General features: G+C 29.9%; 23 protein-coding genes and 1 long non-coding RNA gene across 47 annotated transcripts; 12 read left to right on the top strand and 12 right to left on the bottom strand.

Moving 5' to 3' along the window:
* Positions 1 to 16,757: 16,757 nt before the first annotated feature.
* On the top strand, positions 16,758 to 49,365 carry LOC134830022 (protein dead ringer). Its single transcript, XM_063843368.1, has 12 exons — positions 16,758 to 16,841; positions 16,973 to 17,146; positions 24,409 to 24,554; positions 24,688 to 24,977; positions 25,744 to 25,844; positions 38,385 to 38,457; positions 43,976 to 44,159; positions 47,896 to 48,049; positions 48,113 to 48,287; positions 48,342 to 48,483; positions 48,540 to 48,883; positions 48,945 to 49,365. The coding sequence occupies exons 2-12, from the start codon at positions 17,093 to 17,095 to the stop codon at positions 49,157 to 49,159; spliced, it is 1,878 nt and encodes a 625-aa protein (XP_063699438.1). The 5' UTR covers positions 16,758 to 16,841; positions 16,973 to 17,092; the 3' UTR covers positions 49,160 to 49,365.
* A 2,788-nt stretch (positions 49,366 to 52,153) lies between these two features.
* Positions 52,154 to 111,440, top strand: LOC134828377 (high affinity cAMP-specific and IBMX-insensitive 3',5'-cyclic phosphodiesterase 8). 7 transcript variants are annotated; one of them, XM_063841334.1, is made up of 19 exons: positions 52,154 to 52,610; positions 54,919 to 55,081; positions 76,495 to 77,049; positions 90,252 to 90,334; positions 98,256 to 98,312; positions 98,478 to 98,677; positions 98,738 to 98,797; positions 101,292 to 101,349; positions 101,420 to 101,518; positions 103,107 to 103,217; positions 103,284 to 103,456; positions 103,517 to 103,745; positions 103,800 to 104,172; positions 105,088 to 105,233; positions 108,518 to 108,740; positions 108,798 to 108,958; positions 110,672 to 110,787; positions 110,854 to 111,008; positions 111,077 to 111,440. In XM_063841334.1, exons 3-19 carry the CDS (start codon positions 76,692 to 76,694, stop codon positions 111,238 to 111,240), a joined length of 2,766 nt encoding a protein of 921 aa, XP_063697404.1. In that variant the 5' UTR covers positions 52,154 to 52,610; positions 54,919 to 55,081; positions 76,495 to 76,691; the 3' UTR covers positions 111,241 to 111,440. The 7 variants fall into 7 exon arrangements, with proteins under 7 accessions (XP_063697404.1, XP_063697402.1, XP_063697403.1 ...); XM_063841332.1 differs by having other exon boundaries at positions 52,154 to 52,621; XM_063841333.1 differs by lacking the exon at positions 52,154 to 52,610 and having other exon boundaries at positions 54,341 to 55,081.
* A 2,428-nt stretch (positions 111,441 to 113,868) lies between these two features.
* Positions 113,869 to 115,749, bottom strand: LOC134830741 (peptidyl-alpha-hydroxyglycine alpha-amidating lyase 2). 2 transcript variants are annotated; one of them, XR_010161973.1, is made up of 3 exons: positions 115,148 to 115,749; positions 114,212 to 115,093; positions 113,869 to 114,152 (listed from the first exon to the last, which is right to left on the bottom strand). XR_010161973.1 is itself a non-coding variant. In XM_063844311.1 (2 exons), exons 1-2 carry the CDS (start codon positions 115,468 to 115,470, stop codon positions 114,295 to 114,297), a joined length of 1,122 nt encoding a protein of 373 aa, XP_063700381.1. In that variant the 5' UTR covers positions 115,471 to 115,749; the 3' UTR covers positions 113,869 to 114,294. The 2 variants fall into 2 exon arrangements, 1 of the variants encoding a protein (XP_063700381.1); XM_063844311.1 differs by having other exon boundaries at positions 113,869 to 115,093.
* A 262-nt stretch (positions 115,750 to 116,011) lies between these two features.
* LOC134832057 (uncharacterized) lies at positions 116,012 to 117,307 on the top strand. The gene is made up of 4 exons (XM_063845947.1): positions 116,012 to 116,121; positions 116,188 to 116,337; positions 116,430 to 116,512; positions 117,095 to 117,307. Exons 1-4 carry the CDS (start codon positions 116,113 to 116,115, stop codon positions 117,186 to 117,188), a joined length of 336 nt encoding a protein of 111 aa, XP_063702017.1. The 5' UTR covers positions 116,012 to 116,112; the 3' UTR covers positions 117,189 to 117,307.
* Positions 117,308 to 131,938: 14,631 nt separating this feature from the next.
* Positions 131,939 to 133,858, top strand: LOC134829801 (ovarian-specific serine/threonine-protein kinase Lok-like). The gene is made up of 2 exons (XM_063843063.1): positions 131,939 to 132,317; positions 132,373 to 133,858. Exons 1-2 carry the CDS (start codon positions 132,113 to 132,115, stop codon positions 133,662 to 133,664), a joined length of 1,497 nt encoding a protein of 498 aa, XP_063699133.1. The 5' UTR covers positions 131,939 to 132,112; the 3' UTR covers positions 133,665 to 133,858.
* A 1,494-nt stretch (positions 133,859 to 135,352) lies between these two features.
* Positions 135,353 to 138,012, bottom strand: LOC134831738 (uncharacterized). The gene is made up of 7 exons (XM_063845545.1): positions 137,754 to 138,012; positions 136,584 to 137,553; positions 136,463 to 136,524; positions 136,273 to 136,402; positions 136,035 to 136,216; positions 135,769 to 135,969; positions 135,353 to 135,713 (listed from the first exon to the last, which is right to left on the bottom strand). Exons 1-7 carry the CDS (start codon positions 137,862 to 137,864, stop codon positions 135,414 to 135,416), a joined length of 1,956 nt encoding a protein of 651 aa, XP_063701615.1. The 5' UTR covers positions 137,865 to 138,012; the 3' UTR covers positions 135,353 to 135,413.
* A 1,087-nt stretch (positions 138,013 to 139,099) lies between these two features.
* LOC134831216 (cytoplasmic phosphatidylinositol transfer protein 1) lies at positions 139,100 to 140,298 on the top strand. The gene is made up of 4 exons (XM_063844889.1): positions 139,100 to 139,236; positions 139,291 to 139,348; positions 139,449 to 139,708; positions 139,768 to 140,298. The coding sequence occupies exons 1-4, from the start codon at positions 139,186 to 139,188 to the stop codon at positions 140,209 to 140,211; spliced, it is 813 nt and encodes a 270-aa protein (XP_063700959.1). The 5' UTR covers positions 139,100 to 139,185; the 3' UTR covers positions 140,212 to 140,298.
* Positions 140,299 to 141,291: 993 nt separating this feature from the next.
* Positions 141,292 to 143,039, bottom strand: LOC134831778 (uncharacterized). 2 transcript variants are annotated; one of them, XR_010162015.1, is made up of 4 exons: positions 142,586 to 143,039; positions 142,230 to 142,370; positions 141,934 to 142,172; positions 141,292 to 141,489 (listed from the first exon to the last, which is right to left on the bottom strand). It is a non-coding gene; the product is annotated as an uncharacterized LOC134831778 (long non-coding RNA). The 2 variants fall into 2 exon arrangements; XR_010162016.1 differs by having other exon boundaries at positions 142,641 to 143,037.
* Positions 143,040 to 145,446: 2,407 nt separating this feature from the next.
* On the bottom strand, positions 145,447 to 162,881 carry LOC134831486 (uncharacterized). The gene is made up of 7 exons (XM_063845221.1): positions 162,743 to 162,881; positions 151,903 to 151,981; positions 150,050 to 151,835; positions 148,181 to 149,945; positions 146,554 to 147,732; positions 146,052 to 146,485; positions 145,447 to 145,983 (listed from the first exon to the last, which is right to left on the bottom strand). Exons 1-7 carry the CDS (start codon positions 162,773 to 162,775, stop codon positions 145,683 to 145,685), a joined length of 5,577 nt encoding a protein of 1,858 aa, XP_063701291.1. The 5' UTR covers positions 162,776 to 162,881; the 3' UTR covers positions 145,447 to 145,682.
* A 120-nt stretch (positions 162,882 to 163,001) lies between these two features.
* LOC134832168 (H(+)/Cl(-) exchange transporter 5) lies at positions 163,002 to 172,379 on the top strand. Of its 4 annotated transcripts, XM_063846099.1 has the most exons (9): positions 163,002 to 163,332; positions 163,554 to 163,625; positions 163,712 to 163,880; positions 169,264 to 169,302; positions 169,732 to 169,898; positions 169,963 to 171,575; positions 171,636 to 171,799; positions 171,863 to 172,079; positions 172,140 to 172,379. In XM_063846099.1, the coding sequence occupies exons 2-9, from the start codon at positions 163,560 to 163,562 to the stop codon at positions 172,228 to 172,230; spliced, it is 2,526 nt and encodes an 841-aa protein (XP_063702169.1). In that variant the 5' UTR covers positions 163,002 to 163,332; positions 163,554 to 163,559; the 3' UTR covers positions 172,231 to 172,379. The 4 variants fall into 4 exon arrangements, with proteins under 4 accessions (XP_063702169.1, XP_063702168.1, XP_063702170.1 ...); XM_063846098.1 differs by lacking the exon at positions 163,554 to 163,625; XM_063846100.1 differs by lacking the exons at positions 163,554 to 163,625; positions 169,264 to 169,302.
* LOC134832170 (uncharacterized) lies at positions 164,886 to 167,623 on the bottom strand. The gene is made up of 5 exons (XM_063846107.1): positions 167,468 to 167,623; positions 166,648 to 167,403; positions 166,332 to 166,589; positions 165,871 to 166,272; positions 164,886 to 165,817 (listed from the first exon to the last, which is right to left on the bottom strand). Exons 1-5 carry the CDS (start codon positions 167,555 to 167,557, stop codon positions 165,461 to 165,463), a joined length of 1,863 nt encoding a protein of 620 aa, XP_063702177.1. The 5' UTR covers positions 167,558 to 167,623; the 3' UTR covers positions 164,886 to 165,460.
* Positions 172,380 to 177,356: 4,977 nt separating the features above from the next.
* LOC134832174 (histone chaperone asf1) lies at positions 177,357 to 178,558 on the bottom strand. The gene is made up of 2 exons (XM_063846115.1): positions 178,466 to 178,558; positions 177,357 to 178,409 (listed from the first exon to the last, which is right to left on the bottom strand). The coding sequence occupies exon 2, from the start codon at positions 178,351 to 178,353 to the stop codon at positions 177,625 to 177,627; it is 729 nt and encodes a 242-aa protein (XP_063702185.1). The 5' UTR covers positions 178,354 to 178,409; positions 178,466 to 178,558; the 3' UTR covers positions 177,357 to 177,624.
* Positions 178,559 to 178,724: 166 nt separating this feature from the next.
* Positions 178,725 to 187,082, top strand: LOC134832163 (titin). The gene is made up of 5 exons (XM_063846085.1): positions 178,725 to 179,093; positions 179,162 to 180,387; positions 180,450 to 184,906; positions 186,044 to 186,202; positions 186,262 to 187,082. Exons 1-5 carry the CDS (start codon positions 179,020 to 179,022, stop codon positions 186,691 to 186,693), a joined length of 6,348 nt encoding a protein of 2,115 aa, XP_063702155.1. The 5' UTR covers positions 178,725 to 179,019; the 3' UTR covers positions 186,694 to 187,082.
* Positions 187,083 to 197,521: 10,439 nt separating this feature from the next.
* LOC134832921 (plasma membrane ascorbate-dependent reductase CYBRD1) lies at positions 197,522 to 201,317 on the bottom strand. Of its 4 annotated transcripts, none has more exons than XM_063847144.1 (3): positions 201,057 to 201,317; positions 197,956 to 198,596; positions 197,522 to 197,898 (listed from the first exon to the last, which is right to left on the bottom strand). In XM_063847144.1, exons 2-3 carry the CDS (start codon positions 198,525 to 198,527, stop codon positions 197,733 to 197,735), a joined length of 738 nt encoding a protein of 245 aa, XP_063703214.1. In that variant the 5' UTR covers positions 198,528 to 198,596; positions 201,057 to 201,317; the 3' UTR covers positions 197,522 to 197,732. The 4 variants fall into 4 exon arrangements, with proteins under 4 accessions (XP_063703214.1, XP_063703216.1, XP_063703212.1 ...); XM_063847146.1 differs by lacking the exon at positions 201,057 to 201,317 and adding an exon at positions 200,794 to 200,864; XM_063847142.1 differs by lacking the exon at positions 201,057 to 201,317 and adding an exon at positions 200,725 to 200,824.
* Positions 201,318 to 201,403: 86 nt separating this feature from the next.
* Positions 201,404 to 210,965, bottom strand: LOC134832920 (WD repeat-containing protein 81). Its single transcript, XM_063847141.1, has 6 exons — positions 210,742 to 210,965; positions 209,297 to 210,642; positions 205,846 to 207,992; positions 203,329 to 205,012; positions 202,807 to 203,268; positions 201,404 to 201,722 (listed from the first exon to the last, which is right to left on the bottom strand). The coding sequence occupies exons 1-6, from the start codon at positions 210,910 to 210,912 to the stop codon at positions 201,494 to 201,496; spliced, it is 6,039 nt and encodes a 2,012-aa protein (XP_063703211.1). The 5' UTR covers positions 210,913 to 210,965; the 3' UTR covers positions 201,404 to 201,493.
* Positions 210,966 to 212,287: 1,322 nt separating this feature from the next.
* On the top strand, positions 212,288 to 214,811 carry LOC134832058 (histone H3.3A). Its single transcript, XM_063845948.1, has 3 exons — positions 212,288 to 212,379; positions 213,293 to 213,601; positions 214,048 to 214,811. Exons 2-3 carry the CDS (start codon positions 213,320 to 213,322, stop codon positions 214,174 to 214,176), a joined length of 411 nt encoding a protein of 136 aa, XP_063702018.1. The 5' UTR covers positions 212,288 to 212,379; positions 213,293 to 213,319; the 3' UTR covers positions 214,177 to 214,811.
* A 97-nt stretch (positions 214,812 to 214,908) lies between these two features.
* LOC134828899 (uncharacterized) lies at positions 214,909 to 215,444 on the bottom strand. The gene is made up of 2 exons (XM_063841889.1): positions 215,392 to 215,444; positions 214,909 to 215,326 (listed from the first exon to the last, which is right to left on the bottom strand). Exons 1-2 carry the CDS (start codon positions 215,442 to 215,444, stop codon positions 214,909 to 214,911), a joined length of 471 nt encoding a protein of 156 aa, XP_063697959.1.
* Positions 215,445 to 215,591: 147 nt separating this feature from the next.
* Positions 215,592 to 216,425, top strand: LOC134832175 (DNA polymerase epsilon subunit 4). The gene has a single exon (XM_063846116.1). It carries the CDS (start codon positions 215,648 to 215,650, stop codon positions 216,293 to 216,295), a length of 648 nt encoding a protein of 215 aa, XP_063702186.1. The 5' UTR covers positions 215,592 to 215,647; the 3' UTR covers positions 216,296 to 216,425.
* LOC134832173 (COP9 signalosome complex subunit 6) lies at positions 216,309 to 217,376 on the bottom strand. Its single transcript, XM_063846114.1, has one exon. The coding sequence runs from the start codon at positions 217,374 to 217,376 to the stop codon at positions 216,390 to 216,392; it is 987 nt and encodes a 328-aa protein (XP_063702184.1). The 3' UTR covers positions 216,309 to 216,389.
* Positions 217,377 to 217,550: 174 nt separating this feature from the next.
* On the top strand, positions 217,551 to 222,707 carry LOC134832171 (alpha-1,3-mannosyl-glycoprotein 2-beta-N-acetylglucosaminyltransferase). Of its 7 annotated transcripts, none has more exons than XM_063846111.1 (6): positions 217,551 to 218,558; positions 220,562 to 220,790; positions 220,848 to 220,952; positions 221,010 to 221,271; positions 221,336 to 221,495; positions 222,508 to 222,581. In XM_063846111.1, exons 1-5 carry the CDS (start codon positions 217,844 to 217,846, stop codon positions 221,447 to 221,449), a joined length of 1,425 nt encoding a protein of 474 aa, XP_063702181.1. In that variant the 5' UTR covers positions 217,551 to 217,843; the 3' UTR covers positions 221,450 to 221,495; positions 222,508 to 222,581. The 7 variants fall into 7 exon arrangements, 3 of the variants coding, with proteins under 3 accessions (XP_063702181.1, XP_063702179.1, XP_063702178.1); XM_063846109.1 differs by having other exon boundaries at positions 222,524 to 222,551; XR_010162050.1 differs by lacking the exon at positions 222,508 to 222,581 and adding an exon at positions 222,642 to 222,707 and having other exon boundaries at positions 217,552 to 218,558; positions 221,336 to 221,785.
* LOC134832166 (kinesin-like protein KIF23) lies at positions 222,704 to 226,482 on the bottom strand. 3 transcript variants are annotated; one of them, XM_063846097.1, is made up of 5 exons: positions 226,372 to 226,474; positions 225,034 to 226,315; positions 223,364 to 224,212; positions 223,031 to 223,300; positions 222,704 to 222,960 (listed from the first exon to the last, which is right to left on the bottom strand). In XM_063846097.1, the coding sequence occupies exons 1-5, from the start codon at positions 226,380 to 226,382 to the stop codon at positions 222,811 to 222,813; spliced, it is 2,562 nt and encodes an 853-aa protein (XP_063702167.1). In that variant the 5' UTR covers positions 226,383 to 226,474; the 3' UTR covers positions 222,704 to 222,810. The 3 variants fall into 3 exon arrangements, with proteins under 3 accessions (XP_063702167.1, XP_063702166.1, XP_063702165.1); XM_063846096.1 differs by having other exon boundaries at positions 222,704 to 223,300; positions 225,034 to 226,312; positions 226,372 to 226,482; XM_063846095.1 differs by having other exon boundaries at positions 222,704 to 223,300.
* Positions 226,483 to 226,553: 71 nt separating this feature from the next.
* LOC134832172 (RNA polymerase II-associated protein 3) lies at positions 226,554 to 229,607 on the top strand. 2 transcript variants are annotated; one of them, XM_063846112.1, is made up of 6 exons: positions 226,554 to 226,729; positions 226,933 to 227,434; positions 227,494 to 227,810; positions 228,631 to 228,732; positions 228,896 to 229,088; positions 229,154 to 229,607. In XM_063846112.1, the coding sequence occupies exons 1-6, from the start codon at positions 226,604 to 226,606 to the stop codon at positions 229,240 to 229,242; spliced, it is 1,329 nt and encodes a 442-aa protein (XP_063702182.1). In that variant the 5' UTR covers positions 226,554 to 226,603; the 3' UTR covers positions 229,243 to 229,607. The 2 variants fall into 2 exon arrangements, with proteins under 2 accessions (XP_063702182.1, XP_063702183.1); XM_063846113.1 differs by lacking the exon at positions 229,154 to 229,607 and having other exon boundaries at positions 228,846 to 229,057.
* A 3,251-nt stretch (positions 229,608 to 232,858) lies between these two features.
* Positions 232,859 to 233,904, bottom strand: LOC134830601 (uncharacterized). Its single transcript, XM_063844139.1, has 2 exons — positions 233,762 to 233,904; positions 232,859 to 233,702 (listed from the first exon to the last, which is right to left on the bottom strand). The coding sequence occupies exons 1-2, from the start codon at positions 233,807 to 233,809 to the stop codon at positions 232,983 to 232,985; spliced, it is 768 nt and encodes a 255-aa protein (XP_063700209.1). The 5' UTR covers positions 233,810 to 233,904; the 3' UTR covers positions 232,859 to 232,982.
* A 1,413-nt stretch (positions 233,905 to 235,317) lies between these two features.
* Positions 235,318 to 237,079, top strand: LOC134830816 (protein-tyrosine sulfotransferase). Its single transcript, XM_063844400.1, has one exon. It carries the CDS (start codon positions 235,843 to 235,845, stop codon positions 236,992 to 236,994), a length of 1,152 nt encoding a protein of 383 aa, XP_063700470.1. The 5' UTR covers positions 235,318 to 235,842; the 3' UTR covers positions 236,995 to 237,079.
* The last annotated feature ends 14,940 nt before the right edge of the window (positions 237,080 to 252,019 follow it).

Here is a 252,019-nt window from a genome sequence, read left to right as displayed (position 1 = left end):
ATAACTTCTCAAAAGGTGTCAATTAAAGTATTTTTGATAATGAGGTGTTTTTTACCTCACACACAAAAAAAATATAACACACAATTGATAAATTATTTTGTTCGGAAAAAAATTAAACGTGACAGTCATTTTTCTTTACACTATTGTGGCTCGATAGATAGAAAGACGTACTACTTTACGTTTCATGCAACACCAATCAATATAATTTGTACAACAATTGTTTACAGGATTACTTAAATACTTATACTGATTAACTAAAGTGCTTTGTACAGCAACTTTTTTTAATATTTATCAGTTATTAACTAAATAGCAACACACAATTGAATGGGTTTATCACAGTTTTTTGTTAGTTTGAAGATAATTAAATTAGCGTTTAATATTTTTTTTATTTTTTTCTCTTCAGTTGTTTATCGAGCTGTTAACATAGTTTAATAATAATTTTTTTGTCAATTTTTTCGTTAGACAATAGATTTGTCTCTGAGCCATCCACGGAGGAAAAAGACAAGCGAGCTTTGTTCTAAAAGAGTGATGAGAAAATTATTGCTCGAAAAGATGTTTGTTTAAGACACTTTCACTAATGAACAATGGTCGTCGTCGCGCAATGCATCGCTTCAGGTCGTGAGATTGTTCCTAATTTCAATTTACAACTCGTAAAAATTTGTTGATGGTCCACACACCTTGTTACGTTCTCATCGCCGCTTCGAATGTCTTCAACCTGCAAAAACGGAACAAAGGGATTCAGTCGTAAAAATGGATTTAATGAGATTATTTTCTGTTGATGATTGCTCGGAAATAATTAAATTTTTACTTTTACGACGAATAAAAAGGATCGGAATCGTAATCAAACCACAAAAAAAGTTACAATGTTTCACACGAAATTTCGCGTTTTTTTTGTTGATTGATTCAAGAATGAAAAGAAGATGCTCAAAACGTTTAGCTTCTGTTTAATCGTTTGGTTGCACGTGATCCAATTTATTACGTTTCTCTGCAGTTCTCAACGTTGTGCGGGACTCGAATTAAGCTTGGAAGCATTTTATTATGAATTTTATAACATTTTTTTTTGTTCAATACTGTTTTTCAGATAAAGTCAAATAATGAAGATAACGAACAAAAAATGAATAGATTGGGAATAAATATGATGATCACGCTATCGTTGTTCGAAAAAAAAGTAAAAAAGAGTTAAAAGGTGAAGGAACTATGTTGATGATGAGAAAATGTTGAATTAGTAAGTATTTAAAGTTTTCTATTAGTTTTAAAGAATTTTTTCACTTTTATTCGTTTTTTTATTTTATTATTTATTATTTTAAAATATTTAGCTTTAAAAAGGCTTACAAAAAATCATATTTAGCACATTTTCAAATAATTTTAATTTTTGAAAAAAAAAGATTGCATGCAATAATTATTTATTTTTTTTAAGAAATTTAATATTTAAGATATTTAATTATAAGAAAAATCTAATTTGATTAAAAATAACAAAAGTAATAATTTTTAAAAAATTTCATCAATATTTTAAAAAATTATTACATTTGTTTTTATTTTTGATCAAATTTTTTTTTCTTATAATTCAATATTTTTCAATTTTTTTTAATTAAAATTAAAATTAAATTCTTTTTTTTTCAAAAATTAGAATTATTTGAAAATTTTCTAAATATAATTTTTCGTAAGCCTTTTTTTAAAGATAAATATTTAAATATAAAATAAAAATAAAAGAATTTTTTAAAATTGAAAAGTTTGTTAAATCTAAAAATAATTTTGATTAATTAATCCCGCCTGAAATTTTCGTTAAAAAATTATAAAATATAAAATATTTTTTTAAAGAAAAGACACTTACCTTATTAAAAATAAAATAATATTTTAGTAAAAAAAAAAATAAATAAATTATAAAAATTACATGAGCAGCTGTTAAACATTAAAATATTCGTCAAAAAGTGCAATAATTCTGTCAGTCCATAAAAAATATATAATAATAATATAATTTTTCCGTCTTTTTCTTCATATATATTTCTTGTAATTTTTTTTCTTCTTATATTTTTTCGCAATCCAGCAATGTAATAATTCCAGAATTATGATTCTTTTTTTCTGCACAATCATACAACTTACTTTAATACGATATGCACATATGTATATTTATCATATATTATATATGTTACACACACATGCTCGCAAAATAATTTAATATAATTCAGATGCAAACAGGAAAAAATAATAATAATTTAAAATAAAAACGTGAATTAAGCAAAATGGCGAATGTAAATGGCTGACACAGAACGTCGTTCAATATAAAGAGGGAATGTTTTAATAAACATATATGATATATATAAGATGAATTGTGTACGCGAAATAAATATCATACAATTATTATTTATTATTATGATTATTATTGTACTTCATCTTCATCATATATGTATGACGTATATATGATTCTGTAGCAATTTCATATCAAACACGATTTTTTTTCCTTTAACATTTATATTTGAATATTTTACACAGGCATACAAAAAGCAAGCAATCGATGTTGTAAAATTTATAATTTCTTAGAATTTAGCCATGCATGCACCGCATCAACACTAAAAACAGCCGGTCAGTCAGTATGGAAGTCGGTAGCTTTAAAACGATTAAAATAATAATAATATTTTTTTTTACATATATAATCAAACATGCAATCAAAAATAATTAATTTAATTACACAAAAGTCAGAAACAAATGGTAAATATATATGATGATGGAGAAGTTTTTAGCAGTGCCAGCGTAAGTAAGATATAAAAATGAAAATTACGGCAAGAATCGTGTACAAGAGTGAGAACAAAAATTAGGTTGCTTGCATGACCATAAATGTTTACAAGAAACTAAACTTAACTTTTAACTATGATTTTGCGGCTTTTTTGTATATTAAAAAAATATATAACATATATGTTGTATTTTTTTTATTAAAAATTAAGTTTTTACATATTTATATTATTTAAATATTTCAAAAATTTTAAAATATTTAAAAATATATTAAATAATATTTATTAATATAATTAATTATTATAAAAAATATTTGTATATCATAAATGTTATAATTTTATTATTAAAAAAAAATATTTTTTTTAATATTATAAAAAAATTTAAAATATTAAATAATTTAATTAAATTTAATAATTATTTAATTAATTATTTATTTAATTTATTTAAATAATAAATATTAAACATATTTAAAAAATATTAATAAAATTATAAATATATATTTATAAAATATTATAAATGTTTTAAATATTATAAATTATTTTTATAAGTTTGTAACAAAATTTATTTATTTTTTTATTAAATGCTTTTTTTATTATTTATTATTATAAAAATAAATTGATTGCTTTAAGGAACACTTTTGCAAAAAAAAAAATAATAATAATAATCATGATAAAAAAAACACATTTTTATATATTTTATACATGTTACATATAAAAAAATAACATTGCGTGATAAATATAATTTTCGATATATTTTAAAAGACTGCAGAAGTTGCTAGCAGTGTAAAAGAAGAAAAAAACATTCTGAATCAAAAATATTACAAATATTAGACGCAGACGAGTTGAACACGGATAAGCAATAATTTGTGTGTGGATGGCGTGTCTTGGAAGAAGAGATGACTTGAATCTCGTTTCGGCGGAGATTTATTTCATTTTATAACGATTATCATAATTATTGTGTTCAGCTACTGGGTTACTCGGCGAGTATTTTTCAGTTTTTTTTTTTCATTATCATCATGTTATGCAAATGCAACAAGGCAAAGCAAGGAGACAGGTCGACTCACGACAAAATATAATTGCGATGCAATTACAATCATCCTCTTCTTGATTCTGTTGCAGGTGGATATCCGGTTAAAAGATATTTTTTATACACCTTGAGATTGTTGAATTACCGCTTTGATAGCAATTTTTCCTTTTATTATTAAGGTTATCGTTGTCATCGAATTGCTTTTGACAGCAAGGAACAAGCCTGGAAGCAGTGTCCCCTTTAATTTTTTGAGGAGTCGCAAAAAAAACAACAAAGTCAGGTCACACATTTAACAGTTATTGAACCGTTTAATCGTTTTTTATATGGAAGGTGGTAGATTTGCCGGCAGATGACTTGACTGGCTTTTATATTAATATTGTAGATACGAAAGTTCATTAATCACTCCAGAAGAGTGTGTGCCGGAGAAGTAATGAATTTTTCACTTGTTTTGCGTTTGTTCTGCGCTTTCATCATTTATTATACAAATATAAAGCAATTACAAATGGAAATGATGAAAAAAAATTAAAGAGTGGGTTATAAAAGCGTATTTTTTAAGTTCAAGAATGGTTTCAAGAGACCAAAATTTATAAAAAAAAATAAAATATATATTTTTTTAAATTTTTTTCTTAGAGAATTTTTTAAAAATTAAGCTTAAAGTGAAGTTTTTAGCTATTAAAAAATAATTTTAAGCAATAATTTTGACTAAACTTTAAAATTAATTTAAATATTCTTAAAAAATTAAAAATCTGGTAAAATTTTCTCTCCAAGGCCAATTTTGCGAAATTAAAAAAAAAATAATAAAAAATTCTGAATATTAAAAAATGATTCAAATTCTTATGGAAAAAAATTTTTAAAAATTCAAAAAATGCTAATAATTAATGGAACATCAATTTTGAAGTTAATAGAACAATATTTTTTTTAATTTTTTGAAAATTTTAGAAAAAAATTAAAATTAAATTAAAAAATAAAAAAATTATTAAAAAAATTTAATTGAAAAATTATAAAAATTAAGAATTTTAAAAATTAAGTTTAATGTAAAAATGTTAATAGAACGAATTATTTTTTTCCATAAGAATTATCTACATTACGGTAATCAAAAAAATTTAAATTTAATTGAAAAATTATAAAAATTTAGAATTTATTTCAAAAAATTGAAATAATTAATTAATTTTTTTTAAATAGTTATTTTCTAACCCTAAAAAATATATTTTTTAATGCCCTTCAAGAAAATCTCCACAATTTCTTCTTATTTTCGCAAAAAAAAAACACTTCCAATTAAATCCAACATATTGATTTTGTCGAAATGATTCGAATCTCCGACTTAATCTTCCTCTTAATAGATTTTGCTATCTCAAAGAAACACAAAATCCACTCAAAAGAAACATTTATTTGATCTGAATCGGTCAATAAAGATAAAGCGCTTATATAATAAGACACACGTTGCTTCACTCACACACAGTGAGAAAACCGAGTAATTGTAACTATTTAACACAGTTTACATCTGTTAATAACATCTACAACTTTGTCACGACGACAACAACGAGACCACAAAAGGGTAAATTGAATGTACAAGAGCGAGGCAAGTAATTCATTCGCTCGTTCGGTTTATGGCAAAAATTGAAGCGCAACAAACTAAATGCTTTTTTTTAAATAAATTGGAAGAATGATTAATGATGAATTTCAGTTTTTATATGAAGGAGTTTTATTGATTGTTTGTAACTCTCAACTGAACTCGTAACTTGTGCCTCGATAATGGCAATAAAGTAGATATTAACTAGATCTTGTCATGTCAATGTTGTTTTTTTTTTGGTAGTCAGTGATTAAGCACAATTATTTGAACTAGATGATGATGATGATGTGGGAATGAAAGACGATGAAAAAAAGGGACAGAAATTAGGGTTGAATATATATATTGGAATTCTATTAAAAACTTGTTTGGAAAGCAAAGAAAATTGGCATGTTTTTTATTTTAAAACATGATTCAGATGAAATCTAGTAAATTTTTTCTACGTCTTTTTCTTTTTTGGAACGTGAGTAGATTTTATTGAAATTTCTTGGCAATCTCGAGATGAAACTTAATACAGTAAAATATCTTTAAGTTTTTTTTATGTGTACTTCGTCATCAAATTGATGGAAATGCCTTTTTTCTAGATGTCGAGTGATCTAAATTTCTATTCTTTTTAATACGGAAAAATCATTAAGTGTGCTGTCTCCGTGTGTTGAAATGATTTGTTACATTCGAGACGTTTATTATTTCATTTTTTGCGTTCTTATTGGAATTTGAGAAAAAGAGCGCTAAAGTGGATGGAAGGTCTTTTGTTCGATATCAAATAAAATTTGTCGAAATATTTATACAAGAGTTATGGTCAAAAATGTCGAATTTTCAAAAATGCAAGAGTTGTTTATTTTTTTGTGTATAAAAGTGATTTTAAAAGGTTTTTTTAAACCCCTATAACTAAACTTATTCTTAATTTAAATTGGTACAAAAAAATAGAAAAAAACTACAAATAAAAAGCCCCTGCGAGCACCAGGCTCCTAGTGGGGAAGTTTCAGTTGGATCTCATATATTTCTCTTGAAATTTTTGCTGACATGAGTGTTATTTGTTTATAGTACGTGGCCTTGACTGGCAGAATTCCAAAAGTACTGATAAAGGTCTTGTACATTGCACCTTACTGAAAATTTCTCAGGAATTTAGAAGTATCAGATTTTACAAATGTTTGAATTGATTATATAGTACACATGTAAATTAGATGCAATTTTGGTACAAAAATAGTAGAAAAAGTAATTAAAGAACCACATTTTATATCTTCTGAGACCACTAGAAGAAAGAAAAATAATGGATAAAACAAGAAACATTTATTCATTAAGAGAGTTAAAGGAACAAACTTCTCTCAGAAGTTTATTGGAGTTTGATTAAAGTGTTGATAGCTTGAAATTTTCTGCATGCTTTGAAAACTTTGAATGTACCGCTTTGCTTGCTTGCTCTGAATAAAAACCCAGTGATTGTCCTTTTAATTCTATAAAGTCTTCATTTTTGGAGTGACAGTAATTTTTAATTTTAGAATTTCTTCTTTAAAACTTTGGATCTTTTTTCATAATTTTTATCGTGTTTCCATCCATTATTGGCATATCATAATTGATAGCAAAGAGCGAAGCATTAGGATTTATGGCTTTACCAATTGTTGTTAAAAGTTGATAGTTCAAGAATCTTAAAGTCAGTCTCATTGAATTTTGTCACTTTTATTTAAAACCTTACCTTTAATTTTTTGTTTAAGTGAGAAGTATCAGACTCTATTTAAAAGGAGAAGTATCAGACTCTATTTTAAACATATCATATGAAAATTTGATCTAGAATTAAAGTAAATTTTAGAAACTTAAGGAATTTTGCACAGTCAAACAGATACAAAATACTTACATATTTGGTCCTTGTGAATTTATTGAAAATAAGTTCTTTAAGAACAAAATGCGCTTTCATGTGATTTCCTTTAGCACAAAAGCTATGAATCAACATCGAACACTTTCCTCTCACAATAAATTATTAAAATTGTGTCTATAAATAAAACTCATAACATTTTCATTAGATGTCAATCAAAATCAAACTTTTTGTTTTTATGTGTAGGAATACTTACAATCGCTACAGATGTGTATATTTTAGATTTGTCTGGTGCTTCGTCAAATTTCAAAAAAAAACTTATTTCATCACGGGCGCAATGTTTCTCGATACATTTGATGTGTTAAAAGTAAATCATTCCCTGTCGAAAATTTCCCTACCATCCAAATTCACCGCAATACATCTTTAAAATCTCCAAAGGTCCCACATTATAAAAAGTGAGACAAAGAAAAAAAACGCGACGTAATTTAAGTAAATGATGAATTGAAAATGTATGAACGCGCCTGGCAACATTTCATTGTATTTCAATATATATATTTTAAATTTAAAGAGAAATAATAATTATAAATCTATAAATAATGATTTTCCATACATACCAACGAATGTCACTTTTTTCTTCGTTCATCATCAGGTTCGTAAATATGTTAGGTGGTTCGATGGCAGAGGCGTTACTTCCGTAAGTTTTCCGACTGATGACAATTGGAGGCTACGATCTACATTTCCCTTCTCTGTGCGACGATCAAAGAAATTGTAACATCTAACATTAGGAAGTCATCTTGTTGGTTTTTTGTAACAATGTCCCACAAAGTTTCACCTCCATTACTCATTTATTTTTCACTTTTTTCATCAACCACATCATCATCATCAGCAGCAGCGGAGACGAATATTCAATCACTTGATTTGAATTTGAGGAAAACATCTTGATGAATGTCAAGATTATGTATATTTATATTTAAATAAATGAAAACACACGCGTTTCGCCTAACAAACAAACAAACACATGTTTAATTTTTTGGCAGGAACGACCATTTTTCAGTAGGTATAAAACATTTAAATAATAATAATCATTAACGTAATTAAGTAAAAAAAAAAAGTAAAAACAAAATAAAATTATCATAATTATTACTAGAAAAATAAGACGAGTGACAAAATGTGGTATCGAGCCACCACAGGATGTTGTTACCCAACATTTAATTAAAAATATTTTACTTTTGTTTTTTTTTTCAGAAATTTGAAAGAAAATAACATTGATGACAAATAAATAAATTGAATTACAAAGACGAAAAAAAAGTGTCGGTGCTTTTTTTTAATGATAAAAATAGAGTAGATTCAATTTAAAAGTAAATATGTTTTTCTCTGCAAGAACAAAAAAAAAAGTAAAATAAAATGATGATGAATGATAGATATTGAAAATTAAGTCTGTATGATGTTTATATAGCGAAAAAATGACGAGCCAAGTCACATCACATTTTAGAACAAACGCATCATGTTACGCCATGCCATGCCATGCCACGCCACGTACATTAATTGATTTTCTATATTTAATATTTTTATTTGTCATTAAAAGACAACAACATTTGCCGCGTCTCAAAAAACTCTTAAATTCTCATCGTATGCATATTTGTAATAAATTATTTTAATTTTAATGCAGTGCGAATCAAATCTGCTTTTACGCGTCTCACAAGAGTCTCTGCGTTTGATCGAAACCGCAAACTCTTCAAAATAACGACAAACGACACTTAAAAATATTAAATTATAAATTATGATGTGTACACTGTTTTTTATATATTTTATATTTTTTCTTGTGTATTGTTGCCCATTATTAGTATATTAACACGGGAAAAAAGATTCGCAGCAACGACTCGACTCGAAAAGTTACAAAGTAAATTTTATTGTTTTTTTCTGTGTGTTTCATATGTAGTCGGGCAAGCAATGAAGATGATGGAAATACAAATATTATATATTCGGTGTAATTGAGTGCCTTTTTGACTGCGATGTGATGCGATGAGGAGGTGCTTGAATTAAATACATTCGCCACAAAGTTGATTATCACACATTTATTGTTCTTTGAGAAATACATTAAAAATAGCGAGCGCATCAAATAATATACATATTTTACGAGCGTTCATCCTTCTTTTTTTATACATATATTTAACATCAAGCATTTCCCGATAATGTAATAATACTCAACTAGAGTAAAGTAAAGAGTTACATGTGTGTGTCGCGGCGTATATCGCGTATATTATTAACGGTACTAAAAATTTCAAAAATTATTATCAAGAAAATATGTATATAATGAATCATATTTATACGAGTTTTAAGTCGACTACAAAGCAAACGCAAAGTGATGTGCATTGATCAAAGTTGAAATATAATAATATGTGAGTGATATGGAATGCATTTTTGCGATGCGATGAGATATTAAAACCTCCATATAGTAAGGACGCGTGCATTTTCTGTGGATCGTAAAAAAGCAATCAAAAAGTTATACATGTTAAAATGTTGCAAAAATTACAAGTTTTAATATGCATAGTCAGCGAATATCATAATAATAATAAATTGGAATAAAATAATGTGTCTGTTGTTTCGTTCGGTTTACGCGTCGTCTTGCTTGTAGCTGGGTGTTAATAATAATAAAAAATAATAAAATAATGTGAAAAGATAAAAAAATAATATATAATTAGTTATTGTGAATGACTGCTAGCTAGGCGCAATGTGATATATTGATAAACATAAAAAAAAATGTCATGGTTTATCGAAAAAGCGCTTCAAGTTATTTATTTTATTTTTGTATTTTTTTTTTTGCACACGTAAAATGGGTACACACGTCGATATAATTAATATGGAAAAATTAATGACTTTTTAGACGTTTTTCAAACATTGTTTTGAACATATTTTTCTCTCTTGCCTGTAACAAGTGAGCAACATAGTAAAAAGGTATACGAAAAATTTTACATTTTATGCAAATATAAAATGAGTAAACGATACAATGATTAATAGATTACAATCATTTTTAAAAGTCAAAATGTGTAGCGAGAACGTGCACATTGGATCATTATAAATTAGAAAAGAATAAATGATCTATTTTATTTTGTAAAGTATTTATTTGTATTTTTCGTGTACGAGTGGTTGTAAAAGTACTTTTCTGTAACATATTGGTTGATGGTTAACCGTTCGAGGGATGCTTGGGGAAATAATAACCCCCAACAAAATATCTATGAACAAAATTGTTTTTAGTTAAGATAATCAATTAAAAGTTGATTTGAGAGAAAATTGTCAAACATGTTCCATCATTTTCATTTATTTCTGAAAAATGTATTTTAAAATTTTTCTCATAAGGAGTTTTTTCTGATTTTGAACAAAAAATTCTTCTATATCATGAGCTTCTTCTACCTCAATTACCACAATAGGCCCATCTGGTTTGCCTCAGTTAAGGAAAATGCTAGATGTTTTTGAAATTCAATGACGGTATAATAAACAATGCTCTTTTGCAAATACATAAACCTTCATATTGGAGTTTCCTCTAGTTTTGTTAGAAAAGTTATGTTCAAACTGGACAATTATATTTTTTATACTAAAAATGTTTTCATCTTTTTCTGTAGTGATTGCTAGATTGCAGAAAATTTTATTACAGTTGAAAAGACAAACGGGAAATAAAACAATGATTACTTTGCCACTTCTCTATTTTTGTGTTGTGACTAAAGATTTTTTGTTAATTTTTTCACGTTTATCTAATTTCAGTTTCAATTAGCTCAATGTTTTTGAAATTTAATCATTTGGATTAATGTGAAATTTGATGACTCTTTTGCACATAATAAACCTAATTTTTGAATAATATGTAATAAATTTCGCTATTATTAAGGTTGATTTCCTTATTATGAAAATTATTGCATTCTTTTAAATTTTATAATTTTTTAAACTGGTATATTATCCTCAATAATGATTTTACATTTCTAATTATTTCAGTGCTCGGTAATTTTTATCAATTTTTGGAGGGAAAATTCTAGATGATGTTCATATCGATTTCGATGTATTGACGTCGTTCGATGTCGTTATTATTTGGTTTTAAACAACAGTATTAGCATTTTGAACAACATTTTTTTTTTATCATTATTTGGGTCGTCTTCATTAAAATATGTACTTCTAGGGTAAAATTTGTAAAGGTCTCCTGGAGTTCCTTTATTATGTGGATAACTTTGACTTACATTCAATACTTCCAATATTAACTAGTAGGTTCTGTCGAATTTAATATTTTAAATTACAATAAATGTTATATCATTCTGAAAGAGTTTGAGTTTTAGATTTAAATTTGATTTTTCTAAAAAAATAGCATAAATAATGATAAAAAATAGTTCTGTATGATAATTTAAGTAAAAACTGAAAGCAAAAAAAAATTATAACTTTACCTCTTACGATTACTCTACCCCTTGGCGATAAGTAGCCATCCTTTAACCTTACCTGAAATTTGAACTTTTATGCCAAAAATGCCCAAGCCATCTCCTGAAAGGTTAAATGAAGAATGATATAAGACCAAAGTGTTAAAACAGCAACATTTTGCGGGTAGAAACGTACCTTTTTCCCTTATGGGCTTTTGTGTGTGTGGAAATGCTTTCTCGTTCTTTCTCATTTATATCCTTAATACGAACATTCATTCATTCAATTTATATCCATGATTACTCTGTATTTTGTTATAAATGATCATCATCACAGTCATAGGGAACTCTCTTGACTAATCTTGCCTTTCTTTTGCCACTTTGTACGAGAAAAGTATCTTCCTCAATGCCAACATTACTCACGTTCATTTTGTTTCAATTCATTTACTGTAAACCAATAATGTTCTCGTTTAATATTCTAGTTCAATTTATTATTTTTATTTCATTTCTTTCTCATTACTTTCGTTTGCGTACTTGCGCTGTGTCGACTTGTAAAATTGATGATAATTTTTTATTTTTTCGGGAGTAATGTTTAAGCAATTTAACTGCCTGCCATTTTTATGTAATGTGCGTCGTCGTACGCTTTCTCTTCCTCCAAAAAATATAATCTATTGTTTATTAGTTATATTCATTTATTTTTAAACAGATACAACGTTAATTAATGGACTTGATAATTTTTGTCTGTGCAGAAAATTAGCATCAAAATGCTTTGTTCCATCATCATCATTACCAATTTTTTTTATGTAATCAATTATTAACATACACTTGGTTATTGAAATGTTAATCAATCTAACGACTTCGTTTCTTTTATATACATATTTTATTTTTTTTTCTTTCGCTTTTTTTTCAAGCTTTTGCATCGCACTACTACTAAATGATGCACGTGTAAATGACGCCTAGGCAGCAGCAGCGCGATAAACATGGAGAGAAAGAGGAAAAAAATGTTAAATGAATGGGAGGTGAATTTTCGTATCACGATTTGTGTACTCTCGATGTCTTGCCTTGTCTCGATGTTGATTGTTTTGTAAAGATATTGTTTTACTTCTTTCTAGCGTTTATACGTGTATGCGGCGCAATATCATCGCTTCTTTGACGTTAATGAGGTGTAATTCGTCTTGAAATTCATTAATCATTATCACATCTATAGAAGCAATTTCTTTGCTGCTTTCTGGGAATCTATTTTTATTATTATTACAACTATTACTTGTATTGTTTAGGCGTCTAAATATTCATTGTTATATGATGCGTTAAAAAAGGTAAAAAATATATATTAATAAAACAAAAAGTTTTTTTTTTTTCGTACTCGACCTAAATCCCTTATTATGTTAATTTTTTCTAGCACAAGAAATCTTTTACAGGATTACCATAACATACAAGGAAAACATATGTTGACCATATTTACATCAATTTCTTCAAGAACATTTTTTTCTATATCATAATAGTTATTGTTCATATATTTTTTTTTATATTAATATTTAATAACTTGAAAAATATTTATTTAAAAAAAAAACGATTTCCTCATCAACAGAAATCGCACGCAAAATAATAACCGACCCTGGTTCATTAAAAAATTGAACATAATTAAATCTTATTAGCCAATTTATATAACAATTATCATCGCATTCATTATTTATCATTATAATTGTAATGAAATATATAAAAATAATTACGTGTGAATCATTTCAATTTATTATTAAAGTTATTTTAAATTATTGTTCATTGAATGGAAAAAATATATATAATTAATAAACAATATAAATAAATGGAATTACATTATTTATTTCTCTTCTGATTTTATCATCGTTAACAATTGATTGCCGTTAGTTTGCTTTAACTCTAATAATAACGAGAAAAATAATTTACAGTGCGATAATATATTAATAAAAACATAAATTTCACATAAAAATTACTCAAATTATATCTAGACGCCACAACTTGTTTATTTATTGAATAAAAAATGAAGTGAAACTTTTTTTAAAAAGTTACATTTTTAACAGTGGTAAATTTGTCACATTTCAAACGAAGTTACGAGGTGACACGAAGACCGAAGATGGCGTCATGTATTTACATAATCACCGATAAATTGATCAAACAAATTAATTTACAATCATATAATTACCTTGTGTGTATTAACAGACAATTTTAAGGTAAATATTCGTTTTCTGTTTAATAATAACATGTATTATCATATATATTTTTTCTGTTATTTCCCGGATATGAATCATATTATATTAATAAATAATAATAATGGTTTTTATTGTGTGTTCTTGTCCATTTTGTCTTTTTCTCTCATTTGCTACAAGAATATTATCATCATTATTATTATTAAAAAAAAGTTATTATTTTGTATCAATCAATCTATTTATTTATTTCATACACATAGCTGCGAGAGACAAGTACTTGAGACGACAAGTTTTTTGTGTTAAAGTTATTTAGCGGAGCATGGATGAGTACAATAAACGAAATAAAATGGAAAAATCAACAAAAAAAATATTTTACGTGAAATTAATTGTTTAAATAGTGAATGAAGAATTTAAATGTTAATGTTGTTATATATTATGTTTTTAAAAATACAAACAATAAAAATGTTTATAATATTTATAATACAATGAAATGAATCATTTTCAAAAAAAAAAAAATAGTGGTTAAGAAACTTTTTTGGGTGTATTTAATTAAATATTTGCATAACATACAATACTTATGGAAAAAACAACATTAAACAAGTTTTTAATAATAATTGAAAACATTTTTTTTTTCGCGAGTTGAATACAATAAAAAATTGGTTCGCGACCAATCAATCAATGTTCATGCTCCGCCTTGATATCAAAAGTAAACAACTACAAACAAGCAATCAAAATTAAAAGATTCAACAAGATATACAAATGTGTACGCGATGCGGCGATGTGATATAAAAGAATAAAAAGAAGTGGGGATGAATATAAAAATATATATATTTTATACATGTATGCACACAATGAAACGATCAAAGTAGGCGTCGTTGATAGTGAGGTTGTGTTGGTAAATTGCCGACAGCATACGGTTGGAAATGTTGTACGAATTTGAATAATAATTAAATGCGGTGATTACTAGAGGAAGCTCCAAATTACTGTAAGTCATAAATTTGATGATAATTAGTATTTTTTTAAATTAAAAGCTTCAAATTAAGAGATATTATACAAAATAGAACGTAGGAAATAGCCGATTGAATGAATAAACACTTTTAAAACTTAACAAGAAAATTTAAAATTTTTATTACTTAATTTTTTCATAAAAAACAAAAAAATAACTTGAAAAATGACAATGATCAAAAGTTCAACCATAAAAAGTTTTTCTCATATTTGTCATAATTTTTTATTTATTAATTAAAATCTAACAGCTTCAAGTATTCTGTGTTCTGTTGATCGATGGCCTTTTAAATTTAAAAAGTTTAACCAACGCAGATGAAATTGAACTTACGGACCAAATCACAAAGAAGTTGAAATTACCTTAGCACAGTCTCCGTTCAAAAGCAAGGACAAGATGAGTTTTATGATAAGCCACTTAACGTTCTTCAACGTCAATTTCAACGGAGAAAAAGGAAATGCGAACTTATCAATGAAGCTTCATACCAAATATTCGTCGATACACGCAGATTTTGTTTTACTGACGAAAAACGTAGAGAATCAAACGTTAACGAGTTATTAGAAATTTAAATAAAAACTGATTCGGAGAATTAAAAATAAAAACTCGAACCACAGCATGAATGAGGTTAGAAGGAGGTCAAAACAACAAAAGGTCGCAAGAGAACCAAAATCTCCAAAAATGCTCTAAGCAAGAAAAATTAAATAAAATGACAACGAAGAAAAGGAAGATGAAATAAGAAGGGTGCAACTAATTAAAAGCACAACGTAACTAAAGCAAATGCAAAATCCGTGGTTGAAGTCCAAAATGAACTTGGCTTATCGTTTTATTTTGTTTCGTTTCATGTCTATCTGTCGTCAAACTCCACAAAATGTCAACTGCCTGTTGCGCCACACACGAATCGCCAAAAAAGACAAGAACCGTGAGCTGTGATATTAGTTTTTAAGTAGTTTTTAGTGTGTCCAATAACGAATTTAATGTCGTCAAATAAGAAAAATCTACTATTTATGTTATGATTAGTTAGTAATCAAGTCCCTTTAATTAATGTCATTTATTGTATAAATTTAAGTCCTGGTTAAATAAAATATTGTATTGTATTGAACCTGGCCCATCAAGTTATCCAAGTTTTCTGACAGGCTCCGTTCATTTCTCTACATACCCGAAAGACCAAAAAAGACCTAGTTGACGAAGTCAAATACAAGAAAAAAAGCAAATAGAGTATTATCACGACTAAATTATCTTTAATTTAATCAAGAATTATTTTTTTAAATTCGAATTGAGCCTTAGCAACACGAGACAATACTTCTCACCATCTCGTACATCTCTCGTTCGTCGATCGCAACATTTATATCCGATACAACACAAACACACTCGCAAGATTTCGTATTATACCAACACATCAACAACACTCGAACGTACACCGAAAGCTCATAATCAATTTAATTTTGTGTTTAGTACTTCCCCATCTTTTGTCTGATACGGTTGTCTTTATAAATATTGTTTATCGAAGTATTAAGAAAAAAATAAACGGCAAAAATAACTAGAAAAACTTGTAATTAAAAACTATATATTTTAATATAAAAACATCATCATTCGATCAAGTTTTTTTTCCGCATAATATTTTATTCGTAGTTGAAACGTGTGTGCGACAACAAGTCAATTTAATTGAATTTGACGTGAAATTTTAAAAATAATTAAACGAAATAATTAAAATTTATTTTACCACAAAAATTAATTAAAAACAAATTTCCTGTGAATTATTAAAAGGAATAAAATATTAAACAATAAAAAATAAAACGTGACTAAATCAAAGTGTGTGGCATAAATTATTACAAAAGACAAAAAACAAACAAATAAAACTGCATCTACCATACATCGAGAAACAAACAAATAAAGAATAGAAAAGAAAAACGTGAAATATTAATTAACTGTAAAATTTTTTGATTGAACCAGAAATCAAACAAACCAGTTAATTTCAATCAAGTTGTATCGCAATTAAAGAATATTTTTAATTATCAAAAAAATGTTGAGCACGATTTGTATTTATTAAAAAATAAACGTTGAAAGCTAAATTTAGAAAGTAAAATTTTTAATAATTTTAGTAATTTTTTTGATAAATTATACAACAATTTATCATTTAAAAGTAAGTTTTTATAATAAATATTAAAATTTAAAAAATATCAAAATAATTGTTAATAATTATTTTTTTGCACCGACGGTCATTTTAAAAAGTAATAAATTTTAACAACAATTTTTCATTTTTTTTTCTTATAGAAAAAATCTTCAATTTTTTTTTAAACTAAATTTTATAGTAAGTTATCAACTTACTTTCCCCCCAAATTTCCATAAAACGCAAAACTGGCAAAACTCGTGAACTCGGTGTCCACTTATGCCATGGACAGTGGTCGACACGATCGAGATTCAGATTTAGGAGACGATTCACCCATGGTAAGTTAATAATTACTATCGAAATTGTATTTGTTAGGAAATGTTAAAAAAAAATCTATTTGCTAAAAAAAATATTAAAATTTAAGTGCGATAAGGTGTGGTGGTATGACACGATGATGATGGTTTTTATTTAATAATTGTATATATGCGTAAAAATTACAAATATTTTTATGTGGCTTTTGTTTAAATATTTATTATCTCTGTTTTTTTTTTCTTCGTTTTTCTGTACAAATCGAAGCGCTTGTACAGTTAAGTTATCAAACAATTGATTAGGAAGAAAAAGCACGTGCCCTTTATACGATATCTATTGCTCTAATCTTTACCTGTCTTCTTTTATTGAATTGATATATTTAGCCCCTTAATTGAAGTTTCCAGCCTCTAAATCGAGAACAAATAAACAAACACCTTCAATCAAATCATAAAAGAAATAAACAGGTAAAAAAAAAGTTGTTGAAAAACCCCAATTTTGGTCATGTGCCACCGTTTAGAAATTTTGATTCGTATATAAAAGGACAATTGTGATGAAATTTACACAAAAAAAAGTGTAAAAAAGCGGATTCTTCGTCAGTGTTTGTACACAAGAGTCACTCAAACAAACAAAAACACGATAAAAACGTCCTCTCTGTGTAACGAGACGACAAGCTAGTAACATAACAACAACAACAACAACAGTAGTTGTCTCGAACAAACATATATACAAGAGAGAGAGAATAGAGGTGAAGATATACGATTTGGAAGATAGTGTTTTGACATGAAGCACGCGTTTTATGAAATTTATGTGTTCTGTGTGTGGAGAAATTTATTGGGGGAGTCGCGATCGGATTTTTTTTTCTTCGTAACATAGGTTAGTTTTTAACTTTCTTCAGAAAAAAAAAATATTAAGGCCGCTCCAATTTTTTTTCTATGTTTTTGTCCTATACTCCATTTCAAAAGTTGTAAATGGGGCCAAATAAAAAATTGTTTATCGAAATTCAAAGATTTTTTGTCTTTTTCCGTTTTTTTAAAAGGAATTTTAAAAAAATTTGAAAATATTTTTAATTTTTAAAATTTAACAATATTTTTTTTTATAAAAATAGATTCACAGCTTTTTTTTTAAAGAATTTAATCTTTAATATAAAATTTTCGTTTTGAAAAAAAAAGTTGAAAAATTTTTTGACACGTTATTTTTATGAAATGGTTTTTTTCAAGAAATTAAAAATAAATTTTTAAAATGTTTCAAATTTTCAAGAAATTTTAAAAAATTTTAGAATAATTTAAATTTTAAGGAAATTTTAAAAAATTTTGAAAATATTTTCAATTTTTAATCATTTTCGTATTCAAAAAAAATTAAATATAAATTTTTTCTCTTTAAAAAAATTTCCAAAAAAATTATTTTTTAAAAATTTTTGACTTCTATTTTCATGAAATGGTTTTGTTTAAATTTTTAGCTTGAAAAAACTCTCAGATTAATTTAAAATTATCAAATATTAACGTAGATATCTTAGCTAAAATTTTCATTGATGATTAAAAATTGTTTTTTCGCCTCCATATTTTGAAAAAATTCTTCGGATAAAAAATAAAAAAAAATATTTGGAATGTCCTAAAACATTAATAAAAAATTACAATTAATTACAAAAAATCAATGAAAAAAGTGCATGAGGGGCGCGGCTATGCTAATTTCTATCCATAAAAAAATTATAGATTCACACTTTGCTTTGCTAGCCATCGTTCGGGCGCAAAAAAATACCGCGCCATGTTATGACCACCTTGTATATTTATTACATTTGTTATTTTTACACACGTACACTGACGTACAGGAATGCAACTTGAAACAATTGTAATTGAAATTGATGCATGCATATGAATAATTAGTAATTTTATGATTTTGCAATTATTATTTATTACATTAAGGCGTGGTTTATTACTTGAAGCGAACGAAAAAATTTAATTTAATTTTTTATTTTATTTTTTTTATCCTGAATATAAATTAACATACAAATATATGTATAACATAAACTTAATAATATTAATAAAAATTATAATAATAACTTACAAAAAAACTGGGAGGGACTAACTTTTGAATAAATACACGATTTTTTGATAAATATCGTTTTTTGTATTATATTCGTTTTATTACATTTTTTGTACCTTTTTATATATTTTTTTTTATTATAATGTTATTTTTTTAGCCAATCAAAGCTTTTCTTCAACATTTATTACAAACAATAAAAAAATTACTATTATTATAAAGGATGATAAACATTTTTAACGTACATTATATATACGATGATGATGAGTATGCGCACAACTGAACCAAAAAATTAACATGATGATTATGATTCAGATTTCTCGTAGCTCTGTAACATACACAAAATGTATATTATAATATTAACAACAAAAAAGCTTGATTTGTGCGCCGTTGTTATACTTATTTTTGATCATCACAATTGATGCGAAGGGGAAATTCGTGCTTGGCAAATCCAATGAAAATTCACAATGAGATTACATGAGGCGAGGAAAAAGGGTGTGACCTAAAATCCTTTTTTGCTTTTGTCTCTATGAATATAATAAAATATATATGTTTAAATTATGTTTTGTTACTCAACTAAATAACTTTTTAAAATGAAATTTATAAACAAAGAAATTTTTCTTGTGAAATTTTGTCTCAAAAATGTTCCCATTTCTTCGTTTTTGGGTATAAGAAATTATTATTATTTAAAATTTTTAATAATGTTGTAAAATATGAAAATTTATGGTTTACATTTTTAGGGATTATTTAGATCCATAAAAATTCCACAACTTTGTACGAAACATACGGCATGCAATAAACTTTAAAAGAAACAACAACCATGATAATTTTTCGTCCCTTTTTTGGTAAAAATTTTTGTCTCCATAATAAATAAATAAAATCCTTGAATTTTTATGTTTCGTCGGTCCCATTTGAGATTCCAATCTTTCTTTAATTTATTTATCATTTAAGATAACTTTTAATTTCTACAAAAAAAAAAAATATTAATAAAATCACTTAAGACCCTCTTCCTGTGCAATATGCATAAAAATCAGATCTTTTTATCCTTTTCGACTTAATAACATGCCATGCGGGCGTGTTATTTGGCACCCGTAATAAACATATCACTTTTTGCCCGAATGACCGATGTTTATCTGATTAGTCAATCAAAGGCAAAAAAAAATTTTCACACCACATTAATAATGGATAAATTTAAATTTGCCTTGCCTTGTTAGTGATTGTTATTAAATAAATATATATTTTTGTGGTAATAGGAAAAAAAGGGTGGTCAATTGTTTATTATTTTATTTATATATATAATGTATATGTTTATTTAATAAAATAAAGTCATGAGAAAGTTTGACCCTCATGTGAAAAAAATTGCAAAAAATAATGTTTTAATTAATATTTATAAAATATTTATTGGATTTGGACATTGATACTATATACGGGATGTTATTGGCCCAATTATTATTCAAAAAAATCATAAAATAAAGTTATATTAAGAAAAGCTTTTAACATAATGTTTTTAAAAACTTGTTGATTCTTCATATATGTTTAATTTTTATACATCATATATAAAAAAAACATGATATACTCAATTTATTCAACTTGATGCACCTTACTCATTTTTTTCATGTAGATATTTCTTTGTTTGTTTGTCCATCCAATTTTGAAGGAGAGAAGTACATTTATTGACATTACATTAAAAATAAAAATATAAAAGAAATACCTCAAAAAAATATATATTAATATAATAATAGCACCAAGTTGATGATTAAAATCAAATATTAAACATTTTTTCTCTTTATTTTCTTCTCATTGTTGTTCAGATATTTCAGACTTGAATCAATATATAAATAAAATTTAAATGGAAAGGCACGTATTTTAATTTATTTAATATAAACTCTTGAACGTTTATATAAACTTACATTTTTCATGTACTTTTTTCGGTCAATAAATACAAGAAAAAAAAACTTACAGACATGTAAATTAATGATTAAATAAAAATAAAACGCATTTTTCTGATTATTATTAAAGAAATATAAAAAGAAATATTTTTAATGTTATTTTATTATTATAAATTTTGTGCCGCATCACGAACGGGATAGAGACAATGTTTACACTTGCTTAACACTTTTGTCGCTATCATAATATAACATGTAACATTAAGGGTGGTCGATCTACCTGATCCTAATTTAATATTTTTATAACTGTTTTTATTTGATTTATAATTAAATTAACTTTTTTTGTTTGTTTTGGAATTTTTTACTCTATTTTTGGCTAAAACAAACTAACTGAAAAATATTTTTTAATATTTAATATTAATATTTTTTTTAAATATTTAAATAAAAAAATATTTTTTTAAACTTATAAATATTTAACAAAATTAAGATAAATAATAAATTTAAATTTAATTTTAAAAAAAATATAATATTAAGAAAATTAATTAAAACTTTAAAAAAATATTAAAAAAATTATAAAAAATTCTTCAACTAAAAAATTTGTATTTTTTGGACTAAAAAATTTAAATTATATATTTTTTTAAATTATTTCTTTTTTATTACTTTATTAAAATAAGAAAATTATTTTAAATATAGGAAATTAAAAAAAAAAATTCTTTAAAATTTTTAAACAACAAAAACTTATATTTTTGAGACTAATAATTAAAAAAAAACTTAATTACACTAAAATAATATTTTTTTAAATTAATTGCTTGGTTTGAATTTTTTAAAATATTTTAATTATTAAATTAAATTATTATTATTTTAATTATTAAAGTTATTATAAAATAAAAAAAAATATTTAATAAACAAAAAATTCACAAAAATATATAAAATAAGTTTAAAAAAAAATAAAATAATAATAAACAAAGAAATTATACTTTTGCATACTTTCATACAATCCGAAGCTTCTGATTAATGTTCTTCAATTAAAAGTGTCGTGTCATGCCTGCTGTGACGCGACGATATCTCTTGCATATTATCAATTATTTATAAATAATAAATAAATTTTGTTCTTGTTTATTATTAACATTATTATTATAATAATCCAGTTTTTTATTTCCTGTTACTCCTCTATAATGGTAAACTTTAAATTGCTTATTATGTCTTTAGTATTACGCACGTACAGCTCAGCACACGATCAATTTATCACGAATCAAAATCAGAAATAAATCAAGAATGTCACATTTATTACCTTTTATAAAACACGTCTTTTGATACAATAAAATATAAATAATAATAAAAATGAAACAAATCAATCAAATGACGTGTAACTGTCAAAGTGTTTAATCGGAATTTTGAATCAAATAAAATTTTCAAACAAAATATCGAAACAAGTAGTTTCTATTTTTAATATTTAAAATAATAATAATACAAAAATCTAGTTAAAGTTAGTTAGTTAAAGAAAGAATCACAACAAAAATATTCATAAATATAATAATCCATTGGGTTTTGCGTGAATATTTGCCCTTTTGACACATGTCTACATTAATATTTCCAACATTAAATTTATGTTTTAATATTGTAATGTTGTTCGGTTTTGCAGCGCACTTAATACACGAAATAATATCATGTTTCTTACGTGCATTTTTTTCCTTTCTAAGTACCTTTATACCAAAGTTAATGTCTTGCAATGCGCCTTAGACAATGCCATTTTACCGATATCTGTAATAATATATTATAAATCACGCTTTCTTTTTTTCCTTTCCTCGTAAGGCATTCATCATTCAATTAGTGCCTAATACCTACAATGTTTCCTTTTAAAACACAAAATTCCATAATAATGATAAGAAACTCATATTATCGAACGAAAAATATTGAATGTCTTGAAATCATATAAATTAAAGGTAAATTTTTATAGAAAAATATGAATAAATTTTGAAGTCGCAAAAGTTGGGAAGCCAAATAATAATCATAAGACACGTTGACGTTACTTGCTTATTAAGTAGTAGAAAAAATGTTTAATATATTTTTTTTAATATTTAATATAATAAAAAATAATAATAATGCGGATAAAAAATATATAACATATATGTTTAGTTTATAAATAATATTAAAATATATTATACTAAAAAGTCTTTATTTTTTTTTTAAACCTCAAATTTTTTACGAAATAAAAATTAAAAAAATTCAAAATTAATTTTAAAAAATTAAAAAATAAAGACTATTTTGTGTAATTTAAAAAGATAAAAAAAATAAAATATAAAATATATATAAATATATTTTTATATATATAAATATATATAAATATATTTTTATATTATAAATATATAATAATATTTTATATATATATTATAAATTATTTTTATTATATATATATATTATATATATATATTATATTATATTTTATTAAAATATATTAAAAATATAAAAAATATAAAATAAAAAAAATAAATAATATTAATAAAAAAAATAGTTTATAATAACAATATAAAAATAATTGCCTGAGAAAGAACATAAATCATCATCATCATAATTTAGCCAAAAATTTCGTCAGTTTTTTAAAAAATGATTCGTGATAATATACAATTATGTTGTTAACTGGTAGCTGTAAATGTTTTGTTTTTCTTTAAATTTATCAATCATCATGTTCTTGCACAATCATTTATTTATAAAAAAAATATATATATTAAAACAGGGGCAAGGTGTTTGATTACTAAATTGATTTTAATTTATGAATATTCTAAATTTTTACAAATTTAAAAAAAAATGTTTAATAATTGTATATAATTTATGTGGGTCGAAAATGAATGAAAAGTAAAAAAAAAATAATAATACAAAAGTGTTAAAATTAAAATAATGATGAGTCTATTGTATATAAAATGTTGAAGAAAAAAATTAAATTATTTCAACTTTGATTAATTGATGACACAAAAATGAAAAACACGATGTCTTTATCATATTAATCATTTTTTCTCTATGTTATATTTTTTTTGTGTAACATTTTTTTCGTTTCTTTTCACTTATAAATATGAATCAAATTATTATTTTTATTATGTGCCAAAGATGTTTTTCGTGTTTTGTGTATTTATGAGCGTTTAACGCAAAGAAAAAAGAGATAAAAAGGTTGAAAGGCAGTATTTTTGTCTTTGAAATACGATGAAAAATTGTAAAAAAAATAAAATAATGATAAGTTGTGGTTAACGAATGTCTATTTAATAGAAACAAAGATTTAATTTTATGTTTTTTTTTTAGCTAAAAGAGCCTCAAACCTTGTTGAACCTTATGCGAAATTATTTTTTACTTACATTGTAATTTTTTTTCTTTTGCAGTCACACACAGACGAACACTCGGACCGCGAAGAAGAAGAAATCCGGGACTGCGACTCGAGTGACGAAGGCGTTAATGTAAATCCTAGCAATACATTGACAACGGGAATGGATTTTGGCAGAAGTCCAGAACATATTTCAGATATGAGGTAACACGAAGATCAATATAATAAAGTGCACTTTAATAAAATTTTTGATTTATTGCACATGTGTTAAAGATTGTTGTAAAGCAATTATTATTACTTTTGTCAAAAAAGTTTAATTTTTATCTTTTTTTTCTAGTCATCCATCACCGTTTGCACAAAATCACCCACTAAACTTGCTAAATAATTTGACAGCGCTCGGAATGAGTGCGCAACACTTGCAAAATTTGCCACACAGCGACGTCTTGGAGAAACTGAAGATGCAAGTGCGTGATATGAAAGTCGGTTTAATGGATCCGGACTTTTCGTCGTTGCATGCGGCAGCTGCTGCCAATTATGGGGCTATGAATGCCGCCAATTTCGCACAAAATATGGCACATACTCCGAATGGGTTTGCCTTCCAGTCGCCCACTTCCGGAAATAAAGATGGTGAGTTAATTATTTTGACAGTTTTTAGTTAAAATTTCGAGTAAAAAGCTTAGAAATTGATTTTGACCAAAAATTAAAAGTTTTTTAAATTAAAAAAAAAAATTAAAATTTTTTAAATTAAAAAAAAAACTAAAAATTTGTTTTAAAATTTTTTTTTTACAAAAATATAAATTTTAATTAAAATTAATTAGGTAAACTTAGTAAAAAATATTTAAAAAATTTATAATAATAATAAATTTTTTTATTTAAAATTAAAATTTAATTTTAATTATTATTATTAATTATTTATAATTTTAAATTAAAAATTAAAATTTAATTTTCAATGATAATATTTCCTTTTTATCTTACAAAATCCAAATTTAATTAATTTTAATTTTTTTTTAATTTTTAAATTTTTTTTAAACTGTTTTGTACAAAAAATTATTTAAAAATTTTAATAAATTCTGAAAATTCTACAATTTATAAAAAAAAATATTTCTCGATTTATTAAAGTTTTCACGTTAAATGAATAAAAATTATTCAAATAAAAAAAAATTAAAAACTATTTTTTTTACATTTTAAAATAAATCGAAATTCCATTCAAAAATATTTTAAAAACGCGCGAAATCCAATCTCCAAGCACAATTAATAGGTTAATTAGCTCCTCCGCGATAAAAATTCTTTCTTTCTTACCTTTCCTTTTAATTTTTTGTCCAATTCCCATTCTTCACTTATTAACATCAGCTTGCAAAAAAATTCTAATTCATAAATTTATGGAAAATTCCAGGCAATCCGGCATCAAATTCATCCGCATCGAGCGAAGGCTCTAATTCATCGCAACAGAACAACGGCTGGAGCTTTGAAGAGCAGTTCAAGCAAGTCCGACAAGTAAGTGTGATTTTATTATCTTTTTTTTTTGCGTGATTTTCCCAGACATTTCTTATAAAGTAAAAAATATTGCGGTATTTCGTACGTTGTCCCTAATTTAATTAGCAATCGATTTTATTTTAATATACATTTTTTTTTTATAAAAAAGAGTAGTTTTCTTCTTCTTTTATAAAGTTTTTTTTTTCAATTGAACTTTAACGGCTTCCTTGAAGTGTTTTTCAATGCGAAATATGTTCATGAATCGTTGAATTAAATACAATCAATACTCAATCTTGTTATTATATACTTCGTGCGACTTACGACCGTCTTACTAATTGCCAATTTATTAACATATACGAGTATAAATTATTATTTTTTATCAAAATTCTTTCCCATGAACGCTTTTGTGAGCGAATTTAAACAAAAACATGAATAAATTATATTATTTTATATTATTATATATGTTTAAACATATAGAAATATATATTTAAAAAACAGTAGAGGTGATCCAAGTCGTCAATTAAATAATTTTCAGTTCAAAATTTGTTCATCATCTGTTGTAATAAATTTTCTCGACTTGAATTACTAACTGTGAGTATCTAAATAATAATATATATAATGTTATGTTATTTATATTATTATTACAATTGTTCAATAATAATATATGGAAACATTATTTTGTGAATGAAAATGGATTGGAAATGAATCGGAGAGTAAATATTTTCTTATTGTAACGGGAAATAAAAATCAGTTTTTCACAACAATTTTACGGATTAACATATATAACATACGTTTTCACAACATATACATCTATAACACACATAATAATAATAATATTTTTCTTTAAATCAATTAAGAATTGAATTAACTTGTACAAGAAAATTATTTCCTCTGCTTGCCGTACATTCGACAAAAACGAGGGAAACTTTTTTTTTCTAACGAAAAATCGACGATTTTTAATTATGTTAGTAACATTAAAATAATATTGAATAATTATGTTCACAACACACTCCATCCATGGACTTTAAACTAGTTTTAGAGTTATTTTTATAAAATTTTTACATTAAATTTTCCCCTTACTTTATTTTATCGACACACGTGGTCTTTTCGAAATTTCATATATATACTTATGGATAAATGGATAGAAGGAACAACATATTTATATCAAATTACTAACATCACTCTACTTTTATATTGCATTTAATACTGTTCGAACGACGCGTTTGGATGTTTTTATATTTTTTTTCTTCATTAATTAAAATAATGCACATTTCCTTATTATTATTGATATTATTTTTCAGAAGTGAGGAAAAAATTTTTGACATTTGTCATTAATTTTTATTATAAATTATATATATTTTTTCAGTAATACAACTTTTTATTTTTTTGGATTTTTTTTTTAATTTTTAGAATTAAAAAAAATAATTTTAATTTTATTTAAAATAAATTTTAATATTTTTATTTAAAAAATTTAAAAATTAATTTTAAAAAATTAAATTAAAAATTAAATAAAAAAAATTAATAATTTTTTTTTATTAATATAAATTTAATTTAATTTAATATTTTTATTTAATAATTTTTTTAAATTTTATTAATTAAATTTTTTAATTTTAAAAAAATTAAATTTTAAAATAAAATAAAAATTAAATTTAAATTTTTTTTAAATAATAAATTTTATTTTTTATATTTTTATTTAATAAATTTTTAAATTTTTTTATAAAATTTTAAAATTAATTTTTTAAATTATATTTTTATTTTATTTTTTTTATAAAATTATTTTTTTTTTATTTTTTTATTTTTTATTTTTTTAAAATATAAAAATATTAATAATATGTTATTTTTTTTAAATAGCTCCTCATTTGTTACAAAAATTTTGTTTCAAATAATATTTTAAAAATTCAATTTTTTTAAATATTTAAAAAAAATCTGCTAATTCTTATCATCAAAAAAAAAGGAATTTCATGCAGAGACATGGTATATCAGATTTCTCATGATCATAATATTATCGCATCGACGTCTGGATTTATTTTTAACTTTACTGCCGAAAAAAAGCAGAGGACCAACGCTATCGCTTTCTTTCTATCATCGTTCCATGCATTAAGGCATAGACACAATTTTTGTTTTATTATTTTTATTTTATTTATGTCTAAGAACATATACATGCATTTTCAACGCATATGCATTTATTTTGGGTAACCTTGAAAATATACATATTTGGTATGCTCTTGAAAATGCATTTTGTGGAACATAGACGGACGGCATTTAATTTTATTTTTTTCGTAATTGGAGATTTTTTTAATTAAAATTTTATGTATAACTTAATATATTTACAACAATTGCTCTTAAGTCTGAAAAATAAATTATTATTATTATTATTTAAATATTAAAGCCACAAGATTATTTCTCACGTATCAAACATTAAAAATATAAAGTGTAAAATTATTTATAAATAAAAAAAAGAGTTTTTTTTTACAAAACAATTATGAATGAAGTGAACTATAAAAGCAAAAATAATATAATGCTAATCATTTTTCATCATTATACATGTTTTACATGTTGGTTTGCGCGAGAGATGTTTCATTCATGATTATTGATTTAAAGACTTTTATATAGAATTGTGAACGAATTTCATTCATTTCGTTCCATTTCGTGTTTCATGTTTAATAATAAATAATAATAATAAGAAATAATACAAAACTTAATAATATATATATTATTATTAATGTTTCAATGTAAGGCAAGATATTCACACGGACGACACGTCGTCGTCACAATTTTACAACAAACAATAAAATAAGTGTTAAATTTCATCGCGTCGCCTTAACGTAAATTTAACATCTTTCTTTGTTGTTGTTGTTGTAATATGAAATAAAACATTTTTCTATTCATCATTCATGTTTTATTTTATTCCGTTTTATTAATGAAGATCTCTCCGCTTTACAACTTTCCAAATAAAGACATCTGAAAATAGTCTCGTGAGTGATGACATGATGAAAAACGAGAGTGGACCATTAATATATATCTAAAATAATGTCTTAATCATTACAAAATTTTAGACAAAAACCGTTACAAATCTTAATTAAGTCCATCCCCCTAGCTTTTTTTCTATAAAATAAAATAAACGCAAAAATAATTTTAATTATCATCATATATATGATCATTATTTATTTGTTAATGTTGCGGTTAATTAAAATTTTGTGCACAATTTTACAGTAAATATATAAATTAAACTAAAATTGATGCGTGAGAACGGCACAATATGATGACGCGCTAAATAAATGGCAATTCAATTTAGTGAGAAAATTTTATTTTTGAAACATTTATATTTGAATTACAATTAAAAATAAATTTTCTATACTTTTTCAGTATAAATGAATATAAATTCATATATAATTATAATGTTAATAATAAAAAATGGACCACATTTAAATAAATTTGTAACATCCATCATATATATTTTAATTTTTATACATTTTTTATATTCAAATGTATAATAATGTTAAAAATGTGACTTATTATCAATAAGTCATCAACATCTCATCTCAATTGTCATTCATGAATGTTTTATTTACGTGACAATATCATTGCTGCTGCCATTCAAAATTTAAAAAAATTGTACAAAAGAAATATTTAAATTTAAATAAATCATTATAAGACGTCTTAAAATATATATTTTTATTATAGAGTGGCATTATATATATTATATACATTAACATGTTGTATACGATGTATAATCTTCAATTTTGTCATTTAATTTTATTTTTTTCAGAGAACTTTGTTTTAATGTTTATCATACCAAAAATTAAGGGATTCGGCCATTTTGTTTTTTTTTTAAATCTTCATTAATGGGATATCTATCATTTGCCACCCCATCATAAAAGAAGTTTATTTTTAATTTTATTTAGATTTATTCATATGCGATGCATTTTTCTGCCTGCTCCTGTATATAGGATCTATATGAATATAAAAACAAAAAAAAATAAATATTATAAAAAATTTTTTATACCTGCAAAAGTGGCCTAAGTTACCACCAATCGAAAAAATGAAAACAAATTATAATCTTTTAAAGTAGATTTCGTTTTCTTTTTGTTTTATTTTATTATTTTTTCTTTCTTTCTTTTTTTTAATTTATAAATGAATATTATAATGACCGTAGAATGGTATAACTTGTGTGAGTCATGTCCGTTCCCTGTACTTACACAAGTTTTTACTGCAATCGAGGGTAAAAATGCACATAATTATATTGCTATATGCATAAATATGTATACGGAGAGGAGTGTTAATTTTTATGACTGCAATGCAACTTTTAAACATAAAATTCTTGGAAGTTTGGAAAAAAAGTACAAACAAAACAAAAAACAGATACAGACCACATTGAATTTATATTGAAATTACCAATTTTTATTTTTTTCCTTTTTTGTTGTGTATTTTCGGTCGGTGATAGATTTGTGCTTTTTTTGGAATATTTTAATATATTAAGGATGATAGATTCAAGGAGATATTTAAGAATAATAAAAAGATTTACAACATATTTAAATTGTTTCAACAATGCGAAGGATATTTTGTTAATTTTTTTTTTGCTGCTGCAATAACAATGGGAAATTTTTAATTTTAAGAAGGAAGACTTTGCAGGTAATAAATTATTATTTTATTATTATTTCGTCATCTTGTACAACCAAAAATAATAATAAAAATAATTTTTAATTTTTCTTGTAAAAAAAGAGTTATTTTTTGAAAAATATTTTTTTTCTGGAAAATTTATTATAAAATATCAAAATTATGTTTGAAATGTATTTTATTAATATTTAATTAATTTAATTTAATATTTAATAATAATAAATATTAATTATTTTATAATAATTATAATAAATAATTTTTTAATAATAAATTTAATAATAAATATTTATTTATTATTAATAATTTTTTTATTTAAAAATATTTTCAATTTCAAAATATTTAATATATTATTATAATAATTTTATTTATTATTTTTCGAAAAAAAATATCTTGAAATTGATAAAATATCGAAATTAAGTTTAAACATGATTTTATGAAAATTTATATAAACATGCGTTTTCAATTATTAAATAATAAAGTAAAACTTGATGAAAAATATTAAAAATAAATTTTATTTTATTTTCTTTTTCGTAAATAAAAAAAGATTTATTTTTGAAAAAAAGATTTTTCTTCTTGCAAACTTATTAAATATTAAAATTTTGTTTAAACATGAAATTATAATAAATAATTATTTTAATAATAAATTTAATAATAAATATTTATTTATTATTAATAATTATTTTATTTATTAATATTTTCAATAATAAAATATTTGATATATTATTATACTAATTTTATATTTTTTTTATATGATAAAATAAAACTTTATAATAATGAAAAATAATAATAAAAATAATAAAGAAAAAAAAAATGAAAAAAATATATTTTTTAGCAAAAATAAGAATTTAAAAAAATATTTTTTTTATCAAAAATATTTTAAATATTAAAGTTTAATTCAATTTATTTTATTTTACTAAAACATGTATTTTTTAATATTATTAAATATTAAAATATAACTTATTAAAAAAAATTATTTATTTATTATTTACAATTTTTTTTTTATTAAATTTAATTTATTTTTAATTTATTTAATTTATTAAATATTAAAGTTTCATTGAAACATGTGTTTTTATTATTAAACTATAAAATATACTTTTATATAAAAATTAATCATAACATATATAAATATTTATATAAAAAAATCAAATAATTAAAATTTTAATCGGAAAAGTGCTCTCCTATAATTTCATCGAAAAATCAAAATTAAACAATAAAAGTACAATTTTAATTATATTTACACACTTTATCGTTTTTATCATATATAAAAATTTTATAAATATATACAAAAACACAAAAATCTCTCACAACTACAAAGATAAAAATTTTATTATTATTTTGCATCTACGCCTTCAGATAGTTGTTACTGTTAGAAAAGAACAGAGAAATAAAGATTAATAAACATTTTGTGTCATTTAGCTCTACACACACTCTCACACCCATTATCTACAAAACATTCCTCTGTCTACACAGCCTGCTATAGATAGTGGCTCTAAACAATATTTGTACAATATTTTATTATTTTACACATTTTCGAGAATATAATTTTTCGTTTCTCTGTCAGTTAATCAGTTGTCAGTACAAGAGTATCCTTCACACAGTGCATGTGGTGATAAATATTTTATTTATTTTTATATCAAAAAAAAAATGTTATAATAAAATTAACATTAAAAAAATTTAACGGAATGAATTAATCGTGTTCTAAGCGTGACAGCTAATAAACAATTTTCATATAAAAAAGATAAACATTGAGTAACAAGAACAAGTGTATTAAAAAATTCAAGCAGTGTTGAAATCTTTCGATTAAGTTTGTGTTTTATCAAAAACGAAAAAAAAAAAATAAAATATATATAAAAATGTTGCCAGTCGACAATCAACTGCATGAGGTAATTTTCTGTCATTTAAAATTAATTTTTTTCTTGAACAGCTGAAAAGTTTCGTTTCGTGATATATTGAACGACATTAAAAACAGATCAAGGCAAAGGATATTCGGCGCCGATTTTATTGCATGTTTACTTTATTTTTCCCAAAATATACATTTATATTAAATATAATATCTTAAGGACTATTTATGCAAAGTCGTTTTGAAATTTTCGATAGAAAGAAACCAGATGCCCAGTAAAAATATATTTAAAAAAAATATATTAAGGATTTGTCATAAAAGTTGTTATTTATCGATTTCTATTAAAATTTCAATATATATTGAAGCACATGTCCTTTTTATAAATCTTTTTTTTTTATTTTTTCCGACCTTCGTATTTAATATTAATTTTTTTTAAAGAGAAGTTTGTGTGTGTCATGTTTTTGTAACTTTTTTAATGAATGAAATTTTGAGAAAATATCATGTGGTCCATATATTTTGCCGGTTTCGGCCTTTTTTCTCTCTTCTTCATTCATCCATTCAAGAAATCTTGTTAAAACTCTTGGTGTCCAATTCTATCAACAACATTTTTTTGTTGTAAACGTTTCTCGTTAAAAAACAATGTTGCGGATTTTATTATTTAGCGCTACTAGTCAATGATATATAATTGCAATTATGACAGGAAAAAACAACTTTTTAATATTAAATGTTTACGAGATATCGTTCGGATGCATCTTTTTATGAATAATCTAGCGCGATGATCGTATAAAAGTCGTTATTTTATGATTATTTATTAATAAAATGTAAAAATATCAAAAAACTGGATTAATAATAAAATTTTTTTATACTTATATATATCATTAATATTGATTTTAATCGAAATTCGATCGTTAAAATTAAAATTTTATTAGCAAAGTTCTCGTCTAAAAAATTTTTTTTTTTTAAGTAATCCAGAAAATCAAGAAATTCCATTTTTGGAAATAATTATCCCAAATTTAATGTTTTTTCTTGTTAAAACTTGTTTTTAATCCTTTATTATTTTATGTTCGTATTCATTTTGTTAACCCAACTTCTTATTATTATTTTTTTTTTTGCAAGATTTTCTTTTTTTTTTCTTTGTTAAACAAATTTCTTTTCTCCTTGAAAAAAAATGTACAAATAATTTCACATATTTATCTCTAATTCCGAATAAAAAAAAATCCACTATTTTTATTTATTGTTACTGGGTGACGAAGCGTGTAAATGTTATAATTTTTCACACATTAAATATCATCATCATTTCACAATAATATTGCCAACAGTATCATTTTTTTTCGTGCGTTGTTACCACTATTCATGCGGTTATTGTTGATTATTGTGCCATTCTCATTTATTATTATTATTATATTTTTATTATGTTATATATGTTGAGTATATGTTTATAAGTTAAGTTTAAATGATTATGATGGGCACGCATTATTTATACCGGTAATTTTATAACAATAGGAAGATTAGGAAAAATATGTGTGACGACGACGAGTAACAAGGGGGATGAACTTTACAACTCTATGTGTGTTGTTTTCTATTGTGTCGCACGTTGTTGTTTGTTTTGTTATGTTTATTATATTATTATTAGGTTAGGTTAAGATTTTTTTTGTTTGAAAAATTTTTCAAGTGGTTCGGAAAAGGGCAAAGGTTATCGGATTTTTACCTTTGATTTTTTTTTCAATTGGAAATATATTTTTTAGGGCAGTTTTTTTAAAAAATATTAACAATGTGTTAAATATTTTATTATTTATTATAATATATTATGTATTATTTTTTTCCAGTCTTAATAATTCAAAAATCACAAAAAAATAATTTTAAAAAATTGTAAATAATTTTTTTAAATTAATAAAAGTATTTATAATTTAATTTTTATTAATTTAGGTTTATAATAAATTATTAAATATTTATTAATTATTATAAATGATAAATATTTATAATATTTATTATTTAAATTATTTTTATATAAATTATTTTATTTTATTTTATTATTTTATTAATTATTTTTAACATAATTTTTCAAAGGACTATAACTATTTAAATAAATTTGTGATAAATTTATTTTGAAATATATAATTATTTAATAAAGAAAAATTTAAAAAAAATAAAAATTAATAACAATAATATTTAAAAAAATAATTAATTTTATTATTTTATTTTTTTTTAAATTTAAAAAATTTTTAATATTATATAATATTATATTATTTTAGAAAAAAATTCAAAAAATTATTATGTTATTAACATTATTAAAAAAAATTAAATATCAAGATATCAATCAGAAAATAAGTAATTTTTCATGTGTTTTCAAATTATATATTTTTAAATATTTTTTTTTAAATTTATAAATATATTTTTTAAATAATTTAATAATGATTTTATTAATTTTTATATTTTTTTAAAAATAAAACATAAAATTTTAAATCTATAATTACTTCAGGAAAGTCAAAAAGTATAACTTTTTGTATTTTAGCAATTTTTTAAATTAATCATAAAATGTCGCCAAAAATTTCTTCTTTACAAATTTTCATTAAAAAAATCTTTTCAGTATAATTTTTTTAATAATTTTATTTTTTTTTAATATATAATGAAACATATATAAATGTTAATATACAAAAAAAAATAGCTAATTACCATCTTCAGTAAAAAAAAATCATAATAACCTATATTAAAAACAAAATAATAAATTTCGCCTTTCTAATTTCTCGAATCACGTAAGAGAGAGAGAAAAAAGTTCAAAAGTCACCAACATCTTTTGTGTTACTTCAGCCAACAAAATCCAGTAATGGCGCCATATTGCTCATGATGATCATGAATCAACGCTGATTTTACATACGTCTCGAGAGTAAAAAGCGCGTCAAATCCGACCAACACATCAAGAAATGAAAATTAATTGTATTTTTCGGAATTTTTTAGTATTTTAATTCGGCACGAATAAACAATTTTATGTCTGAATAGTTTAGTTATTATTATTTATTATTATTAAAATATATACAAAAATATTAATGATCTTAATTACGCCGTTGCTTTGATAGAAAACCCAAGATATACAAAAAAAAGTGTATAAACGCCTAAAAAGCATGAAGAATACACTCATTGAACATCAATTAATGATCATATATATAATTACGGTTGAAGAAAAGTTGAACCACTTAATTGGAGGTCAGTACTAGAAAATTGATGTGAGATGCAAATCTTGATGTTTAATCGTAAATATAAAAAACTGGGCACTCTACACATATATGAAAACTTGATTGATGATATTTCTCGTGTTGAGTTGATATGGTTTTGATTTTTATTTCATTTTTATATAAATCTTCGCTCATTTTTGATGAAGAAGGCTATTTTTCAGTTCATAAAAGTAATAAAATTAAATTATTAATTTGAACATAAAAAAATATATATAAATTAAAGAATTTTAATATCGTTTTCGTTTCGTTCGTTTCATGTCTTTACACATCATTCACACTCACTGTGCCGAGTGAGCTTAAATTATTAATTGCCATTATGATGTTTTTTTCAGATGATTGATTGTAACTTTTTTATCTTATTCTTTTTTTTTGTATTTTTATTTAACTCTTTGTTGTTGTTCAAGTGTTTAGCTATCCTCAAGGTAATTTTTTTTTTATCATGCGGTTGAATAAAAAATGTGGCGTGCGTTATGAAAAAACTTTATAAAACTAATAATTAATGATATTAATCAAAAAAATAAGTTTAAAGTTGAATTTGTTGAAAGTTTTTCCCATCAAAAGATGAGTTAAAGATGTTGAAAAAATGTCTGAAGAGGGATATCTTATCGCAAGCACTTGTTAAAGTAAATAAAATTCTTTCTCTTTATGCATTTTAATTAAAAAATGAAGTTTTTAATATTTGTATATTAATAATAATATTAATAAAATATTCATTTTTTCATCTCTCAGTCGTCGTCTTGTGAATGTTGACACACTGAAACTATCCTTCACTCAACATATACAAAAAAAAGCACTCAGATGTTTACTTTTTTCTACTTTTATACACATTTCTTCAATATTATAATATAATATAATATATAATAATCATCATCATCACACAAGGAGTTCAAAATAAACAGTAGCTCTCCTGCTTTGTATATTATCATCATCATAAAATGAAATAAAATAAAGTTAAAGCATTTCACATGTTAATATCAAATACAAATATATGATGAATTGCATGTAGCAAAGAAGAGTCAACAATTGAATTGAAAGAAATTCAAATTATATTAAACCACAATGACACATCAGCAGCAGCAATGACACAGCGTATCAAGCCGGGTAGGGCCACATGTCACTCCTTTGCATTTAATGTGACGAACATTGTACAAGGAATCAATAAACAGTAGCTTTGAATTATTATTGTAATATTATATATTAATATTAATAATAAATATAATAAAAAACTTTATTTATGTAAATTTAAACATTAAAAAGTTTTATTATATTTATTATTAATATAAATAACGCGACGACGACGACGACGGATGTTATTGACTTCTGAAGTGTTGTTAGCTTTTAACGTTTTTTTTATATTATACAAACTCATAAGTTATATATAATGTATAAAATATTATTAATTCATTATTATTATTATTTTTTACATGTTAATAATATTAAAAAATAATATTTAATCAACATGTAAATTAATGAACTTTATTACCACTCTCAGAACATTACTCATCTTTTTTTGAATTCATGGGAAGTACTTGAAAAGCTTCAATAACCAAACATATATATATGATGATTAGCTGCCCAAAAACGGTAACATCATCATTAAAAATTTAAATTAGTTACATTTTGTTTGTTTTTCAAGGACTCTTGTCTAATTGAAGTTTTTTTTACAAAATATTAAATATATATATAAAATTTTGTTCCCACCCGCAGAAATATATGTAGAATATGTTGAAACCACGATTGTGGTTTTGTTTTAAAATACATTATTATACATAAAATAAAATTTTTAAAACTTTACTGATAAAACTATCATATATAATTATCACCTAATAAAATAATTATCAAAGCAAAGGTCAAGTTATTAAATAAAATAAAAACATTTCGATAATAATTTTAATCATTTTGTATACAAACTACATTTTATTCGTAAAAATTGTTGGAAATCGTTACATTCATTCATTGAAACAATCAAGAAAACATAAAAGAAAAGAAAAAATCAAAGGAGATAATAAAAATGAAAGAAATTAATAGCAATTTCTTGGAATCCCTTGAATTCATATTAACATTAAAAACATTAATATATAATAATAATAATAATCTTTTACCAACAACAACGATTTTAACACATAAAATTAACAACAATGTTTACACACTCATTGATAATCTTGTATATTGAATATATATTTTTGTGACGAAAGAAAAGGCAAAAATTTGACGATAATTACTTTGAAATACAAATTAATCGTGTTATAAAAAGAATTTGTACCTAACATATATAAATATATAACATATATGATGTGTATGATAATAATACAAGAAAAAAGGGGATTATCGACTTATTTTATTATAATATTCACATAATTTAGTATTAATAATTTGATATCGATTTTCACGTCATTTTTTGTTTCTGACTGCCTTGTAATAAAATTGTCTGGAAGTTTTACGAGAAATGCAAATTTTATTTAAAAAAAAAAAAAATAATGTATGCTAAATATTTTTTTTTTGTACATCTTGATAATGATCTCAATTATTATCATATGTTTTTTTGTATTTTTTTTTTTGAATTTACATCGAATAATGATGCAGAGGCGTTCAACATCTTGTTCGGTTTAACACTCTTCGGAACTTTCTTTATAATTTTAAGTTTACAAGTTATTCATATTGTACAAGTTTTGTTAAAAAATAATTGTGCCGGAAAGTATAAAGTTACTTTTAAGGTGTTTATTATGTTATATTATCATCAAAAAGTTACGTTTTTAAATTATTTTTTTTTTATTCTTTATAAAAAAAAAACTTTTTTTTTCGCATTGTTGATATCAAGAAGTCTTTTGTAAAATTTAATCATTAAAAAAAATTTTTTTTCTTCTTTCTTTGCAGCTCTACGAGATAAATGACGATCCAAAACGAAAAGAATTCCTGGATGATTTATTCCAATTTATGCAAAAAAGAGGTAAGTACCGTCTCCTTTTATTATTTTTTATTATTATTATATATTTTAATGTTAATAATGGATAAATAATGATTATCGTTCATACGATTGTGATGCCTCAAAGTAACAAAAGTGTGTGTTTAACATAACCAACCGAGCATATGTTACATTTTTTTTTATTTTTATAAATAAATATATATAATCTTGCTGTGAAGTTAATGAGTTCTCAGTAGACTTTCTTCTTATATTCTTTTCCGATAATTATTATATATGTTATAACATATATAAATGATAGAAAAACCTTGCGCTAAATACAAAATTTAATTTTTTTCGTGTGGGCTGCTCCTAAAATGTCACTTTTTTGATACACAAAAATTTTCTCCGATTGATTTTTTTTTTGTTTTCAATAATTGACGAGTCGCTGTCTAGCAATTTTTAAAACAATAATTATGTGAATAAACATTAGAAACACTTTGCTTAGTTGGCTTGTGCTGATTGATTTGAAAATATTTTTTTGACTCGTAACGTCGGTCGATTTTAATTATAAATAAATATTTTTACTTTTTTTTTTGAAAAAATCTATCAACAAGGTAATTAATGTATAAACACACCACGCGGCACAATGTTATATAAACTTGCCTCAATATATATAATTTGTTTTAATAAATGTTTAATAATCATTTTTATATCGTGTATTCGGAATGATATAAATACGTGAAACATGAAGAAAAAAAAATCAGGAAAACCAATTTATAACTTAATGATTAATATACATTTTGTGTATATTTATCTATCTAGTTTTGTAGCTGACATGCAAGTACAACTTTATATAGGAAATTAAATGCTAATTATAATGATACGTACAGGTTTTGTTGCTGGATTTATGAAGAAATAACAGACATGAAATGATTTGATACGAAAAAAAAAAGAATTATAAAATGATTTGTATATAATAATAAATTGGAGGTGTGGAAATTTAATTGTATACAATCCGTCTCTTGCCTGGTTTAGATAAATTTTTCATAAATGGAATTGAATTTATTTAATTTTATGCGTTGTTTGAGTTTTTTTTAGATTTTTTATAATTAAATGTGATTTATTGTGGTAAATATATCAATCTAAACCACAGATAAATAAATTATTATAAAAAATATATGTTGATGAAATTATAAAAATTGTGAAAAAAACTAGACATAACATCATCAACTTTCTTTCTTTCTTCTCGTCAAATCATAAAAAATGAAATAAAATAAAGAGACGCGATTAATTTTTTTTTCTTGCAATGAAATGCAAATTGAGACTCATTTCTTAATGACATCATATATAAATATATGTATGTATGTATGATATTTATTATATTGAACATTGAAGCAATACAAATAAAAATCAATTAACGGACGACGAATACGACGACGACGACGCGTGATATTTTAACAAACAACAAGCAATTATTTATTCCAATAATATTTCACATATGTTAATATAAAGTTTATATCGATCAAGATGTTTTTTTAATATTTTTTTTTATTTTACGAGTAAATGTAAAAATTACAACAAAAACGCATCATCTCGCATATCGCGCGTCGTCGTCGTCAATGGCAAATGTGAGTCACCTCTTGTGTTTAGTTTGACATTTCAGGCATTAATGAATCATGTTTGTGATTTAAATGAGACTTTGTGACGGGGATTGGGTTAAAAAGTGTAAATAATTCATTTTTTTTAATAATTAAATTTATTAGTTGATAAATTATAATATATTGACAAAATAAATATTTTTAAATAAATAAAATTGAAATTTAAAAAATTATAATTCTAATTTTTTTTTAATGAAATTATTTAATTTTTTAAAATTTGTTAAATTTTAATTTTATTTATTTAAAAATATGTATTTTGTCAATTTATTATAATTTATGAATTTTGATTGATTTTAATTTTAATTTTTTTTTTCAATATTTTTACAACAATTCATTTTTTTTTTTATTAATTATTTTTTTTACAAAATTTATTTTTTTAAATGAAAATAAATATTTTTAAATTAAAATTTATTAATAATTTTATTAAATTTAATTAAATGAAATTATTTATTTAATTTTTTAAAATTTATTAAATTTCAATTTTATTTATTTATTTATAAATATTTATTTTGTCAATTTATTATAATTTATCAATTTTGATTTTAATTTTAATTTTTTTTTTAATATTAAAAAAAAAAATTAACAACAATTATTTACATTTTTTATTATTTAATAAATTAACAAATAAAACTAAAATAATAAATGTTAATAAAACATATATTTTAAAAATTAAAAATTTTATAATAAATTTATAAAAATACTCAATTTAAAGAAATTTAACTAAAAAATTATTTTAAAAATATATTAAAAAAATCCTTTAAAAATGTCATTTATTGTATAAATTTAAGTCCTATATTGTTCAAAAATATTTTTTTAAATTAAAAAAAAAAACAAATTTTTCACTGAAATACTTAATTTAATTAAACATTAATAATTTAGGATTTTTTATTAATTTAATTTTTAATTATTTTTTTTTTTTCATTGATAAAAAAAATATTTTAAAATTATTTATTTATTTTTTTTTTAATTTTTTATTTAATTATTTTTTTTTATTTTTTAATTAACTTTAAAAAAATTTTTAAAATAAAAAAAAATTAAATCATTAAAGGACTTTTTTTAAAAATAAAAAAAAAATATTGACACATTTTTTTCTTGTGTATCAAAAATATTTAAAAATGATTTTCATGTCAAATGCTAGACTAATTAATATTATTTTAAGACCAAACCATTTGTATAAAATGATCATTAAACTTTTTTTCTTCAATAATATTTATACTCAACATTAAAAACATTAACTTTTAATATTAAGTAGCACAAAAAATGACATGTGGTCTCATCTTCACTTTTTTTATATTTTTTTTAGAAATTAAAATTCATGACAAATTAATGATATTAGATTCCAGACAAGAAAAAAACACTTTTAACTAATAATTGATATTAAAACAAACTGTCGTGCTCTAATTAAAGTTAAAATTTACGATTGTTGCACATTAAATGTCACTTTTGTGCACTCACAGAGATGATCGAGAACAGGAAAGTGATCATCAAATCGCGCACGTTTCTAAGCTTGTTCATCAAATTCCTTTCATAATATACAAGAAAAATAAATTTTTTATTACACACGACAAAATGTGTGACAGACAATGCGAGTACAAAGAGTCGAATGTGCAATAAAGCCACCACTAGCGACTACTGTTTGTGCGACAACGACGACGACGACGATGACAACACACATTTCTTTAATATCAAACATTTCGTTTTATTGCCCCAATAAAATTTAATTTTAGAATTTTAAAAGACGGATATTTATACAAAATAAAGAAAAAAAAAACGCGTTTCATATTTTAATATTATTATTCTAAATAAATTCCACGGATTTTTAGAAAGATTCCCGTTTAATGTGGTCAAATAATAATAATTATTTATTTATTTCCGTCAATAGAATTTTTTTTATTTAAATTTACAACGAAAAAGTGGTTTCCCTTTAATTTTTACTCTTTTTCGTACAAAAATTTATTGCATTTCAAAGGTTGTCGAGCGAAACACGTTCTTACGATATTTATAATAAAAATAAAAACAGCAGACCACTTACCTTCACAAACAATATAAAAACATCAAAAACACGAATCGATTCAATTAATTTGAAATTTATTATTTTTCGATCATGTTTTTGCATAATCTTCGTAGTTCGAGTGTGGCACGTACGTAAAAAGTAAATAATATTCGAATCATTCGCGAAATGTGTATTAAATTATAAAATTGAAATATATATGATTTCAATTAGTAATAAATTTACAATGTAATTTGTGGTGTCAAAATTCATTTTTCTCCTTCTTGTGCTGCTAAACAATTCTTTCTCATTCATAAAGTGATATTTATATTTTTTTTTTATTTTTTTTTCTTCGATTTGGAGAACGCGTGTTTATAGCAGGAGAAATAAATTGATTATTAAGTGTACCACGAGGTGCGTGTGTGTTGTGACATGTGTTGATTAAAATAATAAAGGCGGAATTTTAATATTAATAATAAAAAAAACGTTGCTTCTGGTGTTGTTGGTTGTTGATTTTCAAACAAAATTTATTAATGCCACCAAGAAGTGTTCACACTTGTCTCGGTAATGGCATGATATGAGGAATGTTGAGTTGATTAATTTGATTTTTTTTTTCATCGAGGAGGTTTTGTTCGGGAAATATTTTTGAATTTTATATGAAAAAGTGGAAATTTAATGTTAAAAAATTATTTTTTATTAATAAAAATATTTTTAAATTAAATAATTTTGAATTAAATCAATTAATTTTTTTTATTTTTTTTAATAATTTTTTTATAAAAAATTATTTTAAATTAAAAAAAAATAAAAAATATTTAATAATTTAATTAATTTTAAATTATTTAATATTTATTTAAATAATGTTTATTTTTATTAATTTATTTCATTAATAATTTTTTATTTTAATTTAATTTTTTTTAATTTAAATTTTAATTAATATTTTTTTTAATTTTAATCATAAATTTCAATTAAAATTTCATATAAATTTAAAAATATTTTTAATAAATACTTAAATGTTATTGAAAAAGTACGAATATTTATAAATTTATTTTAATTTATTCTTCCATAATTTTATTAAAATAAAAAATAATTGAAAAATATTAAAACTTTTAAAATTACATTTATATTTAATTATAATAAATAATTAAAAATATATTTGAAAAAAAAAATAGTAAAATAAAAAAAATAAATTTTACCTAAAATTTTTAATAAATTACCTTATTTTTTTTTAAATTTAAATTAAATTTTTTAATTTCTTAATAATTTTAAAAAAATTTTAATCTTAAATAAATTAAAAATAAATGTTAATTGAAAAAATAATCGTTATTAAAATTTTCAATTTAAAAATTAAAATTAGCATATAAAATAAACCTTATATTGTATTAAAATTTTTTTAATTTTTTAATTTCTATAAAATTAAATTTTTTTTAATTAAAAACTTTTAATTAAATAAATTTTTATAAATTTTTTTTAATTGAAATTATTATACCTTGAATTAGCTATTTTTAATTTTTTTAATTAAAATATTATTACAAACAAAAAAATAATTTTTTTAATAAAAATTAGATTAGGTAATAAAATAAAAAAATAATTTTTTTTTTAATTAGATTAAAGCAGAAATATTGATAAAAAATTTCGTATTTTCCTTCAAAAAAAAAAAAAAAAAAAAATAATTAGTAAAAAAAAATTAAATCTAGTCAAATTTATTAATAATTTTCTTTTATTTTAATTCAATTATAAATTTTAAAAAATGTTTTTAATAAAAAAATAAATAAATTTTAATTATTTATTTATTTCAATTAAATTATAAATTTCGATTAAAATTTTATATTTTCCTTAAAAAACAATAATTTTAGTAAAAAAAATTGGAATCTAAAGCAAAATAATTAACTAATTTTTTTTTAATTTTTTTTTCCAGGATCCCCCATCAACCGCTTACCGATCATGGCAAAATCCGTGCTCGATCTCTACGAATTGTACAACCTCGTTATCGCACGTGGCGGTCTCGTCGACGTCATCAACAAAAAACTCTGGCAAGAAATCATCAAAGGACTCCATTTACCGAGCAGCATCACTAGCGCAGCATTCACCCTTCGAACGCAGTAAGTATCTGAAAAAATTTTTTTAACCTTTACTTTGCCTCTTCGCTCACGGCAGAACGAGAGAGATATTTAATTCATCATCTTCTTCGCTGCACTTTTTTATTACACACTTTGCTTTTGTGTTTGCTCGTGTTGTTGTTGTTGTTGTGTGTGGGTTGGAATGTAATAATAAACAGCCGCACACACAAACAAAAAAAAACATAAACATCAAACAAAACAATGCATTTTTAATATATAACAAATAAAAAATAATAAAATTAAGGCAATAAAAATATGAAAATCTAATTTCTTCGGATTGCATGAATTACAATAATAATCGCGAACAATAAGCACAAGAGGCGAAAAAAACGGGCAAAGCAATGAAGTTATACAACAAACGAATTTCCGACGATATATGTCGCCTTTTATTCGATTATAATTTGATACTTAACGGATTTAATCATTAAATGCGGTTAAAGGTGGAAAATTGAACATGAGCCTTTGTTGTAAGCCGCCTGCTTTCGGAATAATTCTTGCTGTGCCGCATTATTAATGAGAACACTTTTCCGAAATTCCTTGATGATAATTGCACGAGACGCGGCAAATGCGCGCGCAAAAGTGTTAAATGAAGATATGATACGCTATTTGTGTGTTCCAACGTTCAATTTTCGCTTAATAGCCGTTTTCTATCATTTTGCAACGAACGTAAAAAAATTTTTAATGATTTTATGTCTTTCTTGGTCTATCAGTGCAGTGCGATATTAAGCCGCAATCCCCCACTAGGAATGTAATTATTCATTTCTATCATAATTTTCTTGTGCACAACAAAGTCCGTGCTTGTCTTAATTATCGTTTAAACATTTTTTCATTTAATTTTTATTTATTTATCTAAACATTGTAAACATTTTTTTGCGCGTTTAACCGCAATTAATCCCATTGATGGCCAATTATGATGCGCTATTGTTTGATTGGCTGGATCGATGATTGGCTTTTATGATGAAAAATTAGACGCCATTCGAGCCAAAAAGAAGAATTTGAACTTTTGACGATGCGATGGCAACGTATTAAAACGTTAATTAAACAATTTATTAAACAAACTCCATTTTTCCGTTCGTATCGTTCAAGTACTCGGAATTGAATTAATACGAGGAATTTCTTAATTTCTTCCATTTTATTTTTCGTATGGCTTTTAAATAGTCATTCAATATTACATTAATAACGAAATGAATAGAATTCTATCAGAAAAAGTAATAAATGATAATGTTATGTACAAATAGTTTATACGTGGAAGTTACATACACTCCCAGTTCATTTCTTCTTTCTTTTCGTTTTGTTTGTATATGATGGAATGTGTTGTAAAAGAAATGGAATTGATAGAAATTGATCGAATAATCGTCGTGCGGTCAATTGTTGAGTAAGTTATGGAAGAATTTTGTGGTTTTTGTAAATAAAAAGTGGATAAATAACCAGAAAATTTGTTCTATGAGTTTTTTATGAAGTTTAAATATTTTAATTTTTAAATTTAAAATATTTCAAAAATTAATAATTTAAAAATATTTAAAAATAAAATAATAATAATTTTTAAATAAAAAGTTTAAAATAATTTTAATATAATTTTTAATTAAAAAAAATTTTAAATTAATAAAAATGTTTATGAAATCCAAAAATAATGAATTTATAAGCTTAAAAAGAAGCCCTTAAATAAAACCTATAAATTAATTCTTTTTGGATTTGATAAAAATTTTTTATTAATATAAATTTTTTTTAATTAAAAAATAATAAAAAAATTATTTTAAACTTTTTATTTAAAAATTATTATTTTTTTAATTTTTTTTTTTTTGAATTAAAATTCTTAAATTATTAATTTTTGAAATATTTTTAATTTAATTATCAAATATTATTAACATTAAATTAATTATTTAAAAAAATGTTTAAAAAACTTAAAAAATTTTAAATATGATTCAAAAGACATAAAATTTAATTTAATATTTTTTAGTAAAAATTGCAAAGTTCATTTAAAAAATTAAAAATCGTCGTTCCGATTTTTTTTCCCCTAAATTAAGTTTAATTTTAAATATTTTCAACAAGTTTAATTAAATTTAAGTCAAATTATATTTTTTGAACCTTTTTTAAATGATAAATAGACCCTCAAAAAATAATTAATTCGTTAAGTTTTTTGCTTGATTTGGATTAATTGGATAAAAAATTAAGCTTTAAGAAGCCTATTTTATTTTTTTTGTCTTCTACGTCCTTTTATTGTTGCTCTTGATGCAGTAAAAATTTCGAATTTTTCATGAAAAAAAAATAGAAAAAAAATTAAAAAAGTTGAAAAAATTATTTTCTGAAAATATTTCTACAAAAATCTATAAAAACTCACATGAAAAGAAGTAATTCCATCTCCATCCCTTCAGGCCTCCTGATTAATTGACCTTGTACCCACTGGCGATCATAAATCTAAACTGTATCTAACATCTTTACACTTTTCCCTCGCCATGCGAATCCACAAAACTATCAAAAAAAACTGAAACAATAACAATTTTTATGTCTTATAAATGCAATTATTATTGTTATAATAATAAAAAAGTATAAAATTCACCATATTCGAGCGCATAAAAGTTCATTAATAAACATATGAATAAAATTAAAGCACCACACATGGGCGGTATCGCTTGAGATTTGCAGCTATAAATCATTTTGATTGCCAATTTCTTTGCAGAGTGCGGTCATATTGCAACTCTCGAGCCCCAATATGCGCTGGAGATATGATATTTTTTTTTTTTTTTTTTTTTTGATTGAATGATGGCTGTTGTTCGATACAAAACGCCTTTTTCTGTATCAGAACGAAGCCTTTATTATTATTATTATTTTTATTTCTCTGTTTCTCCGTCTTTTTCGTCTAAATCATGTTATAACTCATGTCTGCTATCATTTTAATGACTGATGTTTTGCATCAAGTAATATGATTGCATGATATGATACGTTAAATGCTGCATTTATTTTTTACGATCATCATGATGAGAGCGAAGTATTTTTTTTTTTACATGTTTAATTTTTTTTTATTATTACACACATTATTATTATTAATATTTATTGTTCTTATGCGAAAGCCTTCTGGTTCAGCTGTCTTTCATAAAAAAAAAATATTTTTTTGATTTTTGGCATCAAAATTCAGTCACGAATTTGCTCCTAATCCAATTCTTTCATTCATAAAAAAATTAGATGTTGAATCGTTGGTGGCAGTAATTCACACATTTATAAAACCTGAGTGATTCATTTTTTTTTTATTTCTCGTAAAAGGCAATAAAAAAATTTTTCATTCAAAAAAATAATGAATTTCTTGTAAATACCCATAAGTTTAATTACACTCGAAGTGAAATCGTTGAATTTTTTAGTTTCGGGGTTTATTGTATTAATAAATGAAGTAATAAACCACACAACTCACTCGTCACCCACATTGCCACCACCAAATAAAATTATAATACAATAAATCGCTTCATTTTGAGTGAAATCTCATCATAAAAAAATATGTTTATTAACAATATTTGAACACGAGCCAGGCAGTGAGGCGTGTTAATAATAATGTGTGTCTCGGAAATTATGATAATTTTTTACAAATATCATTCGTTAATTATTATTAATTTTTTTGCTTAATTTTTTTTGTGGTGTAAATGATGATTTTGGTATCGAAAATTTTTTTATTTGCTTTTTAATTTACGATTTATTTGATTAATCATCGATTTTTTTTTATTTTTTTCAGATATATGAAGTATTTGTACCCATATGAGTGTGAAAAGAAGAATTTGAGTACGCCATCTGAGTTGCAAGCTGCCATCGATGGAAATCGTCGTGAAGGTCGTCGATCCAGTTATGGGGCTTTTGGGGATGGTTCCATGCCAACACAACTTCAAATGGTGAGTTTTTAATTTTTTTCGAGTAAAAATTTAGTTTTTAATTGAAATTTTTATGTTTTTTAGCAATCACAAATGCAACGAAGCCCAATCCCAAATCTCTCACAAATGTCACCGTTGTCGTTAGTTACTCACAATCAGCACACCGCTAACTTGATGGGAGCCCCGCATGTCCCACAAGACTTTGAGAAACGCATGATCGACTATATCAAGTTGTTCCAATCGCCAAAAGAGCCAAAACGTGAGTTTTTAATTTTTTTAAATTAAATTTTTTATTAATTTAATTTTTTTGTAGGTTCCCAAAGTCCCGATCCAATCAATAGAGAAGCAATTAATGCTCTTGAAATGTCACGTTTGGCATTATGGAACATGTACAACAATAATTTGCATCCAAGTCCACCGAATTCACAAAACTCTAGTCCGTTAGAGCATCAAAAGTAAGTTTTTTCATTGGAAATTTAAAGAATTTTACTAAAAAAATATTTTTTTATAGGCGTTCTTTGTACAACAGAGATCATTTATCGGATTCGCCACCCCCATCGCATCATCATCCGGCTATCAAGCGTGAACGTGATTCATTTACCGACTTTTCGGACAATCGTGAACGTGATTTCTCGTATCCGCCAGAGAAGAAGCAACGTGCGCCTTCGACACCGACTCGCGGAGGACAAAATCATCACTTGGATACGTCCGTGGAGGAACGTTCTGAGACTCCAGTTCACGAAAATGGAACAGATTTGACGAAACCCATGTCGAAATTGAGTTCGGAGGCGAAGAATGGACTCGACCAAGGGATGCCATTGTTGAATGGAATGCAGTTCAAAATCATTAGTAGAGGTAAGTTCTCTTTAAAAGCCAATTTTTAACAAATTTTATAAAATTTTCTTGAATTTTTTAGGAAACGCATCATCTGGCGAACAACAACTCGTTGTCACAATGGAAGTAAATGGCGTGCAGTACGAAGGCGTTCTCTTCGCCAACCAACAATCATCGCAGGAGCATCCCATGACAACGACAGCCAACAAAATGAACACGACACTTAACACGACAGTTAATTCAACCACGAGCAGCATCGATGAACGAAGCGTCGCTCGTCCCCTTATCTCATCATAAATCACAAAATTTTGAATCTCTAGTTAATTTCATTACAAAAAAATATGTTTCAAAGTTGGTCTCAAAATTTCACCCCAAAATTCACACAAACACACACTTAACTTTTAATAAAAAAAAATTCATTCAATAAGTTTAAAAAGTAATTAAAAAAAAATACAATAAAAATATTTATAAAAAAAAATAATTTAAATTTAATTGATATGTTTACCAAAAAGACTGTTTTGTTTTTAACTATAAATTAAAATTAATTAATTAACGAAAAAAAAAACATTTTATCACAAATTATAGAATTAATTAATTATTTTTTTTATTTTTGACAAAACGTCGATTTTAATCGAAAAAAATATTATTTTTGTACATAATTTATTGAAAAGTATAGTAGACTATTCCAAGAGTTTTAATGATAACCAGTAACGATTTAAGCAATTATTAAATAATAAAAAAAAAAAGTTTGTTGTAAATATTTAAAATTAAAAAAAAATCAAGAAAATAACTTAAAAAATATTAAATTTTAAAATGGTTGTTAAATAAGAAAAAAATTATTCTTTAGTAAATCATTGCTTCTTAATCATAAATTGATAAGGAGAAGCTAATAAAAAAATGACATCGAAGTTTTCCTAATAGTTTATAGGTCTCCTAGTTACAAATTAAAAAAAAATACAATACAATAAAAAGTATCGATAAAGAATTAAGTTTTAAGCAAAGAAATACATTGAGGTGTGTATGTAAAAGTCATTCATTAATTAATTATATTATGTGTTAAGCGAGAAGAAAAAAAAAACATGCAATTGAGCAAAAAAATGATAATATTAGAGAAATTTAATTAAAATAAAGAGTCATAATGTTTAAAAATATCAAATGAGTTTTAATTAATTTTGAACTTTAAAGAATTCAGAAAAATGATCTAAAGTTATTTCAAATGTCTAAAGTTTAGACTCAACTAATTAAGCAACTGATGTCAAAGGATAAAATATTTGAATTAATTTTTCGAATTTTTATCAATTTTATATTTTTTTTTTTTTTAATTGGAATGAGTGTGAAGTTTGCACTTATCTCCGTTTTACGATTAAGTGCAGATTTTGAATTTTTCAAACAATTTTCAAAGTTTTAAAAGTTTCTCGTGAAAAGTCTAAAAAAATGATAATTAAAAAGGTTTTTATTTTTTTTTATATATTTTTAGGTCTGATATCTTACAAATTACTAATTGTTGAATGTTAATGCACTGGATACAAATGTAGAGCTATTGTAGGTAAATGAAAGAAAACATCACTAAAAAAATATGAAATTGGTCTACCATTCTATTCAATAGAACAGTCTCATGCTTATGATATCGACATTGGCAAAATATCTGTGTTATAGAACAGCAAAAGGTAATTTTTCTAATGTCAAAATGGATGGTGATCTTGCCTTGCGTTGGTAGAGGCTTTTGAGGCCCCTACCTAACGCCAATCGATCATCGCATTCGGTTTCGTGGATCACCATGGCTTGATCCCGTGTATTGTGCTTGCGCTTAGCCTCGACTCGCTGACCACATTTTTTGCAGCACCTGCTGGAAGCCATGCTCTTCAAACTGCGCAACTTCGACAGATGTCTGCTTTGCAACGGCCTTCAAATGGCCTATAAAAAACAAAGAAAATTACTTACAAATATCGGTTAGCTAGCTTCTGGAAGGATATTTGAATACTATCATGCTATTTTATGAAATTGTCAGCTGCATATATACTTCCATGTCTAAAAAAAACAAGAGCTAAAGTAACGTTGATTTTTCGGGACTCGTTTTGTAACATTTTTGGAAATAGGAAAAATTAGTAGTAGTGTGTCCAATTATCTGTTAGTATGCGCTCTCATTCTTCATCAGCCTTCTAAGTGTCCTGTACTTAAATATGTTCATTCTTGTAACGATCGTAAAAGAAATCATCAATATCGCACTTTCAGCAAATTGTTATTGTTTAAATATTATACCAAATAATAACAACATATAGTTAAGAAATTAAAAATAAGGTCTTGAGATTTTGTCTAAATGCTTCTTGAAACTTTTTGAGTTTGGTTTAAAAAATTAAGTTTTTTATGCACAATAAGCTTATGTATCCATCGTACTTAAAACTAGGTTCAAAATTCACAATCATTCCAAATCAATTCTTTACTATTTTTGATTTTCGATTTTTTAATTTTTTTTTTCTGTAAATAAGGTATTCAAACGCGTGTTTAATTGATAAACCATGTCACAAATATTTTATTTAGGATTCTGATAAAAGATTTTTCTTACCTCAATACAATTATCTATAATATGTTGATGGAGTCGTCTGGTTATTTAATCCAAAACTACAACATTGCATTTAAATATTTGTCTTGCAACAACGTTGCATTCATTCAAATTGCCGTTAACTTGAATTAGCAGGTTTGGCGATTTTCGTTCTTCAACAAAAATCATACTTAAAAAAGATTTTCGTTAATTCCGTATCTCCATTCTCTGTAACTTCACTAATTTCTTAAAGAATTTTCTAAACTTACTTTTTTTTATCTTAGGACAAACTTATGGCCCACAATGTTGACAAATATAAACAAAAGTTCAGACAAGCCATAGACAGCATCAAAGTAACCGAATGAACATCATTTAAGTCCATTAACTATTCTAAACAAAACCTCTTCTCTGTCAACAATAGCAAAACAGAACAAACAAATTCTTACAAGTTGTTTTCATCCGTTCTTCATTCACATGTTCTTCAACTGATAACGCGTTCATTTCTGCATTTGCTGTACGCCAAAAGTGATACGCCTGCGCATTTCTCCTCTCGTCTCAGACACTTTCCAACTTTTCAGCGTTCGAATTTCACAAATGCCTGTCCCGTCACACACCTGTTGTGTCTCAGACGAGTAAAAGTTGGAACGTGCTGCGCGTTATCACTACATGCTCGTCGTATACACGAGCGAACATACCTTCACTTGGCACAACGACGCATCGTAGTCGAATCGTTAGTCGGTCGTTAGCTGTTCAACAAGTTAGACGTGCCACGACACTTACAACTAAAAAAAAAGTCTACACTCGGCGCGGCGCAAAGCGTGTAGAGTACAGAGAGAGGATATTAATGTTAGGGTACTTGCACCGAAGTGTTTCAGTTGACGTTGAGAATTCGAACTGAAGACGTGCAAAAAAATTGTTGCTTCTAGTTTTTTTCGTTAGTCACACACATTTATTATTATTATTAGTTGTTGCTTGCATTAACATGCCAAAACGTATACGTTCGAAATTATTTGCCGCGATTTGATGAATGTGTCTAATTTTCGGGACAATTATTTGATGTAGTAGTGAATGAAAGTCATACACTCACAACAAAAATATTGATAAGAAAAAAAAATTATTTTGTAACACAAAAAAAAAATAAATAAAAATAACTGCTACTCTTGTGTAACGATTACCACGAAACACATCGTCGTCGCGAGTGTACCGCGAGTATTGACAATGTCAGTGATTGACAAGATCAAATATTAAATCTATATTATATTTTTATTTCTCTATGCAAAAAAAAAAGTCTATTGAGCGTGTGATTTATTTATTGTACAAACGTGTTTACACACTGCGAACATCGCGACTATTTGCTCACAACAAATAAATTTTCAATAAATATTTTAATGCACCAGAAGTTAATCTGTAACTGTCATCACAGTGTCTTGAGCTCTTTGAATTTAAATTTTATTCACAAAAAAAAAAACGATTTGACGTCGAAAAGTTGTTGCCTACGTCATAATTATCTCTTGTGTATGATGGGAAAAAATTAATCTATTTTTTTTATTATTAACTTCTTATCTTGAGTTACTATCAAAAAAAGGAGATCAAATGATAAAAAAAAAACAATTTGTATAAGACAACGTTATTTGAGAGAGCTTCAATCAAATTACGCATCTCCATGGCTTATCACACAAACAGAAAAATTGTTCATTCATATTAAATTCGATTTGTTATCGTTGTTGATGGAGTTGGATGCGGACTGTAATGTTAAAATAAATAAATAAATATTAACAAAAATAGGGCATGAAGGTCTGTCTGTCCTATGTTTAAAATATTTTTTGATAGAAAAAATTATTTTTTTTATTAATTAAAGTAAAATTATAAAAAAAAAATAAAAATGAAATTTAAAATCTTTCAATAAATTAATAAATATTTTTTTCTGTTAAAAAATATTTTTAAATTTATATATAAAAAAATTAAAAATATTGTGAAAATTTTTATTTTTCAGGCTTTATATTTTTTTATAAAAATTATTTTTTAATTATTTTAATTTTTAAATACACATTTAACTTTTTTAACGAGAATTTAATGAGAATTTTTTTTAATAAAAACTTTAAATTACATTAAATATTAAATTTTAAACTGATTAAAATTTTTAAAGTTACCTCAAAATCCTATAAAATAATTTTCTCATGTTTTTTTTATTGTAAAACTTTTTTATTGACTTACTCAGAGACTTACTTGATAAGCTATTTAAAAATTTGTAAGTGTCAGAGTTCGTATAAATTTCTTCTCTTGACGTCATATTTTAATTTATTTTTATTTTAAAAAGTTTTTAAAGCTTTTTCTCGAGTAAAAAGGTCAAGAACTATTCTGACACATTTAATTTTTAGAATTTTGACCTAATTTAATTTTTTCTTAAAAATATTGCAAAAAGCGTTCGACATATGAAATTTTAAATAAAAATAAAATTAATCTCAAAAACCTTTAAAAAAATTTAATAAAAGAATAATAAAATCTTTTAAAGAGAACAAAAATATTTTTATTCATTAAAAATTAATTTAAAATATTTTTTTTAATTTAAAATAATTTTTTTTTAATTTAAAATAATTTTTTTAATTTAAAATATTTTTTTTTTAATTTAAAATAATTTTTTTTTAATTTAAAATATTTTTTTAAATTTAAAATATTTTTTTTTAATTTAAAATAATTTTTTTTAATTTAAAATATTTTTTTTATTTAAAATAAAAATTTTAGACCTAAATTTTTATTTAAAAAAAATATTTCGAATTTTATCTAAATCTATTTCGAAAAGAAAAATTTAAAAATTTTACTAAAACGAATTAAAAACTGTTTCAAGAGCAATAAATGCACTAAAATCCCTTGAATTTTCCCCTATAACGACGACTTTCCTCGATAAAACAACATTTAATACAATAACAATATTTGGAACGCGAACGATGTGTCAGTCTAATTTTAGCCCAAAAAATTTATAATAATAACAAATTTCGCTGTTTTATAAATTTATTATTATTATTTTTTTCTTTTTGGATATTTATTTTTAAAAACACACAAAAATATTTTCAACACACATCGCTCGCCATAAAATTTTGACGTCTGATCGTTAAAAATGTCTCGAGAAAAAGAATTTTTTTTTCTCTGCAATAAAACATTAAAAGTTCTCTCTTGTGATTAAAATGAGCAACTGTGGCGGAAATTTCCAGGTGATAAAAAAAACTAGTTCCAAAGCATTATTGCGGAAAAAAAATCTCTCAAGTATCACAAATATTTATCGCCAGCACGTAAAAATGTGTCTCTTCTGCGTCTCGCAAAGATATTTGTTATCAAAAGTGTCACATTACTACTATTTGACTTGTATTTAAAAAAATACAGCAAGACAAGACGTAAAATTTACTCTGCGCGATAAGAAACGCGAATAAATAATAAAAGGATCACACGCTCAAGAAATATTTTTTTTTGCTGTGTAAAAATTTCTGTAAAAATAAAAAACATGAAAGAATGTTTATTTTAGTGGTGGATAAAAAATAAAGATGAAAAAAATGTGGAAAAAAAATAAATATTAAGAAAAATTGATTGAATCAAGACAAAATCAGAGAAAAATCAAAGAAATTGACAGTTTAAGTGTTTTTTCCCTTTTGAAAAAAAAAGTTTTGAAACAACAAACATCATTCAAGGTAATTTTTTATAATCTATTTTGCGACGACGACAACGACGGACCTGTTGAATCTCGATTTCATTACATGATGGCACGAGGAACGCGAGCGCGAGAGAGAGAGAGGGCAAAAAAAGATTTGTCATCGAACGCCCATACGATTTTCGGGGTGAAAGGTGAAAATACTTGATGTTGTCTTGGCAGCGACTAAAAGCGAGATATTTTGTTTTGTTTACGTAAAAAAACGGCAAAAAACAATAAATATTTCGCATCAACACAAAGAACGAAAGCATTTCGTGTTTTCGGGGCAAAAACTCGTGTCTATCACAAAAGTTGCGGCAAATTGTCGGGACATCCCATGTCTTTATTGCTGAAATATAGCCAAGAGCTCTTCTCTACTATTTGTTATTAAATAGGCTTTAATGTGTGCTTGAACAACGAAACGAAGGTTCATTTATTATTAATGGCACAAAATGAATCGGGTTGTTATCATTCGTTACCTTTAAATATTTATGTAGAAGTGAAAATTGAAGCTAATGCGTGAAAAAAAAGGTTCATAAACGACATTATCGATTATCAATTATAAAGAATTTATTTTTTTAAAAACCGATGTCGTAAATTTTTTATAATGGCTTACCTGCCAAGACTTGAACCAAAAATTCACCGATTCCAAGGAAATGGGGTTAAACCATTTTTTCTCTTAACTGGTGATAACACAGGAAAAAATTGATAATAAATGACAATCAAGTAGGATGAAAAAAAATCATATCTCTTTGGGTTGCTAGGAAGCCGAAATTGATTGTTTTTCTCTCGTCTTTTTTGGAGATTTATGAGTTGGAAAGGTATTTGACGAATGAATTATTTCATCAAAAGGAAGCCTGGGAAAGGCTTCCAATGTTGTCACGGGCACGTCAGCATTTTTTTGTCACTAAAGAGAAAATGTCTTATTTTATTTTTCGTCGTAAAAAACGGAAAGCACATGTTTCTTAGATTAAAATCGGTCGAACATAAAATTTAGAGTAAATGAAAAAAGTAATGAGAAGCAATATCATTAAAAAGTATAGCTCAGCCATAATGTTGAAACGTCTTCTTATTAAGGCATTTTTGCTCAAAGTTTTTAGTTTTATTTCAAAAAATGTTTTTGAAGTTATTTTCTTTTAATTAGAAGACCAAACAATTAATTAGGGACTTTTTTTTCTGCACGCATTTTTTTTAAATTTTTCTTTGTCATGTTTCCGTTTCATATTTTCTGCAAGAGTACATGAATGGTAATTCATAACCTTCATTTGTGAAAGTCCTTGAAACGTTTGAAATGTTTTTCACGAGAATTATTTGTCATCTCGAGTCAAGGAGATCATTTTTCTCCATCAAATATATGTCCGGAAATGTACAATTTGAATGTATTTTCTCTTTAAAGGAAACAAATATGAACTTTTCGAGTCATATTTCCTTTTTACAATTTTTGTATTGTATTTTTTTTTCAAATCTTGTTATTTTTGTGTATAGAGAATTTCAAGCCGTTCATCATAACTTGAGTTATAGTAAGATGAATTTGTTACAAAAACTTTGTATACTCTTAAGTAATATCACTTATGATGATGATGATGATTCTAGTTTTAAATCTGCCTCAGTCATTAGTAGGATTTTGTTGTATTGTTAAAGGATTGTTAAGGAGAGTATTTCCTTTGAATTTTATGGTATATATCTTTCAATTTGTATTCTAGAAATTCAGTTGGATTAATTTTAACTCTTTGCTCTTCAACTCTTTTTAAAAATATTTCGTCTTCTATTCTCTAAACCTGGGCAAACATATAGATGATGTTCTAAAGATTCTACATCGTTAAAGCAAATTCTACAAGTGTCATGAGAACTAAAGTTCATTATTTTCTGACTTATCTTCACTCTAGCCTGACCAAATGGAAAATGTTGTTATTATCCTTTGAATGGCGCCTTGTAAGATGTTCATTGAAGATGTTAATTTTTTGTTGCGAAAAGTTTACTATTTTGGACATGAAGTCAAGTATTTTGGGGCAGACCTAGTCGATATTATTACTGCTCACATCACCCGGTATCAGCATTTCATAAAAAAAAAATGGCATGAGATTTTTTGATGGTTTTGTGTTAGTTAGGCCTCAAGTAGTCCAAAAAACCTAAATTTAAAATTCTAGAACGAACCAAAGTGTTTCTATGCATTTTTGGTGAGATCGGGTATGTCTGAGAGATACTTGAATATACCCAAATGTACTAAAAATGCCTAAAATCCGTTTGGTTCGTTATAGAATATCAACTTTAGGTTTTTTTTTGATTACTTTAAGCCTTACTAATACAAAAACATCAAAAAATCTCATGCCTTTTTTTTATGAAATGCCGATATCGTTTGATGTGTGCTGGCCTACCATTCTCTGATGGGATATCGTTCTAATACGAACCATACATCACTGGATAAATCCGATCGTAGTGACTTTAGTCTTAGCTATTTCAAAGTGCAATGTGTGAAAAAGCACGAAACTACTTATAAGTAGTTCATTCTACATTTTCCCTCTCCATGGGTTGGATTTGGCTTCGCTGCATCCGCTTCTGTTTGTCCATGTGATGCACTTCGACCCCAAATGGATCTTTGTACTATCACCGGGACCTTTGGAAGCCCCATATTCCTTTGTTGAATCATCGAAACTGTTAAAAAGCTCCTACTTCGTATTTTCAAGAGTATCGTCTTACTATTTCATTCTTCGAGTTATGACACAAAGTTACATGTTATGAAAATTTTAAAGCTTCCTAAAATTACTTACCTTTTACTTTCTTCAGATGATAACAAAATTCTCCATGTCCTCTTAAGCTCCAGAATATTGTGTTCATATTCTATTCTCTTCGATAAGCGTATTAATTCCTTCGTTCGAATTGGTCATAATCCTTCGATTAATCTTTGGGATATCAACTTCCTTTAACCTAACTTATTTACCAATTCAATTAGTAGTTCATCTTTTGACAAATTGACTTACAAAAATTCTTTCAGTAGTAAATTTTAATTCCAATTCTTGTAATTAATTATATTTACTCCATCTTTACTATCCCTTGTAATCCATTTACTCACCTTGGCAATTTGCTTGTTAACCTAAAATGGATCAAAAATTAACCTTAAAGCCACTTGAAAACTTGTTATCTCGTATCGAAAACCACAGTTTGCCCTTGAAATGCCATTTCACTACCGCAACTCGTATTTTCACCGCATTCCATCCATTTATCTTCATTTCCGTGTTCATTTCCTCACCTGCTTGTTATACCTGCCGAATACCTTTAAAAGCCTCAAAATTTCCAATTAAAACAACAATTTAACCTTAATTATCGTTTTCTACCTCATCTCACCACACATTTCTATGCCATCTTGTCCTCCATCCTCCTCCCTCTTACTTTTCCGTCTGTCTCTTAACGAAATTTGCGGTACGACACTTTTCCGGTCGTTTGTAGAGCTTCGAAAATTGATTTAGCATAATTGTTTATAAATACTTTTATTTTATACAGAATGCATTTTTACCTGACTTTATGAATTTGCAACACGATGATGCTGTATTGCTAAAAGCAATTATTACATTCGACTCGCCATCATATTGCATCGACGAGAAAAAAGGTATGATAAAATGGAGGAAACCCAAGTACAATGGATGGTATTGCATTCAGTTCATTTATAATGGATTTTTGCTATGGCAAAACATATTTTTCCTCCTGGGCCTTAATTGACCTTTAATCGATTGCGATGGACTCGACAACAGATTCCGGGAATCATTGCAAAAAAAAAAAACTTTTATGAACCTTTGTTCTGTAAAAAAAAATTGTGCTCGAACATTTTTCATTTATTTTCATTTTATTAATTGAAAAAATATTACGTGATTTTTGTAAAAATATTTATAAAAATATTTTTTTTTATTGAAGATGACTCATCGTAATTAATATTTGAGCAAAAATTTCTCTACATGAATTTTTATGAGGGTCAGATCAGCAACATTATCAAAACAATTTTTTGTTCCGTAAAATTAATTCAATCAAAAGTGTTTGTTTTGCGATCCTGTTCAAACACGAATAAAAAGTCGTCGGGTCTCGTCTTGTCTGTCATAAAAAATAATGATAGAAGACGATTAATTGACGTCTTATCAAAATCGACAAAAAGCGCTTTTAGTGTGTCAGATTTATCGCTCGTAAAATTTTAAAAAATAAAACAAGACAAAAGAAGTTCAATTCTGTCTAGCAACTACTGATAACGAAAGTCGGCATTTCGCTCTGAGAATAAATTTTTAACTTTCTATCGATTATCTGTAAAAAATAAATAAATAAAATAACGTAAATGAATCAGTTGAAAGGGTAGGATAAGTGTCAGATTCAATGAAGATAACAGAAAATTGTAGTAAATAAATGGAAATATAAAATGTTGAGGAAGTTTGTGTCAAGAGAGGATTAAAGCGCTTTAAGCTAAATGAAAATTAAATGAAAGGAATTTGAAATCTGGTCAAAGACGGAAAATTTTAAGGTGTTCATTTGAAGTAAAAACTTAAAAATTAATTGTGTAGAATTAAATATGAACTTCAGTCATTTAAAAATAATTTCTAAAATTTTACTTTCAAGAGATTAAATTTCAATTTAATTTTAAAAAACAAATATTGAAAAAATGATGTCACTTAATCATGTCACTTAAAAAATAATTTCTAGTACCAAAAATGAACTTCTAAGCCTTGAAATTAATTTTCACGAAAAAAATGAATTATTACCGTAATGTAGTAAATGCTAAGAGAATTTAAAAATTTGTTCTCTTAACGAAAATGGAAGTCAAAACTCGTTCTCTTAACATTTTTTTGTTTCAAATTCTAATTTTTGAAAATTTTTAACTAAAATATTTGAATTTTTAACTTTTATGTATTTTTATTTTAAAATTTTCGTTTTTGTGTTAAAAACATTTAAAAATACAACTAAAATTTGTTTAAAAAAATTTTTAAAAATGTTAAAAATTTAAGAGAAATTGTGTTCTCTTAACTTAAAAATTAGCCTTCTTTTAATTCATCTACATTTTTTCGTTTCATTTGAATTTTAACGGTTTTTTTTCTCTTAGCATTCTCTACATTACGGTAATGCCAAAAAATAATATTAAGTCTCAAAAAATTAAATTAAAAATTAAAAGAAAAACAATCTCAAAACTTTTAAATCAACTTGAAAATCCACTAAACTTTAAACTAGCATCGCATTCCTTATCAAAAATGCATTAAATTAATATTCCACGAAGCCATAAACGGTTCAAAACAACAACAACAGCAGAAAACATTTTCGGCAGTCACCTTCATATCAGCAGCAAAAATAAAATAATAATAAAGCAGCGGCATAAAACGTTCAAACAATCATAAAAGTAGTTCAAGTGGAATGCGTTTTTCGCCATAAAAAGCACATTGAATAGGACAACAACCTTTTTTGCTGCCGCCGCGCTACCATCCTCTGCTTAGTATTTATTTTTACCAGCGCAAAACCGTGTGCATTTCGCTGCTCGTTCTTTTTTCCGCTAATGGTTATTAATGTGTTTGCTGTGTTAATTAAGAACGGAAAAGTTTTTTGCTGAATACCAAAAAATACAAAAAAAAAGTTTAGATAAATAAACGCACGTGGCTCACAAAGAATTTCATAATTTTTGCAAACAGCAAAAAAAAAACGTTTGAAAGAAAAACGAGAAATCATCGCATCCCAAAATGTAAATTAAATTTATATTATGATCCCTTTTTGTGTCCGAAAAAAGTGTTTCTCATCTCCTCACAGTCGCATGTCGTACATTAATCTTGGTTGCTGCTGGAAATGGAGAAATGGTTTGAAATGAAAGACAAACACACTCGAGCGGATCCATTTTAAAGTTTTTCGTGTATTTTCCGATTTGAAAATATGAGGGACGACGAACATGTCGACATGACACCCGATATCTGCTAAAGCGCCTTTTTTGTCCCGTTATTTTTTTTCAGAGAGCATGCGAAATGCCTTGTGGTTGAGCTCCACTTTGTTTCACATAAAAACAAATTTAAAAGTTTTTACGTATGCAGATTGAATTAAATCAAATTAGTTAAAGAGAGTAGAAGTAGGCAGCAGCGACGACACACAGACAAAAGGAATCTGTACGGATGAAGGGTAATTTGCGTTAAAAAAAATAAATAAAACAGAAAATCACACACACGACAACGACGATGATGACGAGACTTTGCAAATGTAGTGAAATTGAATCAAACAAAGTTCGCTCTCTTCTTAGAACCGGGAGCACGACAAAAAATCTATCATCGTAATATGATTCATTTTTTGTAGACGACTCGAAGAAAGTACGACAAAGAAAGAGTGCACTTGTATAATTTATTACTTTCCGTCCGTTTAGACAAAGATTCCCAGAATATGAGAGAAAACTTTTTTTTTTCTTCTACTTAGTTATCAGTGTGATTGCCAGTTCATAAAGAAAAAAGTTTTAGCAAGTTTTTTTTCGAAAACAAAACAAAAAACTAGTAATTTGTGTCTGTAGGTCGACTTTGTTCGTGTACAATCCTGTGGAGTTGTACGAAAATCAGTCTTAACTGGAGTTAGTTATATTTTAATTATAGCATCAGATAAGCCGAGGCATAATAGACATTGCTCCATTATTTATAATGTAAATTATGAACGTGCGATGACGACGACGACGAAGGTAGTTAGAGAGAGAGAAAGAGAGACACATTTTAACGTTTTAAGTAAATAAGAAGCGTACTAATCTGTTATCAACGACGACTACGATGATGATACAAAAAATATGTTTTACTCACTCAATCTGGATTAAATACAAAATGTACGTGAAATGCACTCCAATCCACTCCAGTTCGCAATTTTTTTCGAGTGACCGATAAATGTTAATGAAAATGATTGATTTATTAATTATCGTAACGTTGAGCGTTATCATGATGATTGCGAAAAAACATGTACACAGAAGTGAGTAAGTAAGTTATTTTTGCCTAAAGATTTTTTGTCATTGCGTCAAATGTTGCCAAATATTTGGCTTCTTAGTTAGATGCGTATTAGCAACTTCAAACAATATGAGGTGAGAACTGACGAGTGCGTAAATGCTGCTCGCGGAGACATGTGAATGAAAGGCAAAGTGAAGAAGAGGTCAATGTGCATAGTTTGCTGGTGAAGAGTGTGGTACGAAAGGAAACGCCCGGTACTTTTCTCTCTTGTTCTTCTCTTTCTTCGTATACTTTTGCCCTATGGGCGACAAACGGGTCAGATTGATCCCTTAAGGGAATTTTTTGATCCCTTAAGGGATCAATTTGCTCCCTTAAGGGTTCAATCTGATCCCTTAAGGGATCAACCTGATCCCCTTTCGAGTTGGTCATCTGCAGACCCAAAAATTTGAATCATTCAAGAGATCATTTTGATTCCTTAAGAGATTAATATGAACCCTTAAGAGGTCAATTTGATCCCTTCAAGTGATCCTTTAGGAGATCAATTTGATCTCTTAAGGGATCATATTGACCTCTTAAGGGATCAAAATGATCTCTTGAATGATTCAAATTTTTGGGTCTGCAGATGACCAACTCGAAAGGGGATCAGGTTGATCTCTTAAGGGATCAGATTGAATCCATAAGGGAGCAAATTGATCCGTTAAGGAATCAAAAAATTCCTTTAAGAGATCAACCTGACCACTTAAGGGATCATTCTGACCCGTTTTTCGCCCATAGGGTGGAATCTATTTTCTTCTTTTCCACATGTCGATTGATTTCGAACTTGTTTTTCCATCTTTGTTTTCGTTTAACAATAATTTCACTTAATTAACCAAACAAATTTATTTTCACACTTAACATCTAATTTTCTTTGTTCTTCGTTGTCATGTTCGCTAAAAACAAAATGTTAATTGCCTTACCTTTTTTTGAGTCCTAAATTTTCAATATGGATCAATTAAAACCTTTAAGGAATAAGTAAGTGTTAACTTTACCTCTTTTCGATCCGTGATGTACTTTCCTTATCAATTTTATTCCAATTCCTGATGAATCGCAGAATTCGCCCACTTTTCAGTTGCACTTGTTGGATCGTTTTTATTACATTTGCAATTCAGTCTCTTTCATCTTTTGCGACAGACAACAATGAAAATATTCTGTCTCTTTGCCTTTTTGGCTTTAATTCCAATTTTTGTGACTTCTTTCTCCGTATTGGAAGTCGAGTGTCATCACAGTGAGAACCATGCAGCCTACATTTGTGACTCAGATACTACAAAGGCCGTTTGCATCCTTCTTGACATCAGGATATTACATTCTGTAACGAAAAATGGCATAAATGAGTATCAACAGGAAATTCTCATCACAAATTTGGAGGATTTTGATGATACTCGGTTAGAAATACAATACTCTAAAATTCAAGTTTTTCCAAAAGAATTATTGAAACAAATGCCAAATATGACAGAACTCGAAATTAACCAGGCCGACATGCAAAAAATTCCTGATTTTTCGTTTGCTAATGCCAGCTGTCTCATATATTTGGATTTAGATAGTAATAATTTTCAAGATTTAAATGCAAACACATTTGTTGGCTTAAAAAATCTGAAAACCTTAATTCTATATAATTGCAAGATCTCCAAAATAGAAAAGTCTATTTTTGAGCCGTTAGAAAAATTAAAAAATTTGCATTTGGATTGGAATAATTTGGAACAGATAAACGTAGATACTTTTCAGCCTCTAAGAAATCTTAGGAAACTTGGTCTTGATGGAAATAAAATCAAAATTCTTGATCCAAATATTATTAAAGAGAATGCGAACATGTATTGTTTGAGTTTGAAATACAACCAGTTTGAAAATTTAAAATTGAACTTACCTGAGGGCATAAAATTAATCTTCTTTAAACGGAGTGAACTGACAAAATTGGAATTAAATTGCGAAAAAAGAATAGTAGTGAATCATATAGAAGCTGCAGGAAATAAAATTTCCGACTTTAAAATCAACTTTGACGTCTTAAGGCTAAACTTGAGAACAAATAAACTAAAATCAATACATTCGCTGAAAGATCAAACCAAACTAAAAACTCTCAATGTCGGCAATAATCAGCTTACCGAACTAACGGATCTTCCAAGACTTTCCAGTTTGACAAAATTATTTCTCGATGACATGAATGTCACTTTCAAACGAACCGACTTCATGAGTTCAAAGCTCAAACTTCTTTCGGTGTCGGGAGCAGGACTCACAAAGTTCAACTTTCTTGATATCTGGGGAGCCAAAGATTTGGAAACCTTGATATTGAGCAGAAACAAACTAACGGAGATTGATTACACTATGTTCAGGTTCATGACAAAATTGAAAAAGTTTGGGATCAATGACAATAACTTCAATTGTTCGTATCTGAAAGAAATGATGGAATATCATAAAAAATTTACTGAAATTCAAATTGTTGATGCTTATGCGAGTGATGAGGAAGATAACGTTGAGAACATAAAGTGTCATCGCAATACAAAAGTCGTTGAAAAATCTCATATTTGGACATATTTCTTAGTAGTTGTTGGAGTGGGCTTAGTTTTGGGAGGAATTTTGTTTGTCGCTAAGAAACAAGAATGGGATATCCCAGAATTCATCACTTCTCATATGACAAGACGATCGAATTTGATAAGTGATGAAATAGAGTAAAAGAAGAGAATCGCAGTCAAGGGTGGATCCACCCCAATTGCAGCTTTAAAAGAACTAAAAACCACAAAAATGACACAAAATTTAACAAAAAAAGGTGATTTTATATAGATTTGCATCCCCCATCGTGGTCCGCTGATAGCCCTCTGGATCCACCCTTGATCTCAGTGTCTTCAATATTCTATGTTTAAACCGCATTGACTAACCAAAGTCATGTTTATAATAAATACAAAAATAAATTGTTGAATATTGAATTCAATCTTTAAGAAGTATTTAATTGATAAGACTTCAGATCAGATCTGGTGGGTGAGCAACTCATAACAAGCGCTCTGCACTTAGATTCAATAATCAGATCCATTGTGCAACAAAAGTACTTAAGACTTACTTTGATTTAATTTCTCGTTGTCCTTAATCCTTAAAAATTAATTAATTTCTCTCCAGTTTTATCGATTTGTCTACAAATTGCCAGCAATTTTTGATCTCCATGCTTCTCCTTAAAGTCTGTGAAGCTCTAAAAAAAAAATTTAAGTTTGATCAAAATCAGCGAAAAGAAAATTTTCTTTTAAATTTTGTCATTTTAAATTTAAACTTTTACCAGTATTTATTTATTGTCAAGACAAAATTTAAAGAAGAAAATCAAAATCAACAATCAAATCTCTAGTTATTCAAATTTTGATTCACTTAAGTTTTTTTCTTTACGTTTTCCTTCACAAAATTGTGTCAATACTGATTTTATGAACTGCATTATCAGCATCCCCAAAGTATAAAATAGAAAAAAAAATAACTTATAAATTATGCATTTCTCACTCTGGTTCTCCTTTTACTTTTTTTTTTTGTAAAATCCTTATGTTCCCTAATAAGCAAGTCAACATCAAAGCGCATAAGCAAACAATGGCAAATAATAAGATCCCACATTGTATGTCTGTGTCTCGTCTGTCGGGTAATCGTCGTATCTACGAGAACAAGAGAAGAACACGAAAAAAAAAATAAAATAAATGGATTGAAATTTGAGCTTACATTACGTGCATCAAATGAAATGAAATCCCTTTTAAAGTTATTAAATTTCTCGTTAACATCACTTTTTGATCCTAACTGTGGATTCCTCGGGGAGAGATGGAAAGAAAAGAAACGATACAAAGTAACGAGCTCCAAATTTTTTACAAGCAAAAAAAACGCTTGTGTTGCCTTTTTCCATTCCTTTTGTTTCGTTACTCGAGCATGAATAAGGGGTTTTTAATGTAATAATATAACACTAAAACTGTTTTCTCTCACCATTTATCCAAGTACAGCCACCCAACGACGACGACGACGACCCAAACGCTGTGGAGCATAATAATAATAATGTAAATGTAAATTAAGATTGATATTCATACAAGCTATATGTGCTAGTTGTGTATGTGAAAGAGAGAGGTTACCTGCGACGCAAGGCAAGAACATTCATTTAAATTATCGAGACACGGAAAGCGATTAATCTTATTTATTGGCATCATATTTTTCCGCTTTTGTTTTCTCTCGCGTGACATTCGAAATGCAAGTCGAGCCGAAAAATCGCTAATTTGTCACCGTACTCAATTGATTTCTGCTCGCTATGGCGCAACGAACAAAGGCAAAGTCGTGCTAATCTGGCACAAAATTTGTATGTTATTATCTCAAATCTTGTCAAAAAAGTTTGCTCAACTCGTGTGAGGTTGTGCGACTAATTGAAAGGCGTGTACATGATACGCAAAAATGCCGAAATAATAATGATATTACTCGAGTGCTGTTGTGAGATGAGAAAAGATTAACGTGAATTCCTTAACATGCTCCATTAACTCATTTTTGCGTTCAACTTGTTCATTTGTTGATGATGATGTTGTTACTCTTCAGAGAGAGGAGGAGAACAGATACTTGTCGAAGTATTTTTAAAACATTTATCTCTGAATGCGAAGACAAAGCAAGCAGAGTCATGTTACTCTTATGGTTTGGTTACTCAAGCTTAGAGACATTCAAGCCAGGTGAAAGTGTTTTCTGTGGTTTTGAATTGAACTGACATGCCTTACTTTTTAAAGGTCGGTCGACGACAAAAGTACTTTAAGTTCGAAAGTAGACTAAGATTCATCCTCAAAAAGGTGCGATTATCCGATTTGAATCTTGTTACTTTGTGTCTATTATTCAGAGAATGTCGTCGTTTTGATTCAATCTCATGTCCCGTGATAAGTAGTGAGCTGAAGAAAGCACGCGATGATGCACCAAAAGCGATTTTTCTTGTCTATTATATCAGTTTCTATCTCTTTAGTTAATAATAAATTTCTTCTTTTTTCACACAACAGAAAAAAGAACTCATGGTTGGACTTGTGTACGTAGTTTGGTGTCGTTATTGCCAGAGATTGAAAAAAAAATCAAACTTAATACCATCCATCGATATTTTCTTTTTCTTCTAATCTCCTTATGCCTTGTACAATTTTTGTACAAATTCTCTCCCCACGTAGTTGGTGGCTTTTTTTTCATTCATTCAATGAATCAACAAAAAATAAGATTTGAAAGTTATCGTAAAGTGAGTGACTTAAGCGCATTTTTGTCCAATAAAAAATGCCTTTGATTCTAAATTTAAAGCTTTATGCTACTATTCGAAACTCTTACTTTAATTGGATTTCTTGTATAAGATAACTTTGATCTAATTAAATGAGTATTAAAAGCAACTCTATCGCTTGTTAAAAAGTTCATTCGCTATAAATTGAAGTTTGAAGAGTGAAATGCTCATAATATCATTGTTTCTCAGCTTCTATTCTACGAAACAAAAAACTTCAGTTTTAATGAACGAAATTTGTCTTAAAATACAAACTTTTATCTTAAAATTCGAACCAACTTTTAATTTCGTGGTTTCTGTTTCTCGGAAAATGGTTTTAATAGATAATAATGCTCGAATGAAATGAAATTTTCAATAGATGCTCGAACTCTTAATATATAAGTTTGGTATTAAGTTTTTTTCAACAGTAACATTTCTCAAATTTTAATGTCAAGTTGATTGATGCTCGATTTGTGCAATTGTCCAATTCTTCATAACTCCCTTCAAAATATCTTTCTGGTCAAACTATAACAATATGGCAATCGTTTGCTCAGTTGCTCCAAAAATAATGAAGTTCCATTTAAAGAGATAGTAATTGCAATCGCTTTGATTTGGGCTAATATTGCTCAAGAACAGTTTGAACGGCGTAGATCATCGATTTTTATATCAACTTGGCTAACAATTTGAAGCTATTCATAAGCTCTGATATTTTATGTAAGACTTTGCTGTTAACATTTTGAATAAGTTAAAGGAAAAGTGATGAGGTTTCAAGATTCATCTTCCAAATTTTTGTTTCTAATATTTTGCAAGTTACCTCGAGGCATATTTTAGTTCTTGTTGAACGTTTAATATGAATAAGAGCCAAAAATTGTTAAATAACATATTCCCGGACAGACAACCAACTCGACGCAATTCCATATTTTTTCTGTAAAATAAAATCTGAGAAAAAAGAAATCTTTGTTCAAATATAGAAGAAAAATAAATACAACAAGAAAGTAAAAGAGAAGAAAAAAAGAAGAAATTACCCTCAGGCAAACAAAAAATCGCAACCTTTGTAACAAGTTCAAGTATATTTTAAGTCAACTTTATCGACTTTTTCTTGTTCAATTGCCCTTCATTGATAATTATTAACCTAATTTCGGATGACAGTTGAGATCTAAAAAAAAAATTGGAATAAAAAAAAGATGCGATTCGGATTAAGGATTTCTGGAATACTTACTCAAATTCAAATTAAATTCCTTTGTCTTGTCTGCTCATTTATCGGAATACGTGGATGGCGTAGATACCAGTCAGAACGGATGATGTTTGATTTAAAATGGCATGGATTGACGTATAAAATATTGCAAAGTAAGACAATTCCATTGTTTCACTGATGTGAAAAAGCAACTGAAAATGAATATCGATTCCCTTTTTTTGACGCATTTCCATTGAAAATTGTCAGTCTTCAACAGAAATTTTTCTTCAACAGGGAAAAATCACTATGAAGTAACGAAAAAGCGCTTTTGTCTCAGGAAAAGGTCCGATTTTTTAAAACAAAAGTTCAATAATCTTTTTTTTTCCTGTACCTAATAATAAAAATTAAACCAAGTGTAAAATCGAACATCTGTATCAGTCCCTCGTGCGACGTATCGACAAAATGGTGTGCCCGCTCATGTCTGAAAACTTTCCATTCAAACAAAAACTTTATCGAATTAAAATTCCCAAAGGTGGCATGAGCGATGACAGGCGAACCTTTATGAAAAGAGCAAAATTATTGACGCATTTATTCATCGCACAAAAGCCTCTTGATTGACAATTCCTTTCTTCGTTTTTTTTTATTTTCGCTCTGTTTTGACGGCAACTACCGGATTGGATCCTTGAACAAAATAAATAATAAAAAGGAAAAAAATGCGAGGAAAGTCAAGGAAAATATCTTCGTGAACAATGAACAAAACAACAAGGGAAGCAGAAGAACGCGATAAATGAGAAGAGAGATTGATTTGTGTGGCGGCGAAACGACGCGTGCATTCACTGCCAACCGGGGAAAATATAAATAGACGATTGCCTTCATCGTCGTTGTCGTTTTCGTTGTCAGTCAGGTGAATGCCTCTGACTCATTCAAACGAGAATCTTTTCTCATTATAAATCGATTATCACAGTTCCAATTGTGTGTTCGTGTAAGACATCAAAAGAAATTTCTCAAATTCATTCGAGAACAAAAAATTTTCGGATCATTAAAAGAAATTATTTTGGGAAACCGATACACCAAAAATTTTTTTCGAGTCATTTTCTCCAATTTTTTTATCATTTATGTTTATTTAAAAATAACATTTAAATCAATATCCTTGATATTGAGGCACGCCACGCATAACAACCAACCAACAAAAAAATGCTTTATCACTCGATGTTGTTGGTGAATTATTGAATATTTTAATTTTAAATTCCACAAAACTTTCGATACTTGGCGTTCCCGCCCCAGCTACTGCCAGTTAGCAGCAAAAAGAGGCACGAGTAGGAGCTCCTATTTAATTATTCAAATTTTCGATGTCGTCAAATAAGGCCGGAAAAAAGGGTATTTAAAAAATTTCGTGCATGTATCGAGGGGGATTTTGGTGAAATGGCTTAATTCCATTACATCGCGTATGACGACGATGAGTAACAGAAATATTATTTTGCTTTTGAATAAAATTATTGCTGTAACATATGTTATAATCCGATCATCGTGGAACAGCATGACGACGCGACAACGAAAAGGAGTGGAAACGCAATTGACAAAGAGGTTTTTCACCTTAGCATGAGTGACGAAATACTAATTTTGTTTTAATTTGAATGATAAATTTAAATTTACAAATTTTTAGGTGAAATTTACATATTTTTTTTTAAATTAAAATTTTCTTTAAGGAATTAAAAAATTTAATTTAAAAAAATACAAAAATTCCTAACAAAATTTAAGAAAAATTTAAAAAAAATATATAGCTTCAAAAAAATTTAAAAAAAATTAATTAAAAAAAATCAGAAACATTTTAAAAAAATAAATTATTTTGTAAAATTATACCTAATAAATAAATTTTTAATTAAAATTTTAATTTTAAAACTTAAATTAAAAAAATAAAGTTTAATTAAAAAATTATTAAAATAAATTAATTTATTTTTTTTTTCAATAAATTTAATGCTAATTTTTCTCATATTTCGTAAATTTTTATTTAATTTTTTTTTTAATTTTTTTATTTTTTTTTTTTTTAATTAAAATTTTAAAAAAAATTTTAAAAATTAATTAAAAAAACTATTTTTTTTAAATAAAAATAAAATCAAATAAAAAAAAATTTAATAAATTAAATTTATTTAAAAAAAATAATTTTTATTTAAATAAAAATAAAATTCAATTAAAAAAATATTAAAAGAAATTAATTTAATTTTTTTTCAATAAATTTAATTTTTTTAATTTAATTTTATTTAACTTTTTTAAAATTTTATTTAATTTTTTTAAAATTAAAATTTATTTTTTTTAAAATTAAAATTTTATTTTTTTTAAATAATTTTTTTTTAAATTTATTCCCATAATTTAAATAAATCCCCATCCCTGCCAAATCTCACCGAAAAATATTTCAATACAAATAGTTCAGATATAAATTTTGAATGAGCCGCACATGTGTGTACTTTTATGTGTGCAAATTGATGCGAACGAGTCGATAATGCCTCTTTGTGGTTTAAAAATTAAGATTCAAAATAATTGAAGTGAAATATTTTCAGTCAAGGTTTCCTTTTGTGAACCCTCGTGCTTTTTTCTTCAATATTTTGTTCAAAAGATCAAACATCCTTTTTTCCGGGAGCCCACATTCACACAGACTTTTAATTAGATTCTTTCGTTTCCTTTCACTTTTTTACACATGAAAACATGTTATAGGAAAATGCATGTTTTCAAGTGTTCAAGGATGAAAAATAAAAACATCAAACGATTTCCTTTTCACTTTTTTTGTACATTTACCAAAAAGAAAGGAATAAATAATTAGATTCAGTCAAGATTTGTGTGTTACACCTATAAAAGTAGTACAAATACAAAAGTAACGGAATGAATGAAGGAACAAAAGTTGATTTAATTCATTCAAAATTTAATTAATTAACTTGAGAAAGGCTTGAGTCTCATTCAAATGAATGGTCGTTGGCACATTTCTCTATTTGTATTTCTGCTGCTGCTGAATTTGTATATTTACAGAAATATTTAATTAAATTACACACAAATATTTTTGTAAAATAACAACAAATTAAAATGAGTATTATTTAATAAAGTGGAAAGATATTTAAATAAAATTCATGACTTGGCGTCAATTCCGCAGAAACATGTGAGAAATTTCTTTAAAGCTGATGATGATGAGAAAAAAGGTCATCGAATATTTTCTGTAGTTACGAATGATTGCACGTGTCGTCACCTGCCACGGTATTTCTCTCATTCTTTTATTCCTTTTTTTTTCAAATTTTTAAAGAGAGAGACATCTTTCGAACTTGACAGTTGTTACATGAGACAAATACGCTCTCGTGACAGTTTTTGCGTGAAACAGTATATGAAATGGTAACATGTCATCTCAATTTATGGAAAAGGAAGTGAAGAGTAACACGCGAGACATAAGTTAACACTTTATATAAATTTTGTTAGCTTTCCACTTATCGCTTTGTCGTATGGATGTGTGGCTCATATGGTAACGTACCGACGAATGGGATGTGGAAAAGCCGCAAGAGAAAATGTACTTTTTTGTAGTTGTTGTTGTTGATGCTTTGCAAAATTGTAAGCCGGGAATGAGGAAGACATAAAAAATGTGAAAAGTTTTAAAACTTACCTTTTATCGGGATTGGAATGTGTTGAAGAGCGTATTTTGAACTAAAATTATGGTTTATGAGGATTATTTTTATCTGAAAAAAAATATTTATAAACTAGAGCTTTAAAAAAAACCAAAATTTGCACTGGGTCAGTTTTTTGAAAATGTACACTGGGCTAAAATTTTAAAATGTGAACTGGGACAACAATTTTCAATATTTACTGGGCTCAAAATTAAAAATGAAGACGAAACTCAAAGATAAATATTTTCCTATAAAAATATACCTTAGGCTAAGAAAAGCCAAAACTGGATAAAAAAAAATAAATGTGCACTGGGAATAAAAGTAAAAATTAAAAAAAAAAAAAATTTAAATTTATTTTAAAAATTAAAATAAAAAATAAAATAACGGTTCGGTTCAAATTTTCCTACACAGAATGCGCAGTAGGACAAAAGTTTTAAAATAAAGAGTGTTTAACACTCTAATTTCTTACTCCAGAGTCAATTTTAAAACTTTTGTCCTACTGCACATTCTGTGTAGGAAAATTTTAACTAATAAATTTGAACCGTTATTTCATTTTTTATTTTAATTTTTAAAATAAATTTAAATTTTTTTTTTATTTATTTTTACTTTAATTCCCAGTGCACATTTTTTTTATCCAGTTTTGGCTTTTCTTAGCCTAAGGTATATTTTTTATAGGAAAATATTTATCTTTGAGTTTCGTCTTCATTTTGAATTTTTAACCCAGTTAATATTCTTAAGTGTTGACCCAGTTCACATTTTAAAATTTTCAGCCCAGTGTAAATTTTTTTTTAAATTGACCCAGTGCATATTTTAAAATTTTTTATTACCTCTTATTCACAAATTTTCTTTTTTAGTTAAAAAAAAAGAAAAATTTACATTAGGCGTACATTATTTTTTTCTAAAAAAAAAATTCAGATTTTACAAAAAAATAATTTTTTAAAGAATAAACTTTCAATACAGACTGAAATCAACAATTTTTCCTAAAAATCGTCTTTTTAAAACAAAAAAAAACTTTATTATCACATTGAAAAATCCTTTGGGGATTGTTAACAACCACAAAAAAAATATACAAAAAAAAGTGTGACAGCTAAGATATTACCTAACTCATAACAACACCAGTAACTCAAGTAAGTACGGCACGCAACGCGCCAGTCAATCAATAAAACAACTCAATTGATCATAATTACACACTACACACTTGCTAATATGTTAAAATAATAGTACAAATTCCCATGTCATGGATATCAAGATTATTACAAATTTATTATGAGTGTGTGTAAAAAATTAAAATAAAATAAAATCAACAAATTTTTTGGCACAACTCGCAAAACGTTCATTGCTAGAGATTATCGCAAATAAATGATTTTAATTTTTTGATAAATGCTGTAACGAGTACAAACGAACGGGATTGGTGAGAGACTAATTAACACGTACTTAAAAAAAAAAACAACGTATGAGATTTTTCGATGTTGAATCTCGCGTATTTGCGGTGTAGCGTCGTCATTTTATTACAGTAGATAAATAAATATTTGTTTGTAAGTGCAATAGACGAGTTGCGAGTTGTTGTAAAAGCTGTTGTCTAAAATTATGTAAATAGATAGAGAAGATCTCAAACTATTCTCAAAAGCACGACAACGCAAAATATTTTTGAGTGACATAGTTTATTGTTTGTTTGTGAAATTAATAAGGTTTACCACGACGACGACGGAGCTACGGAGAGAACTGAAACACTATCAAAACAGCGTGCGAATGATATGAAAGCGAGTTCGGTAGTTGTGGCAAGAGCCAGGAGGATGACGATGAATATTTCTGGCAAAATAATAATAATAACAAATAAATGAAAATGAATGAATATGAATGAGAAATAGTTGGTGATATATTTGTGAAAAAGTTGTGTTCGGGGCGTTCGTCGTTTGCTGTTTTTGTTGATGATGCTGGAGAGACAATAATAAATGTCGCAAATTAAAATGTGAATTCTCCCGTGAGTTTATAATTGACAAGGCGGGATTTTGGTCGTAATTTAATTAGGTTTTGCTTTGTTTGAAGAATTTGTTTGGACATTGATGAAGTGGATCGGAAGAAGCGAAATGAACATACGACGATTTCTGCGAAATTTGATGTTACAAAAATTAATGTTTGCTGCAATTAATTGATTTGTCAAAATTTTACGAATTTTATCAGCAAAAAATAAGGATTACTAGTGGTAATAATCGATTAATAAGGCATCTGAGCTTTGAAAGGTTTTTCGAAATCAGGCTTTGTACACATAAAATGACAAGATCTGAAATTTTCAATAGATGTGCTTTGTCTCGGCTTCGTCCTTCAGTCGTTTCAGTTAATTGTACTTAAATCGACTTAGATGAAATCGGTTTTCAAAAATCTTTTTTATAAAAATTAATAATTAAAGAAATTCAAAAAGATTTTTGGCGGGAAAAAGATTTTTGGCGGGAAAAAGATTTTTGGCGGGAAAAAGATTTTTGGCGGGAAAAAGATTTTTGGCGGGAAAAAGATTTTTGGCGGGAAAAAGATTTTTGGCGAGAAAAAGATTTTTTTATCCATAAGATAAGAAAGATGTGACTTAAGTGATCGAAATGAAGAAATTTTACAAGATACCCGATAGGACCTGACATGATAGCCTGACATGAACTTTGTGATGAAATAAATCCTGTAACGTTCAATTTTAGACATTTTTCTAATCTTCTAAGCTGGCCCTTCAAGCAAGGATTGAGCCATTTTGGGCCTATTTTAACAATTTTGGGGCCTATTTTAAAGAATTTTGTACTACAGATTGCAGTCTATTCATTGTGATATCCTTTATTGTTAAAATTGTGCCTTTGTAGAGTCCCTTTAAAAGTTTATAAAATTATGTATGTAACTTAAGTATAGCCATCTCATGTAAATTAAGTCGGAGGAATAAAACATTATTGTATTGTACAACAGATTGCTTGGGACTTCTTTGAGTCAGTAAACACGTTTAAATTCAAAAAAGTTTTTCATGATTTTGTGTATCGAGCCGACTATCTTCCGTTAACTACTGAAGATCTTATCCTTTGGACTTCATGTTACCTTGAACCTCAAGCTAACTTATCCAGATCCTTTTAAAGCACTAGTTTCAAACTCAATATTGAACAAATATTAAGCTCATTATAGTTAATGAAACTAATTCGGTTAGTTGAAACAACTCTTTCAGAATTACTGTGTTAATCTATCAAATTATCAGTAGATCAAGAAAAACCATTAGATTTGAATTAGATTCCATCACTGACACATTTCATTCAAAACATTCCTTTTAAACCTCTTTTCCTTTGTGACTTCAGACCAACTTCCGCTCTAGTCAATTTCTTAATTGCCTCTCTTGCACCGACTACCAAGAGTCTATCAAAACCACATTTACATCAAACACTTCATATAACGAAGCAAAATAAAAAAAATTACATTAGTACACACATTGCAACATTGAACGTGTTGATTGCCTTTAATTTCTATCGATTTTGACATCATCAACATGTCACTACTATTTTTTTTACATCGTTTCGTCACACAATTCACACAATCGCATCGTCAACATGTTGTGATAAGGAACGATATCATTAGGATAGACCTCAAAGTTTATCAACAACTATTACCGTCGACGAAGCACGACATTTATCAAACGCACGGGAAATAAATTCCTAAAAAAAAATAAAATAAATGTTACATTGAATTACGTCCATTTGAATACACTTTATTCGAATTCATCGAGCAGATATCGAGTGTGCTTTTCAAAACATTCAAGTTTCGGGTTTGAATTCGAGTTGAAAATCATGAATAGCTATTGATTTTCATTCATTTCCTGTAATTCAGTTGCAAAGTAACATGGGCTTTAAATCATGAACAGTTCAAAAAGAGGTATATTGAGACATCCTTGTTATTGTCGTCGTTGTCGTTGTTGTAGTTTGACAAATGCAGAGAGATAGAAATTTATTATTAAAGGGAAAAGATCAAATAAATCCATTGATAAATTTCATGTTCCTTTGAATTTCTACATAAAATAGAGTTTAATTGATTCAAGTTTTCATAGCAGCAAATTTCGTCTATTTCTGTTATTTTCAGCTTGATTCACCTCTTTTTGCATGCTATTCATATTGCATACTTTTGGGTGTTACGGAACATGTATGATCAATACTACTTGAAAATTGCTTTCAAGTACCTTCGTTAGAAAAGGATTATCATATTTGGTAGAGGACTCTTGATTAAGGAACACTCATGGCATGATTGTCTCTCATTAACACTTGCCGAATGTTTATTTTTAACTCTTCGCTCTCCCTCGAGTCTCGTCTCGTCTGCTTCTCGCACGCAACAAAATGCATAAATAAAACAATCCAACGATGTTTATTTACGTCAGAAATTTTTCTGACCACAAATTCGATATTTTATTAATAAATTTATCTCTTTCAGATGTTGCTGCTGCTGCACAAATATCGCAGTTCATGGGAATAAATAAAAATGCGTAGATGCATGATCGGAATGTTTTTGTGCCAAAATACTTTGTAAATAAATAAATTTAAAACACAAAAAAAAATGTAACGTGCCAAAGTAAAATTTCTCAAGAAAAACAAAAAAAAAATTAATTTTTTTAATTGTTCGAGTTATTAATGTTGATACGTTACTGCTTATGTTTCGGAATGGGTTGTACACCTAGTATGCTCTCCGAAAATAATCGCCGTAATCGGAAGAACAGTGATATCTATACGCAAAGTAATAACAGCACGAACAACGGAAAATCCGCAGAAATTAATGATTCGACAAATGTCAAGCACATTATCGTGAATCCGTATGAGAGCAAAGATCCGCAAGAAACCAAGCCGACGCAGCCAAACAATAACCCACGGGCATCGGAGCCTTGTGTGCAACCGCATATAAAAAAAGAATCAATTGTTTCGGTGACACCGTCGGGAAAATACCTTGGAAGTATCATACGAACCAACGACGTGCGACGTGCCACGATTGCGGGTAAGTAATTTTTATAGTTTTACAAATTAATTGAATGTGCGGGAAAAATTGAATTTTGCGTATCTCTGGCATGAGTGCGAGAAGAGTATTTACTACGAAACTATTTGTTTTTATTCCATGATGTTATGTTTATGTTTTGAATTTGTTTTATAAATACTTGCTCTGAAACATATACAACACAGATATTGTTGATTTTATAAAATCAACACACGTTTATAAATATTCTGTGCGCAAAAAAAAGTACCATTTATTTACCTTCTTGTTTAATAATAATAATAACTGGTGAGCTGGAGTGTCTTTTGTTTATTTAAGAGAACAATGTGTACAATGAGTCTTTTTTTTTGAGTGAATCCACCTACCATGTTGTTATTAAAAAGTAAGCTTTGGCTTCTGGTTTACTCAGCTGATTGAAACTTAATACAAATCGAAACTTTGAAGGGTTGTTCCAATTAAGAAAACATGTTTTGGATGATGCTTTCATAAAATTTGGCTATTAAAGTCTCTTGTTAAAATTTTCATAAATAATTTGATCTGCTTGCAAATATTTTGATCATGAGAAAATTCTTAATTGTCAGGTAAAAGTTTTTATTTTTGAATCATTCTAGGAAAAATCATTCACGAATGCTTTAATTGTTCATAAGTAATTGAACTTTTCATTAAAACAGCTTTTGCTGTTGATACAAATATTTGAATTAGCGTTAAAAGTAGTAAATTTATATTTTTTTTTCTAATGAGGGACTTTTTTGAAATTATTAAATATTGTTAAAAGCTACTTTTCAAATAACGAAATATACAAAACAGAAAAAGTTAAAATTATCAAAAATTAATCATATTCTTAACGAGACCTTTACTTCTTTTAGTATTTGCAATTAATAGTGAAATTTTGTCTCAATTTGTTTTTGTTGACAGAATAGTTCGCTCAGAAAAAAATCGACTTGATTTCGCTGGCGTGAATGTAGTTTTTAGTATAGTACAGCAAAATAAATTTGTTTAGTTGGTTCAGGTTTAGGCGGTAAGCCTTGTTGGTCCAGGGACTTGGTTTAACCTTGTAATCTTCTCCAAAGGTTTTCGGGAAAGGTCACGAACGAAACACGAGATTTTTCTAAATTTCACTGAATATAAACTTTATTGTCGACTTATAGTCACGACGGTTTGTTACAGACTGCTCAATTTTTCTTACTCTTCTACGCCTCGGCGCCGTTCACAAATCATCACAAAATCGGTCTTCCTTCGGGGAGGACAGAAGGGGGGGGGACAAGTGTCATCCATCGCTCGACCTCTATTGTTTCCGCCGAAGGAAGTCACGGCTTCTCTCAACCTCGTTCGTCCGCCGGAGGGAGTCACAGCTTCTCTCAACCTCGTTCTTCCGCCGGATGGAGTCACGGCTTCTCTCAACCTCAATTTTCTAGCCGGAGGGAGTCACGGCTTAGCAGGGGCTTTACTGCTGTTGAGCTGCGAGCCGTTGGCGGATTCGGGACCAAGAGGGTCCAGTTGACATTGGCATAAGAGTAAGAAAAATTGAGCAGTCTGTAACAAACCGTCGTGACTATAAGTCGACAATAAAGTTTATATTCAGTGAAATTTAGAAAAATCTCGTGTTTCGTTCGTGACCTTTCCCGAAAACCTTTGGAGAAGATTACAACCTTTCTGGAGCAATTTTTGAAAAGTTTCTTTGGTAAAATAATCTCGAACTCTGTTATTAAGAACTCACTTATTAGCTAAATATTTGATAATGTCATTCTTTTTGTCAAAATAGCTTTTTTAATATTGTAATTATCATCATGCTCATTGAATACTTACGCTTATTCAAATATTTATGTTGAATGCAAAGTGTGATTTTAATCTTTACGAACATTTTTTTTAATTATTCAAAATAATTGTTTTTTCTATATTTTTTTTTAAACTCAAATCAATGAAAGAAATATCAGAACAGAAAAAAATAAGTTATTTTTAAACATTTTCAACAAACCTTTACAATTTTGGACTTTCACACCTGTAACAAAAAAAAAATATTATTACCTTTCAAGGTTTCATATAAAAAGATAGAAGCAAAAAAAAATACTCACTTGATATACGTAAAAAAATGTAGCGAAATGATCATAATCTCCTATATATATTTTTATTTTATCATTTTCGATAACAAAACATTACAAAACGCACCGCACTGTCCCCGTACACATGAACATGATAAGCATTTGCCTCTTCATATCTCTCTTATGAGCACCTTCGTTCGTAGGTCTCCTATGTTTTTAATATAAATATTATTTATTTCTATTTACGTCATCGTTTCGGTCAATAAATTTATTTGACTTTTTTTTTATCATCAACACTACCAACACTTGTTAGCATCCCATCGGCTGATCCGTTTTTCACATGCGATTGGGCATGAATGTTCAACTGGTTGTCCAACCTGTGAAGTACTGTCCATCTCCACTTGTCGTGTATCCGAAAAATCTACTCTTTGTGATTTTGTTACAGAAACGTTCATCCTAACTGGTTTCTTTTTTTTTTTGTTCAATATTATATTATCTCACATGGTTCGTGTTGTTGTTGTTGTTGTCTACTTACTACTTGTTACATATATCGTGTATATGACGACGTACCTGTACCGGACCACCATATGATATGCCTACACTTGGTAGACTTGTTATACTCCATGCCGTCTAAAACGTTATATTATATTTAATAATAAAGCAACAACAACAACGACGAACAAAAAAAATCTAGTCTCTTTGCGTAGTAAATATATGAGTTTGTGGTTCAGTATTAAAAGAGACTTGCAAACGAGCGGGTTAAATTTAATATCGTTGTTCTCTCGTACGTCGCTACAAAAAGTAAATACAAAAAAAAAAGTTGCTGGTGAATTGGTTCACATATACAAGAGATAAAATAATAATAATTTTTTATAAAAACAATGTTTTAAAAATTTTAATACTGTAACAAAAAAAAAACGAAAATATTTTAACAACATTTTGAACCAACCAAATAATTGACTGTTTTTAAGACAACACTTTTAATGGTAAAAAAAACAACGACACATGTTTTCAAAAAGTCGCGTGTCTATCACATCAAGTCCAAGACCGACGGATTAATTAATGTTGAGTATCAAAGTGTGTTCCAGTTCCACGAGACAATTTTTTTTATCTTCTCACTGGCTGTTATTATTGTCATTTTGCATCGTGTGGATAATCTCAATAAATTATTTATTCACGATTTTCTAGCTCGTTTTGTGAGCGAGTGCCCGATATGGCGCCTCATTTTTTTTTATAATTTTTTCTCAATAAATAAACAATCAATAAGAAATTAATTATGTGAAAATAAAAAAATCGTTCGAATGATTAATTATTTATTCAAAAGTGAAGTGAGCTATATTGTTTTTCGAACTAATCGAGGCAGAATTAAAAAAAAGTTTTTTTTTGCACCTGAGACTTGGTTTAGCAGCAAAGCAAAGAATAAAGTAAATAAGAATCAAAGAAGAACTGCAAGTCATTATAAAAAGTGAATTTCTTATCAATTATTCAACTTGTGACGTCAAACGATCGTCAAAACGGTTTAAAAAGTGTTTATGGAAGTGTGACCTTATTTGGAGCAATTTATTTGGCAAAACAAAAAAAAATATTAGTGAAATTATATTTGAATAGCAAAATAATAATGTTAAAAGTGAAATTTGTCGTAAATGTTAAAAGGGAATGAACTTGAGTGGGTTTCAGCACGACTTGGAGACAGTAGGAGGTTGTCAATGCAATATCATTAGAAGGTCTCATAAACGCATAACGTGACAAAAATCATTATTTTTTGTTTTGATTTAATATTTAGTCGGCAGATAACACAAAAATCTATCAAATTATTATTTTTAGTGATTTTTTGTTATTTAATGGTATTAAAGTTCGTGTCAAAGTGTTAAATTAGGAAATTTGAATTCACTTCAAATTACTTTTTTTGTCTGTTGAACTTTAACTTACATTAAAATTAATTTTTTTTGTTACTTTTTTGTAGAATTTGAACTTTAAAATGTTATGAACTTTTTCAGTTAAAATATTGTCAAAGTTTTGTGAAAAAATTTAAAGTTTTTTAACAAATGTAAAGAGTTTTGAAAGTTCAAATGAAAAGTCAATAGGATAAATCTCACATATTCAATTTAAAAAAAAAATGATAAAAGTTGATTTAAAATTTTTTTGACTGGCTTTGAGCTGTTAAAAATCATGCCAAAAAAATTGAATTTTTAAATTTATCCAAAAACAGAATAAATCAGGTTATTAAAATAAAATATTTTTTCATTAAAATTTTTAAGAAAAATTTATTTAATTTTATAATAATTTAAATAATTAATTTAATTTAATTTAAATAATTTTTAACATTTATTTAATAATTTTTTTAAATAAAATAAATATAATTTAAAAAAAAAAATAAAAGAAATTGCAATTATTTTTTTTTTTACAATTTTTATTATAATAATAATTTTGAATTGCATAAAAACAATTTTAAATATTTTTATTAAAATTAATTTAAATTTAAAAATAATTATTTTTCTGAATTCAGGTCATTTAATTTTTTTTCTATTTTTTTTCAAATTTTTATCTACTTTTTAAGCATAAAAAATCATTTAAAAATCAAACAAAAATTTTTTGAAAATTAAATAAATTTTACCCCTCTGCGAATCATTCTATTGATACTTCAAAAAAGGTTTCAAGTTTGCAAAAAAATACTTACTTCACAAAATTTACTTTTCGAGTATCCTTTTTTCAAGATTTCACCAAAACTCCTTCACAAACATCACTTTGGGACACTTTAAATAAAATATCGATACAATTTCACCCAAAACTCACCTTATTCGCCCTCCATTGCCCTTCAAATTTGTCTCACTCCAACCTGTAGCGAAACACAAGAAATTATTTTTAGCGACACAAATTACCCATTCAAGTGTAAAAAATATAATAAAAAAAAGTTCATTCAATTAACTCAATAATAATCTCACACTTGACTTCAATTCTTTGCTTTTGCTGCACGCTGAGCTTGTACAAATTGTTAATAATCACCTTTTATTACCTTTTATAGCTGATTACTACAAGCGACGACAATTCCATCTTTCTCACTTTTAATTATTATTGTTGTACCTCCGTTGTGCGAGACACGATAACTGCGCGCTGATTACAAGTCTTTGAATTCTTTACACAAAAAAAAATATTAAATCACAAAATAAATAATCATTAAAACACGATCAAAAAATACTTTCAGAGTCAGGTTTCTGCTGCAATATCTCTCGCATTGCTCCATATGTTGCATGTGTGGGCAACATTCATTCATTCACAGTGCATTTCAGTAGCTAGCCTATGAATTTACATTCCTCCGTTTTATTACATTTTACTCATTTATTTTTTGTTTTGTTTTGTGAGATAAAGTACGACAAGTGCTTATAGTTACAGACAAGTGTCTCGTGTACCTGTGATAGTGAGGCGAACGCATATGGTAACATAATGATATTGTTGCATATAATGGTAATTAAATTTTTTTGAGGTTGAAGTTGGTTTCGGGTGTAAAATTGCGCTGCTGTGCCTTAGTTGTTGCTGCTGCTGCAAAAATAAATAAATAAAACGCAGCTCGTGCCATTTTGTGTCCATGGCCTGCTGTGTTCAATGCATGCGCCACAATAAAAGAGCCTTAAAAAGTTTGTTCCTGTGTGCGTGGTTGTTAAACAAGGAAACCACTCTGGGGTTTCCTAACTTTCATTTGCAATATGCCCAATGGATGAAAAATGGATGAGATTGATGCGAATGATGACTCAAGGGACCAGATGTGAGGCCTTGGTAGCCAAATTGACCCCTTAATTGAATTTTATGATCCCTTCAGATCTGATAGATTTCTTAAGGGATCATAAGTTCAATTAAGGGGTCAATTCGGCTCCTAATGAATCAATCAGATCCCTTTTAAGAGATCGAATTAATTTTCTTCGGAGCTCGTCATCCACAGACCAAACCAGTAATATGTTAAAGAAGTCAACTTGATCCCTTGAGACTTCAATTTGATCGTTTCTCGATGAATCAATTTGAAGTCTTAAGGGATCGAATTGACCTCTTGAAGGGATAATTTTTTTTTTGGTCTGTGGATGACGAACTCCAAAGAAGATAAATTTGATCTCTTAAAAGGGATCTGATTGATTCATCATTTGAATTTGGTCCCTCGAGGGATTAGATTGATTCCTTCTTAAGTTATTTGATGCCTTAAGTGAATTTTATGATCCCTTTAGGAATTAATCTGACCTAAAGGGATCATAAAATTATTTTAAGGCATCAAATAACTCAATAAGGAATCAATCTAATCTCTCGAGGGTCAAATTCAAACAAAAAGTCAAAGAGGTCAATTCGACTTCTAAGAGGTCAAACTGATCCTTCAGAGATGAATCTCACCCATTTTTCGTCCGTGAGGTATCAAACAAAAGCAAACGAAGCTACCCAGGATTCACACTTGGCTTAATATCTGGTTTTGTACACAGATCATGTTTAAATGTTTACTATTCTCTATCTCAATCTCGATTCTTCGTCTTACTTTATTTTTTTACAATTTTGTATGCAAATACGAATGTGGTGAGAATTCCCATGGTGTGATTTTACTCTCTCGCATTATAGAGACAAAAATATGTGCAGGACAACAATAACTTGGGGTTTTCTGCAATATTGTCTGTCTTTGCTCATTCCTCCGTTTTTTTTTTGCGAAAGTGATGATAGTCGTCTCTCCCTTGGTGGTACATAGTGAAAAATGTTTTTGCATGTGCTATGTGCAAACAAAACAAAACAAATACGCAGAAATAATGCAATCAGCAACGCTTACACCCACCGACAACAACGTCGAATGAATGAGATGACAATGAGATACTTTTCACGGAAGGATTATATGAGCGCTTTTTGTGGCTAATTGAAATTCTCGATAAAGGTATTAAGGCTTTGAGAAGAATTTTTCACAGTGCATTAAAAATTTTGAGGATTAAAATCTGAAATGAAATTTAAAATAATTTTAAAAAAATTCAAAAATTTTAAAGAAAGAATTTATTTAAAAAAAAAAATAAATAAATATTTTTTAAAAATATTTTTCATAATCATTCTGAATATTTTTCGAAAATAATTTTAAAAATTAAAAAAAAAATTCAACTATTTTTTCAACTAAATTTTGTTTTTATTTAAAAAAAAACATCAAAGTCTTAAGTAACTTTTAAATTTAAATATTTTTTTTAACTTAAGGAAACCAAAAATTTATTTCAAAAATAAATAAAAAATTGTTAAAATTTTTTTAAAAGACTAAAAATCGTTAAATTTTAATTTATTTGAGGCTTTTTAAATTTTGAACTCTAAAAAATTTTTAAAAATATTAAATAATTCCTAAAACGATAAAAAAAATTGAAAAAAAAACCGAAAAAAAACAATTCATTTAATCTTTTTTCTGAAATTTAATTTTTTTTTTTCAAATTTTTAATTTTATTGATTTTATTTTTGAAAACAAATTTTAGCTTTAAATAAACTAAAAATTTAATTTAAAAATAAAATAAGAAAAATTCTTTAAAATTTATAAAAAAAGACTAAAAATTAATAAATTTTAGTTTATTTGAGGCTTTTAAAATTTTAACCTTTGAAAATGTTTTTAAAAATATTTTCCAATTTTTTTAAAAATTTTAAAAAGATTTAAAAAAAAAAAATTTTCTTAAAAAATCTTAAAAAAAAATTAAAAATTTTAAGAACGACAACCTTTCACTAAACCATTCTCACAACTTTTTCCCATGCATCCAACGAATGAAAATGAATTCTTTCACGCTCCAACTGGCATCACGACGGACACGAAAGAAACACATGCGATGAATAATAAAATCATAAATTCTACCGAAGAAATGCATCTCAAGGATATCTTATCCCTGGATCGCTGACGCTATTTAAACACACGCAGTTTGAAAAGGAGATTCAAGTAAGTGAAAGAAGAAGAGAGAGAGGAAAAAAATCAGAAAAAAATGAAAACATAAAATAATATTTATTTACTTTTTACTTCACTTGCTGGAAGGCAGTTTCTTGCAAAAAAACATGATTGCTGCACTAATGTTGCACGAAGAAAAAAAGCAGTTTTTACATGGGGGGATATTTTATATTAAAATATTCATAATAATAAAATCCTAATCTCTTTTAGTAGTCATCGAGCATCGTCGAGTCCTCGTCGTCGCAAGAAAAACTTTTTCGCTCACAAAAATTATATTAAATTGGATGAGGAGAATAAAGCGCAAGTTTTTTTTTCACTCGTAAAGTATTTGGATTAAATATTTCTCATATTTTTTTCGTACGATTAGTTACAGTTACAACCACGACGACAAGGTTGGTTTCAATATATTACGGAATTTCGCCTACAACTGCAATTAACTTCAAAATTGCTCGTTTCAAACTTTATTATATTTAAATTTAGTGTGCGAAACTTTTCTCTCGAATTCATCTGCAAATATTCGTCTTTGACGATGTTGACATTGAAAAAAAAAACAATCGTCATTACCTTTAATTTGTTCTCTCGCGAAAAAAATTTTTTCCTCTCTCTCTCGCTCATTTAATCAAATTAAATCAAAGCAACCAGCGTGATGACGCGCACAACCGAGCAAGCCGCCAAACAATCAATTCAATTATGTCAATTTAAATATATGGCATTTGGCCGAAACCGCTGCCGACGGCATGAAAAATTGTGAACTTACATGGCAACAAATCAAAAAAAGTATCAAATAAATTAAGTATTTATCTCGATACTTATAATAATTTATTGTTTGGATGTAAATTAATTTTGCACTTAATATCGCGTGGTGCATCATCGTTCTCATTAGTTGTAGCGAAAATTGGGCGAGTGTTCTAATTGTTCGAATTTTTGATGTTAATTTTGGGTAATAATTGATTGATTGGTGTGCCAAGTTGAGTTAATTAACTCATGATATATGTGGAATTTTAGCAAATAATTTATATTGAAAAGTGTGGAGACGACTGGTTTTTTCAGTAAAATTATGAGAAATTTATTCAAAAGTGATTTATGAGAATTTTTAACGGAGCTGTAAAAATTTTTAACTTTAATTTAAGATTTCAAATTTTAAAGAATAAAGTTTGAACTGAAAAGAGTTTTTAAGTAAATTATGTGGTTTTTAAAATTTTACCCAAATTTCACAAAATTTTGTAAAAAAAAATTTATTTGTACTTAAACTTAATTCATGAATTTTAACTATTTAACTTATTAATTTTTAAAGCTATGATCTCTTGATTATTTTTAAAAAGAGACAAAAAATGTGGACCAAATAAAAAATTAATTAAATTAAATTAATTTTAATTTTATTTTATTAAATTAATAAAATTTTAATTTTTGCATATTTTTATTTTTAAAAATTAAAAAAAAAAATTTTTAAACGTTAAAAAGGTTAAAGGTAAATTATTAATTTTTTTTAAAGAAATTTTAAAACCTTTTTGCGACAACTTTTAGACATTTTTTATTTTAAAGTGTATTATTTTAAATTCTTAAAATAAAATAAATATAAATTAATTTCATTAAATTTTATTTCTAACTATAAATTAGAAAAAATTAATTAAAAAACAATATTTTATGCTTTGATTTTTTTTTAAACAGTAAATTAGTAATTTTTTTAAGATAAAAATTTAAATATTTTTATTTCAAAATTTGAATTGAATTTTTTACTACAAGTTTCTGTGGAAACGTAAAAAAATAAAATTATCATGCGATTTTAAAGTTTCTTCTTAACTTCAAAAATTTTCTCGCTTTTTTTTTAAAAAAATTATAATATTTTTAGATCTTAAGATATAAAAAAAAAATTTTTTTTTTGTTTTAATTTTTTTTTAAAAACTAAATTGAAAAACTCAAAAAATTTACAAACAAAAAAAAATTAAAATTATTTAAATTTTTATCTTAGTTTGTAAATTTTTTGAGTTTTTCAACATTTCTTTATAATTTAGTCAAATAATGACGAAAAAAAAATATTTTTTTTATAATATTTCTCAAGATCTAAAAATATTATAAAAATTTTTGAAGAAAAAAAACGAGAAAATTTTTGAAGAAAAGAAGAAACTTTAAAATTGCATGATAAATTTATTTTTTTACATTTCCACAGAAACTTGTAAAAAATTCAAATCTGGAAAAAAAATCTTAATTAGCAACCTGTCATTTATTCATTTTCCGTTTTAAAAAAATCTGCAAAGACAAAAAAAGCCTAAATGACATTTTTCATCCTCTATAATGAGCTTGTCGATCACTGTCCCCGCCGTTGTCGTTCTCGACGTCATCGTTGTTGTTGTTTACCTCCCATCATCATTATTTTTTGCTTCTGCATGAAAATTTTATAATTGAATTTCAAACAAACACAGAAATGTATCGTAAGTCATGAACTATTAACATCATCATCATCATCGTATCGCATCGCATCGCGTCGCATCAAAGGAAATGAAAGGGGTTGATATTTGAGCTGCAGTCACAAACAAAGAAAAAAAAATAATAATGACATATAATTACTAAATCGAGTGAGTGACAGCACAAAACTTACAAAGTTCTCATGTTATTATTTTGCTGGCAATTAAACGGCAAGGGAGCCCTTTCAATTACGATGTAAAAACATTTTAATTATAAATTGAATAAAATTCCGAGAGAGTGAGTGAGAGAGAGAGGAAAAATGCAACAGAGTTCAAAATAAATAACATTACACAAAATATAATAAAAAACTGGTTTGATATCTATTTTTTGTGGCTTTTCGTATGTCTAGATATTTTATTACATGGTTTGCGGTTTCGCTACACATTTGGCTCTTCAACGTTTTATTGGAATGAAAGATAATACAGATCGCGTATTTCGATAATGTAATACAATAATAATAGGTAATAATAATGGAAGTGACGTGCGTAACAAAATGATAGCAGCAAAAACAAAAAAAAAACAGACAAATGTTTGTTTGATGTTTCGCGGTGAGAGATTTTTTATCAAAAAAATAAAAAAAAAAACTCCTTATCGATGACACTTTATAGCTCTCTTATTGTCATGATGTTTATTGACAATTCGATGTCGGTCGATCATATTTTACACGCCACGAGATAAAAAAAAAAACGTTTCGAAACAGGTTTTAATTTTCATTCATGTCGATCGATCGATTGGTCCAGTCCACGTATCGCGGTGAATGCGCGAGCATTTGGTCAAAATATAAATTTATTACAAAGTGCACAGAAATTGATCATTATTATGAAAGAGTTTACTCAACTCAAACAATTTACTACCAAATATATTGACATTTAGCTGTGAGCAAGTGCCGTGCTGTGCGTTGATAGATGCGATTTTTGCATGAGCGCATTTTTCTTGAGTTTTAATGAGACGTCAAATGTGAAAAAATGCTCATGGGAGACAACGAAGATGACAGTCAAAAGAAATTTGCGTCAATATTTTGACAGTTAGATGTCAATTTAAAATGAAATTTGAACAAGAATGACAATTGTAATTGACAAATCACGATTTTGTTACGATATTTGTAGAAAAATTAGTTTTAAATGAGATTATTTTTCGTTTTTCGAACGATTGGAACAAAAAATTTCAGAATGTTGATCAAAATCAAATTTTAAGCTGATCTAACTTTTTAGTTCCTGATATTTTTCAAAAATGGCGCCAAAAATGTTTGAGGTTATGAGATCACTTGGTCAAGTTTCTAACAACTGATCAAATTGTACAAAATTGTTTTGAAATTCAACTTAAAATTTTTTATATTTTGTATAGATGGCGCTGAAAAGATTAAATTTTGAGTCACAATTTGAGGTTACCTTAAAATCTTTAGATCAAGTTATTGATCAATCTGCTATCAAAATACATAATGTCGAGGCAATAGTTTTTGATTCATGAAATTTTCAAATGGTTAAAATCTTTTCGCCTCAAAATAAGAAATAATTTAAATTTTTGACTATTTTTCCGTAACATGGCGTCTTTTTTGAGGTTATGAAATCTTTTGATCATCTGCCTTTCAAAATACTGCCAAACATCAATTAGATTTTTTATATCTTTCATGTTTTTGCTCTTAAATTTGAAATTTTAATGATCTTGAATTTTTACTTTTTGACATATTTCATAGATGGCGCTTTAAAATTATTTTGAGGCTATAAGATCACTTGATCACGCCTAAAATTTCATTTTTCGAATTTTTATAATTTCTAATATGAGTCTTTTTGCTTAATATTTCAAAACGATCTTTACTTTTAGTTTCTGACGCCTTTCCCAGATGGCGCCAAAATTAAAAATTTTTGAGGTTATCTGATCTTTTGATCATCAATCAAAATAAACAGACAGACAAACATTTAATACACAAAAAAATTTTACATCGAAAAAATGTAATTTGAAAAAATTATCAGACGGTGACACACATTTTTAACATGTTACAGATTTTATCATGAATCGAATCACACCATATTAAGGTTCTCCAAACAATTTTCCACAGTACATTTGAGAGTTCTGCATGAAATTGATAGCCTCTGAAATATTTTTTTTTTCATTAGTCGCGCATTTGACAAGTAAATTTTAAATTCAAATTTAGTCTGTAACGACAACTAGTCGCAGCAAGTAATTGAACAGGTGATTTCTCTTCGTCTTATCGCGTCGCCTGCGTCGTTTGGTAGTCAAGTCAGGTCAACGCTAGCCATATGCAGCACATTAGTAATCAAAAAATTCAAACATATCAATCAAAAATAAACGATTTTTCTGCCTCTTTTGGTAGCACATTAATAGATTCGACGTCTATAATTGGACATCAGAATTAACACCTGTAATTTTATGCGAGTGATCGTGTGAGATTTGGAACACAATTTGAATTCAATTTAATATTTTTTTTTGCGTCGTAAAAGGATGAAAAAGTTTTAACGGATTTCTAGTCAAAAAAAAGAAAGAAAAAAAATACAAAATTTGCAACAAAAAGTTTTAAATGAAAAAAGTTTGCATACAAATATGCCAATCACAAATGATACATCGCCGCATCACAAGCCAGTACACCCAATACCAGAAACAATATTAGAAGAGCCGGGCACGTCATCGACATCCTCAAGTAAGCTTAATTAATTTGTTTGACTCTTGAATGAAAATTTTGCTGAATGTGTCTGCAACTCAATTTCCTGCATTCAAAAAATATCCCACAATATCCTTTTTCAATGAATTTCTTTCATTTCTCAACCTAGGTGGCACATGCATTAATTCCGGGCGCCCAAGAACATCGATTCCCGTATTGACACCGGAGGACGAATCAACAGACGCTAGTTCCGTAAGTAGTTTTTTCTCTGTTTGTTTACTTTGCGTCAAGTTATCTGGAATAAATAAATTAAAATGTCTTCGTGATCTTTTCCGTGCTTTAAAATGAGACGTGAAATGCATGGATGACGTAGTAGAAAAAAAATCATAAGCGAGTCATAATAAAATGATAACACTACACACATTCGCGCGAATGTAGCGGGAATTAATAAAAATGAGTCACGTTTTTGTCATAAAAAAAATATAATAGCTTTTCATGGCTTTTCATCAGCGGATCATCAGTTGGATACTTAATAATATAAGTCCGTTACTTTAGATGACATTCGAGAGAGTGGCGTAAAAAGGTATTAAAAATTGTCGTTAAATTAACCAGACGTCTCCATTGTGAGATTTTGTATGAGGGATTGATAACGTTTACAAGTACAGAGCGTTTATTTAAAAAAAAAAATTAATTTAATTGAAATTAAATTTTTTTTATATTAAATTTTAATAATTTAAAAATTTAATTTTGTGTTGAAAATTTTAAATTAAAAAAAAATAAATTTAAATTAAATTAAATTTAATTTATTTTTAAATAATTAAAGAAATAAAAAAATAATTTTTTAAATAATTAATTAATTTTAAATTAAATAATTAATTAATTTTAAATTCATTTTAATTAAATAATAAATAATTAAATAAACAAATAATTAATTAATTACTAAGCTTTTAAATATTAATTTGATAGGAAAATTGGGTTAATTTTAAATATTAATTATAAATTAAATAATTAAATAGTTTTTTAAATTAAAATAATAATAAAAATTTAATAATTTAAAAATTTAATTTTGTGGTAAAAATTTTAAATTAAAAAAAAAATAAATTTAATTAATTTTTGAATAATTAAAATTGGCCGAATGCACATTCTAAAAAAAATAAAAAATTTTAATTTTAAAAAATAAAAATAATAATTTTAAATTAAAAAAATAAAAAAAATTTTTATACATTTTTCGTCTTCAACTTCGCTAAATTTTCCAAAATATTTTTATAATAATTTTTAATTTTTATACGAAATATTTTTGTAGCTCTTTTTTTTAAATTTAGATATTTCAGATTAGTATTATCTTTAAATATTTAAATAAATAAGTGGAGTATCATATAAAATATTTTTTTTAAATGCACTTGTTCAAATAATTTTTATTATATTATAAAAATTGAAAGATATTTTTTTTTATTTGGCATCAAATATTTTTTTTAATTTTAAATTTATTAAAATTAAATTAAATTTATCAAAAATAGACAAAATAAAAAATAAAATAAAAATAAAATTAAAAAAATAAATTTTTAAAAAAAATTAAAAAAAATTAAATTAAAATAAAAATTAATTTTAAATTAATAATTTTTTTTATAAAATATAAAAATAAAAAATTTTAAAATTAATTAAATTAAATTTATTAATTCATAAAATTAATTTTATTTATTTTTTTTTTAATTTATTAAAATTAATTTAATAATAAATTTAAATTATTTGGTAACAAAAATAATTTTTTATTAAAAAAAACTAAACTAAATTTTTTTCTTAATAAAAAAACCACTTGCCACACGAAAAAATTACGAAAAAAAAATCGCGACACCTGTTCACCGTGCATGTTCACTCCCACGGCGAATGCAAGAGACTCAGATCAGATTTCACGTCAATTTCGCGCGCGCATACTTCGTTAACATTCGACCTCAAATAGTTTCTACAAACGAACGATTGTTTCATACTTCAGCTTAAGTCGTTGTGGCAGCATCTGTACAAGTATAAATTTCAACAAAATCCGAAATAATAATAATAATAAAATAAAATATCATCCACGTGATAGAAAAGCAAAATTTGAATTTCATTTCGTTTCGTCTCAAGCGAAAAAGTAAATAACTGCGAGATGATCTGACGAAAAAAAAAACCATTAAATCAAACATTATTGCTTGAGAATTATTTACAGACACGTAAAAATGCGATACAAACAAAATTTTATCTGTTTCAATATTGTTTTTTTTTTCGTTCGAGCTACTGCTACAGAGCTTTCTGACTCAAAAATCCTGATAATATAAACATGTATTTTTCTATCGACACGATCAAATATGAATGGATTGAATATGAAATATTTATTGTATATTTATTAGTGTACAGTAGCAGCAGCAGTTACTCCGGCATGCACACACATGTTCCGTTGTTCGAATGATGATGATAAACAAGTGTTTTGTAGTAATTTACTGAAAAATTTCGTGAAATAATCGTGGTAGATAGGTTAGTACGTTAAATCGGTTCGATACAATCGGATGGCAATTCCCGCGAATGCCAAGATTTTTTTTTATCATTTTTTTTCGCTGAAAAGACATTGAAAGCTTCTTTTTTCTCCGATTTCACGGATTAAATTTTTTTTCGTGTCTTTTTTCACAAAGAAAAAGAAGAAAAATAAAATTAAAAACGAAAAAAAAGAGAAAATACGGAAGAAAAAATAAAAGATATTTAAAAGTACATAGAAACCACATGTAGAATTTTAATCTCTTTCAAGTATCATAAATAAATTCTCTAAGTAGCTTCAACGTCAAATCAAACACACAGACAAAGCAGCCGTATCACAGTCATATCTTCATTTAATAAATTGTGATAAGACAATTTTTCCTTGATGATGATAATAACAACAACAACAACAACAATAATAATAAATAATTTAGCGTTTGTCTGTGTGTCGTGCTCTCAGTGAAACAATATAATATAATTTATCTACTAAGTGGACGTTGAAAGCAGTATTTGAAGTCAGTGCAACTCACAAAAAAGATTGAATAACGAGAAAATTCGCCAAAAAAACGAATTCCAAGAAAAAACTACGTCAAAGTCTTTCAATGAATTTGTTTGGAATTTGTGAATCATATTATTAGTGAACTATTAATTGTAAAATCAAGCCGAAAATATTTTGTGTGAAAATTAGTGAGTTTTTTTTTCGGTCATCGAAATCACCTGTGTAGATGGTGAATGTGAATTAATAATGGGAACAACGCGACAATGAACGACATTGGTGACGAGATTAAAACGCAATAAGTGAAAATTTTCCCGAGAAAAAAATTTGATTTGTGAAATTTGTTTATTTTATGATGAAATGAGCAAGTTTCTTATGAAATTTTGCAAAAATTTATTTAATTAAATATTTTTATGGACTTGAAATTCTATAGAAAAAATTTCAACATAATGACTTAAATTTTGGTTCAAAAATTTCAATGGGATTTAAAAAACATTTCAAAGGGATTTTTCTTTAAATTTAGTCAAAAGAAGGTTTACAAGAAGAAATTCAGAATTTTGACAAATAAAAGTGAAAATTTAGTAAAAAAAATAATTTAGAAATGTTAAACAAATAGTTATGAGATCGAGTATTGTGTTAATTACAATAAAAATGGTTTTTTTTCATTAATTTCAAAATCAAAATTTGATTTGACCTTTATATGACCTTGAGCTTATTTTTTTTATAAAGAATTCAAAAATAATTTTTTAAATTTTTTAATAAAATTTTCTATATTTAATTAAATTCTAAAATATTTTTTTAAAACTTTTTACTGACCTTTATTTGACCTTTAGCTTAAAATTTTTTCGGATCAAGAATTCAAAAATATTTTTTTTTATTTTAAAAAATTCTAAAATATTTAAAAAAAAAAAAAATTACTTTTTAAAAATGATTACTGAAATTATAATTTTTTAATTAAATTATTTTTTTTAATTTTTACTGAAATTTTAATTAAAAAAAAAATTAAGGTTCAATTCTTAAAGTTTTAATTAATTTATTTTTTTAATGATATGCCTTTTTTCTCAATAAAATCATGGATTTTCAAAATTTATATTTGTAAGTCTAAAGTTTTTAACCAATGTTTGGCTGATTAACTTAGTTCATTGAGTGTTGAATGTCCTCCTGAAAGATTATTTAAGTTGTAATCAAATTTATTAATTAAATTAACATAAATTAGATTAAATTAAAATTTTCGACTTAAAAATTTTTTTTTTGTCAAAAGTATTGCAATGAAAAAATTTCTAAAATTATTTTTACACTAATTTTCGACTTTGCAGTTTAATCTCATCGATAAAATTAAATTTTGAGTTTTTTACAAAAAAAAAAAATAAATAAATAAGAAAATTAATTATTTTATTTAAATAATTTTAATTTTTGTAGATTTTTGAACATTTTTGTAGTATCTGAAAAATGTTCAAAAATCTACAAAAAATTGAAATTATTCAAATAAAATAATTAATTTATAAAATAATTAATTCTCATAAAGAAAATAAAATTTTTCCGTTACTGATCCAAAAGTTCAAAAATATATTCCTAAAATTAAAATTTTCTCCAAAAATGTCAATTTTGATGAATTTTTTGATAAATTTATTTTACTAAAAACTAAAAATCAATAAGAAAATTAAATATCCACGAACAAAAGTCTTTTGTGTAATTTTCAATTAAAAATCACTTGAACAACAAGATTTCAATCACAAATCACCTTGATTCTGCCAATTACCTGTCTCATTAATTAAACGCCGTGTATACTCCACTAAGCTTCGTACACTCGCAACAAAAAAGGTAAAAGAAAAACGGCTCGACACCTGATTCCTTTTCTTTTAATCAAAGAACAAATTTACACAATACGTCACACAATGAAATCAATTACTTCAAATTTACGCTACAATGAACCTCTCTTCGTCGCTCGTTCGCGGAGTTTTATCTCTCCTCCGTCGTTCGTCGTTTTAACAAGTACTGACTAATTGATTTCAAATCAAATTAATACATAACCGAGAGAGAGACGACGTTGAGCCGCGTTATGATTTCGTCGATTCATAGACCTAGATAGATAGCTACGACGTGCTAAATGAAATCATCATGGTTAAAAAGTTTTTTTTTATTGTTAGAAATTATTAATTATCGCGGGTTTTTATCTTGCGGTGACGAATTCCCATTTCGCGAGTCGTTTTAATCTCGTCAGCAGTGTCTTAAAAATGGAAAAAAATAAAGGAAAATTTTTTCTAAACAGAAAATGAATGTCGTTTATCATAATGACCGATAATGAAGTCTCATGTTTCACGACATTAAGAAAGGCGTTGATGAAATGGCACCGCACTAAAGTAACGACGTCGTTGGCAGCACCATCGTCAATCGCGGAACGAAGTGATACAAAAATCCAATTATTGTTGTATAACGACAATAACAACGCCGAACAGACGACAATCAAAGTGCCAATCTCATTTCATGCGGATATGGATTTGAGCCAAAGAAGTCAATTTGACGCGGAACAACCGTCGAACTCGTCGTCGACATCGACAATCGTTAATGCGCCCGCACATGCCAAGGATAAAGCGACAAAAAGACAGGAAATTGAATTTAAGGAACATAAGTCCGTTTCAATTGAAAGCGGATCGAAGCACGGATCATGCGACTCGATTGGCTCGAGGACTGTCATAATGGAGAAGCGGCAACGCACGAGCATGGAGGCAGAGCAAATTTCGTTGCAGAACAATGAACAGGTAATGAAACACTCACGCACGTCCCAAAAAAAGGGATAAAAAGGATATTTTTTCATGTTCAGAATACGCAACAAGAGCAACAACAACAACAACAAGAACACAAGGCGAAACCGAAGCCGAAACCTTTGTTCCATCTTGGCAGTGATGCATCGTCCATTAAAGACATGCGGTATTACGCGAGTGAGGAAGAGATGGAAACAGATGACATTTTATCGCCATTACCCCTGGATACGAGTCAATTTTTTGCGATGCCTGGACAAAGATCGGCTGGCACGAGTAATAATTGTAACAGTAAAAGTTCGCCTAAATTCAAGTTTCCGATGTCAGCGCCGGCGTTGGATCAGAATCGGTTGAACAAGTTGAGGTTTAATTTTGATTTTGATTGTTCGCATACCGTGGCAGATCATGAGGATGAGGTTTGTATGGATTTTTTAAACTGTAAATTGAGTTACTTTGACCATGAGGGTTAGTTGGATTAAATTTTGTTTAAAGAAAATGCTAGTTTTTAGGTTCGAAAAATAGGTTTGGTAAAACAAAAATTTTAAATTTTTGTAGAAAATTTGTTCTAAGTTGCCCAAAAAAGGATAAAAACGTAAAAAGCTCAAATATTTTAACATATCTGGTTAAGATTTATGTCGATAACCTTCAAATGACCTTGAACTTGTTAATATAATTCGGTTATTTTTTAAAAAGCGAAAAAATAATTGAATATACCTAAAATTAATTAATTTTTTACTTAAACTTAAGAAAAAGTAAACTTTATGTGAAAATAGAAAAAAAATGTTCACAAAAATATTGAAAAAAAAAATTAAAAGCTAAGAAGTTTAATTGACTTTCAAGTTCAACTCTCCCCAAAATTTCTAAAGCTTTTTAAGCCAAAATATTCTATTTTCTTCTATTGAAGTTCAAGTTTTAGTTTCAATTTTTTTTCATGCCATTTTTTTAACTTTAAGGTCAATTTGAGGTCAAATTGGCTGTTTTATTGATATGATTTAAAATTTGACAATAACACTGAAGAAACTGAAAGAAAAAAATTAAAGTAAAATAAGGCCGCTCTAAATGAAAATCAAAAAAAATGTCCGATGCCCCATTTTAAAAGTCAAAAAATCCAATAAGGCAAAAAAAGTTAAAAATTTCATCAAAAATGGCCGTGCACCTAGTATTTTCATAATTTTTCAAGATATTTTTAGAAATGTTTTTAAAAAGTTTTAAATTTTTAATAATTTTTGTTTAAAAAATCGTAATTTAACATAAATTTTCTTTTTTAATTTTTTTTTACAAAATTACTGAATTTATTTTTCAAATTTTTTTGGCAGTTATTTTTTATGATTTTTTTTTCAATTTTTTCGCCTAGAATTTTAAAGAAAATAATTTTGGACTTAATTTTTAAATTTTTTGGAAAAAAAAAATTTTTTGAAAAAAAAATAAAATTTAGATAAATTTTGTTAAATAATTTCCTGAAAATAAGTAAAATTTTCTCGAAATTAAGGAAAAAAAATTTTAATTAAAAAAAAAATAATGTTCGAATTTTTTTATGAGAAATAATCAAAAAGTCGACGAAAATACCAATTTTGAAAGTACACAAATTTGCAAATTTACAAAATTTCTGGGAAATTAAAATTTTTAAATAAAAATAAATAAAAGTAAATTTGAGGGTATATATTTTTTTGGAGAAAAATGATCTACTCGAGACAACAAATAATTTTTGTGAAAAAAATTTTCTCAAAAAATTTTGATTTTTAACCAAAAAATTTAAAATTGCTTGAAAATCGCCAAAAATCGAAGTTGAGGTGACATTTTTGACAAAATCATGCGAAATTTCACTCATTTTTCCAACATTTCTAATTTTTTGTACAAAAACATGGAAAAACTTATGAAAAATTTTTCCATCCAAATGTTCAAAAAAATTACGGCTGAAAATATATGTAAATTGAAAAAAAAAAGGCAAATTTCATATTTTTTCCCCTACCCGCCAAATATTTTGATTACGCCACTGTCACATTAAACAAACCGCAATAACTAAGCAACTGTCGCTTCTTCGGTCACTGCAATAAAAATAACAAATAATTAAGTAGGAAACGAGAAAAAAGATGTCATACCGTCCAATTTCACGCCGTCGAACACTGTTAAGACACCTCACACACCACAACCGACACCGCAGTAGTCAGAGCAACAGGCACTTTGGCGTTCCACGATTTTCCGCCTTAAACGTGACTCATTTTTGCGTGTACTCCAAACAGTCGAGCAAATCGTTGTCACTGCAAGATCACGACATGACACACTTGTATCGCATAAATAAAATATTGTCACAACATTATTATGACTCTGCCATCCGTGTAATCTACTTTTTTTGTGATTTTTTTTTTTTTTTTTAGGTAAACTTTTATTTATTTGATGTCGTTTCTCGTTTCAGAAACCATTAACGGATATTAAATTTCCTAGTCTTCTGCCACCCAATCCGCCGCTTAGAGTAAGTAAAAAAAAAAGTTTTTTTTTTAATGGAAATTGTTTGTTGTGTCCAATTTTATTCCGAAAAGTAATTTGCGAATTTTACTTTCGACCTGTCAACGGACGAGGAAGAACGAGATAAAAATAGATTCTTATCATTTTTTTTCGTTCGTTTATTTTTTTGCAGATTTTATGTGTCTTTCACAAAAATGACGCCGTAATTGAGGCATTTCTCAATGCTTGCCATCGTCTCGATATCGAACACACGATCGCCAAATCCACCGAATCTGCAATTGATGAATTTCAAAATGTAACCACCGGCGGGCATCACATAATTGCCGTTGACGGCAGATATCCCAAAATAATTGACGCCGAGTCATTCGGAAGGTATGTTGGCGTCGTCCTCATTATTTTAATGACCCAAATTGACACTCTCTCCATCTACAGGTCAATGCGAACGACAAAAGGCAGCCAGCACACAACGATGGTGGCTATTGTTAAAAAAGGGTATTTTTTTCATTTCTCTCCATTACGCTTTTTTTTCGCACATTTTTCTTTCCGTTCTTATTTTTTTTTTCTTTCTTCATTGTTTACGAGGAAACCCGAGCGCAAGATGATTGACATGCTTTGGCTTCGTCGTGTTTATTTAATGTTCACCCAATTATTATGAGATTCGGGCGCAGGACAACCGGAAGCGATAAAAGATTTGTTTTTTCCCCAAAATATTTCTTTTTTCTTTGTCAAGACATTTAATTAATGAAAAGTGACCATGAGGGATTTTTTACTGGCTTTAAGGTTGTTGTCGTCTTTGAAGGTTACAAAAAAAAAAAATTTTTTTTTCAAGGATTTTTGTCAAAAAAAAAATGTAAAAGAAATTACTTAAAAGCATTATCCGATGCTGCTTACAACGCAAGACAAACAAACAATTTTAACGTAAACGACCGATGATCCGCGTTCCTTTTTTAGTTTGTAAATATTTGAAAACAAAATGTTTCCGGGAAATTGTTTGTAAAAGATTTTATTTTTTTTTTTTTGAAAACGTGCGACAAGAAAGGGAGCAAAACATGCGAAAGAAATTGGGACATAGCGAAGAGTGTTTGAAGGAAATTTTGTCCTTTTATGAAGTTTTTGGGCTGTGAGTAATTAATGGTCATTAAGAAGGTCGAGAAAAAATATTTCTCTTTAATTTTTCGCTTAATTTTATTTTATTTGGGATTTTAAATGTTAGAAATTGTTTAAAAATTAAATTTTAAAGTTAATTTGAAATCTTTTTAAAAATAAGAGTTTTTTTTATCAAATATTTTATTATTTATTTTAAGTTTTTTAATTTTGTTATATTTATTTTTTTAAATTTATTTTTAAATTTAACAATTTCAACGTTTATTTTTTTTTAGATTTTTTTAATTTAATTTGATTTATTTTTTATTTATTTTATTTTATTATTTTGTTTTTTTTTTATTTAATAACATTACTTTATTTGTCGGAAATTTTTATACAATCAATACATAATTAAAATGAATATTGGACTAAAAAATAATAATTTTGGGAAGTTTACAGTTTTTTTTAAATTTAATTTATTTTACAAACAAAAAAATACATATTTTTAATTTAAAATTGAATTAATTGAATTAATGAAATTTATTAAAATTTCATCCTTAAATATTTTTTTTTAAATTTAAAAAAAAAATTAAATTAAATAAAATGTAAAAAAAACTAAACTTCCCAAAATTATTATTTTTTAGTCCAATATTTATTAAAAAAATCTTTATCAAAATTTTAAATTAATTTTTAATTTTTTTTACATATTGAATCAATAAATTTTAATAATTTTGAAAATAAATTAAAACCTAAAAAAAGTTAAAATAAAATATTTTTCAAAAGATTAAGAATAATTTTAATCAATTAATTTTTTTTTTTCAATTAGAGCAAATTTAATTTTTAAAAATAACAAATAATAGAAAATTTTATAAAAAAAAACATTAAAATTATTTGGCTCTATTTTTTTTTGGCACATAAAAAATGAATTTGGGCAAATCAAAAATACTTTTGGGCAAATAGAATTATTTCAAAACTTATTATAAAAAATACCTTTTTGGCAAATCAGAATTTTAAATTATTTTTTTTTTACAATTTTTTAATTATTGAAATAGGTACTAAAAAAATTAAAATCAAATTAATTAATATTTTTTTTTAACATTTTTATAAGATAAAAATTTTACTTACATCACTCAATATTTTATTTTTTCAAAAAAATTAATTTTTAATAAAAAAGCGCTTTCACATTTTCCTCCTTTTCTCACAAAAACCTTCATTTTTTCCACTACATCAACACAAAGATTTGCTAATTTGGCGCTCATTTCCTCTTTTTTGAGCAACGCAACAACAAGCACAAAAACATGTCTGCCCCTCATCTCATAAAAAATACAGCAAATTGATCTCCAGGCCAAAAAAACATTTTTAAACACTCTTCACGTAAAATTAATTAAATATACATTTGTTCCGCCATTCAAAGTGAATTTAAGATTATTTTTCTTCACCTTTAATATTATTACCTCGTCTTATTCAAAAAGACGAGCAAACGAAGAAGAAAAAAATATAAAAGAAGAAAAAAAGAAAAGAAAACGAAGCAGATTAAGTTTGTATATATAAAAATTTTTCCCTGTCATTAAATTTAAGTACATTATTCCAATTATTCTCATTCTTGCTTCTACATTTTTTTTTTACGACTGCTTAGTGGTCGTCTCGTCATTTGTTGTCATTTGTTGAATGGCACGACCAAAGACGTGTTTTTCCGATGTAATGACGCATGTATACGGAAAGTAGCTCTCAAAAGTGCATTTTGCCATCAAAAAAAATTTTCTTTTTTGTTATTTTTCAATTTTTTGTCGCTTCTGGCATCGTAAAATGCGAAAAATTATTTGAAATACGGAAAAATGTGCTCTCTAAAAGCATCATGTTTCATCATTTTTTATCGTAATTTTTTTTTAAATTTTTTCCTCAGTGCATTTGACAAGGATGACACATTGGCTCATTCATATTTGGAAGTGGGATACAATCGAGTAAGTAGAAAAAATATTTTTTCTGGCCTCATGCGAGTCGTAATTTCATAAAAAAAATTTTTTTTTTCAGTGCATGGTGGAGTCGCCGCATGTCTCACATTGCAGCTCGGAATTGAGACAAATAATGCATTCACTTGTACGTCCCCAGTACGTGATTTCAACGCAACAGGTACGTTAATAATGTCAAACTGCAATCAGCTTTATTGATGTGTCGCTAGTGGCTGAAAAATTGAATTTACTGCTAAACGACCAAAGTCCTTGTTGTTGTTGAAAGCTTTTATCGTCACATCACGAAGAAGAATGTGTAAGACGATAAAGTACGACAGCAATTGTTTGTAGATCGCCTCTGGATAAGAAAAAAAAAACAGACAAGGCTTTATTAAAACTCTCCTTCCTTCGTCGTCGTACGAATTTGGCCTAGACAACGAGTTGTGGCAAATAAACACATAAATCTTTGATAATTGTTTGAGTAAACATATGAAGGTTATGCGAAAAAGAAGAAAAAAAGGAAAAATGAGCAACAAACATTACGGAGTAATTGCAAGTTAACTCATTGTTTTCCACATTTTCGCTTAATTTTTACCGTTTAAATGAGAATTTAGTATCAAATAGAGTCCCTTGGGCGAGGTGAATTGGTTAAATAGACAAATAAACAGACAGATCTTTAGAGGATTAACATTTGCGGGGATATTCAAGAATTAATTTTTAAATTTTTTGGTCTGTCTGAGGCTCAAATTTAAAAAATACGTCGAAAAAAGTTTAAAAATTGCTCTCAGAAAAATTAAAAATGTTGCCCAGTGCAAATTTTTATTTTTTTTTTGGCCCAGTTGACATTTAAAAATTTTTTAACCCAATGCGAATTCTAATTTTTATCGATGCATTTTTTGAAAATTTTAATCCAATTTCAAAAATTTTTGGCAGGATTTTTTTTTCATATAAATAAAAAATGCACCGAAAAAAAAAAAGAATTTGCATAGGGTCGACAATTTTTAAATGTGATCTGGGATAAAAAATAAAATTTAAAATAAGAGACTTTTGACGATTCAGATCCTAATCAGAAGTCGATGAATAAAAAATTAAGTTAAAAAAAACTTTAAAGCTAAAAATAATTAAATTTTGACTTAAGATTTAAAGAATAAGTAAAAAAAATTTAATAGAAAATTCAGAAAAAGTCAAAAATGAAAACTAAATTTGGAAAAATATTTTAAAAATAAAAAATAGAAAATTATTAAAATAATTATCTTCCCAAAAATGGTTAAAAAATCAAAACCAAAAATCAATCAAATTTATTTTTTTAAAAAATCAGTTAAAGTCAACATATTTTTTTATAAATTTATTCAAAATTAAGCTTACAAGTAATATTTTATAAAATTCAAAATTCGGTTCTGAAAAAAAATAATTAAAAAATTCTCTAAATACCTAAAAATATTTTAAATTTTTTTAAAACAAAAATTTATTAATGATTTTTGTCCCAAATATTTATTTTCAGTTAAAAAAAATTATTTTTATAAAATATTGTTAAATAATTAAAAAATATTAAATATTTCTAAAAATAATATTTTAAAAATATTTTCTAAAAATTTCAGAAGGACAACTTTTTGACTTATTTTTAATCAAATTTTTGACAAATTAAATAAATTTTATGAATATTATCTTTTAATTTTTGGTCGTTAATGCGCTTTTTTCAATTTTTAAGCAACATTTTTCTCGTTTCTCGAACTTTCTAACTTTTTCCCTGTGCTTTTCATTCCAATTAGGCATTGTATATGGCGTTGCATCGTGCCAAAGAAGCTATTTTAATTACTGACGATACACTAAGGACACAATATGCGAATAAAGCAACGGAACGATTGCTCAATATGAAGTTGGTAAGTACTTAAAGGCCCCATTGGGCTCCATTTAATGATAAAATTAACGTGTTTATTGCATTTCAGGATGAGATTGTCAATCGAACGCTATCGGAGCTTACAACATCAGACGTCAAAGGACTTTTAGCACAAACAAATAGATTTAGGGAATACGATGGACTAATTACATTAAGTAGAAAATCTCAAACTGAATCAATCACCGTACACGTTAAGGCTGCTCCAATTACGTGTGTTGGCAGGTCTGCAAGAAAAAATTTTTTTTTTTTATTAAATTTTAGTTTAAAATATTTTTTTTACAGGACTCCAACACATTTAGTCATAGTTTTAGACTCACCGACATCGGCAGACGGCATCACCAACAAGGATACGTTACAGATGGTGCCGCAATCGAAGGAAGCACAACCCAGGGGATCGTTACATTCAATCAGACGAGGCAGTTTCGACATACGTTCCGTGGCGTCAGACGGCTTACGACGTACGAGTTTGGCAAAATTGTCTTCATTACCCTTGGAGGCACCAATTACGAAGGTAGAAAATTTAATTTTATCATTTTTCGTCCCATTAACTCTCGTTTTTTTTCAGGTCGTCAATATCCTCACTCAAGTACAGGAAAATTGCTCGCAGGAAGAGTCAAAGTTACTTGATCGCGCAATGGAGTTCCTAAAACGCGAAGGTCTCTACAGTCCGCAAATGAAGGAAATTTGCCCGCAAGACCCCGTGGCGACAGATTTGATTGGAGCGCTGCTCACGCAAGGTCCAACAAATGTTTTGTCCTCGCGGCGTAGCAGTAACGACTCCATAATTCGTAGCGGGCGACAATCGGCGTCGAGTGGCAGTGCGAGCAAGACAAAAGTTCCAACGCAGTTGTCCGAATTGATGGAAACCGCTCTCGAATGGGACTTTGAGATATTCAAGTTGGAGGATATGACGGAAAAACGACCGTTAGTCTATTTGGGTAAGCGAAAATTCATAATTTTTTTTAAGGGATAAAATTTAATTAATTGACTTTTGTTATTTTTTCCTTGTATTTTGCAATTTTCATGAAAAAAAAAATTAAAGAAAACTGTTTTAAGTGAAAATAATTTTTTGAAATTTTTCGATATTTTTTTAAAACATTTAAAAATTTCAGTTTACATTAAAATTATACAAAAATGAACCACAGTTGCTCAAAAAAAATTAAATAATTTTATTTTTTTTTATTATTTTTTTTTAAATTGAAAACTCGAATTTTCTTAAACTTTGAGTTAAAAATTTTTAAGTAACTTAAATTAAATCAATTAAATTAAATTTAATTAAATTAAATTAAACTTAAAAATTAAATTAGGTAAATTATTTAAAATAAAATTACCAAATTATTAATTTTTTTTTTTTAAATAAAAAACAATTATTTTTTTTTATAACAATATTTTTTTTTTGAATTGAACGGTATTTGAATTACTTTTTTTATAATTTTATTATTAATTGAAAATTGAAGAAAAATCCAAAATAAGGTTTTGATAAAAAAAAATTATTATTTTTTTTATTATTATTAAAATAATTATTTTGAAAAATACGAAATTGATTTTAAATTAAATAAAATAATAAATTAAATTAAATTAATTTTATATAAACATTAAAATTAATTTTTAAAAAAATAATTTAATTAAAATTTTTATAAAAATTTCAATAAATTTTTATATACCTAATTTTAATGCAAACTGGATTTTTTTAATTTAAAAATTTTTTAACATTTTTTTATTTTAATTGAAAATACAGAAAAATGTCAAAAAACAATTTTTTAATTATATTTTTTTTCGCAAAAATTTATAAAAAAAATTAAATATGTGAATTTTGTCACCTTATAAAATTATTTTTTTACATTTTTTCGCAGGAATGGAACTTTTGCGTCGCTTCGACGTCTTCAATACCTTCAATTGTGATGAAACAACGTTCAAATCGTGGCTAATCGTCATCGAGGCACACTACCACAGTGCGAACACGTACCACAACAGTACTCATGCAGCTGACGTTATGCAGGTAAAGAACCGAAATTCAATATATTAGCAACATTCCGATCCCTTAAGAGCATTCCTTCTCGGAGAAAAGTGCCTGCGGGATGCGAAAAATTTATTTTCTGCCATCTCATGTCTCTCGTGTAGTAAATAATATATTAAATTCTGCATGCCATGCAAGCGAAATGGAAAAACATGATATTGTTGATTTTATCCTTTTTTATTTTATGCCGACGACATTTATGGCATTTTAAGCGAAAAATTCGCTGGAGCACACATTTTGTTATTTTAAAACATTAAAAATCGCGTTTCGCGAAGATTCAGCGAATATTGATGATTCTCTCGTGTCTCTGCATCCCAATCTATGAAAATGTGTAAATTTGCCCGATACGAGGCATCGCCGTCTCGAGAATCTAGACGAGACATGAGAAAATTTAATTTTCTTTAGATAAAGTACATTTTTAACTCAATATGCTACCACACTCGCATAAATATATCAAGACTTCTTTTTTTCTGCTTCTTACGTGGGTTGGAGTCTCTGCTGCTGCTCTTCGTCTTTTTCTCGTTATGTTACGCTTCTTTATCATGTCAATAAGTGCTTGTAGTAAATAATACCGACATTTTACACATATTTTTAGTTTGAATGAACGGCAATGTGTTTGATCTTCGCAAGTGACTTTCTTTTTGTGCGGCAAAGCGAAGAAAAACTTAAATAATGGAGGCTAATATAAAAAAACAGAAAAACTTCTTCTAGTCACGCAACTTGACGTCTGCTAATATGATACTGTGAATGTGTTTTGTGTGCAATAAATAAAGTTGCAAAGTGTGACATAAATTGTCTTCTTGTATAAATAGCGAAATAAAGGGGTAGAATCATGCAGAGAAGGATTGAATTTTTGAAATTTGATGACTAAAAAGTTTTTTTCTTTGATTATTTTCAATAAATTTCTCATTTCTTAATTTTTGGTAAATTTTTTGATGAAATCTTATTTTTTTTACAATTAAAATAAAAAAAAAATAATATATTCTAATAAAAATCGATAGAAAATCGACAAAAAATATTATTTTAGACAAGTATAATAAAAAATTAAAAATTAAATTTTTCATTAAATTAATAAAAAAATAGTTAATTTAACTTAGTTAATTAAATTTTTAATTAATTAATTTTTATTAATAATTTAAATTATTAAGTAAGATCATTTAAACTTAAAATGATAGAAAAATAATTTTTTTAAATATTTTAAATTAAAATTGAAAAATAATATTTAATATAACTTAGATTATTATTTTTTCATAATTTTTTTTCTTAATTTTTAAGAAAGTTTATTGAGTTAATTTGTTTCTAAAAAAAAATCTTCTAAAATTTTAAAATTAATAATAAAATTATTAAAAATTAAATCATATAAATTAAATTTAAATTATTAAAAAAAATTTGAAATATTTTAACTTCGACGAAAAATTTTGATTATTTAGAAAAAATATTTTTGAATATTTTTAATTAAATATTTTTTTATGCATAATTATTGAATTTTTTGTGGAAAAAATTAAAAACATAAAAAATGGTATATTAGAATTTTTTTTCATTAGACCAAAAAAAAAATTTAAACCTAATATAAGTACATTTGAAGCTACTTTTTGTTAAAAATTTTATGTTTATTTATATTTCTTTTTTATAATTTAATATTTTGAAGATGATGAAATTTTTGTTATTGTTAAAAAATTATCATATGATAATTTTATTATACTTTATTTTTTTTTTTTCGAAAAATTATCAAAATTTTGTAGGTAATTTTGTAAATTTTTTTTTTATGAGATATTTATAAAACTGAACATTTTTTTAAATCTTTTTTCTTTTTCCTTGCCTTTATTATTTTAATTTTTTCTACAATTAAATAATAAAAATAATCCCAATATTGCCAAAAGGCTTAGGGGTTGGCGTTGTCTTCCTGTCGCTTCCTGGTATGTATACGTAACCTATAACGTCCTCTGTCGTGGATGATTTCGTCTCTGATGTTGTAATTTATTAATTTTGTCTCCATTTGTTTTTTCCAACTGTTTTTTGGGCGGCCTCTGGTTCTCGGTGCTGTATAATTCTCGCTTATTTTTGTTGCTTGTGTCACTACGTAATCATCATCGTTTTCCCTTCTTTTAACGTGCCCGAACCATTTTAGCTGTTTTTCTTCGAGTTTATCTGCGATGCTTTCTTTTATGTTCAGGCTTTTTCTGATTGATTCGGTGATAAAATTCGGTGAGTTATTGAATTTTTTTGGAAATTAAGGCCGGAAAATGCTAAACTGAACATTTTCATCTTGTCGAGTTTTGTGACACCTTTCGCGATTCTTAACATTTTCATCTCAGTGGATTCAAGCTTCTTGTTGAATTGAAAATTAATATGTTTCTGCCAAAATATTAATGGCAGGGCGAATGAAAGCTTTTAAAATTTTAAACAAAACAATTCAAATAAATCAATTCAAATTTTAAAATTTCTGAATAAAAATTTTCAGATTTTTGATATTTTTTCTCAAAAAAAAACCCCAAGCAATTTCGAATTCTAACGCCTTTTCCCTGTATTTTTCAATAAAAAACACCCCTTTTTCACAAATCCACTCACAATCTAAATTACCTCCGCAAGTTTCCTCCGTAAGATAACAACGCTTGACATGAACATGAAAAATGCATCATGCAGCCGATCGATGATTTTTATTAGCGCATCCCATTGAAAATGAAATTGTTGCTCATTTCTGCCACACAAGCATCGTCGTTGTCGCAGTTTTGTCCCACACAAAAACAAATTCAGCTCACGGACAATGAGATGATTTAATCCTGCATGCTACTAAGTGGCAGTCTATTACTTTCCGCTTATCCACGAGAGAGAGAGAGGAAAAACTCTTTTTTTTCCGTTTATTTATATGGCGAATCCGCTAATAATTAAAAAAGTTTTGCCATTACGACTCAATAATGTCACTCGAACTACTTTTCTGTTCAATCTCTCTTGCGTGCTCATTGAAGCGACGATATTGGAAAAGTAATTAAAAATTTTTCAAAGTTAAACATCCACAATCCAGTGGTGCGGCGAAGTAACTCAAAAGAACTGCTTAATGTTTGTTCAAAGTATTACTCTCATTAACAAGCCAAACAAGCGAGTTTTTCATCTCGTTGCCGCTTGTACGGCGATAAAACGAATGGGAAACAATAAAAACTTTTGATGCGTGATGTAAAAAGCAGACAATGTGCATCATGTTGTTTTTCATCTCTCTACTAAAATGACAATTTTTCGAACAAAAATAACCAGGCGTCTCCTTTTTTCAGGCAACTGCGTGTTATTTGCAGCAACTTTCGGTGCGCGAATCCAAAATCATGGACGAGATGGATGAGGCAACGGCTCTCATTGCCGCCGCAACGCACGACATCGACCATCCGGGCAGGTCATCGGCATTCCTGTGCAATTCCGGAAACCCCCTGTCCCTGTTGTACAATGACATTTGCGTTTTGGAGTCACATCATGCAGCAACAACCTTTAGACTGACACTCAGTAAGTCTCTCATGTCCCCCATTGATTCGAAATTAAATTGTTTTTTTTTACTTGCAGGCGATGAAAAAATCAACATTTTTAAGAATTTAGATAGAGAAACTTACAAATTGGCCCGACAAATTATCATTGACATGATTTTGGCAACTGAAATGACAAGACACTTTGAGCATTTGGCAAAATTCGTGAGCGTGTTCGGGACAGATGTTGAAACCAAAGAAGTAAGTATGAAATGTTGCACGGTTTAAATTGCGGAAAAAAGGCGAAAAAGTCTCAAGTGTTCGGTTAATTATCTAATAAAGTGCACGTTTATGGCTCGTTATGGTGTGAAATGGATTTTTCACGGGGATTTTCAAGCAGATTTGACTTTTATTTAGTTAATTTCGACACTTTTTGAAAAACTTCTAAGACATTTCAAAGAATTGAAATCTTTTTGATAAAAAAATTCAATAAAATTTACACAAGGAAAAATTTTACAATGCAAACTGGGGCTAAATTTTCAAATGTTCATTGGGCTAAAAATTTAAAATGCGCATTTAGTTCAAAATTTGAAATACGGTTAGGACTAAAAGCTTAAAAATTTGCGAAAAACAATTTTCTTAAAGTTTAGAATGTGCATTGGGGCAAATTTTTTATTGTAAACTGAAGTGAATTTTTTCAAATGTACATTGGGCCATAAATGTATAATACATATTTTGTATAAAATTTGCAATGTGGTTAGGAATAAAAGGTCAAAATTTTTCGAAAAACGATTTTTTATAGTTTAGAATGTGCATCGGGGCAATTATGGACTGAGGTGAAATTTTCAAAATCTATACTAGGTCAAAAACTTTTTTTTTCAACATTCCCTGTAGTTGTTTTGTTGCTAAACAAAATTGGAAATAATGTTTTTTTAAAGTAAAAATGTGCATTGGGCCGAAATTTGAAATTTAGGTAAAGTTTTCGAATGTACACTGGGTAAAAATTGATAATACAGACTGGGATTAAATTTTCAAATCTTTAATAGTTCAAAATTAACAATTGCACTTATGTAAAATTTTCCTGGAAATTTAAAAATTTACACTGGGTCAAAAATCATAATGCAGACTGGGTCGAAAATTAAAAATTCTGACGGTAAAATTTAAAATGTGCACTGGGTGAAAATTCGTAAAAATATAAAATTTAAAAAAAAAAGTTAAAAATTTTAAAAATATACAAGAATGAAACTATGAAATGTAAACTGGGCTTATTTCATAAAATGTATATTGGGTCAAAAATTTAGATTTCACACTGGGCCGAAATTTTCAAATATGCCTTTTGGACAAAAATTCAAAAAATTTCGAATATTCTTATGAAATTTTATAAAATTTTCTACAAATCCCAAATTTTCTAATGACAAAAAGTTGACAAAACCTGTTCTTTTCCAAGCAGATTCCTGCAATCCCATTAAAAAAAACTCATTTTCCATAAGCCACAAGTAAACTTAATAAAAGTGTTATCAACGACAAAGAGTCATTAGAATATGTTAGGCATTCAGTGGTTTCTTTTTTCACTTGTTTTTCATGTAAATGAGCGTCATCGCAACAATGAAACAAAAACCGACGTTGTCGTCTAGTGTCTAGAAATTCATAATAATTATCAAGTTTCTCTCTCTCTGCCTCGGTTCTTTCACTTACGGGCAATGTTGCGCCTTTTTCCACCACATTTCCGTTTTAAATGGCTTAATTACAATGATTCCCTCATGTAACGACGACGACTTTTGTGTTAATTTCTTTTATATTCTTTGTTTGTGATTCGCACATAAAAAAAGAACAAAACCATAAAAAATGGAAATTAAAAATATCACCGAATAAACACATTTTAACTCATTTTCGGGTTTTGCGTTTACGAGGTGCTGCAAAAATAACAACAAAAATGCCATAAAATGATGAAATTTTTTTCCGAAATTCTTTCAGTTCCAGCAGAATGACGTCGATGACAATCAGATTTTAGTGCGACGAATGATGATCAAGTGTGCTGACGTGAGTAATCCAACGCGCCCACTGAAATTCTGCGTTGAATGGTCTCGAAGGTAATTTTTTTATTGAAAAAAATCGAAAAAAAATTTAAAATCAAAATTTTTTTAATTAATTCTCAGAATTGCCGAGGAATATTTCATGCAAACGGACGAGGAAAAACGGCGTGGCTTGCCAATTGTCATGCCAATGTTCGATCGGACCACATGCAGCATCTCCAAAAGTCAAATTGGCTTTATCGAATATATCATACAGGACATGATGCATGCCTGGGACGGTAATTTTCCCTGAAATTAAATAAAATTTATTTATTTTTTTAACAAAAAAAAAAAAATTTTTTTTTAGGTTTCATTGAAATGCCCGAAATAATACAATACATGGAATTTAATTACACACAATGGAAATTGTACGAGGAACAAGGCATCAAAACGTTGTCGGACATCAAACGGAAACAAATGTCGATCACATCAAATTCTCTGTCGCAACAAATGCTCGAGGAAATGTTATAGTGCCCGTATTTTGGACAAAAATTAGATGACGTCTTGGAATAAAAAGTGTGCGACGGGGGCCTAAAAACTCTAAGAACAAAGAAGATCTTTTATTTCAATTCAAATTCTGCTTTTGTAAAATAATTGTTTTTGGAATTCAATAAAAAAAAAACAAAAAAAAAGTTAGAAAATTAATTAAAAATTAATTTAAAATTTTAAAATTAAAAAAAAAGAATTTAGCTCTTCCGTAAGATTTCTTTTCAATTTTCTACTAAATTATAAACTTTTTAATAAATATTATTAATGGTAACAATAAATGTCTAGACTGATGTAGTAGAGAAAAAAAATGTTTAAAAATTGGAAAGTTATTTATAGGTTTTAGTGACAAAAAAAATAATTACAAAAAAATACAAAAAATATGTTGAGCAGTGCTTTTAAGTTAGAATAATTTTATCAAAAAACTAAATAAATGTTAAAAAGTGTCATTTTAAGTATAATAAACGTTAAAAAAATAATTATATTACATAAAATGGTAAAAATTACTATAAGTTCATAGTCGTAGAAAATTCACTTGGCAGAGCTCATAAAACTTAATTAAAACTTTTTTCTGTTCAAAACTAATTAAATTTCACAAAGTTCCAATTTTATGAGCTCTCATGGCGATTTTCGACCATCACACATGAAAACGTAGAAAGAGAACAAACTAATACACCTACTAACTAACTTTGACTATAAATGTTTACAGAAAAAAAAAGAAAATTTTCTAAAAAGATATGCAGGACATATCGAGCTGTTAATATATATTATACACAAAAAAAAATCATATATAAAGAAATAATTGTAAGAACTTATATATTAAATGTTATACAAAATACGTTTTAAAATAAATGTTAAAATCTTGAGACTTATCAGTAAAAAAATTATCTAAAAATAGAAAGAAAGGAAAAGTGGTGACAGATAATTTCATGTAAACTTTGATTATTTTTTTCAAATAAAAAAATATATATAAAGTTAGAATCTCTTCAATTTAAAAAAAAAATAATAATTTTTCTATCTCTAGAGAATTTCGCCTTATTTCTGTCACTCACGTACGTCATTTAACTATTAAACTATTGAACTTTTTTTTAGAGAAAATTCAGGAAAAAACAATGTAAAGAAAAAAGTTTATCACTGCGATTGAAATTCTATTCAAATTTAAATTAATAAAATATATATTTATAAATGTCTACCAAAATGAAGGAAATACAATAAAATTAAATAAATTAATGATGTAAATGTATTTTTTTGTCTTTTTAATTTTTTGAATTGAAGTGTTTTTGATGCAAAATAATATTTTTGAACTTAAGTTGATAATTCATATTTTGTGAAAAAAAAATATTACAACTTTTTACAATTTATGACGGAATTTAAAACAAATTTTAATATTCTTGTTCAAATTTCTTAAAAAAAATTTAATTTTGTTTTAAAAAATTATTATTTTTATTTTATTTTTTTTATTTTTATTTCAAAATTAAATAAATATTAATTAATTAATTTAATTACTATGTTAAAATTTAATTAAATTTTTTAAAATAATTTTTTAAATTTTTTTTTTTTAGAAAAAAAAAAAATATTTTTTTTAAATATTTTGTGTAGAAATTCAAAAAAGAATATTTTAATTTGTAAAATATTAATCAACATGTTTTTTCAAATAATAAAAATTGATTAAGAAAAATTGTTTATTTTTTTTAAAATTTATTTAAAAATATATTAAATAAAATTTTTAAATTAAAATTTATTTAAATTAAAAATTCAATTAGATTTATTTAATAATAATTTTTTAAGAATTAAATTAAATTTTTATAACAATTTTTTTTTAATTATTTTTATTTTGTGTAGGAATTTGAACAAGAATATTAAAATTTGTAAAATAATAAATTTAATTTTTTTTCAAATCAATTCAAATAATTTTTTAATTTAGGTTTTTTTTAAATTTTATTTTAAATTAAATTAAAAGTAAATTCTAAAAGTTTTCTTAATTTAACGAAAATAATTTAAAATTAATTAAAATTGAAAAATATTTTTTTTAAATAATAATTTAATTTTTTTTAATAAAACCTTAAAAACACACAATAAAATTAAAACAACTCGAATTTCTAGATAAAGGTAAGTAATTTATTATACAGGTTAATTTTTATATTTTCTCTTATAATTTTTTTTTTCATTAGGTTAATTTTTTTGATTCATGGGATTCAGGAATATTTTACAATATTTATTTTTTTTTAATTTTTTAGGTATTTAGATGTCATTATTTAATTTTTTTTCTTTAAACGACGACAATTCTGATATTTTTTTATAAAGATAAATATTGATAATAATTTTTTTTTAATTTTTCGCTAAAATTTAAATTAAATTCAATAGAACTGCTCAAAAGTCTTTTAGTTATCATTATTTTTAAAAATTAATATTTTTTCGTTCTGATCTACAGAACGTATAAAAATTAAATTTTAATTATTTTACAATTCTAAAATTTTTTGAAAAGTTGAAAAAAAAAATATTATTTTAATTTTTGGATTTTGATGTTTTTTTTAATAATTTTTTTTTTATAAAAATTTACAGTTCTATTGAATTTAATTATAAAAATGTAGCGAAATAATTTTTTTTTTTTGAAGAACATATTTTTGTGACTCACATATTTTTTTTTTTGTTTTCTAGTAGTACATCACATTTATTTTTTTTTACTTTGTAATCCATTGAATATGTTTACGTTATTTTTTATAGGGTCCTCTAAGTTCATTTTTTATCAATAAATAATTTTTTATAATAATTTTTCATAACTTAATAAATCTCTCTACTCTTAAAAAACTTAACTTTAACAATAAATTATTTTTTTTAATTCAATAATTATTTTTTGGAATCTTTCTAAGCGTACTATTTAGAGAAATTCTAGCATCCTGTAATAATTTTTTATGAAAAAAGTCGAATAATTATTTTTTTGAGGTTACCTGTTTACCTTTTTCTCTACATAATATTGTGCTGCTGAATAAAAAATCAATAATTTCGTGCAAAAATTGTCTGTTTGCTGGAATTCCGTGCTTAAACGAGCTCAAATTTCCATATTTTATTTGGTCCAATTTCCGTGACGTACATCGCCGACCCATTGGGACAAAAAGCAATGCTATGCGGATTCTCGAATTTGCCCCAGTGATCGATGATTGTCTCGGCCTTTGGATGAATCGTGAAGCCTCGGATCGGAATCATCTGAGACGTTGGTCCATTAATCGCGTAAACGAGGTCTCCGTATGCCGCCACATCCAAAACGCGTCCCAAATCCGGTTCCTGAATCGTAACAGCTGGCTCACCTTCGTCCCGCGACGACTTTAAACCGGCTTTCGGACAAACAACTCGCATATTTTCGCGATCCGCAATGCACAAAAGGTCCAAATGCTCGAGCAACGTCAATCCGTGCGGAACTTGCAACGACAAAAATTCCGGGGGTTGCGGCATGATGCGAATTAGACGTCCCAATGCGTTATATTTCATCACGCGATTATTGCAATATCCATCGGCGACGAAAATTTCCCCTGTAGACGCAACAGCAACGCTCGTTGGCTTGCAGAGATGATACCGCGACACTCCCGGCTCGAAACGACGTCCCAGAGTAATGGAAGGATAATCATTGCCGGGCTTGAATTTGAAAACTTGGTGCAACGCGACATCCGTAAGCCACAAATTACCGCCGAGACGATCGATGGTCATGCCATGAGGCATGTAGAACAATCCTCTGCCACGTTCTTCGATGACGGAGCCATCACGAGCATCAAGAGTCAGAATTGTATTACCCTGAATCGGACCATCTGGCATCAGTTGGTAGTAATCGGTGTCGTTAAAAGTCCTAAAAACCAAAAAAAAAATTAAAAAATTAAAATTTTTGACAAAAAAAACTTACTCTGCATTCCAGACACGATCAGCTCGATGGAAAATGACAGGATTGCCATCAGGATTCACCGAAACAGCTGTTATCTGGCCGATATTTTTCAGCGGAACACTGGGCCATCCCTTGATTTCGCGCGGTTTCGGGGGACTATCGACATTCTGGTAGCGATATTGCTCGAATTGGCCTTCGTTACTGTCCTCTTGCTGTTGCAGCTGCTGCTTTTGCACTAACAGCTGTCGCACCTCGTCGAAAAATTCGTCGTTAATTCGCGACCCATGCACAATTATGGTCAACGTGAACACGCAAATGTACGAAAAAATCATCAGATTTGCCATTTTTGTGCTTTTTCACCTCTTTTTCCTTCTCGAAACAATTTTTTTCTTAGTTTTTCATGTCTTGCTGCTCTTGGGGGAAAGGGAAATCAACTACGTCATCAAGTGAAATTCACTCAAACTCCAAATTTTTTTGAATATTATCCAAAATTTTGATAAAATTTCGTTCTTTTGACGTTTTGGGGTCGAAAATTCAAAATAAATTACGCTAAAAATTCCTTTTTTAATGTTAAATTTTTAATTTTAGCTGGAAAAAAGTATTCCAGACGATTTCTTATCACTTTTATGTGGCAATTGTGAATGTATGACGTACGATCTGCGCAAACTCCAACTTTCCGGATGACTTTTCTGTTGGCACTCCGTTCACTAGTCCGAACATTTTCCTCAATTTTTGCGATTTTTCGTAATTTTCTTTAAAAAACTCGGCAAAAGCCTAAATTTCATGACGTCAATCCGCAATAGTTGAATGTAAATCTTTATCAATGTGCGTGTAGCGCCACAAAATTTATGTAAATAAACAGAAAAGCACTCGTCGTCGCACAGAGAAACGAGGAAAAGCAAATAAAAAACGCAACAATTTTGTCTCTTCCAAATTTTTTATTTGGATTATTTTGCTGTGTGTGTTTTTTCCATTAGCCCGCATCTATGAGTCAAGTGAGTAGAAGGAATTTTCATCAAATTAAATAATTTTTTTAAATTTCATTTTTTTTTCTTGCGTAGCAACATCGAAGTCACTTCCCGAACGAAAATGTGTCATTTGTGATTTTTGTGTGTTTTTTATTCCTGCAACTGCCTTTTCTCATGGTTAGTGCACGCAACATCGTGAAACGCTCCTATGCGGATCAAAGTATTCGCGGGTACATCAGTGAGGTAAGTTTTGCAAATTTTTGGTAATTTTCTCCGGGAAAATTATATCGATCAATTTTTCTTCGCATGTATTCTGTATCGATGCACGTACACAGCGCACATGTTGGGAAAATGAGATTTGCAAAGAGGAGTTTAAGAATACGTTCAGGTGCAAATGTCCGGATTTTGCGGTTTGTCGGTGAGTTTTATTTTTTTTTTAATTTTAATTTTAATTTTAATTTTAATTTTAATTTTAATTTTAATTTTAATTTTAATTTTAATTTTAATTTTAATTTTAATTTATTAATTTTTTTTAATTTTAATTTTAATTTTAATTTTAATTTTAATTTTAATTTTAATTTTAATTTTAATTTTAATTTTAATTTTAATTTTAATTTTAATTTTAATTTTAATTTTAATTTTAATTTTAATTTTAATTTTAATTTTAATTTTAATTTTAATTTTAATTTTAATTTTAATTTTAATTTTAATTTTAATTTTAATTTTAATTTTAATTTTTATTTTAATTTTAATTAATTTTAATTTAATTTTAATTGTTTTAATTAATTTTAATTTTAATTTTAATTTTAATTTTAATTTTAATTTTAATTTTAATTTTAATTTTAATTTTAATTTTAATTTTAATTTTAATTTTTTTAATTATTAATTTTAATTTTTTTTAATTTTAACTTTTTTTAATTTTAATTTTAATTTTAATTTTAATTTTAATTTTAATTTTAATTTTAATTAAACCTTACCACAATTTCTTTTAAAATTTCAGTTCGCCAGGTCGTTACTACAGCGCATATTGCAGCCTTACGGAAACCGGATACATTTTCGTTCAACCCAATTTCGGTAGTTGGGGTTCCAAATGACATCACGCCAAAGCTAGTCACAAGCATGAACTAGCGCATCGAATGAAGAGTGAGAGATATTACAATTTTAATTAAAAAAATTAATTTAAAGAGCTTTTCTTGACAAAAAAAAAACTTATGGACCGAAAAATTTCCTTTTATTTTGAAAATTCCTTCTGTGATCTTTTTCATTAAATAGAAGAAATTCTTTAAAAAAAATATCGAAAAAAGCTTAAATGAAAGTTTTTCTAGACTTCATATCTTTAAAATTTATTACAAAAAAAAATAATTGAGAAAGTTGAATAAACTACATAAGTACCAAAAACTAAAGAGTGAAAAAATGTTATAATAATAAATAGATAATCACCTTGATATAGTTACTAAAAAAAATAATGATAGACTAGAAAATTTTCCTTAAAAAATTTAAATAAAAGAAATGCAACATTATGTTCATTTCTTTAAAATAATAAATAAATAAATAAAAAATAATAAAAATGTTGTGAAATGATCAAAAAAATAAAAATCGAAAATTTGAAACGAATCAAAAATTCAGGCGATAATTATAATTTTACAAAATTAACTGCCTAAAGTTGTTATTTTACTCACTCTACTAATAGGAGTGCGAATATTATTATACAATATTATCATATTTATATACAATAAAAACAATAACATTTCAATAGTTTTAAGCATAATAATCTAAAACTTAATAAATAATAGTCTGAAGTAAAAAAGTTTCAAAAAAAATTAAATTTAACATTTTCATAAAGCACAGAAAATCTCATATCTTAGAATAGAAAAATAAAAGATTGATATTTGTCGTAAATTTCTCTATAATAAAATAAATATACTCAACTTAATATTAATGAAGAAAAAAAAACATAGTGATAGAATGAAACAATATAGTGGAACAAAATTTATAGTGCTTTTTAGTTATTTTTAGTCAGGCGGGGAATTAAAAAAAATATTCTTAATAAGACCTGGATATAGTTATAGATTAATATGTTGATATAAAATGATAAACATGAAATATTGGATATGAAATGAAATATTATATTGAAAAATAAAGCAAAAATTATTACAATAATTCTTGATTTTTTATATTTCAGGCCCCTTTTCTGGAATAAAATGATGAGAAAAATTAATATTAAAGTTAAATTTTCTTATTAGAATTTTGATCTACAAAAGTTGAAAAAATTTTGAAAAATCGGTATGTGAGCCCTCATAATAAGAGGATTTTTTAAAGTGAGCCCTCATAAAAAGAGGATTTTGACTTAAATTTTTTTTGCTAACATCTTTAAATGGCTCCTGTACATCGGAAACGCAAAATTTAGAAAAAGTCCAAAACAAAAGTTGTTTCTAATGCCAAAACCTTCAATTTGAGCTGGAGAACCGTGATCTACAAAAGTTGAAAAAATTTTGAAAAATCGGTATGTGAGCCCTCATAATAAGAGGATTTTGACTTAAATTTTTTTTCATCAATTTTTTTGCTAACATCTTTAAATGGCTCCTGTACATCGGAAACGCAAAATTTAGAAAAAGTCCAAAACAAAAGTTGTTTCTAATGCCAAAACCTTCAATTTGAGCTGGAGAACCGTGATCTACAAAAGTTGAAAAAATTTTGAAAAATCGGTATGTGAGCCCTCATAATAAGAGGATTTTGACTTAAATTTTTTTTCATCAATTTTTTTTGCTAACATCTTTAAATGGCTCCTGTACATCGGAAACGCAAAATTTAGAAAAAGTCCAAAACAAAAGTTGTTTCTAATGCCAAAACCTTCAATTTGAGCTGGAGAACCGTGATCTACAAAAGTTGAAAAAATTTTGAAAAATCGGTATGTGAGCCCTCATAATAAGAGGATTTTGACTTAAATTTTTTTTCATCAATTTTTTTGCTAACATCTTTAAATGGCTCCTGTACATCGGAAACGCAAAATTTAGAAAAAGTCCAAAACAAAAGTTGTTTCTAATGCCAAAACCTTCAATTTGAGCTGGAGAACCGGTAATATAGCTCAATTTTGAAAAATCGGTATGTGAGCCCTCATAATAAGAGGATTTTCTTAAATTTTTTTTCATCAATTTTTTTTGCTAACATCTTTTAATGGCTCCTGTACATCGGAAACGCAAAATTTAGAAAAAGTCCAAAACAAAAGTTGTTTCTAATGCCAAAACCTTCAATTTGAGCTGGAGAACCGTGATCTACAAAAGTTGAAAAAATTTTGAAAAATCGGTATGTGAGCCCTCATAATAAGAGGATTTTGACTTAAATTTTTTTTCATCAATTTTTTTGCTAACATCTTTAAATGGCTCCTGTACATCGGAAACGCAAAATTTAGAAAAAGTCCAAAACAAAAGTTGTTTCTAATGCCAAAACCTTCAATTTGAGCTGGAGAACCGTGATCTACAAAAGTTGAAAAAATTTTGAAAAATCGGTATGTGAGCCCTCATAATAAGAGGATTTTGACTTAAATTTTTTTTCATCAATTTTTTTTGCTAACATCTTTAAATGGCTCCTGTACATCGGAAACGCAAAATTTAGAAAAAGTCCAAAACAAAAGTTGTTTCTAATGCCAAAACCTTCAATTTGAGCTGGAGAACCGTGATCTACAAAAGTTGAAAAAATTTTGAAAAATCGGTATGTGAGCCCTCATAATAAGAGGATTTTGACTTAAATTTTTTTTCATCAATTTTTTTTGCTAACATCTTTAAATGGCTCCTGTACATCGGAAACGCAAAATTTAGAAAAAGTCCAAAACAAAAGTTGTTTCTAATGCCAAAACCTTCAATTTGAGCTGGAGAAATCTACAAAAGAAAAAATTTTGAAAAATCGGTATGTGAGCCCTCATTTAAGAGGAAGTTAAATTTTTTTTCATCATGCTAACATCTTTAAATGGCTCCTGTACATCGGAAACGCAAAATTTAGAAAAAGTCCAAAACAAAAGTTGTTTATAATGCCAAAACCTTCAATTTGAGCTGGAGAACCGTGATCTACAAAAGTTGAAAAAATTTTGAAAAATCGGTATGTGAGCCCTCATAATAAGAGGATTTTGACTTAAATTTTTTTTCATCAATTTTTTTTGCTAACATCTTTAAATGGCTCCTGTACATCGGAAACGCAAAATTTAGAAAAAGTCCAAAACAAAAGTTGTTTCTAATGCCAAAACCTTCAATTTGAGCTGGAGAACCGTGATCTAGCTTAATTTTGAAAAATCGGTATGTGAGCCCTCATAATAAGAGGATTTTGACTTAATTTTTTTTCATCAATTTTTTTCGCTAACATCTTTAAATGGCTCCTGTACATCGGAAACGCAAAATTTAGAAAAAGTCCAAAACAAAAGTTGTTTCTAATGCCAAAACCTTCAATTTGAGCTGGAGAACCGTGATCTACAAAAGTTGAAAAATCGGTATGTGAGCCCTCATATTAAGAGGATTTTGACTTAATTTTTTTTTCATCAATTTTTTTGCTAACATCTTTAAATGGCTCCTGTACATCGGAAACGCAAAATTTAGAAAAAGTCCAAAACAAAAGTTGTTTCTAATGCCAAAACCTTCAATTTGAGCTGGAGAACCGTGATCTACAAAAGTTGAAAAAATTTTGAAAAATCGGTATGTGAGCCCTCATAATAAGAGGATTTTGACTTAAATTTTTTTTCATCAATTTTTTTTGCTAACATCTTTAAATGGCTCCTGTACATCGGAAACGCAAAATTTAGAAAAAGTCCAAAACAAAAGTTGTTTCTAATGCTAAAACCTTCAATTTGAGCTGGAGAACCGTGATCTACAAAAGTTGAAAAAATTTTGAAAAATCGGTATGTGAGCCCTCATAATAAGAGGATTTTGACTTAAATTTTTTTTCATCAATTTTTTTTGCTAACATCTTTAAATGGCTCCTGTACATCGGAAACGCAAAATTTAGAAAAAGTCCAAAACAAAAGTTGTTTCTAATGCCAAAACCTTCAATTTGAGCTGGAGAACCGTGATCTACAAAAGTTGAAAAAATTTAAAAAAATCGGTATGTGAGCCCTCATATTAAGAGGATTTTGACTTAATTTTTTTTCATCAATTTTTTTGCTAACATCTTTAAATGGCTCCTGTACATCGGAAACGCAAAATTTAGAAAAAGTCCAAAACAAAAGTTGTTTCTAATGCCAAAACCTTCAATTTGAGCTGGAGAACCGTGATCTACAAAAGTTGAAAAAATTTTGAAAAATCGGTATGTGAGCCCTCATAATAAGAGGATTTTGACTTAAATTTTTTTTCATCAATTTTTTTTGCTAACATCTTTAAATGGCTCCTGTACATCGGAAACGCAAAATTTAGAAAAAGTCCAAAACAAAAGTTGTTTCTAATGCCAAAACCTTCAATTTGAGCTGGAGAACCGTGATCTACAAAAGTTGAAAAATTTTTGAAAAATCGGTATGTGAGCCCTCATAATAAGAGGATTTTGACTTAAATTTTTTTTCATCAATTTTTTTTGCTAACATCTTTAAATGGCTCCTGTACATCGAAAACGCAAAATTTAGAAAAAGTCCAAAACAAAAGTTGTTTCTAATGCCAAAACCTTCAATTTGAGCTGGAGAACCGTGATCTACAAAAGTTGAAAAAATTTTGAAAAATCGGTATGTGAGCCCTCATAATAAGAGGATTTTGACTTAATTTTTTTTCATCAATTTTTTTTGCTAACTCTTTAAATGGCTCCTGTACATCGGAAACGCAAAATTTAGAAAAAGTCCAAAACAAAAGTTGTTTCTAATGCCAAAACCTTCAATTTGAGCTGGAGAACCGTGATCTACAAAAGTTGAAAAAATTTTGAAAAATCGGTATGTGAGCCCTCATAATAAGAGGATTTTGACTTAAATTTTTTTTCATCAATTTTTTTTGCTAACATCTTTAAATGGCTCCTGTACATCGGAAACGCAAAATTTAGAAAAAGTCCAAAACAAAAGTTGTTTCTAATGCCAAAACCTTCAATTTGAGCTGGAGAACCGTGATCTACAAAAGTTGAAAAAATTTTGAAAAATCGGTATGTGAGCCCTCATAATAAGAGGATTTTGACTTAAATTTTTTTTCATCAATTTTTTTTGCTAACATCTTTAAATGGCTCCTGTACATCGGAAACGCAAAATTTAGAAAAAGTCCAAAACAAAAGTTGTTTCTAATGCCAAAACCTTCAATTTGAGCTGGAGAACCGTGATCTACAAAAGTTGAAAAATCGGTATGTGAGCCCTCATATTAAGAGGATTTTGAGTTAATTTTTTTTCATCAATTTTTTTGCTAACATCTTTAAATGGCTCCTGTACATCGGAAACGCAAAATTTAGAAAAAGTCCAAAACAAAAGTTGTTTCTAATGCCAAAACCTTCAATTTGAGCTGGAGAACCGTGATCTACAAAAGTTGAAAAAATTTTGAAAAATCGGTATGTGAGCCCTCATAATAAGAGGATTTTGACTTAAATTTTTTTTCATCAATTTTTTTTTGCTAACATCTTTAAATGGCTCCTGTACATCGGAAACGCAAAATTTAGAAAAAGTCCAAAACAAAAGTTGTTTCTAATGCCAAAACCTTCAATTTGAGCTGGAGAACCGTGATCTACAAAAGTTGAAAAAATTTTGAAAAATCGGTATGTGAGCCCTCATAATAAGAGGATTTTGACTTAAATTTTTTTTCATCAATTTTTTTTGCTAACATCTTTAAATGGCTCCTGTACATCGAAAACGCAAAATTTAGAAAAAGTCCAAAACAAAAGTTGTTTCTAATGCCAAAACCTTCAATTTGAGCTGGAGAACCGTGATCTACAAAAGTTGAAAAAATTTTGAAAAATCGGTATGTGAGCCCTCATAATAAGAGGATTTTGACTTAAATTTTTTTTCATCAATTTTTTTTGCTAACATCTTTAAATGGCTCCTGTACATCGGAAACGCAAAATTTAGAAAAAGTCCAAAACAAAAGTTGTTTCTAATGCCAAAACCTTCAATTTGAGCTGGAGAACCGTGATCTACAAAAGTTGAAAAATCGGTATGTGAGCCCTCATAATAAGAGGATTTTGACTTAAATTTTTTTTCATCAATTTTTTTTGCTAACATCTTTAAATGGCTCCTGTACATCGGAAACGCAAAATTTAGAAAAAGTCCAAAACAAAAGTTGTTTCTAATGCCAAAACCTTCAATTTGAGCTGGAGAACCGTGATCTACAAAAGTTGAAAAAATTTTGAAAAATCGGTATGTGAGCCCTCATAATAAGAGGATTTTGACTTAAATTTTTTTTCATCAATTTTTTTGCTAACATCTTTAAATGGCTCCTGTACATCGAAAACGCAAAATTTAGAAAAAGTCCAAAACAAAAGTTGTTTCTAATGCCAAAACCTTCAATTTGAGCTGGAGAACCGTGATCTACAAAAGTTGAAAAATTTTTGAAAAATCGGTATGTGAGCCCTCATAATAAGAGGATTTTGACTTAAATTTTTTTTCATCAATTTTTTTTGCTAACATCTTTAAATGGCTCCTGTACATCGAAAACGCAAAATTTAGAAAAAGTCCAAAACAAAAGTTGTTTCTAATGCCAAAACCTTCAATTTGAGCTGGAGAACCGTGATCTACAAAAGTTGAAAAATTTTTGAAAAATCGGTATGTGAGCCCTCATAATAAGAGGATTTTGACTTAAATTTTTTTTCATCAATTTTTTTTGCTAACATCTTTAAATGGCTCCTGTACATCGGAAACGCAAAATTTAGAAAAAGTCCAAAACAAAAGTTGTTTCTAATGCCAAAACCTTCAATTTGAGCTGGAGAACCGTGATCTACAAAAGTTGAAAAATTTTGAAAAATCGGTATGTGAGCCCTCATAATAAGAGGATTTTGACTTAAATTTTTTTTCATCAATTTTTTTTGCTAACATCTTTAAATGGCTCCTGTACATCGGAAACGCAAAATTTAGAAAAAGTCCAAAACAAAAGTTGTTTCTAATGCCAAAACCTTCAATTTGAGCTGGAGAACCGTGATCTACAAAAGTTGAAAAAATTTTGAAAAATCGGTATGTGAGCCCTCATAATAAGAGGATTTTGACTTAAATTTTTTTTCATCAATTTTTTTTGCTAACATCTTTAAATGGCTCCTGTACATCGGAAACGCAAAATTTAGAAAAAGTCCAAAACAAAAGTTGTTTCTAATGCCAAAACCTTCAATTTGAGCTGGAGAACCGTGATCTAGCTTAATTTTGAAAAATCGGTATGTGAGCCCTTATAATAAGAGGATTTTGACTTAAATTTTTTTTCATCAATTTTTTTTGCTAACATCTTTAAATGGCTCCTGTACATCGGAAACGCAAAATTTAGAAAAAGTCCAAAACAAAAGTTGTTTCTAATGCCAAAACCTTCAATTTGAGCTGGAGAACCGTGATCTACAAAAGTTGAAAAATTTTTGAAAAATCGGTATGTGAGCCCTCATAATAAGAGGATTTTGACTTAAATTTTTTTTCATCAATTTTTTTTGCTAACATCTTTAAATGGCTCCTGTACATCGAAAACGCAAAATTTAGAAAAAGTCCAAAACAAAAGTTGTTTCTAATGCCAAAACCTTCAATTTGAGCTGGAGAACCGTGATCTACAAAAGTTGAAAAAATTTTGAAAAATCGGTATGTGAGCCCTCATAATAAGAGGATTTTGACTTAAATTTTTTTTCATCAATTTTTTTTGCTAACATCTTTAAATGGCTCCTGTACATCGAAAACGCAAAATTTAGAAAAAGTCCAAAACAAAAGTTGTTTCTAATGCCAAAACCTTCAATTTGAGCTGGAGAACCGTGATCTACAAAAGTTGAAAAAATTTTGAAAAATCGGTATGTGAGCCCTCATAATAAGAGGATTTTGACTTAAATTTTTTTTCATCAATTTTTTTTGCTAACATCTTTAAATGGCTCCTGTACATCGGAAACGCAAAATTTAGAAAAAGTCCAAAACAAAAGTTGTTTCTAATGCCAAAACCTTCAATTTGAGCTGGAGAACCGTGATCTACAAAAGTTGAAAAAATTTTGAAAAATCGGTATGTGAGCCCTCATAATAAGAGGATTTTGACTTAAATTTTTTTTCATCAATTTTTTTTGCTAACATCTTTAAATGGCTCCTGTACATCGAAAACGCAAAATTTAGAAAAAGTCCAAAACAAAAGTTGTTTCTAATGCCAAAACCTTCAATTTGAGCTGGAGAACCGTGATCTACAAAAGTTGAAAAAATTTTGAAAAATCGGTATGTGAGCCCTCATAATAAGAGGATTTTGACTTAAATTTTTTTTCATCAATTTTTTTTGCTAACATCTTTAAATGGCTCCTGTACATCGGAAACGCAAAATTTAGAAAAAGTCCAAAACAAAAGTTGTTTCTAATGCCAAAACCTTCAATTTGAGCTGGAGAACCGTGATCTACAAAAGTTGAAAAAATTTTGAAAAATCGGTATGTGAGCCCTCATAATAAGAGGATTTTGACTTAAATTTTTTTTCATCAATTTTTTTTGCTAACATCTTTAAATGGCTCCTGTACATCGGAAACGCAAAATTTAGAAAAAGTCCAAAACAAAAGTTGTTTCTAATGCCAAAACCTTCAATTTGAGCTGGAGAACCGTGATCTACAAAAGTTGAAAAAATTTTGAAAAATCGGTATGTGAGCCCTCATAATAAGAGGATTTTGACTTAATTTTTTTTTCATCAATTTTTTTTGCTAACATCTTTAAATGGCTCCTGTACATCGGAAACGCAAAATTTAGAAAAAGTCCAAAACAAAAGTTGTTTCTAATGCCAAAACCTTCAATTTGAGCTGGAGAACCGTGATCTACAAAAGTTTAAAAAATTTTGAAAAATCGGTATGTGAGCCCTCATAATAAGAGGATTTTGACTTAAATTTTTTTTCATCAATTTTTTTTGCTAACATCTTTAAATGGCTCCTGTACATCGGAAACGCAAAATTTAGAAAAAGTCCAAAACAAAAGTTGTTTCTAATGCCAAAACCTTCAATTTGAGCTGGAGAACCGTGATCTACAAAAGTTGAAAAATGTTGAAAAATCGGTATGTGAACCCTCATAATAAGAGGATTTTGGCAGAATTTTTTTTCATCAATTTTTTTGCTAACATCTTTAAATGGCTCCTGTACATCGGAAACGCAAAATTTAGAAAAAGTCCAAAACAAAAGTTGTTTCTAATGCCAAAACCTTCAATTTGAGCTGGAGAACCGTGATCTACAAAAGTTGAAAAATTTTTGAAAAATCGGTATGTGAGCCCTCATAATAAGAGGATTTTGACTTAAATTTTTTTCATCAATTTTTTTTGCTAACATCTTTAAATGGCTCCTGTACATCGAAAACGCAAAATTTAGAAAAAGTCCAAAACAAAAGTTGTTTCTAATGCCAAAACCTTCAATTTGAGCTGGAGAACCGTGATCTACAAAAGTTGAAAAATTTTTGAAAAATCGGTATGTGAGCCCTCATAATAAGAGGATTTTGACTTAAATTTTTTTTCATCAATTTTTTTTGCTAACATCTTTAAATGGCTCCTGTACATCGGAAACGCAAAATTTAGAAAAAGTCCAAAACAAAAGTTGTTTCTAATGCCAAAACCTTCAATTTGAGCTGGAGAACCGTGATCTACAAAAGTTGAAAAAATTTTGAAAAATCGGTATGTGAGCCCTCATAATAAGAGGATTTTGACTTAAATTTTTTTTCATCAATTTTTTTTGCTAACATCTTTAAATGGCTCCTGTACATCGGAAACGCAAAATTTAGAAAAAGTCCAAAACAAAAGTTGTTTCTAATGCCAAAACCTTCAATTTGAGCTGGAGAACCGTGATCTACAAAAGTTGAAAAAATTTTGAAAAATCGGTATGTGAGCCCTCATAATAAGAGGATTTTGACTTAAATTTTTTTTCATCAATTTTTTTTGCTAACATCTTTAAATGGCTCCTGTACATCGAAAACGCAAAATTTAGAAAAAGTCCAAAACAAAAGTTGTTTCTAATGCCAAAACCTTCAATTTGAGCTGGAGAACCGTGATCTACAAAAGTTGAAAAAATTTTGAAAAATCGGTATGTGAGCCCTCATAATAAGAGGATTTTGACTTAAATTTTTTTTCATCAAATTTTTTTGCTAACATCTTTAAATGGCTCCTGTACATCGGAAACGCAAAATTTAGAAAAAGTCCAAAACAAAAGTTGTTTCTAATGCCAAAACCTTCAATTTGAGCTGGAGAACCGTGATCTACAAAAGTTGAAAAATCGGTATGTGAGCCCTCATATTTTAAGAGGATTTTGAGTTAACTGAAATTTTTTTTCATCAATTTTTTTTGCTAACATCTTTAAATGGCTCCTGTACATCGAAAACGCAAAATTTAGAAAAAGTCCAAAACAAAAGTTGTTTCTAATGCCAAAACCTTCAATTTGAGCTGGAGAACCGTGATCTACAAAAGTTGAAAAAATTTTGAAAAATCGGTATGTGAGCCCTCATAATAAGAGGATTTTGACTTAAATTTTTTTTCATCAATTTTTTTTGCTAACATCTTTAAATGGCTCCTGTACATCGGAAACGCAAAATTTAGAAAAAGTCCAAAACAAAAGTTGTTTCTAATGCCAAAACCTTCAATTTGAGCTGGAGAACCGTGATCTACAAAAGTTGAAAAATCGGTATGTGAGCCCTCATAATAAGAGGATTTTGGCAGAAAATTTTTTTTCATCAATTTTTTCGCTAACATCTTTAAATGGCTCCTGTACATCGGAAACGCAAAATTTAGAAAAAGTCCAAAACAAAAGTTGTTTCCAATGCCAAAACCTTCAATTTGAGCTGGAGAACCGTGATCTACAAAAGTTGAAAAAATTTTGAAAAATCGGTATGTGAGCCCTCATAATAAGAGGATTTTGAGTTAAATTTTTTTTCATCAATTTTTTCGCTAACATCTTTAAATGGCTCCTGTACATCGGAAACGCAAAATTTAGAAAAAGTCCAAAACAAAAGTTGTTTCTAATGCCAAAACCTTCAATTTGAGCTGGAGAACCGTGATCTACAAAAGTTGAAAAATCGGTATGTGAGCCCTCATATTAAGAGGATTTTGAGTTAATTTTTTTTTCATCAATTTTTTTCGCTAACATCTTTAAATGGCTCCTGTACATCGGAAACGCAAAATTTAGAAAAAGTCCAAAACAAAAGTTGTTTCTAATGCCAAAACCTTCAATTTGAGCTGGAGAACCGTGATCTACAAAAGTTGAAAAATTTTTGAAAAATCGGTATGTGAGCCCTCATAATAAGAGGATTTTGACTTAAATTTTTTTTCATCAATTTTTTTTGCTAACATCTTTAAATGGCTCCTGTACATCGAAAACGCAAAATTTAGAAAAAGTCCAAAACAAAAGTTGTTTCTAATGCCAAAACCTTCAATTTGAGCTGGAGAACCGTGATCTACAAAAGTTGAAAAATTTTTGAAAAATCGGTATGTGAGCCCTCATAATAAGAGGATTTTGACTTAAATTTTTTTTCATCAATTTTTTTGCTAACATCTTTAAATGGCTCCTGTACATCGAAAACGCAAAATTTAGAAAAAGTCCAAAACAAAAGTTGTTTCTAATGCCAAAACCTTCAATTTGAGCTGGAGAACCGTGATCTACAAAAGTTGAAAAAATTTTGAAAAATCGGTATGTGAGCCCTCATAATAAGAGGATTTTGACTTAAATTTTTTTTCATCAATTTTTTTTGCTAACATCTTTAAATGGCTCCTGTACATCGGAAACGCAAAATTTAGAAAAAGTCCAAAACAAAAGTTGTTTCTAATGCCAAAACCTTCAATTTGAGCTGGAGAACCGTGATCTACAAAAGTTGAAAAATCGGTATGTGAGCCCTCATATTAAGAGGATTTTGAGTTAATTTTTTTTTCATCAATTTTTTTCGCTAACATCTTTAAATGGCTCCTGTACATCGGAAACGCAAAATTTAGAAAAAGTCCAAAACAAAAGTTGTTTCTAATGCCAAAACCTTCAATTTGAGCTGGAGAACGGTGATCTACAAAAGTTGAAAAATTTTTGAAAAATCGGTATGTGAGCCCTCATAATAAGAGGATTTTGACTTAAATTTTTTTTCATCAATTTTTTTTGCTAACATCTTTAAATGGCTCCTGTACATCGGAAACGCAAAATTTAGAAAAAGTCCAAAACAAAAGTTGTTTCTAATGCCAAAACCTTCAATTTGAGCTGGAGAACCGTGATCTACAAAAGTTGAAAAATCGGTATGTGAGCCCTCATATTAAGAGGATTTTGAGTTAATTTTTTTTTCATCAATTTTTTTCGCTAACATCTTTAAATGGCTCCTGTACATCGGAAACGCAAAATTTAGAAAAAGTCCAAAACAAAAGTTGTTTCCAATGCCAAAACCTTCAATTTGAGCTGGAGAACCGTGATCTACAAAAGTTGAAAAATCGGTATGTGAGCCCTCATATTAAGAGGATTTTGAGTTAATTTTTTTTTCATCAATTTTTTTCGCTAACATCTTTAAATGGCTCCTGTACATCGGAAACGCAAAATTTAGAAAAAGTCCAAAACAAAAGTTGTTTCCAATGCCAAAACCTTCAATTTGAGCTGGAGAACCGTGATCTACAAAAGTTGAAAAATCGGTATGTGAGCCCTCATATTAAGAGGATTTTGAGTTAATTTTTTTTTTCATCAATTTTTTTCGCTAACATCTTTAAATGGCTCCTGTACATCGGAAACGCAAAATTTAGAAAAAGTCCAAAACAAAAGTTGTTTCTAATGCCAAAACCTTCAATTTGAGCTGGAGAACCGTGATCTACAAAAGTTGAAAAAATTTTGAAAAATCGGTATGTGAGCCCTCATATTAAGAGGATTTTGAGTTAATTTTTTTTTCATCAATTCTTTTCGCTAACATCTTTAAATGGCTCCTGTACATCGGAAACGCAAAATTTAGAAAAAGTCCAAAACAAAAGTTGTTTCCAATGCCAAAACCTTCAATTTGAGCTGGAGAACCGTGATCTACAAAAGTTGAAAAATCGGTATGTGAGCCCTCATATTAAGAGGATTTTGAGTTAATTTTTTTTTCATCAATTCTTTTCGCTAACATCTTTAAATGGCTCCTGTACATCGGAAACGCAAAATTTAGAAAAAGTCCAAAACAAAAGTTGTTTCCAATGCCAAAACCTTCAATTTGAAGCTGGAGAACCGATTTTGATCGCTACAAAAGAAAAAGTCCAAAACAAAAGTTGTTTTGAAAAATCGGTATGTGAGCCCTCATATTAAGAGGATTTTGAGTTAATTTTTTTTTCATCAATTTTTTTCGCTAACATCTTTAAATGGCTCCTGTACATCGGAAACGCAAAATTTAGAAAAAGTCCAAAACAAAAGTTGTTTCCAATGCCAAAACCTTCAATTTGAGCTGGAGAACCGTGATCTACAAAAGTTGAAAAATCGGTATGTGAGCCCTCATAATAAGAGGATTTTGACTTAAATTTTTTTTCATCAATTTTTTTGCTAACATCTTTAAATGGCTCCTGTACATCGGAAACGCAAAATTTAGAAAAAGTCCAAAACAAAAGTTGTTTCTAATGCCAAAACCTTCAATTTGAGCTGGAGAACCGTGATCTAGCTTAATTTTGAAAAATCGGTATGTGAGCCCTCATAATAAGAGGATTTTGACATAATTTTTTTTTCATCAATTTTTTTCGCTAACATCTTTAAATGGCTCCTGTACAGAAAAAGTCCAAAACAAAAGTTGTTTCTAATGCCAAAACCTTCAATTTGAGCTGGAGAACCGTGATCTACAAAAGTTGAATTTTGAAAAATCGGTATGTGAGCCCTTTTAATTTTTTTTCATAATTTTTTTTGCTAACATCTTTAAATGGCTCCTGTACATCGGAAACGCAAAATTTAGAAAAAGTCCAAAACAAAAGTTGTTTCCAATGCCAAAACCTTCAATTTGAGCTGGAGAACCGTGATCTACAAAAGTTGAAAAATCGGTATGTGAGCCCTCATAATAAGAGGATTTTGACTTAATTTTTTTTTTGCTAACATCTTTAAATGGCTCCTGTACATCGGAAACGCAAAATTTAGAAAAAGTCCAAAACAAAAGTTGTTTCTAATGCCAAAACCTTCAATTTGAGCTGGAGAACCGTGATCTAGCTCAATTTTCAAAAATTGGTACCTAATTCTTAGTTATTTGAGGACCCTGAAGGTCTGTGGGAAGCCTCTTGGGTTGTGAGGTGTATAGAACCGTGAAATGGTCATGAGGAGTACAAAAAATATCGAAATGCGGTATAGTATGTCGTTCTTTAGACGACTACTTTGTCCATTTTTTTATTTACGATTTGTTAAGTTTTATAGTTTTGCAAAATTAATTTCTTGCACATTTTTTTTTTCAAAAAATTTATATAAAAATCTCACATATTTGCACAACTTGTTTAAAAACCAAAAAATTTTTAAAATTTTATTTTAAAAAATATTTAAAAAAAAATTAAGAAAATTTAAAAAAATTGTAAAAATATTCTTTTTGAATGAATTTTTATTTTTAATATTTTTGCCCCAATGAATTTCGACTTTCAAAATGGGATAAAAAGATAAAAACTTCGAACAAAAAATTATAATTTCCTAAATAATTTTATTCAATCCCAACAGAATTCCTTCTTTATTTTCTCCTTAGTGAGTAAATAAATCACCGCCAGCAGTACCCCTCAATTTTCTCCTCCTTAAGTACTTAAAATATTTGAAAAAATGACACTTGTTTGACATCACTATTCCCTGAGCCATTTAAACACTGCAACAGAATTCAACTGAATTCTCGACGTTTTTCTCGAATTTACACGTGAAACTCCGCAAAAAAGCTGACGAAAATAGCATCTAGCTATTTCCGAACCAGTTACCTACAACATTCAAGCAATAAACCGAAATTTTTTTACGAAAAAACACAAAATTCTCTTAAAACATGATGGAGGCACTGGACGACATTGCCGATACGCAAGAAAATACCCAAAATCACACAGAAAATACGCAAGAACTCGTGGAGAGCCAGCCCGTTTTGGACAAAGATCCGTGGGGACGCTTATTCAAGAAACGCATTCTTCGCAAGAGACTCGGACAAACAGCAACAAAGACTGTCTTAGAAGCTGGCGGGTTGCTAGATTATTTTGGTAAGCAGTTTCTTTGTGTTGTGTTTTGAAACCGGCTTTGAATTTGTTGTTGTAGATATTCGCGGAAATCAATTCAATTTCGGGCGTGATCCGAAAACCTGTCAATACGTTTGCGGCAAAGATGAGGGTTTGGATTTGAAGTCGTGGAATCGCATCTCAAAGGTTCATTTTATGATGTATCGCGAAAGTTTGGATCCAACATCGCCAATTTTGCTTCGGGACCTCAGTCGAAACGGAACTTACATCAATGGCGAGTTGGTTGGGCAAAATCAGACGAGACTCGTGAAGAATGGCGACTTTATTGCGATCATCGAGCCACATTTGAAGATTTTTCAGTTCAAAGATATGATTGTGCGACCCAGTGTCGACTTGCCGCACGACATTCAGAGCAAATATTTTGTCGGCAAAAAGTTGGGATCGGGCGCCTTTGGACAAGTTTACAAAATTATGGACCGCAAGATGCGAATTTATGCCGTAAAGTACATCAAGGGCTGCAGCTTGGGCTCCAACTTGCAAAATTCCAACGTTACCGACAACGAAATCCGCATCATGAAGAAACTCAACCACTTGTGCATCATCAAAACGTACGACATCATGCGCGATCTCAACGGCGGCGCCAGTCTCGTGCTCGAATTCATGGAAGGCGGCGATTTGCTCAACCGCATCATCAACAGTCCCAATCGGCGGCTCTCCGAGGACCAAGGACGCTTCGTGCTGTATCAAGTTACCGCCGCCGTCAGCTATTTGCACAGCAAGGGCATCACGCATCGCGACATCAAGCCGGACAACGTGCTGCTGAAAGATCGCAGCGAATGGTCTGTCGTGAAACTCACGGATTTCGGCTTGTCCAAAATTGTCACGGAAACGTCGGTGATGAAGTCGCTAATCGGAACGCCGAATTATGTGGCGCCCGAAGTCCTGAATGCCGACCAATTCAACCGGTACACGAACAAAGTCGATGTCTGGTCGATGGGTGTCATGCTGTTTGCGATGATTAGCGGAACACTTCCGTTCTCCGAGGACTACGGCGACATCCGGAAGCAAATTACCGCTGGGAAATACACTTTTTTCCCGGATTCGTGGCGAGGAATTTCGCAGGATGCGGTCATGCTGGTGCGAAACATGCTGAAAGTGCAGCCCGAAGCACGGATTAATTTGCACGAAATTCTCGAGACGCCCTGGATGGAAAGCACGCACGAAGGAGTGCAACGAGCTCAGCTGATTTTGGATCAAGGAGGCTCCAATGTCTCACGTATCCGCAATACATTCCAAGATGTTCATTTGGGCAAAGAAAATGGGTTTGCGCGACCGTTGCCGCCATCAAAACGCCCGCGTTACAATTTGTAAAGATTTTTGACGCGAAATCGGAACCAACTGTGTTAATTAATGCCAATTTTTTGTACTTTCATGTATACCTGATCTCTTTTTTTATACCGTAGTTTGTAGAATGAAGTTAAAGTAGCGTGCCTTTGATAATGTAAATTTACTAGAAATATGAATGCGTGCCATAATATGTACAAATAAGCGATGAAAATAAACTTGACGAATATTTTTTTGTATGAAAATTTGTTTTTTTTTCCTCGAAATTGATCAAAAATTGCAAAAAATTCATTTGAATGTCTTTTGTCGTTTGAACCTCCAAACTCTGATTTTTTTGTAACATCAAATATCGACCCAATATGAACAGAAATCATCTTTAGAATGAATATTTTTGCAATTTTAGGTTTAAAACTGGTCAAAAAATGACTTATAAAAAAATCAGAGTTTGAACCACCAAACTCTGATTTTTTTGTTTCTTCAAATATCGACCCAATATGAACAGAAATCATCTTTAGAATGAATATTTATTCAATTTTAGGCTTAAAACTGGTCAAAAAATGACATGTAAAAAAAATCAGAGTTTGAACCTCCAAACTCTGATTTTTTTGTTTCTTTAAATATCGATCCAATATGATCAGAAATCATCTTTAGAATGAATATTTATTCAATTTTAGGCTTAAAACTGGTCAAAAAATGACACAGAAATCATCTTTAGAACCTCCAAAATGTAACATCAAAAATACCCGATTTAGAAATCATCTTTAGAATCAATATTTATTCAATTTTAGGCTTAAAACTGGTCAAAAAATGACATGTAAAAAAATCAGAGTTTGAACCTCCAAACTCTGATTTTTTTGTAACATCAAATATCGACCCAATATGAACAGAAATCATCTTTAGAATCAATATTTATTCAATTTTAGGCTTAAAACTGGTCAAAAAATGACATGTAAAAAAAATCAGAGTTTGAACCTCCAAACTCTGATTTTTTTGTAACATCAAATATCGACCCAATATGCACAGAAATCATCTTTAGAATGAATATTTATTCAATTTTAGGCTTAAAACTGGTCAAAAAATGACATGTAAAAAAATCAGAGTTTGAACCTCCAAACTCTGATTTTTTTGTAACATCAAATATCGACCCAATATGCACAGAAATCATCTTTAGAATGAATATTTATTCAATTTTAGGCTTAAAACTGGTCAAAAAACGACATGTAAAAAAAATCAGAGTTTGAACCTCCAAACTCTGATTTTTTTGTAACATCAAATATCGACCCAATATGCACAGAAATCATCTTTAGAATGAATATTTATTCAATTTTAGGCTTAAAACTGGTCAAAAAATGACTTGTAAAAAAATTATTAAAAGTTACATTAAGATTACAACCAGAATGAAATATTTTTTAAAATTGCACTCACAAATTTTCTCAGATAAATTTGACAACATTAAAAATTCTCTTGTTTATTATTTATCTTTATTCTTGTTCACTATTTGATTTTAAATATACCACATATTTATAGAATATTAATCATAATTGCCTTAATTTAATAAAAAAAAAAGTTGTTTGATGAGTTGTTGTTTGGAAATGTTTCTCGCTAAATAATAATAAAAAGGTGATCCTGCTAGCAATTAAAGTTTCGTTATAAATTATTAATCCTTATTATTTTTACGTGTATTTTGATGATGAATGAAGTATTATTATTTTATGTTTTTTTTTTATACAAATCATTTTAATCATTAAAAAAGAAGAAGTTGGTTTAGTTTCCAGTTCATGAAGACGTCGACGACGAAGTATCGATAATGGGCGCCTGATCCGCTGCCGTTGTCACACTATTACTGCTCGACAACTCACTTTCCTCGTCGACTTTTGCGCGTTTCGATGCACTCGGTGCCGTGGATGGCGAATCATCGGGGACGGCAACTTCATCGGCGGCACGTTTTGTCGTCGTTGTCGAGGCACCGCCACTTTCTACTGGAACGTTCTTGTTGAATTTGACAATAATTGCAGTCATGTTGTCGCATCCGGTGCCATCGCCCATTGTATTGGGCGCCAAGCAAAAGTCGAAAAGCTAAAAAATTGAAAATTTAAGAATTTTTGAACTTAAAAAAATGAAGTAAAAATACCTCTTCGCATATTTTTGTCAATTTAATCTGAGGATTTTCCGCAAGTTTAGTTCGGACGAACCGCACAACGTCTTCCGAAGTCATAAAGTTCCAAATTCCGTCGCAAGCTAAGACCATAAACTCATCTTGGGGTGTCAGTGTGAGTTTTCGCACGTCGGGAAGGGCTGAAATCATCTGTTCCTCGGGCGGTAAATCTTTGTTCTAATAAAAAAAAAATATTTTTTTATAAAATTCATCAATTTTCAACGAAAAAGAAAAAAACTTACTGTTTTGTATCCATGATCGCCAATAGCTCTCGATAAATTAAGTCCCCCATTTACACGACCGTCAACAGTTACTCGTCCTCCGGCTTTCTTGATGCGATCAAACTCAATTTGATCTTCTGGCTTGTGGTCCAAACTCATCTCGATCGTTTCCCCAGCACGGCAAATCACGCAACGAGAGTCACCTATGATTGAATTTTCATCATTTTTCATCTCAAATGATCAAAAAGTGAAAAATTACCTGCATTAGCTACGTATAAGTCATTTCCACGGATAAGGGCAACCACAGCTGTACATCCGCTATCCTTTCCTGGCTCATCAGCCATATTATTCATGAATTCCTCATCCTCTTCTGTTAACATATCTTCGTCCTGTGAGTGATAAAAATGATTAAATTACGTTTTTTATGAGAAAAAATTGCAATTTTTCACCTCTTCTGATTCAATTTCCTCCAAATCTGCTTCCTCATCTCCGTTTTCAGTGTCAGAATTTTCTGTAAAATTTTAAAAAAATATTTTTTTTTAAGAAAATTTAAAATTTTAGGTAACTGACCTTCTTCCAAAGCATCTTCATCGCTATCGTCTGTACTGGAATCGAGATTTTTCACCTCGTTGTTCGTGTTGCTGGATACTTCGCCGTTTTCGCAGGCACCTGAGCTGCTTGATGACACTCCCTCGGATTTTCCGGCAACTCCGCTGGACACTACCTCGCCATTTGTGACAGCATCTGTGGCGGAAACAACTTCTTTCGTTGCCTTTGCCGACGATGTCGATACGGATTCCGTGGATTTGGGCGCCGCAGTTGTCGCGTTGTTCGACGATGAGCTATCAGGAACGTTGGGATTCTCCGAGGCGAGATCTCGGGCAACTTCTTCGCATTTGCCGCTTGAGCTGCTGCTGACAGTGGCATCGTTATCGTCATTCACGACTTGTGCCGCCGACGACGACGAAGAAGATGACGACGAACCACCCGCTTGCGACGATGAACTGCCTCCATTGACGTTTTTGTGTCCCGAAGACGACGACGAGGAACTTCCACCGGCACTATTGCTGCTCGAAGGTCCGGCGCCGCCACTTCCCGATGATCGGGGACCCTTCAAGCATGGCGACAACGGCTTGGCAGCCTCATTTTGTTGCAAACGTGCAATGGCATCCGACATGCCGGGCTTGTCCTTGTACTTTTCCAAGACCTCGCGCAACGGCATTCGTGCCTCGCTGTACAAATCGGCGATATTTTCGTCTTCGTCTTCGCATTCGCTGTCTTCCGCTCCGACATCCGGATTTTTCTTTGCCAGTTGCTTCAGCTCTTCGATCACTGTTTGCTCCAAGAGCGTCAAATCGAAGCCGATAAAGGCATCCTTGAGCGCTTTCTCAAAATCTGCCGCCTTGTACGAATCCAATTTTTTCAGGAAGGCGGGGAGCTTTTGTGCACAATAAGCCGACACCTCGGCGCCCCCGTGTCCATCGTAAACCGCCCAAAACGACGTGTTCGTGTCGAAATCCAGAATCGCGTTGTGTGCATCCTGCAAAAAAAAAAAGCAAAAAAAAAATCAGCACGAGTTTTGACACAAACAAGAACCGGTGCAGAAAAAAATGGCAGAAAAATGCGGGGCACGAGCTAATTGTCAAAATTCGATAGAAATTTTGCAAAATCTCCCCGAAAATAAACTCGCGCGCGCAAATTAACGCGAAAAAGTAACTTTTTTATGTGACAAAAACTCACTTCTTGCGAAACGCGCCAGCCTTGCATGGAACTCGCTCCAAAAGAAAATTCCTCATTTTCACCTTCCGACGAGATTTTTTCCGTAATTGGTTCACTCAAATACGCGCCCATTTTATGGACTTTTGCGTCGTTTTGTCACTGGTAAAGGAATCAAAGTTTCGTTATTTTTGGTAAAAGGTCTCTTTAATTCATGGGAATTGTCGATAAATTAAGAATTTCTAACACGGCGTCCAATAATCTGCCGGGGAAGTTTTGCTAATTCAATTTCGTCCCAATGCGAATTTCAGTTGAGGCACTGGGATTGCGAGTTATCACTTTCATTCGTCTCGCGTAAAATAGGGTTGCCAAAATGTCCTAAAACGGGACAAATTTTATTTTTAAGGAAAAAAACTTAAATTTTGCTATTTTTCGTAAAAATCAATTATTTTTTTAGAAACTGAAGTTGAAAATACCATTTTGAATAAAAATTTTGTCTCTGATAATTAAATTTAATTTAAAAATATATAATTTATCAACTTAAAGCCCTCCCCCACAGAATGAACGAAAAAAAAAAAAAGAATTTAATGAAAATATAAATAAATAATCTGGACAAATTATTTTACTTTTTTTTTATTGAAGACTCAATCATATATTAAAGTTAAATAAAATAAAAATTAAAAAATAAATCAATAATAAAGGCGAAAAAATTAATTTTTTGAGTTTTTGGAACCCCCGCCCCTCTGATTTTTATAAAATTTTTGACATTTTCTGTAAATTTTCTTTTCGTAAAAAAAAACTAAAAAATAAAAAGGAAATAAAATCAATTAAGTCACGTGACCAAGATCCATTTAAACAATTTTAATCGATTTTTAATATTTTTAGATTAATTTTTCCTGCATTTTGAATTCAAATTTCTTAAAAATAATAAATATTTTTTTTTCATTTTAAAAAAATCTTAAATCAATATTTTAAAATTTTAAGCTATTTTAGTAGAATTTTTTAAAATGCATTTTAAGTTTGTAATGATACAAAAAAAAATTATAAAATTTAATCAAAAATTTTTTACGAATTAAATTTTTATTAAAATAATTAAATTATATTTCTTAAATTATTTATTAAAATTTAATTTAATTTAAAAATTGAAAATTTATTAATTATTAAATTTTTATAAATAAAAGTTTTATTTAAAGAATTAAAAAATTAATTTTATTATTAATGATGAATTAAATTAATAATAAAAATTAAATTTAAATATTTTTTCCTAAATTAAGAAAAAAAACTTAAAATTATTCATAACTCAAAAAAAAAGTTTTTCCTCTTTGGAAAATCAAACAAAATTTGGCAACCCTACAAAAAAGACAATTTTCATTTGAGATATGAATGTTTACTTTAACTACAATAAATAAATTAATTTAAGAAAAAATACTTAACTCAACGTGATCATAAGTTAAAAATGGTTCTCATTAAAGAATATCGTTGTTGCATGCCGATTTCAGTCGAGGAAGTAAGTTCCAATTAAAAACATTGCGAAAATTTTCATTAATCTGTCTGTTTACAGTACAAAGTTGGTCAATTATACATGATTGCACGACATTCCTTGGAACAAAGTGAAAAAGGTTAGAAAATCTGACTAACATATTTTACGAAAATTTTTATTTTTCACAATTTTTTTTTTTAAATTAAATTTTTTTGACTAAAAAAGAAATTTTTTTTTAGGAACTGGAGTGGAAGTTGTGAAAAACGAAGAATGCGAAGATGAGGTGCACGGAAAAGGACAGTACACAGAAAAACGGATTCATTTGTCAAGTAAACTTCCCTATTGGATGCAAGCGATTTGTCCCCAAGTCTTTTATGTCACGGAAAAGGCATGGAACTTTTATCCCTACACAAAAACCGAATACACCTGTTCCTTCGTACCTAAACTGAATATTTTGATTCACACAAAATATGAGGACAATCAAGGCGATACCGAAAATGTAAGATTTTTTTTTAATTTTTGATTTCAGTTTTTTTTTTATTTTTTTCTTAATTTTAGATTTTTGACCTTCCTTCGACCACCGAACATCAAATCGATAAGATTGACATCGCCTTTGACGAGATAAGTGCAAAGCACTACAAAGAAAGTGAAGATCCAAAGCTCTTCAAGTCAAAAGTCACAAATCGAGGTCCCCTAATTGAAATGTGGCAAACACATGAAAAGCCGATTATGTGTTCGTACAAATTAGTTCACGTTGCGTTTGAAGTTTGGGGACTTCAGACGAAGGTAGAGTCGTATATTCACAGTTGTATTCGGGAAATTCTGCTTTTGGGACATCGACAAGCCTTCACATGGATCGATGAATGGTACAACATGAGTTTAGAGGATGTGAGGGAGTACGAAAGTCGAATACAGAAAGAAACGAACGAGAAAGTTTTGACCGAAAATGCTGCGACAGGTGAAGAGGATGCACAAGAGGATCCTGAAAATGTTGCTTCGTAAAAGATGTTTTTTTTTTAGAACAATGATATTTGTAGAAGAAAAAATAAATAGAATTGAGCTAGAAACGCCATGGTTTTGTGATTTTTCTTTTTTTTTTGCATAAATTTTGAGAAGATAAAATAAATGAGATTTTGCAAGTGAATTTAAAGCTCATTTTGGTGGATTTTAAAGTGAAAATAATCCTTTGAATTTAATTTCATGAAAAGAGGTTCAGGTATTCTGCTTTTCTTTGAGTCAATTTTCGATGGATTTCAATCATTCTAAAGATAATTTCCACTCATATCTGGTTGATATTAAATAAACTTAAAAATAATAAAAAAAATCATCAATATTTTCATGATCATTATGAATTTCATTACCTACTCTCACCTTCTTTAATTTTTTAGGCTCAAAATAAGGCAAATGCAATTTCAAAAAATGTTTCACATGTCCAACCACCTAACTTTTTTCGAAAATCCAAGGAGGGAATAATGGAATAATGATAATGGTTTTGAAATATTTTTACCTTCAAAATATACGAAAAATGACAAAAAATCATCAAAAATTGGTTGAAATCTATAAATTTTGTTATTTTTTGCAATTTTTCAAAGGGTTAGACTAATTTTCACAGAATAAAATTGAAAATTTTATAATTTGGAATTTGCCAAAAAATTTTAAATTTCAAAAAAGTCGTTAAAAATTTTTTAAAAATTTTAAAAAAATTTTTTGTTTTGAAAATTGTTTAAATGTTAAAATAAAATATTTAAAATGTCTTTACAGCACGCATTTGAATAATAAAACTCTTTGAAAATAGTGAAAAAGATGGAAAAATCATTAAAATCATTGTTTTCCATTATCATTATTCATTACTCCCACCTCCTTACTTTTTGAGGTCCAAAATAATGTGAAACATTTTTTGAAATTGTACTTGCCTAATGTGAAATTTTTTTTTTAAATTTTACTTGCCTTAATCATTTCAGAGTATAGAGTATCTTAAAACCAAGAAATTGTTAAAATAGACCTCATAATATAAATTTTCTCTTTCAAAATTAATGAGTAAAAATTGAAAATTTTTAAAATTGAAAAATCCCATTTCTGATATCATGGGTAGTATTGACTTATTTTCTTTTATTCAGTCCTTCAGCTCTTTTATAACACAAACTTGAAGGAGAAACAGAAATTTTATTGAAAATCCTCCATTTTTAAGAATAAAATTGTTGTTTGGTTTAGAAATCAACTACCATGAAAGTGATGATTCCTTTGATGGCGAAAATTAACCCAAAATCGATGAATCTAAACCTATTGTTGGAATTCAAAAGTCAAACGTTACTTATACGAACGTTGTTAATACATCATTTTCATTTCTTTAATGAACTTCAGGCTTGTATGATTTAAATCAAAATCAAGAATAAAAAAAAATCAAAAAAATGAATTGATTTTTTTAAGAGACAGATCAAATCTTGATTTGATTTGCAAATCAATCAAAAAATTTTTCAAAACTGAAATTTTTTTGATTTGATTTGAATTAATTTTGATTTAAATCAATTTTCAAATCAAATCAAATAAAAAAAAATCAGTTTTGAAAATTTTTGCAAATCGAATCAAAAATCAAATCTTTCTTGATTTGATTTTGAAATCCAAAAAATTCAGATCAAGATTTGAGTTTTGATTTGATTTTCAAATCTTTGATTTAAATCATACAAGCTTAATGAACTTCCATTGCTTGATTATACTAAAGACTACCTTGGCTTTACGATGCCATTCCCGATCCGCGATTGTACGCAATTCAACGCCATTGAAGAACATATGACTAGAAAATTTTGCCAGTTTTGCCTTTAATTTTCTCGACTATTACAGACAGCTCAACGAACACGGTAGATTGGCGCTCTCCGTGTCAAGACTTATGAATAATATGTATAAAAATGTGTCTAAAAATATATTTAAAAATCGACACTTTCTTCTTCCCAAACGATTTTGAAGATCTACAAAAAGGAAAAAGTTAAAATTTTACCAAAAATTGCTTAAAAATTGAAATTTACCTCAAGCAATTGCGTTGCTATCAACTCTTGTCGCAAGTCATTGCTACATTTGGCGATCGCCGACAAGAGTTTCAATTTTGAAGATGTCCATGTCCAGGCGATGTTACTCGGATTCGATGCTTTTTTTTCGTCCCAAGGTTCCTAAAAGAGTAAAAAAAAAATATTTCTTGATTTTTCATCGTAAATTTTAAAAAAAATATTAGAACGAATGCTGATTTTTTGTCTTCATGTTGACAAAGACTAAACGAAAACTGTTTGTCTTTCGTACTGGCAAAACAATAAAGCAATTTGGCATGAATTCCAATCATAAATTTCAAATATTGGTTCCGTTTTCCGAAAATTTTCAGAAAACCAACCTCATTGCAATGCAACTTCATCGCTATCGTTTACGCTGCAGTTGATGTTTTTCACCTTGTTATTTGTGCTGCCTGATTTTAGCTGGATGATGATGAAAATGTTGACTTTTTGTTGTCGAAACTTTTGTAGTTTTTAGCTTTAGTTGTAAATGAAAAGCCATGTGGATGCACTTTCAATATTTTGCATTTTTGCAGTTTTTTCGCAATTTTTCATTGGTTTTTTATATCACACCAATGTCTCAATGTTTTTAGAGGATTTTCTTTAAACTTTAATAATTTTTCACTGAATTATTAGCACTAAATAAGTAAATTTGATTCTTTAAAACGTGCCGCAACAACACTAAAATTTGACACTTGCTTGACACAAAACAACACACGAGAAGAATTTAGCTGATAAGAAAGTTAACGGATCTCTTCCCTTTTGCGAGATTATTTCAAGCCTGAAAAATCGAGCGTTTACCTTCCATCTGAAAATGTCGAATCACGACCAACAACAACCCGCATCATCCAACTCTGCCGCTTCTGGCAATGTTCCTCCTGTCGCAGCGCATGAAGAACAGCAAGGTAAGCCTAGTTTAAGATAGAAAATTAAGAGTGAAAAATATTTTTATTCAAGTGTGTATCGTAGTGCATCAACTCTTTCGTTCATAAGAGTTGTAAATCTGTGACAATAGGTTTTGCATTCGGTACATACAAAAATTTGAATAAGCGTTAGGGAAGTGTTAAAAGTCTTAAAAGTGAATAAATTTTTTAAAAAATTTTGAAGCGAAAATGAATAGATTAATATGAAAATTATCTTAAATGAAATTTCGTGCATTTAAATTAGAAAAAATAAGAAAAAAATCATAAAATTTTGTTAAAAAAGTGCATTTCCATAAATAAATTCTGATGACCCATTTCAAAAGTCAAAAGTTCAATGAGGAAAAAAAAAGTTAAACATTTCGACAAAAATTTCCGTTTTTGTTGTATGTATTTTAAAATTTTTTTAAGAAATTTCAAAAAAACTCAAAACAATTTTTACTTATTTTTGTTTTGAAAATCATATTTTAATATAAATTTTCTTCTCTAAAAATATTTTTCATAAAATTATTGAACTTTTTTTCATATTTTTTGACAGTTATTTTTTGGTTTAATTTTTATTATAAAAGATTCTAGCCTGAAATCTATTTTAAATTAGCAAATCTCAAAGTAAATACTTTAAAAAACATCAAAAATAATATTTACAGTCAAAAAGTGTTTAAATATTGTCATTTTGTATGAAAGTAGTATTTTAAAACTTTTTTTTTATTTATTTTGCCTCCCACATTTTATTTTCAAAAATTTTGGACTTTAATTTTGATTTTCATTTGGAGCGGTCTTATTTTTCATAATTATTGTTTTTGCGAATATTTCAAAAAATCAAACTTATTTGTGGGATTAATAGTCTCGTTTTTAAAATTTAGGTGCCTTAAATATAATTTTGAGTTTTTTAAAATTGCATCGATTTGCGTAGGAATTAAAATAGAAAATTTTAATTTTTAGACATATTTTTATATAAAATACTCAAAAAATCACTCTTTGTTTCAGCTATACCTTTGCTTGTTCCGCTCGTTGCGCCGGAAGGTTTGTCTGCTTATGAGCAGTACATGGTTGGCAGCGTGCAGCAACTCACGCAGCATCTGAACCTTATAGGTCAGTGCGTCAACCATATTGGTCAGCGCGTCGATCAAATCGAGCTGAACCAAGGCCACATGCAGGAGCAATTGGCAAACATTAGCGGACAGCTGGCTACTGGGGGATTGGCAATCCCTCAGGACGCTCAGGTGCCTCCAGCTATTGTCGGGGACGAGGTAGATCCTTTGCTAGTGATGCAGCAAGATGCCCAGTCTCCCCCCGATGAAGCGGCTAATGTGGATCCGTTTGAGTATGACAATGGGGGTCATCCTGATGCAGATGAAGAACCTCCTTTGATTGATTACTCTCACGATGAGTCTGGTTTTCATATGGCGTTCCCGATACACACTATTGATGAGTTTAACACTCTCAATGAACATCTGGCCGATGAAACCAATGTTGCCGATTTTGCCGCTGGATTTCTGGAGCTTTATAGGACTCCTTCGGAAGAAGGAGACCTGGCCCGTTCCATTACCAAGCTCATGAATCGTCTATTACATACTTCTTTTCGGCAGAACGTTTGCTGGTCCCACTCAGTTATTGAGGAACAAACTATTAAGTTTAAAGGGACGAACCTGTACAAGGCAATAGAGGCGCAGTTCCTCAATGTCTGGTTCCCGAACATCACAAAGGAGTATTTGGCACAGAAATTCAGTAGAAACTCAAAAACTTACCATTATTATAGACGACAATAAAAAAATGGAAAATGGACAAGGGAGCGTCATCTGCTTCTGCTAACTTAACCAAATGCTTCCAAAGTATTTGCCAGTCCCAAGTCTGGATAAATAAGGAGGGGCAGAAGATTGAAATAAATGTAAACTTTTAAAAGTTTTTTTTTAAAAAATAAAGTTGAAAATAATAAAAAATAAAATTTTGAGTGAAAAAATGATAAAAAATTTGATTTTTCTAAATTTCATGGTAAGTTTAAGTCAAGTTTTTACTAATTTTTTTCGCTTATTTTTTACGAATTTTGAAAGAAATTATCCCAAAATAATTAAAAAATTGTTCCGAGCTTTATTATTTTTGAGTTTTGGCTATTTTTTTGAAGTTAAAAATGGTAAAGTAAAACTGTAAAGCTGTCCTGTATCTGATTGGAGCTCTTGAAATTCTCGATAGAAACAAAAATGACTAAAATTTCTAAAAAAAAACCATAATTTTATTCAAATTTTCTTTAAACAGATAACGAACATAATTTTTTTTCTCCACACATCCATCTTTTTTGACTAAAAAACCTTCAAATAAAAATTATTCACCTTGAAAATGTTCCAAAAATTTAACGATTGTTTGAGATCTTTAACAATAAGTATTTAATTTTGTTTTGACTTCATTTTATTTGCTAAACTAAACCTACTTAACGTCATAAATAAACTTTGTCTGTATAAAACTGGCTTTTTCTTCTTGGCTTTGTACGAAATAAAAAAAAAGTTTCCAACTTTCCGACTATTCACAACTTCCAATCGCGCACAAATCTCAAAATTTTGTTCAATTCCCTCAGCCAATCTTTGAGTTCTTGTTTGTTGTCCGTCACGAGAAAATAATATCCCGGTCTTGCATCCGTTGTCGTACTGGAATCGGCTTGCTCGATGACAATCGCTCTCGGACGAGGACAAATTGCTCGATCAGCCTGATAAATTACGTCGTTTTCGCACTTTGTGATGTCCAAAACTTCCACAGGTGGCTTTCCGTCAGCAGCTTCTTGCGGATAATTCCAAAAATTCAACTGAAGACCATCAACTTTGCACCATCTGAGAAAAAATTAAAGAATTTTTGTCAAAATTATCGAAAAAAATTCAAAAAAATTATAAAAATTTACCTTCGATTCCACGTAATTGTCCCGTTAATGGACTCGCCGACTGTGAGAAAGCCCTGAATTTGACTCCCATCGAAGACAACTTCACTTTTGATCGCCATCTCAATCTGCCCAGTCATGTGCGAGTTGTAAATCATCTGATTCATGCGGAAACTGCGATAATCCTCGATGCAATTTATGTGATGATCGCCGGATTTCTTCAAATATTGGTGAAAATTGCTCGACGAGTAGTAAGGCAAGTCGATGTTGGCATCCGGGATTTGACGTCGAATTAGCGACTCCGAGTACGAGACGAAACTCGAAGAAGTTATGAACAAAAAGCCTTGCGATGCAAATTGCGAGAATTCGAGAAACTCTGTTTGCTTCTTTTGGGGCGAAGACTTTTCCGACGACTTTTCCACTCCAAAGAATCGACGAGGCGACATCTTGATCGTACTCTAAAACGAAAAAAAAAAAGAAATATTTTAGCAAAAAATGCAGAAAAAAAATCATAAAAAATTCTTACTTTTGTCGAATTGAGACGATTTTCCGCTCCACGATTATTTTTCCGCAAACAAAGCACGAAAACTTCAATTTTTATCTGATAATCTGGCTCAACTTCCCAGAATTTGATGTCAAAACCGCGGAACGAGACTTTGTTGCCTTCGCGTTCCTTCGCGTAACTCGCTTTCACTTGATCCTTGTACGTCGCCACGCAAATGTAGAAGTAGTTGTAAAGTGTGTCGTACATCGCAGCATCTTTGAGCGGAAATTCAAAGTCACTGAGCGCAATCATGCCAATATTGTTGCTGCCCGTTTGCTTGACATTCGCATAAACGTTGTTTTCCATCTCCATAAGTTCCTTTTTCGCTGCTGCCTCCTTCAAATTCGACACCAGCAAGAGTCGTTCGGCTTCCACGAGCTCCGACGAACAATCAAACTCCTTCGAAACACGACAAATTTCGAGCGCGTGTCTCAGTTGCTTCTTAATTTGTCGCTGCGACGAAATTGTGTTAATTAATTCGAGCATTCGTTTCTCGTGCGGATCCGTTGAGTCGCTTTCCTGCAATTTTTCGCTCCAATTTCGGTAAATTTGCTCCGCATTTTGGTCGTTGTAGTATTTTTTGTACTCATCCAAGTTGACGAAGCTTCGTGCTGGCTTGGGAACTGCATTTTTGCCATCGATCACGGCATTTTTGTCGAACAAATGCACAAGTTTGTCCTGTTCCTGCTTGATAAAGTCGCGTCCGCGACGAAATGACGTGCGCAGACTCTTTTTGAAGCTGCTGTAGAGACTGTCGCGACGATTGGGCGCTTTTGCTGGCGACGCATTAACGCTCGAAATTTGCCCCGTGCTGCCGCTGGAAGCTGAGGGAGCTGTCGATTCCGTTGTCAGGGTGTCATCTAGCGATGTGACTTGGCGTTCTTTCTCGTCCGAATTGAAATACTGATCGAATTCCGCTTCGTCGCAAATTATTTCGTCGACGGCGTTCGTCTGCAAAAATTGATCTTTGTACCGTTGGAAGTCGACGGTATCGTAGCCAGCTTCGTTGTTGTGACTGTCGACGTCGCCACTGCTGTAGTTCAAGCTGAAGGACTGCTCGTGGAGATCGTCGGAGGTTGCGCGTTTCGCATCGGGACGCGGAAACCCAAAAGATTTGTATGTGCCTCCGGTTGAAAGATGATCCGCATCGACGTTGCACGTCTAAAAATGAGAAAAAAAAATTATTAAAAATTGCTTAAAAATATTTTTGACAAAAAAAATCAAAAAATTACCAAAAAATTTCTTAATCTCCAGGATAAATTATTCATTTTTTGTTTTTATTTTTAGCAGTTCGTGTCTTAACGTGTTAACGAACGTGAAAGAAATAAATTTGGGACAAAAACAAAAGAGTCAAGTACCTGAAAAGGGCTTCCAATGGTACACAAATGACCAATAACGTACACTACAGACATACATTGACGAGAGGAACAACTCCTCATAATGAATCACGTCAACAATGGACGTAAATTTGTACAAATTGTGATAAATAATGGAAAATTCGAGACAGGTAAGCTTTTTTACCGAGGATTAAGGATAATTTTTGGTCACTTTCACCCCCATTGTTCTCTGGAACGTGCTTCTAATTACAAACAACAACAACAAAACTTACCTTATCAACGTCTTTTTCAGCGCAAATCGTCTCGTCAGCGGCCCGTTGATGATTATCGACGTCAATTTCCTTCGAGAGAAAGTCTTCCGTGGCCTTTTTGATGTTTTTGTCGTCGACAATGAGCTTTTTGTTGAGAATCTTGTTCAACGAGTCGAGATATTGGTCCATGATGTTCGTGTCATACGCAATTTCCTTGATTTCCTGCTCATATTTGGCCGAGCGTTTTTGATATTTCTCGTGGACAAGGCGATAATTGCGCGGAAAACGTTCCCTGCGCAAACACTGGTCGCTGCCAAAGAGATTTTTCGAGATATTTTTGTCTGCCATCGAGTGTAGCGAGCTGCAACTGTTACTTTTTTGGTGTTTTTCGAGTGCACTGGAGCACGTACCTGCTGCATTTGATGCATTTTTCGGGAATGCACCCGTATTTGAGGCCGTAGCTTGGAACGTTATACGACGACGACTGTTCTTGGTACGCACGGGTTTGCATGGCGTGGACGATGCCGATGACGAATTTGCCGTACCTGCATTTGCTGTCCTTGTCTGCAGGTGAGACATCGACTTGCTGACATCTTTTTTTACGACAGTGGCGTAAATGGCGTTTGGATCGTGCGTTACGACGATGTATTCGTTGTTGTTGCGCTCGATGCGATACGTGGGCGGAGACTTTTTCGTGATTCGTTGATGCGTTTCGGGATTCGCGTGCACCTGAATTTGCATTTGTTGTGAAATTTCGGCGTAATCTGGCTCCGTGGTGGCTGTTGTCTGACTATTTTGCTGCTTGAGCGCGACGGCACCATCAACGACGTCAGTGTGCTTCGTTTTTTCAACATTTTCCTTCTCAGAATTTTTGTCTCCTTCGATGATGTTTCTCAATTGGGACAAAATTTCGCCCATTGTAGCTGCTAAATTCTGTTCTTGGTCTTCGAACGACTTGTAATCGCCTTGACGCGGCACAATTGGCGATGCGGGTGTCGAAGTTGCAGCATCCGAACGATTCATGCCGAACAGGCGCTTCGGGGAAAGTTTTATTTTCATGTGTAACGGACTGTTGCGTGGCGGCGTGACATCGAGCAACGGTCTCTGAGGCGATTGTGGCAACGGGGCGTTGTAGTTGAAGGTTTTCGTGTCGTTGCGATGCTTTGGCACGACCGGGAATTGACTTGCATGCCAGGAATGACGCGTTTCGGGCGGCTTTTGAGGCGTATTTCCACGTTCGGGCGTGCAATAAGGATCAGAATCGCTCAAAACTTCCTCAATTTTTGGCTTGGTACTTTTCGCATGATGACCAAAGGCGTTAATTTTACGTTTTGATGCCACAAACAGCGATTTTGTGCGACTAAATGCCTTTTGGTGGAATTTCTGCTCCTTCGGATTGACTTCACGGCAACATTTTTTGCAAATTTCGTTTGCACGACGCTCATTTTCGAGGAATGCTTCGACCGATGGCAGCGGATTTGATGATTTTGCTTCTGCCGTTGTCGCATTGGAGGACGTCCCGCGTTCCATTTCGAGAAATTTCTTACAAATTTCCTTAGTACGTTTAAATTTGAAATACGGTTCAAGCTTTTTCGCGAAACCGCCATCGGATTTGCGTTTCGGCGACGGATTTTTCGCGGGCGATGGTGGTTCTTTGCGACGCGGAGTGCTTCGGGCACGTGGATTGTTGGCAAAATCTTCGAAACGTTGATTGGATGACGAGCTGGGCGTGTGAACAGTTATCGCGTCAACTGTATCGATATCGAGTTTTGGTCCAAGTTGTTGCCTAAAAACACGAACGCGATTAATTTTAAACACGAAACTAACTAATTTTAACTAATTTCTACGAATCTACTTGAAAATTTTGTGAAAACGAACGAAATTACTCACTTTGGACTGTTACACGGATATTTTGGGTGCTGTCGTTGTGGCTCTGCGCGTGAATTTGACGACAAAATTCGCTGTTTCTTCGCTTCGTCGTCGGAATAATGCAACATATTGACAATTTCTTCGGGAATTGCTGGTTGTTGCGAATGAATCCAGCCCGGAGAGACTTTTTTCGGGGAATTTACGGGCGTTTTCCACCCGATTTCGTTGTTTTTCACGATTTTTGGCGGAGATTGAGGAGGCACTTCGGTGATTTTGGCACTTTGCGGAGACGAGACTTTCCATCCGGCAACGACGTAATTATTTTCCGTCACTTGCATTTGCGGCGGTTTATTCACAGATTTTCTGCTTTGATTGAATTTGAACAATTTCAGTTGCTTCATCTCCTCATACAGATACATGTCGAGCGATTCGAGGCTCATGCGGAGCTCCCGTGGCAATTTTGGCACTTTTTCGGCGTTATCTTGGCTTCGGCGATAGGCGAACGTTCGCGGAGGCTTTTGCGGACCCAAACTATGCGTCGATGTAGTTGACGTCTCCAGCGTCGTATCGAACGGCAATTTTTCATCGCATTCCGTGTCGTCATCGTCGTTCGATTGTCGCTGCGATTCCGGACTAGAATCCTGTTTTTTGCTGAAATTCCGCTGTTCAAGTCCCAACTGGTTCATTTTATCGAGAATTTCGTTGCAAAAATTGTCATCGATGATTTTATCGGGACTCCCGCGTGATTCTTTGCTTTGACGACGCTCTCGACTTTCGCGTTTTTCGTTCATGCGCTTCAACTTTTCCTTGTTTATCTCGAATTTGGAGGTCACAACCATCTGCGCCGACATTTCTTGCGTGATCGTGATCAAGGGAGCGTCTTTTTTCACGGGTTTTTCATCGCCTTGCGACGTCTCGAAGGAATCTGTGGTGTCTTCGTAGTCAGAAGTGGCGTCCGTTTCGGAGAAAATTGTTCGACAATCGTGAAATTCCTCGTCTTCGGCACTTTTGATGGATTGCGGGGTTGGCGCGCGATTCGTGGGGGTCTTTGATCGTCGTTGCCTGTCAGATTTTCGATTATTTTCGGATTTTCGCTTGTTTGAAACGTGCTCCGGAGACTTTTTTCGCGCTTCTGACAAACTTTCGAGATAATTAAGGACTTTAACTGCTGCCGGCGATCGTTTTAATTCGTTTTTCAGGTTTTTTCGGAACTCGTAGTCCGTTTCGACGCTCGATTCTACCTCCGAAGCCGTCGTTGTGGTCGATATCCTGCGACTACTTGTGATGCTATACGTTTCATTCAAGGCATATTCGTGGTTATTGTTCTCATTTTTCTTGCGGATGTCTCTTTCACGCGGCGAAATGCAAATTTTGATGCCATTTTCCGTCGATTCGCCATCCACGCTGCATTCCTTGCTGCTACTCGTCTTGATCCGAATCTTGATCATGCGTCGTTTCGTGCTGTAATTCCGCGTAACGACATTTTTCCGCGGCTTATGCGTCGAAATCGACGACGACATGTCGTCACTTTCGTGACAAAAGCAGTTTTCGTCAAAGTCGTTGCACGTCGTTCGATTAAAATCCAAATATTCCGTTTCCGGTTCACTCATTCTACGGACCACGGAGTACGGGCAGCAACAAAACTCTTTTGCCGGCGTCTGGTTTTCGTCTGTTTGCTCACAATTACCATTCACCGAACACGGGACAACATCTTCACAGACACGTGACTTGGTACATACCTCTTCGGCGAGTGCCGTGCTACCGGTTACATCGAATTTGCTGTCGAAACAGATGTTTTCGTCGTCGTCTGTTCGAAAATAAACAAAAAAACGGTAAAATTATGTAAATTTAATGGAAAAATAAATAAAAGTCACCTTTTGATCCCCGACTGGATTGTGTGACGTTGCTCTGGTCAATTTGTTGTGGCGTAAAGTACGTTGAATGATGACTTGACTGCAAAAAATACAAAAAAATAATTCGTCAGAATGATAACGATCGCATTTTTTGTCAATTTTTTCGTTTGTTTGTTTTGTAATTCAATCAGGGAGTGACATACTTGTGATTTTTACGACGAAAAAATGCGGGTGAATATAAAAATTAAGATTAATAACTTTACGTCGCAATTGCCGATTCAGTAATATTTTCAGTTAAAATCAGTTACGAGCGAGAGACACTTGCAAACACGTCCACCACGCGTTCTTCTATCCCACGTTCTACTCCTTCGGTTAATTTTTTCCACTTTTTTCTTATTATTTTTTTATTTATTAATCGTCGTTGTGTGTCGTATGTGTGATAACTCCCGTTCTAATCAACAACGACTGTTCGAACGATCGTGTATTTATTTCTCCTTCTCTCGTTCCATATGCGCGATATGTTTATGGGAAATACGAAGTTCTGTTTTTATTTGTCTTTTTTTCTACGATTCTGTTCTATTCTAACAATTGACGAACAATTGAGGAACAAACAAAAAAAGTCTGGAGATGTTCAAAAGTCGAAACATGACTCGTGAATAGGATTTAAATAAAAAAAAATGTAAAGACGAGCGTTTAATGTGTGGATAATTTGTATCACATTTTTTTTTGTTGAAAGTGCTGTGTATGAAAAAAAAATGTTCATAAAGTGGCACAAAAAAATTAATTTAGTATTCATGCGAATAGGAGCAGAGAAGAAGAGAAAAGGGGCCGATTATGACGTATTTTGATGTTTTGTGTGAATTTTTGGAGTTCAATGTTCATTTAAAGAGGTTCAAAGCAGTTCAATGGTTATTAGAAGGAGAAATATTGAACATTAGAAGTGATTTTTATGAGTTAACGGTCATTTTTTATTCGATGTTTTTTTTTGTTTGTTCAAGGGTTTTAAAATTGAATGGGTCTTCCAATAAGGGTATTATTCAAAAAATCCATGGGGGATGGGGATATAGAAATTTTATATAGATTTTCGTTTTTAGTACTATTTAGTATGGAAAAGTAATAAAATTGTTCAATTTTGAGTTATTTTCTATGATATTGTTATAAAATTAGCGTTTTGACTTAATTTTTCCTTTCCAAAAACTATTTTAAAAAATTTTTCAAAAAAAAATAATCTAATCTAAAAAAGTTTTCAAAATGGCTTTGACACAGTTTTTGACACAGTTTTTGATTTAGTTTTTCTCTTGATTTAGTTTTCAAAACAAAACTATGTCAAAGAAAAAAAAATTTTTCAGTTTCAATTTTTTGGCAGTTTTGAGTTATAAAATGATTAAAAATGATAAATTAGAGCCTTCTGACAGATTTTCATCTATTTGGAGCAAGATTTGACAAAAATGGCTTTGACACAGTTTTTGACACAGTTTTTGATTTAGTTTTGCTCTTGATTTGGTTTTCAAATCAAAACTATGTCAAAGAAAAAAATTTTTTTCAGTTTCAATTTTTCGGCAGTTTTGAGTTATAAAATGATTAAAAATGATAAATTAGAGCTTTCTGACAGATTTTCATCTATTTGGAGCAAGATTTGACAAAAATGGCTTTGACACAGTTTTTGATTTAGTTTTTCTCTTGATTTGGTTTTCAAAACAAAACTATATCAAAGAAAAAAATTTTTTTCAGTTTCAATTTTTTGGCAGTTTTGAGTTATAAAATGATTAAAAATGATAAATTAGAGCCCTCTGACAAATTTTTATCCATTTGGAGCAAGATTTGACAAAAATTGCTTTGACACAGTTTTTGACATAGTTTTGCTCTTGATTTGGTTTTCAAAACAAAACTATGTCAAAGAAAAAAATTTTTTTCAGTTTCAATTTTTTGGCAGTTTTAAGTTATAAAATGATTAAAAATGATAAATTAGAGCCTTCTGACAGATTTTCATCTATTTGGAGCAAGATTTGACAAAAATTGCTTTGACACAGTTTTTGACATAGTTTTGCTCTTGATTTGGTTTTCAAAACAAAACTGTGTCAAAGAAAAAAATTTTTTTCAGTTTCAATTTTTTGGCAGTTTTAAGTTATAAAATGATTAAAAATGATACATTAGAGCCCTTTGACAAATTTTTATCCATTTGGAGCAAGATTTGACAAAAATTGCTTTGACACAGTTTTTGACATAGTTTTGCTCTTGATTTGGTTTTCAAAACAAAACTATGTCAAAGAAAAAAATTTTTTTCAGTTTCAATTTTTTGGCAGTTTTAAGTTATAAAATGATTAAAAATGATAAATTAGAGCCCTCTGACAAATTTTTATCCATTTGGAGCAAAATTTGACAAAAATGGCTTTGACACAGTTTTTGACACAGTTTTTGATTTAGTTTTGCTCTTGATTTAGTTTTCAAAACAAAACTGTGTCAAAGAAAAAAATTTTTTTCAGTTTCAATTTTTTGGCAGTTTTAAGTTATAAAATGATTAAAAATGATAAATTAGAGCCCTCTGACAAATTTTTATCCATTTGGAGCAAAATTTGACAAAAATGGCTTTGACACAGTTTTTGACATAGTTTTGCTCTTGATTTGGTTTTCAAAACAAAACTATGTCAAAGAAAACATTTTTTTTCAGTTTCAATTTTTTGGCAGTTTTAAGTTATAAAATGATTAAAAATGATAAATTAGAGCCTTCTGACAAATTTTTATCCATTTGGAGCAAGATTTGACAAAAATTGCTTTGACACAGTTTTTGACATAGTTTTGCTCTTGATTTGGTTTTCAAAACAAAACTATGTCAAAGAAAAAAATTTTTTTCAGTTTCAATTTTTTGGCAGTTTTAAGTTATAAAATGATTAAAAATGATAAATTAGAGCCCTCTGACAAATTTTTATCCATTTGGAGCAAAATTTGACAAAAATGGCTTTGACACAGTTTTTGACACAGTTTTTGATTTAGTTTTGCTCTTGATTTAGTTTTCAAAACAAAACTGTGTCAAAGAAAAAAATTTTTTTCAGTTTCAATTTTTTGGCAGTTTTAAGTTATAAAATGATTAAAAATGATAAATTAGAGCCCTCTGACAAATTTTTATCCATTTGGAGCAAAATTTGACAAAAATGGCTTTGACACAGTTTTTGACATAGTTTTGCTCTTGATTTGGTTTTCAAAACAAAACTATGTCAAAGAAAACATTTTTTTTCAGTTTCAATTTTTTGGCAGTTTTAAGTTATAAAATGATTAAAAATGATAAATTAGAGCCTTCTGACAGATTTTCATCTATTTGGAGCAAGATTTGACAAAAATTGCTTTGACACAGTTTTTGACATAGTTTTGCTCTTGATTTGGTTTTCAAAACAAAACTATGTCAAAGAAAAAAATTTTTTTCAGTTTCAATTTTTTGGCAGTTTTAAGTTATAAAATGATTAAAAATGATAAATTAGAGCCCTCTGACAAATTTTTATCCATTTGGAGCAAAATTTGACAAAAATTGCTTTGACACAGTTTTTGACATAGTTTTGCTCTTGATTTGGTTTTCAAAACAAAACTGTGTCAAAGAAAAAAATTTTTTTCAGTTTCAATTTTTTGGCAGTTTTAAGTTATAAAATGATTAAAAATGATAAATTAGAGCCCTTTGACAAATTTTTATCCATTTGGAGCAAGATTTGACAAAAATTGCTTTGACACAGTTTTTGACATAGTTTTGCTCTTGATTTGGTTTTCAAAACAAAACTATGTCAAAGAAAAAAATTTTTTTCAGTTTCAATTTTTTGGCAGTTTTAAGTTATAAAATGATTAAAAATGATAAATTAGAGCCCTCTGACAAATTTTTATCCATTTGGAGCAAAATTTGACAAAAATGGCTTTGACACAGTTTTTGACACAGTTTTTGATTTAGTTTTGCTCTTGATTTAGTTTTCAAAACAAAACTGTGTCAAAGAAAAAAATTTTTTTCAGTTTCAATTTTTTGGCAGTTTTAAGTTATAAAATGATTAAAAATGATAAATTAGAGCCCTCTGACAAATTTTTATCCATTTGGAGCAAATTTGACAAAAATTGCTTTGACACAGTTTTTGACATAGTTTTGCTCTTGATTTGGTTTTCAAAACAAAACTATGTCAAAGAAAACATTTTTTTTCAGTTTCAATTTTTTGGCAGTTTTAAGTTATAAAATGATTAAAAATGATAAATTAGAGCCTTCTGACAGATTTTCATCTATTTGGAGCAAGATTTGACAAAAATTGCTTTGACACAGTTTTTGACATAGTTTTGCTCTTGATTTGGTTTTCAAAACAAAACTATGTCAAAGAAAAAAATTTTTTTCAGTTTCAATTTTTTGGCAGTTTTAAGTTATAAAATGATTAAAAATGATAAATTAGAGCCCTCTGACAAATTTTTATCCATTTGGAGCAAGATTTGACAAAAATTGCTTTGACACAGTTTTTGACATAGTTTTGCTCTTGATTTGGTTTTCAAAACAAAACTATGTCAAAGAAAAAAATTTTTTTCAGTTTCAATTTTTTGGCAGTTTTAAGTTATAAAATGATTAAAAATGATAAATTAGAGCCCTCTGACAAATTTTTATCCATTTGGAGCAAAATTTGACAAAAATTGCTTTGACACAGTTTTTGACACAGTTTTTTTGCTCTTGATTTGGTTTTCAAAACAAAACTATGTCAAAGAAAAAAATTTTTTTCAGTTTCAATTTTTTGGCAGTTTTAAGTTATAAAATGATTAAAAATGATAAATTAGAGCCATCTGACAAATTTTTATCCATTTGGAGCAAGATTTGACAAAAATTGCTTTGACACAGTTTTTGATTTAGTTTTGCTCTTGATTTAGTTTTCAAAACAAAACTGTGTCAAAGAAAAAAATTTTTTTCAGTTTCAATTTTTTGGCAGTTTTAAGTTATAAAATGATTAAAAATGATAAATTAGAGCCCTCTGACAAATTTTTATCCATTTGGAGCAAGATTTGACAAAAATTGCTTTGACACAGTTTTTGACATAGTTTTGCTCTTGATTTGGTTTTCAAAACAAAACTATGTCAGTTTTGAGTTATAAAATGATTAAAAATGATAAATTAGAGCCCTCTGACAAATTTTTATCCATTTTTTCAAAACAAAGTTTTCAAAACAAAACTATGTCAAAGAAAAAAATTTTTTTCAGTTTCAATTTTTTGGCAGTTTTAAGTTATAAAATGATTAAAAATGATAAATTAGAGCCCTCTGACAAATTTTTATCCATTTGGAGCAAAATTTGACAAAAATTGCTTTGACACAGTTTTTGACACAGTTTTTTTGCTCTTGATTTGGTTTTCAAAACAAAACTATGTCAAAGAAAACATCAAAGAAAAAAATTTTTTTCAGTTTCAATTTTTTGGCAGTTTTAAGTTATAAAATGATTAAAAATGATAAATTAGAGCCCTTTGACAAATTTTTATCCATTTGGAGCAAGATTTGACAAAAATTGCTTTGACACAGTTTTTGACATAGTTTTCCTCTTGATTTAGTTTTCAAAACAAAACTATGTCAAAGAAAAATTTTTTTTTTTTCAGTTTCAATTTTTTGGCAGTTTTAAGTTATAAAATGATTAAAAATGATAAATTAGAGCCCTTTGACAAATTTTTATCCATTTGGAGCAAGATTTGACAAAAATGGCTTTGACACAGTTTTTGATTTAGTTTTGCTCTTGATTTAGTTTTCAAAACAAAACTGTGTCAAAGAAAAAAATTTTTTTCAGTTTCAATTTTTTGGCAGTTTTAAGTTATAAAATGATTAAAAATGATAAATTAGAGCCCTCTGACAAATTTTTATCCATTTGGAGCAAGATTTGACAAAAATGGCTTTGACACAGTTTTTGAATAGTTTTGCTCTTGATTTGGTTTTCAAAACAAAACTATGTCAAAGAAAAAAATTTTTTTCAGTTTCAATTTTTTGGCAGTTTTAAGTTATAAAATGATTAAAAATGATAAATTAGAGCCCTTCTGACAAATTTTTATCCATTTGGAGCAAGATTTGACAAAAATGGCTTTGACACAGTTTTTGATTTAGTTTTGCTCTTGATTTAGTTTTCAAAACAAAACTGTGTCAAAGAAAAAAATTTTTTTCAGTTTCAATTTTTTGGCAGTTTTAAGTTATAAAATGATTAAAAATGATAAATTAGAGCCCTTTGACAAATTTTTATCCATTTGGAGCAAATTTGACACAAAATTTGGTTTTTTGTCAAAGAAAAAAATTTTTTTCAGTTTCAATTTTTTGGCAGTTTTAAGTTATAAAATGATTAAAAATGATAAATTAGAGCCCTTTGACAAATTTTTATCCATTTGGAGCAAGATTTGACAAAAATTGCTTTGACACAGTTTTTGACATAGTTTTGCTCTTGATTTGGTTTTCAAAACAAAACTATGTCAAAGAAAAAAATTTTTTTCAGTTTCAATTTTTTGGCAGTTTTAAGTTATAAAATGATTAAAAATGATAAATTAGAGCCCTTTGACAAATTTTTATCCATTTGGAGCAAGATTTGACAAAAATGGCTTTGACACAGTTTTTGACACAGTTTTTGATTTAGTTTTGCTCTTGATTTAGTTTTCAAAACAAAACTGTGTCAAAGAAAAAAATTTTTTTCAGTTTCAATTTTTTGGCAGTTTTAAGTTATAAAATGATTAAAAATGATAAATTAGAGCCCTCTGACAAATTTTTATCCATTTGGAGCAAAATTTGACAAAAATGGCTTTGACACAGTTTTTGACATAGTTTTGCTCTTGATTTGGTTTTCAAAACAAAACTATGTCAAAGAAAACATTTTTTTTCAGTTTCAATTTTTTGGCAGTTTTAAGTTATAAAATGATTAAAAATGATAAATTAGAGCCTTCTGACAGATTTTCATCTATTTGGAGCAAGATTTGACAAAAATTGCTTTGACACAGTTTTTTTGTTTTCAAAACAAAACTATGTCAAAGAAAAAAATTTTTTTCAGTTTCAATTTTTTCAGTTTTAAGTTATAAAATGATTAAAAATGATTTGGTTTTCAAAACAAAACAGTTTTTATAGTTTTGTCAAAGAAAAAAATTTTTTTCAGTTTCAATTTTTTGGCAGTTTTAAGTTATAAAATGATTAAAAATGATAAATTAGAGCCCTCTGACAAATTTTTATCCATTTGGAGCAAAATTTGACAAAAATGGCTTTGACACAGTTTTTGACACAGTTTTTGATTTTTTTGCTCTTGATTTAGTTTTCAAAACAAAACTATGTCAAAGAAAAAAATTTTTTTCAGTTTCAATTTTTTGGCAGTTTTAAGTTATAAAATGATTAAAAATGATAAATTAGAGTCCTCTGACAAATTTTTTATCCATTTGGAGCAAAATTTGACAAAAATGGCTTTGACACAGTTTTTGACACAGTTTTTTTGCTCTTGATTTGGTTTTCAAAACAAAACTATGTCAAAGAAAAAAATTTTTTTCAGTTTCAATTTTTTGGCAGTTTTGAGTTATAAAATGATTAAAAATGATAAATTAGAGCCCTCTGACAAATTTTTATCCATTTGGAGCAATATTTGTCAAAAATGGCTTTGACACAGTTTTTTTTTGCTCTTGATTTGGTTTTCAAATCAAAACTGTGTCAAAGAAAAAAAATTTTTTCAGTTTCAAATTTTAAGTTCGTGCGACAGATAAATTAGAGCCCTCTGACAAATTTTTATCCATTTGGAGCAAGATTTGACAAAAATTGCTTTGACACAGTTTTTGACATAGTTTTGCTCTTGATTTGGTTTTCAAAACAAAACTATGTCAAAGAAAAAAATTTTTTTCAGTTTCAATTTTTTGGCAGTTTTAAGTTATAAAATGATTAAAAATGATAAATTAGTGTCCTCTGACAAATTTTTATCCATTTGGAGCAAGATTTGACAAAAATGGCTTTGACACAGTTTTTGACACAGTTTTGCTCTTGATTTGGTTTTCAAAACAAAACTATGTCAAAGAAAAAAATTTTTTTCAGTTTCAATTTTTTGGCAGTTTTAAGTTATAAAATGATTAAAAATGATAAATTAGAGCCCTCTGACAAATTTTTATCCATTTGGAGCAAAATTTGACAAAAATGGCTTTGACACAGTTTTTGACATAGTTTTGCTCTTGATTTAGTTTTCAAAACAAAACTGTGTCAAAGAAAAAAATTTTTTTCAGTTTCAATTTTTTGGCAGTTTTAAGTTATAAAATGATTAAAAATTACAAATTAGAGCCTCTCTGATAAATTTTTAACCATTTGGAGCAAGATTTGACAAAAATGGCTTTGACACAGTTTTTGACATAGTTTTGCTCTTGATTTGGTTTTCAAAACAAAACTATGTCAAAGAAAAAAATTTTTTTCAGTTTCAATTTTTTGGCAGTTTTAAGTTATAAAATGATTAAAAATGATAAATTAGAGCCCTCTGACAAATTTTTATCCATTTGGAGCAAGATTTGACAAAAATGGCTTTGACACAGTTTTTGACACAGTTTTTGACACAGTTTTTGATTTAGTTTTGCTCTTGATTTAGTTTTCAAAACAAAACTATGTCAAAGAAATTTTTTTTTCCAGTTTCAATTTTTTGGCAGTTTTAAGTTATAAAATGATTAAAAATGATAAATTAGAGCCCTCTGACAAATTTTTATCCATTTGGAGCAAAATTTGACAAAAAATGCTTTGACACAGTTTTTGACACAGTTTTTGATTTAGTTTTGCTCTTGATTTAGTTTTCAAAACAAAACTATGTCAAAGGAAAAAATTTTTTTCATTTTCAATTTTTTGGCAGTTTTAAGTTATAAAATGATTAAAAATGATAAATTAGAGCCCTCTGACAAATTTTTATCCATTTGGAGCAAGATTTGACAAAAATTGCTTTGACACAGTTTTTGACACAGTTTTTTTGCTTCTTGATTTAGTTTTCAAAACAAAACTATGTCAAAGAAAAAAATTTTTTTCAGTTTCAATTTTTTGGCAGTTTTAAGTTATAAAATGATTAAAAATGATAAATTAGAGCCATTCTAATAAATTTTTATCCATTTGGAGCAAGATTTGACAAAAATTGCTTTGACACAGTTTTTGACATAGTTTTGCTCTTGATTTGGTTTTCAAAACAAAACTATGTGTCATAGGAAAAAAAACATTTTTTTTCAGTTTCAATTTTTTGGCAGTTTTAAGTTTTAAAATGATTAAAAATGATAAATTAGAGCCCTTTGACAAATTTTTATCCATTTGGAGCAAGATTTGACAAAAATGGCTTTGACACATTTTTTGGTTTAGTTTTGCTCTTGATTTAGTTTTCAAAACAAAACTGTGTCAAAGAAAAAAATTTTTTTCAGTTTCAATTTTTTGGCAGTTTTAAGTTATAAAATGATTAAAAATGATAAATTAGAGCCCTTTGACAAATTTTTATCCATTTGGAGCAAGATTTGACAAAAATTGCTTTGACACAGTTTTTGACATAGTTTTGCTCTTGATTTGGTTTTCAAAACAAAACTGTGTCAAAGAAAAAAATTTTTTTTCAGTTTCAATTTTTTGGCAGTTTTAAGTTATAAAATGATTAAAAATGATAAATTAGAGCCCTCTGACAAATTTTTATCCATTTGGAGCAAAATTTGACAAAAATGGCTTTGACACAGTTTTTGACACAGTTTTTGACATAGTTTTTTTGCTCTTGATTTGGTTTTCAAAACAAAACTATGTCAAAGAAAAAAATTTTTTTCAGTTTCAATTTTTTGGCAGTTTTAAGTTATAAAATGATTAAAAATGATAAATTAGAGCCCTCTGACACGTTTTTATCCATTTGGAGCAAGATTTGACAAAAATGGCTTTGAAAGAGTTTTTGATCGTTATTTTTTGTAAAAAATTAATTGTTTAATAATTAATTCTTTAGTTTTATCAATTTTGATTTATTTTAAGTCATTATGTGATCTAATCGATTGTTGTTTCACCTTATTGACAAATATTTCCTTCTGAATTTTTATTTTTTTTAAATTTTCATACGATTTTAGTCCTTAGATTTAGTCCGATTTTAGAAAATTTCAATTTTCAACAAAAATGTTGTCACTTATTTTTCAAATTTTAAATTTTTTATCTAATTTTTTAGTTTTTTAAAATCATTTTTAGCCTTTCACATTTTTATAATTAATTTTTTTTCTTCATTTCACTTCAAAAAATTTTTTTTAACTCGGGCCTTTGAAAGATCCTTTAACTTGCCATTCACATCCCTTTTCTATCCATTAACTTCTTTTTTCTTTCATTTCATTTCTTTCTACGGTCTTAATCAAGCAAAAAAAAAAGTTTTTATAAAAAAATCCGTATAAGGTGTCACGTTGTCATTACAAGCCAGCTTACCGGCGAGACAAATGTACAAATATTTACATACGATACACATCCAGCAACGAGAGATTGCGAAAGAATTGCATTGAAATGGTAAAAACTGGTCGTATCGTCGTCAACCTGTTGCTGTTATCATTCATTATTTATGTTTTTTCTTCCTTATTCGAATATTTGGGCAAAAGTTGAATGATCTTTGCGTGCGACGACAACGACAACGATAAAACCAGCCAACGACAAATCCTCGTCGACGGATGGACCAACAAAAGAGAATGAAAGAAAATTTTGCGTAGATGCGAGAATTAATTACGATCATCATCATAAATGATAAAAGTAGTCATAAAACTAGAAGAAGACACGATTGACAACATTTTTTTATGTAAATATCTGGCTGTGTGACAAGTTTCATTTGCTAATTAATTCTCGTGCATTGCTCGGCGTGCAACTTGCAATTTTCCACTTTTATGGCGTTCGGTGCGGCTGCAAAAGGAAACTTACCTCATCTGGTCCGTATGTGGCAGGAGACTCCATCCTTCGTCACTTTCCACTCGCAATTCCGCGATCTAGGCGTAAATTATCACAAAAAGTGCACGAAAAAGGCGCATTGAAATGCAAAAGTTCGTTATTTTTGTTTACTTTGTGACCCGCATGCCTCAATTTCTGAAGAAACTCCCCGATTTTTGGATAAAATTCCCGCCAGAGGGCGATGTCCCCGGTGTTGAGGCAAAAATCTGGTCACCCAAGGCAATCTGTCAAAACAAAAACAACTCACGAAATTTTTTCCTGGAATTATTTTCCTCAATTTTGCTGCGAAAAACCTTGAATTGTCGTCGAATCTCGTGTTATTCCGTGGAATTTTCGTGTATCCTGCTCGTTCGTGTCGAAAATCGTTCCGAAACTCGTCATTTTTGGGTGAAATAGAGCAGCGAGTTGCAGAAGGAAGGGAAGAAAGGAGAAAAAAAGTCGAAATTGGAGCAAACACGGAGAGAAATGCCTTTGGGGAGTAGCTTACTATGGAAACACTTCCTCTAAAGGGATCCAGAAAGTCAGTCACGTCTCCGGGAAATCAAAAATACGACGCAGTTCAAGTAAGTATCCGATAAAATGACGAATTTGCATTAAATTTATCAGATCACGGTATTTTGATGACGAACGCATTGCTTTTCAATTACTCGCCTCTTGCTTCAATTAAATGCATTTTGTGAAAAATTATCACATAACCTCGCTTTTGTGCTTTTTATCATTTTTTTTTCGGGCTTTTTTTGCACATGAAAATTTTTTTTATTCATTTTTTGTTGTTCATTGGTAGTAACATATGTGGGGGCGTATCATAGAGAATCGTCACTCGAGACCTGATATTAAATACACTCCAATCCATTCGGTTAGTTTCATTTATTTTTTTATTTTTATTTGTTTTCTCATAATTTTCCCTTCGAATTTTTCATTGAGAATTTTTTTATTTTGCAGAGTAAACGAGATAATACAAGCAGCTCCGAAGTCCCTCACTCCACTTTTTCGGACGATGAATTAATTGATATTACGCCAGCGAATAACATTAGATTACGGACAATGGTGAGCATGGAGGAAGGAGCAGCATCGCCCAATGGCAACTATGTGCGGGAATTCGATCCCGAAGGTGAGTTTTTTTTTGTTGAGGAATTTCGAAGATGTGAAGGAATGTTTAGTGCAATTTCGATAGGAAATTTTAAAAAATTCTATTTTTTCGAGAATTTTTGTCAATTTTTGATGGATTTGAGATTTTTTTAGTTGAAATTTAGTTTTAATTTTAGAATTTATATAAATTTTTACAATTTTGATTGAATTTCAATTTAAATTTGTACATTTTGATCAAATTCATCTTAATTTGTTTTGTTTTAGTTCAAATAAAAAAAAATTAGAGCTCAAGTGCAGCTTATTTCTTGATAATTTTATACAAAGTGTCATTTTTTGAACTATTGATTTAAATTTTGGCTCATCAAATTTCGTGTGAAGTCAAATATCGTTTATTCAAAAAAAAATTCTCATTAAATACATTTAATGGCACTAAATTTTATTTAATTCCGTTTACCTTGTGCTAAGTTTGTTCTTCAATAATTGAATTTTTATTCAAAAATTTTTCAAATTTTAAAATTAAAGTATCAATATCGTTTTTTTTTTGTGAAAATTCATGGTTTTCTATTATTGAAAAGTTGAATTAAGGATTGAGTTAAATATTTTTTTGATTTTCTCTTCCTAATTTTTTGGTCAAAAACGGTATCAAATAACCAACTTTTAAGAAGATTTTAGTGTATTTTTGACCAATTTTGAAAACAAAATACAAAATTCATAAATTTTCTTCTTTTTTTTTTAAATTTTGAGTAAACAGTGTTCAGCAAATAAAAAAAAATTAAAACATTTTTTTTTTCATACAAAATGCCAATTTTAAAACAATTTTTGACTGTTAATGAATATTTTTGCGTTCAAAAAAATTCAAAATAAATTTGGAGCGGCCTAAAAATCGAATTTATAAACATTTCAAATTATCTATCTTCAATTTAGGGTCAAAAACATGAAAATTAAATATTTCCTCATCAAAATTGTGATGCGACAAGTCAAACCAAAAGTTTATTTTTATTTTATTTTTTAATTTTTTATTGATCCTTCAATTAGGCCGCTCCAAATTTTTTTCTATGTTTTTGTCCCCTGCCCCATTTCAAAAGCCAAAAATCCAATGGGGCAAAATAAAAAAAAAGTTAAAAATTTCAACAAAATTGACCATTTTTTGGTCCTTTTTCTCACTTTTTTAAGGAATTTTCAACAATTTTTTTAAATTTTTTCAATTTTCAAAATTTTTTGTGTTGAAAATCGAAATTTTACATGAATTTTCTTCTCTAAAAAAATTTCCTAAAAATTATTTTTCAAAAATTTTTGACGGTTATTTTTATGAAATTTATTTGTTAAAATTTTTAACTTAAAATACTTTAAGATCAATTTTAAATCATCGAATCTCAATGTAGATATCATAAAAATATCTAAAATATTCATGAAAGAACAAAATTCGTTAAAATTTTGGCATTTTGTATGAAACAGTATTTCAAAACTTTTTTTTTTATTTTGCCCCCCCCCCCCCCCATTTTGAAAAAAATGTTTTGGGACAAAAACATCGAAAAAAATTTGGAGCGGCCTTACTTAGTTTTCAAAAATTAAATTTATTTTCTTGAGTGACAGAAAAAATAGCTAATTATCATATGATGATTTTAAAACACGAACGAAATCCAACGAACTCAATTCCAAGTAATCATGTAAGACAATGTACCAAGTATTCAAATGATCTTCCAAGAATTCGACATCAAAATTGTTCTCCATTCGAATTCGCTCCAAATGAGGGATCTCGTTGCTGTACAAGTAAGCAATCGTTCCGGGCACATCTTTGTACTCACCAATATTTTCAGCTAAATATTTTTTTAAATTTTCAAATTCACGGCGTTTCATTTTTCTATCCAAAGAAAACACTGTTTTTAGTGATGCTAAACTTTTGAATAATCGAATTTCTTGTGCCAGAGAAAATCCGTTTTCATCGTCAATTTCAAAATACTAAAAAATGAAAATTAAATTAATTAAAATTTTAAGAAATATATTTTATTTACCGTCAGATCTTTGCAATATTTGATTACATCATCGATCAAACTATTGTTGTGAGCCAGTTTAGCATCTCCACCTTCGCCAGGAAGAGTTAGTTTCTTCAATTTCAACCCAGATAGTATCGGTAAAAACTTTGTATGATTAATTTCTCGTGAACCATAATCATAGTGAATTTCCAAATGCTCTATATTTGGCGATTTTACTGCCATTTGCGAGTAAAAGTCCTTTTTGAGGTAACGAAGTCCTTCTCCTCTGATGTAAACGAATTTCAAATCAGGCAAAGATGGCCATGATAGTTGAGTGGCATACCGATTTTCAGGTTGAATATCAACCCAAAGCGACTCAAGTGACTTTAGATCCTTGACAGAAAAGTTATTGCAATCCAAAAGAGCTTTTATGCCGGATATCTAAAAGAAAACAAACATAAATAATGTCAAAAAGTAAAAACATGAATTAAAACACTTACTTCACACACTCTAATTGTCAAGTTTTTCAACTTTGGCATGTATTGGCAAATCACACGAAGATCCATATCTGTCAATTCCCATACATCAACATTCAAGGATTCTACGTTGGGGAATTTTGATAAGAGCTCATTAAAATTCGTAAGTTTTATTTCAGATGTATGTATGTTCAAATCAATAATACTGGGAAATTTCGTGGATTCGGGAAGCGATTTGAAATGCATTATGGAATGGTGTATGTCCGAGTACAATTCTAATTCCTAAAATACAAATCAAAAAGGATAAAATATCATGAAGTATTTTATAAATAAAAAATACCTTTAAATCGTTAAACTCAGCTAAAGGTGCAATATCCAGCATCTTTTTGTGAATTTTAATTTTGATAATATCATCTTCAATAAATTTTTCTTCTCCGCAAAAATTGAAATCTGACCAAACTGTGACAGAATCTTTCTCTAAAACATCATTTCCTATGATAGCATCCAAAATTTTCCTTAAATTTGGGTCAAGAAACGATGCAAGAGCATCCGTGTTTTGTTTGATGACAAGAGAATTGGCGCTAAAATGCTTGAGTGACGCCAGTTTCTGAATGTCCGGTAATTTGTGGAGTTGCGAGAATTGGTCTCCTATCTTAATCGATATAAGTTTGGGTGGAAAAGTAAAATCACCGAGATGCTCTTCACGGTAGACTTCCAAAGACTCAAGATTGGGTAAGTTAGTGTAGAGATCATTAATAGATTGCAAGGGAGAATAACCGAAAACATTGAGAAAGCGGACTTCATCTCCAATTAACTTAATGAAGTTGACCAAATCATCAAATTTCTCCTCCAAATTTGGCATCCAGAAGATCTTTATCATTAATCGCGAAAAAACTCGTATTGGTTTAGTGGATGACAACCTGGCATTAAATGTTTGATACAGAGATCCCGTTGGAGAAAAGTCCGTGCGAGCAGGCAGCTTGAGAGTGTTGTCGTCTTGGAAATACTTGTTGAGCAGTTCCATCCAAAAATTGGAAACACGTCTGGCAGTTAAACGATCTTTTGTGCGTAAATTCTTGAAAATCTCTCGAAACATCTGAAAATAAAGAAAAATTTCCATTGGCACTGTCAGTTTTGAGGTTAAGAAAAATAAAACTCACTTCATTCGGTAAATCAGATATTTTGGATTCAATCTTCGGACGTTTATTTGACGTTAAATCATAATTCTCAAAAACAAATTTACGTTTCATTTCAATTCTTCAAATTTTCAACCAGAAAACTTTACAAAAAATGATACAGCTAAACGTGCAAAGAAACCAAAGACAATATATTGACAATAAATTCCCACAAAACATGGATGTGTAAATTGTTTTTTAGACCACTTCAAAAAAAAATTTGAAAATACCGTTGAAAATTTTTGAAGTACTAAAATAATTATGGGAGAAATTAAATAAAAAAAAAAAAACTCAAAAATCAGATCAAAAACTATTTTAAATATTTTAAAAAAATATATTAAGGTACATTTTTTTAGGTTTTTGGACTTTATAAAAAATTCAAAAAAAATAATTTTGTTAAGGCCGCTCCAAACGAAAATCAAAAATAAAGTCCGATGCCCCATTTTAAAAGTCAAAAATCCAATGGGGCAAAATAAAAAAAAGTTAAAAATTTAACCAAAAATTACCGGTTTTGGGTGTATTTTCAAAATTTTTCAAGAAAATTTCCATAAAATTTTTGAAAAATTTTTCTAATTTTTGTTTTGGAAATCATATTTTATCATAAATTTTCTTCTTTAAAAATATTTTTCATAAAATTATAAATTTTTTTTTTCAAAATTTTTTGACAGTTATTTTTTATGAAATTTGAATTTTTCAATTTTTAACTTAAAATGATCTTAAATCAATTTTTAATTTGAAAGTTTCAAAGAAGATTATTAAAAAACAAGATCAAACATTGCTAAAATTTTGTCATTTTGTATGGAAATAAGTATTTCAATTTTTTTTTTATTTTGCCCTCCCCCCATTTTATTTTCAAAAATTTTGGACTTTATTTTTGATTTTCATTTGGAGCGGCCTAAATTAAAATTAAAAGCCTAACATGAGTTTTCATAAAATTATTGAGCTAATTTTTCAATTTTTTTTTTATCTTTAGGCCGCTCCAATTTTTTTTCTGAACTTTTTGTTCCATGCCCCATTTCAGAAGTCGAAAATCGAATGGGGCAAAATAAAATAAAAAAAATTAAAAATTTTATCAAAATTGACCGTTTTTGTTTTTTTCCATATTTTTTCAAAATATTTTTTTAAGCAAATTTCAAATTTTTTTTTAGAAATTTAAAATTTTTACGATCTTATGTATTAAAAAATGAATTTTAACATGAATTTTCTCCACTTAAAATATTTAAAAAAAATATTTTTTTAAATTTTTTTAAAGTTATTTTTATGAAATTTTTTTGTTTAAATTTTTTTACTCTGATATCAATTTTAAATTATCAAATATCAATAAGCATAAAAATAACCAAAATATTCATATATAATCAAAATTTTTTCGAATTTTCAAAAAAAGGTAAAAAAAAAATTTGGAGCGGCCTTAGTTAAACTTAAAAAATTAATACCTCGGTATTACTAAAAAAAACTTTCAAAAATTTTTTGAAAAAAAAACAGCAATTTTTATGAAAAATATTTTTAGAGATGAAAATTCATGTTAAAGTTCATTTTTTAATACAAAATTTTTTTCAAAATTTCTCAAAATTATATGAATTAAATTATGAACTTCAAATTTTCTTGAATATTTGTCTCCCAATCCTTTAAGAAATTCATCAACTGTCCTCTACATGCCAATGTTCCATATTCGAATGTAAAAAAAATATTAAAATGCACTTCACTGTAACTTCTTTCGATTCACTTCCTCTCGCACTCACATACCTACTACTAAAAAATCAAAACTTTCATTCATTCAACAGCAACTGATGTGATAGAAATTCAATATTTAGAGAATAAAGGTATGTCGCGCGTACTCGAGCAACAAGATTCTTGCATGTTTCTCTGTTTGTACTGTAAAAGTCTCTCGTCATGTAGTCAAAATGACAGATAAATTGATAAGATAAGAGGTGGAAGCCTTATACGAGTCTCTCTGTTCGGGCACGACGAAATCAAAAAATGAATCATTTGATCAAGAAACGTCAATTGTGAATAATGTAAACTTATTTTTGTGCAATTTTTAACAAAATTTTCGTCAAAACTAACCGAAAAAAGTATGAAAACTGCCGACTCGGAATACTCTTTCACTTCCGAGACGAATCTCGTGGAAAATTACGAAGCGCTGACCATCGAGTATCCGCGTTATGGTAACTTAGCGGTGTTGGAGGGGGATTTTTCGTTTATATAAAAAAATTTTTTAGATGATTTTTAACGAAATTTTGTCTTTTCAGGAGGAATCTCATTTTCGGGCATGACCGATACAAGCGACGACATACCGGGAATCGGGCAATATGAGGATTTTCACACGATTGACTGGCAACGTGACATTGCGCGAGATCGTATGCGACATCGATACATCATTAAGAAGCGACAAAACTCAATTTGTGATTTAATTAAGGTTAATTTCGTCACTTTTCTTACTTTGATTGCATTTAATTGCAACACTTTGCATTTCCTTGTAGGGTGCCCACGATGCATGGTCGGGATGGCTTTGCGTCTTACTCGTTGGCTTAATTACGGGATGTGTTGCTGGCGTCATTGACATCGGCAGTAGTTGGATGACCGATTTAAAATTCGGAATTTGCCCGCAAGCCTTTTGGCTGAATCGCGAACAATGCTGTTGGTCGTCCAGCGAAACGACGTTCGACAGTAAAAATTGCTCCCAATGGCGAACATGGTCGGAAATTCTGGGATCGTCACGTGAAGGCGCCTTCGCCTACATCATATCATATTTTTTCTACGTTTCGTGGGCATTGCTGTTTGCGGCACTTGCTGCGTCGCTCGTACGGATGTTTGCGCCGTACGCTTGTGGCTCGGGAATACCGGAAATTAAGACAATTCTCTCGGGTTTCATCATTCGCGGATATTTGGGCAAGTGGACATTGATCATCAAGAGTGTTGGCATCATGTTGTCTGTGTCGGCGGGATTGACGCTCGGCAAGGAGGGTCCAATGGTGCACATTGCGAGTTGTATCGGAAATATTTTGTCGTATCTGTTTCCGAAATACGGCAGAAATGAGGCGAAAAAGAGGGAAATTTTATCGGCAGCTGCTGCAGCGGGCGTTTCTGTTGCTTTCGGAGCTCCCATTGGCGGAGTGTTGTTCAGTTTGGAAGAAGTTTCGTACTATTTCCCGCTGAAAACGCTTTGGAGATCGTTTTTCTGCGCCTTGATCGCCGCTTTCATCTTGCGCTCGATCAATCCCTTCGGAAATGAGCATTCCGTGCTGTTTTTCGTCGAATACAACAAGCCGTGGATCTTTTTCGAGCTGATTCCCTTCATCTTGCTCGGCATTATGGGCGGATTTGTCGGAACGCTCTTCATCAAGGCGAATCTCTATTGGTGTCGCTACCGCAAATTCAGCAAACTCGGGCAATATCCCGTGGCAGAAGTGCTCATCGTGACTCTCGTTACTGCAGTGATTGCCTATCCCAACCCCTACACACGCATGAACATGAGCGAACTAATTTACCTGCTTTTCAGTCAGTGCGGCATCAGTAACAGCGATCCGCTGTGCGATTACAACCGAAATTTCACCGATGTCAATTCGGCGATCGAGATTGCAGCTGCCGGTCCGGGCGTTTATCAAGCAGTATGGTTGCTCATCTTGACGTTCGTCATGAAATTCGGCTTGTTTATCTTCACGTTCGGCATAAAGGTGCCCTGTGGCTTGTTCATTCCGTCACTGTGCTTGGGAGCCATTATGGGACGCATTGTGGGCATCGGTATGGAGCAGCTGGCATATCATTATCCGAAAATTTGGATATTTTCGGGCGAATGTTCGACGGGGGCGAATTGCATAACGCCGGGATTGTACGCGATGGTGGGCGCGGCGGCACTTTTGGGCGGCGTAACACGCATGACGGTGTCTCTCGTGGTCATCATGTTCGAGTTGACGGGCGGCGTACGGTATATTGTGCCATTAATGTGTGCCGCGATGGCAAGCAAATGGGTTGGCGACGCCTTGGGACGTGCTGGTATCTACGATGCGCATATCGCGTTGAACGGGTATCCGTTCCTCGACAGCAAAGACGAGTTTCAACATACGACGTTGGCGGCAGATGTCATGCAACCCAAGTAAGTTACATTATTTGACGATATCTTCATCGGTGTTAATAAAATTCTTTCATTTTTCAGACGAAACGAGACCCTTTCGGTTATCACTCAAGACACAATGACTGTCGAGGACATTGAAACGCTGCTAAAAGAGACTGAGCACAATGGCTATCCCGTTGTCGTGTCAAAGGAGAGTCAATATCTCGTTGGATTTGTTCTGCGACGCGATTTAAATCTAGCAATTGGTACGTTTTCCATCCGAAAATTCATCAAAAATCATTTTAACACAAGTTTTTAACATTTTTCAGCCAATGCCAAACGAATGATCGAAGGAATCACCTCCAACTCGTTGGTTCTCTTCACGTCAAGTAACGCCGTAGTGCAAAATTTGGGCCCGCCTCCATTGAAATTGAAGAAAATCTTGGATATGGCGCCAATTACGGTGACAGATCAGACGCCAATGGAAACTGTCGTCGATATGTTCCGTAAATTGGGATTGCGACAAACGCTCGTCACGCATAACGGGTAAGATTTCATCGGATTTTGACGATTTAAAAAGGTTTTAATGAGGAAATTTTATTTTAGACGATTACTGGGAGTTATTACGAAGAAAGATGTCTTGCGACATATCAAACAGATGGATAACGAGGATCCGAGTACGGTGTTGTTTAACTAAATGCACGAAATAAATGTAAATATTACACTGGAGATACTATCAGTATATAGGAAAGAAACAAAAAAAAATGAAATATTATATATTTAAAAAGATGTAATTTAACCAAATTATTGCTAAATAAACTATAAAAATCGATTTGTTTTTTGTCAAAAATGTTCTGAAAACGTCCAAAATTTGGTGTAATAGGCCTCCAACATTTTTTTATTTCATCAAAAAAAGTCTGGATTATTCACTTTGGTTTTAAATTGACCCGAAATTGCTTCTCCTCAGTTGTCTTCGCATTGCTTTTTGATGAACAAATGTCAAAAAACTAAAAAAAAACGAACTCTGAAATTATTGAACTTAAAAATTGAACAAAAATTTACCTTCTCTTGAATTTTTGTCGACAAAATTGAATGTTTTTCCAGGAATTTTGCACGCACAAAGACCTCTGATGTCCTAAAGTTTCAAAATTCACGCATTTTTAAACCATAAACCCATCTTTCGGTGCCCGTTTGAGATTTCTCACGTCGAAAAATAGCAGAAATAGAGAGAAAATTCGGATGTCAAGTATCATCAAGCTATAAACATCCGCTCACGTTTACATCCGCTGAGAAGAATTTGAGGTTTTTCAGCTTGTTGTTTTGATTAGCTGTCTGCTTTGTCTTTTTTTTAAGTTCTATTTGACTTTTGATGTTTTTTACGAAGAATATGATAAAAATGTTGAAATTAATTTAATGCCGGAGTTTTTTGGTAGCTGGATGATGAGTAAACAAGTTTTTATACCGGCGAAAAATATTTATTTTAATTAACAGATTTCTATTTTTAATTGTTTTTTTATGCATTTTAATATTTTTTGTTCTTAAACCACCGGAAATTATATTGAATCTTGTCGACAAATATATTTTATTTTTTATTCAATTTTAATTTTTTTCTAATAAATTTCGTCTTAACGCCTTGAAAATGCACGAGCAACTGACAAACAGATGCCAAAAACTATCCGATGTCGCAAAATAAGGTGATAAGAAAAGCAACGGAATTCGTTCCTTCGCTAGATATCATTTCATCACGAAAGTATCCAAGCCATCATTTTTCATCATTTCAACATGAATCGCCAGCAATTTGCCGCCTGCTCTACTCCAGCAACGTCGAACCGTGTCCCCGGACTGGTAAGACGTGAAGATCAAGCCGGTAAGTAAAGTGATAGTGAGAAAATTGAAATTAAAAATTTTTAGTGAAATTGTGCCGACATGCATCAACTTTTCTTTCCATAAAAGTTGTTCATCTGTATTAGACAGATTTTGCATTCAACACAAATATTTAAATGATAATTAAATAAAATATAAAAATAAAAAAAAATTAAAATATGCCTAATAATGGATAAAAATAAAAAAAAATAAAAATCATAAATAAAAAATAATAATATAAAAATAAATTAAAAAATATGTAGGTAAATAATAAAAGAGAAAAAAATAAAAATGTGTGAATAATCATAGAATACAATACAAAATATAAAGATTTTGCTTAAAATATTTTTTAGAGGAATAAAAAAAATATAATTAAATTAACTAAATAATTGAAACAAATTAATTTTGAAAAAAAAAGTATAAGTAAGACAACATAAATATTAAAAAAAAATAAAAATAAAATAAAAAAATTGTGCTCTTCAGTTTATTTTTTTTCATTTTTCCTAAACATGTGCTTTAGAAAGTTAAGAATCGAAGAAAAAGTAATGGAAAAACTTAATCTTCTTAAAATATTTTCAAAAATTTCTATGTTAAAAATTGTATTTTAACATTGATATTAATATCCTCCCCTAAATATATTTTCAAGTAGAATTTCGTAACTTATTACTCTTAATCCGCATCGGACACCAACAGAAAACCAAAAAAAAAAAAAACAATTTACTTACCAAAACAGTAAAATATAACCTTTTTGTATTATTTTTCTATCAATTTTTTTTTTTTAATTTCAGCCAATTAATACACAAGTTTTTTTTTATCAACAGATTCTCCGCTTCTTTGTTTAACCCAGGCTTGGGACTGGCTAATGTTCAACATTTGATGATAAACAATAGGAAAACTTACTAGCAGACTAATAATTGATAACCCTTGTCAAACAAACAGCAAACGACAGAATTAGCGATCTCTACGTTGTTGACGTTTTTAGCGTGCAATTTTCAAAGCATATCGTTTCTGTTTGATAAAATGACTACATCTGTCATTGTGCAGTGTGTCGCTCATCAGGTTCCTTCCCGGACAACGCCACGGATTTGTTCGAATAGATGTGTGTACTTCAAACTTAATCTCAGGATGGGTCCTGATACCCAACAAATGCTGTCATGCAGCGACGGATCGAACAGCGCGTCGTAAACCACTCCAACAAACTTTTCCTCGTCGACATCGCGCGTTATGTGCTTGATGTAGTCGAGCAGCTGTTCTCTCGTTGCGGGAAATTGCAGAGATGATGAAGGCTGTGGATCGGGACGGCGAGGCGGAATAGCTTGCGAACGGCGGGTCGGTGAAGGCGGATGCATAGAAGGCAGCTCATCGATCGAGTTCGAAGGACTTGCTGAGGGCTCCACAGCTATATCCTCGATGGAGTGAAGGAACTTTCGATTGTTGCGCTACTAACAGCCATAGTCAGCGAGACTTTTGGCGACTCTATTAATGGAAGCACCTGTTGGTTCTGCAACATCATCAGCAGCTGATGATGGACTCCACTTCCTGCTCTAACGCATCGAACTATTGATCAGCATGTTGCGTCAAAGCTTGCACAGCACCGTACAAAATCTCGAATACGCGAGAAACGTATTCCTAAACTTCAGACAGGATAGGTTCAAAAGCTGAAAAAACAATTTTCAAACCAAAACAGTAGGTACAACAAAACCTTTATATTTTATTATTTTTTTTTCTATTAATTATTTAGCCAAAAAAAAATACACATTTTTTTTCAATAGATTTTCTACTCCTCGTTTTTTGCAGGCTTGGGACTAGCTTATGTTTAAAACATAAGGCAAACTTAGCAGATTATCTATTGATAACTTTTGTCAAAAACAGCAAACGATAAAACTAGCGACTTCTGTTGCGATCTAGACGTTGTTAACGTTGGCAGCCCTCAAGTCGTAACGTTTCTGCTTGATGAAATGACTCCATCTGCCATGGTTTGTCTTTCGCTCATCAGGTTCCTTGTCCGGACAACGATACAGATTAGTTCGAAGAGTCGTGTTTTCTTCAAACGGAACCTCAGGACAGGTCCTGACACCAAACCGATACTGTCGTGCAGCGACGGATCGAACAGCGCGTCGTAAACCACTCGAACAAACGATTCCTCGTCGACATCGCGCGTTATGTGCTTGATGTAGTCGAGCAGCTGTTCTCTCGTTGCAGGAAATTGCAGATCGTGCTCCTTCGTGCCTCATCGGAAACCGATTGCGAATGGTATCCGGGATCTGGTACGACACTACAGGAACATCCTCATCGTCTTCCACTGATGCTTTCCGGCTCAGAGGCTGATGGCGTTGCGGAGAAGGTTGAAAAAATAAAAAAAAAATTAATTTTTTTTACTACTTTTTTGACGTTTTTGAAGACATTAAAATAATTTTTACTTTTATTATTTTAAGTTTTTAAGTCAAAACTTTAATAAAATTTCACAAAATTAACATTTAAGAAAAAATAAAAAATTTGGTCACGTAACTCAAAAATTTTTTCATCAAATTTTCGATAGATAATGCGTTTTTAAAGCAAGTTAAGTTCATATCTTATATAATTTCAATTTTTACTGGACATTATTATCGTTTTACAATCAAAAAGTACCAAAAATGTCAAAAATTTTCGTTTTTTTTATTATTTTTATTTTTCCCCCTGAATTTTTTCGGCAAAATCGGAGGGGGGGGCGACATAAAGTGAAATAATTAAATTTAATGGCCTAAGTAAAAATTTAATATTTTGTCAAAATCTGAAGCAGCAATTAAATATATTCAAAAATTTTTTTAGGTTTTGAACAGCCGCCATTTAAAATAACGCAGGAATTCGTGGATGTGCTTGGCGGTCCCGAATCGGAATTATTTAAAAAATTATAAATCTTTGTTCTTTCTTCTTGTTAGAAAAATCGAGCTATTATTCTAACGTGAAAGAATCCAACAACCAGATTCAATTTTCAATGAAAAAGTAAAAGACTTACTGTTTTGAATTCATGACCGCCGGTAGCTTTCAATAAATTAAGTCCCACATATACTCGAACATCAACAGTAACTCGTCCTCTTTCTTGATGCGATCAAACTCAATTTAATCATCCTAAAAAATTCATCAGCAGCCACAACGTCCTCGAAAGGATCATCAACAGCTTGGTCAATTTTTTTTTTAATGAATTATGAATAAAATTGAGAGAAATAATTTTTTGGTTGACGATCAAAATTGATTTTTTTCCAAAAGTTAAAAAATATCTCTTGCTAAAAATATACAATTTTCTGCTCTTTTATTAACTTTTTGTCTGCACTTGATACTGTATAACAAAAATCTTCATAAAAAATATTTTTTTCGTATTTTACAAAAAAATTTCGTATTTTACAAAAAAATTTCGTATTTTATACTTTTTTATATAAAAAATTAAGGAAAACTATTTGGTTTTCAAACAATTTTGAATTAAAAATAAGTTTTTCAGATTTTTAGCTATTTAGAAAATAATAAAAAAAAGAATTGGTTTAAAGTTGCGTAAATTTAAGCAAAAATGTCAATTTTGACATTTTTAATTTAACAAATTTTTGCATTTTGACCATTTTAAATATAATGGGGAAAAATAAAAATTAAATATAAAATACAAATTTTCTGCTCTTTTATTTGTTTAAAGTTTTAAGTTAAATTAAAAATAAAAATCTTGCCAAAATAAAAATTTTAGAAAAAAAACCAAAGAAATTTTGGTCACGTTGACTTTCACGTGAAAAAATTTTTTTCAAATTTCAATAGAAAATGTTTAATTAAGCTTTTAAAAAAATTACTTTTTCGAAAAAATCTTATGTCAATAAATTTTATTTTAAATTTAATTTTAAGCCATGAATTTTTTCATAAATGAGAAAAATACTCCTTTTGACTTAAAGTGAAATAATTATATTTAATGACCTGAATAAAAAATGAAAAATCATGAAAAATTAGTTTAAATTTCTCAAAAATTATTTATTTTGTAGTTGGTTTCCATATATTATATAATAATCTAAACATCTAGTTCTTGTCTTATTGTAGAATGAAAAGGAGTAAATTAAAATTGTTGTTGCTGCTAATCAGAGACGACAATATGATCTAGTATTTACACGAGAAATGAGCGACGACGAGATGTGTGTGTGTGTGTTAACTTTCCTATCCAAACGACAAAAAAATCAAGAAGAACGCATAAGAAAGTACGACGCAAGTTGAATTCAGTTCAGCACTCCATCGAAATGGAATTCTCGTTGCCGAGTGCCGAGGCGCACGAGACACCGGGCAACGCCATGCTATTCTCCTCCTCCATGAGCGCGTGAGCATCTTCGTCGGGTGCCATCATCATCATGTGTGGATTTTCTTGCATTTGTTGCTGCATCTCTGCCGTCGCTTGTGCCAGTGCATTTTCCGGTATTTGGAACATGTCGGTGCTACATGAACCGCCATCCGCTGCCATCATTTCGCCATCCAGTCCGTTTGTCGGTGTGTCGTCCCAGTTGATTTTGAAGCGTGTGACGCGCGGTTTCGATGCCAAAATGTTGCGCGTCATTTTGTCGAATTGCGGTTTCGCCGGTGGATTTTCACGCAATTCTGGATCCGAGTAGTCGACATTGATGAAGTAGCCGACACGCACAAATTCCTGACCGCGATAACAGCATGTGAGCAAAACGACAGTGACGCCGACGGCATCTTGCTCGGGAATTTTCGTTACATCTGGCGGATCGGCTTGGAAGACGAAAATGTGGCGTCCCTCGGGCACGGGACCCACGTAGATTGTGTCGAGCACTTGATCGTAGTCCTCCGATTCGGCAGATCCGACGTAGATCATCTTCCATTCCAGGTCTTCCTTCAGCTCCTCGATGCACTCGAAAGTCAGTTCGAACTGAAACGGGTTGAAAAAGCTGCTCGGATTGTCCAGGACAACGACATTAGTGATGTGAACTTTCGCCATGTCTTTGTCTCACGCAAATTCGGGGATTTTCAAAAGATTTTCGGGGTTTTTTGTGTCTGCAAGAAACACGGAACGGTTAATTTGCCTTTTATTCGGTTAAAATCGAATTTACCTGCGTAAAATTTGCTTTTTTTCGAGTATTTTGCTGCGGGCTTTTTGGTTTTTGTGGGCGCGAAACTTTTGTTGTGACACTGCTCCGGATACTGACATCCGGAAGTGCATCAATTTCATTCGTCTCACAAGTTTCCATGTTTTGAACGCATTTCCGGTTGCGGCGCTGTACTACAGTATTCCGCCGAAAGCATTTCCGCATGTCTTTTGAACGCGGAAACACCGCGTTAGTTCACTTTCATGCCGCTAGAGTACACGAATGGCTGAAAATTGAAAATTTAATCAATATTAAAAGTGAAAATTTCGGAAGAAATAGCAGAAATTAACGGAAAAATCGTGTTGAAACGTGTTCAGGTGTGCCCGGGGCATCGTTAAAATGTGAAAAGAGCACGTAAAATGTGCTCATCTTACCGCTACCAGTAAAACAAAATACGGTATCAACAACAAACAAGGAAAAAATTGTCGCCAAAAAGCGAAGCTACGTCAAAAGTTGTGAAATCGCTGCAAATTTCGCCGCAATTCACATCTCCGCATCGCCCAAAAACGCCGTAGAAAATGGTTGTTTCGCGCGGAAAACGAAAACAAAAGGAAATTGCAACACCGAAACCAACTCCTGAGCCACCAAAGCGGTAAGTTGTCGCCGAAAAAATTTTCCGCTAATGGCCGCTTTATTTGTGTTTCTTTTTTTTTTTTGCAGTCTGAAATTTCAAGCACAACGCAAATTCGCGCAAGGTCAGGGCCATCCCGCATCAACTTCGAATTATTTGAATTTCGCCAATAGCTCGGCTGCGAATTCGTCACAAGTGACGCCCGTGAAGGAGAATCAAAATCCGCCGCCGGAATTGCTTCCCAACCAACGACCAAACACCGAGGATTTTCTCACGTTCTTGTGTTTTCGCAATACGCCCGTGTTGCCGCCCGCATTGGATTTTCTCAATCCGCAGAAGCAACGCAAAGCCCAAGCCGCACAAAAGACCAAATCGCCGGAAGCTGCCAAGAAAATGGGACTCACGAGCTCGACATCCAAATCTTCCGAGGCAAAAGACGACGCAACGACTCCCAAAAAAACGGAAGAAAATGGCGGCGAATCGTCGAGCAGCACCAAGAAACCGGCTGCGTTTCCGGGCGCCGTGCGAAAACGCGCCGAAAAAGTCCCCATGATGTCAAACAAGTTCCAGCAGAACGACAAAAAGCAGAAAAACGACACAAAAGTCGCGAATGCGCTGAAGAAAAAGTACGCAAAACTGAATAAAGTCACCGCGAAAGAGACTCGCAGAACTCGCGCACACCCAGAAACCACAAACGACGACGAAAACGACGCCGAGGAAGACGAAGAAGAGGAGGAAACTACGGAAATGCCGCAAAAACGCAAGTCTAGTCTACACAAAAGTGTCAGCAATAATAGTTTAGACGACGGTACGCCAGTGAAAAAGTCCCCGCGAACCACGGGATCTCTCAAAAATGTCAAAAAAGACGAATCAGAGACTGCATCGGACAAAATCAAGAAACGGCGAGGCAAAAAAGCCGCTTCTGAAGACGAAAACGACGAGGATACCGCAACGCATGATGACTCAAAGTCTGAAGAACCCGAAAAAATCGAAAGACGTCAAACGCGTTACGCTTCTTTTCGTATTCCGCCACCGCTGAAGAAGGAACGCAAGAAGAAAACCGACTCGCCTGTGGTAATGTTGAAGGAAAAAACACCCGAAAGCACTTCAGCAGCGCCAACAGACAACAAGAAACCATTAAAAGTCGACAACGTCAAAGAAAGCAGCAGCAAAAAAAATTCCGCTGATGAAAAGGACGAACATGTGAACAAAAAACTGAAGAAAGAAATTGATTTTTCCTCAGAGGATGACGAACCGCTTGTCAAAACAGGCAAACGAACGCCTTTAATTGAAAGCGATGAAGGAGTTTCTAAGCGTAATTTCCGTTAAATTTAAAAAAAAATAATTTTTTACTCATAAATCTCGTTTTTCTTTCAGCTGGTCGTCGTACGTTGCACAAAGGACAGCCAAAAAAGTCAAATTTCATCGATGAGATTGTCAAAAAGTTGGATGACGACATCGAAAACGAGAAAAAACCCGAAAGTGCTTCTGCTGACACAGCGCCAAAAGCTGCTCGTGGCAGACCGAAGCGAAAATCGGCACCGGAAGCAGCATTTGACGCGAAAAAACTGGCAGTTGAGTCAAAAAACGCATCGCCCGTTCCCACAAAAGGACTCGCCGATAAGAAATCTCCGACGCCGGGTTCGACAAAACTTCGTTCTCCGACTCCCGGCTCAAAAACTGAAAACGAATCGAAGGAACGGAAGAAAATTGGAAGAGCGCGACGCACAAATGTCAAGGACAAGGTTTCGATAGAGTCCATTGCCGATGATTCGGAGAGCGAAACGGAAGTTCGTGCGGCACGACCTTCGCGAAAAACCAAGGAAGCTGCGACAATTTACATGGAGCTGATCGGGCGCAAGTTGAGTTTGAAAGAATTGTCGGACGACGACAGCTTGGATAGTTTGGAGTTGCCGAATATCCAAAGGATGCAACAAATGGAGGACGAGATCAAGTCGATTCACGACAAGCAGGTCGAAATGGCGGCAAAAAACGCGTCGTCACCGGTAATGAAACCCAGTGAGGGTAAAACGGGCGACGAACCGGTGAAGAAAAAGCGTGGCAGGAAGAAAAAAGAGACACCTGTCGCGGAAACAACGCCCGTTGCTGACGAAAAAACGGAAGAAAAGCCAAAAATTTTGGAGAAAAGCTTCGATGATTCGGATGAAGAACCGCTGGCGACAAAAGCAAAGACAAAAAAGGAGGCAAGTGGCGGAAAACGAGGCCGAAAAACGTCGACGCCAAACAAAAAAGACATTCCTGCGGAGATAAAAGTGCCCGAAATCCAACAAACGCCCTCGCCAGTCAAGTTATCAAAGTGGCAGGAGCGTCTTTTGGCAAACAGTTCGCCCAAATCGAAGACAACAAGCAGTCCCGTGGCACAAAAGCTCTTCGAAACGAGTCCCACGAAGGATGTACTTAACAAAACGGACGATTCGCTAAAAGTTCACAACCGTTCGTCAAATGCCAAGGTTTTTTCGCCCGATGCAAAAGCCACAAACAAGCCAAGCACCTCGGAAAATGTCGAAACTGCGCCAAACACAACTAAGGAAAAGCCCTTTGTGCGTCCCAGCAAGGTAGAAAATGTCGTGGCAACCGAAATAATCGACGATGACGACGACGAAACACCAAAACCCCTCAATCTGGCGCCAAAATCCCTCCTCGGCAACTTGTTGCCCAGCAAAGAGGAGCAAAACAAGATTTTTGGCATTGCCAGTATCACGCTGGCGCAAAGTTCGGGTCCCATGGATACCAAATGTCATCTCGGCAAATGCGGATCTGTGCATAAGCCACTTGGGCCCGCTGTGCTCACGGAAAGTAACTTGGGAGGGCATTTGTCGCCGAAAGATCGACGAAAAAGCAAAGTAAACATGTCGAACGAGCAGATTCAACGATGGATCGAAGGCATTCAAGTGACTCCCGTGCCCGATGATTTGGATGATATCGAGTTGGATGGTCCCGTAACGAAAATGAGCCCGTATCCGAGCAAGGATTTCATGGACGAGTCATCAAGTTCGCAAAAAACAGTCACGAAAAAGGAGGAGAAACAAAATTCGCCCAACAAAAATCCAACGGTTCAAGCCGCAAAGCTCGGAGTGCAACTCAACAAAGTGAAAAAAGAGGAAATTCCCACGACGTCGTTCAATGTGACAGAGAAAATCAACAAAGAATTATACAAAAGTCCGGAAGTGAAGAAGGAAAGTGAAAAAGAGACGCCGAAATTGGTACGAAGCACCCCCGAGTTGTTCAATGCCAAAGAAAAGGAGAAACTTTCGCCCCTAAAATCCACATCAACGTTGACTCCTCCAACGCTTCCGCCGAAAATCACGAGCATTCCGGATGTCGTGCCCAAAATCATGGTTCCCACGAGCAACAACAAGACGGAAACAACTCCCACAACGGTTTCATCGCCCATCCTTTCAACGCCCCTGAGTTTGTTCACCACAAAAACGACGCCCCTGAAGTCGCCACTTCCCAAAATTTCCGACACAAAGCCGCCATCGAGTGTCGTCAACACGAGCACAGCAGTCAACAACATCACAACAACAACGCCAACTTCTTCAAATGCGGACAAGAAACCCGTTTATTGTCCGATCAAACGTACGCCAATTTACAAGCAACTCGATGCGCCAGCAACGCCAACCTCAACTTCGAAGCCCGTCGTGAACATTTTCGGAACATTTTCAGCTGAAAATGAAAAATCCATTTACTCTTTCGACGAACCGGATGCCGATTTGGAGGGAAAAAAGACAAAAACTTCGCCGTCGAGCAAAAAAGGAGGTCGTCGCAGTGGCTCGTCGTCCCAAAAACCGCAAGGAAACAACGTCGACGGCGATTTCAAGAATCCAACTCCGCCGAAAAATGCAAATCCAGCAGTTTCGTTGACTCTCAGTCCGGAGGAAAGTAGCAAAATTGCCGCCATAAATCTCACAAACAATCACGAACCGAAAAAGGAAGAGGATGCAGACTCAGATTCTGAAGGACAAACGTTCTACATCCCCCTTTCATCCGCAAATATTGCTGGTAGCAGTAAATTGGGCGAAATGATCCAAGGCGTAAAACTAAAACTGGGTACTGAGGGTCCCGAAGGACCCAATCAACGCGTCATTATGCACGCAAAACTCGTTACAAAAGCCGAAATGGGCGACAAAAGCACAACTCCCATGCCGGAGGGCATCACAAATATGACGGAAATTGTCAAGGCGTTGACCAGCAGCAAAGATATGATCGGAAAATCGGTGCCTGTTGGAACAGTTCAACCTAGATTCAAGTCTGACGAGTTGGAAATGAAAACGGTGACAGTTCCTGTGTCGCTTCCAACGACTCCTGTTGTTGAAACGCCTCCGCCTGCTGGCGCATTATCGCGAATTAACTCAAATTCGTCCCTGTCGTCAGCTCGTTCGAAACTAACAAAGCCTTTGATTCAACCGGCGAACCCGTCGACGTTTCCGCACATCAATGACAGCGCCCAAATGGTCGAAGCTCCCATCTTTCGGCCCACGGAGAAGGAATTCCAAGACCCAATTGAGTTTTTCGAGCGAATTTTGCCGGTAGCTGCTACTTTTGGGATTTGTCGTGTCATTCCGCCAGCGAGTTTCAAGCCGGAATGTCGCATTTCGGACGACATGCGATTCACGGCATACAACCAGTACATCCACAAGATGCTGTATCGCTGGGGTCCGAGTGCCAAAGAACTGGCTGCCATCAAAAAGTACTTGGAAACGCAAAACATCTCGATGCAACATCCTCCGTGGATTGGCGGCATGGAAGTTGATTTGCCGCGTTTGTATCACACCGTACAAGAGCTTGGCGGACTAAAAGAGGTGATCGAGAAGAAAAAATGGCCCAAAGTCTCGGAGGAAATGTGCATTCCGAAAACGGCGCACGATCGTGTCTCGAAACTCGACGACATCTACTGTAAATATTTGTTGCCGTACGACACGTTGTCGCCGAGTGAGCGTCAAAAGCTGTTCGACGAAGTTGAAGCTGACTGGGCAAAGCAGGAGGCCAAGGCACGACGCAACGCCGATCGTTTTCGCGGGTCCGAAGATGATGACAGCAACCAATCGTCATCGACGGAAGACGAAGACGACGACGACAACGAGTGTTCCATGGAGTGCATGGTCAAGGGACGCAGCATGCCGTTGAACCAATTTTTCCGTATTGCTCGCAACACGATGTCACTTTGGTTCAAAAATGCTGAACCCACATCGCAGGAAGTCGAAGCTGAATTTTGGCGTCATGTTGCGGTGCGAGACAGTCACGTTTGCGTCAACTCCGGATCAATTGACTCGTCGGGATATGGCTACGGGTTTCCGACGCCGGGTCCCAAAGGCAAAGGATCGCCATGTGCCAAACATCCGTGGAACCTCAAAGTGCTAACGAACAATCACGGATCCATTTTGCGTTCACTGGGACCTGTGACGGGAGTTACGGTGCCCACAATTCACGTCGGGATGCTTTTCAGTGCGTGTTGTTGGTATCGCGATCCACACGGATTGCCTTGGATCGAATATATGCACACGGGTGGTTCGAAAATTTGGTATGGCGTGCCTGATGAACAGAGCAACAATTTCCGCACGGCACTGACAAATCTCATTCCGACACATTGTCAGAGCAAAACGGTGTGGCTTCCGTGCGATACAGCGATGGTTCCTCCTCACATGTTAACCGATAAGGGAGTTTCGTTGTGCCGAACTGAACAAGAACCCGGACAATTTGTCATTATTTTCCCGAGAGCTTACACGAGCAGCATTTGTACGGGATACACGGTGTCGGAAAGTGTCATGTTTGCGTCGAGCTCGTGGCTGGAAACGGCAAAGGCAGATTATGAGGTGAGTTTTTTTCCATGAAATTTATTTCAAAGTTTTTGTTCTTTTTCTAATGAAGCCAAAAATTAAAAAAAAAAGTATTTTCTTCTTAAAAAAAAAATTAGTTTTCAAAATTTTTTTCTCGTAACATAAATTTTCTTCTTTAAAAATTAATTTTTTTATTTAATTAAGGCCGCTAATTTAAAATTTTTAATTCGAATTTTAATTTAAATTTAAAAAGTTTTTTTCGAAAAAATGGGGGGGGGCAAAATAAAAATTAAAAAAAAAAATTTTTTTGAAATACTTTTTCATACAAAATGACACAATTTTAACAGTTTTTGTCATTAATCAATATTTTTGTTGATATTATGGTTTCTACATTGAGATTTGATAATTTAAATTTGATCTCAAAGTATTCATGTTAAAAATTAATAAAAAAAAGTCATAAAAATAAATAAATGTCAAAAATTTTTTTAAAATAATATTTTTTGAAATTTTTTTTAGTTAAGAAAATTCATAATTAATTCTATTTTCAATATAAAAATTTCAAAAAATTAAATTTATTTCAAAAATTTTTCAAATTTTCTTAAAAAATTGTGAAAAATTAGCAAAACAATCAATTTTGATGAAATTTTTATCTTTTTTTTTTCCATTGGATTTTCGACTTCTAAAATGGGGGATGGGACAAAAACATAGAAAAAAATTTGGAGCGGCCTAAGTTTACTTTAAAAATTATGAGAAATTAATTTTTTAATCAAATTTTGATATAATTAATTTAATTTAATTAAAAATAATTAATTAAATTTTAATTAAAAGCAAAGAAATAAAATATAAAAAATAAATAAATAAATAAAATAAATAAATAAATAAAAAAAAATTAAAAAATAATTAAAAATTTTAATAAAAAATTTTAAAAAATGTTTTAAATAAATAAACTTTATTTAAATTAATTAATTAGTTTATCAATTTTAATTAATTAAAATTTAATTTAAATTGCAAATATAATGTAATTTATTATTTTATTTTAATTTTAGTTCCTTTTAAAGTTATTTTAATGTTTCACTCGAAATGCCCTAATTTTATTAATTTTAAATAATCAATTATCTCAATTTACTTTGAAATTTAGTCAAAAAATTAATAAAAAAAAACCTTATTTTTTAGGACATGCACGAAAGTTGCGAGCCAGCGATGTTCTCATTGGAGCAACTTTTGTTCGCGATCGCCAGTGATCAACGTTCCAGTCAAGAATTACACGCGCAAATTCTTCCGATGCTCATCGAGGTTTACGAAAAAGAAAAATCCGACAGAAAAGCTTTAAAAGTAAGTTTTATTTTCTCTAAAAAAATGTCAGAAAATAATTAAAAAAAAAATCTTTTTAGGACGCCGGCGTTGTTCAAACCGAAAAAATCCCGATAGGCAAGAAAAAGATCGCCGAGGAGTTTGAATGCGAAATTTGTCGTGCCAACTTGTCCATTTCCCTGGTAAAAGTCAAACAAGACACGAACGACGACGAGGACGAAGAAGAGGAAGAAACGATTTACTGCCTGCGTCACACGCTAAAGAACATCCAAAGTAACCGTTTGACACCGAAAAACTGCAAACTCGTGTTCAGCTACTCGATCGACGAAATCGAAGCACTGATTTCCAAAATCAAGGATCGCGTGCAAACGCAAAACAAGGGCAAGAAAAAGGACGGAACGACATCACAACAACAACAACAATCGGGCACCAGTGGAAGAAAATCGAATTCAAACTTGTACCAACCGTCGTCGTCGAGCAAGTACAGCGGCATGCCGACGATGCTGAAGTAATTTTTTAAGTGAATTGTGTGATTTGAGCTTTTGCGTGTTTCAGAGTGTGTGAAAAATTTTACCCGAAAAAAATGTTTGTAGTCGCTTACAAACCCAAAACTAAAAAATTAGAGAGTATTAGCCGCATTATTGCAATAAATAGTAGGAGATTAGGATTCATAAGGACTGAGAAAAGTGAAATTTATCGAGGAGAAACATAATTATTGATCTGAAGAGATAAGAAAAAAGATATAAATGTATTTTTTCAACGTATATTAAATTTAGTGCTAGTAGTTAAGGAGATTTTTAGAGAAGAATTTTTAATATTGAAGAGTAGAAATGCAATGCTTAATTACGTTTAAACTTTAGTTCTAAGCTGAGAAGATTTATTTATCTTACACACAGAAAAAAAAAACAGGAAATATTTCTTTAATAAAAATATGTAAAAAAAAATGTCGAGTTTTAATTTCAGAAGCCCTAAATGAAATTGGTTCGAAAATTTAATCAAAAATTGACTTGGTACAAAAAACTCGATTTTAAGGCAACATGATGAGAAATCGAGCTAAATTTTATTTGTTCGAAAATTGACAAAATATGAATGAAATTCATCTTCAAAACGACTTTTTATTCAATTTTAGGCTTAAAACTGTTCAAAAATTGACTTAGTACAAAAAACTCGATTTTAAGGCAACATGATGAGAAATCGAGCTAAATTTTATTTGTTCGAAAATTGACAAAATATGAATGAAATTCATCTTCAAAACGACTTTTTATTCAATTTTAGGCTTAAAACTGTTCAAAAATTGACTTAGTACAAAAAACTCGATTTTAAGGCAACATGATGAGAAATCGAGCTAAATTTTATTTGTTCGAAAATTGACAAAATATGAATGAAATTCATCTTCAAAACGACTTTTTATTCAATTTTAGGCTTAAAACTGTTCAAAAATTGACTTGCAAAAAATTTCACGATTTTAAGTCAGCGGGATAAAATTTATTTGTTCGAAAATTGACAAGAATTTCAATGCACGCACTCCAATTTTTTCAAAAAAATTTGCTTTTCGATTTCAGCTTTCCAAGAAAGAAAAACATTTTTTGTTTAATATTTTTCGTTGTTTAAAATTGAAAATGTTTGAAAATTTTATTTTCAATTTCGTTGGTCGAAACGTCTTGGATGTTGTTGTTAATGTTTTTGTAATGATCATACGCCGTTTCAGCTTTCAAGAAATATGCCTTGTGTTCCAATTTTCTTTCCATGTGAAGCGATTTAATCGGTTCTAATGTTGCGAGCGCACCAGGAAGATTTTTTGATCGGTCCGAGGTTGATCTCATGGCAAAGGATTTTTTGTAATCTGATGAATCTGGATCAGGAATTTCCTTATCAACTTCAAAAGCCGTTTGAATTGTTTTCCTATCCAAATTGTGCTACAAAGGTCTCCTGTGAGATAAACTTCATTAGAATTGGATCAAAAAAAAAAATCTTGGATGATTAGTTTACAAATTTATCTCTTATTTACCTCGCGAGAAATACTTGATTTTATGTAATTTCGTGTATTTAAATAGTTCTTGACTGCACTAAACATTTGATCTTGATAATTAATATATTATTTATTAATTATTTTGTGTTTAATTTATTTTTAAAAAATATATTTATCGTCTGAACACGTCTTTACACATAAACAATCCACGAGCAACTAGCACATGAATGTCAAAAAATAACCGTTTTCGCAACAAGAGGTGATAAGGAAACTGACAGAAATCGTTCCTTTGCGAGATACATTTTCACACCAGAAATTTATCGAGCCTTTTTTTTTGCCGTTTATCATGAATCGCCAGAACATCCCATCATCTTCAACTCCATCAACGTCGAACAACGTCCCAGGACTTGCAAGACGTGGAAATCAGCCCGGTAAGAGAAGTGAAAGTGTTAAAATTAAAATAATAAATTATTAGTGAATTTCTGCCAAAATGCATCAACTTTTTACTTCATAAAAGTTGTGTTTATCCGTGTTAAACAGATTTTGCATTCAGCACAAAAAATGAATTAGAATGAAATAATATGAAAAATAAAATATTTTTAAAAATAAATAATATGAGAAAAGTAAAATAAAAAGTGATGAAAGTGATTTAAAATTACTGAAATTTGTTGAATGCCCCTTGCGATACATTAAAATTGAAAAAAAACATGTCAAAAGAAACAGAACACACAAAACAAGAAATTTTCATAATTGAAAAAATGACTTAACATCCGCATTCATACGGAAAAACTTTAAAATTTTATTCGAACTTTATATTTATATTTATTAAGAGTGCACTTAAAACATAAGGGAACTAAAAATGTTTAAAATCAAATGTTTAAATATTAAATTTAAAAATTTTATCAAAAATGGCCGTTTTTTGGAGAGTTTTCATAATTTTTCAAGATATTTTCAAAATTCTTTTTAAATACTTTCAATTTTGACTAATTTTTGTTTTAAAAATCATAATTTACCATAAATTATTTTCTTTTATTGTTTTTAATTACCTACTGAGTTTATTTTTCAAAATTTTTTGACAGTTATTTTTTTGAAATGTTTTCTTTAATTTTTAATATGTAATATTCTAATTAGCAAATCTCAAGGTACCGAAAAAATATCAAAAATATTTATTAATGCTCAAAATTTGTTAAAATTTTGTATGAAAATTGTATTTTACAAAACAAATTAAAATTTATTATAAATGTTCGAAATATTTGAGAAAAATCTTTTAAAATATTTCAATTTTTTATTGTAAAATTTGTTTTTTTAAACTTTATTTTATTTAATTAAGAAACTCTTTTGTCATAAATTTGTTGCTTACCAGATTTCTTTTTGTTACAGCTCTTCAACCCGTACCGTTCGCCTTGCCTGCTGTACCGGAAGGAGCATCTGCTGAAATGCGTTACTTCCGTGACTGCCTGCAGTCTATGGCTCAGCATTTCGATAGGCGCTTAGATGCCTTGTCGCAGGAAGTGGTAGCTGTGAACCAACGCCTTTCGACGATGGAAGCGAACAATCAGGAGCCTCCAGTCATAGAGTCGCCAGGGGTGTCGCCAATTGTGGCCGAACCGTTGTTGGTGGCGCAACAACCGGAAGCCCAGTTGCTTCACTCTATCGAGGATATGGCTGTGGGGCTCTCAGCCATTCAATCAAGCCCGAGTGAAACGCTGCCTTCGATCCATCTGTCTTCACCATTGCGTCGCTCACAACAACAAATTCGCCGTGCAGCATCCATCCGCTCTGTTCCGGTTCTTCCTCCCCCAGCTCCAGAACCTCATTGCCCTCAGCCGTCAACATCACGTCAACCTCCTGCTAGGTACGAGACTCCGGAATGCATTCGTCGTCGCTTTCCGTTGAGGTACGGCATGGAATGGGACAACCTGGCGCATGACTTGCAGATAGAGGGACAAGCAACGTTGGTGTATGATTACATCGACCATCATACTCGTAACATCGAACCGATGCACTTTGTCACCGAGGTGTATGATAAGTTGTTCGGCAAACCATTCCGCCCAATCCTTGGTTGGTTGAAGCCTGTAGAGAGTGACGAAATGAAGCTTCTGAAGCCGTCAAAACTTTTTGAGGTAATCGAAAAAGTGGTTTCAGACAGGAAGCTGATGACCAAAAAAAGGCACTATAAAAGATGGAGCGATCACATCAGACAGAAGCGTAAAGAGCTGAACCAAGAGTGGCGAAGACGTCAAGGTCGGAACCGCAGTCGTTAGTTCCTGACAAACCATCTTGACAAGAATTATCAATAGATAATTCGCTAAGTTAGCCTAGTACTTTTGAGCACTAGCCAGTCCCAAGCCTGGAAATAACGAGGGGCGAAGAATCTATTGAAACAAGTTTGAGTCATTTTTTGTTAAAATTAATTGAAACTTATTAAATTTTATGTACAGAAATATATTTTAGGCGAATAAATTATATATTTTCATTTTTTGTCCCATGAGGATTTTCTCGAGGGGGGGGGGGAAATAAAAAAATAAATATTTTTGAATTTTTTGTTTGTAATTTTTTAACGTTTTTAGACGTTAAACGTTGATTCTTAACATTTATTTAATTTTAGTTTATATTATTTTAAAATTTGAAATTAAAAGTAAAGAAAAATCAACAAAATCTCCCAAAATAAAATTTTTTGAAAAAAAATAATTTTGGTCACGTGACTTTCAAAAAAATGTTTTTCAACATTTCAATAGAAAATGTCGTAACTAAGCAAATTTCTTTAGTTTTTGTATAATTCTACCATAAACAGTAATTTTTCATGATTTTTTAACATAAAAATTCCAAAATATGTCAAAAATATTTGTATTTTATATTTAATTTTTATTTTTCCCCCTGAATTTTTTCGACAAAATCCGAGGGGGGGGACAAAAAATGGATATATTAAATTTATTCGCCTTATCAATAAATTTGTTTTGTTTTTTTTTGTATTAGATTTAAATTGGTACAAATTTTGAATAAAACAAATCAAACATTTCTTATGTATTTCATTAAATTTACCAAAAAATTTTTAAGTCAGCATGAGGTAAAATCTAAGAAAAAATTAAGAAAAGGTAAGAAATTTTTTTGTTTAAAAATTGACAAGATATGAATGGACATCAACTTTAGAAAAACTTTTTATTCAATTTTAGGCTTAAAACTCTTCAAAAATTGACTTTCAAAAAATATCACGATTTTAAGTCAGCATGAGGAAGAATCGTGAAAAATTTTATTTGTTCGAAAATTAGGAAAATATGAATGGAATTCATCTTCAGAATGACTTTTTATTCAATTTTAAGCTTAAAATTGCTCAAAAATTGACTTGCAAAATTTATCACGATTTTAAGTCAGCATGAGGAACAATCGTGAAAAATTTTATTTGTTCGAAAATTAGGAAAATATGAATGGAAATCATCTTCAGAATGACTTTTTATTCAATTTTAAGCTTAAAATTGCTCAAAAATTGACTTGCAAAATTTATCACGATTTTAAGTCAGCATGAGGAAGAATCGTGAAAAATTTATCACGATTTTAAGTCAGCATGAGGAAGAATCGTGAAAAAATTTATTTGTTCGAAAATTAGGAAAATATGAATGGAAATCATCTTCAGAATGACTTTTTATTCAATTTTAAGCTTAAAATTGCTCAAAAATTGACTTGCAAAATTTATCACGATTTTAAGTCAGCATGAGGAAGAATCGTGAAAAATTTTTTTTTGACTTGCAAAATTTATCACGATTTTAAGTCAGCATGAGGAAGAATCGTGAAAAATTTTATTTGTTCGAAAATTGAGAAAATATGAATAGAAATCATCTTCAGAATGACTTTTTATTCAGTTTTAAGCTTAAAATTGTCAAAAATTGACTCACGATTTTAAGTCAATTGACTTGAAAAAATCACGATTTTAAGTCAGCATGAGGAAGAATCGTGAAAAAGTCAGCATGAGGAAGAATCGTGAAAAATTTATCACGATTTTAAGTCAGCATGATTTGTTCGAAAATTAGGAAAATATGAATGGAAATCATCTTCAGAAATTTTAGCTTAAAATTGCTCAAAAATTGACTTGCAAAATTTATCACGATTTTAAGTCAGCATGAGCAAGAATCGTGAAAAATTTTATTTGTTTGAAAATTAAGAAAATATGAATGGAAATCATCTTCAGAATGACTTTTTATTCAATTTTAAGCTTAAAATTGCTCAAAAATTGACTTGCAAAATTTATCACGATTTTAAGTCAGCATGATGAAGAATCGTGAAAAATTTTTCACGATTTTAAGTATGCATGAGGAAGAATCGTGAAAAATTTTATTTGTTTGAAAATTAAGAAAATATGAATGGAAATCATCTTCAGAATGACTTTTTATTCAGTTTTAAGCTTAAAATTGCTCAAAAATTGACTTGCAAAATTTATCACGATTTTAAGTCAGCATGAGGAAGAATCGTGAAAAATTTATCACGATTTTAAGTCAGCATGAGGAAGAATCGTGAAAAATTTTATTTGTTTGAAAATTAAGAAAATATGAATGGAAATCATCTTCAGAATGACTTTTTATTCAATTTTAAGCTTAAAATTGCTCAAAAATTGACTTGCAAAATTTATCACGATTTTAAGTCAGCATGATGAAGAATCGTGAAAAATTTATCACGATTTTAAGTCAGCATGAGGAAGAATCGTGAAAAATTTTATTTGTTTGAAAATTAAGAAAATATGAATGGAAATCATCTTCAGAATGACTTTTTATTCAGTTTCTAGCTTAAAATTGCTCAAAAATTGACTTGCAAAATTTATCACGATTTTAAGTCAGCATGAGGAAGAATCGTGAAAAATTTATCACGATTTTAAGTCAGCATGAGGAAGAATCGTGAAAAATTTTATTTGTTCGAAAATTAGGAAAATATGAATGGAAATCATCTTCAGAATGACTTTTTATTCAGTTTCTAGCTTAAAATTGCTCAAAAATTGACTTGCAAAATTTATCACGATTTTAAGTCAGCATGAGGAAGAATCGTGAAATTGCTCAAAAATCAAAATTTATCACGATTTTAAGTCAGCATGAGGAAGAATCGTGAAAAATTTTATTTGTTCGAAAATTGAGAAAATATGAATGGAAATCATCTTCAGAATGACTTTTTATTCAATTTCAAGCTTAAAATTGCTCAAAAATTGACTTGCAAAATTTATCACGATTTTAAGTCAGCATGAGGAAGAATCGTGAAAAATTTTATTTGTTTGAAAATTGAGAAAATATGAATGGAAATCATCTTCAGAATGACTTTTTATTCAATTTTAAGCTTAAAATTGCTCAAAAATTGACTTGCAAAATTTATCACGATTTTAAGTCAGCATGAGGAAGAATCGTGAAAAATTTTATTTGTTTGAAAATTAAGAAAATATGAATGGAAATCATCTTCAGAATGACTTTTTATTATTTTAAGCTTAAAATTGCTCAAAAATTGACTTGCAAAATTTATCACGATTTTAAGTCAGCTCAAAAATTCACTTGCAAAATTTATCACGATTTTAAGTCAGCATGAGGAAGAATCGTGAAAAATTTTATTTGTTTGAAAATTAAGAAAATATGAATGGAAATCATCTTCAGAATGACTTTTTATTCAATTTTAAGCTTAAAATTGCTCAAAAATTGACTTGCAAAATTTATCACGATTTTAAGTCAGCATGAGGAAGAATCGTGAAAAATTTATCACGATTTTAAGTCAGCATGAGGAAGAATCGTGAAAAATTTTATTTGTTTGAAAATTAAGAAAATATGAATGGAAATCATCTTCAGAATGACTTTTTATTCAATTTTAAGCTTAAAATTGCTCAAAAATTGACTTGCAAAATTTATCACGATTTTAAGTCAGCATGAGGAAGAATCGTGAAAAATTTATTTCACGTTTGAAAATTATTTGTTCGAAAAGAAAATATGAATGGAAATCATCTTCAGAATGACTTTTTATTCAATTTTAAGCTTAAAATTGACTTCAAAATTTTGACTTAAGTCAGCAGAAATTTATCACGATTTTAAGTCAGCATGAGGAAGAATCGTGAAAAATTTATCACGATTTTAAGTCAGCATGAGGAAGAATCGTGAAAAATTTTATTTGTTTGAAAATTAGGAAAATATGAATGGAAATCATCTTCAGAATGACTTTTTATTCAATTTTAAGCTTAAAATTGCTCAAAAATTGACTTGCAAAATTTATCACGATTTTAAGTCAGCATGAGGAAGAATCGTGAAAAAATTTGTTTGAGGAAAATTATTTGTTTGAAAATTAAGAAAATATGAATGGAAATCATCTTCAGAATGACTTTTTATTCAATTTTAAGCTTAAAATTGCTCAAAAATTGACTTGAAAAATTTATCACGATTTTAAGTCAGCATGAGGAAGAATCGTGAAAAATTTTATTTGTTTGAAAATTAGGAAAATATGAATGGAAATCATCTTCAGAATGACTTTTTATTCAATTTTAAGCTTAAAATTGCTCAAAAATTGACTTGCAAAATTTATCACGATTTTAACATGAGGAAGATTTTAATAAGCTTAAAATTGCTCAAAAATTGACTTGCAAAATTTATCACGATTTTAAGTCAGCATGAGGAAGAATCGTGAAAAATTTTATTTGTTTGAAAATTAGGAAAATATGAATGGAAATCATCTTCAGAATGACTTTTTATTCAATTTTAAGCTTAAAATTGCTCAAAAATTGACTTGCAAAATTTATCACGATTTTAAGTCAGCATGAGGAAGAATCGTGAAAAATTTATCACGATTTTAAGTCAGCATGAGGAAGAATCGTGAAAAATTTTATTTGTTTGAAAATTAAGAAAATATGAATGGAAATCATCTTCAGAATGACTTTTTATTCAATTTTAAGCTTAAAATTGCTCAAAAATTGACTTGCAAAATTTATCACGATTTTAAGTCAGCATGATGAAGAATCGTGAAAAATTTTATTTGTTTGAAAATTAGGAAAATATGAATGGAAATCATCTTCAGAATGACTTTTTATTCAATTTTAAGCTTAAAATTGCTCAAAAATTGACTTGCAAAATTTATCACGATTTTAAGTCAGCATGAGGAAGAATCGTGAAAAATTTATCACGATTTTAAGTCAGCATGAGGAAGAATCGTGAAAAATTTTATTTGTTTGAAAATTAAGAAAATATGAATGGAAATCATCTTCAGAATGACTTTTTATTCAATTTTAAGCTTAAAATTGCTCAAAAATTGACTTGCAAAATTTATCACGATTTTAAGTCAGCATGATGAAGAATCGTGAAAAATTTTTCACGATTTTAAGTCAGCATGAGGAAGAATCGTGAAAAATTTTATTTGTTTGAAAATTAAGAAAATATGAATGGAAATCATCTTCAGAATGACTTTTTATTCAATTTTAAGCTTAAAATTGCTCAAAAATTGACTTGCAAAATTTATCACGATTTTAAGTCAGCATGATGAAGAATCGTGAAAAATTTTTCACGATTTTAAGTCAGCATGAGGAAGAATCGTGAAAAATTTTATTTGTTTGAAAATTAAGAAAATATGAATGGAAATCATCTTCAGAATGACTTTTTATTCAATTTTAAGCTTAAAATTGCTCAAAAATTGACTTGCAAAATTTATCACGATTTTAAGTCAGCATGATGAAGAATCGTGAAAAATTTTTCACGATTTTAAGTCAGCATGAGGAAGAATCGTGAAAAATTTTATTTGTTTGAAAATTAAGAAAATATGAATGGAAATCATCTTCAGAATGACTTTTTATTCAATTTTAAGCTTAAAATTGCTCAAAAATTGACTTGCAAAATTTATCACGATTTTAAGTCAGCATGATGAAGAATCGTGAAAAATTTTTCACGATTTTAAGTCAGCATGAGGAAGAATCGTGAAAAATTTTATTTGTTTGAAAATTAAGAAAATATGAATGGAAATCATCTTCAGAATGACTTTTTATTCAGTTTCTAGCTTAAAATTGCTCAAAAATTGACTTGCAAAATTTATCACGATTTTAAGTCAGCATGAGGAAGAATCGTGAAAAATTTTATTTGTTTGAAAATTAGGAAAATATGAATGGAAATCATCTTCAGAATGACTTTTTATTCAGTTTCAAGCTTAAAATTGCTCAAAAATTGACTTGCAAAATTTATCACGATTTTAATTAAGCATGAGGAAGAATCGTGAAAAATTTATCACGATTTTAAGAAAGCATGAGGAAGAATCGTGAAAAATTTTATTTGTTTGAAAATTATTAAGAAAATATGAATGGAAATCATCTTCAGAATGACTTTTTATTCAATTTTAAGCTTAAAATTGCTCAAAAATTGACTTGCAAAATTTATCACGATTTTAAGTCAGCATGATGAAGAATTCACGATTTTGAAAATTGAAAGTCAGCAAGGAAGAATTTTATTTGTTTGAAAATTAAGAAAATATGAATGGAAATCAACTTCAGAATGACTTTTTATTCAATTTAAAGCTTAAAATTGCTCAAAAATTGACTTGCAAAATTTATCACGATTTTCATGATGAAGAACGATTTTAAGTCAGCATGAGGAAGAATCGTGAAAAATTTTATTTGTTTGAAAATTAGGAAAATATGAATGGAAATCATCTTCAGAATGACTTTTTATTCAATTTTAAGCTTAAAATTGCTCAAAAATTGACTTGCAAAATTTATCACGATTTTAAGTCAGCATGATGAAGAATCGTGAAAAATTTTTCACGATTTTAAGTCAGCATGAGGAAGAATCGTGAAAAATTTTATTTGTTTGAAAATTAAGAAAATATGAATGGAAATCATCTTCAGAATGACTTTTTATTCAGTTTCTAGCTTAAAATTGCTCAAAAATTGACTTGCAAAATTTATCACGATTTTAAGTCAGCATGATGAAGAATCGTGAAAAATTTTATTTGTTTGAAAATTAAGAAAATATGAATGGAAATCATCTTCAGAATGACTTTTTATTCAATTTTAAGCTTAAAATTGCTCAAAAATTGACTTGCAAAATTTATCACGATTTTAAGTCAGCATGAGGAAGAATCGTGAAAAATTTTATTTGTTCAAAAATTGACAAAATATGAATGAAAATCATCTTCAGCATGAGCTTAAAATTGGTCAAAAATTGAATCGTGAAAAATTTTATTTGTTTGAAAATTAAGAAAATATGAATGGAAATCATCTTCAGAATGACTTTTTATTCAATTTCAAGCCAAAATTGGTCAAAAATTGACTTAGTACAAAAAACTCGATCTTAAGGTAACATTATGTTTTATTCAATGTTACGCGTACTTCACAACGATTTGAACGGTTTTAGAATAAAAATATTTTTTTTTTGTGATATCATTATTTTTATTATTTTGAATCAACATTCATAGAGTCATTTCACATTAAGAAAATATTTTGGCTATTTTTGGTAAGTATTTTATATTTATATTTTTTTTTTGTAATTCAATATATTTTTGTATTTTCTGATCGTCTTTTTATCGTTGATACATCATATTAGGCTGGAACATGCGTTTAAATCTTTTGTAAAATTATTCGTGATTAATTCAAGTTTAGTCTGAATTGCCTCCAGTGAGTAGCATTGTGTCTTCGGGCAACGGCTCTCGCTTAAATTGACGTTCCGTGACGAGAAAAACGACAATTGCTCCGTAGAAAATCATGCACATTCCGATGGAGTTGACGAGAAGTCCTTCACTTGGTAGTTCGGAAATGTTTTTGCTGTAAAATTTTATTTTTTTTAATTTTTTATGAAAATTTCTAAAACAAATTACTTACATATGGAAAAACGCCTTCTCCGATAAGCCGAGCAATGCAGCACAAATCGCCATCACGAACCCGAGAATCCCGAAAATGACATGGAACGGCATAATTTTCTCCCGCATCACGTCCTTCAGCTGCGGAAAGAGGAATGTCACGAATCCCACGACATATTGCATGGAGAAAATCAGCACGGCACTCAAACCGACCCACGAATGCAACGAATACATGTTCGGAATCGGCGGATTTGCCAAATTGTGCGAATCGAAGACCGCCACGAGCGCAATTACGGTAAAGAGGAAGGCGGCGGCATGCAATGCGGCATGCGTGAGTTTCAACGGACGTTTGCGGGCATGTCGGAATCCGCGATAAACGAGAATCGAGTTGCCGTAGAGGAAAATCATGCCGATTGTCATGAGAAGCGGATGCCAATTGAACTGCACGCTCGGCGTCGCGGTCCACGCAAGTCCGTTGAGATGGATGCCGATCCAGGAGATCATCAGTACAATTATCACGACTCCAATCAGCTGGGAAATTATGTAGAGCAGACGAAAATTCACCAAATTACGTGTCGAGCCGATTTCTTCCATGTTGCTGCGTTGTGCTGTGCTGACAGGTACCGCGACTGGTTGTTGCGTTTGGGGAGTTTGTGCTTCTGACTGAAAATAAATTAAGAGAAATGAATGTTTCAGCACCAACAATGACGAGCCAACACGTAAATTAACGGTTTCACACACAATTTCTCAATGAATGAACTTACAACGCTCATGTTCACCGACTTTCACGAGACCACGCCACAAGAAAAGAACAGTTTTTGCTCAGTTTTTGCAATAAAACAAAAAAAAATACTGTTAAGCTATTTTTACAACGCGATTTATTCGTCGAGTGACGACGCGATTCATTCAAGAGCAATGCCGAGATAGACGTGCAGTTAATGTGATATGATTAGTCAGAAACTTCAAACAATTATTAAGTAAATATTGTTGTGAATCGTGCGGTGATATAAAATTCTTGACTGATAAATCGTAGTAGGTCGGTAGTAATTGCCGACGTTCGCAGTTTTTTTTATTGTTCCAGTATGCAAATGAGGGGATTTTACCATTTTTTTGCGATATAATGAATTTGTGGTAAAAATATTTTAGGGTGTTCCAAGACCGTTTTTTGTTTCGCGTTTCCTCCCCCATCATTTTTATCAAAAATCACCATGGGGGATATAGAAATTTTATATAGATTTTGAAATACTTTTTCATACTAAATGACTTAAGAAACCAAGTTTTTCTAGCTTTTTTAGCGATATTTTAGCTGTTTTTCAACAAGTTTGACATTTTGCAGTATTTAAGAGGTTATTTCGATTAAAAAATCAAAAATTATTTTTTTCCAAAAAATAACGATCAAAAACTGTGTCAAAGCCATTTTGGTCAAATCTTGCTCCAAATGGATAAAAATTTATCAGAGGGCTCTAATTTATCATTTTTAATCATTTTAAAACTCAAAACTGCCAAAAAATTGAAATTGAAAAAAAATTTTTCCTCTGACATAGTTTTGTTTTAAAAACTAAATCAAGAGCAAAACTAAATCAAAAACTGTCAAAAACTGTGTCAAAGCCATTTTTGTCAAATCTTGCACCAAATGGATAAAAATTTGTCAGAGGGCTCTAATTTATCATTTTTAATCATTTTATAACTCAAAACTGCAAAAAAATTGAAATTGAAAAAAAATTTTTCCTCTGACATCGTTTTGTTTTAAAAACTAAATCAAGAGAAAAACTAAATCAAAAACTGTGTCAAAAACTGTGTCAAAGCCATTTTTGTCAAATCTTGCTCCAAATGGATAAAAATTTGTCAGTGGGCTTTAATTTATCATTTTTAATCATTTTATAACTCAAAACTGCAAAAAAATTGAAATTGAAAAAAAATTTTTCCTCTGACATAGTTTTGTTTTAAAAACTAAATCAAGAGCAAAACTAAATCAAAAACTGTGTCAAAGCCATTTTGAAAACTTTTTTAGATTAGATTATTTTTTTAGAAAAATTTTTTAAAATAGTTTTTGGAAAGGGAAAATTAAGTCAAAACGCTAATTTTATAATAATATCATAGAAAATAACTCAAAATTGAACAATTTTATTACTTTTCAATACTAAATAGTACTAAAAACGAAAATCTATATAAAATTTCTATATCCCCCATGGATTTTTTTTCAAGCATGTAACGCGAAACAGAAAACGGTTTTGGAACACCCTTATTAAAACTTAATATAAATTTAAAAAATAGTGTGATAAATAATTTAAAAATATTTCAATATTTAATTAAATTTGATTCCTCGTGGAATAAAATTAAAAAAATTAAAATATTTATTATATTATAAGTTTAATTTAATTTTTTTATTAAATATTTTGTTAATTAAAAAAAAACATTTATTAGGTATTTAAAATTACTTTCAGATTTTTGGTTACTTATTAAAATTTTCAATAAATTTAAGTTTATTTTATTTTTTTTTATATTCTGAGTTGGATTAAAATTTTAATTTATTTATTCAATTATTTTTGAATATTTTGACACTTTTAAAACTCATTTGTTTCATTTTCTGTAATTTTTAGTTTTTTTATGACATTTTGAGTTAATAATTTAAAAACAAATTATTATTTTTAATTTTTTTAGATTAATTTTTTCGAACATACTGCACAATTTTATCAGAGTTGGACGAAGTTGATTTTTTCCCGGGAATTAGATTTACAATTTTTTACCACAAAATAATGAAAAAAAAAATCATAATTTAAGTCAATTTTACTTTCGTTTCCATAAAAAATAATTTATTATTGAATGAATTGAATTAATTTTATGTACTATGCACTTTGACCTTTTCCTTTTTGTATTTTGATTTTTTCTCAACTCCCACCTTTTTTACGCGATTTACGGAAATACTCCACAAAAAACTAATCTAAACATATGGAATTGTCATGTCTCTCATTGATAAGCGATATCTGCAATAGACATATTTCTACGCAATTCACACCTTTGTTATCGTTACTCGCGTCTCGTCACGTCTCGTTTTTTTTTATTATTATTATTTCTTCACACACTCATCAACTATTTATTTTTACAAATTAAAATAATTTTCACCTGCTTTGAGCTGAAGTTCAGTAAAACATATGTTCAGAGTTTTTTTTTTATTTTTTCCGATTTTTGAGATAAACTCGATGTTCTCGACAACTCGCGTGAAATAAAAGTGAAACAATCAATGAATTTGCGAATTTCGTCTCTTTTTAATTTATTATTTGTTTATTTTTGTTCGTTTGATGTGCGAATGCTGATGACGGCAAAGAGAATAAAAGAAGAATAAAAACTCGTGAGAGAAAAATTGGCAAATGACATGCGCAACAAGTGTCACATACGAAGCTGGCGACCAAAAAGGAAGAGCGATGATAATAAATTAATTTATGTGGCGATAACAGCTCAATATTCTCTAAATATATTTTTGTCTTTATTTCACTAAGTAATATAATTTTTATAACTCAAAAAAAATAAATTCACGTAAATCACAAGAAATCAATAAATTTCTAACACAATAATGTAATATTTCCGTTGTCGCTTCCGGTGAGGACCATGCCATTCAATGGCAAAATGGACAAACTTGTGAGCACGCCGCGAAAAACTTCTGATCGGAGTTTCGTGAAGGCGTACGTGCTGTCGGCGTTAATGGAGGAATAGTTCCCGATGCGACTAATTGTTCCAATCATCAATTCCGTGCCTTTTGTTACGAGGCAGTGGGCAGGCTCGGGCGGACTTCTGCAATTATAGAAAAAAAATATAATTTAATTTTATTTTTAAATTATTTTTTTTGTCTTAATCTAATTATTTTTAATAAAATTTATTTTTTCTGTCCCTTGTTCCGTTTTTAAAATTGAAAATTTAGCATAGCAAATTAAAAAAAAAAAAATAAAATAGCTTGAAAAATATATTTTTTTAGTTTTTTCGTTATTTTTGAAGAATTGTTTTTTAAATATTTTGAGATTTTCTTTTCAAAAAATATTTTTTATAATTTTTTTAAGCACTTAATTTTTTTTCATAATTTAATTTCACGAAAATATTGAAAATTGAGTCAGTTTACGGACTCATTTTGTTAAAAGATAAAAATAAATAAATTTTCAAACTTTTTTGCAAAAATTATTCAAAATCAAAAATTTTAAAAATTCTTTAAAAAATTATGATCACTCTGCATGATTTTTTTTAAACTTTTTTTAAAAATTTTTTTGAATCTTTTATATAATTTAATAATAATTAATTAATGTTTTTTATGTTATTAATTAATATTTTTTTTAAAAATAATTAGGCCGCTCCAAACGAAAACCAAAAATAAATCCAATGGGGCAAAATAAAAAAAAGTTAAAAATTTTATCAAAATTGATCGTTTTTTGTTGCATTTTCATAATTTTTCAAGACATTTTCAAAAAAAAATTTTCATTTATTTTAACTTGAATTTTCTTCTCTAAAAAAAATTTTCATAAAATTACTGCATTTTTTTATTTTTCATGAAATTTTAATTTTTCAATTTTTAACTTAAAATGATCTTAAATCAATTTTTAATTTGAAAGTTTCAAAGAAGATCATTAAAAAACAACAAAAATGTTGATCAAAAATTGCTAAAATTTTGTCATTTTGTATGAAAATAAGTTTTTCAAAATTTTTTTTTTATTTTGCCCCCCCATTTTATTTTAAAAAATTTTAGACTTTTTTTTTATTTTCATTTGGAGCGGCCTTAATTTATATTGATTATTTAATTTAATTTAATTTTAATTTTTCCAAACGGTACAGTACGGTACGGTACGGTAAAAAATTTAGAATAAATTTACTTGAACAACCAAAAATTTACCTCAAATGATTCATCAAGCTGCCATCTTTCGTATTCCACACGCAAATATTGTGATCCAGATTCGAGCTGACAATTTGCTGCTCATTCGCTGCCACTAAATTCAACAATTCACTATCACTCGACCGCCAGCTGCTTATCACGTAACCTGTTCGACCATCTAGCAGCACAATTTGTCCCGAACTTAAGCCAGCAGCGATCCAATTTCCCGACGGAGCAACTGCGATACTTCTGACGGAGCCGTTCATCATCGGTGTCAACTTCCATTCGTTGACGTAACTAAAGGTACGTGCGTCGATCATCTTCAGCGTGGATTCTGACGTGCCTGCGATTACGAGACTGCTTGGCGACGGGAAAGTTCGAACGACAGTAACGGGACTGTAGCGTGGCGCATCGAAATATCCCACGGATGTGCCTACGAAAGGGTCCCAGATGTGAACGCCGGAATCGCAACTCACAGTTAATCTAAAATTTTAAGATTTTTTTTTATTTTAAAATTTTTTTAAAGGGAATTTTTTTTTTTACCTCAAAGATTCCAAAAAAGTCAAGGAATGAACGGATTTCTTGTGATTCGTGTAGGTAAATTGACAATTGGAGACTTTGCTGCCGTCACCTTCGCTGCGTAACGACCACAATTTCACCGTTTTATCCTTCGAAGCGGACATGAAGCTGTTCTCGTTGTCCAAACAAACGATCGCTCGCACACTATTGACGTGTCCCTGGTACGTTTGCAACTTAATCTGCTTCAAATTGAACCGCGAATCCTTATCTGAGCGACCAATCTCGTGCTCCCAATAAGCCAACCAATTCCCTTTCAGATGTCGCGACGTATTCAAGTTGTCAAATTTGTAGGCCACCATGTTGATGACATCGCCAATTCCCATTTCCGTGCGATCCGGACCTTGCCCCCCAAACTGCACATCGATGCGATTCCCGATAATCGCGACATTCGAGCCAAAACTGTTGCCTAGCTGTTGTTCGTGCGCATCAACTTGGTCCACGCTGAAGGTACTTTGATTAATTGCCGTCGACTCGAATTTTTTCTTGTCATTTTTCATGATGGAGTAGTCTGGTTGTTCGTGTTCGAGACACAAACTCATGATAAGTTGGTGATTTAGCACAGTTTTGCCCATGATGAACTCGCCCAGGTACTTGAGGAACGGCATGTAGGCGCAATACGCGAGATTTGGCGTAAAAACGTCCCGAATTTCGTCAAGAGCCTTTTCACGGACCTCGGTGACGTCGAGTTGCGTTGCTGTGGCATCCACGGGCGGCGTGATATTGTTCAGTGAGTCATCTAAACGGTTCGCGGTATGAATTTCCCTGCCTTTGACACACCATTCCTTGATTTTTCCGTCTCTCCGTATCTCGAGGATGTTATTTTCATCGGGATTCGCATTGGAGGGATATGACGGGATGTCATCCTGACTGATCCAATTCGAATCTGAAGCTACACTGTCCTTCGAGCCATCCATGACGCCATACGCCTTGTCGAAAATTATGAAAAATCGCTGTAACGCCGGCACACACAACTGCTTATTCGTCATTTCCGGCCCGATTCGTACCGCAATCGCATACATGACATCCAACAACTTTCGCGCCAACACACTTCGCGCCAAAAATCCGCTTGGCATCGTCGTGCGACTACTTCCGACAATCCGGATAATCGGCAAGATGATATTTTGCAAAATTGTGTCCTGAATTTGGTCCATGAGTTGCGTGTCGCTGAGGCACGGCAAGAAATGCTTCAACATTTGCAGCGCGCTGATGAGTCCGCCCTCGAGACTCGGCGTAATTCGTTTCCGACATAAGGCAATTAGCTCACTCAAGTGGGGAAAATATTGCAAAATGATAAATTGCTCGCCGAAAAGGGCTGCAATCGATGTGAGGCAGTCCAAGACGTTTGTGGCTGCTTTGTCGCCCATGATGCGCGCATCGGAAATACTGAAAGTCGTGATAGTTTGGTCGTCCGTTGGCGACGGAGGGTTCGAAGTTTCCTCGGGTAGCAGATTTTCGTGCCCGACATAGCAGAGGGTCAGCATTTTCAGGAGATTTCGCGTCAAATAACGGGCTGACAGCACGGGACCCAAACGGTGCGACAGCCAGAGAAGCGATTCGGAGCTCATGTCGGCGATTCGCATTGAACGAGAGGTGCGGGAATCAACTGTGGATTTTACTGTGTATACAGAAGAGGTCATTGTGGTTGTTCCTAAAAGCGAAAAAAAGGTAAAAAAGTTCAGTTTGCATTTAAAAAAAAAAATTCACATTCCACAATTTTTTCCAAAAATAAAAAAAATACGAATTGGCTTAAAAACATCGAAATTTGGTCAAAATATAAAATTTTTGTTTTATTTTGTAATTTAAAAAATTTTTTTTTTACTATTTTTAATATTAAAAGTTCAAAAATTATCAATTCTTTTCGTTTTTTGAAATTTAAAATTTTTTAAAAATTTAAAATTTTCAACCTTTTGTGTCAATATTATTGAAAAATTGTCAAAAAATTAAAAAATATAAATACATTTGAAAATCTAAACTTTTTTTTGAGAAATTTCAAAAATTAAGAATTATTGAAATTTGTTTAAAAAATTTTCGAGTGAGATATTAAATCGCTTTTTTTTAATTTTATTAAGAATTCTTAAAAAATGAAAAAAAAAATTAAATTCCATTCAAATTTAAATGCTTTTAACAGAATTGAAAGCAGTTAACTTAAAAATTTTTATACTTAAGATTAAGAAAAAAAAAAAATTAAAAATTTGTTGAGTTAAAATGCTTTTGAATCAATAATAAGTCGAAAGCGAATTAATTTTTGATTTTTCAACAATTTTTAAGGAAAAAAAATTAAAGTTTTTATAAATTCAAGATTTTTTTTGCAAATTAAGTTATTATATTGGACTTAATGTGACTTAATGAAACTTAAGTCCAACTTAACGACTTAAGAAGTCATTTTTCATAATAAAAACTAAAAACTGATAATTTTTTATGGATTTTTGGAAAAAATATGAAATTATTTCTTTTAAATCAAGCTTGAATTAAATTTCTTACCAGTATTTCCATCATTATCGACAGTCATCGTCGTCGCAACACTATTTGCCTCTCCCTTCTCCGCCTTGTTCGTCAAATTTTCCGAAAAAATGTCAATCGAATCGATACTTTTCTTACTTCCAATCGCACAACTCAGCTCATTTATCTTTATTCTGCGACTCGGAATCGTGATCGTCGGAGATTGCACTTCCGTCGATCCTCCCGCAGACTCCTCCATGTCATAACTGTCGTAACTCAAGGCATCCGGATTGTAGGGCTCGTCTTCCGTCACCTCGAATGCCGTCGAATAATTCAATTTCAAATCAAACGAACCGGATTCCGATTTAATATCAAGTTGGTCGAGTATTTTCTGGATTGCTTGATCTTTTTCGCCATCCTCGCCCTCACCGTCGCCCATTTCCGCCTCAAACTGGAACACTTCCTCGTTCTGCTCGGGAAAATCTGTCGGCGAAATTGCTGAAAGGGTTTTTTCATCTGTCGTCGGTGAGATGAGCGTTACTTCCGAAGCATCCGCTGCATTTTCGGAAAATCGCAAATTTTTCGTCACGGATCGCGATTGACGAATTTCCGAATTTCGAATGCTGTGCATGCAATAAGGCGTGTTCACGGGAATGTCGCGACATCCGCCAACAGCTTCAATGAGTGGCGGCACGAAGTTCTCCAGGAATGTTTTGAGACCGAATCGCACAATGAGTTTCAGCAGGAAACTGTGATGGAATAATTTGACAGCTTTGCGACTCTTGAAGATGTTGGAATATTTCATAGCCCGTTCTTCGGTTTCGGCCTCGTAAAGGGACAAAATTGGCTGTAGCAAGTACTTTTGCGAGTCTTCGGGTCCCAATGCGGTGGCAACGATGTCAAATAAGAACCACGCAGCAAGAATTGAGGTCTCGTCGTCGACAATTAAGTCGATTACGTGCGGCAACAAGAGTTGAACGGCATTAAATTGCTCATGACCACTCGGTTGAAGCAGCGATTCGATCAATCCGACGCTAGATTTCACCTTGCATTCTGCCAGTTTGCGATTGAAAGCGATCCGCGTCTTGTCCAACGTCTCAAATTTGGCACATTGCTTGCCGTCGCACTCGAAAAAGGCATAAAGGTCCAACATGCGACCCACGCTGTTGAAGTTGTACAACATTTTCATGATGGCGTAGACCTTAAAGTAGTGAATGGGGAACGGAAAGAGCGAATTACTCAAAATCGGTTCCAAAAATTGCTCGGCATTCGGTTTCGGGAGTCCTTTATCCGTCACTTCGATGTCTCCCAGCGAGAAAAGTAACTGCAACGCATACAAAACGCATTCCGGAATCGATCGTTTTTCGTTCCGCAAGATATTTTCGCACACTGCAATTCTCTGGCTAAGCGACATTTTTGTGCAACTTCCGTGCGCTCGCATCTTGCCCGGCAAAAAAATCTCCAAGACAAGAACTCCCAACAATTGAAGGTCTTTTTGACGATTTTCCGCCGTAATTTGCTTCAAATTCTTCTTCGACTGTTTTTGCATGCGTTTCTGCTTGAGATTCATTAGCAATTTGCCGTCTTTTGCCTCAAATGCCTCCGTAAACATGCGATTCGTGAATCCCCCGTCGTCATCGTATTTCGTCGTGTTCACATGCGGCACATTAAATTGCTTCGCAGGTTCTTTCCGTTCGAAAATCGCGTCATTTTCGGCAATTGTGCTCGTTTCGTGGAATGTTTTTCCCTTGAAGGAATGCAAATTTTCGAGGACCGTCAGTTGCGACAGCGGATTGTAGTTCTTTGGTAGGATAATTGTGTCGCGATTGTTGTTTGCAACGCCGCCCGACGAAGCGACGTGATAACAGCTGGGCGATCGTTCGATGGCGTCACCGTGATAAACGGTAGTGCGACGCGCTCGCATCGGACTGTCGTTTTGCGCATCGGAGATGGTTGGCGAGTTACGGGTGAGATCTTCGGAGCTGCGGGTCATGCGACGTTGACGCGTTTCGCTGTGAGATCGGATGCGAGGCGGCACCTTTTGGGTCCAAACGTTCGGGAATTGCTTGGCGGGATGGTGACTGAAGAAAAGTTGAACGATTCCGCGTTTGCAGAGATTCTTGTGACGATCGACGAGCGGGAGACAAACGTTTTTCGCCTTTACTGCAGCAGAGCCACTCAATTTGTACCTAAAATTTGATAAAAAAAATAGTAAGCAAGCATTTAATTTTTTATAAAATAATGGATTTTAAGTCAAATATCTTAAAATTTGCAATTTATCAACAATTTTGTATGACTTTTAAAAAATAAATTGGAAAATGTTAACACTTTTTGTTAATTTAAATTTGGAATATTTTAAAATTCGAGTTTTTAAAATTTAAAATTAAATACAAAATTAAAGAATTAAAAAAAGAAAAATTAATTTAATTTGTCCTATGTAAAAATTCAGATCAGAATTATTTGTTGAGTCACGTGACCTTCATCGAATTTTCCACAAATTTCAATTTTGATCAGTTTTAAATCTAAAAATGTGTTAATTACGTAAACTAAAATAAATTTATTTTAAAAAATCATAGATTTAAAAAGTTAAAAAAATATAATTATTTAATTAAGTAAGGCCGCTCCAAATTTTTTTCTATGTTTTTGTTCCCTGTCCCATTTCAAAAGCCAAAAATCCAATGGGGCAAAATAAAAAAAAAGTTAAAAATTTCATCAAAATTGACCATTTTTTGGTCATTTTCCTTACTTTTTCAAGGAATTTTCGAAAAATTTTTAAAAATATTTTCAATTTTCAAAATTTTTTGTGTTGAAAATCGAAATTTTACATGAATTTTCTTCTCTAAAAATATTTTCTAAAAATTATTTTTCAAAAATTTTTGACGCTTATTTTTATGAAATTTTTTTGTTAAAATTTTTAACTTGAAACACTTTCAGATCAATTTTAAATCATCAAATTTCAATGTAAATACCACAAAAACTATTAAAATATTCATAAAGGGCCCAAATTTGTTAAAATTTTGTCATTTTGTATGAAAAAGTATTTCAAAACTTTTTTTTTATTTTGAAAAAAAATGTTTTGGGACAAAAACATCGAAAAAAATTTGGAACGGCATAAGCCTTAATTTATCATATTTTTGTAAAATAAAAAAATAAAAAAAAATTTAAAAATACGTTATTATTTGAAAATTCGTATCTTTTTGAAAATTTTAAGTCTAAAATTTCATAAGATCATTAAAAAAATTGATTTTATGTAAAAAAATTTTTTTTTTGGCAAATGAAAATTGGCTCCGTCAATTTTCAAAAAAATGGGAGGAATGTGAAACATTTTTTTTTAAAAAAATGGCAAATGAAAATTGGCTCCGATCAAAAGCAAAAAAAAAATTGAAACAATTTTTGAATATTTATCAAAAATATTCGACTAAAAATCCTTACTTTCGGACAAGAAAAAATTTTTTTGCTAAAAATAATTCAAAGTCATTAATTTTCAACTCACCCAAATGTCAAATCAATCCAATGATGCAATTTTTCCGACACATATTGGCTCTCGAGCGCTTCCCGATGCTTATTCACAAAATCTTCGGGACAAGAACTCCACGTTGGCAAACTCAGATCCGGCAAATCCTCGTGAATACTCTTAAAAACTTGCGGATCTGTGAAAAATTCCGGAATACATTCGTCCGGTGTCCATTCCTGCAACCGCTGAATGCTTGCCGGATACTCGCCAGGCACCCAAACGGGTCTCACGTGTTTGCACAACGTCTCTTTGGGGGTGCGACGCGCCATATAAACGTAAAAAGTGATCTCCGACAACACATCGGAAACGTGATGCGGCGTATTCGTCAACGACGCCTGGAATGTAATATCGAGTTGAGCTTCGCCCTTGTTCAGGCGATATTTGGACTTGGTCAAATCGCGCCAATTTTGTCCGTTGCGCAAACTGAAATCCGTGACCCAGGGAAAGATGTGATGATAGCCCGCCGAATCTAAACGACGTCCCGCAAAGTTATTCAGAATCGTCAAGTAGTCAAAGTTACTCAGGTGCCCGAAAACCCACATTTCGCAATATTCCTTCAAACTGTAGGAGAGTTGCGGTTCGTCGACGAGACCCGCTTTGTAGCTGATATATTCGTGCGAACTCGAAATGTCGTCCTGATGCTCCACCAAATTCGCCTCGACTTGCGGGAAAATTTGCAGCCACAAGTTTTCCGTGAGAAAAATGTCGCTCAGCGTGATGTTTCCGAGCAAAAGTCCGTTTTCGTGTAGATTTTTGATCAGTGTCAGCAGTTGGTAGATGATAAAAAGTGGTTTGTTGTAGTCATCGAGAATGGCGGGACTGTAAGTTACGCAATCCAGTAGCGTGTGTTCGATTTGCAGGTCGTGAATGACAAAAATACACGAATTTGTCTCGATTGCACACACGACGGGACTCAAATTCGGATGGCAATCCGCCAAATTCTCATCCATAACTGTCGAATCGTCCGATTTCCAGTTGCGAAACTGAATTATTTGACATTTGTACATCCGTTGAATGGCTTCGCGCAGCACCATGTCGTACGGAAAGAGGGAATTTTCCTTGTTTCGCGAAGAAGTAGTTGCTGAAGAAGTAGATTGAGCATCGTTACTTGTTGTCGCGCTGCTGCCGTTGCACTGACGCGACGCTGAGAATTTCTGATATGCAAGTTTCCACAAACTTTTGTGATTGTTTTGCGATACGTAGCTGATGAGCTGCGAATATGTGATCGGCAGTTGGTCAGCACGGATTTGCGACGCCGGCTCGTCATCGTGACCTCCTTTTACGCGCGGCAACGGATTCACTTTGTGAGAATGTTTCTTGTAGACCTACGACGAGACGAAAAAAAAACCAGAAATTCCTTATCAGTATTTACAAAATTTATTTACAGATGTGCCGATGAATGAATGCGAGCGAACGGAACTTACAGTGATAATAATTTGTTGCAAATTCGTCGTGTTATCAGTGAAACTTCCCACTTTTCCATTCTGCGCCAGATGTTTGATCCACGATTTGTGAGCCCGTACCGAGAAACGATTGTCGTCCAGCTCTCGTATGAATCTCTTTGGGATCTGCAATTCGTGACAAATTTGTTCCATCTTTTTTTGATCGTCCTCCTCCTATTCTACATCACATTAGAGCTCTCGAGAGGTCTTCTGGTACGCGAGAATTATTAAACTGCAATTTTCACGCAATTTTCCTTTGTTTTTCGCTGCATCAGCTGTCGCAAGCACTTTTATACTCCTCAAAATAATTAGGGGAGAGTGGGGTGCATTCACGAACAAATTTTTTAGAATGACATTTTATTAAATTGAATCAAAATTTTAATTTATTTCTGACAAAATTTTGCTTTAAAACTTGATTTTTAGCACAAAATTATGGATTTATAAAGAAAATTATTTATTATGAATATACCCCATATAAGTTTTGGTTTATAAAACCACTTAAATACACAAACAAATTTTTTCTTTTTAGTTTGAATTTAAATACCTTGGATAACTTCATAAAAAATCGCTTACCGAATCAATCCGTTGATGAAAGTTTGCCGTTTTAAACCTTAATGATGCTAGATTGCAAACTTCGTCTCAAAAGCCTAAACAACAAAAACAAACTGTAGGAATACAATGGTCTTTTAATAGAACAAATAATAATATTTAAACGGAACCTCTTCAAGAGAGCTCAAATGGATTTGACACAGTTTTTGATTTAGTTTTTGATTTAGTTTTGCTCTTGATTTAGTTTTCAAAACAAAACTATGTCAAAGGAAATTTTTTTTCAGTTTCAATTTTTTGGCAGTTTTGAGTTTTAAAATGATTAAAAATGATAAATTAGAGTCCCTTTGATAAATTTTTATCCATTTGGAGCAAAATTTGACAAAAATGGCTTTGACACAGTTTTTGATTTAGTTTTGCTCTTGATTTAGTTTTTTTTTCCATTTTCTATTTTTTGGCAGTTTTAAGTTATAAAATGATTAAAAATGATAAATTAGAGCCCTTTGACAAATTTTTATCCATTTGGAGCAAGATTTGACAAAAATGGCTTTGACACAGTTTTTGACACAGTTTTTTTATTTAGTTTTGCTCTTGATTTAGTTTTCAAAACAAAACTGTGTCAAAGAAAAAAATTTTTTTCAGTTTCAATTTTTTGGCAGTTTTAAGTTATAAAATAATTAAAAATGATAAATTAAAGCCTTCTGACAGATTTTCATCCATTGGTAGCAAGATTTGACAAAAATGGCTTTGACACAGTTTTTGACACAGTTTTTTATTTAGTTTTGCTCTTGATTTAGAGCAAAATGTGTTTCGAATTTCAATAAATTGTTGTATTATTTTTTTTGAAACTTTAAAATGCTTTAAAATTTTAAAATATTTCAATTTTTTTGTAACGACAACATAATAAATGTTTTAAACGTGCCCCGTATTTATCAAATTACCCCACTCACCCTGTCCAAATGACACTAATGACAGCTCTGCCAACCAAGGTGTTCCTTTTATCCGAACTGTGCGCCATTTAAGATTTTGTCGTGAAAGTAGCAACATCGAATTTCGTGTTAACATTATCAAAAAGTAAGTAAATATTGCAAAAAATATGAAAATTTTGCGGAAAAGTGTCTCGTAAACGCGGGCGCGATGGTAGTTTTCGGGAATTCATGGGGGTAAGGCGGAAAATTGCGCGAAAAGTTGGAGCCCAATTGACCCATGAATAGACGCTTATGATCGCCATCTTTTTGCCTCCAACACTTTTCCAATCGCATTTTATTACAAAGAGTATTTTTCCGTAATTCGAGCGTAATATTACGAAATTGCAGTGCATAAGTGAGTCGAAAGCGGAAAATTGCGCGCAAAATTATCTTTTTCTCACATTTGACTTTTGGGAAGGCGCCTCTCTTGGAATTTTCCAGATTTTCGGGAAAAATGTAAAATCTAATTTTTTTTTTGGACCGATTCCTTTTCCCTTCTATCATTCATCAATTTGTTGTCTCGCGCGTACGTGACGCATGGCGATATATGCGAGTGTCTATGGGTCAACGTAGGATTTTTATGTACGGGGGGATTCGTACGGAAGAAACAATGAGGGTAATACAATATTCGAAAATGTTTTCGGTTTCCTCCAAAATAATTTTTGAGAAACTCGCAATTAAAATGGAAGAAAATATTCAAACGTTAGTACATTTTTTATCTCAATTCTTTTCAAAAACGGAAATTTTTCGGTAAAATCAATTCAATATTCAATATTTTCATAGATTTTCATATTTTTAATGAAAAATGATCGAACGGAAAAAATTTTTTTGATTTTTGTAACGGCCTGAATGAAGCAGCAGCGCGCATGACCTCGTTTGTACGCTTTTTTTTCCTTCTCTCGTGTACTTGACTAGCTTGCAGTATGCAATTAACTTTCGTTGGTTTGCCAAAGAGACGCTTCTGTCTTGTAATCTCCACAGAAGTTAATTTTTTTTTGCGTTTGTTTGTTTTTTCGCAGGTAAATTTCAACTGAACAAGAAGAAAAATGGCCCGTACCAAGCAAACAGCCCGTAAATCTACCGGAGGAAAGGCTCCGCGTAAACAATTGGCTACCAAAGCCGCACGTAAATCCGCCCCATCCACTGGCGGAGTCAAGAAGCCCCATCGTTATCGTCCCGGTACCGTTGCCCTTCGTGAGATCCGTCGTTACCAAAAATCGACGGAATTGTTGATCCGCAAATTGCCATTCCAACGGTTGGTTCGTGAAATTGCCCAAGATTTCAAGACCGATTTGCGTTTCCAATCTGCTGCTATTGGTGCTCTGCAGGTAAATTTTTCGCTAAAATAATTTAATTTTTTTTTTTCAAATTTTGATCAATTTATTTTAAGAAAAATTATTTTTAATTTTTTTAAAAATTTCTAATTAAATTTTTAATTAAAAATTTTATTCTGAGAATTTTTTGTAAAAAAATCTAAAAATTAAAGGATATTTTGTGGAAGTTTAATAATTTTTTTTAAATATTCAATCAATTTGTGAACAGAAAAAAATTAAAATTTTTTAACTCAATTTAAAGTAAAAATTTGTTAGAAGAATTTTTTTTGGTGAAAATTAAAATTCTTAAAAAAAAATTGAAAAATTTTGAAAAAATTCATATAAATTCAATAATTTTAACCAATTTTTGAAACAAAAAAAAAATCATAAAATTTCTTAATTTTTTATTAAGAAAACCTTTAAAACAAAATTTAACAAAAATTTTTCTTGTAATTTCACAGGAAGCATCTGAGGCCTACCTCGTCGGTCTCTTCGAAGACACCAACTTGTGCGCTATCCACGCCAAGCGTGTCACTATCATGCCCAAGGACATCCAATTGGCCCGCCGTATCCGTGGTGAACGTGCTTAAGCAGTCGCAGCAGCAACAACAACACAATTTTCATCAAAAAATTACTTGACACTACAATTAATTATTATCATTATAATTATATTACTGTCTCGTCATTCGAAAAAACAAAAAAAAAATACTTTTTTTCATAAATTTTCATACAGTTCACAAAAAAAAAAATATTTAGTAATTAAATGTACTAGAAAATGTAAGGTCTCATATAATATATTATAACAAAAAAAAAAAAAAAAACAATTTTACAAGATTTTCCATTTATGTGACAGGAAAAAGAATAGATTTTGCGTTTTTTTTTGTATTGGATTTATTTAAGTTTTGTGTGTTTGGAAGTCTTCGAAAGCATGCGAAAGAGAGAGAGAATGGAAAATGCTAGAAGATTCGACATGCAAATTATTTTTTATTATATTTCTTAGAAAATAAGCACCCCCTTAGCATTTAGAGAAGAAAACAGCAGCAAAATGTTTGGAAAGATTCCGTGGAAGGCGCGTTGGGATGAAAGTGAAGTGAAATTCATTCAGTCGAACATCAAAGCACATCAATTTACGCCACCGCACCAATCAAACCAACCACCAATGAATGTAACTTTCCACGAATTTTGAAATTAAAACAAAGAAAATCTGAATAATTTTTTTGTATTATTTTTTTATTGTTTTTTTTTTTTTGGTTTCTTACAACTACTCCCCTACTAAAGAGTTTTAAATAAAGACTTAAAAGAGTAGAAATTCCATCTTTTTATTACGACATGTAACTTTTTCGGACGGCTTCCACATCGATGCCGATTTCCCGCATCCGCGCTTCGATTTCTTTGTTGCTCTTCTGGTTATCAAAGTTATATTTGTGCATGACCAGCAAACTAGACACTTCCAATCCCGGCACCGAATCAAACAACGGCCTGCTAATTGTCTCGTCGACGTCATTTTCCTCCCGGAGGTAGCAGAAATAAATCATAAAAACCGCCACGCTGAAGATTATGCTGTACATTTCGATTTCGGGAGCGACATTTTTGTATTGCGTCGAATCCTGCGCCTTCCACGAAGCCGCTTTGCTCTGAAGGTACTCTAGAGGCTTGTCGGGGTCATGGTCTTCCTTGTCGGGTGTTTTTGAAGCGAACGGACGTGAAAAAGACGCAATTCGTGCTTGGGGCCAAAAATTTCTGAAAAAAAAATTTTTTATCCGAGGTTAAAAATTACATCAGCTAAAAAAAATTGAATTCCGTACCTTGTTCGTGTAAGATTCCTCACGAAAATCGATCTCACAAGCAGGGAGTTCATCGGTAAGCCGCGTCAAAGTCCTCAAGAGCTAAAAAAATCTTTTTTTTTTGTAGGGATTTCGTCTAAAGAAAAGTTTTGTTTTGCTTTTATCGCGTCAGCTGAGCAATGCAACCACTAGATGTCGCCACTTTTAATTGTTGTCATTTTTTTGGCGGTCGAATAAAATTTAATTTTCATCAAAAATCTTTTAAATTCACGCAAAAATGGACAATAATCAGTACTCGGAAGAGCTTTTCCACGACTCGGAAGACCCAAATGACGAAAATCCATCGGAAAAAGTCACTTCCATCGATGAAGAGATGCAAGATACGCCAGATTTGAATTTGGAATTGAACTCGGAGGAACCTCAAACCCTTGGAACGAACGACGAGACGCCAGATATTAACTTTACGGAGGCAGAAATGTCGAATGATGCTCAATTACCGGACGACGAGGAGGAAATTGAAGAAGAAGATGCTCAAATGGGCGATTTGGAATTAGATGGCGATGACGAGGATGTTGTTGACGACGAGGAAACTCCAGTGCGGAAGCCTTTGGCACTCAAACAAGCGGATTTCGGAATATCCAAAGAGAAGGAGGCAAAGGAAAAGGAACCAATCGAACGAAAATTGATAAATTTACCGCTGGGACGCGTCAAGAACATCATGAAACTCGATCCGGATGTGCGTTTGATGTCGGGCGAAGCGATTTTTGTCGTTGCTAAAGCTACGGAATTGTTTATCGAAGCTCTGACGAAGGAATGTATGGCGCATAAAGACCCCAAGAAGAAAACAATTCAAAAGAGGGACTTTGATCAGGTGCTTGCGTCAGCGGATGCCCTTCAATTTCTCGAAGGCGCGATGGATTTCTAGTCATAAGTTGCTAATTTTAGTTTAATTTTATTATTTTCACATCATTTCGTATCGAATACACGCTTAAACTGGTAAAAAAATCATCGTTTGCCTTCTAGAAAAATAAGCCGCGCATGCGACGTCCCATGCCCTGGCGATCGTACAAGACGTTAAATTTGCCCACAAGTTGATTCATGTCGTTGCACCCCTTCGTGATGGCGCCCAAATACGTGATGAGGCCCACGTCGTTGCACTGCGTGTAAAATTCCTGTCGAAAAGTCTCGCTCTGGACAACGGGCAAGCGTTGACTCAACGTATATGCCTCGCGCAAGATTTCGTGATTCGGCGCCAGTGTTCCCGCTTCCACGGCCTTCACGTAAGCCAGCACCAGCTTCACGCGGTAATGCAACATCTTGATGGCGCTGTGTTGCGCGACCAAATTTTCCGCCACGACAGAATTTTCGCCCGCTTCGTTGGTTGACATGCGAGCGACGTGATCGACTCCGATGCGTTCCGCTTCTTCCGTGGCGAGCGTATATGTGAGCGGCACAAAAAGCATCGTCGCGGCACCTTGCACAATATCGATCACAGTTTCGTACAACTTGATGGGCAGCTGGTCGACGTTGCGTGACTGCGGATCGAGCTGCAACAAAATCGGGCACTCGTTAATCTGGCAGATTTGTTTGTGGATTTTGAGATCGGCTTCCGTCGGTTCGCTGCTACTCGTGCAATACCATCCGAGGAAATCCAAGTCGGAGAAGACCTGCTTGTATTGCTGCTCCTTTGTGTTGTAGTACTCGCGATTTATGACCACGTCGCCGTCAATGACTTCGAATTTCAGCTCGAACGAATTCAGGATCTCGATGTTGCGTCCTTGCTGTTTGCCAATTAACGCGCCGTAGACATCTTGTTTGGTGCCATTTTGCGCCCGCAAACGAGTCCAGTGCTCCGAGATGTTCATAATGACGAGCGGATGCAGCGAAACGGTCACACTGGGCAGCGTTGTGGAGGTGACAAAGGAATTTTCGGCATTTGCCGCACTCGTAGACGGTGCATCGACTTCCATATTCACTTGTGGCTCCTCGTCTTTCTTCCCGTTCATCTTTTTTCGCGTGATTGGGCGGCTCCTGAGACGATTTTTGCTGCTAATTTGATGAGTTTACGTGAATTTCGGGGTGATTTCAGCACTTTTCTCCAACTCCAATGACGAAATCGACGATAAACAATGAGATGCGATGACGTTTGCGTTGACAGGAGAGTCGGGTGCTGTCAAAACACGAGAAAAAAAAACAAACTCGGATTTAAATTAATAATATTAATCAATTAAATAATAAAATGTTACGTTCCTAAGCTGGCCTATGCGGAAAAAGTAGAGAAATTAGCGGAAGTGAACGATTATTCGGTGTAGATTTTTGCTCGCGCAGTAGATTCAGTGACAAGAGATACTTTTTTTTACGTGTAAAATGTATTGATAAGAGATCACGGACTTTTATCTGACGTGTACGTGGGTTCGTGCTCATCCGCAAAAAACAACAAAAACTCCCCGAAACGACAAAAGATGCCCATTAGATGAAGCGAGCCCCGGCAATGAGACCCCGCAAAATATTTTTCGTAATTCTAGCAATTGCCATTTGGATGCTAGTGACATACATCATTGTGACGAAGCAGTCGACGCAAAATGAGGCGAGACAGAAGCAGATGATGAAGGACGTGGAACTGATTGAGATGGAGGCGCACGACAAGATGGAAGAGCGGAAATATTTGCTGGAACAAATCACGAAAATTCTCAAAATGAAAGAACTCCCGGACGAGGTCCCGTTGATCCAAACGACAACGACGAAAAAACCCGTGAAACAGCAAGACGAGCCCGTGCTCTCGAACGACGTGAACGAAGTCATCCAAGAGCCCGAAGACGAAGATCCACTGGCGCGTTACACGCAAACCTATTTGGACAACGATCATGCACGTCCCGTCATTCCGGTGCTCGTTTTCGCCTGTAATCGTCCCTCGATCGCCAAGTGCTTGGACAATCTCGTGCAATATCGCCGCAACAAGGACCAATTTCCGATTATCGTGAGTCAGGATTGCGGCGACGAACTCACAAAAGAGACAATATTGAAATACAAAGACGAGGTGACGCTCATCGAGCAGCCAGATACGTCAATTATTCAAGTTCCGCCGAAAGATAAAAAGTTTTTGGGATATTACAAGATATCGCGGCACTATGGATGGGCTCTAAATCAAGTCTTCAGTCGTGGATTTGAGTTTGTGATCATCGTTGAAGGTAATTTTTTTTACGTTAGTTGCTTTAATTTTTTTCACAAATAAATATTTTTGGTTTTGAAATACTTTTTTTTTATAAAAACCAAATAATTTTAATTAATTTTAAAACATTTTTAAAGTTCATAAAAAAATAAATTTCTCTTTCTTTAAATTGATTTAAATTTTTTTTGCACAATATTATTTGTGGTTTTAAAATAATTTTTCATATAAAGTTTATGAATTTAATTAATTTCAAATCATTTTTGATGAAAAAATAAAAAAAAATCAAATTTGTCAAATATTTTAAAAATTAAATAATGTCAATAATTTTTTAAAAATTTTTATTAATTTTTTGAAAAAATTTTGATTTATTTTCACTAAAAAATCATTTCAAAATTATTTTTATGAGAAATTTTTAATCATTTAAAATAAATAATTTTCAATTTGAAAATTAGGGTGTTCCAAAGCGTTTTCTTGTCGTTTCCTCTCCCATCATTTTTATCAAAAATCAAAAGAAATTTTATATAGATTTTGAAATACTTTTTCATACTCCAAATGGATAAAAATGACTTAAAAAATCAAATTTTTCATATTTAAGAGGTTATTTTTACAAAAATGTCAAAAACTGTGTCAAAGCCATTTTTGTCAAATTTTGCTCCAAATGGATAAAAATTTGTCAGAGGGCTCTAATTTATCATTTTTAATCATTTTAAAACTCAAAACTGCCAAAAAATTGAAACTGAAAAAAAAAATTTTTTGACATAGTTTTGTTTTGAAAACTAAATCAAGAGCAAAACTAAATCAAAAACTGTGTCAAAGCCATTTTTGTCAAATCTTGCTTAAAATGGATAAAAATTTGTCAGAGGGCTCTAATTTATCATTTTTAATCATTTTATAACTCAAAACTGCCAAAAAATTGAAACTGAAAAAAAAATTTCTTTGACATAGTTTTGTTTTGAAAACTAAATCAAGAAAAAAACTGTGTCAAAAACTATGTCAAAGCCATTTTTGTCAAATTTTGCTCCAAATGGATAAAAATTTGTCAGAGGGCTCTAATTTATAATTTTTAATCATTTTATAACTCAAAACTACAAAAAATTGAAACTGAAAAAAAAAATTTTTCTTTGACATAGTTTTGTTTTGAAAACTAAATCAAGAAAAAAACCAAATCAAAAACTGTGTCAAAGCCATTTTTGTCAAATCTTGCTCCAAATGGATAAAAATTTGTCAGAGGGCTCTAATTTATCATTTTTAATCATTTTAAAACTCAAAACTGCCAAAAAATTGAAACTGAAAAAAAAATTTTCTTTGACATAGTTTTGTTTTGAAAACTAAATCAAGAGAAAAACTAATTTATCTAATTTATTTAATTAAAGGGCTCTAATTTATCATTTTTAATCATTTTATAACTCAAAACTGCCAAAAAATTGAAACTGAAAAAAAAAATTTTCTTTGACATAGTTTTGTTTTGAAAACTAAATCAAGAGCAAAACTAAATCAAAAACTGTGTCAAAGCCATTTTGAAAACTTTTTTAGATTAGATTATTTTTTTAGAAAAATTTTTTAAAATAGTTTTTGGAAAGGGAAAATTAAGTCAAAACGCTAATTTTATAACAATATCATAGAAAATAACTCAAAATGGAACAATTTTATTACTTTTCCATACTAAATAGTACTAAAAACGAAAATCTATATAAAATTTCTATATCCCCCATGGATTGTTTTCAAGCATGTAACGCGAAACAGAAAACGGTTTTGGAACACCCTAACTGTTATTTTATGAAAATTATTTTTAGAGAAGAAAATTCAGGTAAAAACACGATTTTCAAAATAAAAATTTTGATATTTTTTTAAAAATTTCTTGAAAAATTATAAAAAATTTTTGAAAAATTATAAAAATTTCTTGAAAAATTATAAAAATAGAGCAAAAAGAGTAGTTTTGATGAAAGTTTAATCAATTTTAACTTTTTGAATAGAGACAAAAAATTCAAAGTTAATCTTTTACCTATTTTATTTTTTTTCCAGATGATTTGAACGTCGCTCCCGATTTTTACGAATATTTCTACGCAACGTACCCCTTGTTGCGCAACGATTCTAGTCTGTGGTGCGTGTCTGCGTGGAATGACAACGGCAAAGTTGGCCTAATTGACGAAGATCGACCCGATATTCTGTATCGCACGGACTTTTTCCCCGGCTTAGGCTGGATGCTCAATCACGATCTCTGGAACGAATTATCAGAAAAGTGGCCAAAAGCGTAAGAATTTTAACAAATTTTTATAAAACAGTCAAATTTAATATTTTTTATCGTCAGTTTCTGGGATGATTGGATCCGTACGCCGCAACAGAGAAAGGAACGTGCCTGTATTCGACCCGAAATTAGTCGGACAAGAACTTTTGGGAAAGTCGGAGTATCAAAGTGAGTCAAGAAACTGAATTTTAAATTTTAAAAAATTAAATTTTGGATTTTTTTTAGTGGTTTATTCTACGAAAAACACTTGAAATTCATCAAATTGAGCGAAGATCCCGTGCCATTTGGAAAAATGAATCTTACCTACCTGCTGAAAGACAATTATGATAAGCAATTTATCGAGCGCGTCTACCAATGTCCTGTGATAACGTTCGAGGAACTGCGACGCGGCTTGGCGAAAAATCTCAACGAGGTCCGGGTCCAATACAATACCAAAGATCAGTATAAGCGCATTTGCAAATTACTAGGTTTAATGGATGATTTTAGGGTAAAATTCATTTTTTTTTCGTTTTCAAATGAGTTTTTTGAATTTTTATTAATTTTTTTTACAGAGCGGCGTCGGTCGAACAGCCTATCGTGGAATTGTAACGTTCTTTTACAATGAGCAACGGGTTCATCTTGCGCCGAATATCAATTGGAAGGGATACGATCCGTCATGGAGTTAAATAATTTTCCCGAAAATCGTTAATTTTTAGTTCAAAATGAGAGCCAGTAATCATTTTTCTTCCATTCTTGACTGCGAAAGTAGTTTTTTGTTTGACAAAGTAACAAATTAGACGACATTCCACTAAACTCATGCATCACAAACCGAAAACTTCAATACTCTCCACTATACTTACCTTACCCTGTCGGAAGCAATACAGTTAATAGGAACAAATATTTTTCTATACTACTTTAGAGGATTTTTTACAGAACTTTTTTCTACTACTATGACGACAATTCAATGACTAGAATCGCCAAGAAGCCCACCCATAAAAATTCATTCAAGGATAACATAGAAAGTCACTCATTTGCTGTCTCTCTGTTTCATCCTCATAAGACACTTTTTCACAAAATTACTTAAAATTTGATTTTTTTATGTAAATATTATTTTTTTGTCATAATTAAGCGACTAAATCCAAATATTTGATTTAAAAAAAAAACTTTACTATAAAAGGATGAAAAATTTTATCGAATTTATTCTAATTTTTGGATCAAATTAAAATTTCAACTCAAAATTAAAGAAAAATTTAATCGAAATTTCCCCAAAAAAAAAAAAAATAAATTTTTAATTTTTTTTCTATTAAATTTCAATACATAATGTGAAACTTAAATAATTTTTCTTAGTTTTTGCGTATTTTAAAATTTTAAAAAATCTTTCAATAAGAAATTGTTAAAAATTTATGTTTTAAATTTAAAAAATGTCAAACCAAAAATTCAAAAAATGTTTATTTTATGACAAAAAACAAAAATAAAAAAATTAATCGCCTAAATAATTTTTTAAACATTTTTGGGAATTGAAAATATTATTTTTTTATGCCATAACAGCTTAAATTTTCTCAATTAAAAACAATAAAATTTAATTTTTTTTAGAATTCAAACCTAAAATTTCTCCAATATTTAAAATTTAAAAATTTTTGTGCATTGTAAAATTTTTGAAATCAAAAAAATTAACAATTTTTCGATTATTTTAGTGAAAAAATTCAAAATTTCAAGTAATTTTGTGAAAAAGTGCAATCATTAGAAGCCTCAATCGTTAGAAATTTCCCCTTTTTGGACATTTAATACCTCTTATTAAAAATTCCCTTTGAAAAAAAAAATGTTCAAGAAAAAAATTTAGAATTGTAAATAAATTGTAAACTTTATTTTGTATGAAAGGATATTTTAAGTTAAATTATGTGTAGAAATGAATAAAATAAAGAGTTAACATTACATCTATGGTCAGAGAAAAATACTTTCATACCTTTTATTAAGTAACATTGTCGGGTATTTACACGAAAATTATATCACAAAATACAAAAAATCAGAAAAAAGGCGAAAAATCCGATCACTCCAGTGAAATTTCGATCTTACATGTATAACTTCTTCTTCTTGCTGTGACCTTCGATGGCTTGCGCGCACTTTTCGGCGAGATTTGGCGCCGTGATCCGCTTCGAGGGTGTTTCGGTGTCGTCAATGGACCGTTTTCGCGCGTTTTCTTGTTGATGTTGCCGCGATGGCGAAGTTGGTGAAAATTGTTTAAGCAATTCAACGTCATTTAATACTACCTGAGCACCGCCTCCCGTTGTCGGAATGATGTCTCCCTTGTAGATGCGTGTCTCGACTTCGCCATCTGTGTCTGCCACTTGATCGATGAGGCAATATTTCCCGTTGGCGGCATCCTTCAGGTCTTGTTCCTCGACTTGCGTGACCGATTTGCGGGCCTTGTAGTAAGGTTGGAAGATCGTGCCCAAGGGGACGGTTTTTTTGTCGCGATGCTCGAGCCAGCGATCAGCTGATTTGGAGCGACGATGACGGGGATTTGCCACAGCAAGACCCTAAAAATGGAATTTTTTGATAAAAAAAATATTTTTTTTTACGGAAAAAAGCTAAAAATTTACCCGATGAATCGTTTTGGCATTTGGAGTGCGATAAACGACATCCGAAGCTTTCATCATGGTCTCTCCCGAATCGCTGCTACGCGATGACGATGGAACATTCACTTCCGTACTATTCAAAATCTTCGATACCAACTTCAATTTTTTCGCATCTTGTTTGTATTTTTCCTCAAATTTACTGCGTTGTTGTTGCAAACGCTGCTCCAGCTCACTTTCCATCTTGTTCTTCTCCATTCCGACTTTTGCGGCATATTTTTTCTTCGTATTTTCGCATTCCTTCTCTTTTTGCAGCAAAGCGCGTTGTTTTTCGTCCATCGTTTGACGCAAAAAGTCATTTTCCTGCGTGACTTCCTTCAATTTGCGATTCAAGTCGTCGAGCGATCTCTCGTGAATGATAATTCGATTTTCCAGGGCGCCATTTTTCTGACGTTCCATCTTCAGCGTTGCTTTAATTGAAGAACTTTCCGACTTGAGCATGAGATTTTCCTTCTCCAGATGCATCAGTTGCAAGCGGAAGGCGTCTTGGCGTTTATTGAAGTCGTCCAGCAGCACGCGACGCTTCTCGATGCGGTTCTCCAGGAATTTCATCAAATCGTAGATGACACGTTCATTTTCGACAGAATCGAGACGGTAATTCGGGAAACTCGGACCAAGGCTGTACACTAAACCGAGATCGATGTCGAAGAGACGAGCTTCGGGTTTGCCATTTTCCTCCAAGTTGTCGACGGCTTTCTTGAATATTTGGTTTGCCTTGCGGCGACCTGGCGTAAATCCGATGTCGGAAGCAGTTTTCATTGGGGTTGGACGAGCGATTTGCACTTCTTGAGTCATTTCGGAGAATTTCATGACTTGCTGGAATGAAAAAATAAATTTTAAAAGATTAATGAAAGTTAATTCAGTCAAAAATTTAGAACCGTTTTCTGTTTCGCGTTACATGCTTGAAAAAAAATCCATGGGGGATGGGGGATATAGAAATTTTATAAGGATTTTCGTTTTATTACTGAGTATGAATAAGTAATAAAATTGTTTATTTTTGAGTTATTTTCTATTATATTGTTATAAAATTAGCGTTTTGACTTAATTTTTCCTTTCCAAAAATTATTTTGAAAAATTTTTCTAAAAAAATAATCTAATCTAAAAAAGTTTTAAAAATGGCTTTGACACAGTTTTTGACACAGTTTTTGATTTAGTTTTGCTCTTGATTTAGTTTTCAAAACAAAACTATGTCAATGAAAAATTTTTTTTTCAGTTTTAATTTTTTGGCAGTTTTGAGTTTTAAAATGATTAAAAATGATAAATTAGAGCCCTGTGACAAATTTTTATCCATTTGGAGCAAGATTTGACAAAAATGGCTTTGACACATTTTTTATCGTTATTTTTTGTAAAAAATTAATTTTTGATTTCTTAATCGAAATAACCTCTTAAATAGTGCAAAATGTCAAACTTGCTGAAAAACAGCTATAATATCGCTAAAAAAGCTAGAAAAACTTGATCCCTAAGTCATGTAGTATGAAAAAGTACTTAAAAATCTATATAAAATTTCTATATCCCCCATGGTGATTTTTGAAAAAAATGATGGGGGAGGAAACGCGAAACAGAAAACGGTATTGGAACACCCTAACTTTTTTGAAATGAAAATTTGTCTTTAAATGAGAAATTTTAGAATATCTTACCACAGTCTCATCATATTCTTCGGCACGGGGATTAACGCAAACAATCATCCGCACATTTCCCTCGCCATCGAAAAAGTTTTTGAACAAATTCGTCAATTTCGAGTCGCGATACGGGACTTTTTTCGATCCGCCCGTCATCTGATTCTCCCGCAACACCTCCAGACACGTTCTCAGGGTCATCAACGAGTTGTTAATGTTGCCCGCTTCCCGCAATCGCTGTCCCGTGTTCTTCGTGCGATTGAGTCTTTCGCTTCCTGCCAAGTCTACCAACGACAACTGACTCACGGTAACGGTTTGTTTGTCTTGCACGACATATTCGCCTTGCGCATCTGTCGGGGCTTGCACAAGTCTGATCGTAAACACGGAATGACTGCGACTTGACTCTGCATTGAGAATTGTATGACCGACTCTCTTGCGTTTTTGACCTCGTTGGAATGCTTCGATCGCTTGTTCGACCGATTTCACTTCGAGTTCCGTCACGCCATGCACGTACATGTTGTGATTTGCATCTTCGCGGATCACGCGACTTTGCAACGTTGCTTGGCGCATATTGCTGGTCGACGGTTCTTCGAGCAAATCGAACACAGAGTTGTTGTAGACCTCGACATACGTCACAAAAACGGCATACATGTTGTCTTCGTCGACTCCCGGCAAGATATCAGCGTCAGTGGATGCCTGCGAAGCAATTTCCGGATCGGAATCCTTTCGACGTCCCTTGAAAAGATTCGAATTCAGCTCCGTTTGACGTTCCAACATTGCATCCGCTTCCGACAAAATCTCAAAACCGTTCATTCGGTCTGGCTTAAAGACAAATTTCTTCGTTTGATAGTCGGAAATTGTCTTGAAAAGCGCATCCAAGCATCGCGGCATGATTCCTCGATGTTTTACGTCGCCCGTCATTGTGTAAGTTTTCCCGCTGCCCGTTACGCCATAGCTGAACAACAGCCCGCTCTTGCCCCGAATGAGATTTTCCACCAAGGACTGCGCGACAGACATGTAAACATCGCGTTGCTTCGAATCCGCATCGAAAACTTGACTAAAAGTGCATTGCGTTTCCTTCAAATTGCCAACTTTGTAGTTGACAGCGAATTCGGGCGGCGTCAAGACAACCGTTGTGGGCGAAATGACCTTCAAGCAACTCAAATCCGCATCAGATTGCATCGGACGAATGCGACAATAGACCTGCACGGGATCCCGGTTCAAGCTATTTGCGGAATTCGCTTTTCTCTGAGGCGTCTTCAGAGCAAGACGACTACTCATCGGAGTTTTTGCTGGAGTTCTCCTGAAAAAAAATCATTTTTTAACCAAATTTTTCAAGGAAAATGCAGCAAAACTTACATTCTGTTCATTGTGACATCAAATCCAGTTGAAATCTCATGTAAATTAAGGGAAAAATTGAATAAAAATAAAGGAGCTCGTTAAAAATTCTGGATGACCGTTGAAAAAATCGAATTAGCATGAAGGCGAATCGATTGAATTAGCATTTATCGTTGAAAATCATGAATTAGCAGAACGCAAATTGAAGTTTTCAGAAGCAAAAATGAAATTTTCCTAATTTTTTCTCGAAATAATGGCAAAAGACGCGCTTGAAACACAATTATTGGTGAAAAATAGCAGTGAGGAAGTGACGCAGCAGCTGAAAAAGTTGCGGGAGTGGCAGAAAGAGATCAAGGAGAAGGAGAAAAGTGTGAAAATGGTGAGTGTCGATTTTTTGCATGCTTTTTTTTGTGTCGGATCTCGAATTTTCCTTTGTTTTGTGCGATTTCCATGGCAGTCCCGACTTGTTTGCGTCGAAAACGGGCACCAAACAGTGCGTTTTTGTGTTTCTTTGTTCACTAATGAAAAATCAATTTTTTTCTCTCTCCCCCACTCAATTCGACGACGACGCGTTGTTTGCAGGAAATGGCATCGACATCGAATGAGAGCAGCAACGAGCACGACAGACCCTCGGTGAAGCGTTCCAAGACGATGGGCGACTTGCCGGACAATCCGGAGCCCATGGAGGATGTCGACGAGGAAGGCTTGAAACTCGAAGCTGACACCTACAAGGCGAAAGGCAACAATTTCGTCAAATTGCAAGACTATGACAATGCCATACACTTTTACACGAAGGCGATCCAGTTGTACGACAAGGATCCCTTCTACCACTCAAACTTGGCCTTATGCTACTTACGGAAGGAGCGCTATAACGATTGCATCAGCGAGTGCAATGCCGCCTTAAAGCTGAGTCCGGCGCTGTCGAAGGCCTTCTTTCGGCGTGCCCAGGCGTACGAGTGTCTCGGCGAGAACCAAAGTGCTATCGAGGACATGATGCGCGTCATCGAGCTCGAACCGACCGTCACTTCGCACAAACGTGATCTCGATCGTTTGCAAAAACGACTCAACAGCGACAGCATCGAACGTGGTAAAGACTTTCCCTTACTTTGGAACGGAATTCACAAAGATCTTTTTTTTTTGCAGGCGCCTCGAAGCATCTCGAAAAACGGGTCTGGCTGTCACTGAATAAGAATCAAAAGTACGTGAAATTCATTCACAAGGCACCCAACTACCGCTCGAAGCAACCGCTGAAGCGCATTAAGGTGGAGGAAGTGCTGCCATCCGTGCCTGCCTCCGTCAATGATTCCGGCGAGAAGATCCCGGATGCGATAATCGACAAACTTTTCAATAATAACACGGGTGAATGCACGGCAGAGCCACTGCCGACGCGACATACACTCGATTTTGGTGCCTTTTATCGTCGACGTCCCAAATCGCCGCCGCAGAAACCAGAGTATAACGTAAGTTGATGTCACTTTTGATTCGGGTCTCGCAGAAAAATTGCCAAAAATTAAAAATTATTTAAAAAATCATTTAAAATTTGCCTTTTGGAACGTATTTAATACAAAAATTAAATACAATTTTTTTTGGAGACAAATTTTATTTAAAAATTTAAAGCTCAGAATTTTTTTTATTAAAAATCTTGTTTTTTTTTTAATTTAATATTTTTTTCTCTTTTTTAAAAATATTTCTTTTTTTAGGAAATTTAGTTTTTTCTAAATTTTTTTTTACCCAAATTTTATTCTATTTATTCCAAATTTATTTTATTAAAAATTCAATATTTTTTTCATTTAAAATTCAATTTCGTTTAATAATTTTACAGATTTTATATTTTTGGATGTAGGTATTCTGATAAAAAAAGGGAAAAAAATTGAATGATAAGTTTTCCATCAAAAAAAAAAATATTTTTGATAAGAAATTATAAAAATCAGAAGGGACTTTCATCAATTAAATTTCATTTCATCTACTTGTTTGTTATCTAAAATTTTATTTTGTTGAGTTCTTTTTAATTAAATTAAATTTTAATTAATTAATTTTAAATTTTTGAAAAAAAAATTTGAAGAGAGATTTTTCCTCTTTTTCAATAAAATTTTATTTTTTTACCTATTTTTTTAAATTAAAATTTAATATATTTTTTATTAAAATCACTAAAAAACAAATATTTTTTCAAAATTCTGTTAAATTTGTGATTTTTAGTCAATTTATAAAATTTTTACAATTTTTTTTGACAAATTCTTGATAATTTTTAATCTAATGAATTTAATTTATTTTTCATTTCAGGACGATATAGATGATGAATTGCCCCCTCCGCCAACATCTGGCATGCAATTTTGGTTAACGTGGAAGGAATTGTCCAACCAGAAGCGTTTCTTTTATCTAAAGGTACGTATCCGGGGGCCAATTTTTCACTTTTTTTTTTTCTTCTTTGAGTTTCCTCTTCTGGCCCTCACAAAATTTCCTGCGTGCTTAACTAGATATAACGTTATGCATTTTAGGTAATTATTTTACTAATATGGGCAGCTATAATTGTGATGTACTGTTTCAGAAATTATCCGACAAACCATTGAATAAGATACTAGGTGCTAGTCTAGATAGTGAAATGTTAACCGATATTATAAGAGTACTAAATGACGCGTTTGTCAAAAATAATTTACCTGTTGACCATATCTTGCGTGAATTGGGTGCGAATGATCAGACACATATATTGTCGTTGTTCTTCAACACGGAGGACAAAGAACGTAAGTTTTCATTTTTTCCAATTTTTTTAAAATTTCTCACAAATTTCGTTATTTTTCCTTCACAGGCTTATCAAACTTGATGAACTACATGAAGACAAACGGTGTGGATGGCAAAGTTACGGACGATATTGGAGCAAAATTCAACCTTCGCTAGGCTTTTGGGCCTGGAATATGCCAAAAAATTCGATATGAGATAAACTCGCATCAACAAACCTCAAAAATTCATCAAAGAAAAAAAAAATGAAGAATGCTCAAAAACGTCCAGTGTGCATGTTAAAAACATTATTTTAAGAATATTTTTAAGTTAATTCCTACCTACTTGTGAGACACTACTTCAACTTACTAAAAATAATTGATGGAAGTGGAAATTATCGAGAAAATCCCCCAAAAAAATCACACATTCAATTGTTTAACGTTTAAGAGGGAAAAAGCCCGAAAGATAAATGCAAAAGACTAAAAACCATATTTTGTTAATGAAAAATAAAATTGTAATGGGAAAACTTAATTTTATTAACTTTTTTTTTTATGGAAATCATTTTTGATGCTTCGTTGAATGGTCCAGCAACGCGCGGCGATATCAGTAAGTTTTGTCACAACCGTAACGTAACGACCAGCCCACAAATCTCACATGCCATTTGAGCAACATTTTTTAAGTGTTTAAATCGCATGTGAATTTCCATATTAAATTTGGAAAAAGTCTTTTTGCCACAGAGATCACAAACAAATTTTGGTTCATCGTGCAGTTTTTTATGGCTCCAAAATGAACTATTATTAAAAAATGTCGCATCGCAAATCTTACATTCTCGTGGCTTGTGCTTTTCTTTGTAATGAACAAGAAGTTCTTCTTTTTTAATGAAAAACCTCGGGCATCTTTTGCACTTTTTGCTCTCTGGATGCTCTTTGGCCTGCTCGCTGAGATGAATTTCGATGTGTTTCCGTAAGCCTCCCTTTGTTGTGAATATTTTTTGGCAGAATTCGCACTTTGGTTTTTTGTTTTTTAAAATTTTTAATAAATTCATGTTGGCAGTCAAATATAAACTGGATATAAACTAAAATCTCTAACCGTTATTTTGATGATAATAAACGATTTCATAGATTAGATTTGTTAATTCTAAAGTTTATTTCTGTTCATATCTGATGAAATAAAAAAATCAGCGTTCAAACTCTGATTTTTTTACAAGTCATTTTTTGACCAATTTTTTGCATAATTATTAATTCTAAAGAAAATATTGGATTAATAATTTTAATGAAGAAAAAAAATAAGCGTTTTGAAGTTCAAACGCTGATTAAATCATAGATTAAAAAAAATAGTTTCCAAAAAAATACCGTTTCTGTTCTTTTTCATAATTTTTCAAGAAAGTTTAAAAAAAACATTCAATTTAAAACAGTGGCAATTTTAAGCCTGAAATTGCATAATTATTCAAGATGATTTCTGATCATATTGGGTCGATATTTGATGAAATAAAAAAATCAGCGTTTTGAAGTTTCAAACGTCAATTTGTATTTTTTCATTCTAAATTATTCTAAAAATGATTTCTGTTCATATTGGGTCGATATTTGATGAAATAAAAAAATCAGCGTTTTGAAGTTCAAACGCTGATTTTTTTACAAGTCATTTTTTTTTTAAGAAAAATATCATTAATTAAAATTTTTTGGGTCAAATAAAAAATTTTCTTTCATATTTCAAATTCTGATTTTTTTCAAGTCATTTTTTGACCATTTTAAGCCTGATTTTCAGCGTTTTGAAGTTCAAACGCTGATTTTTTTACAAGTCAGTTTTTGACCAATTTTAAGCCTGAAATTGCATAATTATTCATTCTAAAGATGATTTCTGATCATATTGGGTCGATATTTGATGGTTCAAACTCTGACTTTTTTTTGTAAGTAATTTTTTGACCAATTTTAAGCCTGAAATTGCATAATTATTCATTCTAAAGATGATTTCTGATCATATTGGGTCGATATTTGATGAAATAAAAAAATCAGCGTTTTGAAGTTCAAACGCTGATTTTTTTACAAGTCATTTTTTGACCATTTTAAGCCTGAAATTTAAATATTGATTCTAAATTCATTTTAAGCTCGATGATTTTTGAAATAAAAAAATCAGCGTTTTGAAGTTCAAACGCTGATTTTTTTACAAGTCATTTTTTGACCAATTTTAGCCTGAAATTGCATAATTATTCATTCTAAAGTTTATTTCTATTCATATTGGGTCGATATTTGATGAAATAAAAAAATCAGCGTTTTGAAGTTCAAACGCTGATTTTTTTACAAGTCATTTTTTTTGAAATTGCATTAAATCGTTCAAACAGACATATTGGGCAATATTTTGATTCAGCGTTTCTGAAGTTCAAACGCTGATTTTTTTACGTCATTTTTTGCTTTGAAATTCATAATTATTTTGATTTCTGATCATATTGGGTCGATATTTGATGAAACAAAAAAAATCAGCGTTTTGAAGTTCAAACGCTGATTTTTACAAGTCATTTTTTGACCAATTTTAAGACTGAAAATCTAAAGATGTTCATATTGGGTCGAATTTATTAAAAAAATCAGCGTTTTGAAGTTCAAACGCTGATTTTTTTGCAAGTCATTTTTTGACCACTTTTATTCATTCTAAAGTTGATTTCTGTTCATATTGGGTCGATATTTGATGAAATAAAAAAATCAGCGTTTTGAAGTTCAAACGCTGATTTTTTTACAAGTCAGTTTTTGACCAATTTTAAGCCTGAAATTGCATAATTATTCATTCTAAAGATGATATTTGATGAATTTTTTTACAAGTCATTTTTTGACCAATTTTAGCCTGAAATTGCATAATTATTCATTCTAAAGTTTATTTCTGTTCATATTGGGTCGATATTTGATGAAATAAAAAAATCAGCGTTTTGAAGTTCAAACGCTGATTTTTTTACAAGTCATTTTTTGACCAATTTTAAGCCTGAAATTGATTAAATATTGATTCTAAAGTTCATTTTTGTTCATATTGGGTCGATATTTGATGAAATAAAAAAATCAGCGTTTTGAAGTTCAAACGCTGATTTTTTTACAAGTCATTTTTTGACCAATTTTAAGCCTGAAATTGATTAAATATTGATTCTAAAGTTCATTTTTGTTCATACTGGGTCGATATTTGATGAAATAAAAAAATCAGCGTTTTGAAGTTCAAACGCTGATTTTTTTACAATTTTGACCAATTTTAGCCTTTAAAGTTTAATTCATATTGGGTCGATATTTAATGAAATAAAAAAATCAGCATAATTATTTTTTGACTGAAATTTTATTCTGAAATTGATTAAATATTGATTCTAAAGTTCATTTTTGTTCATATTGGGTCGATATTTGATGAAATAAAAAAATAAAGTTCAAAATACAAGCTGTAAATAAAATTGAGCCAAAATTACCGTGTTACAAACGCTGAAAATTTAAAAATCTTTTTAACATTTTTTTTTTCAAAAGTGTCAATTTTTGAAAATTTTTAACTAAAATATTTGAAATTTCAACTATTTTTGTACTAAACTTTCAATTATAAAATGTATTTTTATTTTAAAATTTTCATTTTTGTGTTAAAAACATTTAAAAATACAACTAAAATTTGTTTAAAAAAATATTTAAAAATGTTAAAAATTTATGAGAAATTTTTTTTTAACTTCAGTTTTAGCCTTCCTTAATTTTTTCGTTTCATTTGAATTTTAACGGTTTTTTTTCTCTTAGCATTATGTAGATTACGGTAATTGTTTTTTTTTTACAAAAAAAAAAAAAAAAAAAAATACAAAAGTGTCAAGAAAAAAATCCTTCATTTATTCACCGTAAATCAAATTAAATTAATTTCACACAAACATACATCCTTATGTTAGAAAAAATACAAAAAATTCAAAACCCGCATCTTTCTCATCAACTTAAAAGCTCATCGATGAGTGTCAATGTCCGTATTTTGAACTTTCGTTTCTGTTCCGTGCTCATTGCCGACAAATCCGGCAAAATCGACTTGAGGAACAGCTCATCGGGCGTCAATTCTTTCACTGGTGTCTGCGTCACTTCTTGCGTCAATTCCGCCAACGTGAAAGTTTTGCTCTCATCCTTTTCCGCCGGCACTTGAACAATCGTTGGCGCCTCTCCGGACTCGCTGTCATCGTGATCTCGCTCAATTTGGATAATATTGACACTTTCTCGCTCGTCGTCACTCATCGGGGGCTGCGACAAAATATAATCTCCCGTGTCGTCGGCAGTAACGAGCTCATATTCGTGATATTGCGGCTTCGACGGTTTCTCAACTTTAATTTTTTTCCTCGCTGGCGTCCTTTTCGCCAAGGGCGTTGCACTTTCGTCGGAATCGTCGTTGTCCTGGCGACTCTTGAGAAAAGGCACGACAAATTTCATGTCGTTGTACAAATAGTACTCTTTGTGCTCCTGCGACGAGTCGCCTTGTCGATAATTTTGCAGCTGTTTGATGTAACGACATGTCGCGGTCTTCAAATTTCGCCATCGACGTCGACACGCGACTACAGATTCGCCGCATTTCTTGCTCACGTCCTCCCATGCCTTGTTGTAGAGGTCTCGTTGGCGATATTCTGCCGAGTGGCAGTCATACAAACATTTGTGGGCCTTGATGTACTGCAAAGAAAAGACGCCTAAGAAGAGTTTTCATCAAAAAAATTGTTTTAAAAACTTACTCCGACGAAATCCTGATTGAAAATCTGCTCACGGTTCAGTTTTGACATGATTTTGTCCTTTTTCGCATGAAAAATGTGCGAAATATCCAAGAAAAATTAAAATTTTCGCTCCGATTTCACGATCAAAACATTGCAGAAATGTTCTTAGGAACACAAACTCGTGCCAAGGCGCCATTCATTTACGGCGTCGGAAGTTTGAGGGGGGTTGGGGGTCCATGAATTTCCGATGGATTTCGACGTAAAGGGAGGCGGGTAAGGCGCTCCAAATGAAAATCAAAAAAAAAGTCCGATGCCCCATTTTGAAAGTCGAAAATCCAATGGACAAAATAAAAAAAAAGTTAAAAATTTCATCAAAAATGGCCGTTTTTAGGTGAATTTTCATAATTTTTTAAGATGTTTTTAGAAAGTTTTTTAAAAAGTTTAAAATTTTTAATAATTTTTTTAAAAAAATTTTATTTAACATAATTTTTTTATTTAATTTTTTTTTTAAATTACTGAATTTATTTTTCAAATTTTTTTTTTCTTTAATTTTTTATACGTTATATTCTGAAATCTATGTTAAATTAGCAAATCTAAAAAAACACAATTAAAAAAATAAATAAAAAATATTTAACACTCAAAAATAGTTAAAAATTTTGTCATTTTGTATGAAAATAGTATTTCAGTTTTTTTTTTATTTTGCCCCCCCCATTTTATTTTCAAAAATTTTGGACTTTATTTTTGATTTTTATTTGGAGCGGCCTAAAAAGGAAAATACGATGTCGTATGAATTCTTAAAAGTTAAGATTTTTTGTTTAAATTGGTCAGTACTATTTAAGCGCTTCAAACTTTTTTGATCTGTTTTTTAACTTATTGAGTAAACATGTACAATTTTTCACAAATTTCCATATAAGGCCGTTCCAAATGAAACTCAATAGTTTTGTCTAAAATTTTTGAAATAAAAATGGGGCAAAAAAAAAAATAAAAAAATTTGAAATCCTTTTTTTTGCGAAATTTTTGATCGTTAATCAATATTATTATTGTGTTGAGTTTTTTACATTGATATTAGTGTATAAAAAATTTATTTAAGAACATTTAAGTCAAAATTGAAAAAATGAATATCATAAAAAATAACTTTCAAATTTTTTTTTGAAAAATTCAACAATTTTCATTAAAATATTTTTTGACGAAAAATTTTTGGCGAAAAACAAAAAAAAATGTTGAATACAAAAATTACTAAAAATTGAAAAATTTTATTAAAAATTTCAGGAAAAATTAAAAAAATACACCAAAAATAGGTACCTTTTGATGAAATTTTTACCTTTTTTTGTATTTTGCTCCATTGGATTTTCGACTTTTAAAATGGGGCATCGGACAAAATAATTGAGTTTCTTTCTAAATTTGAACTAATTTTTCTTGAAAAAGGGGTGGGAGTTTTATACTAAAGAGTACGTCGTAAATGTCCCTTTTTATCTGACGCCGTAAGTGGATGACGCCCAAGTCAGAAGAAAGAATTTTTTTCGCCGAAAAAGGTGTTGCGTCAAAGCGATGTCAACAACAAAAAAAAAATAGTCGTGTCGTGTTTCGATGTTGCTCGCACAAAATCCCGTAAAAAGTAGTGGAAAAACACGAAAATAAATAAAAATCCGCAAAAAATCCCAAACTTTAGTCACTAGTCGACCATGAACGCCGAAAACTAACACGTCGCTTCCCAAATTCAGTGAAAACTATCCGAAAAGTGTCCGCTCAGTGAACGAATCATCATCGAATATCAATTGCAGTGCTGTGCTTACTCACTCACAAAATAGCTACTTTTTGGTCGAAAAATTATCGGAAATAAAAAAAGTGATGAAAAAGGCAGCTAAAAAGTAACCTACAATGAAAAGTGTCGCAATAATTCTACTGAACGGCTAATAGAACGGCGATTGTTCTTTTTTTCGTCTTGACAAAACATATTGCTTGAATATTTGTTTTTTTGTTGTTTCCGAGCGCACACGATACGATTCAGTGACGTTCGTTTTTGTTCTTGTTCAAAAAAAAAAAAAAAAAAAAAAAAACCGAAAAATTTTTAGAAATTTACGCGAAGCAAAGCGTAGTTGGGAATGTTGCTGCCGACAATGAAGTTGCGTGGAATGCTGCGACACCGAAAATTGCAAGTCGGAGCGGCGCTCGCCGTGCTAACAACCCTCTGGCTTGCTGTCAAGTTCCTCAGTTCATGTGATAAGAAACCGTCCTATGGCGCGTCGCCCTTCAGTCGCGAGATGCCGCTCATTTTCATTGGCGGCGTGCCACGTAGCGGGACAACGTTGATGCGCGCGATGCTGGATGCCCATCCGGATGTGCGATGCGGTCAGGAAACTCGCGTAATTCCACGCATCTTGCAGCTGCGATCGCACTGGATGAAATCCGAGAAGGAAAGTTTGAGACTGAAAGAGGCGGGAATCTCGCCGGAGGTGCTGAACGAGGCAATTGCCCAATTTTCGCTCGAAATTATCGTGAAACATGGCGAACCGGCGCCCCGCTTATGCAACAAAGACCCGCTGACCCTCAAAATGGGCACGTACGTGATGGAACTGTTTCCAAATGCGAAATTTTTGTTCATGGTACGCGACGGCAGAGGCACCGTGCATTCAATAATCTCGCGAAAAGTCACAATAACGGGCTTCGATCTCACCAGTTATCGCCAGTGCATGATAAAGTGGAATCAGGCGATCGAAACGATGTACAATCAGTGCAACAACATCGGCAAGGAGCAATGCAAACTCGTGCATTACGAAAAACTCGTGCTGCATCCGGAGGAACAGATGCGCGACATTCTCGAATTTCTGAATATCACGTGGAACGACTCGGTGCTGCATCACGAGGAGCTAATTGGCAAGAAAAATGGCGTCGCGCTCTCGAAAGTGGAACGTTCGTCAGATCAGGTCATCAAACCGATCAACTTGGAGGCCCTTAACAAGTGGGAAGGACAATTGCCGGATGACGTGGTGCGAGATATGCCGCAAATTGCGCCCATGTTGCGCGTTTTGGGCTACAATCCGTACGAAAACAAGGGAAATTACGGCGATTCGTCGGCTTGGGTCAAAGAAAATACCTTCAAAATTAAGGAACACCCGGAGTTGTGGGACAAAAAAGCCAAACAGCTGCTGAAACAACACTCGCGGAACTCGCATGACGCGAATCACGAACCAAATAGTGAAAATAATGTGAATAACGACGTAGATGGTGATGACACAAACAACAAAAAGGACTAAAACGTGGCCATTTATACAAAAAAAAAAAATTGAATCGAAAATAATGAAATATTTGTAAATAATAAACGAAAAAATAGTGACTGTAGTTAGTTAGTTGACTTATAAATGGAATGAAAACTGAACAGAATTGTGAATTAGTGAGAAAAAAAATGTTCAATCTTGAAAATCAATCAATTGCATTGTGTTTGGCTGGCGTCCGACGTGAAAATTACCTTCCCGACTTCTATTTTTTTTTCTTTCAACTAAACAAAACCTATTGAAAAGTAACAGAAAATTACGTAATTTGGAAATAATGAGGTCATTATTAAATATTGTACAAAAAAAAAAAAAACAACCAGCGACCGAATGAGAGAAAATTATGGGCTCGTTTTGGTATTTTGTTCAGCAACATTTGAATTTATATGTTGTGTGGTAAATAATACAATGGATAAGATATTTCCTGACTAGCGAGCTTTCTTTTGTCTGTCGTCGTCGACGTTGTTAGAGAATGCCGAAGAAAGGAGTGCCAGGATATTAATAAACGCAAAGTCCTGTTTTTGAGATATTCCTCGTGATAAAAAGAATGAATATAAATTTATGGGAAAATATGCAAAAAGAATAGAGCAACAACAGGTTTAGATAAAGCGCGTACAGAGAAGTGTAGTTAAGGAATGATAATAAATAATGAAAGGCATTTCTTCAGGGAAAAATTAATTGTTCAGGTCTGTCTGTTTAAGGGATTTTATATTTTTTTTTGTATTTTTTTTTAATTTTTGACTTTGAAATTTTTCAATTAGTATTTTTTTAAATTTTGAATTTACATTAATTTTTTAAAATTCTAAAAATGATAAAAAAATTATATTTAAAATTATTTAAAATTCAGACAGTTTTGGAAAAATTCTTAGAAAATGCTTGATATTTATTTTTTTTTAAATATCTAAAAAAAACGAAAAGATTTTTATTAAATTAAATTTTATTTTTTATTAAAAGAAAGCAAGTTTTAAACTGCGAAGTTTTATAAATAATGATCAATTTATAAATAATGATTTTCAAATTCAAATAAGATTTTTTTTAAATATTAGATTTTGAGTAAAAAAAAATAAATTTGGCATAAAATAAATTTAAAACACATAATTTATAAAAAAATTTTTTTTTTTAGATTTTGACTCAAAAGTCAATTAAAAATAAATATTTTGCTAACTTTTAAATTAGAAAAAAAATTGTTGAAATTAAAATAATCGGAAAAGCCAAAAATTTAAAATTTTAGTAATTTTTATAAGAATTTATTTTTGAAAAAATTTAAGTCGCCACTCTGATTAAATATAACTTTATAAAACTTTGAAGCTAATAATTTAAAAAAAAATTTTTTTTTTTTTGAAAAATCTATTTTTTTTGTGAATTGGAACGTTAAAAAATTGACCGAAAAATTACTTAAAAATCATTAAATATTTTTTTTTTAATTTTTAAGACATTAAAAAAATATTTAAAAATTAAAAAAAAAATTTAATGAAATTATTAAAAAAAAAATATTTAGGTATTTTTTAAAAAAGCGCTTAAATTATTTTTCAAAAAAAAAAAAAAAATCTGCTTTACAAAAAGTACATCTCCTTTGAAGCAGAAACCTAGACAGATTGCATTTAATTATATCGTCTTCGTTCTTGTTCAATTCGCATCATAAACGCACATTCTGGCAAAACTTTTTGCGCAACTACGACAACGAAGACTTCATGACGACAGTTGTTGTTGTTCGCCTAAAAACCCAAAGCAAGACAACGAATACGACGAAGAAGAGCAACAACAACAGAACCTGCATGACGACAATTGCTTCTAGTAGGTAGTCAAGTAACGCTCATATAATTCATTGCTAACCACCATAATTAACTAGTGTCAGTTATAATTTGTCTCTTCCATTTCAACACGACCTGAAAGTGTTTTTGACGTTGCGTGAGTGCTTCTGTTTTGGGGAAAAACTTTTTCACATGGAAAAAAAGTAAAATTGCAGAAGGCACCTACCTCAATTATTTCCATCATTACGACATTAAGTGATTGTCTGTGACTCGCACACATGCCCATCGCATGCACAGAAGGACACAAAAGCCATTAAAGACAAATTAATTCAATTTTGTAACAACATTCGGTCCCATAAAATCTTTAATCAACATTCAAAAGAATATGAAGACGATGAAAATTATGAACTTGCATCTTGCTTATCTTCATTTTTTTTGCATCTTCTTGAAAAATCTTGTAAAATGTACATAAAAAAGATGTTTTGTGCACTTGTTAAACGTCGACGTGTAATAATTATGACGCACATCTTTATCAATAAAACTTTTTTTTCGACGAATATTTAAAAAAAAAATCTGTATAAACATTTTTTTTTCTGACACAATTTTTCGTTTATACAAGGTTGATAGACAATTTTTTTCCTCGCTTCGTGTTTATCTGTAAAATTTGTGCGTGAATGTTCTTTTTGTTGGTTCTATTTGAACAGTCGAACGACCGACCGACAAGAATGCTAATAAAAAAAATTATGAAAATAAAGAGAAAAAAAATATGAGAATTCATGGTATTACAATTTAATAATAATTCACACTTCAACGCATTTGAACGATGATGATGATGATGGCAAGTCGAAAGAGCTGTTATGCAAACAAGACATGTCGTGATAAATGGTTTAGAATGGTCGTTTTGTGTGTGAAATTCGACAAAAAGAAAGTTATTGACCTTGAAATGGCACAAAATTTCGATAAAATGAAACGAAACGAGTTTGAACTCTTTTGGCATGGAACGAACTTTCTTCTTCTTCGAAAAGTGCAAAGTGCATGTCTGGTTAAAGTGAATTTTTTGTTCGAAGGCAAAAACTTACATTTTACAATTTCAAGTGTAGATACCTAATCTGTTTAAATCATAAAAATATATATAAAAATGTTTCCTTTACGGGTGCTTGATAAGACGAGTAAAGTGCTCACTGTGGCGAAAAAGTGACTGAATTTTAAATTTTGAGTGATAATTTAATATTTCATTCATAAAAATTAATTATTTTTTAATTTAATTTTTTTTTAAAATTAATTATTGAAATTCTATTTTAAAAAAATAACATTTTTAATTGACGAAAAATTTTTTTTTTAATTTTTACTTTAATTTTGAAGTTAAAAATTACTAACTAAGTTTTAAATTAACTTTAAACTTATTAAATTTTTTAATAAAAAATATTTTTTTTTTAAAGAAAATTCTTAAAGAATTTTTCATTAAAATTACTAATTTTCATCAAAGAATAAAATTTTGTTTTTTAAAGTTTAAAATTAAATTAATTTATTATTTTTTTATTATTTAATAAATTTACAATAATCACTCAAACTCTTTTAAAAATCAGTAATTTTCTCACCACTAAGTCACTTCTCCGTACAAAAAGGCAAGTCAATTCAATTTTACAACAGAAAAGAATTTTAATGTAAATAAACTCGCTTCAAGTACTTTTTTAGAAAATCGTACGCTGAACGAAACGAAAGGATTAAATCGTTCACTATCGCTACTAAACCATGAAAAAACACATTTTACATTAGGGTGGAACAATTCACATTATGAAAAACGAATCGAGTCAATGGTCACGTGACCGACATGTTAAAATAAATAAATGAAACGAAAATAATGTATATTTTATTAGAGAACCAGCTTCAGTAGATAAGAAAATTATTTCCCGTCTAGCTCGAACTTTTTTCCTCTAGTTCTCTCGCAAACGATGAAAACTGTAACAATAAAATAATAAATAAATAGATGAATGAAGAAAGAAAGAATAAATCAAAACAAAAAAAAACTTATTTAAATATTTTATTGTGATAACTTGCATGAATAATTAAAATTTAACAGAGACAGAGCATAAAAATAGGACAATCTCTGATAAAAAGATTACAAAAAAAATTAGAAAAAATTGCAACTAAATACAATAAATAATTAAATTAAATTAAATTAAATAAAATTAATGCTGGATGTGCTTTTTATAAAAATATAAATAAAAATTATAAAAAATGATAGAATTGTAAGGAGCCACAACAATTGCCAAACAATCAAAACACAGACAAAGCCGTACAATATATATATAAAAAATATACTATATGAATAAATAAATTAATTACACGAAACACACATTTTATGATAAAAAAAAAATTAAATATTTTATATTTAATGTTAAGTAGGTGAAAATTTATGTTCATGAAATAATTACAGTCCAGAGCAAGTCATCCACCCAGAATTTTTATGCAAACACTTAGAGACCGTTCCACCCGCAGATTTCTTTATTTTTTTCTTAAATAGTTTAAATCAAACAGAATCTAAATAGTAACGTATTTTTTTATAAATTTAATTTATTGAAAACGTAAGTGTATGAAAAAAAGAACGAAAGAAACGATCTGTAAATTTTTGCTACAAAAAAAAAGTAAAGTGAAGTGTATAAGAAATAAGTTATTGTTTTATTTTATAAGTTTAGAGAAAATTTGTAATAAATTATTATGAAGATATTATATATGAAAGTTGTTCTTTGTTTTACTTTAAGCGGTTTCTTTCTTACAGTTTTTTTTTTGTTTCTAGAATTTTATTTATATCTCAAGAGCTTTTTTTCAATGAAATTATTATTTTAAAAGAGTTTGTTTAATACACGAAAAAGATCTATGCGAAGTTTTCTACAATTTTTGTGAAGCATTACGATGAAGACTTTCTAAGAACAGCTAAGTAGTACTTATTTTTATGTGTTAAACTAATACTCAAATTTGAATTTTAGCCTTTTGTTGAGAAACAATCAGCTTTAACAAATACGTAAGTTGAGTCAGAAACAATGATCAAGAAATTATGTCATGCTGCCTGATGACTTTTGACAAAACTTGACTTTTGGTATTGTCAATAAAAGGACTATATCTCGTCATCAAAAATGAGCAAAAGGAGATGTACAATATCATGTCATGTTTACAAACCGAATTAGAGAAAAAATTGTCAATATCTTACATCCAAAAGTGATGGCGTTAAAATTGGCACTCCCAAACAATAGCAATTAAAACAGTGACATCCCTGAAAGGAGAATTAAAGTAAAGCTTCTTGTAAGGAATCTGCTTCTTATGAGTCTAATGTTTCGATGTTTCAATATTTGAAGAAAATCCCAAGGCCCAATTCGCACGATTTCGTTGCTTGTCCATTTGTAAATTATGATAGGGATTCCTCTTTTGTATGCGGTGTTGATAAACATATTCAAAATAATGTTTTTTGAGTATAAAATCGTCCGCAGTGATTATTTAAAATGAAATTTAAACATTTTGTCAGAGCTCCTTTAACAAGAACAAAAATACTTTGAGCAAAATGATTTGAAATTTTAGTACTTTAACCAAATCTTACAATTGATGAAAACGATTACATGAAATATTTGTTATATAAGAAAATCAAAAATTTACTTTCCTTAATTTTAATATCATATTTTTAAATATTTGTCTGATTGATGTTTTTATCGCAAAACTCAATTTGAACCTTAAAAAATGAGAAATTTATGAAACATTTCAATAAAAATCAGAGCCAACTTCACACAGTTCAAAGACCGTTACATGAATACAATATCAAAACAAAATTACGAACCCTGTTGGGTTTACTGACAACTGCGCCATCTCTTGAACGATAGCATTAAATAACTAAAAATATTGAAACTGAATTAGCGGACGAATAAATTTTATCACATCAAACAGACTTTTCTGGAAAAACTGGTGAAATTTTTAATTCAAGTTCATTGAAACTACTTTCCATTCAAAAATTCAAAATTGTCGAAATTCCTTTCCAAATCGGTTCTTGATCGTTCATTATCGGTCAAATCAAAGTCATTCAAAAACAAAAAAAACGAAAATTCGGTCAACAAATTTACATTTTTATTACTATTCAAATATCTCTTACATCGCTAACTTACAAACTACAAGAAAAAATTTCATAATAAAGTTAATATAATACAAAATTGTCCAAAAAATTTAAATTTAACAATAATGACTTTTTCTTTTCTTTCTTTCGCTTATCGCTAAGTAACGAGGAAAATCAGTTCATTTAATGGATACCTTCCAACGGAGTATACGAAGTCCATTGGTACAATTCTGGTCCGCCATAGCCATACAGAAGTTTTCCTCTTCCGTGTTCATCGTAGTAAGGATAGCGATATTTCGGTCTAAAAAAACATTAAAAATTATAAAAACTGATAAAATGAAAGGCTTTAACGTTAGTTCATTCGTTACTTAAGCAAACATATTCGAGCAACAAATAACAAAAAAGTTATGCATTCGCATTTCAATTCCGTTTTATAACAGTTGCGTTCGGTACAGTTTGACTCATGAGGCGTGGAAATTTGCGGAGAGGCAAGTGTTTGCTCGTTAACGTAATGAGGCTCGAATACAAGAGACTTGAAAAAAGTGACGAACCCGAACCACAAAAAAATTCCAGACAAAAAGTGTCGAACAAAGGCATTAACTACGAATGATTGACAAGCAATTCACGAACATTTAAAGTATGAACAAACAAAAAACGTAAAGTAATGCAAAGAGACGTAATACTGACTGTTGTTCCACATATGATAAAAATGGTAACACGTTTCACCTACATTCCTCCGTGGCGCGTATTTTGCAATGGAAAGTGAGGATTTAATGGATTTTTTTTAATGTCTGTCTGACATGCAAATTACTGTTTTTACAATTCTTACAAGGTTCAATAATTCAAAAAATTAATAAAATTTGGCTTCACTTTTCACAACTTTATTTTTTTTGAATATTTTTCAAAGTTTCTTTAATTTTTAAAATTGAAAAAAGAACTTTTTCAACATCGAAACTACTATTTTTGTTAAAAAAAATATTTTTTAAAATTATTCAAATTTATTCAAAAACCGGTATTTATCGGGAAATTCCTGAATTTAAAAAAAAGTCTCTTACGAAATTTTCTTTTTTGACCTTCACCTGCCTTTGTTTAATCAATAAATCACCATTTTCTCTAAAAATACGCGCACGCCTCTTCTTTTACCACATTCGTTAATATATTTCACTATATCTAAGTCGCACCGTTTTTTATTCCTCATAACTTTTTTTTTCATAATCGTTAAGAATTTCTTTTTAATTTTATTTCACACTCACTTCCACATGATTTTTTTGTGTGTCAATCGATTCATTAAATTATTCAAAAATTTTTTTGTTCAAATTTGAATGTAAAACGTTAAATTAGGTAACGAAATATTGATCGTGTAACTGTTTGTTTTCATTAAAAAATCACTTGGACTCCTTCACAAGTCACTCACCTTTCGAAATATTGGAAATTTGGAGCACGCGGCTCGAGAGCAGCTTCGGCAATGTGTGTCAAGAAAAGAATTGCCACCAAAAGAAGAAGCTAAAAAAAATAAAAATTTGAGTATTTCACGCTTAGTTGAAAGAAATTCTCAAATATTTACATAAATTATTTGAGATCTGACGTTATTCATCTTTTTTTGTGTGTCTTGTTGCAATTTAAGTCGAGGTCGCTTCCCTCTGATAGTAATTTAATATGACCTTAATTTTTTTTTTGTGTTTGACAATTGTGCACGTCGTCGAATATAATTGCACTTTATTTCGGCGTAAATGATTGGCACGAGCAAAGAAAAACCGTTTGAATGCGCAGACAGCTCAACAGTAACTAACCAACCAACTTCTTTGTGGTTTTGCTTTGACTTACTTTACGTGTTAACGCGTTTGAAGAGACGATGGAGACGAGGAAGGAGAGAGAGAAACGCAAACAGCTCGACTTTGTGTGTGGAAAAAGTGAAAGTCTGTGCGGTTTTTCGACGAAGGAACGGAGAGAAGAGAGAAATAGCTGCCGATTAAAAGTGAATGTAGGCCAAAATTTTACACTGTGACCGATTCTGAGGTCGTTTGTCTTCCTCAAATTGGCTTTTTTAAGAGATTTTGTCGAAATAAGAGAGATTTAAAAACTTGAGAGCGTCGTTCACTTGTTTTATGTGTCACATGGAATTATTATTTAATTTTATTTTTTAGTATTATGCAATTTTACACGAAACCTGTGCTGTACCACTTACTTACATTTTAGCTTTTTAATTTTTTTTGGCGTACGTGCCTTTTTTTCTACACTCGGTTAACTCATCATCGATCAATATTTATTTTTTTTTTGTTTTTATTAATTTATCAGTTGAAAGCTTAATTAATGCTCGACTAAGATAAAAACTTTTAATGTTCAATGGCACATTTTCTAGAAACCTTTTCAAGGGTGAAAAATGCGTGACTTGAGATTTTCTCAATTTTTTTTTTATGATAATTTTGCTGTAAAGGTGAAGTTTATCAATGTAAATAATAATTAGATATGGATTTAAAAATAAATTTCAAGAAAATTTAAAAGCGTGTCAATTTCACGTACATTTCGGGTATTTAATGATCGTAACGTAGCGTGGCGGCAAAAGTCGGGTATTTGGGAAGGAAGTGAATTATTTCTACATTTTTCTAAATAACGGTAAATCTAACAATTTTTCCATTTGAATAAGTAAATAATGGTGATTTTCTTCGTTTTATTATCGTTATTACGTAAGGCAATCAAACACCTTGTAATTTTATGCAGGAGAATTGATCGAGTGGGCAGTTTCGTTTAATTGAAATATGCGGTTTGTTGTTATCAAAAAAAGAGAAATATTTTTGTGGCGAGTGGTAAAAATGTTGTTCAAGGTGTGTTTTGTGCCAATTGATGGACATTGAAAGAAAAGTCGAGAAATTCGGTTAAAAAATAAGAATTTTAAAAAAAAATAAAAGCTTAAAATTTTTAATTATATATTTTTTTTTGGAACAAATCAAACCGATAGAGCTATGTTCAAAAAAAAAAAAAATAAATAAATAAATAAATAAAATAATGTTCTCACTTTTTCAAAAAAAAAATTTTTTAGCTCGCGTTCAAAATATTAATTAAAAGAGAGTTCCAGAGGTAAAAGAAAACGATTTTTTTCAACGTTAAATGCTTTCGCAAAAGTTTGTCAAATTTTTTCGACTAAAAATCAATGAAAAAAAAAATAAAATAATGCAGAGCTTTTTTTTTTAATTGTCATCAATTCAAGTTTAATTATTCTTTCAGACAAGTCAAAAGATTTTCATTTATTTTTTATAATAAAATTTTTTTTTATTTTTTTATTTTAAAATAAATAAGCTTTATTAATTAATTAATTTTTTAAAATTAAAAAAAAAAACAATTTTTTAAAAATTTTAAAATTAAAGATTTTAGTCAGAAAAAAATTTTAAACATTTTTAAATACGTAGATGGGTTGATTTTTTTCAGAAATGCTATTTTTCTATTTTTTGAATATTTTTAGCCTATTTAGAACAAATATGCCAGAAAATTTTACTCATTTAAACTTACCTAATGCTTTAAACCTAAAAACCAAACTTTCCTTCGAAGTTTCTAGATTTTTGCGGAAAAGCAGTTTACAAATTAATTCTTTTTGTAACTTAAAATCGAGAAATTAAAAAAAAAATCAATTAAATTCAGCAAAATATTAATTCAAGGTGTAAGCTTTTGTTATCAAAAAATCGAAAATCAGATTTCTCTTTAGTTACAGTTACCCTTTTTTTACAATTTTACAGTTCACCTTCACCTTCGCGCTGTCTCCATAACTAATTCCCAAATATTTACTTTACCTGTAAGCTAAAATTAATCGAGGCACTGCAATTGTAACCTTTATAAAATCAATTAAACCCAAAAAAAGCTTCAAAAAGAAACAAAAACTTCAGAGGCCACATTTTTTTTTGACAATTCATACCTACCTGTTTTATTGCACGTACACCACTCGACGACGACGACAACAGTAACACTTTACCTGTTTGTTATTATTATTACTCACTACTTACATTTTCATTCCAAACCTCGTACTTCACGTTTTAATATTAAAATGCATTCATTTTTCGCTTTTATTTTTATTACATAATTTTCTTGTTGTTTTTTTTGTCTGTCTGTCTCGTTGAATGTCGTTTCTGGCAGTAATTCAACAAAAATATTTCTTCTAAACAAACTTTTCTTTCGCATTGCAAGAAAATCCCAGTAATTATCATGCAAATTAACGAGCATTTCCTTGATTTTTTTGTTCGATTTCATGATTAATGAAAATAAAAATTAATCTGCTTCCTCAAAAAATCATGTGAAAAAAAATTATAACAATCTATGCTCGGAATATACTCGAAAATTGTGTTATTAGTAATAATTATATACATTATTCAACGCTACGGAGTCGCATGACAAGCACTTGCATTTGTTGCACCACTGAATTTATGCAGCTAGCTAACCTATTTCTGTGCGGTGCTTCAATTGCAAATGGGTTAGATAATCAACGACGAGCATTGTCGTACAGCGTGCGAAGAGAAAAATTCATAAAAAAGAGAGGTTTTTGCATTACACCTTGGCAAAAATTATTTTGAGTTGTATTTGAATAAATTCAATGAATTGTAATTATTTCTTGATTATTATTCAGTGATTATGCGAATGTCGATGATGCTTTTGAAGGAGTTCCATCTCTAATAATTTTTTTTTGCATTATCTAACAACCGCAAAAATTTCTTGTTAGTTAAACTTGTAAAAGAAACTTGTACAAGTCCGGATCTTTGATGAATTTTGTGGTTTGGAAAAAAAATCGTCGAACGTGTTTAATTGTTTCTTTTTTGTGTTTCATATAAATATTTGAACTGTAACGAGTTGCTCAAAAAAATTGTTAAATATGTGATGTGATGACATTTTTTTTGTAGTTGTTTAAAAGCATATATCGACATGTAATGCCTTCGTTGTTGACTTAAAATTTAGTTTAAACGGTCTGTAATTACTGAATTTCGGAGATCGTGTGTCGATTACCGTGGTAATCGGTGAGAAAGCAAACAGTTCAAGGTTTGGACATTGTGACATGAAAAGGAAGTAATGCGATTCAGAGGTCAGTATTTTAATTGTTGAAGATATTTTGGATTTTTTTTTGTCATTAAAATTGAGAAATATAATTATTTTTATTTTAAAAAGCAATTTTAAGATATTTTTTTTTCACGAGCTACCAGGAGAATCCATCAAATATTTTTAATAATTGAAAAAAAAAATGTTTCAGATTTAAAAAAAAATATATTTTTTTTAACTAAATAAAAAAATTGGTTATTATAAAAATAAATAAATAAAATCAGGTACGAAAATACAAAGTTTTGAATTGGGATAAAAAAAATTCAAAAATGTGCATTGGGTTGATATTCTTATATGTGAATAGGGGTAGAATTTTTAAAACTTCATTTGGAAAGAAATTTTTATAAGTGTTTTGGGTCAAATTTTTAAAATATGCATTGGGTTAAAAATCTTGAATGTGCATTGGATCAATCATATTAAAATGTCAACTTGGAAAAAATGCTAAATGTGCTTTAGGTCAAAGCTCTTAAATGTACATTAATTCAAAATTTTTAAATGCGTATTGGGTCAAAAATTGAAAATGTCGAAACATTTTAAATGTGTTTTGGGCAAATGTCAAATTTTTAAAAATAAAATTGGGTTAAAAATCTTTAAAATGCGCAAATGGGCAATGTCGAGTGTATAATACTTTAAAAAGTTAAAATATGCTATTTTTGATATACGCTTTATAGCAACAAAGTAAAAAAAGAATTTAAATTTAAATTCAACCATATTTTTCATACTCATTTTTTCTTTTTTGGAGCTCGAGATATCTATTTTACAATTAATTTTATAAAATTTAAATGATGTATAATAAATTGTTTTTTAAATGTAAAAAAATTTTAAAAATGTTTTTGTTTTGAAGAGATATCAAATAGGTGAACTTTAAATTTTATAAAATTAATAATATTTTTCATCATTTCAATGAAAAACTTTTTTTTTACAATTATTTCAACACCAACTATTATTACCTCTTTTTATCCCTTGACTCCTATTAAGCCATAACCTACATCAAAACTGACGTCATTTTTTCAGAATTCCAAAATCGCTGTAAATTACTGCAAAGTTCATTAAAAACCACGCAAAAATCTCACAAAAAAATGACTCAATTAAGTCACAAGAAAAAAATTTTCCATCGCAATAACCTGTATTTAAAAGCAATTTTGTAACATTATCATAACAATAACGATAAAAATCGTTGAAATTCATACTTTGCATGATGCAACTGTTGTAATTCTTGTCTAGCCAGGTCTAGGCACTTTTGATTATTATTATTTGTATAAAAAAACGTAAATGCATCATCTTATGTAATCGACTGCAACACGATAAATTTCTTCATGAATTCAGATAAGGGTCTCCGCAGCACGGTCAACAGTTGAAGTGAAGCGTGTAAAAACAACAAAATAACAGAAAAAATATTAAAATGCATTTTAGTGCATATATGACCTAGATTCAAAACCAGCTTGGGCTTGATTTGATTCGACTCGTTTTTTTCAGTTTCAACAGAATTTCGGAGGTGTTGCTGGAATCATGTAACACGGCAGGTCAAAAGTCAATTTGGCAAAATTTCGAGTGTCTCGTACCATTAATCAAGTTGTCATATTAGAAGAAATTCGCGAAATTTACGATAATCACTCACGAAGAGAGTGTTTTCACGTTGTTGTTTGTATTGGAGTTCATGAATAATTGCAAATAATGACACGCGATGCTTAAAAAGTGATCGAAATTCATCATTTCAACGTTTTTTCAGTGCAAATCTTCGTTCCTTAAGTCAGTTACAGCGCTTCGCAGTACACCACATCACTGCAATAACTTTCGTTTTCATGTTGTTTATACTTCTTTTCCTACAACAACGTCGTTGTGCCGCACGCACTAACTACCAACAACAGTAAACAGCATGCATCAGTTGGGCTTCAGTTACTGCTGAAACTTGAAACTGTACGGACCGTAATTGAAAAAAATCATTCGTCGCGCGTAATTCATATTCAATTCAATTCAGTCATTCATTGAAGACAACAACAAGAGAGACAACTGATTAGCTTGAGAAGCAAAAGAAACAAAAGAAACGGTGGCAATGACTCGTACAATTTGACCAATTTGGGCAATTCTCTTGAACAAACAACCGTCAGAAATGACATAAAAGTGTGATAAAGCCCTTTTAAGTGCACGCAATGTGATAATATTTATTTAAAAAAAAAAGTCAAAATATTTTAAGTCAACAAGTGGCGATAAACAGTTACAAAAAATAATCAATTATTAGATAAAAAAAACGAATTATCGAAAGGAAAAGTGAAGTAACATCAATATTTTTTCTGAAGCATCGAAGCGGCGATTATGAAATCACAAATACTTTGGGTAATTTTTTTTCATATATATTTTTTTTCGGATACATTTGACTGACGTTTCGCATAATGTTATGTATGTGCTAAATATAATTATTATAAAATTTCGTTACTGTGTTACGAATTTTCGTAATATCTGTGAGAGGGCTTGTCAGACGTCTTGATACTATCAACAGGTTTTTATTTTGTTGTGACGACCTTCAATGGTAAAACAAAAAAATTAACAAATTTAATTAAATCAACTTTCGTTTGAAAACAAAAAACCGAATCATTATTTGATTTAATCATAGATCAGAAAACATTAACAAATACATTCATTGAAAGGAAAAGGTTTGACCTTTTTAATTTGATGGATTTGAGTTAAGCACAGTGACCGATTTTTTTTTTGATTCAAGAGACAAAAACAACTGAAATTATGATTTGTAGGCTTATTAACGAATGATGCAACAAATCAATAAAAGAGACAATTATAGTGATTAAAAGTCGATAAAGTGATGTTTGGCTTACATTATAGTGAAAGGAAACGTGATGGTAAAAGGATTGTGGCTCATGGAAAAATATTTTGTAATATTTTTATTACAAAAAAAAATTAATTGCCAGAAGTTGTTCGATGTTAATGAATGTTTTCAAAACAAAGATAAATGGCTAAATTATGATTAGGCTTTTTAACAAGGCTTTTTTATAAATGCAAAGTTTTATAATGAAACAATTCATGTTCGTAGATTACAAATTCAATTACGATAGATTATCTATGGTGCATTCCATTCTAAAAAATACCGAAATCCCGGATTTTAAATTTACCTATAAAAGTACATATCTTATTACCCTATCTTGATGTCCATCCGAAAATAAGAAACTTTTGCTAAGACAACATTTATTTTCGACTTATTTTAAAAATTTTTATCAATGGTTCAAAATTTTTTAAAAACGCAAAAATATCACATTTTTGGCTTTTCTGACCAAACAGTTCGTTTCCAACCATATGTTTCATGGCAAAAATTTATGTACTCGAGATGACAAACATTTTAAAATAATAAACTTGAAATTTTGACCTTTTTTTCGCTACACGGATTTTTCGATAAAAATTTTTTAAAACTATCAATAAAAAAACAAAGCAAAAATTTCTTCTTTTTTGATGACATATAAACTATTCAGTTTTTCATTTCTATAACTGTTTTATGAAGAAATCGGTAAAAATCAAAACCGTGATTTTGGTATTTTTTAGAATGGAATGCACCCTATCAATCGTAGATCATCAATGTTACATGATAAGAAATTTGACGAAGGATTGATTGAAAAAGTCAAAATATTAACGCTCTTGCACCCTGATCAAAAACAGAAAAACCACAACATTACGGCTCGCAGAGTTATGAGCATCCTGAAACTCAAAACCTGACATGTCGACTACGCCTCCAAGCTTTCAGTCGTACAACAGTAAAGACTTGCCTACTTTCAACCTGCTTAAATATCACAATACCAAAGACCTGCTACTACAACGATAATAAAGTCAAGCCCTATCCCTCAAAAGTTAACATTTTCAGAAATAATAAGAGACAACGGGTTCATTCCTATCGAGATTTTGTAATTCGAAACAACTTAAAGCGTTCTTAAAACCTAAGCCTTCACTACGATCGACAATATTTCTGGTAAAAGTAGTTTTAGTTGATGTAAATGTAAAACAGGTGCCAAATGCAGCTACTCTCTTGTATTAAAAGATGCAAATCTGCGTATACACAGGTTTTGTAATAATTACAAAAAACGTCGTCAGC

This window comes from Culicoides brevitarsis, chromosome 2 (genome assembly GCF_036172545.1).
Source record: "Culicoides brevitarsis isolate CSIRO-B50_1 chromosome 2, AGI_CSIRO_Cbre_v1, whole genome shotgun sequence".
Taxonomy (NCBI): domain Eukaryota; kingdom Metazoa; phylum Arthropoda; class Insecta; order Diptera; family Ceratopogonidae; genus Culicoides; species Culicoides brevitarsis.
Note: the sequence above shows the minus strand (reverse complement) of the source record. Positions and strands in the feature narration are given on the sequence as shown.

Coding starts and splice junctions, on each gene's coding strand:
- LOC134831486 (XM_063845221.1), bottom strand. CDS start 162,775: ATGGAGTCTCCTGCCACATACGGACCAGATGAG. Junction 151,836..151,902: donor ATCCAGTCGGGGATCAAAAG/GTGACTTTTATT, acceptor ATTTTCGAACAG/ACGACGACGAAAACATCTGT. Junction 149,946..150,049: donor TATCCGTGTAACAGTCCAAA/GTGAGTAATTTC, acceptor TCGTGTTTTTAG/GCAACAACTTGGACCAAAAC.
- LOC134831216 (XM_063844889.1), top strand. CDS start 139,186: ATGGTTCTCATTAAAGAATATCGTTGTTGCATGCCGATTTCAGTCGAG. Junction 139,237..139,290: donor TGCCGATTTCAGTCGAGGAA/GTAAGTTCCAAT, acceptor GTCTGTTTACAG/TACAAAGTTGGTCAATTATA. Junction 139,349..139,448: donor CTTGGAACAAAGTGAAAAAG/GTTAGAAAATCT, acceptor ATTTTTTTTTAG/GAACTGGAGTGGAAGTTGTG.
- LOC134832921 (XM_063847142.1), bottom strand. Junction 197,899..197,955: donor GAGAAGGCGTTTTTCCATAT/GTAAGTAATTTG, acceptor AAAATTTTACAG/CAAAAACATTTCCGAACTAC.
- LOC134832166 (XM_063846095.1), bottom strand. Junction 224,213..225,033: donor AAGAATATGATGAGACTGTG/GTAAGATATTCT, acceptor TTTTCATTCCAG/CAAGTCATGAAATTCTCCGA. Junction 223,301..223,363: donor ATGCCAAAACGATTCATCGG/GTAAATTTTTAG, acceptor TTCCATTTTTAG/GGTCTTGCTGTGGCAAATCC.
- LOC134832173 (XM_063846114.1), bottom strand. CDS start 217,376: ATGAACGGGAAGAAAGACGAGGAGCCACAAGTGAATATGGAAGTCGAT.
- LOC134832174 (XM_063846115.1), bottom strand. CDS start 178,353: ATGGCGAAAGTTCACATCACTAATGTCGTTGTCCTGGACAATCCGAGC.
- LOC134830741 (XM_063844311.1), bottom strand. CDS start 115,470: ATGGCAAATCTGATGATTTTTTCGTACATTTGCGTGTTCACGTTGACC. Junction 115,094..115,147: donor GATCGTGTCTGGAATGCAGA/GTAAGTTTTTTT, acceptor TTTGGTTTTTAG/GACTTTTAACGACACCGATT.
- LOC134829801 (XM_063843063.1), top strand. CDS start 132,113: ATGATGGAGGCACTGGACGACATTGCCGATACGCAAGAAAATACCCAA. Junction 132,318..132,372: donor CGGGTTGCTAGATTATTTTG/GTAAGCAGTTTC, acceptor TTGTTGTTGTAG/ATATTCGCGGAAATCAATTC.
- LOC134832168 (XM_063846098.1), top strand. CDS start 163,258: ATGGAAACACTTCCTCTAAAGGGATCCAGAAAGTCAGTCACGTCTCCG. Junction 169,303..169,731: donor TCAATATTTAGAGAATAAAG/GTATGTCGCGCG, acceptor TTGTCTTTTCAG/GAGGAATCTCATTTTCGGGC. Junction 171,800..171,862: donor CGATTTAAATCTAGCAATTG/GTACGTTTTCCA, acceptor AACATTTTTCAG/CCAATGCCAAACGAATGATC.
- LOC134832920 (XM_063847141.1), bottom strand. CDS start 210,912: ATGGAACAAATTTGTCACGAATTGCAGATCCCAAAGAGATTCATACGA. Junction 205,013..205,845: donor CGATAATGATGGAAATACTG/GTAAGAAATTTA, acceptor TTTCGCTTTTAG/GAACAACCACAATGACCTCT. Junction 201,723..202,806: donor AGCTTGATGAATCATTTGAG/GTAAATTTTTGG, acceptor CTATAATTGCAG/AAGTCCGCCCGAGCCTGCCC.
- LOC134832172 (XM_063846112.1), top strand. CDS start 226,604: ATGGCAAAAGACGCGCTTGAAACACAATTATTGGTGAAAAATAGCAGT. Junction 227,435..227,493: donor CAACAGCGACAGCATCGAAC/GTGGTAAAGACT, acceptor TTTTTTTTGCAG/GCGCCTCGAAGCATCTCGAA. Junction 229,089..229,153: donor CAACACGGAGGACAAAGAAC/GTAAGTTTTCAT, acceptor TTTCCTTCACAG/GCTTATCAAACTTGATGAAC.
- LOC134832170 (XM_063846107.1), bottom strand. CDS start 167,557: ATGAAACGTAAATTTGTTTTTGAGAATTATGATTTAACGTCAAATAAA. Junction 166,590..166,647: donor CTGAGTTTAACGATTTAAAG/GTATTTTTTATT, acceptor TTTGTATTTTAG/GAATTAGAATTGTACTCGGA. Junction 165,818..165,870: donor AATATTGCAAAGATCTGACG/GTAAATAAAATA, acceptor TTCATTTTTTAG/TATTTTGAAATTGACGATGA.
- LOC134831738 (XM_063845545.1), bottom strand. CDS start 137,864: ATGGGCGCGTATTTGAGTGAACCAATTACGGAAAAAATCTCGTCGGAA. Junction 136,525..136,583: donor TGAAGATGCTTTGGAAGAAG/GTCAGTTACCTA, acceptor AAAATTTTACAG/AAAATTCTGACACTGAAAAC. Junction 136,217..136,272: donor CTTATACGTAGCTAATGCAG/GTAATTTTTCAC, acceptor ATTCAATCATAG/GTGACTCTCGTTGCGTGATT.
- LOC134830022 (XM_063843368.1), top strand. CDS start 17,093: ATGGACAGTGGTCGACACGATCGAGATTCAGATTTAGGAGACGATTCA. Junction 48,050..48,112: donor TGCCAACACAACTTCAAATG/GTGAGTTTTTAA, acceptor TATGTTTTTTAG/CAATCACAAATGCAACGAAG. Junction 48,884..48,944: donor GTTCAAAATCATTAGTAGAG/GTAAGTTCTCTT, acceptor TGAATTTTTTAG/GAAACGCATCATCTGGCGAA.
- LOC134832058 (XM_063845948.1), top strand. CDS start 213,320: ATGGCCCGTACCAAGCAAACAGCCCGTAAATCTACCGGAGGAAAGGCT. Junction 213,602..214,047: donor CTGCTATTGGTGCTCTGCAG/GTAAATTTTTCG, acceptor GTAATTTCACAG/GAAGCATCTGAGGCCTACCT.
- LOC134832057 (XM_063845947.1), top strand. Junction 116,338..116,429: donor TTCGCGGGTACATCAGTGAG/GTAAGTTTTGCA, acceptor GCACGTACACAG/CGCACATGTTGGGAAAATGA. Junction 116,513..117,094: donor CCGGATTTTGCGGTTTGTCG/GTGAGTTTTATT, acceptor TTAAAATTTCAG/TTCGCCAGGTCGTTACTACA.
- LOC134832171 (XM_063846111.1), top strand. CDS start 217,844: ATGAAGCGAGCCCCGGCAATGAGACCCCGCAAAATATTTTTCGTAATT. Junction 220,791..220,847: donor TCAGAAAAGTGGCCAAAAGC/GTAAGAATTTTA, acceptor TTTTATCGTCAG/TTTCTGGGATGATTGGATCC. Junction 220,953..221,009: donor GGGAAAGTCGGAGTATCAAA/GTGAGTCAAGAA, acceptor GATTTTTTTTAG/TGGTTTATTCTACGAAAAAC.
- LOC134832163 (XM_063846085.1), top strand. CDS start 179,020: ATGGTTGTTTCGCGCGGAAAACGAAAACAAAAGGAAATTGCAACACCG. Junction 180,388..180,449: donor CGATGAAGGAGTTTCTAAGC/GTAATTTCCGTT, acceptor TTTTTCTTTCAG/CTGGTCGTCGTACGTTGCAC. Junction 186,203..186,261: donor CCGACAGAAAAGCTTTAAAA/GTAAGTTTTATT, acceptor AAATCTTTTTAG/GACGCCGGCGTTGTTCAAAC.
- LOC134830601 (XM_063844139.1), bottom strand. CDS start 233,809: ATGTCAAAACTGAACCGTGAGCAGATTTTCAATCAGGATTTCGTCGGA. Junction 233,703..233,761: donor TCAATCAGGATTTCGTCGGA/GTAAGTTTTTAA, acceptor TTTTCTTTGCAG/TACATCAAGGCCCACAAATG.
- LOC134828899 (XM_063841889.1), bottom strand. CDS start 215,444: ATGAACTCCCTGCTTGTGAGATCGATTTTCGTGAGGAATCTTACACGA. Junction 215,327..215,391: donor AGGAATCTTACACGAACAAG/GTACGGAATTCA, acceptor TTTTTTTTTCAG/AAATTTTTGGCCCCAAGCAC.
- LOC134830816 (XM_063844400.1), top strand. CDS start 235,843: ATGTTGCTGCCGACAATGAAGTTGCGTGGAATGCTGCGACACCGAAAA.
- LOC134832175 (XM_063846116.1), top strand. CDS start 215,648: ATGGACAATAATCAGTACTCGGAAGAGCTTTTCCACGACTCGGAAGAC.
- LOC134828377 (XM_063841330.1), top strand. CDS start 95,360: ATGTCGTTTATCATAATGACCGATAATGAAGTCTCATGTTTCACGACA. Junction 103,746..103,799: donor TGGAGGCACCAATTACGAAG/GTAGAAAATTTA, acceptor GTTTTTTTTCAG/GTCGTCAATATCCTCACTCA. Junction 104,173..105,087: donor ACGACCGTTAGTCTATTTGG/GTAAGCGAAAAT, acceptor ATTTTTTCGCAG/GAATGGAACTTTTGCGTCGC.